Source organism: Mustela lutreola, chromosome 5 (genome assembly GCF_030435805.1).
Source record: "Mustela lutreola isolate mMusLut2 chromosome 5, mMusLut2.pri, whole genome shotgun sequence".
NCBI classification, from domain to species: domain Eukaryota; kingdom Metazoa; phylum Chordata; class Mammalia; order Carnivora; family Mustelidae; genus Mustela; species Mustela lutreola.
This window is the reverse complement of record NC_081294.1, coordinates 11801706-12090063: the sequence shown is the minus strand read 5'-3', so window position 1 is coordinate 12090063 and position 288358 is coordinate 11801706. Positions and strand designations below refer to the sequence as shown.

The 288358-nt window shown below is 45.2% G+C and overlaps 2 protein-coding genes and 1 long non-coding RNA gene across 4 annotated transcripts; 2 read left to right on the top strand and 1 right to left on the bottom strand.

The window, feature by feature from the left end:
- Positions 1 to 108619: 108619 nt before the first annotated feature.
- LOC131831599 (uncharacterized) lies at positions 108620 to 147673 on the bottom strand. Of its 2 annotated transcripts, none has more exons than XR_009353721.1 (3): positions 147489 to 147673; positions 142941 to 143034; positions 108620 to 108756 (listed from the first exon to the last, which is right to left on the bottom strand). It is a non-coding gene; the product is annotated as an uncharacterized LOC131831599 (long non-coding RNA). The 2 variants fall into 2 exon arrangements; XR_009353720.1 differs by lacking the exon at positions 147489 to 147673 and adding an exon at positions 143159 to 143473.
- ANKH (ANKH inorganic pyrophosphate transport regulator) lies at positions 146861 to 275635 on the top strand. Its single transcript, XM_059173678.1, has 12 exons — positions 146861 to 147353; positions 222538 to 222754; positions 229857 to 229975; positions 232610 to 232693; positions 239012 to 239182; positions 240878 to 241012; positions 243121 to 243213; positions 247193 to 247288; positions 268407 to 268536; positions 271134 to 271257; positions 271867 to 271966; positions 273617 to 275635. The coding sequence occupies exons 1-12, from the start codon at positions 147258 to 147260 to the stop codon at positions 273728 to 273730; spliced, it is 1479 nt and encodes a 492-aa protein (XP_059029661.1). The 5' UTR covers positions 146861 to 147257; the 3' UTR covers positions 273731 to 275635.
- On the top strand, positions 180053 to 180938 carry LOC131831598 (small ribosomal subunit protein eS4-like). Its single transcript, XM_059173679.1, has one exon. It carries the CDS (start codon positions 180062 to 180064, stop codon positions 180851 to 180853), a length of 792 nt encoding a protein of 263 aa, XP_059029662.1. The 5' UTR covers positions 180053 to 180061; the 3' UTR covers positions 180854 to 180938.
- Positions 275636 to 288358: the final 12723 nt, after the last annotated feature.

The window sequence follows — 288358 nt, the reverse complement described above, 5'->3', positions numbered from 1 at the left end:
TGGACTCTCCAGGCTCCAGAACTGTGAGAAATAGCTTGCTGCTGTTTTTTTTTCAGCCACCTGGTCTGTGGTCTATGGTTCAACCAACCCACATGCACTAAAACATCAGTCATGTCCAGTTAGGGCCCACCCATGTACCTCTTATTGCCGTAATTATCTCTGTAAAGACGCTATCTTCAAATGAGGTCTCATTCAGAGGTACTGAGTGCTAAGATTTCCACACATGAATTTCGGAGGGACACATTTCATTCCATAACAAGACTCATGGAATAAATTAATGAATTTACATAACACTATGGTATTACACAAACCAGCCAGATACTTGCTAGGTAAGTAAAACTGAAAAATTTTCTCAGTCTCTCTGAGCACCTATTGTTATTCTTTTTTCCATTAAAATTGAAAATAATAGTGTCCCAATCACAGCCTTTTTTTGTGAGAATTGAATGAAGTAATAAACATCAACATGGTTTGTGTAATACCATAGTGTTATGTAAATTCATTAATTTAAAACAGGGGCACCTGGGTGGCTCAGAGGGTTAAGCTTCTGCCTTCAGCTCAGGTCATGATCTCAGGGTCCTGAGATCGAGTCCCACATTGGGCTCTCTGCTCAGCAGGGAGCCTGCTTCCTCCTCTCTCTGCCTGCTTTTCTGCCTACTTGTGATCTCTGTGTGTATGTCAGAAAAAAATCTAAAATTTAAAATAAATTTATTTTGTTTATTAGTAAATTTATTATGTTTTCATTACTTAGGAAAAACTGGAAATATGCTGAATATTCACCAACAATAAAATAATTGGATATATAATAGTTATGCATACTAAGAAATATGTTATACAGCCATTTAAAAAGAAGATGCCGGATATATATGCATTGACTAGCCAAAAGTCCATGATATATGAAAAGAAAAAATAAAGTTATCATAGTAACCATTTGATTTCTGAATAAGTTTTATATCAAATAAAGGATAAAATTATATCCATAAAAATCTCATTAAATTATATTCTCAAAAAGCTAAAAGCATAACAAATATAGAGTGAATGTCTGTCCAAAATACATTAACTCACTCATGACCACACCAGAGAAGATAAAGCTAGTTCAGACTTCTGAGAAACTGAATTTTATATATTCACTCAGAAATGCATTTTTTTACAAAAATGACAATAAGTTGTTTAGATACTGAAATGCTTATGGTTTTACTGAATAATAAATGATACTCTCTTTTGTTATCTTTCTACCAGGCAGAAATCACCAGCATTGTTGTCAATTCGCTGCAACTTACCCATAACCCTGACAGAGTTGTAGAATATTCTATCAATAATACATCTCTGTCTATATGCCTGAAATATTAACTGCTTCCCAGGTGGACCGTTAGGACCACTGTCAGTAAGGACACCCAATAAGTCCTTCTATTTCCAAATTTTCAATCATTTTTTTCCCAATCTTCCTGGTTCCATTAGATAACTATAAACATTATCCTCTGACATTCCCAGGGACGAAACCTATAATACAAAACTGATAGGATAAAATTATCTCTATTCTCAACTATACAAATATAAATTACATATAAAGTGAAAAAAGAGTTTATCTACAAAGCCTACACCCCTTAACAAAAAGTAAGCAATGCCAAAAAATAATCAGAATTTTAATTGCTCAAAAGATAAATTCATACCACTAAGTTCCCATGACTTTTATAAACTCAGTCAAGACATGCCAAGCATCCTGTCTACCTATTATTATGCCCTCTTCTAAGAGACAAGAACTAAAAATTATCTTCCAGCATGATTACATTCGAGGGGAAGTCAGAAAAACCACAGAGTCGATTATACTGTAAACTCCACAACAGTTTGCAAGTGTGGACAAAGTTCTGATGTTCTTTAAAGAATACTTGTGGCATCAGTTAGGGGCTTCTGTGGATAGTTTCTGAAAATATATGAACCTGTTAGGAAGCTTTCAAATGAAAGTAGGAGAAAACCTAACTTAAAGTAGCCTTAAAAAAATACTTGTTGGGGGGGCGCCTGGGTGGCTCAGTGGGTTAAGCCGCTGCCTTCGGCTCAGGTCATGATCTCAGGGTCCTGGGATCGAGTCCCACATCGGGCTCTCTGCTCAGCAAGGAGCCTGCTTCCCTTCCTCTCTCTGCCTGCCTCTCTGCCTACTTGTGATCTCTCTCTCTGTCAAATAAATAAATAAATCTTTTAAAAAAAAAAAAAATACTTGTTGGATGATGTAAATCAAAGACCAGAGGTGTTGTGGAATTCAGGTATAGTCTAATCAAGGCTCTCTTTCTCTGTGATTGCCTCAGTCCTCCCCCAGCCTTAAAGCCCTCTACTTGTTGGCACCCTGCCCACACGTTCTTCCCTGAAAAGAGAGTCTCTTCTAAGACATTAGTCTGGTCTTCAAATGACACCACTTCAAAGAATCCTCTATGAACCTCTAATCCAAAGAAGTTTCTTCCTGTCAGCACTATTCAATTAAACTGTGTTATTTTCCATCAAAGGATTTATCACTATCTGAAGTTACCTTATTTGCTGACTTGGCTATTGAACATCATCACAACTGGAATATAAGATCAGCGAAAGCAGAGCTGCTCTGTCTTGTTCACCCTTTATCCCCAGACCACAGGAGAGAGCCTGACGTTCAGTAAATGATCACTAAGGATTCACTGAGAGATCGAGCGAAGGAGCTATTGCTCATCTTTCAGGAGTCGGTTCAGACATCTCATCTCCAGAATCTCAAGACAAAGTTTACATAGATTTGAAGAAATAGAAAGTATAGCTTCCCCCATGTATGATAGCAAAACATGCATGCTCTCAGAGTCCGTGGTCTCCCATGCTTCGTCTCCCCCTCCAGTTTCCCCCAAGTCACTTCTCCTCTCCTTCACCCAATGTCCTCTGCGTTATTCCTTACGGTCCAAAGGTAAGTGAGACATTTGATAATGGACTCTCTCTGCTTGGCTTATTTTACTCAGCATAATCTCCTCCAGTCCCATCCATGTTGATGCAAAAGTTGGGTATTCATCCTTTCTGAAACAAGCGGAGGGTTTTGGAGGAGGGGGGATGGGTGAGCCCGGTGGTGGGTATCAGGAGGGCACGTATTGCATGGAGCACTGGGTGTGGTGCATAAACAATGAATCTTGGAACACCGAAAAAAAAATTAAATTAAATTAAGATGTAAAAAAAATAAAATCCATGTATTGTAGAGAATGGCACCCTCCTTGTCGGAAAGAAAGGGAGAGGGAGAAGGAGACAGAGAGAGGGAGAGAGTAGAAGGAAGGAAGGAAGAGGGAGGAGGAGGAAGAAAGAAATCACTATAATGTATTTATGGTTTTTGGGATGGCATGCTACTCTACTTTTTCTCTTTCTTTTTTTTTTTTTTAAGAAAGAGAGAGAGCATGGCAGGAGAGGGGCAGAGGGAGAAGGAGAGAGAATCTTAAGCAGGTTCCATGCCCAGTTGGACACAGAGCTTGATCTCATGACCCTGATATCACGACCTGAGCTGAAATCGAGTCCGACGCTTAACCAACTCAGCCACCCAGGCACCCCACGACGTGCCACTTTAAAGAATAGCAGCTACAATAAACAATCAATTAGTATTACTATGTTTTTCTTTTTTATAGTATGTTGAACTTTTTCAAGGTATCCAATAGAAGAATTTTAGTACCTCTATGGCTGTTACTTTTTTCCTATTATGAATCTCCCACCATACCAATATTAATAGCTGTAGTTTTGGCAAGTAGGAACAACTGTGGACTATCATGGGAAGGCCAGATTTCATTCAGAGCAGGATGAATACAATCAAAAGACTTTTTCTTAGAGACCTTTATCCTTGAGTTCAATGCTGAACTCCACGTTGTTGAATAAGAAGGCCAGGTTCTCCTGAATTCCTTTTAAGTTCTATAATATTGAGCAGCTATTAAAATCCAAACTTGTTCTTCACCTTTTGCTGCCTGTGGGTTTTAAGATTTTTTTCCCCCTGAGATCAAGGACCAGTGGAAAAATCATCACTGAAATTTTTCGTGAGTACAATAGTAACATGTCTCATTCAATTGCTCTTTTCCTATCAAGCAATGAAATGACCATATAATAAGCAGATCCGTTTTCTACCACTCATCAGTACAAAAATCCCCTGTCCTTACTCCTCTTCGAAGGAACATTGTTATGTACGAGCATCTTCTCTCATTCCACTGTCTTTCCCTTATAAATTCCCAGGAGGCAATGCCATTTAACAGAACTCAGTGTGTGATGAAACTACATGATGTCAATGGGCAACAGGAAATGGATTGAGATCAATTTTCCAATCTCTTCTAATTTTTTTTTTTGTCTAACTCAGTCTTTTCTATTCTTTTTCTTTAAGATTTTATTTATCTATTTGACAGACAGAGATCACAAGTAGGCAGAGAGAGGAGGGAAGGGAAGCAGGCTCCCCGCTGAGCAGAGAGCCCTAAGTGGGGCTGGATCCCAGGACCCTGGGATCATGACCTGAGCCGAAGGCAGAGGCTTCAACCCGCTGAGCCACCCAGGTGCCCCTTTTCTATTCTTGACATGATTCTTCAACCTGCTTTTTTCATTGTTATCCGGACCTACTGGCTACAAGGAACAGCTCATCCCCTTAACTCAGCCTTCAGATTCTCCCACCCCATGTTTTGTTCTCACTGTCCACCTAGTTAACGCTCTGCTCTTTTCTTCTCCTCTAATTGTGGAGTCACTGATCTAACCATGACAAACCCATTGAGCCACTTTTATGGAAGCCTGTTCTCCCTGGGTCCATGTTTTCACTCTCAATATATGGCCTCACCTCTTGCTTTTAGCAGAAACATCAAGATTGTTGGAATGTCAACATCATTTATGTCTTCTCCATCTTTCGTCACTTGCTTCCTTTCCTGTCATGTGTCATTTCCCACATGCATCCTTTACATTTGTCTTGTCTCCATCTGAAGTGTGTGTGTGTGTGTGTGTGTGTGTGTGTGTAGCCCGATTGCACCTTCAGCGAACAGACAGCAGGACGTAGAACTGAGAATGATGACCAAAGAAGAATTAGGACAGATCGGACTGAAGCCCACCTGGCTGGCATGGAGTCAGTCACTCACTAGCTGCAAGCTTTGATAATATGGCTTGACCTCTCTGAGCCTCTAAGTATCACTTTCCACATCCTCTTTTTTTTTTTTTTTTTTAAAGAGGTCATCTCACAAACAAAGAATTTGTTTTTAAAATAAGACCAGCACTGGGTGTTGTGTGTAAGTGATGAATCACTAAATTCTACATCTGAAACTAACATTAAACTGTATGTTAACTAACCAAAATTTAAGTAAGAACTTGAAACTACAAACAAAATAGTAAAATAAAATAAGACAAACTAGCAATACATTTCTGCCCTACAAATATTCACTTAATCTGAAACATGCTAAGGATTATTTTGATACAGGAGACCTTACTTCCATTTTCTCCTGTCTCTTAGCATACCAATATGCTTTTAAAAAATATATTCAGTGGTTTCCCTAGGGCTTTCTTTGAACATTTCCAACTAATCTACATCTACTTAGATTATTAGCATGATGTATTTAATAATAGATAGTGTGGTAATTTATAACAGAGTATTCCAAATCCCTCCATTTCATCCCTTATAACATTGTTGTTATTCATCTCATGTATTCACAAGATGTAAGTACCCAATACATTGTTGCCATTATTATTTTGAACAAATAGCTATCTATGAGATCAATTGAGAATAAGAAAAAGAAAGGATTATATTTTAGCTTCCCGGATTCCTTCTCTAACCTTTTCTCTTCTTTATGTACAAGCTACTCGCCTGTATCATTTTCCTTCCCCCTGAAGAATACCAAATACTGGCAAAGACACAGAGCAACAGTCTCCATACCCTTTCCCCATACCTTGCCTTGTGTATCTCTTCCATCTGGCTGTTTCTGAATTATATCCTTTTATAATAAACTGATGATCTAGTAACTAAAATGTTTCTCTGAGTTCTGTGAGCTACTCCAGCAAATTAGTTGACCCTGAAGTGGGAAGGGGAGTAGTTACTGGAAGCCTTTGCTTTATAGCCAGTCAGTCAGAAACACAGGTGACAACTTAGGTTGGCATCTTGTAAGACTGAACCCTTAACCTGTGGGATCTGATGCTTTCTCTGGGTAGATAGTGTCAGAATTGAGTTGAACTGTAGGACACCCAGTCAGTAATCAGAGGGGGCTTGTTGGATATATGGGGAAAACCTCCCTCTCCAAACTTTGGAATTGGTGACCAGAACTAATACTCATATAAGAAAACTGTTAGCAATAAATATATAAAAGATCACTTTTACAGCAATATTTTGCTGCATGAAAAGTTGTTAGCATGTAATCACAAACACAAAGCACAATTAAATGAATAAATATCACTTCACACTACTTTTTTTCCATTTTATTTTATTTCTTTTCAGTGCTCCAGCATTCATTGTTTATGCACCACACCCAGTGCTCCATGCCTTACCTGCCCTCCATAATACCCACCACCAGGTTCACCCAACCCCCCATCTCCCTCCCCTCCAAAACCCTCAGTTTGTTTTTCAGAGTCCACAGTCTCTCATGGTTTGTCTCCCCCTCCAAGGTCCCCCAACTCCCTTCTCCTCTCCATCTCCCCATGTCCCCCCTGTTATTCCTTACGCTCCACAAATAAGTGAAACCATATGATAATTGACTCTCTCTGCTTGACTTATTTCACTCAGCATAATCTCTTCCAGTTCCATCCATGTTGATACAAAAGTTGGGTATTCTTCCTTTCTGATGGAGGCATAATACTCCATAGTATATATGGACCACATCTTCTTTACCCATTCGTCCGTTGAAGGGCATCTTGGTTCTTTCCACAGTTTGGTGACTGTGGCCATTGCTGCTATGAACATTGGGATATAGATGGCCCTTCTTTTCACTACATCAGTATCTTTGGGGTAAATACCCAGTAGTGAAATTGCAGGGTCATAGGGAAGCTCTATTTTTAATTTCTTAAGGAATCTCCACACTGTTTTCCAAAGTGGCTGCACCAACTTGCATTCCCACCAACAGTGTAAGAGGGTTCCCCTTTCTCCACATCCTCTCCAACACTTGTTGTTTACTGTCTTGTTAGTTTTAGCCATTCTAACTGGTGTAAGGTGGTATTTCAATGTGGTTTTATTTTGAATCTCCCTGATGGCTAGTGATGATAAACATTTTTTCATGTGTCTGTTAGTCATTTGTATGCCTTCTTTGGAGAAGTGTCTGTTCATATCTTCTGCCCATTTTTTGACGTGATTATCTGTTTTATGTGTGTTGAGTTTGAGAAGTTCTTTATAGATCTTGAATATAAGCCCTTTGCCTGTTCTGTCATTTGCAAATATCTTCTCCCATTCCGTGGGTTGCCTCTTTGTTTTGTTGACTGTTTCCTTTGCTGTGCAGAAGCTTTTGATCTTGATGAAGTCCCAAAAATTCATTTTCGTTTTTGTTTCCTTTGCCTTTGGAGACATATCTTGAAAGAAGTTGCTGTGGCTGATATCAAAGAGGTTACTGCCTATGTTCTTCTCTACTTTTAAGCCAGTGGCAACAAGGCACTAAAAGGTGAACCTCAGTGTAATAGAAGAGATTTGCTAAAGACCTTTGATGTAGACATTTTCATATCTGCTTTAGGTTAAAAAGAAAAAATAAGTATAAAATGTATTTTTATCAAACTAAATTTAGAATGGCATCATTTAATATGCTCAAAAGATATATTGAAAACCTGATTGAGGAACTGAGATCTGTTTACAGCCGGATGAAAGAATAAATGTTCAGTATTAAGTCATTGTAATAGCAGCCCTCTGTGGAAAAAATGTCAATTTGCAACATACTTGACCAAAAAAAAAAAAAAAGGATCAGTGAGTATATTAGTGGATACAGGGTCAACTGGAAAAAATGAATCTAAAAGCAAGTTTGAAGGCCAACCAATGAAGATAAAACTGCTGGGGTGGTGGCTGTCAGACCCCAGGCCATTAAGGACAGCAAGTGCATTAGTACTCATTTCATCATCACTGAGAATAGAGTGCTTGCCTCTTGGTGTTCTCATTGTGTTCAATGGGGTGGTAAAAATGGGCAGTTTGGTAGAACAAACAAGACGACAAAAAAAAATGAGGGCTTAAAGCCTTTTTCAATGAAATGGGGAGTGACTTTCAAAACTTACTCTGAAAGGCAGAAAATGGGCTGAGAAAAGTCAGCTGATTGAAAGGAGCCAAGGAAGGCAAAACCAAGATTACATGCAAGGAGGCCAAAAAGAAAGAGAGGACGTGCTGCGAGCCTCCAGTCTTGGAGGGGTGAGAAGGAGGGAGGGCAAGAGTGAAAAGAGGAAATTCATTGACCAGTACGGGGAGTAATAGTTCCCTCCCTTCCCTTCCTATCTCCAGGCTGGATGAGAGCCAAAGGTTGGAGAGCTCCAGAAGTTAGTGCCCAGGGGAAGGTGATATCAAGACACTTGAAATACTTGAAACTGTTCGTCACAGTGATCATTTACAGTTTCCCAAGATGATTCATTTTACCAACTGAGAGCCCTTGAGAAAATTTTAAAGAAGACCATGGTAACACCACCCTGGCGCCTACCTCCAAAAGACCCACCATCACTGAGGAGGAGGAACTGCTCAGTGAATGCCAGCCACCCTGCTCCCCATGTCAGCTTCTTCCTGTCTAATGGACTCATGAACAGAGCACACATGGCAGCATGATGGACTTGCATGGCCTGAAAAATAATGATAGTAATGAGAGTCTCCTCTCAGAGGCCAATCTGGTCACAACCACTACAGGTTCCTGATATTCCAGCAGCCTTGACCTACCCAGGCCTGAGCTATGAGACCACACTTAAGGGGACAAGTCCTCAAGGTGTAGCAAATGCACAGCAGTGCTTCTGGCATGGGATGGGGTTTAGGGTATGGAATTGGACTGAGAGCACAGCTCCTGCGCTTGGAAATTCACCTTCACCTTCACATCCAGTCACATTTCCCATGGACTGCTCCCAGCCAAAGATTGAACATGGCAAGTTTGTATTAATCATATGCATGTATTGTCCATCTCATATAAAGGTTCTCTTAAATGTAAAGAAAATTAAATTTGAGAATTACATAAGAAAGTAGAACATGAGAACTAAGAGTTAAGACTGTTGGTTCATGTCTTCTGCCCATTTCTTAACTGGATTATTTAGTCTTTTGGTGTTGAGTAACATAAGTTCTTTATATATTTTGTATATTAACCCCTCATCAGATATATCATTGCAAATATCCTCTCCCATTCAGTTGGTAGCCTTCTTGTTTTGTTGATTGTTTCCTTTGCTGTGCCGAAACTTTTTCTTCATTTTCATCTGATTAAAAGTATCAGTGGTAAAATAGAAGATCAAAACATCAACTTTCTTCTGGCAATAGGAGAGCTCCAACTCATGAAATTATTCCAGTCTGAATATTATTAAACCCTGGTGCCTCTCAGGGAGGAACCCATCAAAATGTCCACCAGTATCAGCCTGAAATCATTACTCTTCACCTTTCTGGCAACATTTGGACCTCTCTTTCCAGAGATTTCTCTGATAAAAATTTTTGTAAGACTGAAGGGGGAAAATGTTACTTATATTTACGTATTTTAAGTCTGAGCTATTGAATTATCATGACACCAAGAAGCATCAGTGAAATCATCTCAAAGGCATACCCAGTGGATCATTCCACTGTTTCAACTCAGCCTCACTCTACAACTGATAAATCCAATACAATAATATTTTATGCATAAATCAGCCACCCAATTAAACAGGGCTTCAGACAGGAAACACTTGTGTCCATGTCTTTTTCCTGAGAGTATTTTAAAATATCATTTTTATAATCAGAGAAGTATAGAATGATTTGGATGTGACAGCCACCCATGAATTTTTAAGATTAATCACAACACTTCCAAAGAGTATCTCGGCTGCTGCGGTGGGGATCAAGTCATGCCCCTGATTTCTCAGGGTTCAAGTGCAGGTCTTGCCCTTAGGTATACTTCAGTGAAAAACTGTGAGAAGCAGATATTTATGGAATGTGTCTTGATGTTGTTAGCAACGAGGAGCCATGTAAAGTTCAGAGTAGAAGAGCTCTATCAGCCAGTGAGGAGAAGCAGCTAGAGGAAGGAAATCGTAGAAATGCAATGGTTTTGGTTTAAGATGAATATTCCTTACATAAGGGTGTGTTTGGGGAGATAAAGGAAGAAGTTAATCTTTTACTGAGATTTCTCATCATTTATTTCTCCTCTATGCCCACTAAGCACCACAGTCTCTGACAAGCTCTTATCAAACTCCGCTCCCACCAGCAATCCTTTCCTACTACACCCTCCTTAAAAGCCCTCATTCTTCAAAGTCATTACCAAAAAAAAAAAAAAAAAAAGCATCAGAGGTATGAAAACTGAACCCAGAACTCCACTGCTCAAGACACAATTTCCCCCTTAACTCTGTCTAAATATTGCAGAGCACAAGTGTTAGCAAAGATCTTTGAAATCTTGAATTACTTCTAGGGAATATGATTTTAGTCTTCTGAAAAAATTCCCAGGCACCACTGAAGCTAATTTGCCCTAATGATATGTCAAAAACTGAAGAAGTTAGTTTTGCCCATTTTTTTTTTTCCTTTTTTGAAAAAAAAAATGACAATTTTATCTTTGGAATGAACACAAAGAATTTTCATCATGTTCTTTCTGTTCTCCCATCCCTCACAATGTGCTATGGAAACATGTAGAGGATGGACAACGACGATGATGATGGTAGGCAGACGATACATACATACATACACATACACAGGAGAGAAAGAGAGACGCAGAGAGACGTTGTACATGTACATGCATACATACAAACTAGGATATGAGGGGAGTGCCTGGGTGGCTCAGACAGTTAAGTGTCTGCCTTTGGCTCAGGTCATGATCCCAGGGTCCTGGGCTCAAACCCCACATTGGGTTCTATGCTCAGCTTTCTCTCTCTCTTTCTCTCTGTCAAATAAATAAATAAATAAATAAATAACTTTTAATAAAATAAAATAAACCAGGATATGGGGACTAGAGATAAAATGTGGGTAAATAACCATGCTTATTTGACTCTGGGTAAAATAGAAATGTTTGAATCTTCAATCCTGTGCTATTTAGTGCTGAACAATTCTTTGGGTTGTCTTAGAGCCATGCTATCCAAGAGATTGGCCGCCAGCCGCATGTAACTATGTAAATTTAAACTGAAATTAATTAAATTAGGTAAAAATTAAAATTCGGTTCCTCACTTGCACAAGCCTCATTTCAAAGGCTCAGTATTCTCATATGTCCAGTGGGAACTGACTGTCACAGCAGATACCCAACACTTCTGTTACTGCAGTTCCTTTGGACAGCTGCTGTCTTGTAATTTTTTTTAAGATTTTGTTAATTTATTTGACAGACAGAGATCACAAGTAGGCAGAGAGGCAGGCAGAGAGAGAGGAGGAAGCGGGCTCCCCACTGGGCAGAGAGCCTGATGCAGGGCTCAGTCCCAGGATGCTGGGATCACCACCCAGCCGAAGGCAGAGGCTTTAACCCATTGAGCCAACCAGGCACCCCGGTCTTGCAATTTTTTACAAACATATTATTTTATCATTTAAAAAGAGGTTTAATTGGACATACATAGGCTAAAACATTCTTTTCTCAGAAGGAAAATTGCTTTTGTCAAACTCACATAGAAACTTTGAAGATGTACTACCGACCAATTTTGAATCACCAGGAAATAAAATTATAGAAAGCAGAGTTCAAATCCTGTGGTCTTCAAGTTCAGATTCTATCCTTTAATCATTGAATCTCAGGTTTGAAATAGAACTTAGAGGTCATCAACCCAATCATCTTTTCCATGTTTTTACCATTGCCTCTTTAAAAACACTACCAAGATGGAATTGAACTCATACTTGAAAGCCTTCAATAAAACTTAGCTTTGCCTCCAGGATAAACAAAACCCAAAGAAAATCTAACCAAGGGAGATGCTAAATCAACAACACTAATGATAGAATAATCGATCTTGGGGTGTCTGGGTGGCACAGTCAGTTAAGTGTCTGATTCTTGATTTCAGCTTAGATCATGATCTCACAGTCAAGAGATCGAGTTCTGTATCTGGCTCTGCGCTCAGTGGAGTCTGCTTAAGACTCTCTCTCCCTCTGCTCCTCCCACCTGCACTCTCTCTTTCTCTCTCTCTCTCTCAAATAAGAGAATTTTAAAAAGAATCATAGGTCTTAGTCGTTCATGGTTTTGCTGCTTGTGATTATGTTAAATCACCACTCTGTTGAGGGCACCACTTGTTTAAAAGAGCAGTAATAGCTTCAGCCCAAAATGTCGTTTGGCAGCCCTTAAAAAAAAAAAAAAAAACAGAGCTACTTTTCATAAACCACTTTTGCTTTGACAAAGTACGTGCTTATTCAACAACTGCTCTTACCCTTTGATAATATTTCACCTAGTTCAAGGCCAAGACCCACTCGAGACTCTCAACCCTATTCCCCGTCACTTTTTATGTTGTACTGGAGACTATACTATTTGGGAAGAGAGAGCAGAAGTCTTTCTCTTCCCTGGGCCCACTCCTGGGGGGAATAGAGCTTCACGAATAATGAGGACTGAACTTGACTTGCTTATGAACACTTCATAATCAAGAGAATCAGTAAAGTATTCACGGATGGGAGCTGAACAGAGTATGAGATATTATAAAAGGGGCTAAAGTCATTTGGTCCTTTTATGCTTAGAAAGCCATTAAAAAGATACTATTCGGTTTTCCTAATGGAACTGTCACGGTTTACTTATCTCATGCCAATAAATCTGCCTTCATCACGGCATAGCAGTCTAGAAAATTTCTGGTTAAGAGAAAAGTGGAACTAAGCCTGTTCTGTGGTTCATAGATAATAATTAATATTTGCAAGTCTGTAAAATAAAAACCATATAGATTCTTCAAGCCAACCGCCATAGATTAGTTCAAGAATATAATCCATTTTCCACAAGATAGCCATGATGGTCCTTTGAAAACATACATTGGCTCATGTTACTCCCCGGTTAAAAGCCAGTCAACTCACTGGAATTCCATCGAAGTCCATTCCATGACTTAGAAGGCCCGCCATGATCTGGTCCCAGGCTACGTCTCCGATTGTGCACTTCACCTCCTCTCTGCCCTCTGCACCTGATTCCTTGCTGTGCCCTTGCAGGTCTTCAGACATGCTCATCACACCTCTGACCCAGGATTTGGTCCTTCCTGGTCCCTCTGTCTGGAATGCTTCCCCCCAGATAGTCACAGGGCTTCCTCCCACTCTGTTGTAACAGGCTCGATCAACTGTCACCTCATCGGAGAAGCTCATCAGAAGGCCACATACTCTTTTCCTTCACCTCCTGCTCCTTCCCTGGCTTTCCTCATGGGACTTATCCACCCCTTGAAATGTTATTATCTTTCTTGTTTTAAAATAAATCCCACAGGGTAGAGATTTTGTCTTGTTCATTGTTACATGCTAGTAGCCAAATCAGGAACTGGCACGTTCATAGGTGTTCAATGAGTACGTTTTCACTAATGCAAAAAAATGAGTAAATGAATGAGCACCAGCTGTCAAATGCTTCTGTTACTGAAAGAGTGCCCAGTACTTCCCCTTTACAATGTTCATAACCCTTTTAATCACTTGACATTTTATTCCCTACTAGATTATGGCTGACTGCATTCACTGCTGTAAACCCCAAACGCCTTCCAAAGTGTTCTTTAAATATGCACTAAGTGAAAGTGCATGAATGAACTGTCTACTTTGATTACCCATAGGATCCATTCTGATGACAGATTTGACTCTCGTCCTCAGGCAATAAAGGTAGACAAGAAAAATCTCATAGATTCATTAGCATTGCCATGATCTATAGCTAAGAAGCTGGAGTGTGGTGGGATCAATAGCCAGATCAAGCCAGAAAAAGCAGTGCTATTTCAAAAGGGATTATACTGCGGTGCCCAGGAAAAGTGGCCAGAGTCCAGAGTGCCCTACAGATCTAGAGACCAAACTGGTCACTAGGCCAGTGAAGTATAGAGCCAGTTGCACCAACACAGAGGCTCAGGGGAAATTGTTTATACCAGCACCAATGTAGAAAATATAAGTGACCTTAGGAGAATGAGAAATAAGGACACTAGACATGTCCTTTGTGATGGGTACAGTGCCCCTTGCTCTCCTTTTCCCATTCTACTGACCCCTGCTTGGGAGACTGTTCCTGTTCATGATCAAAGCAGCTATAACACACAGTGGACTTTGCATGACTCAGAGGCCAACATGGCTACCCTGACTCCAATTTCCTGATTTGTCAGCAATGTGATAACCAGGCTGAGGTGATAACACCTCAGAGGGACAAGTCCTCATGACAGGTCGAACAGATAGAGGTGTTTAGGCCATGGACAGATAAACCATTTGGATTTGCCTTTCTCACCTCCTATGCTGTGGCACCATCATCAGCTTCCGGAGACTTTCTACATCACGTGGTATTCCACACACCTTTGCTTCTGGCCAAGGAACGCTCCCTTTTGGGAACATGTGGGCAAGAAGAGATCCCAAGCAAGACAAAATCCAACATTCCATGTTCGTAGCCCTAATGCTATTTCATTACACCAAAACAATCACTTTAAATACTCACAGTCCTGTAAGATGAGCCCGTATTACCCTACCTTATAAATGGAGGAGCTGAGGATTGAGTATCAGAGGTCATCATTTGCCCATAGTGTAGATGAGCTGCGAGTTCAGTTCTGTCTTACTCCCCAGTCTGCGCTCTTAACCACTAGAAAATTTAGTAAGTCTCTAGTTCCTGTGACCTCAAGGGCATGAAATATTACCCTTTTGAAAATCCAAGTAAATAACCTGCTTCAACGACTTATGCTCTCCCCATGCCTAAGAAATTATAAATCATTTCTATTATCCATGCTGGAATTTTTACACAACTTATAAAATACAGTCTGATCAGCCCCACACTGTTCTCGACTCAATACATCTTCATTTTACAACCGATTGTTTACGACGTGTTCATGGCAGACCCACTTGAACTCCCTACTTGGTTTAAGCAGAAATAAAGAGGCTTCTACTAAGAAAGGATAAAATGTGTTAAAAATGACTTGCCAACTCAAAATATTGGAGATGAGAGGTGAAGAAAGAAGAACAAAATCTTCCCAACCGTGACCTTATGCAAATATTTATTATAAACTCAGTTCAAACTCAGAAGCCATACACAAGGCGTTCAGGTTCAAGGTAAAATAAAGAAGTATTACAACAGAAGGAAGATCAGTAGGCTTGTGCTGGAGCCTGAGACCCTACCCCACCAGCTTCTATTGCCCTGGGTAGGCCTTAACCTCTCTGAAGTTCAGATTCTTCAACTGGAACCCTCCATCTTACCAACTGCAACGTAAAGATGTTGTAAGATTCAAAACAATTAACACGAAGCAAACGGCTTCAAACAGGACTCGTGATGACCATACGAATTGGCAGGAGGCTCAGAGAAGAGGATGCTGGTGCAGCAGGAAACGGGAGACTATCCCAGAAGATAGAGCCCCTCCTGACCTGCACAGCTCACACTGGGCCCTCCTGCCTTTGCAGAAGCAAGAGGAGGACTAAGAGCCAAATTTCACTTTGCTCTTGAACCTCAAAATCAGGGTTTATCATTGCCCCGAAAAGGGAATTTTGTTTCTTCCCCATCATTACCCAAAAATATTCCCCTGGGAGGACTGCTACCTCCACCTCTGCCGGATTTTAGACTTCCAGCACCCAGAACAGAGAAACAAGAATGTCTGTAGTTTAAAATCACCAAGTTTGTGGTAATTCGGTACAGGAGTCATGGGAAACTAGTTCAATGTCATTTAAAGCACTGAGACTCGATGAAATCACCAAGCGAGGGGACATGGATAGAAATTAAGAGGTGGGACTGAGCACTGAGGCCCTGTAATTGCGGGGGTGGAAGTAGGGAGTCTAGATAAGGGCAGTATTTGGGGTGGAAACGAGAAGGCAGTTCTGAGGGTATGTGAGAAGGTGGGTTGGCTAATGTGTCGAATGCTAGGGGTTGGCCAAGTAGGATTAGGAAGGCCAGCGGCCCAGTGGATTTAGGAATTTGGAAGCCCCTGGAGAGACCTCTGCAAGAAAGGTTTCAGAGAAGTAAAAGCTGATTAGGGTTGATTTAAGATGGAATTGAAGAGACAAATCGGAGATGGTGTGCATTTGGACAGCTCTCAACATTTTTCTGCTAAACAAAGTTGGGAAATGGAGAGACAGGGAGGTAAGAAATAAGGTCCAGACAAGGCTTTTCAGATGGGATGAGTTCCAACAGCATGCTTGTGTCCTGATGGGAATGATCAAGATAGCAAGCCCTGCGCAAAAAAAAAAAAAAAAAAAAAAAAAAAAAAAAAAAAAAATATATATATATATATATATATATATATATATATATAAAACTTAAGATAGAAATTAGTGGACTGATGTACCAAAAAAGAACTTTCATTAATTTTTTATACCTCCATACTGCCAACATAACAACTGTTTAGTGAATTTTGTCTTTTTTTTTTTTTAAACTGATTTATTTATTTATTTGAGAGAGAGCGAGCAGGGAGAGGGGCACAGGGCAAAGGAGACAAGTAGACTCCCTGCTGAGCGGTAACCTCAAGGCATTACCCTTAGGACCCTAAGATCATGACCTGAACCGAGATCAAGAGTCAGACGCTAAAACAAATTGAAGCACCCATGTGCCCCTGGTGAGTTTTCTTTAAAGTGTTTTATAAAATATCTGGATAGTTTTTTTTTTTAAAAATGACTTGATCCATTTAACATAGGGTGCCAAAACTTGTTAAATTCCCTGACAAATAAATAGCAGTGTGGAGACCCACACAATTCTGCTTTTGTAAGAGCAAAAAGGCTTCACCCTATTGTACACCTGAAATTAATATAACACTGTATGTCAACTCTACTGGAATGAAAATAAAAACTAAAAAATTTTAAAAAGAAGAAAAAGGCTTTTTATTGCACAATTCTCCTCACACTCTGTCCTGCTGGGTCATTACTAGGTACTTTCTTAGCAAGAGCTGCAATTGAAAAACACAGTCATTTTTACATATGGTTATCGAATGTGTCAAGAAGTGAATCTGAACGATGGATCGAAAGCTGTTCCTTGGGGAAACAGATTTCCTGACACAGAAAAAGAAGCCAAAAGAGAGCTAAGAAGAGAGCAAGGAAGTTTCATGTTTCATGGGGTTCAACATTACCCAAACCAACAAGGCAGCAAATAATTCAAAGTGTTTAGCATTTTTCTATTTTTTAAAAAATCAGGAATAGAGGATATATACAATCCTCAGTTTTTCACTTATATTTTGAAGTCTTGCACGTCTAATAGCACCTTTCTGACGTCTTTCACATGAAAGGCAGCTTCTCTGGGCATTAATTTATTTGATCGCCCAGCTTTCCCCACATTCTCTTAGATCACTCTTCATTGTCTTTTGGTCTTTGGATTCTGAGAAGAAGAATATTTTTCTGTTGGAATCTTGGGTAATTTTTTAACCTTTATCAGCCCAATTCAGAATGTGAACCTGAATTTCTTGGGGTGTGTATTTCTCTTCAGGAATTTCACCTGACATGGAGTGAAAACGGGGAAGGAGAATGATCAATTGTTTGTTCTCTCTTTCATACGGAAGCTACGTTCCAAGGGTTCTGCTGCACTCCTCTAATTTTTATGTTGAAGTCTCTATTTATAATTTTCTGTCATTGTTTTCTCAGCTTGGTCTTTTTCCTCAAGGGCTTCTCGAGATTATTTTCGGCAACACCTACTTTATAAGAATTTTAATTTTAATTCTGGAATGATAGGTTAGTTCATTAAAAGTTCCTTTTCTTATCTATTTGTACTTTCATGCTATCCTATTGTTTCTTAAACTCTGGGATGTTTTTCCCTTCCAATGACTCTCTGTTACATAAGGATGAATTCTTCCAGTGTCCTTTTGGAGAGAGGATGTTCGGAATTTCTAATACCTTTTTTCTGTGTCTTAAAATAAATGACTTTTAAGATATTTCTTCTTCCTTGGATTTCTTTGTTTTAGACATGGTCTTTTTCCTCTCTCTACCCATTTATTCATTTATATATTTTGAGAGAGAGAGGGAAAGAGAGAGAGATCAAGAGCAGGAATGGGAGAGGCAGAGGGAGAGAGAGAGAGAGGGAGAGAGAGAAGCCCAAGCAGACTCCCCGCAGAGTATGAAGCCTGATCAATCGCCAGACCCTGAGATCATGACTTGAACTGAAATCAAGAGTCAGAGGCTTAACCAACTGAGCCACCCACACACCCCTCTCAGTCCATTTTTTAAATGAGAAATTCAATTTCATTAAAATGCAAAACTTCTGCTCATTATTCTTTAAGACATAACGTACCTATTTAATGGACATTATGAAGTCTCTAGTAGAGAAACTTAACCAGTCTTTTATTAGGAGGAACATGCATATTTAACTCAGAAAAAAACTATTCTGTAATTACTAGATGAGAAAAAGAAATTATCCTGATTGCACAGGATAGCATGGTCTCATCTTTGCTCTAAGCATAAATATACATTTCTATCATTTATTGAATTAATATTTACCACTTACTAACCTCCAACAGCAGCTGTAGACGAGACAATGTACCTGCTCTTGGGATGAGTATGTTTTGTTGGGGAACAATGATAAAAGCAAACAGTGTAATCATTTTAAATCATTAAAAATCGAGAAGATTCATCTGAAAGAAATAAATAAAATGATCAGGGGCGCCTGGGTGGCTCAGTGAGTTAACCGTCTGCCCTTGGCTCAGGTCATGATCCCAGGGTTCTGGGATCAAGCCCTGCATCAGGCTCCCTGCTCAGCGGAGAGTCTGCTTCTTCTTCTCCCTCTGCCTGCTGCTCTCCTACTTGTGCTTTCTATCTCTTGGTCAAATAAATAAATAAAATCTTATAAATAAATAAATAAATAACATGATCAAATGCAGAGTACAGAAGCCAGCTCACAAAGGGTGAACAGGATGACCTTGCCATGAGCTCACTTCGGGAGAGAACACTCGGGGGAATTTAGAAAGATGACAGGGAAATGACCTGTGCCTTGAGGAAGACTCCCCACGTGGAGGGAATAACAAGCGCAAAGTCCAGAGGGCAGGAAAGGATTTGGTGTGTTTGAAAAGTAAGTACAGAAATAGGACCATGTACCTGGCTGGAGCATAGTTATGGGGAGAAATGGGAATAAGAGATGCAGACCGATATCTAAATCCAATCCAGCTCATGTAGGGCTTTGGGGACATTGCTAGGAAATTGAGGGCTTATACAAAGAGCTCAGGAATGAAAGACTTTAGGTGAACAAAAATTAAACCCCAGAGTTTACTTCATTTTTAATTAATATTGTATATTTATAAGTCATAAACTTGGTTCCACGTTAAGCTTTTAAAGAATTTTGTTGTTCAACTAGCAAATTTTAATAATCATTTAAGATATCCAACTGATGTTTGACCCCACAGACAAACTCGATTAATTTACTGCCTTGGAACACCATACAGTACATTAATAAACCTACCATTTGATACTAGCTAATTTTGCAATTGTTTGAGAAATTTTCTTAAGTATACCTGTAATCATAAATATGTTATAAATACAAGGGTTCTTAGAGTCTCTTAGATGTCCCAATAACTGTATATAAGCTTAGTATGATTTCAAATAAATTACAAACCTAAAATAATTACTCCTCTTATTTTTAAACTAAAATCACAAGGTTAAGCTATTGACACTCTAATACCTCAGATATTCTTAAACATTACAAACAACCAATGTACACATCTTATCTTAAAATAACTATGAGTTTTTATTTTCTTTACATCTACACTTAATTCTAAACCATCTAACATTAAAGGGGCTTATCCACTAAGGGAAAAAAATCTGTTACCTCAAACAATTTGGGGGGGGGGTTATTGAAATATAATTGACTAATAAAACTGTATATATTTAAGGTGTACAAGATGATGATTAAATGTACATATACACAGTGAAAGGTTGACCACAATCAAGTTAATTGACATATCCATCACCTTATATAGTGACCTCTTTGGCCTGTGTGGTAAGAACACTTAAGATCTGCTCTCTTGGGGCACCTGGGTGGCTCAGTGGGTTAAAGCCTCTGCCTTCGGCGCAGGTCATGATCTCAGGGTCCTGGGATCAAGCCCCGCATTGGGCTCTCTGCTCGGCAGGGAGCCTGCTTCCACCCCCCTGCCTGCCTCTCTGCCTACTTGTGATCTCTCTCTCTCAAATAAATAAACAAAATTTAAAAAAAAAAAGACTTTAAAAGATCTGCTCTCTTATAAAATTTCAGGTGTTCAATATAGTTTTATTAGCAATAGTCACCACACCATACACTAGATTCCCAGAACTTACTCATCCTGCTCAGCTGCAGCTTTGCACCCTTTGACAAGCATCTCCTCATTTCCTCCACCCCCAGCCACCGGCAACCACCATTCCATTCTCTGCTTCTATGAATTCAACTTCTTTTTCTAATTCCACATGGAGTGAGACTACGTGGTATTTACCTTTCTGTGTCTAGCTTATTGCACTCAGCATAATGTCCTGCCCTCCAAGGTTCAGTCCTGTTGTCACAGACGGTATTCAGCCATAAAAAGGAAGGAAATCCTGCCACCTCAGACAATGCTGAGTTTGCTTTCCCAGGGGACTATTTAGGATTTCGTGACATACTGTGGCTGCTTAACAACCAGACTAAATCTCTTGGTGTTATCATATCCTGAACCACAGACATCCAGGGCAAGTCTTTTTCTTACTCTCACTGCCAAGCCGCGTTCCATTATGTGGTACTTTTTCTGTTATCAAGCGCGTCCCAGCATCACCCCATCTGCACATGACTTGAATCCCGAACCTCCATCCCAGGGGCTTCTCCATTGATTGGATCCACAGATCCATGTACTGCTTGAATCTGCGCTCACTTCTTGTCCTGTTCTTCCCATCTTTAAAATCACAATCTTTACAGGTACGAAAGTCACATCAGATGAATTCCAGAATGTCTTCATGGCTTTGTCTGCTAAGAGCAGTGAGAAGTCATTGAACGATTTTGAGCACAGGTGTGTTATGAATAGTTTGACATTTTCAGAATATGACTCTGCTACTTTGGGCAAAATGAGTTAGAAATAGGCAAAGTGGATTCAGAAAGACCACTTTTGAGGCTCTTGAAGTATTCCAGGGAAGAGATTATTTTGTGATTCAAGCTAAGTATCGCATCTACCTCAGCATCCTTGACCTGAGAGCCATCTTCCCTGGAAAACTGTCTTCCTCCAGCCAGGGCCATGCCATGGGGGGAGGAATACATGGGAAGGGAAGAAGGGAAGAATACAGCCAACTGAACCCGTCCCCTGTTCTTGCCTCAGTCATATCACCCTCTGCTCCATGGGGCATTGCACCTAAGAGAGTCGGGAATCCTGCAAAGAAAGAAGCTGAGCCCAAAATAGGATCAGAGTTTCAAATGTTGCCCACTGCATGTCAGAGAAGTTGGATAATTTACGTGTATAAATACAACTGTGTCTCCCAGCTCTGTGAAGGGATAAATGGGAAATAACAGGCAATTCCTTCTGCACACCTACATTTATTCGGTCATTTTATTCGAATCTCTGAAAGGAGGGACACTTATCATAAATCACATTTTGATATGAAGACACTGAGGCATGGAAAACGTTAAATAGTTAGTCCAAGGCAAAATCCAAATATATATATTTGTACACACACGCAGAGGACAGAGCTAGGACTGAAAGTATTTCTTCCTTTAGACATCTACTCATATCTTAGGATTTTTTAGTCAGAAAACTTCTCCTCAAAGCTACATTAGCAGCCAATCTCTAGCTACCATATTTTTTATGTTGTAAAACTAGTATTAAAGGCTTACGAGTGCTTGACACTGTACGTGGAAAACATGAAGCCGGTGGTATTTCTATTTTGTTCATTATTTTGTCCCCTGTGCTCAACACTCAGTCTGGCATATATTCAATGTTTGACAAATATTTAATCAGATGTTGGTGGTTATGTACGTCCCACCTTTTTGCCAGATGAAGTTGGTTTTCGGACATGGGAAATTCAAAATAAGAGTAAATTCTTAGGCTCAGTTTCTGCATTATGAATGCTAAACTGACAGTCCCAAAGTTCTCTCCACAGGCTCAAGTGTGGTTCCCAAGAGTTGACTCCTATCATTAGATGCTGATCTCGCTGCTTCTCGGACTTCCTGCCATTCCCTGACACTTTGTGACTTTTTAAAATTTTTATTATTTTATTTTTTTATTCTTTTTTAAATTTTATTATTTTATTTTGATTTTATTCTTTTATTCTGCTCTTCTAGTTAGCACGTGGAATTGGCTGGACGTATCACCTTCTGTCCTGTGGAATTTGATGAAGGCCAACCAAATGAACACAAGCAAAGACAATTGAGTGAGAGCTTGCGATTGCAAGAAACTATCACTTCTGTTTGGGCAGAAACTCAAAGAAAGGCAAGCAGAGAAGTGGGAATGTTTTCTAGTGGAAAACAGATAAGTCTTCAGGTATGTTCTGACTGTAGGCTGCTCATGTGGAAGCTGGAAGAGAGCTTATGGGAAGCAGGGAGCCCTTTGTGATTGGCTAGGTGCCCATAGCTGGCATTCTCCAACTGGTCCTAAATTGGTAGCCGGGACAGACATAGGAAGCTGCAAGTTATTAATCAAATTCCAGCATTTGGGGTCAGTTGGTACAGGTGCTATTGTTGAACTTTCTGAATTGTTGCTAGAGAGAGTAGTCTGAATTCCTACAAGTTTGATAGAAGTAGCAGACTGGCTTCCTGGGCTGGTTACCATAGAAAATGGGCTGGTTACCTGTGCTGGTTGGGCAGACCATTGAGTCAGCATTCTGCTTTTATGCAAGGTATTCAGGTTTGTCTATTCCACTTGTCTATTCAGGCTCTTACTACTCTTCCGAATTCTGCTCTTGGGCTGATCAGAGCTGCCTTACCTCCATTGTTCAAATAAGGCTTAGGACAACGGAACTCTTGACGTAACTTGCATATAACCTCTTTCTCCTCTGAAAACTGATCAGAAAAGAAGGCTGGGTTGAGAAGTAATTTAAATATCAGGAACTCATGATCATTCTACCCCTCTCACTCCTTACTTCAGTCCCCAGAAAAAGCCTGGGCACCTGTACTTTCTCTTTTACCCTTAGCTACTCTACCTGAGGCCGACACATCTACTAGATGGCCGTCCAAGGAAGAAAGGAGGGCTTGCTCTCATTTGCAGGAAGTACGGTCCGCAGACAGCTTTCACTGTCAGCTCCTTCAGTTTCTGCCTCAGCTTCTTAGAACCTCTTCACCCTCTGTCATGCCCTTTGGGGAGCATCCCATGTCCAGGAACTAAGCAAGGGAGGGGTATGAAGATGCTGCCATTTTGACCTGAGGAAGACAACTTTGATGGGAGTGCTCTCCCCGGAGGTCTCTGCCAGATTGGCCAAGACTTCTCAGATTGATGGCTCCATTTCACTGTTTCCTCTGCCCAGTTCCCCACCCCACTCCCTCTGCTTCTTTTATGGCTGCTGATTCCTAATAATGTCTTATACCCTAAACTCCATATGTTTTTGGAGAAACCAATCTGTACCTCTACCTTCATCAACAGATGAAGAATCTGGTCGACATAAATATGAACATGCTCTCTGGTTCACAGCTTCACCCCTCACTTCTTTAAGTCTGGGAGTGAATTCATATACACACACATGCGCACTCATTCTCTCTCTCTCTCACACACACACAAACACACAGCAATCTAAACATCGTGATCAACCTGTTCTCTGATTAATTACGTAGGTAAGCAAGACCTAAAACACAGATGAGCAAGTGGCAACTCAGAGTCCACCACTGGGTCCATGATTTGCAATGACTGAATTTAAAAGCAGAGAGAAGTCCATCCATGTCTCCTTATGGCAGTGACAGGGCCACTGGGTGCTCTCACAGTTCCCCTGTGCCCCTTAATCTGAGGTATGTGTGTAACACTAAACCCAAGACAGTCAGGTCGATAATAGAAGAATAGAGAAGTAGAAGAATAGAAAAAGTCAAAAGAAAGAAAGAAGATCAGATTCAGCAAAGTTGTTACCTTGAGTCATTCCTGATTTACAGTCTAACCCTCTGGCTTGGAGTCTCATCCCACAGCAGGAATTTAGCAGGAATCCTTTGAGTCCTGAGCTGTTTGGGAGCTAGCTGTCTAGGCTTCAGATGGTGCGTGCACAAAACCATTGGCAATCACAGGCTGGGGCTCCAGACAGCTACTGGATTAAGGAGAAAATTTTGTCATTGGTGCTAAATTAAACATGATCTAAATCCTCACATGACTAATATTTTGTACTTTTTTCTCATCAAAAGGTGATTTATTGAGTAGAGGAAATGGATATTGGGAGCAAACAGCAAAGTGAATGAGCATGAGTGTGGGGAAGGAGGAAAATGCACTGCGGCAGCCTCCATTTCCTAGTGAATCACCCCCTATAGAATTATCACCAGCAATGAGAAAATACATCCATCAAGCAGACAGTTTGCTAGAGAGTCTGTGAACAAAAGCCAAGGAAACAGCCACTGCCTCCTGTTTTCCCAATGTGAAAGCATTCCAAAATCCAAAGAGCTAAGATGAGAGTCCCCAGTTGTTCATTTTACCCTCAAATGAAACCTCATTACTTTGAGTCATTATGTTCCAGTAGCATTATTTCTAGTGCCTTTAAGCTGCAAGACTGTGAATATTTCATCCAACGTGAGCAGGCCTGGGATAACTTGTGGTTTGAGGCATTAGAGAATCACAAAAGGCTACCTAAATCACTTGAAGAACATCAAGTCAAATTAGATCAAGATGGCAGACTGAAAGCACAGACAGTTGCCTCTCCTATCCCAAGTCCCCAGACTCATGAGAAATTGTGTGTGTGTGTGTGTGTGTGTGTGTGTGTGTGTGTGTGTATACAAGAGATCAATTGCTTATCTGCGTTAGGAAGAAAAAAAAAAAAAGATCTGTCGGTACACTAAGAATTTGGCTAAATCCTGAAAGATAGAAGGCAAATGAGGTTGGTTTGATGGAGTACACAAAAGTCCAAGACTCAGCCCAGGCTGGGGAAACTGCAAATAATCATAGCAGAGCTGGGTAGGCTCTAAACCCCCAGGTGGCTCTTACAAGTTGCCAGGGAAACCATCAGGGTGGGGGAATCACATTTGAAGCATTCGGAGCAGCCTGGTGGGCCCGCCCTCCCTTCACCATACCTCCACTTCTATCGGAAGAAAGAATTTTACCCTCGACTGTAGCAGTTAGTTTGAATGCTCAGGTTGTAGAGGCTGGTTGGTGCCAAGAGGAACCTCTGACCAATAGAAACAGGACCAGAAGACAGAGTAATCAAATGCTCTACCGGGGAGTCCATCCTATCCCCTTCCAAAACCACTGGGGACAAACTACAGTAAACAAACACGGTCACACGTGTAAGGAGGGAATCTCAAATTGTAAAAATGAGTACATGAATAACAAACAGAAAATATTTAAAGAAAACACTTTGAAAGAGAAACACAAAAGTCAGTAAAATAGAAAATGTGCACAATAGAGCAAAAAAAGGAGGGAATTTTAAATGTAGTATAATTTATAACTTCAGAGTCATAAGAAAATTTATCATTGAAATAAAAATGAGTTATTTTGACAATTAGAAATCTTGGAAATAAAATAACATGATTACCAAAATAAAAATTTCATGTAGACCAAATATCAAAATAGGCACCCCTGAGGAATAAGTTATTAAATTGGCAGACTGAGCTGAAAAATTGGGGCTTCAGTACAGGACAAGAAAAAAAAAGCTAAGATATAAAAATCTAAAATATGAGGAATACTTGCAAGAGTGAAAATCAATTGAATTGGAGAAATTCAGTGCAATCTTTATCAAAATTCCAACAGAACTTTTTTTTTTTTTAAGATTTTATTTATTTATTTGACAGAGAGAAATCACAAGTAGATGGAGAGGCAGGCAGAGAGAGAGAGAGGGAAGCAGGCTCCCCGCTGAGCAGAGAGCCCGATGCGGGACTCAATCCCAGGACTCTGAGATCATGACCTGAGCCGAAGGCAGCGGCTTAACCCACTGAGCCACCCAGGCGCCCCCCAACAGAACTTTTATTAAACTTGACAAGCTAATCGTAAAATGAAGAGGAAATGTAGACTAAAAAAGAACAGTGGAAGGAACTTGATCTACCAAATATGAAAACAAGCTATAAAGTTCTGTGAGCTAACACAATATGGTGTTTGTATGTATTGACTGGGTCTTGATACATGAACAAACACAGATTATTATTTTTTAAAAATGGAAAGCTCATATTGTGTTCTATGTGAAGAGTTAATGAGATAAATCAGAGATTTGAACTGCTCTCCTCTTGAGAAAGAGATCTGGCTTCTTATTGGGCTTTGGCAAAGACTGAAGACCTAACCATGGGACATCAGATGACCATGCGACCTGAATTTCCCATGACACACCAAGTCTTGCCTTTTGATTGGGTCCGAACAGAAGCAATCCATCACCAAATGGAAATGATATTAAGGTAGCTTTGTAATGTGTCAACCCGACGATGCTGAAATCATTCCCAGAATTCCCTTTCTTGCACATTTCTGGGTATGCTGGGTCACAAGGGAGATTCTTGAGACATTTGAAAGGCTGCAAAGAAGAAGCAGCTATTTATAATATACATACAGTTGTTAGTGACCTATCGATTCACCCTGTTAGCATGAAGCAGCATCTGGGCCTGAAAATACCCTCTCTGATCCTACATCCTCTTCTAGATTTTATGAATTCAGGGCCAGGTATGTGTCTGTGGGTTTTACCTCCATGATAAAGGTTCATCAAAGCCAGGTCTTGGTTTGTCTTCATGGAGTTCCAGCTCATGCCCACCAGGTGTTAGTCAACTCACGACCTTTCATTCCTGTCTGCCTGCCCTATGGATTTGCAAGGACAACAGCCTTACAGAGACTGCTTACCCAGCTCCCTCTTGAGTAAACATAATAAACTCCTACTCATTCTTTTCTGGTTGGGCCCTGACTGATACAGGTATTTAAGAAACCAAGCTCGAGCAAATCTGGAAGGAATAAACAAATTACTTCTGGATTATGAGCAGCCTGCTCAGACTTCTTGAACACCAACTCCAGTTGGAATTGTCTCCTGTCCCTCAACTCATATCCATAGCCTCCTAAGACATTCCTTATGCCCAGCTAACTGAAGAAGAAAGGAAAGAAGGAAATACCCAAAGAAGGAAAGCTGCGCAGGGATGACACTGAAGGACAAGGTGACGGGCAAGACTCCCCTGGGCAGACGTTTGAACAGCGCACATGCACTAGGACCGAAGTGAGAGATGGTCAGAGGGGTGGCTCTACACTCCTTCACAGGCTATTTCTACTGGTTTGGCTGGGTGCTCAAGGACTTGGACTTCGGCAGGGGCTTCCAAATTCGGAAGATTGCTGGCCTCTGACCTCTCATTTTTTCTTCCACTTATTCCCCACACTGCAACCAAAATGACCTTATTTGAATGAAGGCTGAATTTGTCACTTCTCTTCGTAAAGGACCCCCAGGTCCCCTTCACTTCTCATGTAAAAACCTTCCAGCGTCCTTTGTGATACATCCAGCTCCAAGTCCATACCCACCTTGGCTTAGAGCCAAGACTCCAGGCATATGAAACTTCCTCTGTTCCTCAAACCATACCACACTCCATCTGAGAGGCCTTGCCACACATCTCCCCCAGTATTTGGAACAGTCGCTCCATCTTACCTCTTTTTCCAGTAGCTTCTGTTTGCTCTCCAGTCTCAGAATAAATATGACTTTTTCTAGAAGGACTTCCCTTAGCCTTTCCCTTTTGTAATGGCCCCATGACATCTTTTTTTCATATGAGAGCTGTCACCAACGTTTCTTACAATTACCCATTTAATTGTTTATTGGGAAGTAGTGAAGCAAAGAGTTTTAAGAGCATGGTCCTGAGTTGGCCTGCCTGGATGTGAATCCCAGCTCTGACTCTTACCAGCTTTCTGACCGCAGGTAAATTACACCAATAATGGTATTCAGTTGAGGTTAGGATTAAGTGAATCCATAATACTTGTAAAGCCCCTGTAACAATGCCAGGCAAAGCAAATGCTCAAGTAAAAACAAGTATTTGCCAAAAGAATAGATAGTTATGTGAATGACATCTTTGTCACAGTCATAAAGCAAGTCATGTGAAAGTTGGGCTGAGAATCCAAGTCTCCTGTCTTTTCTTGTGTTGTTTTCCCTCCTTATAACTCTGAATCTCAGGCCAAAAAGAGTTTATCCCCAGGAGGGCATGTTAATTTGCTCAGATACTCCAAGCCCCAACACAAACTGTATTCACCTTTTTTTGAGCATCAGTTTTTGTTTAATGATAAGCAATTTAAAACGTTATCCTTACATTGGGGAGTAAAATGTAATATTCACCCAAATTTTGAAAGTAACATAAGGCTAGAAATAAAGTGTCTAACTTATGGGCTTGCCTCGTCCCCACTCCCCATCCCTCATTCCAACACTGCCATTCACCAACCAACAAGGCCACCATACTCAAATGGCACCGGCCACCAAACTGTACTTAATGCCATTATTGGCAATAATGAACAACACAACAGAATTAACTTCCAAGCCCTCTAAAATACTGGGTAGCATCTTAGATATTATTTTAATTGGAATTTGGTCCACATGTACATGAGGATCATTTGGACTTCCAAACAAAATTTGAAATTACATTTTCTTCCCCATTCTTTTTTTTTTTTTTTAAGATTTTATTTATTTATTTGAGGGAGAATGAGTGAGAGAGAGCATGAGAGAGGAGAAGGTCAGAGGGAGAAGCAGACCCCCCAAGGAGCTGGAAGCCCAATGCGAGACACGATCCTGGAAGTCCGGGATCATGACCTGAGCCGAAGGCAGTTGCTCAACCAACTGAGCCACCCAGAAGCCCATTCCCCATTATTTCTGACTGTAAGTTTTTTCAAAGACTATTTACAAAGAGAGGCTAAGCCGCTAAACAATTGTATGTTGCAGCTTCACATTAATTTCAGGCAAACTGATTGTAAATACTAAGCCTATTGTCGGGGCAAAACACAGCTGCCCTTATCCATTTCCACACGCAGTCACTGCGTTGGCTCTACGAGGAGGTCTACAGGGAATGGAAGGAAGAGGGCAGGTTTCTCAGTGGCAGTACAGTTGACATCTGGAGGGAAGACTTTGTTGTGGGGGCTGTCCTGTGCATTGTAGGATGTTTAACAGCATCCCTGGCCTCTCCCCATCAAGTGCCAACAGCCCCTCTTCCATCTAGTTCGACGACCAGAAGCATCTCCAGACATGACCAAATGTCCCCTGGGGGGCAAAATCACCCCCAGTTGCAAACCACCATAATAGAAAAAAACAGAACCTAGATGACAAAAGACATGGAATGTCTTTTCCAAACAGACACATTCTATTTGGACCCTCCTGTTTAAATTCTGCTTAGAACAATTGCCAACAATAAAATGCAACCCATCCTCAACACTTCAAGAGTTGTTTTCAACGGCAACAAAGAAAAGGTGCGGGGAAAGCTACTATTTTTGGAGCCTCTCACTATTCTTGGATTTGGATCGAAATTCCATTCCTTTTGAAAGAATTTTCTTGAAGAATAGCTTACTTTCTCCACTCCCCCTGCCCCCACATGCCAGAAATTGTTGTAGAGAAGGCCTTTTTCACACTATTACTTTCAAAACGTCTCAAAGAGCAGTCTGATTTATCAGTCATTCCAGAGCTGAAAATCATTTTCTTGGCTTTTGTAGCACTGGCCAGGAGTGCCAGCCTGCTGGGCATCTAAGTGGTGTCTGAAACTGCTCATTAGAGGGACCAGGGCTGACGTAGAGATGCTAAACGCTCACCTGAACTTCAAGAGCTAAACTTATTTCATAAGGATCCAGTGAAGTCTTATTAATAGTTTCCTTATCCAACTCCAACTGAATGTATTGTTAACAATCTTTGTAACCCAAGACTAGAATCCAGTTGTGAGAACAGCTGCCAAAGAAATTCTGCTTGTTTCACCAAAATTACTTTCCCCAAGAAGATGAGCCTTTTTTTTTTTTTCATTGCCAAGAATGTGTGCAGCTCTGCTGTGGTCCACCTGGCCCCCAGGGTCTTCCACATTCTGTTTCTATTTTTAGGTATTGCTTCAAACCTGAGGAACTCAACCTTTCCTCAGGGAAAGAAAAGCATCTGTCATGTGGGTATGAAGGGAGGGATAGGGCCATAATTTATGGCAGAATTATTGTCAGAATCTTGCTCCACTAGATGGACTCTCGACTGCCTCTCCATTTCATTCCCCTTGCCATTTTGCATGAAACTGTTTTGTACTTGGTAATCTAGAAGGCAAAACAACAACACACGTGTAAGATTTTTTTTCAAGAAGATCCTTTAAAAAAAAACAAAAACAAAACTACCAAGCTTATTCTATCGAATTCATCGGAAGACGACTCCAGTGATTTTTTTTCTTTTCCTCAGATGCTTTTTTTTTTTTTCCTCATTAATCTCAAATCTTGTTTACCTGTTATTTCACACGTCTTCCCTACATCGTGGTCGGATGTGGAGAAGCTGACATCGCTGTTAATTTTCCTATTTTACAGAAGGGGCAACTATTAAAAAGCCTTGATCGATGGCATAATTCTACCTAGATCTCGGTTCTCCAGACTTTTTCTCCCAGGGCATCTATCACTGACACAGCCCCTCTCCGTGCTGTTGTCTCATCATTATGAACCCATGGCATGTGGTTTCTCAGTGGCTCTATCTTCAAAACAAAGAACACCCATCTGAGGCAAGAATTCAAAGGTTATTCTTTGACCGAGCTAACAAAAGCTATGCCTGTAAATCTTTAGCTAAAAAAAAAAAATCTAGTGTTCAATAGATCAGGACTCAAAATACAAATTACTTTGTCTGGTATGCAATAGGTTGAGTAAATACAAATTACTTTGTCTGCTATGCAATAGGTTGAGTAAATACATGACCGTTCAGTTAAAATATGTGATTACGAAGGGAAAAAGTGGTGAGATTGAAATGTAATTTTTCCGTGAAAGCCTTATAAAATCTATTTCAGGAAAATTGGTCTTCAGTGGAAGATTATTTGAAAGTCCAGAACAAAAAAAAAAAAAAGTAGGTTAAAACTGTCCTAATTTATAACCCACTGAATGGCTCGGGCTTTTGTGGGGGAGTTTATTGGTACATTAGGAACTGTAGAGATATAAACGTGCACATGAAATCAGCAGAGAACTGAAAAGTAGAAAATTAAGCAAAGTATCAAAGCAGTTAGAATCCTTTCTGGGCAAGAATATTGGCTGTTTGAGTCATTCTGACAGCAGGCAAAGAGTAGATAAAGATTTAAGTAGCTACCTCCCTTCAACTCAGCTGTGCAGGTACAATGATTCCATGCAGGAAGAAAAATGCTCAAAATATCACATTGTCTCTCCAAAAAGTGGAAGAAAAGATGCTTTTATATTTTTAGCATTACCATTGTTCTCTCCAGAGGACAGAAACTCACAACAGAGCCATGAACAAGCTACACACTGGACATCTTGAAAGTTAGATGGAGGAAGCCATTCAACACAAGGCTCTGGCCACAAAAATGGGAAAGTGACTGAGCCACCACATCATCTGACTTGAACTTAACGTTGCCAAGAAGTCACAATATTGGCACAGAATACAGAAATTGTTTCCTCGGGGGCTCTTCATTCTCAAAACTCTGACTCAAGAACAGTGACCAAGGAGATGCTGCACAAAACCCTGATTAAAAATGACTTTCAAGGGTGCCTGGGTGGCTCAGTGGGTTAAGCTGCACTGCCTTCGGCTCAGGTCATGATCCCAGGGTCCTGGGATCGAGTCCTGCATCGGGCTCTCTGCTCAGCGGGAGCCTGCTTCCTCCTGGCTCTCTCTCTGCCTGCCTCTCTGCCTGCTTGTGATCTCTCTCTCTCTCTGTCAAATAAATAAATAAAATCTTAAAAAAAAAATGACTTTCAAAAGACCAAGTCAAAGAAACTCAAGGGAAAGAGTATGTGGATTTTTGAAAACCTACAAGAGTGACTTGGAAAATATAAATCAGATGACTCAGCAACACAGTTTAGAAAACACACAGAAGATCCCTGTTTAAAAAACAAAATGGAGGGGCACCTGGGTGGCTCAGTAGGTTAAGCCTTTGCCTTCAGCTCAGGTCATGACCTCAGGGTCCTGGGATCGAGTCCCACATCCGACTCCTTGCTCGGTGGGGAGCCTGCTTCCCCCCTCCACACTCTCTCTGCCTGATTCTCTGCCTACTTGTGATCTCTGTCTGTCAAATAAATAAATAAAATTGTTTAAAAAATAAATAAATAAAATTAATAAAATAAAAAATAAATAAATAACAAAATGGAATACTAATAAAAGAGTAAAAAATTAAAATAAAAAAACTAATTTTAAAAGACAATAGGCAGAGGGTGTCAAAATGGTTGGCAGATGTATTTATTTCATTTCCTGCTTGTCTTACAGAGTGAACTAAGGGGTCCAGTGTCTGTGAAGATCTCACCTCTCCCAGCCAGGATCTCCAAAGGGGAACCAAAGGAGCATAGCCAAAAGGAACATGATGTTAAACAGAAAATTATAAACACCATGACAGAAACCACAAAAGAAGGGCAAGGATCTATATTTGAGTGGCTTATGGCACTTTTTCCTGCTTCTTGAGAAAAGGGTCCCACCATTTTCACTTTGAACTGAGCCCTGCAACTTAGGTAGCCAACCTTGGCTGAGGATCCTGCCCTAGAGTGAACAGAGCTCAAGGAACCTCTGAAAGATGAGATTTTCATTCAGGAAGCTGGAAAGGATCCCACGGTAGCTTCATTGCTCTCCCGGAGACTGAATGTTGAAACATACCAGTTCTGACCGTGCATGTCACAAGGGACATGAACAAACCGCAAGACACAGCTAAAATCCTGACGGCCATTTCTGAGGTACCCTCCAAAGGATATCTACTTTCGACTCTTAAACCTCTCAAACCAATACATTCTCTTTGCCTAGGATACCGATTTGAGTTGAGCTCCTGCGACTTTGGAATGGAAGTGCCTGAGCTGTATGGAGTTTTGGAGGAGAAGGTGACTTCCGGTCTGGTCCCTCACTGCACTGGGATTCCCATCAGCCTCCAGAACGAGGCTTCAGAAGGGAGCTGCCCGTTACCTCAGACCAGGCTGATACCGGGAGGCCCATCCCACATTGACTGAAGATCGTACTCAAAGAAAAATTTCAGTTAATGGGAATTTCGTTCTAAAGTCCCCAGAAAGTAACAAAAATAGGCATGATAGGGGGCCAGTTCCAATGGGAAGATAATCCTAAACAATGGATGAACTTGGAAATTAAAAGGCAAAAGGAGTTTCTGAACAGTCCTTTAGTAATATTCATAGGAAGGGCAAATCCACTCTTAAGGAAGGGTTTGCTCTGAATTTCGTAAATAATTCACAACTTTTGGCAACGGTTTTGAGGCAGTTTTGGAAGGAATAGAAAATAGTGAGTCCAGACAACAAAAATTACAACTGCTTTGCCTGCAAGAGATAGAGATAGAGCTTTACAGTTTGGGTTACAGAATTTGCTTTGGGATCTAGACTGTCTGTTGATATTATTCCTATAATAATTCCAAAGGAAAAAATCTATTCTGATTTGATCCTAGAACACCTTTTTGTTTGATAGCAAAACACTGCAGAGAGCCTGTGGTGTGTCACTTACGTCACGTTCTCCTTTGTTAAAGCGAATACATGCTGGGCTAGGTCCTATGCTAAGTGCTCTCCCACACTCAATCCCAGGTAATCTCTGCGCCTCTAGGAGATGCGTTGTATCACTCTTCCCATTTCACCGAAACTGAGACTCGGGGAAGTTAGATACCTTCTAAAATACTTCAGAGAAAACTAGTAAGTCTGAGACTCATCTAGGTGCATCCCAGCGCCTATGGTGTGAATTTTGTGTTACACAATTTCCCACAAACCAGAGAGGTCTGGGATCCTCACAGCTTCTAGGGAAAAATTTTACTTTTTTTATTTAAGATTTTTTTTTTTAAGTGACCTCTACACCTAACTTGGGACTCGAATTCACAATCTCCAGATCAAGAGTCACGTGCTCTACAGACAGAGCCAGCCAGGCGTCCCTAGGGAAGAGCTCTAAATGAAGGGAAGGACGCTAGACACTGCAGACCAACCCTCCCCGTATGCTGCCAGTTTTTTAATTCATATGCCCTTTTTCTCGACTTATAAATGGATCAGTATTACTATTCTCACTTCATTTTCTTGGCTTCCAACTCCCAAAAGACAACATCCTTATGAGTTCAAGATAAAAATGTGTTTGATCATACTCAGAGCAACAAGGGAGGGAAAAAGCTTAAAAATTATTTTATTTTAAGAAATTTGTTCTGGAATAATGGCTTTAATAAAGAGCCAGACTATCTGTCTTGAGTACGAAATTTTGCTGTGTGTGTGCACACTTGTGTGTGCACGTACCAATGTATCGCATACTGAGCATGTCACGTTAAGAGAAAGCCTGGACATTCTACAAATGCCTGAAAACAGTGGAAACATTTCACTGGATCACAGACTAACTGTGAGCTTCACACTGTTGTTCCTATAGTCTTTTCCTGGTTTCTTCCAGTTAATGGATGACTTCTAGAAAGCACTAGTAATACTTTCATTTATGTCCTCATTGAAAACCTTAACTAAAAATGCCACGAGGCATTTTAATTTTAGAATTTTTAAAAAATTTTTGTCTTCCCAGGGGCTCTGGAACCCTTTGCCACCCTTCCCAGAATGAAATTAAAAAAAAAAAAAAAAAAAACAAAAAAAAAACCAAGCTTGAAAACTTGAACACTAGAGGGCAACATTGTTCCTCATATATATACTCAAAAGAAAAACTAAGGGTGTCTAAAATTCCTCAATATTTTCTTCTTCCCTTTAAGACTCTGATACATACAAGTTGATGAATTTGGAGATATGTATATGCTCATGAAATCATAGCCATAATCAAAGTAATAGACATACCCATCATTTCCAGAAGATTCCTCCTCCCTTCTCTGTGTGTGTGTGTGTGTGTGTGTGTGTGTGTGTGTTTAGAAAGCTTAACCTGAGATTTATCCTCCTCACACAGTTTCCATTGCACAACACAGTATTGTCAACTAGAGGTTTGACATTGTACAGCAGATCTTTGAATTTGCTCATCTTGTGTAACTGAAACTCTGATGCCTGTTTCCCCCACCGACCAGCCTCTGGCAACCACCATTTTACTGTTTCCATGAACTACTTTAGATACCTCATATAAACTGGAATCAAGTAGTATTTCTCTTAGCATAATGTCCTCCAGGACCATTCATGTTGTCCCAACTGGCAAAATTTCTTTTTGTTTTTTTAAGGCTAAATAAATAAAATTTCATCGTATGTATATACCACATTTTCTTTATCCATCCATCTGCTGATGGACAGTTAGGTTGTTTCCGTGTCTTGGCTGTTGTGAATAATGCGGCAATGAATATGGTAGTGAAGTTGTCGCTTTGAGATACTGATTTTAATTCTTAGAGGCATATACCCAGGAGTGGGATTGTTGGATCATATGGACATTGTATTTATAATTTTTTGAGGAAGCTCTATACTGTTTTCCAGAGCTGCTTTTTCCAGACACGATGGATGATCTGCCCACGTCCCCAACATTGACCAAAGCTTCTACTTATCTACTCCTTCCCATATCCCCTCATCTATTTAAAAACATCATAATGTTTTTCTCTCACCAACTGTATCAATGTCTTCCTCTTTACTGATTCATCTGCAACATCAGGAGCTAAGGGGGAAAATGGGGTGCATAAAGATAGTTCAAGTACTTTATGGAAATACAATATATATATATGGAAAAGCACACAAATCCTAAGTGCGCAGCTTAATGGTTTCTCACAAAGTGAACACCATGAGCCCTCAGCTCAAGAGAAAGAACAGGCCCTGCCTCTCCAAAGTCCCTCTTGGGCCCCCTTCAAGTCACTACCCACCAATGTTGACCACCATTTTGACTTCTCACTTTTTTCCCCGTTCTATATAGATAGGAAGGTGCAACAAACACTTGTTGGGTCCGGCTTCTTTTAGTCAACGGTATGTGTGAAAGCTTCATTTACATTCCTGTGGGTGTTATCATGTGTCCGTTCTCAAGGCTGTACATTATTCTGTTGTACATATTCACTGGAATATGTTTACCCTTTCCACCGGCAACAGACATGTGAGTTGTTTCCAGGCTAGAATATGGTAAGCAGTGTTGTTATGAACCACTGTGCAGGTGCCTTTTGTGTCCTATGTATGTAACTAGGATTGGAATGGCGTATATACATATATATGAAATATACGCGAGTGTGAGGGATATACATACATATGATGGATATGAGGTGGCTGAAATATCAGCCCACTTGTCTGCAAAACCAAAGGTCCTGATTGCATGAGAGGGATGTATGGAACACAATGTGTAAGCTTCATGGACTTAAAGACCATTACAGGCTTCATCTCTCAAATGCATTTATGTATTAATCTGCATCCTAGACCTTCTCCAAAAACTCCAGGCTCTCAGCCCCCATGGCCCCAACCCAACTTTTCTACTTCACCGTCTAATAAATATCTCAGATCAACCCATCCAGAGCCACACTTGGCCCCTGGTCCAAATTTGTTCTTCCCCAGTCTACATCATTTCTTGGAACAGCAGCTCCTTAACTCAGATCATGCTCGTCAGAGAGATCTCACCTTCCTCACCTTCCTCACCATTAAAGTCCGTTCAGGATTCTGATCCAAACCTCCATCATCTCTCTATTTGGTCTTGCGAAGACCGTGTCTTGGCCTTTATGTTTATTTATTTATTTATGTTTTGGCCTTTGACCTCTGACCTCTGTCCCTGATTCTGCCCTTGCCCCTTTGCATCCTGCTCTTCCCATAGGAATCAGAGCAGAGTCATGAGCCTACAAAACATAACGGGGGCTGTGATATTTGCTACGTACTAAGCAATATATATTTGGTCTCCCTCCCAGGTCCTGGCACAGAGTTCCTAAAACCTTTGCAATTTCCTAAGTTATGAGAGTGATAAAGTTGTCTTTCATTACATTAATGCAGTGACTTTGGAGAAAGTCCTAAGTAACCTAAGGATGGGGCCTGCTTGCCAGAGGACCCCACCATGAGATTAGAGGGTGGGAGTATCCGGTCTCACCCTTGACCTGCTGGTAGACTGGCAGGGAAGAGGAGCTGGAGACAGATTTCTGTTGCCAAAGGCCAATGATTTCATCAATCACGCTTGTGTCATGAAGCCTCCATGAAAACCCAAAAGGGCAAGGTTCAGAGAACTTCTATGTTGGTGAACACATGCAGACATGCCCAGAAAGGGCATGGAAACTCCTTCCGGCCGCCCATACCCTGTGTACAGTTCACCTGGCTGTTCGTCTGTTTCCTTTCTAATATCCCTCTCAGAAACTGCTAAGTGTAAGTCAATGTTTCTCTGAGTTCTGTGAGCCACTCGGGCAAACTAGCCAAACCTGAGGCGATGGGGACCTCGGATCCACAGCCAGACATTCTGCAACACGGGCGATGATGAGCTGGGCTTGCGGTTGGCTTCTGAAGGGAGTGGGAGCAGAGGGGAGCAGCGTGGGAGGACTGTGGGGTCTGACGCCATCTCCGGGCCAGAATTAATTGCTTGGTGCATGAGGAAAAAACCACACAGTTGGAAGTTCACGCTGCTAAGAACCATCTCGTGTCTTCCAATCTCACTCCAAGTAAAAGCCAGACTCTTTATACACGACAGCTAGGCCCCAACATCATTTTCTCTCCACCCTTTATGTGTCCTTGCTTCTGACCGTTCTCCCTCTGGCCGCTCTGCTTCCTCACTCTGTTCACTGGCCTCCTCGCTGGCCTTTGAACCCTCCTGCTTTGGTAGACTGTTTGCATTTATTGTTGTAATGCCTTAAAATAGTCTTTCCCCAAATATTGGCATGACTTCCTCCTTCAATTCCTTCAACTCTTTATTAAAATGTCTTTTTGAAATGCTTGCCTTTGCCACTCTGTTAAAAATTGCATCCATGATCTATCAACCTCCTCCGTATTTTATGGGTTTTTTTTTTTTTTTTGGTTGGTTGGTAGTTTTGTTTTCTTACTTACCTTGTTGGGGTTTTTTTAGAATTACTTTTTTCATTTTTTATTTTTTTTTAAGATTCCATTTACTTATTTGACAGATCACAAGTAGGCGGGGTGGGGGGGGAAGCAGACTCCCCGCTGAGCAGAGAGCCCTGATGTGGGGCTCTATCCCAAGACTCTGGGATCATAACCTGAGTGGAAGACAGTGGCTTTAACCCACTGAGCCACCCAGGTGCCCCTGAATTGCTTTTTTTAGTAGAAAATATGCCCCACACGTGCCCATAAATTTGTCTGCTTTCATTCATTTCATACTTAACTAAGAAAGTTTACCCTTGTACTAAACTATGGATTAAGAAAGTAGCTGCCATATATGAAAAAAACACACATTTGGAAAAATAGTCCTATTTCCCAGTGGCAGTAGGAAGTAATGTATCACATTATGTATATTCTACCATAATCCCAACATGTCCAAAGCCAGACTCATTATCTTTTCTGTCTTCTGGGCTGTCTGATTTGGTTGGTAGTAAGTACTAGGAGACAACAAACTAAGGAGCTAGGAGGCATTGTACCATCATCATGCTCACCTATTCCATGACAAATGTATCTTTTGGTTGTTTCCCATCCTTACCTGACTCTAGTTCAGTCTGAGCAGGAACCTGATTTGTCTTATCCATTAATGTACCCTCAATGTCTGGTGTCCTATCTGTCATGGGGTAGGAGTCCCATAAATCTTGGTTAGATAGATGTCACTGAGTACATTCTAGACTCTTCCTGCCTCTCATCTCCACTTTCCAAGAGTCTTCAAGCCCCTCCTTCTCGTCCTAACACTGCCCTCCCTCTCCAACAATCTCATCCAGGCCTTGCTCATTCTTTGCATTAATTCTTGCACTAACCTACTAATTAGACTTACCCTGCTCTGGTCCATCCTTCTACACAGCTTTCTAAAGCACGTGCTTGTAACACTTTAAAAGATGCCCCCTTGCCCACAACACAGAGTCTCTCCTTCTTTGTAAGTTCTGAAACTTACCTCCTCCCTCATTAGCTCCCATGTCTCCAACTGAGCCAAAGCCTTTATGGTTCCCAGGCTTCGGCAGGCCCTGTCCTGCCTCCACACTCCTACCCTTGCTATGGCGTTAACCTGGAGCCCTCCCGCCCACCTGTCCATGCCTGCTTAATTAACTCCTGCTCATTTGCCACTGTGCCAGGGTATACCTCTCAGACAGCCCACATCCCACAGTGCTAGAACACTCTGTTCATCGTCTTTCCCCACCTGTCCCTTGAGGGCAGGAATTTTGTATGTTTTCTCTTCGTATCCCAAGAGCCCTGTTGGGTGCCTCTGTGATGGTGGGTCCTTGAAGAGTATTGACTGAAACACAGTTTGTGAACCTGTCTTCATTTATGAGTTTATCTCTTCACCTCACCCCATTCTTAATTTCCCTTTGTTACTCTGCTTTTAATGCTTATGACGGGTTAAATTTTTCACAAAAATTTAAAAAAATTTAAAAATTTAAAAATTTTTAAGAAGTCTTTCTTTCCAAAACTACATCTCAAAACTGGAGGATGGTAACTGGGTTCAAAAATTGAAATCCAAGAGTTGACTGAATTTTCAGTCAGTTTACCAAGACATGAGGTTCCCGGCTTCCCTGACCGGGATGAGGAGTGGACGCAGTGAGGTCTCCTTGTCCAGAATGGCACCTCTCCTCAGACAGTGCTGCCCACCGTCCTTGCAAAGGGAGGACTGCCCCCCCTGCCTCTCACTTAGGACGCCTGCTATGAGTTGAACTGCATCTCCCCCAAAACTCATGTTTTGAAGTCCTAACCCCCAATACTTCAGAATGTTTCTATATTCGAGATAGGGTCTTCACAGAGTGATTAGTTCAAATGAAATCATTAGGGTGTACCCCAACGTAATATAACCACTGTCATCATAAGAGGTTTTTGGACACAGACGCACGCAGAGGGAAGATGATGGGAAGGTTAAGAAAGAAGACGGCTGTCTACATGCCGAGAACGGGGGACTCAGGAGAAACTCTGCTGACATCTTCATCTCAGACTTCCAACCTCCAGAATTCTCTGAATCCCCCAGTTTATGGTGCTTTGATAGGGTAACCTTAGCGAACTGACACGCTAACATTCATGGGTCTGTCCTTTCCGTGAGCGTTTCGCAACAAGGGAAACACTGTGCCTGTTTCACAATCCACTTTTTCATGCAATCCTAAGTAAACATCTTTCCATGTCGAGCATTTTTAATAGCCCAACAGCCATTTGGGGTCTCATGAAACATTATACAGTCTTTTCTTAAAGGAGCCATGCCTTGTTTTTTTCCAACATTTTCAAACACACTTGACGGCCAGAGAATCATTTTGGAGTCCCCTGGGGGCTTCATGCCCATCAACCCACTTCTCTAATTTCACCTTTTTTTTTTTTTAAGATTTAATTTATTTGTCAGAGACACAGCGAGGGACGGGGGAGCATAAACAGGGGGATTATGAGAGGGAGAAGCAGGCTTCCCACGGAGCAGGTGTGGGGCTCAATATGGGGCTCCATGGGGCTTGACAGGGCTCAATCATAGGACCCTGGGATCGTGAACAGAGCCGAAGCCAGACGCCTAACAACTGAGCCACCCAGAAGCCCTCCCAGTTACATTTTTTGAGTTAGGAAGGAAGAGAGAGAAAAGAAAAAAAGAGAAGCAGGCCCTTTTTGGAGAATTAATGATTTCCCATTTTCATGGGAAACACAAATGTGTAAATTCTTCAAATGCCACAGGCCTTAAGTGATTCTATTTTAAAATATTCTGGAAAGAAGAGGAATGGTCCAAAAAGTAGCTTGGAATTCACTTGGAATTGGCTTGCAAATTAAAACCGTATAAGCTGGTTTATGATGTTAACGTAGCACCCCAGTCTTTTTGTTTTTTTACATTTGGGTTTGTTTTCTAAATTAGAATGAAAACATTTTATAAACAGTCTTGTGCCCTGTATAGGGCTTCAGTGATCAAAGATGTTATACTGAAATGGGTAGGAACTCAAGCTTTGGTGACTGCTGGACCTTCATTCACTCCTTTAACAGACCATGAGGTCTGGACCACCCAGCTGTCCCTCTTAAGTATTTTCCACATCAGATCATCTGTGACCTAGCCAGACTAGCAATACCACTCTAGGGTCTTGTGGGGAAGAATAAATGAAATGTAATTTACCTAGTGTGGTGCCTACACATGGTAGATACTAGCACAGAGAGATAGAGAGATACTTTGTTTGTTTGTTTGTTTTTAAGAAAACAATTACATGGGGGACCTGGGTGGCTCAGTCCCTTAAGCATCTGCCTTTAGCTCAGTTCAGGATCCCAGAGTCCTGGCATCTGTGTGACAAATAAATAAATAAAATCTTAAAAAGAAAAAAGAAGACAGTTACATTACTATATGTATAAATGGTACCTAAAATGCAATATTATAATATAATTACATTATGCATTATAATGCATATATGCATTATACATTATTCATATCATTACTGCATGATTACTATAATTACGATAAATGTTTATCAGGCAGCATTTGTCTGTGCATAAACAAACCCTTTTTTTATTAAGTTTTTTATTTTAATTCTAGTACAGTTAACATACAGCGCTATACTAGCTTCAGGCATACAATACAGCGATTCGACAATCCTATACCTTGCTTAGTGCTCGTCCTGGTACGTGTCCTCTGTAATCCCCATCTTCTGTTTCAGTCATTCCCCCCACTCACACCAGTTTGTTCTCTATAGTAGAGTCTCTTTTTGGTTTCTCTCTCTCTCTCTTTCTCTCTTTTTTAACTTGTTCATGCGTTTTGTTTCCTAAATTCTACTTTTGAGTGAAGTCCTATGGTATTTGTCTTTTACTGACTGACTTATTTTGTTTATCATTATACTCTCTAGCCCCATTCATGTTGTTGCAAATGGCAAGATTTCATTCTTTTGATGGCTGAGTAATATTCCATTGTATTTACTTTCCACTTCTTTATCCATTAATCTATCAACGGACCCTTGGGTTGCTTCCATATCTTGCCTATTGTAAATAATGCACATAGGGGTGCATGTATCCCTTTAAATTAGTCGGGTTTTTGTTGTTTTTTTTTTTTTTAATCTTTTGGGTAAATACCCAGTAGTGCAATTGCTTGATCATAGGGTAGCTCTATTTTTCATTTTCTGAGGACCCTCCATACTGTTTCCCAGAGTTGCTGCACCAGTCTGCATTCCCGCCAGCAGTGCACAAGGGTTCCTGTTCTCCACATCCTCGCCAACACTAGCTGTCTCTTGGGTTTTGATTTTAGCCATTTGGACAGGAATGAGGTGATACTTCTTTGTGGTTTTGATTTGCATTTCTCTGACGATAAGTGATCTTTTCATGTGTCTTCTGGCCAGATAGCTAGATATCTTTCCCTGCTATTGCCCTAGCAACTATTCTTTCTTTTTTTTTTTTTTTAAAGATTTTATTTATTTATTTGACAGAGAGAGATGACAAGCAGGCAGAGAGGCAGGCAGAGAGAGAGGAGGAAGCAGGCTCCCTGCTGAGCAGAGAGCCTGATTTGGGGCTCGATCCGAGGACCCTGGGATCATGACCTGAGCCGAAGACAGTGGCTTAACCCACTGAGCCGCCCAGGCGTCCCCCTAGCAACTTTTCTATAAGGAAATCTCACATTCCGAACACAGGATTTGTATCCTCGATAAAGCCTGCTGATTTGGGTAATATTTTGTCCTATCCTTCACTGGTTGATCGGTGAAAAGACCTCACAAAAATAAAGTTTGTAAAAACTGAACTCTTGTTTGAGCACAGAAGTTAACTTACGCTTTATCGTCAGCAAGATAACATGAAATGACTTTTATAATGTTTCATTTCTACACAAAAGGTACCTTTTTATGAACAAGCAATTTCATTTCAGTTACGCAGACTCATTGACCCCCTCTGTAAATATTACAGAGTTCTAGAAAGTAAATACAAACAGAGGGGCAGAGAGTTACAAAGGTTGATGTTTTGGGCTCTGAGGTCACAGGAACGGAATCACCACAGATAAAGCTGAGCAGACTTCAGCCATCCATGTAGATGATGGGATCTCTTCTTGGTTGGAATGGGCATTGCCTCAGAGTTACATAACATCACCTATTTCCGTATAATTGGGAGGAGCAACAGTTTTAAGTAAAGGTACTCTCCTCTCATAAAACTTTAGTATTGTAAGAATCAGAATAATTTTAACACACCATTATAATGTAAACCAGCCACATTTTCTAGCTAATTTGATCTTTCCTGAGGAAAAAAATTACACATCATATTTCCTTTGCTCAAGAGATGAAATCATCTTTGTTGCTTTTTTATTTTAACTATGATCTTCTTTCTCAAGTTCACTCCATGGCTTTTCAGTATTCTATCCCGTTCTTCTGCCCCTCATCAAACCACCTTTGATTATGAGGTCAAGTTCTTGCCTGTCACCCAGAATCCCCTAACAAACCTGCCAATATACCTGGCCAGTCTGAACCGTCCACCCTCAACTCTGAGACTTCTGAAATGTATCTTCCACAGAACACCAAAGGCGAGGGCCTCGAGCCAAGGCAGCTTTTCCCCTAGAATTATACTGAATAATTCTTGACCACCTTTGCTAAATGATTTTCTATGTTCTCTCCTCTTAGAAGGTGATTCAGGGAAAGATGTGTTAAAGTAGTATTTTGTTTTAACGGTAAGGAAAGAAAAGTCCTTGAAGAAGACAGGCTTTGATTGTTGAGAAATTTCTTCGGGCTTCGCTCGCTCCCTCCCTCCCTGCCTGCCTACCCACATCACTGCAGCAGGCAACTACAAGAATCCACCAGGGCCAAAACACACGGACTAAATGGAACCACAGTGCTTCCTGACATGCAGAACACTCAGCCTTCAGATGATGCAAGACGGTGGTACAAGTTAGTCATGTGCAAACAAGAGTGGCCCATGACTAGCTTTATTTGCCTGGGTTCCAAGTGTCACCACCTACACTGCACCAAGCCTACGATAGCAATGGTGATCTTTGTTCCTTTATTCATTATACAACAATCCGGCAGGAATAAGGATGAGCAGAACAGTATCCACGGCCATCATCTAACAGACAGGAGGGCAATCCCAAACAACACGGAAAGCCATTGATGAGTATGTGGCATAGAAGGAGGTGGGCAGGGGGTCGGGGGGCGGCGCTTCTAACCCAGAGGGCAGAAGAGGAGGTACTAGCAAAGACGTCCTGGGAAGGGCAATGCTGGAACTGAATCTTATACTCGAAATCTCAGAGATCAAAATATTTTTGCACGGGTAGAAAAACCTTGTGTTTCGAGCAGATTACCTCTCAGCCAGCTCCACAAACACCCTCCGTTCCCATTAGAAAATGGGCTCCAGGGCTGTGATGTCTTCATGGAATTACATTCTGTCCATTTTCTTTTCCTTCTTCGTCTTCTCATGGGAATGAAACCATAAATCCTGTTCACCAAATAGGTATTTCTCGACTTTTAAAAGTTTGGTTCGGAAAACATCCATTTCCTGCTCCGTTAAATAAGATTCTGGCAGATGCTGGTTCTCACCCTTCTGCCAAAGCCATTATACACGTGGGCTGTGGTGTTTGGACAGACTTTAAATAGGAGTGTTGAATCCCAACGGGTGTGTCCTGATGCGATAATTGCTTTTGGGACAGGTTATTGTGCGCGGTTTCCAGTTCAGGGCGTTCAGCTTAAAATACATTCTGCCTATCGTGCAAATCACTTGGAAAAAAAATCTTGGTGAGCTGCCTATAAAATTCCTAGCACAGGCTAAGTCATATCCTCAAGTATTTCATTTTTCCATTGGACCCAACTTTAGAGACTTTAATTAAAGGCAAATTTTATTACTTTCATTCTCAGGGTGGAGACTGGGAGACGTTAGCACAAAATGAATCATGTGGAGCTGCAGAAGGGGTCAGCTGCAGAATCTTCTGGTAGATGCTAGTTGGGATGTCAAGTCATTCAATATGACTACCGCTTACATTTCCTTTTCAGTAAGATCTTTTTCCGTGTTTGTGATACAATGCAACAAGTCTGTAAAAGTGGACGCAGAAAAGAAAATGCAAACCATTGAGATGGAGGTCAGGATCATCCTATCATCATCTTTAATTGATCAGTGCATTTTACATGAAAAAGCATCTTAATTTTTTTATCCTTCTGAGCACATCGCTAAGCTGTCCTTCAAGATAGCGTCCTGGAGGTCGTACACCAAACCTACCCCTGGCCCCTGTAAGGATATTCTAGGGTGATATTGATCCCAATCAGCTGCTTTTGTGCAAATAAGTCGCTCTATTAACTTATTTTTAATGTATTGCCCATACCCGTGACTATTCATCAAGAAATATGCTATCAACTTGAGCAAGAGTCAGATCGGAATATCCTTTGACTGTTAAGGGTTGAGAATGTTTTTCTTGGCAAATGTTCACTGCTGAAGACAATTAATTAAAAATAAGTTAGTAGGCCAATATCTTTGTGGGAGGGTTGCCCAATGATCAAATGTAATCCTTGATAGTCCTGGTCTTTGCCATGGCCCAGCAGTAGATACGTTCCCCAAGGCAAGGAAACACTCCCCAGGTGATAGAAGTGTGGTTACCTCCCAGCAGGAAGCCCTCCTCTTCTTAACACCTGTTTCATTGACTCACCATGTGGGCACGGGTGCCTGAGTCCCTGCAAGCTGCTGCTTTCTAGCCTTTGAGGAGGACCAACTTTGAGTGGTAGGAAAACTAATAAACCCACATGCCAGCTTTCCTGCTTTCCCCGGTTATTGATCAGACACCCCCTGAATGCCAGGCTCTGTGCCACACCCCAGGAAGAGGCAAGTGCACACAATGGACACAATCTCATGGAGCTTATAGTCTAGTGGGAAAGGCAACCAACACATGTGGGAACGTATGGAGAACTATGAGAACGCATAAGGAAGGAATCCCAAACTAGGCGGGAAAATTAGAAATTAGGCACCTACTAATCTTAGAACTGGCTTTCAAGCTTGTCTACACATTGAAATCACAAGGAGAGCTTCAAAAAAAAAAAAAAAAAACTTTTTCCTGGGTTTCACTTCTGGAGATTCTGATGGAACCAGTTTGGGGTAAAGCGTGGGAATCAAGATTCTTTTAAAGCCCCCAAGGTAATTCTAATGCACAGCAAAACTTGGCAACACGAGTCTAGGGATAAATGGGAGTGAGTCCGTAGAGGCTCATCCCAGCAGAGGGAATAAAATAGATAGAGACCCTGAGGTCTGGAGAGCTTAGTGCACACTGGAACCAAAGTGTCCGGCCTGTCAGGAGGAGGCTGGGAGGGGTTGGAGACAGAGCTGAAGGTGAGTGGAGAAGTCCGCTGCATTTAGCCCACCCGTGGCCCTCGTAAGTCAAGTTGCAGATTCTGCACTTTTTAGTAAGAGCAATGGGAAGCCACTGGATGGCTTTAGACAAGGAAGGGACGTTATCCCCCATGACCAGTGTTCATAAGACCATCTCTGACTGCTGGGCAGACAGTGTGTTAGAGGTGACATGACACGAGGATATTAACACAAGTCCCTCTGTACATTCAAGTTGCACAAAGCTGCAGAAAGAAGCCAAAAATAAAACAGGAACAGGGCCGTGGTCATGTCAAGCAAAGCTCAAAGGAGTCATGCTCTCCCAGCTGATCCTGGACAGTGGGAAGAATCAGATTTTCTTCTAAACAAGGCCATGAGGGCCAACTGCCTCCGGTTACACCGACATCCTGTCTTCTATCATTCGGATCGAAGTTCTGCCTTCGGCCGTCCCCTCCTTCCACCGCCTCGGACTGCGCTGAACAAGCAGACAGGAGGGCATGGACAGAGAAGAAAGAGCTCCAAGGGAAGAGATTTCTCCACCATCCCATGGCGATCGCCTGCGGTGTCCCGAGAAAAGATCATGAAAACCGGGTACCTCCTGCCAGGGCTGGAGGGTTGCCCTGAGAGGAGGAAAGGAGTCGTTCCCGAATCTTCATGACCCGCCGTCGCCATACAGGCTGGAAGAGCTACTTGCCCACTGTATGAACTTGTCTGGACTCCATGTGTGAACGAACTTGCCAATGGCAGCAACTCCATGTGGTAGGAAGGAGCCACTCCCTCTTTCCACAATAAGGGACAGATTAGGAATGAAATTACGCTACTTTCTGTTCTATCCCAGATTTGCTATTGAACTCTAAAAGAAAGTCTTCTTTTTTATTTTATTTTATTTTTCCAGTGTTCCAAGATTCATTGTTTACGGTTCTTTCCACCCACAGAATGGGTGCTCTGATACCCTAGGAAGGAGGTGGAGAACTCCAAACACTGTGTGAGTTCAGCCTTCAAGGCAGTTCAAGTCGAAATCTACAATGTCTTTTTTTTTTTTTTTTTTTTTACTAAAACGGAAATCTAGTAAGTGCCCTTCAACAGCTTCCACGACCCGGACTCTACACACACCTCACCCAACACCGCCAACGCCCCGTGAGTAAGGCCTTCGTTCTACCATTTTACAGAAGCAGCAGCTCAGGTTGTGAGAGGCTACTGTACCTGGCCCCAGGACATGGGATTGGCTGGCCTGCGGCTGGAACGCAGTTCTAGTCTGACTCCGGAGCGCCCGTTCTCAACCCGTATGCCCTACTGCTTCCCCACTGGATGCTTTCTCCGCCTGGGAAAACGCTTGAGCTGCACCGACCTGCAGTATCCTGTCACAGGGACATCTGATGGCACCAATATGACAAGGTCTGAAAATTCAATGTCCGTTTTTTGTCCTCTACACCAGAGGTCGAATCCGGGCCAGTTACTGAAGCTCCCCATGCCTGTTTTTGGCCCTGTAAAATGGGAATAACAAGAATAATATTTACCTTATAGAGTCTTGTGAAGATTGAATAAGATGATTATAGAATAAACATCTAGTACAGGCGCACCTCGGTGGCTCAGTCAGTTAAGTGTCCAACTCTTCATTTCGGCTCAGGTCGTGATCTCAGGGTTGGTAAGTCGGCCCCCCGTCGAGCTCCACACTCAGATCCGAATTATCAGCTTGAGATGCTCTCTTTCACTCCCTCTGCCCCTCCTCCTGCATGCTGTCTCTCTCTCAAAAAAAAAAAAAAAAAAAGCATTTATTACAAACTTATTAAGCAGTTAGTGCTCAATAAACGTTACTCGTGATTGTTATTGCTCACATTACACTAGGTTTGCACACTTCTCTATCTTTTCACCCCACTTGTGCATCACCTTTCACTTTCTCGTGGAAATTGGTCACAAATTGAGATAGAAGACTACAGAGTTCCTTGCTTGGCCTTAATTTGTTTGATGGAGATGAGGAGGGGTGTGGCGGAGGGGGGGGAGCTGCCCTGGCCATCACCACTAGATGGTGCTAATATATTACAGCCCGCTGCATTGCTTTTCACATAAATTTCACAATTTAAAAAAAAAAAAAGTGTCTAAGGACTGGCAGGCGCCATGGTATTTTTTTTCTAAATGCCACCTATTATTCTACTTCTGACACAAGGGCTCAACAGTGCTGCTTACATTAGCCCATGCACTACCCTGAGAAAAAAGGCTGGGATTGTCTTCCAGCTGCTTTATTTTAGATATGAGATAACTGAAATAGCTGTCTTTTGATATCATAACTCGGGTCAAGCCATCAGCAGAGGACATTTCCATTTTTTCGCTAAATGTGAAGTGTAATGAGTTCTTGGTGTAAAAGAGTGACTCCCTATAAACCGAGATCAGTGAAAGAAGGTTAGAGAAAAGTCATAGCGTTGTTTCCTCGTTAAGAAAAATCACATACCCTCCCTCCCGGAATTAAAGCGTCCTCACAGAATATCACCTCACAGTCGCGGTGGTGGACTTCCCCTGCCTGATTTCCGAAGCACACGCTAGCCTTTTCTCACATTTTTGTATCGACAATACCCAGTTTCGCCCACAGATGGAAGCCACGAACTCAAGTTTAGGCTTGCCCCCATGAAAGGGTCATTCAAGGATCCCTCTGGGTTGCCACATGGCCTCGGTGATGAAAGACTGCTGTCATTGCTCCCTGGGAACCACAGGTGGGAAGAGTTTTTGGAATCCTCTGTCTCCATCAACAGAGGAAGGACTCAGCTTCCCTGAGTTGCACGCCCTGCTTGCCCAAGTGAAAAACTCTCTCTTCACAACCATTATCAGCAGCTTCCAAAGTGTTCACCTACCTCTCGCTCACACTTATGCCAAACGATGAGGCAAGGAGCTCTTTGCCAAAAGGAAAATATGGGGTTATTTTCTGTTCTCACGGCCAAAAATAATTTCAAAGGAGCCTTCTTTTAATTTCCTGTTTTAATTTCCATGTGGACAAATAAACAGCCCCTGAGAGCTCTATCATTGGGGATTCCAGAGACAAAGGAGAAAGGCTGGGCTGTGCAGCCCTGGCATGAACGGGTACGTCCCGTGACTGGAACATCTCTCGTATTTTATCTGTCAGCCCACAGACTGTTTTGCATGTGTTCTTTCCTATCGGTCCCCACACCAGAACAGTGGGAAGACAAGACAGGCAATTGCTATGGCCCCTCTCAATGCATAAGACTGGACTTGCCCAGGATTGAAAACTGGCTAGTGGTGCAGCTGGGACTCAAACCCAGTTCATCCATTATCACTTTGATTTTCATTATCACACATCACATGCAACCTGTAATATCTCCTGCTCGGTTGATATTTATCGACTGCCTTCAGCTCTTCAGGGGTAGATGGAGTCTCTGTCCAACTAAATTTTAAGTTTAAAGATAATGACTATGTCTAACAAACCTGATGTTCCCACAAAGCCTTAAACGTGAAATAAATATTGATTGGTTAGGTCTTTATTGTGTGAAGAATGAGAGTAATAAAGGTATTTTACTTATATGCCCTTAAATCTAAATAAAATTGTATGTTTAGATGATCCTTTTGTAGAAGGGAAAAACACATCAGGATTGAAAAACAGACAATTTTTTCAAATTCATTTTAAATGGGAAAAATAAGACAATTCAAGGCAGACTCATTTCCTATTCTATATCCATTGTGGGTTTAGGTTATAATTTTGATGACAGCAAAGGGACTGGGGTGTTCTTCTGTTTTCCTTTGCTAAATGACATGATTTGGGTACAAGTAAAATTGTGTTTCTGTGGGTTCGCCTCCATATTTACTCTCTGCCTGACTCCCATTTTCCAGTGTTTCATAGTCTGGAGAGGAAGTGTGGTCTAGTGGTCAGAAAAACAGAGTCGTGGTTTCTATTCCGGTCTTGCTCCTTGACTCATCAGAAGATCTTCGGAAAGTCACTGAAGCCTTATGAGCCTCAGTTTATCCACTTTTTTCCAACATTGTAGAGTTGTTGCTCAGAAAAAATCAGATCATCTAACTCTGAAATAAGAAAATTTTTGACTCTAAAAATACATAATGCCATCTAAATACAAAACTTCATGAAATTGGTAATAATGGCCAGAAGAAATAATGACAGAAGAAGAAGAGAATTATATAATTGATTTTATCAACTAAAAGGAGGTACCAAAGATTCCTCTAGTAAGTGTAAGTTTAGCTGGTTATGGGTTACCACAAGAGATAGTCTGGAAAAAAATTTATGACGGGAATAAAATCAAAGAACCAAGAATCTAGGGGAGAGTAGTGTCAGGAATCACAAGGTCTTTCTCTTTGTCTCCAGAAGGAAGAAGTAACTGAGGAGAAGCACTCAGATTTCACTTTAGGGCTCATACTCTTAGGCATACCAATAAACCTTCTGAGAGCTCCCATCTGATCAGGATACAAATCCAAGACCTACTTCAGATCTAGTTTCTCTCCACCCTTCATTTTCTCCATGTTATCCTACTTCAAGTAGAAAAGATAACAGTATAACTAGGACTGTTATACCTTGTTGAGATAAAAGGGGAATTCAGAATTCTTTCTGGAAAAAAAAAAATCGAAGTCACCCGATCACTTACACATAGAGAATCAACTTTATTTCTACACATGGCCTATTGGCTCGCTTATTGACTCTGGCATTCTCGGTCACCAAGAGCCACCCAAGGAAACAGAACAGGGTTGCCTTCAGAACTTCAATGTTGGCTCAAAGATTGGTGTCATTGCCTTAGGGATTTCTGTCACCTTCATAAAATAGAGCCTGAAGAACCAATAGCTTACCATAATTCTGACACAACACTTAATCATAATAGTTATGATTATTATAAGAATAACAACTATTTATTAAGCATATACTAATTGCTAGGCACAATGTTCAGTGTATTCTATACATGACCTTATTTAACTCTCCCCTGAATCTAATAAGGTAAGAATTGGTATTCTCATTTTATAAATGAAGAAATTCAGACTCAGAAACAAAGTATCTTGCCTGAACCCAAAGAGTGAGGAATACAACCCAAAGCTGTCTGACTCCAAGGTCATGAGCTTGACCACTTAGGTGGGCAGTCTTCCTCCAACAGGTCAAAAAGGAGCTTGCCCTAAGAGGTGTTAGGGGAGAAGCAAAGGGCTTGACACCAGAAGTAGAGAAGCAGAGAGTACTGTTTCTAAGGCCTGTAGAGATTGGTTGGCTTCATTTTTCTGCTGGAGGCCACCAGTTGGCCAAAATGGTCTCCTTGCTTAAAGAGCAGGTAAAAGGGTAGGGCCGACTCCTGTCTGTATGCCTGCTGGTTAAACACAGCAAAGTGTTCCTGGGTGGGGGAGGAGAAATGAAGAAAATAATGATCCAGGATATCAAGACTCTCAGGAGACAGACTGGGGAAAAAGAAGAGGAACAGAAGATATTCAGAACCAATGCACGTGTCCCTCAGTTATAACCCATCATCTCAGACCATGAACTAGAACCTGCTGAGGATTAGCCACAACAACACATCCCTGCAGGAAAGAACCAGAGGAAATAGCACACCCAATCTAGTGAGTCAAAGACCCAAAAGGAAAAAACCTCATCATGGTGGATGGCTCAGACCAGCCATATGTGGATTTAACATAAGCCGGACCATGTGACTCTAAAAATCCCTAAGAGCTGGAAGAACTGATCAGGAAATTAAAAGGCCAGTAAGGTACAAGTATTTCTTTTCTTTATTTCCAATTTAAGATACAAACTTTGAGTGAGGATAGAGAATATGAGAGGGAAACATTGATTGGGTGTTCATATAACTTAGAACCTAAGCTAGCACACTTTTGAAATTAAAAGGAAGAAGGTATTAATTATTAATCCGCCAGGAAGAACAGATAAACTAGGACTGTCACAGGCAAACTGGAACAAATGGTCACTCTAACCCTTGGGAAAATCTGTTAATCCAAGAATAAAATTTTAGAGGAGAAATCTGGGTAATGGTAAAATACATACATATAGGTACATAAGTATAATATGTAAAGAGAGGAACAAAGAAGGTACTGTAATGGGGATATGCTGAAGAAATAGGTCAATCCTGGCACAAAACCATAAAATTGGTACATTGATAAGTTATGGAAGTGAGGAGAGACTTCAATAACCTAGAAATCTTGGAAACTTTCATCTGAAAATCAGGTCATCTGATAAATGTCTGGATTTAAGTTGCCTGGCTTACAAGTTCACTTCTGAAAAAGTAAAGCAAGTGGTGAAACAACCACGACTCTGGATGAGATTCTTCTTAAAAATAAGAAACTTCTAGGAGACATGAGATCCAACACATGTTCAGATATGTGTCCTACTACCCATCCCAAAAGTTTCCAACAAAAGAGAGATGGGATCCCCTCAGACTGAGAAAAACCCATAGACATGAAAATCATGCAACATAGTCACAAACAAAGGTCATGGTACTAATAAGACCTGTGAAAAGAGAGCCAGGGATGCCAAAACCAAGGCAAGGTGAGGCTGCCAAAAGTATAAAACTCCAAGGAGACTTGCTTTGGAGCAAGATGGAAGACGTTCTTGGACATGTCCACCCCTTAGGACCCCTGCCACAGTGAATGAGCACTTAGATGGAAGAGCTGAATGTTAATTTACATTATTCCTTTAATTTCCATATTCTTCAAGCCATGGCAGGTTATTCATTTATTTCCACAATAGAATTCTCACTCTGAGGTCTCTGTCTCACACCTGCGCATGCACAGAGCGTACTCCCCCAAGGAGTATTAAATTTGTAGTTACTCAGTAGTGGTAAATTAGAGAAGAGATGTAAAGCAGCTGAAAATAGCAGTGGTATTTATGGGATTTGAAGTAAGCAGAAACAGGGTTTAATGTACAGAAATTCTACCCATACCAGCAAAATGAAAGGAAATAATGTACAACAGATAATGTGAGTATGGAATATTTAATTAGAAAATTTCCAGGAAATGTGTGCCTTGATTTAGAAACTATCATGCATTACCACATTCTTTGTTCCTCCCAATGCCATGCACATAGTAGCACTTAGTAAACATTTCTCCAAAAGGTGAAATTAGGAATGATACTCTAGATCAACATCCATCAATATAGTACATCAATATTTATAGTCCAGTCCTCAAAGAACATATCATTTTATAGCAAACCAAGGAAGCTGAGAATAAGAATATGCAGCTCTTATCAAGTCAATGATATTTTTTCAAATATCAACTTACCTATTTATAAAATGGGGATCCAAATGTATTCTGTAAGTATAAAATAGTAAAGTAAAATATAAAATAGGCAAAGCATACACATTTCTGAAAACAAATTGGTTATCTCACTTGGGACAAAACCCAGGTCTTTTCAATGGCCCCAAGAGATGGGATTGGGTCTCCTTCATGTCTCTGTCCACACCTCCTCCTCACTCTCTCCACCCCAGCCACACCAATAAAAGGGTCTTTACCCTAGCTGTGGTCTCCTCTACCTGGAATGCTGTCCCCCCAGGTATCTGCATAACAATTACCTCTTTTCTTCAAGTCTTTGCTCAAATGTACCTTCTCAGTGATATCTTCTCTGGAAACCCCATATATATTTGCAACACCATCCTAAGCACTGCATTCTCCAGCTTGGCCTGGTGTCCCACAAAGCAGAGCTTGAAAAAGGCTTATATACGGAGATATATTTGAAAATGTGATACCAGAAAGCAAAAAGAGAGGACCAGGTGAGTGAAAAAGACAAGGGGTAGAGCCATGAAGGATATGCAATCTTTTTTTTTTTTTTTTCCCTTCCTTCCTTCCTTCCTTTATTTTAAGTAGGCTCCACACCCAGTCTGGAGCCCAACATGGGGCTTTAACTCCTAACTCTGAGATCAAGACCCGAGCCAGCATCAAGAGTCAGACATTTAATTGACTGAGCTACCCAAGTGCCCCAAAGGTCTGCAATCTAGCTGACTGTCTCCATGAAATGATTGACCTTCTAGCCGCCTTCCAAGGAAACTTAGGAAATGTGTGTCTGAACTCTATCTGTAAGGAACAAAAACAAGCAGCATTTATAGATGCTCCCCTTGTGCCCACAGAGTGCTTCAGGCTCAGCATCAGAGAAACCCCAGAGCTCTGTGCCACTTTGTGAAAAAGCTAACCAGAGACTTCCAGGACTGGTCTCAAAGGCAGCAGCCAGAGTCCTGAGGACAGCTGTGAACACTTGAAGAAGTGCAGGAAAAGAGCCCCATCACCCTTCCCTACTCTGTTTCTCCACTGCTCTTCTAGAATCAAAATGCTGTTTTACATCTGTATTAAACCATCTCTCTTTGCTACTGTGTAAGCACTGTAAGGTCAGGAATTATTACAGGTTTAGTTTGCTGCTGTGTCCCCAGTCCCCAGAAGCATGTCAGCTCTGTGCTGGGCGTGGAGTTTGCTTAGGATTCTCCACCTCTGCTCCTCTCACTCACTCACTCTTTGTCAAAAAAAAAAAAAAAAAGAAAGAAAGAAAGAAAGAAAAAAAAACTTTCAGGACAAACACTTTTAGCATTTTAATTTCTCTACTTTTCTATCCAACTTCATCCAACCATATGCCATTTGGAGATGGCCAAAGTTGGCCACAAAATCTATTTCCCATTGCTCAACACTTCATTACTTCCAGCAAATATAGCATCAGCCTTAATTGGCTCAGCTTACATTTAAAATATATGTGTTTAATTTATATTTATATTTAAGCATTTTTATTTTTATATACACAGACACAAATTCTATTTTCTCTTTTAATTTACAAATTAATTTTTTCTTGTTACTCTTTCTTATTCCCACACCAGTTCTCATTTCCGAACCCCTTCCTCCACACGCAACATATTTAAAAGATGACCCAAAATATACTCGGTGAAATCATCCCATGGGTATTCATTAATTCAGGCACTGACCTCTTTGTGTTAATGCAAATAAAGATAGTGGTGTCTGTGAGAAAATTCAAATTTGCCATAGACAGATTATTCTAACTCAAAAAGATTTCTTTGTTATGAGCATAACCTACTGGTGTTTTGAATGACTGTAGACTGCTAATTATTTAAGAGATTTCTGACTGGGTTCTTGGTCACCCTAATCCCTTCTTTGCGCTCACATTAACATAGAGCCCTACTTTATTTGATTGAGTTCTCTAGACCCCACTAAGCATGAGTAGGGTTTCATGATGTTTGTCTTAAGATGAAATAGTCCAGGGCGCCTGGGTGGCTCAGTGGGGTAAGCCGCTGCCTTCGGCTCAGGTCATGATCTCAGGTCCTGGGATCGAGTCCCGCATCGGGCTCTCTGCTCAGCAGAGAGCCTGCTTCCCTCTCTCTCTCTCTCTGCCTGCCTCTCCATCTACTCGTGATTTCTCTCTGTCAAATAAATAAAGATGAAATAGTCCACATTATTCATAAATTCCATGGTTGCAAATTCACCTACTAGATAAAATTTGCTTGTAAACCCAAAATCAATAAATGGCAAGTTCCTTTTACAGTCATTCACAGACATGTGCAAAGCAGCCAAAAATATCAGTGACATAATGCACATGTTCCCGGCTAAGGTCTAATGAGGTGACACTCCGCCTTTTCATTTCAGCTCTCACATTGCAAACAAGCCCTCTCTGTATAAGAGTGTCCTTTCCGAGATTTATTTAGTGCCACATTTTTCACATTTTTGTTCTTATTGTTTGTGATTTCATTGTTTAAAATGCCCCAAGCACAGTGCTGAAGTGGCATCTGGTGTTTCTCAGCTCGAGAAGGTTGTGACGTGCCTTATGGAGAAAATATGTGTGTTAGACCAGCTTCCTTCAGGTATGAGCTAAAGTGCTATGAGTCCAATACTAATGAATCAACAATATATATTAAATAAGCTGTCTTGAAACAGAAACACAGAAAACAGTGTTATGTGTTGTTGACCAAATGTTGTAACCAGAGGCTCGCAGGAACCTAACCCTGTATTTCCTCTAGGAACAATGGTTCAATAGTCGTTAACTTGATGTTTGGTGACTTTATAGAATGTAACAAATCACAAATGATGAGAAGCAACAGCACAAGATGTTCCACAAGCACCAAACAGGTATCTCCCCTGCTACAAAGAGCCATCAGTCCTATGTCACATCCCCACAGCCCTCACTTCTCTATGGGAAAGGTTGCCCAGGCAGTGTTGGTAACCCTGAGGTCGGCTGTGAGACTGCAGACATGCAGATGAGCAAGAAGTACAACTACATTCAGGCCCTGAAACTGCTCTCAACCAGTAATGCCTGGGGACACCTGACAGGCAACAGTCTGTTGGGGTCACCCTGAGGCATGCTCTGTGCTGCTTCTCAGAGTTCTGCAGAGGAACCAGCCTCCAGCTGCCTGTAGATAACTGAATTGATAGTGCAGTGTTTAGTGGTTTCGGCCCCTTCCTTCTTACTGCAACCATCTCCCAAATAAACTACTTGTACTTTGTCTCAAGGTCTGCACATAGGAACCCAAAGCAAGACACGCCATGATCCCAAAGCTGTCAAAAGCATCTCAATGGAGGTGACATAACAGCAAAGTCACTACCACCACAATGATACCCCACACGAAGTAAGGTATTTATATGACTAAGAAACATACATAATGCCCACGGCACAAAGGGGCCATTATCACAGAGTTCAAAAAACCCCATTCTAGAGCTGTTCAGCAAGCCAATCCCTTTGTGACCCTCTGGAGCTTCTGGAGAATCTATGGCAAAAGAGCTCCTGGCAGCACCTTGCACACTTTATGTGCTCAAAATTGGTTGTTCAGTGAATGAGCATACAGTAGACTTTTAACATTATCTTATAAGTAATGCAAAACCTGTGTGGTTTTGAGCAATGAAATAGCAATACAAATTGTGCTGCAGAGAAATTTATCTGACATTAGCATAGAGGATGGGGAGGAAGGGAGATAAACTCGTGTGTTCCAGTTAAATGAGAGAATAAGGCATATATAGAGAGAAAGCTATTTTAATCTAAGTATATTTAAAAGAGATCAAATTCAAAATGGAGAGCAAGAGGAGAGGGGAAGAAAGGGGAGATAAAAGAGAAAGAGGGAGAGCCCGAGTCCCACAAGGAGCTGAGGAGACATCCACCCCCACCAACAATGTGTAACCCTTAGACCCCCACCACGGAAATAATGCTACAGAACAAAGGCTCAGTCAGAGCCACAAGTTCAAGCTTCCCCGGGCTGTCGATAACACACACAGCACCAGACAGCATCCTGTGTAGGGGGCAAACCACGGGCAGGAAGCAGCCTCTGTCTTTATGCTTTCCTAAGATATTTATACACTCCTCTGTGGCCAGCAAACATAACTGGTGTAACTTGGATGAAATTTTAATTATACAGGATTTTAATGATTTAAGTTGCTGTGGGTGAAGAGGGGAAGCCAATAAGAAGGGAGCAAAGGTTCAACTAAGTACAGCTGCCTGTTTCCCCTCAGCCCTGTAGAAAAAACCAGCATTCCGGAGGAAAGTCTCAAGGTTCACTGATGAAGGTAGGAAAGAGCCACATAATTCTAGCTATTGGCTATGGGCACTGGCTCTGTCACTACTCAGTCTCGCCACAACATGTCAACGAGTTTATAGATCTGGAGTTGATAATCTTTCTATAAAAAGGATTTGGGGTAACTGGGATCTCCATACTCACGTTGTTCTTTATCTACCACTTTCTTCTAGACTTTTCTTCCTTCTCTCCATTTCTGCTTTATATTCTTCTGAACTAGCTTGTCCACACTCTTCTCCACTGCCAAGAGCTGCACCAGAAGGAGACCACTCTGTTCTTTTTTTTTTTTTTAAGATTTTATGTATTTATTTGACCAAGAGAGATCACAAGTAGGCAGAAAGTTAGGCAGAGAGAGAGGAAGGGAAGCAGGCCCTGCGATGAGCAGAAAGCCCGATGTGGGTCTCAATCCCAGGACCCTGAGACCATGACCTGAGCCGAAGGCAGAGGCTAAACCCACTGAGCCACACAGGGGTTCTGAGACCACTCTGTTCTGCCCAGAATATGTTCATCCTTATCTTGAAAACAGTGAGAAGATCGGCTCAGTTGGCTTCAGTGTGGAGTCCCAGAAGGGACCTCAATGGAACTTGTATCCAATATTTACATTATTGACATATGATCAGCCCCGGTTGGAATGATGTCAGCATTTGCTCCAGTGATTCTTACCAATATGCCCATTTTTTTATTATTATTACATAATCCTGTTCAACAGGCCTACCACATCAAACTGCTCTAGGGAACTTAGCAAGATGGCTGAGTTAGCCACACAGTAATAAAATGTGTGTTTCATTCATTCAACCATTTACAAAGAACTAACTACTGTGCTAGATCCCCTGAGTGATGAGTATCACTGAGGTTTGAACTCCAGGTTGTTGCTAATTTGGCATGAAGCGAGATGTGTGCTCAACCTGCAAGAGAACAGAGCAAAGCATCCTGACAAATAGGGTAAGACAGCTCTCAGCTGGGAGCTCAGGGAAGCTTCACAGACCGCATTTGAGCTTGGCCTTGGAAGACTGATAGGATTTCCACGTGGAAAGACAAGGAATTCCAGGTGAAATGAATAGAGGCAAGAATGAACAGGTGGAATGAACGGAGGTGGAAATGTAGAAGGTTGTGAGGAAGGCATTCAGAGGCTTATACATATGTTGGCTACAACATACATATGTTGGCTACAACATATGTATCTTAAAGGAGTTAAAGCTAAAAGACTTAAATTAAGTCTTAAACTGTTTTTTGGGGGCTTTTTTTTTTTTTTACACGCAGTGGGGAGACAATGAGTGTCAGAGCACCTGTTTCAACCCCTCACTTCAAAAAGTAGAGCCCCACACCTAAAGAGACGATATGAGTCTCTCCAAGATCCCACAGCAAGTTAGAGCCGGCTCTAAGGCCCCTCACTGTGCGGCGACTTCACCATCCGGACTGAGCCTCAGGACAAATCATCTGGCAGCAGAATAAAAAACAGATGACAGAGGTGAACCACTGTGGGCACGGGAGCTGTGAGGAGGCCTTTGCAGGTTCCAGGAAAGGAATCCTGGGCACCTGGACCACGCTGTTGGCAATGAGAATGTGAAGGAAGGTCCACGTCCAAGAGTAATTGTGGAGGAAGGATTTACAGGACAAGATGACTGTTTGGCTGTGTGGGCTGTGGCAGGGGGAGGTGGAAGAGTTGATTCCAAGGTTTCAAGCCCAAGTGACTAGGAGTCCCATTTATGGAAAAAGGAAATCGCCCACTCTTTCCTTAGTTCCTGGCAGTGCACCTTCCTCTCCACCCCTCTGCTGCCAAGAGTTCTCCTTCAGAGTTTTTCCTGGCCCCCAAGTCAAGGCTTCTGGACGGAGAAGAGCTCTTGCTCCACAACCTGGGATGACATCGACGCTGTTGTGCGCCCCCCCCCTCCCTTTTGCTAGTCTCTCTGTTCTTGGATTTCTTGTCTCCATGGGCTTCTATGACTAACTTGTCAATTTTTCTTCAGCCCACTAAATAGAATTGTTTTCTAAGTTTATATTCTTTTTTCGTTTTATAGTAGTAACATAGGACAGACCCTCATTCAAATCAGTTCAAATAAAAAAGGGAATTTCTTGGTTCCTGAAAAGAAAAAGCTTGAAGGTATATGTGGCTTCAGGTACAACTGGATCCATGGGTCTAAACTATCTCACTCTGTCTCTCTCTCTCTCCTCTTTCCTCTCTCTCTCTTCTCTCTCTCTCTCTCTCTGTGTATTCTCTCTGTGTGTGTATTCATACACACACACACAGACACACATACGCATACACAAAATCAGTTCTGCTTCTCTTTCTGTTGGCTTTATTTCTAGGCAGACTCCACTGGTAAGACGACCTCCAGCAGCTCTACAGCCTCCAAGTTCATCTGCTTTGGTGGAAGGAAATGTTCCAGTGGTTCCAGCCCAAGTGCTGGGACTCCATCCAGAGAGATGGAATGTGCCGATTGGTCAGGACCCAGGTGGCAAGTGGCCGGGGTTAGTCTCTCCAAGTCGCATGAACTAAGAGCTGGAAAGGGGGTCCTGAAAAAGAAACTCAGAAGGAAATCACATAATCATGGTTACCAGAGAAGGGGAGTCGAAACAGTCTGGGTGGTGGGGGAATGATTTTTTTGTTGTTCTTTGTGTCTATTCACATCCTAAGCATGTAGGTCTGCTTTTTCTTTGTATTTCTGGACACCTTCCTAGATATTTTCTCTTCAACATCTTACTTCTACTGCAAACTCTATACATTCAGAGGTGAATGTTTCTCCTACTAGATTTCCTATTTCTCTATACAGTGCCCCCATATTCTAAGGCACCTGTGACCATGACTTCGGAGTTATTTATCATTCTTCCCTCTGCTACATCTGACTTTCTCCCCCCAAACACAAGTACGTACATATACACACACACACAAACCCACAAATATGCACATCCAAATCCTCTGATTCTTTCTCTGCATCGTGCTTCGCGTCAGCCGCCTCGCTCTATGTGGTGGATTGTAAAAACGGCCAAATCTTTTACTCTTCTCAATCCGCACGCTGCCCAAAGTGATTCTGCACCTCTCCCATCGACAGATGGAGTTTGTTTCCCCACGCAGTGAATCTGGGTGGAACCTGGAGCTTCCTTTGGTCAATGTGGCTGGTCTTTGTGACTTTGCTTGTGCCTTGGTCCCCTGTCTTCACCATCAGGCCATGTTCAAGCACGACTCTGCCACAAAGACAACCATCCCAGGGAAGGCCTACACTAGCCAGTCACCAGCCAGCCTCGCAGCTGACCCCACGTGCTTCAGAGCCAAAAGTAGAAAAGCTGCCAGGCTGAACACAGTCCGACTTGATGGCCCACGCAATCATGAACTAAATAAGTGATTGTTATTTTTAGAGCACTAAATTCTGGGTTTCTGTGTTACACAGCAAATGCTAGCTGATACATCTTCCTTCCTAATGACACAACTTAATTCATGCTTTCCATTTCCATCTTACCTAGTTGGTGAGTTGTTTGAGGTGATCTTGGAATAATTAGTAATAATTATAGAAATAATTAGTTAAGTGTTAGAAAACACTTACTTAGTGCTTGTTCTGTGCCAGACATTACCTGAACACCTGAAAAACTCATTAAAAGTTTGACTGCAGTGGAGTGCCTGGGTGGCTCAGTGGGTTAAAGCCTCTGCTTTTGGCTCAGGTCATGATCCCAGGGTCCTGGGATCGAGCCCCATATTGGGCTCTCTGCTCAGCAGGGAGCCTGCTTCCTCCTCTCTCTCTGCCTGCTTCTCTGCCTACTTATGATCTCTGTCTGTCAAATAAATAAATAAAATATTTTAAAAAAAAAGTTTCACTGCAGTAAACCTCATCACTGTCCAGATACAGGGATAGCAGAGGACATGTGAGAGGATCACTAGGAAAGATTATTCATCCTGGAAACAGAAGCCAAACAATAAGGGATGTTTGCTCATCCAGGAGGCATCATGGACTTCTATGACCAACTTCTTCCATTATACACCATCTCTGTGTAGCATGAAATCCCATCAAAGAATGTGATTTTCTTTCCTAGACAACCACACTAAACTCCCCATAACTCTTTACAATACATGAGTTCCATGCAAATCAGTGGGAATTACTCATGCATATCTGAGGACCAAAATGATCTTTATTGATTAAAAAACCTACTCAAATAAAATAGTACAGTGCTTATACTATGGTACTAATTAGTATTAGTACCAATACAGTACTGTGTCTTCTTGCAGTGGTTATCAAAGCTACTGTGTTTAACAGACAAATTTACTCAAGAAAATTATCTGCTCTTGGCTCCCCTGGGTTGCTCAGTCTATTAAGCTTCTGCCTTTGTCTCAGGTCATGATCCCAGGGTCCTGGGATCGAGCCCTGCATCAGGCTCCCTGCTCCACAGAGAACCTGCTTCTCCTTTTCCGTCTGCCTCTCCCCTTGAGAGATTATTTATTTGAGAGAGTGCTCTGTCTCTCAAATAAATAAATAAATTTTTTTTAAAAAAATTATCTACTCTTTAGAGATAGTACCACTGAATAATAAAGATTGCCCTAGCCTCCCAGCAATTAATCTGTCATTATCCTCAAAGTAACCCATGTCTAAATGAGTCCTGTGGCAATGCTACCATAGAAAGTTCTCCACTGTAAAGAAGTCACCGCAGTAGTGGTAGAGGGGGGAAGGAAGAGTGAGAGTTGTTTTAGCAATTTTATAAAAATTAAATTAAGAATAACATTTGAGGACTAATTGAGAATCTAACACAGTTTAAGATTAGACTTGTTTTTTGGTTAGTCCAATATTTCTAGAAGCTATTTTTGTTTGTTACCTTTTACACCACTTGTTCCAAGTATAGAGGAGAAGGAAGGGCTGTTTCCATCTGCTAACAGGTGGGGCTGAAAGGAAAAATTTTATAGTCACTCATGACAAGGAGCCCAGTTAAGAATTTTATTTTTGTGGAAATAATACTTCAAGATACGTAGAGGTCAACCTTAACCAGATCATAAAAAAGGGAGAAGTAGCCGAATGAGTCTGGCCCTGATTGCCTGCACAAAAGGGCTTGCTGTGCTGACTTAGGATGCCCTATCATAACATGAGGTGGGCATTCTGTGCCCTGGAAAAACATCATTTCCATTTTGTTCTTGGAGCCTGAACTATTTTAAACTTTGTTGCTGCTAAAATAAACACAACATCCCATAAACATGTATGAGCACAGGAGTAATGAGAAAACAGAAATGGAGCAAAGACAACTTGATTTTGAGAGCATAAGATGAAACTTGAAGTGGTCTAAGGTCGCAAAGGCATCAAATACATGCCACAAGACAGCCATGGATTTGTCAAGTATCCGGTGAAGATGCTCTTGTCACATGGCTTGTCAGTTCAAATTGTCAGTTCATTTCCTATTATTACTAAGTACAAAATGCAAGAGGTAGAAAAAACCTTCATAGTAGGGAAAACATTAAAAATGACAAAAAGAAAACTCTCCTAGATCAGGTGAGAAAAAAAAGATGATGACAATGGTACGTTCTACTGACTTCCCAGAAAAACTGAAAAGATGTTGTAAACAAAGAACTTCTGTTTTACTCCAGAATACTTTCAGAGAACATTCTAAGGGGGGAAATGTAATCCTGCTTGCCACTTGTTATCTATATCATAATGCTGAGTATTTTTATTTTCTCAAAATCCAACCCTAGGGTGATTTTTTTTTAAGATTTTATTTATTTATTTGAGAGAGAATGAGGGGAAGAGAACATGAGAGAGGAGAAGGTCAGAGGGAGAAGCAGACTCCCCAAGGAGCTGGGAGCCCGATGCGGGACTCGATCCTGGAAGTCCAGGATCATGACCTGAGCCAAAGGCAGCTGCTCAACCAACTGAGCCACCCAGGCACCCCCTAGGGTGATTTTTTAACCCTTTCTCGGTCTCTTAAAGACAAACCTAAAATGAATCTATGCATGATCCCCCCTCAAAAAGAGTATATCAGATCCACATAGCCTCTTAAGCCCCCTAAGCATAAGTCTCTTGATTTCCAAAGCCAGATGTTTTAAGGGCTCTGTCTTTCAAGGGCAGGTCCCAAGGGCTGAGGTGCCAGATATGCACACAACCCCTCACTCCTTAGGGAGAAACTCAGACCCATGACATTCCTTCCTATAGTTTATGCCACACACTAGGGGTAGGGTTTTTGGAGACACTACATCATTGCCTCTCTTACCCGTCTCCATGTTATCTTTCTATCCCTTATTGTAGAGGGAGTTATTCAGCTAGTTTTTAGCTCTTTTTCTGCAGGAATTAATCCACAGGTAGCTGTAGATTTGGTGTTTCCATGGGAGGAGGTGAATTCAAGGTCTTCCTACACCACCACCTTGGACTGCCCTGTCCACAGCAAGTAATTTTTGAGGTAGGCCTTGAAGGATGAGAATTTTTTCCAGATGAAGAAAGGAATGTTTAGATAGAGAGAAGACAAAGAAAATAAGCATGTGGATGGAAATGCTAATGTAGAAATCGTAGATAACATAATAATCATAAAGAAAATAGTTAAAACATACTAAATTAAAATGATTTTTCCATTAAAGTGAAAAGGACAAAAATAAGGTACAATTCCCATTCCATCAATGACTCCTTATGATATTCCAGGCATGGTACAAAGTACTTTTTATTTAATCCTCACAGTGATGCTAAGTAGTATATATTATATCCCCATTTTATGGGTAAGAAAGCAAAGTTTCTGAAAAGTTGAAATATCTACATAGCTGTGAGAGGACCCCATCCTAGGTCTACGTGATTCCAAACTTATGATCTTAACAACTGTCTTATCTAGGAACTGAAAATGAAAACTAAATTTGAGTCAAAACCTCATGCTATCACTTAAGTTAAGGAATTGCCAGCTGAGAAGCAGCTAAACCCCCAACTTTCTGCAGATTAATACAGTTAAGCTTTATTTTTTTCCTCACGAAAATTCTGAAGTGGATGTTTCTGATCCACAGGACTGTTCTTTAAGCAGTAAGTCAAGGACTTACAAACATTCTCTCTTGTGATTTCATTGTCTTCTCCCTCCAAAGTTGCTCTTGAAAGAGCTGGAGACTTTATGGCTCAGGCCTGTGGGCGCGCACCTCACTCCCACTCTATTGGCTAAAACTCAGTCATGTGACTCTGCCTTGCTGCAAAGGAGGATCATCCCTGTAGCAAGCAAAATCACTCTGTCAGAGAGCCATGAAATCTGCTTTGAGTGTCGAAAGGTTTTAAAGAAATAATGAGCACTTCACTCAGGTCATTTAAATAAACAGATTTTTACTTACTTCTCTTCATACCAAAGTAGGAAATTCTTAAAAACATTAGCATATAATCTGAAGAGGAACTCACCAGAAATCATTTCCCATGTTTGTTTTTAAGTAAGGCAGTAAATATTGCATAATGAATTCCACAGTCAAGAGGAGAGTTATAGGCCGAGTAGGCCATTGCCAAAATCAAAAGTGAAAAAATATTTTGGATTTTTCAGTAGATGAACTAACCTGTAATTAAGAATTTGTAAAAAGTAAAAACATGATCCACAGCAAATGATATTAAATATACTCCACGTTTTAGATTTTGACGAGTTAAACCTTTATGCTAACTACCCTCCTTGCCTTTACCTAGGCCTTCTGTGTCTGTCTACAGGCACATTACCTCTCCTCCTACAACTCACCCCTAGCCACAACTGCCACCCCTGTTATTCTGCAAATATCAGGAATGCTCTCAGTGCAGGGTCTTTGCTCTAAGGAAACAGGCAGAACTTCTCTCCGTATGATTGATTGACAAAGACAGATGCACCTACAATGGTCATATAGTTGAAAAGTGCTTGATCATGGTATGGAGCTGATTTATAAACCTGATCTGGACAAGGAGAAATCCAAGTCCAAGCTCAAATGGTAGACATGATAAGAGAGTCGCAGGCCGTTACATGGCCCTGAAACAGAAGCTCTACAGATGGATGAAATGAGTTTGGGCTTAGTTACCTTAGAGAAAACAGAACTATTCCCTAATAATTCTCTTGATATATGGAAAGAATATTTTAAGGGAACCACCAAAGCTGAGATTCATTTATACCAAGTATTATATCAACTCTCAGAAGGAGCAAAGTGGAGACACAGAGACATGGAGGAAGTTATGGCACAGCCCAGGCAAGAGATGATGAAGTCTCAAAGAAAGAACAGACAGGAGATGTTAGGGCCAGAAGATACTTAAGAAGTCAAGTCAGTCAGACATGATGAATGATCCTGTGTATGAGGAAGTGTCTAAACCAACCTCAAGATTTTAGGCTCAGATGACTGAGTCAATGGTAAGATCACCAGTTTCCACAGTGAAAACTCAAGAAGGAACTGGAAGGCAACTTGTTGAATTTAAATGCATGTAGGGCACTCAGAAATAGATGCTAAGAAGGTTCTGAAGCCTGGAGAAGTGGTCCTGTGTTTTCAGACTCGCTCATAATTAGTACACTTTGGGGGAACATACCCAAGAAAGCCCAACCACATCTTATCTAAGGAAATGAAGTTGAAGTACTGCTAAAAACCCTGAACTTTGTGTATAAAGCAAACCTAAGAAGACTCTGAAAGATGGAGAAGAGAAGAGGAAACTGACTAGGCGCCTTGGGACTTGAGGACAACATGATGTTGAGATCCTTGGGTTTTCTTTTTGCCTCACATATCCCAGACAGGGTACTGGAGAGGCCAGCAACTCAAAAACTAAAAAAAAAAAAAAAAAAAAAAAAAAAGTATAGACCATAAATCCCTGAGAAAAGTTTGTTCCCTCTTTTGGAAGGACTGGGGAAAAGACAACCTAGCAAGATAGAAAAAGTTGAGACAAGAACCACTTTACCCCAGCCAAACACCACACAAAAAAAATATGGTCCCACTGTCTTCCATCAGCAAAGGCCAAGAAAGAGCTCAGACTTCCATTATCATTCCCAAGATGACAAACTTATAAAAAGGAAGAACAGATTTGTGGTTGCCAGGGGTTAAGAATGGTGTGTGTATTGGTTTTTTTTTGGGGGGGCGGGGGTTGGCACCTGGGTGGCTCAGTCATTAAACATCTGCCTTCTGCTCAGGTCATGATCCTAGGGTCCTGGGATCAAGCCCTGCATCAGGCTCCCTGCTCAGCAGGAAGCCTGCTTCTCCCTCTCGACTCACCCTGCTTCTGTTCCCTCTCTTGCTGTGTCTCTGTCAAATAAATAAATAAAAATCTTTTAAAAAAATAAAATGGTGTGAAAATGAGAAGTGATTACAAAAGGGTGGCATGAAAGTCATGTTTGTGGTGATGGAAGAGTTCTGTATCTTCATTACACTGGTGGTTATATGAATCTACCCTGACAAAGTGACAAAGATCTATACACACACGTCTTGTACCAGTGTCAGTTTGCTGCCTCTGACACTGCCCGATAGTTTTGTAAGAAGTAACTGTTGGGGGTGCCTGGGTGGCTCAGTTGGTTAAGCTGCTGCCTTCAGCTCAGGTCATGATCTCAAGGTTCTGGGATCGAGTCCCGCATCGGGCTCTCTGCTCAGCAGGGAGCCTGCTTCCCTCTATCTCTCTCTCTCTCTCTCTGCCTGCCTCTCCGTCTACTTGTGATCTCTGTCAAATAAATAAATAAAATCTTTAAAAAAAAAAAAAAAAAAAAGAAGTAACTGTTGGGAGAAACTAGGTAAAGAGTACCCAGAATCTCTTTACTACCTTTGCAAGTTTCTGAGAAACTATAATTTATTTATATTTACATAAATAAATTTAAATATATTTATTTTTAAGTAAAATGTTTTCCATTTTTAGAGAAACACACACACCGAACAAAACTGATTATAGAAATGGGTCACCACATGATATTTGGTTTTAGTACTTCTTTCATAGGGGCTTTACCATAGGGATGTCTGAGTTCATTAAAATTTACAGCACTTCAACAGAACAATAATCTACACTCTGTAAATTCTACTCAGAAGGAGCTAGATATTTCTCATTTTCCACAACATGCTTGGTTACTTGGTTACAGCCACTGTTTGTATCTCTAGTTCTACTGTTTCCTAATTCCATTACCTTCGGAAGAGTATCAGTCTCATCTGTAAAATGGGGCTAAGAATATAGGGCACCCACATGGTTGTATTTAAAGTCCTTTCCAGGGTGCCCGGATGGTTCAGTTGGTTGGGCATCCAATTCCTGATTTCAGCTTGCATCATGATCTCAGGGTCGTGGGATTGAGCCCCGCTCAGTGTGGAGTCTGCTTGTCCCTCTTCCTCTGCTCCTCCCCCTACTTCTCTCAAATGAATAAATGAATAAAATCTTTTAAAAAATTAATAAAAGTCCTTTCTTAATACTGAATCCAAAATGGAGAGAGTTCTGTTATCCAATTCTCCCTCAGCTGTGGTACTTTATGGGGGGAAAAAAAAATACAGTATAGCAACCACCAAGCCAAGAAAAACAGTGCAGAATTTTGCGTACATTGGGCTAAAGAAAAACTATAGCTGTGTCGCAAATGAACAGCAATGTTATACATGCGCGATGCTCGTTGTTTAAAATGATGGAGCATCAAGTGACAATACCAGAGCTTACAGTATAGCAAAATGCCACATGTGTGAGCGAAACGTGTAGTCCCAGCATACAAAGACTCCTAAAGGCACCAGAAAGCTACCCTCTTTGCCTTTGCTCCTTGGATTCCACGAGCGACCCCTCTCCCCAGCCTGGAAAGAGAGTCAACAGTTAGGAGGCTGTTTCAGGAACGTTGGCCAACAGTAGTGAACTAAAGCATTCGCGATGGAAAATGAAAGGAGGACATAAGAGATATGCTGATGATGAACTAGAAATCAAGAAAAAGGAAAAAATTAAGAGTGGCCGCAGAGTCCTGGCTTGGGGGACGTGGGTGCCACTCAAGGAGATATGAAAAACAAGAGGGAGAGATGGGAGTAAATATAATAAGTCCATCTGGAGACATATTTAACTTCAAGAGTCTGTGGATATGCAGATGTGGAGCTAGAAGAGAGGCCTGTGGCAGAGGACTCAATTTGGGGCTAGTGACACGCTAACTATAAGCTGTAAACATGGGTGTGTCCTCCCAAGAAGGATACAGCATGAGAAGAGAAGGCAAAGACAGCGCCCTGAGGAAGGCTGAAACACATGGCTGGCAGGAGAGCTTACTGGAAAAGCAACTCAAAAGGAGCAAGCAGAGAGAGAGGCGAAAGCAGGGAGAGAGGGAAGTCTTGGAAGCCAAGTGAGGAAAGAGAGGGACAGGGTTGGGTGACCCATGGATTTGACGCATGGATGTCAGTGGTAGTGGCAGGGTGAGGGGTTGACCCAGCCATCCGGGTCACCTGGACACTTGTCAGAAATGCACATTCTCGGACCTATTTCAAAACTACCGAATCAGAAACTCTAGGGAGGAAGCCTCAAAATCTATGCTTTGACAAACTCTCTAGATGATTCTGGGGCCACCAAAGTTTGGGACACACAGATCAGGAGCAAGAGAAGGAATTGTCAATGAGGGGAAGAGAGGGATGGTCAAGGGAGAAATTTGTTTTTCAAAATTAGAGATTTTAAACCTGCTTCTATGTTATGAGGGAAAGAATATTTTTAAAAAGAAGGAACTGGGCATATAGGAAAAGAGAAGTGCCGGAACCAAGTCTTGGAAAAAAGTGGATGGTGACTATTCTGAGATATAAAGACAGAGAAGCAGCCTAAGAATTCTATCCAAGTGCTGGAACCCGCCCTGTCCATTAAGTAAAGCAATGAGGACAAGATACTTCTGCTATGACAGGTCTGCCTCTGACACTTCAACCATCTCCTCCTCCAAGAATCTCTTTCATTTACTGTGTGACTAATAGCTTCAGGATTTAGAGTCTTTTCATTTCATGTAAAACGTAAAGTTTGGGGAGGCCCAACGCAGATTAACAGGCGACCTAGACCAGGACTCTGGACTATTTGGGACATGCAAGCTTACCCCCACCATATTCGGGTACTCTGGCTAAGCTGTTAGGTTCCATACTGGATGTTCTCCATGTTTGGGGCCACACGAGCTACATTTGCTTTAGAGTCAAGACCCAAGAAAGCCAAGAGGAGCAGCATTTTCCTAGGCCAGAGGCAAATGAGAAAGGGATGTCTGGGGCTTTTTCCAGACAAAGTTAAGTAGAAGACACTCGCCCAGTGCTTCAACAAAAACGATATTCTACCTTCTGGGGTGATTCAAAATGTCAAATACAGCCAAAATTTAAAGGGGGGGCGAAGAGGTTTGTCTGGTAGGAAAAAAAGGTGGGGGAGGTTGCTGGTTATGACAGTCACTGTTGGTAATGTTGACTTTATTTTTCCTCTGGTCGAGCTGGTCTGCAAAGGCCTGGCGCACCCAGGCAAGAGACGAAGGCAAAACAAGTGTCTGTACGGGAGACCTACAGGGAGATTCAAAGATTTGTAACTTTCATTAACCCCAAGCCTTACTTTCTTTTTTTCAAAAACATGGTGCTAAATCTTTGTGGCTCTAACCCCTGGTTGACAGCCTTTAATAAGGAAGTCCAGACACTGGGAAACCAAAAATAAACAGAACTACAGACCAAATCACATTCTCCTTTGAAAGTCGCTGCTAAAAGCCCAAGGGAACACCATTAACATCACAGGAAAAGTAGGCAATTAATTTCCTTTCTAGGGGCTTTTAGAATGTGTACCAGAATCGACCACGGAGAGCAAATGAATGCCGCATCAAGATGTTCGTCTAGATCACCAATTAGTCTGCTCAAAGTCCTGTCTGGTAGGAATTCCTGTTGACTACCAGTGTGGATGAGGTGGGAGAGGTGAAGAGAGAGCTCCGATTCCCAGCACCAAGCCTTGCACTGTCCACTTCCCACTGAAGGCCATTTTCTTCTTTCCCACTCCACTCCAGGGAAAGGAAAGTCACATTGGGGAACTGCAGCGTAAAAAAACAAAGTCAGACAGATACTCAGAAGGATCCATCCTGACTGCTGTGGCCAAGAAGCAACAAAGAGTTATAAAACATAAAGCTGGTAGCTAACCCCCAAGAATAAGCCAATGCAATTCTTCAAGAAGTGTGTCGTCTAGTTTTCTAGGGTCAGAACCAAGACTATGGATCGAAGAAGATTGCCTTTTATCTGCCTCGGGTTCTCAAAAGATGATGAAGATTCACCGAGATGCCAGTAAACGTGTCCATAGGCTAGAGGAGAAGCAGAGCCAGAGCTCAAGATACTGGGTCTTATCAGTGAAGCAAAACCACTTCCAGAAGGCAGCCAGTGTTCCTGTCACAAACATGGCGGCAGGCGTTAACACTAGGAATGCAGCAGGGAGGGGTTAGCACTTCGAATGCAGGCAAAGGCAGGGTAATGGAGAAAACTACAGAGTTCTTTTGCACATTTTAGTTGCTTTTTTGGAAACTATAGCCCAGGATAGAAGGGAAGCATAAGACTCTCGGTCTGTCCAAGGAGAAACAATCCAGTGAGATCACACTTCAAAATGAGAATTGAACAGAGTAGACATAATCGGGCTCTCCCCTAAAGAAATGGGATCTTTTGAGCCAAAGTAAAACGAGTTAATCACTGGGCTAAATGGTCTTTGAGTACCTGGCCTGAATGGCATTTCTCACATTTGGGTATGCAGGGACTCCCTAGAGGAGCTCCAGAAATACAGCAGAAAGTGTTCAGGTCTCTCCCGGAGAGAGTGTTCTGCCCACATGATGTTATGAGACTGCCATACGGCTGAAGGACATCACATGGTCTGTCCAAACAGGTAGCTCTCATTCCTTTTTGCTCTTAAATTTTTCTGAGTTAGAGCTCTTCTCACTTCAGTGCCATCATCACGGCTCCCATGTAAATCAAATGTCTGCGGAGCACCAAGAAGCAGGACTGACCTGCGGCATGAGCGACTGGGACTTAGAAGATACTTCAGGCTGAAGAAGGCCCACAGGAGACTTGCAACCCTAGGTCTTCATTTTTGTGAGGCCAATACACTTTTCATTTCTAGGTTCAAAAAGATTCTTCGATTGAATATGTTGACAAGATAGAAGAAAAGAGTGCAGAGCCCCCTCTCCCCTATGGAGAGCACAGGAGGTGGCAGTGGATCATTTTAGAGAGGAAAGAGCGCCAACCACCTAAAACAAAAGTCCAGCCACCCATTCACAGGAGTCCGGAAGCCCTCAAATCTGTGGGAAGAGGTGAGTTGTCACACAGACAAACACACATGGCCCCACTGTGCAGGAGATGGAAATGTCACACGAATGAGGATATTTTCATTGTCAATTATGCTAGAGGCAGGAACAAGTCACCCCCTTCAGATTTAGGACCAAGGAGAGAAAACCAGAGTCCCATTGCCTATATTTGAGTAGACCAAAAGAGACTTCAAGAATGAATTTTAAAGTGCGGAGAGATAAATATGTATGTTTCAGGTTGCTCAATAAATGATGCCCCAGAAAATAGGCATCTCACCAGAGGCATAGGAGTGTGCCCCCTGGGTATGGACAAGATGTAATTTATGCGTAAATCCAGAACTTCTTTTGGATCCAATACCAAAGAATTTTTCATTTACAAAGACAACTTTGGTGAGGTATAGCCACAGGATACCTGTGGCTCTACGTCGTCTGGGTCAGCTGGCTCTCTGCTGGTAATATCTGCACTGGCCAAGGTGCCTGTTTCTTGCTTTCCCAAGTCCTCCCCAGCTGCTGCTCACAGTTCTGCTTGGAGCTGGGCAACACCTCTCCACCTTCCTCCTTTTTGCCTGGGAGCAACATCTCTCAGCTAGTGAAATTACAGATTTTCATCAAAATAACAAGACCCCCAAGTGGAATTTTAATCTCATGCACCTTTAATAAACCAACTAAGATCTCCTAAAATGGTGGTCACTTTTCATGTAGGAGGGAAAGACGGAGGCAGTCAAGAATATACAATGGGGAAAGGTCAGTCTCTTCGATAAATCCCGTGCAAAAGACTGGACCACTATCTTATGCCATACACAAAAATGAACTCAACATAGATTAGAGATTTGAACGTGAAATCTGAAGCCATTAAACTCCTAGAAGAAAACATAGCTAGTGTCTCCTTGACATAGGTCTCAGTGAATCATTGTTTGAATCAGACACTACACGCACAAGCAACAGAAGCAAAAGTAAACAAGTAGGACTACAGCAAACTAAAAAGCTTCGATAAGGCAAAAAGGAACCATCAAAAAAATGAAAAGACAACGTTCTGAATTGGAGAAAGTACTTGTAAATCATATATCTGATATAGAGCGAATATTCAAAATACATTAAAAAGTCATATAATTCAATAGCAACATATATACATATATATGTATATATATGTATCCAATTAAAAAATGGGCAGAAGGTCTGAATAGACATTTTCCCAAAGAATACAGATGACCAACAGGTACATGAAAAGATGCTCAACATCACTCATCACCAGGGAAATGCAAATCTAAACCACAACAAGATATCACCTTACACCTGTCAGAATGGCTAAAATCAAAAATACAAGAAACAACAAATTTTGGTGAGAATCTGGAGAAAAGGGAACCCTTTTGTGCTGCTGGTAGAAATGCAAAAGGGTGTAGCCAGGGTGGAAAATATGTATGGAAGTTCCTTAAAAAATTAAAAATAGAATTCTCATATGACCCAGTAATTCCACTTATGGAATATTTATCCACTTCTGGGTATTTATCCAAAGAAAACAAAAACATTAACTCAAAAGGATATATGAACCCCCATGTTCATTGCGGCATTATTTACAATTAGCCAAGGTACAGAAGCAACCCAAGTGCCCATCAATGGGTGAATGGATTAAAAAAATTGTAATATATCTAGTTCTAGATCTAGTTTATATGTCTATATCTCTCTATTTTTCTATCCATCTATTTATCTATACAAAGGAATGTTGTTCCGCCATAAAAAAAGAAAGAAATCTTGCCATTTGTGACACACAGAGGGCCTTCAAGGACATTATACCAAATGAAATAAGTCAGATGAAGAAAGATTAATACTGTGTAATCTCTCTTATAGATTAAACTTAAAAACAAAAAGCAAACAGATAAACAGGCTTATAGATACAGAGGACAGATTGGTGGGTTGTTGGGGACCAGGGGTGGAAGGTGAGAGGAATGGGTGGAATGGTTTGGTTTTTATTTTGAGTAAATTGAATAAAGTACAGAACAACACACACTGACTCTCCAACAGGCATTCAATCCATGACCTTGATTTTGTTTTCCTTTCTGATTGTTTCAGGAGACGAGAGGGTAACACAGTTCGGGGGAAGCAGCAGCTGGAAAGCTTTATAACAAAGGACAGTCACCTTAAACTTCCATTTAAGAAGGAAATTTAAAGTTTGTTACAGGACCAGTGACCAGGTTCAGTCTGAGCACACCTGAAAGCATATGAAACTTGAAGAGCCTAACACATACAAAGCCACCTCCAAACTATCGAGAAGGGAGAAATAGGCCTTTCCGGTGTTAATTTTAATATATGTTTCCAGTACCCTTTTCAGAAAGCTGAAAATTGCCAATAAATATAGCTTTAATATATATATAAAATATATATATAAATATATATAAAATTATATCTTTATAACTAGTGACACAAACCAAGAGTAGACCTCTTATCTTGACTTATTCTGTTTATCTTATAAAATATTTTTCAGAAATTTAAATACAATTTTATTTCTTAAGGGGTCACATGTTAGTTTGACTCTTTGGGGTTACAAAGAAAAGACAGAGAGCAGTGGCCCTGAGCACATACAAGGAGCCTGCAGAAGCTCTGTTGTGTGTTGACTCCTTTGCCCCAACCTCCCCACATCTCCTGGTATTTTTTACCTTTAACTTCCCCAAGGAGAACCCTTGGAGCACGGGACTGGGAGGATCGATCCTGGTGCTGCAGGTCAGCTGGCCGCGTTGCTGTGCGTGCCCAGTTCCATTGCTAACCGAGCCAGGTTGATCCATGCTACCAAAGGGCCCTCATCAAACACCTGCAGGCGCTGGAGGTCACGATTTGTCAGGAGGAGGTATGCAGGGGAAGTGGAGCAGGAATGGAGAAGCTCTTCTTGTTAAAAAAATATGTTCCTATAGAAATGGGAACAGCCTTCCCATTTCAACCTAATAAACGTCTACTTTTAACAGGGCAATGGTGTGCACGGATAGGTTTGGGAACCACTACTGTATTCAGATAAGGCTTAAGAGAAGGGAACATTTTTTCCCTTCATTGGCCTATTTTCTTTTTTTCATTTTTTGGTTGCTCTTTCATAGTTAAACAACTATATTTTTATATAAAATGTAAATTCGCCATTTTATATAAAATATAAATTATACAAAATATATCTGGCAACACATATATATTTATCTATACATATAATAAAATACCAGAGACTGAATACACGCACCGACGCTAGCCAGGCCACATGCAAAGATAGAGCTTGGGGGGCTCCTGGGGTCTCAGTCAGTTAAACATCTGACTCTGGGCTTCAGCTCAGGTCGTGACCTCGTGGTTGTGGGACCGAGCCCCACGTCGGGGTGGAGCTCAGGACAATCTGCTTCTGATCCTTCCTCCCTCTCCTTCGCCTTCTGCCCCTCCCCACTCTCTCTCTCTCCCTCTCTCTAAAATGAATAAATAAAATCTTTAAAATAAATAAATACTATACAAATAATATAAAAAACAGTCTTGTAAAAATAAATACATAACTAAATAAAATATGTTTTTTAAAAGATAGAATTTGGTCTCACAAGCTGCCACAACGTGTCCACCTGCAATAACCAGCCTAGGAAACCAGGCAGGAGGTGAAAGCAGAAAAACCCAAGTTTCTCAGAAATGATGCCTCCAGGCTTGCCCACATCTCACTCACCCCACACAGGCAAACACCTAAACACTCGGCCTTATTTCAGCCTCTGAAGACCACCCAGGGACAAGCAAACTGAGACCCACAGTTTGCATTTCCAATTTCAAATGATGTTTTACGAAAACACTTTCCAAGAAAATGGTTTCAAGAGGCTCAAACACAAACACTCTCGTTCATATTTCATCCTCAATGAAGATGAAAAGCGCTCAGATAAAAAGTTTCCTTTCCATACAGCAGGTTCCAACCACGGGGTTTTACCACCCCAAGTTAAAAGGATGCCCCAGTCTACCAGCGACACAGCTCTCGGGCCCCTGGAAGTTTCTCAGAGCGCGTCCTGCTCCTGTACACTAGCTGAATGTGCACTGGGGACAGCTGGCCACTTGCCACTTACATAGAATGTGGACAGCAGTGCTTTTTATCCACGCAATAAATAATATTGCGAAGTTGCTTGGTTTTTTCCTTAAAATTCTCTCACGATAAGTTTGTTGTGAAAATAAAAGTCAAAATATTAAAACTTTTCCTTTACCTCTTAATACAGTTTGGAGGTCTTAGTAAAAAATCCAAGGCACCTGGGTGGTTCAGTGGGTTGGGCCACTGCCTTCGGCTCGGGTCATGATCTCAGGATCCTGGGATCGAGTCCCGCATCGGGCTCTCTGCTCGGCAGCGAGCCTTCTTCCTCCTCTCTCTCTCTGCCTGCCTCTCTGCCTACTTGTGATCTCTCTCTGTCAAATAAATAAATAAAATCTTTAAAAAAAAAAAATCCAAGGATTTTACAGGGAGTATCTTTCATGTTCAGGAAACATCAAAGCATCTTAGCATGTGTTTCATAAATTCACAGCAACAGAACTTGCCGTTTTAATTTACATGATATGACATGCAGGCTACCCAGACCTGAGAGGATCAGAAAGCTTTGGGTGGAAGAAGGAGAATTTCTATAATCTCATTCGACAAAATACACTTCAATAAATTAGGTCGTTGTTTCTCTTTCCATGTCACTTTTGCTGGGTTAAAATTTAGTGGCCAATGAATAGAATCTAGACCTAAATTCAAGCTAAGCTTCTTCCCTACCAGATGCATGTCACCTTTGTTCTTGTTGCATTCATTTTGTACATTCCAGCATAACACATACTTAAAAAGTGTAAAATTGGTGAACAAATCAGAGAAGCTATACGTGTCACACTTAACATTACAGCTTTCAGAAACATGACGTAAACGTGAACATTTCTATGACAGGCCAAGCACACATTTTATTCTGTATGTTCTAAAAGGAAGCATCACCTGTGGATAAGGAACCCCTACCTACAGAAACACTATCGTTTCGGTATCTGTTGAACTAAACACAGGTTACAAATCCTCAAAAGCCTTTTCCTGCATTCCATTCTCCAGAAGGAAGGTAAAGAGGCAGGGTGATGGACATTCATTTGTGCAGCTTTCATGAAAAATAAGAAAGTTCTCCCTTAAAGTCTGATGTCCTAACCACACTCCTCCCATCAAAGCATCAGGATGGTGAAAACATAATAGCATAGCCTAGGCTTTCTCTTACACCCCAGGAAGGGCTCCGTTTAGGGGCTGGAGAGCAGACCATGCAGTCCAGGCCTCTCTCGGGGGATAACAAAGCTGATACTGGATACACTCAGTGGGACTTGCAGAAAATTCCTTTTAAAACAGAAAAGAGTGGGGCGCCTGGGTGGCTCAGTGGGTTAAGCCGCTGCCTTCTGCTCAGGTCATGATCTCAGAGTCCTGGGATCGAGTCCCGCATCGGGCTCTCTGCTCAGCAGGGAGCCTGCTTCCCTCTCTCTCTCTCTGCCTGCCTCTCCATCTACTTGTGATTTCTCTCTGTCAAATAAATAAATAAAATCTTAAAAAAAAAAAAAAAAAACAGAAGAGAGTGTCTCACAACCAAGGGGAAAGGTTAGTCTTGTGTGTCAATGTGACATAGCTAGAGTACCTAGTTATTCAATCAAATGCTAGTCTGGATGAAAGTATTCTGTAGATCTAATACTTACTCTTTAGCTTTAAAGAAAGCAGATTACCCTTGATAATGGGAATGGCCCTCATCCAATCTGTGGAAGGCCTGAAGCTCAAAACTGGGGTTGCTCAGGGGAAGAAGAAATTTCACCTGCAGACACAACACCAGCTCCCGGTCCGGTGTTTCAGGGTGACTCTTCCTGATGGCCTGTCCCTGTGCCAACGCCCACACTTACTGTCTTTGTTTCTCTGGGAGAACCGTGACTGAGAGACCAACTGACTGGTCTAGGATGGTATCAGTCTAAGCTCATAGAAAAATAAAGGACCTCATTATATCCTAAATGTTAGTCAGCTGCCAAATCCCAAAACATTGGTTTTATAAACTTTAGAGGACAGAATAGCAGAGCTTTAAAGTGATTTGCTACTCTGTCTTTAAATGTCACACAGATGGGCTTTAGTAAGAATATTCTCTATCATACAACTAGTTAATGCCAATTTCTATCAAGTTGAAAAAACACTTGAAATTGGCACTTGCACCAGTTGGGGATCCATTGCTGTTCAATGGCTGTGGCTGTTCAGGTGGAAAGGAGCAGATGTGGAAGATGCTTTCTGAAACGCTACCACAAGCAAAGTCTACTAAAATAAGTACGCTGTTGGGGAGCCTGGGTGGCTCAGTCCATTCCACATCTGCCTTTGGCTTAGGTCATGATCCCAGGGTCCTGGGAGCCCTGTATTGGACCCCAGGGGGCCTGTTTCTCCCTCTCCCTCTGCCCCTCCCCACCACTTGTGCATGGCACTTTCTCTCAAATGAATAAATAAAATCTTTCCAAAAAATGAAATAAAATAAGTATGCCATGATAAATGCTAAAACAAAGCTGGAATTGGTATCAACCCATTTCCTAAGTTGCAGCTATTCCAATAATTCCACCTTACCTGTCTTATTTCTAAAGCTTTTTGGAGGATTTTATTTTTTTGATCCACATCTAGGAATCTGTGTTCCAAATTTTTCACACAAACTGTCACTGATGAGTCCTACCAGTTCTTTCCCCACCACAAGACTACAAATTTTATTCCTGTTACATTCCTCTCCTGCCAAAATAGGCCCCTATGGCTGGATGGTTTTATTTTGTTCCATCATAAGTGAGTTTAATATAAGCTTGTCCAAAAAAGAGACAGCAGTGACAGCTAAATTAAAAGTGGCACCAATTAATGTATTTAAGGAACACCATACGCAAACAGACAACAAATGAGGAGAGAAACTTCATACATGGAAAGCACACCAAGCTTAGCATAATCAAAATTTTTAAAGATTTTATTTATTTATTTGTTTGTTTGTTTGTTTATATGAGAAGGAGAGTGAGATTATTAGTGAGGGGAAGGGGCAGAGGGAAAGGAAGAAGCAGACTCCTGGATGAGTGGGGAGCTCCATGTGGGTCTCAATCCCAGGACCCCGAGATCAAGGCAAATACTTAACTGACTGAGCCAGCCAGTCACCCCAATAGCCAATTTTTCTAGAAGGGCTGTGCCCCCAACACATTAGTGAAACCCCAAAGATCAAAGGAGCATAAATTGGGTCATGTTTCCTACTACCTGACTTCCTCTGGGCTGCAAATGCAGCCTGGGAAACAGTAGCATCAGTGTGAAATAATCAGAAAATGGACTGGTTCACACCCTCTCAGTTCGCCCTCTACTGCAGGACTTCTGGTCCATGTAGGATACAAAGACTCTCAAGCCACCAGGCCCCTCTGATTATTGTAACCATGGAAAGATCATTTGCCTCTGCCCTCTAAACACTGTCAGAGACATAACCAAAATGTCTGCAGACTGTTTCCTCTTCTCCACCTCTTTCCCTCTGCCATACCATACTGTGCCCAATCCTGCTCTTAAGGAAGAACCTGACACCTGCCATTCCCTAGAGTTAGTGTGTTACCTTGGGCTCTCAGAGTTCTGACAAGTTTATATTTGCTCTAACCATGGGATCTGTTCCTTATCGAGGAGATTTCTGGCATCAGTGGTGGGCTGGGGTCAGGGAGGCAGAGAAGCCAACAGAGCTTTAAGCAATTTTATGACTCTAAGAAGACAAAATGGGATTTTAGGCTATAAATGTGGTCTTAAGAGGTCAGGATCTCTGGGCAGGACCTAGAGATCTTTATAGCTATGCCACTCTGACCACTTCTGTTCAAACAACTGGAGGTTTTAGCCAATATGATTAAGCAAAACCAAACCAAACCAAACCCAAAAACCTAGGAAAAAATCTGATGAAGATTTTTAAGACATCTACACTGAAAATTACAAACATTGAGAGAAATCTTTAGAACTATGCCATGCTCATGGATTGGAAGACTCAATATTTTAAAGATGTCAACTATTCCAAAATAAATCTATATCCCACCAGAGAGTATTGTGAAAGATTTATAATTTATGTGGGAATGCAAAGACCCAAGAAGAGCCAAGACAAGTTAGAAAAACAAACATGATGCCTTACACAAGCAAATATCAACATACATGATAAAGTTATAACAATTGAGAGAGTGTGAATTCAGTGAAGAAAGTGTCATTGATCATTACAAGAGTGACACTTCAGTCTAGCAAGAAAGAATGGACTTCTTAATAAATTGCACTGGAACAAATGGAAATCTGTATGTAAAGAAAAAAATCATCTTAAATCCTTACCTCACATCATACATAACAATTAACTCCACATGGATTATAGCCATAAAAGTAGGTAGTAGAAAATGGAGTGGGAAAAGAATATCTTTATGATCTTGGGGTAGGCAAAGAAAAAAAAATTAGAAGACACACAGCAATAACCATAAATAAAATGATGAATAAATTTGACAAAATTTAAAAGAATTTCAGTTCATCAAAATGCACCATTAACAAAGTGAAAAGGCAAACAACATTCTAACTGGTGTAAGGTGGCATCTCAACGTGGTTTTAATTTGAATCTCCCTGATGGCTAGTGATGATGAACATTTTTTCATGTGTCTGATAGCCATTTGTAGGTCTTCATTGGAGAAGTGTCTGTTCATATCTTCTGCCCATTTTTTGATATGATCATCTGTTTTGTGTGTGTTGAGTTTGAGGAGTTCTTTATAGATCCTGGATATCAGCCTTTTGTCTGTACTGTCATTTGCAAATATCTTCTCCCATTCCATGGGTTGCCTCTTTGTTTTGTTGACAGTTTCCTTTGCTGTGCAGAAGCTTTTGATCTTGATGAAGTCCCAAAAGTTCATTTTCACTTTTGTTTCCTTTGCCTTTGGAGACATCTTGAAAGAAGTTGCTGTGGCTGATATCAAAGAGGTTACTGCCTATGTTCTCCTCTAGGATTCTGATGGATTCCTGTCTCAAGTTGAGGTCTTTTATCCATTTTGAGTTTATCTTTGTGTATGGTGTAAGAGAATGGTCGAGTTTCATTCTTCTACATATAGCTGTCCAGTTTTCCCAGCACCATTTATTGAAGAAACTGTCTTTTTCCCACTGTATATTTTTTCCTGTTTTGTCGAAGATTATTTGACCATAGAGTTGAGGGTCCATATCTGGGCTCTCTACTCTGTTCCACTGGTCTGTGTGTCTGTTTTTATGCCAGGACCATGTTGTCTTGGTGATCACAGCTTTGTAGTAAAGCTTGAAATCAGGTATCGTGATGCCCCCAGTTTTATTTTTGTTTTTCAACATTTCCTTAGCAATTCAGGGTCTCTTCTGATTCCATACAAATTTTAGGATTATTTGCTCCAGTTCTTTGAAAAATACAGGTGGAATTTTGATAAGAATGACATTAAAAGTAGAGATTGCTCTAGGCAGTATACACATTTTAACAATGTTTATTCTTCCAATCCAAGAGAATGGAATGGTCTTCCATCTTTTTGTGTCTTCTTCAATTTCTTTCATGAGTGTTCTGTAGTTCCTTGAGTACAGATCCTCTACCTCTTTGGTTAGGTTTATTCCCAGGTATCTTATGGTTCTTGGTGCTATACTAAATGGAATCGATTCTCTAATTTCCTTTTCTGTATTTTCATTGTTAGTGTATAAGAAAGCCACTGATTTCTGTACATTGACTTTGTATCCTGCCACATTACTGAATTGCTGTATGAGTTCTAGTAGTTTGGGGGTGGAGTCTTTTGGGTTTTCCATATAAACAATCATGTCATCTGCGAAGAGAGAGAGATTGACTTCATTGTCAATTTAGATACCTTTTCTTTCTCTTTGTTGTCTGATTGCTGTTGCTAGGACTTCTAATACTATGTTGAACAAGAGTGGTGAGAGTGGGCACTTCTCCAATGAAGACATACAAATGGCTATCAGACACATGAAAAATGTTCATCATCACTAGCCATCAGGGAGATTCAAATTAAAACCACATTGAGATACCACCTTATACCAGTTAGAATGGCCAAAATTAACAAGACAGGAAACAACATGTTTGGAGGGGATGTGGAGAAAGGGGAACCCTCTTACACTGTTGGTGGGAATGCAAGTTGGTGCAGCCTCTTTGGAGAACAGTGTGGAGATTCCTCAAGAAATTAAAAATAGAGCTTCCCTATGACCCTGCCATTGCACTACTGGGAATTTACCCCAAAGATACTGATGTAGCGAAAAGAAGGGCCATCCATACCCCAATGTTCATAGCAGCAATGGCCACAGTCACCAAACTTTGGAAAGAAACAAGATGCCCTTCAATGGACGAATGGATAAAGAAGATGTGGTCCATATATACAACGGAGTATTATGCCTCTATCAGAAAGGACGAATACCCAACTTTTGTATCAACATGGACGGGACTGGAAGAGATTATGCTGAGTGAAATAAGTCAAGCAGAGAGAGTCAATTATCATATGGTCTCACTTATTTGTGGAGCATAACAAATAACATGGAGGACATGGGGAGATGGAGAGGAGAAGGGAGCTGAGGGAAATTGGAAGGGGAGGTGAACCATGAGAGACTATGGACTCTGAAAAAACAACCTGAGGGTTTTGAAGGGGCCGGGGGTGGGAGGTTGGGGGAAACAGGTAGGGGGTATTGGGGAGGGCACATATTGTATGGAGCACTGGTGTGGTGCAAAAACAATGAATACTGTTAGACTGAAAAGAAATTTTAAAAAATAATAATTTTTTTAAAAAGGCAAACAACAGACTAGGGATTTACAATGCAAATACGCAATGAAAGACTATTATCCAAAATATATAAAAACTCTTATAAGTCAATGAATAAAATAAAAAGACCATCAACAGAAAAATAGGCAATAGACTTGAACAAACAGGCACTTCACAAAATGAACATCCAAATATACATGAAACACATATAAAGGTGCTCATCATTAGTAATCAGGAAAATGCAAATTTAAACCACAATCAAATGCCATTATGTACTCACTAGAATATGAACCAATGAGAATATTAAGCAATTGGATACCCCTATAGACTGTTAGTAATATAAATTAGTACAATCAATTGAAAATCATTTGGCATATCCACTAAAGCTGAATATATGTTTCACCTATGACCAATGATTCTACACCTAAGTACATCCCCAAAGGAAAAGAATACATATGTATAACAAAAGAAGTGTACAAGAATGCTCACAGAAGCACTCCATATAGTAACCAGAAACTGGAAATAGCTCTAACATCCATCAACAAAAAATGGTTAGTGGTTTATTCCTATAACAGAATGCTATGTGGCAATGAAAATGAACAAACCTGCTACATGTAAGAACATGAATGAATTTCATAGACTGAAGGAAACCAGACACTAAAGAGTTACCTACTGTATAATTTCATTTATAACCAGACACTAAAGAGTTACCTACTGTATAATTTCATTTCTATTGAGTTCAAAACCTTGCAAAACCAACAATCCATGATTGAAGTCAGGATATTGACTACTTTTCCCAGGAGAAGGGAATTTACTAGAAAGGGTCCTGAGTAGCATTTCTTTCTTTTTTTTTTTTAAGATTTTATTTATTTATTATTTGACAGAGATCACAAATAGGCAGAGAGAGAGGGGGAAGCAGGATCCCTGCTGAGCAGAGATCCTGATGTAGGGCTCAATCCCAGGACCCTGGGATCACAACCTGAGCCAAAGGCAGAGGCTTAACACACTGAGCCAACCAGGTGCCCCGTGAGTAGCATTTCTGAGTTGCCAGTAATGTTCTCTACCTTGATCTGGATGGCATTTATTTATTTTTTTAAAGATTTATTTATTTATTTGACAGACAAATCACAAGGAGGCAGAGAGGCAGGCAAGGGGTGGGGAGCAGGCTCCCTGCTCAGCAAAGAGCCTGATGCAGGGCTTGATCTCAGGACCCTGAGATCATGACCTGAGCTGAAGGTAGAGGCATTAACCCACTGAGGCACCCAGGGGCCCCTGGATGGCATTTATAATTTCTGTTCATATCTTGTGGAAATTAACACATACATTTCTCTATTTTTGTTATACTTTTTTTTTTCAATTTATTGAACTTACAACCATGAGATCAAGACCCAAGTTGAGATCAAGAGTTGGACACTTAACAACTGAGCCACCCCGATGTCCAATTTTTGTTACATTTTGATAAAAAGCTTACTTTTTAATGTACCAAAATGTACATTTACTATTGCATAAAAGCAACAGTAAATGGGGGGTGATAGAAGGACAGTTATTTCTTCAAAAATATATAAGGGTGCACCTGGGTGGCTCAGATGGTCAAGTGTCCAACTCTTGATTTCAGCTCAGGTCATGATATCAGGATCATGAGATCTAGCCCTGTATTGGGCTCTGGGCTGGACATGGAGCCTGCTTGGAATTCTCTCTCTCCCTTGACGTCTGCCCCTCCCTACCCCTCCCTAAGTACGTGTATGTGCGTGTGCATGTGCGTGCATGTGTGTAGGACTCTGTATGTGGTTGAGTTTGCCTGAGATTTAAATTGGAAGCCCTAGAAGACCAGAGGTTGAGACAAAAGCTCAAACGATTCCAAACACATCATACAATTTCTTTGCACATTGAAAATGACCTTTGGGTTCTTTATGTCTCATTTCGTTCTTTCCACTCAGTTCTCTAAATGCCCTAAGGAAATCTACATAGTACAATAAAAATCTTGTGCTGTTTGTTCCTGACCCATTGACATCATGTCAAGGCTTGAGCAAAAAAGAGTTAAAACCTTAAACCCAAACCCCCTCCTCACTCTGTCAGTGCCACCAGAGCACCACAGTAGCCCATAAATGGAAACAAGCATCTTGACCATTTCTCTGAGGAACCCCACAAAGACTCGTTGTGGTATTGAAAAGGGCAAGGCTTCCACGGCAGAATCCCTCAACAGGAAGGATTTCGGCCTCGCCCTGGCTGTTCCAACATAACTCATGTAGATTGCACTGCAGAAATGAGCCCTTCCTCTGGATGAATAATGTTCAGAGGAGCGAGTAAAGAAGGAAATTGTTAGCAGTAAAGCAGGGGAAACACTACTGAATTTAAATTCTGGCTCTGTTTCTAACCAGTTATTTAGTGCTAGCCTGCTCACAGGACCGATCAGCAGATAATGTCCTGGCCAAATAAATAGATGACTGGGTGGTCATTAATCCCCTTCACAGTGAGAACATTCTTTGATACTCTGGCAAATCCTTTAAAGAAATTCAAGTGGGGAAAAAAGAAAAAAAGACCCTATCTTGGATACCCTGGGCTATACCACAGGGTCTAAAGCAGAACTATGTCCTGGTGCCCTCCGGTGGATGGCACATGGCAATGCTGTGTCACACATCCCGGAATATTAACTGGGCGAGTGGTCCAGAGGCCATTCTTCATTCATTCCCCGCCAGGGAACTTGTGTTTTGGGAAACTCAACCAGGCAACTGTGCTGGTTAAGCCCATGGCTTTTTTTTCTCACATATCTATGAATATAATAGTGCACAGGAACAAACAGAATTCTTAAATGGAGCCAAACACCAGCATAATTCCTTTAATGCAACCGGTCAGATGGCCACAAACAAGAAGGAAATGTTTGCTTCTATTTTCCTCAATGTTTGGACAGAATGTGATTTTTAATCAAAAGCATTTGAAATTGTTCTGAGCAAAATTTAAAGCCTGCATCCAATGAACATGTTCTAGAAATTAAAATCTCCCTATTTACTTCTCACTCTATGGACTCATTAGACAACTTTCAACTTTAATTGTTCTGAGCATAGTGTGGCCAACGTGATTGTCAGTTCCCAGTCACTTGGGGTCAAGTATGGAATGCCTACTCTCCCATGGTCAGGTTCACAAACCAGCACTTTCTGCAATCTACCACATCCTTGAACTTCTTAAAATAGCCCTAGGGCCGAATGCATAGCTATCGAGAATTTACTATGGACCAAATACTGTTCTAAGCACAGGAAATAAATGATGCTCCCAAATGGACACAACTATTATGGAAATAGCACTCTGGGACAGTCTTAAAAAGTGTGCAATAACCGAAAGTTCTCCATGAAATGTAACTATGTGAAAGTCTTTTAAAAGCTTTCAGCTTTAAAAAAGGTCTCATTAATTCTGTATACAAAGAGAAAGAGCTTGATCATTCCAAGGCTCTAAATTTCTATTACTATTTAAGGTTGGTTCTCTATGTGAACGGTGGTGGCTATATCATAATTTGAAGGATGCCAATGAAAAAGCTCAACACACAATGGAAAAGCAATCCTATGTAAAGAATAAGCCCTTGCAGTTTGGCTGTTAAACAACTAATGATCACTGAGATTTTGAAATTTTAATATTTTCCTGAAGAAGACAAGACGAGATGTAAATGAAAGCCCAAGTCTGCATCTTCTCGGTCAGTGGGCAAACCCTGGGAGATGGGGCTGCCAGTAAGGAATCTGTGACATTTAGGAAGCCTAAGGCATTTAGAAAAACTAAGTTCAGAAGATAGTTTGATTGATAGAGGAGAAGAATCTTTCTCTTGGATCTTTGACTTGGGTTGAGTTTGTAGGGAAAAATTGATTTAATTTTAATTAATTCCCAGAAATTTTTGTTTACAGATTCTAGGGGGGTCCAGAGAGAGGGGTTAGCTTGCTCACAGACTCATGATTAGTCAACGACACTGGCTGAAAAAAGCAATGTAAGGCTGAATGGAGAGGCCCCGTGAGGAAAACAGGGACAGAGTGTGAGACAATCAGGGACTGAACTGTCAATGCGGAGTGATGACTCATTCTCTTGTGTGGGCCATAAACCCTCTCAAGGGAATTCCAAATATGTTCTATTATTCGAACAAATACAATGCCCACTTTGAGGATGGATGCATTTATTGTTACGATTGTTGAAAACCCATCCAATGACTCAAGTCATATATTTCTCTAACCATAAACAACAAAAGGAAAAAACCCCTCCAATGAAGTTGTTCTTTTATAAAGATAAAATGCTGTACTTTGAGTTGGACTGAAAGCCTTGCTCTGGAGATGTAGGACCATTTTCAAAGCTGTATACCTTAAAGTCAGCCATCTTTTAAGTAGAATGGGGGTTTTGACCTTTGGAAGAAACAATGCAAGGTCCAACAACAAACAATTCTGTGTAAATAACAGATAGGCTTTGAATAACATGGGGTGAAAACTAACAGTAGTGGCAACTTGATGATCCAAGATATCTGAGAAACATTCCTCAAGAATGTTCTTTTCTTACCCCCATGACACTGACATATCTATTTCTTCATCTGAAGCACTGCTATAGCAAAATAAGGTTTGGTGAAGATGAGAATTTTGAACAATGCCTTAAATTACAGAATTCTAAATGCAACTTTGTATGATGATTGGTTATAGGTTTAATTAATGCATGTATATTTAATGCTATAATGTTTCTCTGCAGGCAAATCATGTATAGTTGGTTACATGGGTTTCCTTGTCATTTCTGTGAAAAATTGAGGATCAGCACAATCCCCTCTTATACCAGTATTTTAAAGTACCAATCACTTCAGATAATAATCCCTTTCCTGCAATGAAGAAGCGGTATCTGTGTACATTGGCAAACACTCATTTGAGCCCTAAATGAAAAAAAGAAGACATCTAAAGTTAAACTTCATTATTTTTAGTCAATTTTTAGGAGTCTATTAAATAATATGATCTTGTCATTCTCTGTAACCTACCCTTCTGTGTGACGATTTGATAAATGTCACATCAGTGAGTAAGGTAAAGACACTGAACTATATTTAAAGTGACAGATAAAAGAAGCTGTCAGGTTTGGGATGTGAAGTCAAGTAATCTTTTAGCTCCTGCTTCTATGAATACCTAGAGATCATGTAGTTCTCCTGAGACCATGAAATTGGAAAGAAAGTCTCATGAATATGGGGATTTTCACTTGTACTATCAAATAGAATTCAGGTTTTTGTTTGTCTTAACTGCAGTGTACGTGTATTTTTGTTTGGCACCTAATGGAATGAAAACATAGAATAAAAATATACCAAATCACCCTTTTCCTCAAATCCCGCTTGTTAAATAGGAAAAGGGTAATGAATTTGGAAGACTATTTTTAAAGGAAGCTGACATCAGTTTCTAACCTGCTTGAGCCAGCATATATGCTGAGAGGTGAAAAGATAAGCAAGAAACAATGCCTACTATTAAATTGTCATTTGGTTTGGTTTGGTTTGGTTTGTTTGGGTTGGGTTGGGTTGAGTTGGGATGGGTTGGGTTGGGTCGGGTTGGGTGTGGTATGGTGTGCTGTGGTTTGATAGGTTTGTTTCTTATAGAAAAATGAAGAAAATTCACACCCTGGGCTTGGATCCCTGGGTCTGTAAGCATGGGGCTAGGTTTGTCAGCTAGATAAAGTCTTTCCCTGTCCACAGAGGTGCTGGAAAACTTGGACAGAAAACTTGGACAGAACGCTCGGGCACCTGTTTCAGGATATTACACCAGGAATTTCACTTCCTTATGCCTTCCTGCCGAGGTGTGCTCTGTGAGGAATTAATTTTCCCTGGGCACTAAGTATAAAGCTCAAGAGATATGCCAATGAAAGAGATATCTACCACTTTTATCTTTTTTTAATTCCAAAGCATGGTAGGAGAACAGACTCTATCGGAGATCTCTGCTTGCTCAAAGTATATTAAAAACCAAAAAATAAGAAACATGCCCTGAAATTGAACTTTCAGAAAACATGGTCACAAAAGGATATAATGTAGGCGCTGTTGCCAACAGACCGGGAAGTTAATGACATCACTGACACAAGTTAGGAGCATTTTAAAATCCTCTCTTTTGACAAAGTTAGTCAACCTGGAGTTTATTCTTTTTCTTTCTCGATAACATAATGTTTCTGAGGAATAACCCCAGGGTATATAAAAGTGTTCTTGTTAAAATTTTGAGATTAAATGGTAAAAGGTTTTATAAAAGAAGAAAAACTGTTCAACAGGCCTTGCTGCAAAACACTGAGCACTCTTTCCCTATGAACGTCTTGGAGCTATTACCCTTAATTCCACTTAGATAACAATTAGTCATGATTCATGGCTAAATGGTCAGTATTTTTCTAGATGGTTTTTGTGCTTTGTCAGGAGCATGATGAGTTGTCCTTGCCACATCAAATGTTCGTTCAAATGTAAGAAAAGGGACAGAAGTCAGTAAAGGAGAAAGCAGAGGCGAAGCTGCTCATGATATTTTAAATGTATTCCAGTCATCCAGGGAAGCAAGTCACAGAACAATTTAGGTAGGTTGTCCAGACTAGGAATTTTCCAGAAGATTATCTCAATTGATATTGGAAGCTTTGGGTTCTCAAATATTTCCTTCAGGGGACTGAATAATAGACATGTTCTACATACTGGCATGGCTTTAATTATAGACACTATAAACAGCTGCCATTGTGAATTTGCAGATGAAGACCCAAAATAAATGAGAATTTAATGTCTTATTCCAGCAAGCTTTCATCAGGAAGAGCACTTTCCATTACATCAAAACATACAGAATGTCTGGCTAATTCTTTTTCCATCAGATGAGAATTGTTGCTTTATCAAGGAACAGCGAGGAATGTTCTCTAACTAGTTACTTGTCCTTTTGACACTGAGCAACAGTATACTAGTCTGGATTAACTACAGGGTAGTCCAAAAATAGAAGCTAAAATGAGTCAACAAATTGCCCAGGAAAGAGATGCCGGTTTCAGAGGTGCCATTTCTCTCTCACCAAGACCTTGAGGCTTGTTTGGTTTTTTTTTTTTTTTTTTTTGTTTTCCTACAAAACTCATTATAAGGTATAACCAATCTCCTGTAATATTTCAGCGCTGTGGTTTTTGCCTGCTAATCTAGAAGAAGTAGAAATTTTCTTCCATCTCAATGTCTTCATTTGGAATTATAGACTCAGTCTAATAGAAAAACAGTTGAATACACTGTCTATCTATGGATAGACAGTACTTTGTCTATCCATAGATAAAAATCAGGCTTACGTTCCCTGGGTTCACTTCACTTTCCCACTCTTATTCCTAAAAGCGTTAAGTTCGATAGTGATATGGAAATAGTGAGCCCATTTCTCTCTCCAACCTCTGGCCCACTAAACAGCAGTATAAGAATACATTGATCTCACATTGTCCTTCTTTTTTTGTTCAGGACAGTGTACCCACTGGTGTATAGTGTTAGTTGTGATAGTGGTAATGGTAATAGCAGTAGTCATAGTAGCAGTATTGAACATTAATTGAAAAGATTAATTAGAACTATCAATTAAAGTCTGCTTCCTGCAGGCCAGGCTAAGTTCCTCCAGTACATTATCTAATTGAATCCTCACCATTCTATGAGGTCAGTATTATTATTATGCTTATTTCTCCAGAGAGGAAACTGAAAAATGGGAAGCTAATTACCTTATTTGAGCTCACACAGCTGGTAAGTGATGGAATGCTAAAATTGGAATCCAAGTAGACTAACTCCAGAGCATCCCACTTGGACAGTTTTGATGTACGACTTTGAGCAAATTAATAAATAAAGAGAAAGAGGAACCTACAAAATGTCATTCCTGAGCTCTCCCTTATTATTAGCAATGTTCTTTGAGTTTCTGGGATGCCAACATTAACAAAATACTGCTAATGCCAATACCTGGAAACGTATTAGAATTCCACATACATTTTGAGAAGTGAAGAAATAATTTCCCAAAAGGCCTACCTTAAAATTTGTATGAAAAATTATTATAATGAATATATTTGCATTAGGATGGGTTCTCCATTTGGAAAAAGGAAAGACTACACTCCATTCACCTACCTCTCCAGAAAAGCTACATAGAAATTTTGCAATAAATCATTGAGTGTGTCTACAGAACCGGGACCATACTATCAGTTTCTTCTCACTGGTCCTGATCTGCCTGGATGACATGTGCAAAATGGCAGATGCTCTGCCATTTCCATTAGCATCTACTTGGAAGAGTTTGCCTGGAAGTTACATAGTGTCAAATGGCCCCATCCTTCCAAACTGTCTTATATAATTGTCTTGGTGGTTGACTCCCCAGAGTCCATCCCAACCCAAATGGTTAGCCATGGTAATCCCATTACTTTTGCTGTAACTGGCTCAAAAGTGGCATCCAACCAAAGGCAAAAGGCAAAAGGCATCCATCCAAAGGTGAAAAAAGGGGAAAAAAAAAAGTTGTCCTTTCTTCCTTCCAGGGATGATGCCCTGTAGGCTTTACTACCCGGAATTACAGCCAAGAGGTCAATACATGGTGAAGGTAAAAGTAAACAAAATGGCCAGAAAGCAAAGCTATAGCTCTGAGATGACACAGGAGGAACAGCCCAACCTATGAAACTCTCAACTGAGATGAGAAAATACCTTATATTTCCTCATATTTAAATCAATATGAGTTGGAGAGAGTGTTACTTAAAATCTAAGATGTCTTAACAGTTTCATTTAACATTTAAAATCTCAGGAATTCTTACATTATCACAAGATGCATTCAGAATTGTGCCTGTCTATGTAGAAATTAGTACCAGCAAACAACTCGTAAACCCGACAAAGGCACTCTCATGAAAACCATTTGAAGAAGCGTTTATGGGGAACACCTGAGATGAATGGGGAAGGGAAAAAAAAAGAAAGATCCTTTCCCTCCCTGTCTTTTGCACATCTAAGTACAGAGGAGAGAATCAAAGAAAGGTAGAAGAATTTCTCCTAAAGGTCATGATACAAGTGTGATTAAGACAGAAACTCTGTAATAGCTCTTTCGACAGTGCTTACAGCATGGAAAGAATTTTCAAAGTACTTGCATATGCATCACATCTGATATTCACCACCACCCTGGGACTAAGGTAGGACCTGGATTAACTTCCTTGAACAAATGCAGGAACCGTGATTCAGAGAGATCACGTGACTGTTCTTATCAAAGATACATCTAGGACTAGGACACAGGTCCCCTGACTTGAATCTCAATGTTTCTTCCATTGTCCACAATATCTGTGGATTGGGTGTCAATACAGCAGAGTGGAAAGAGTATGAACTAGAAATTCCCACTCAGCTCCTAACTGTTACTAACATTTTGCAGTTTTCCTGGTCCATAATAGATGCTCACAGGTGACTCACATCACTTTTATTGTTCCAGTAGCCATCCTTACCCCCAGTATATTCATTGTAAGGATACACAAACTCACAATCAAATATTGGAGAGCGATTATTAAATATAAGGTCCTGTTGAAGTAAGACAAGTACCTTTTACCATGTTTAGTTAAACTGAAATGTTTCTGATTTTAAACCATCTTACCTTTAGCCTTTGGGGCCATAAATGACACTCACATGATTAGGTATATTCATATAATAGCATTTATTAGTGTGGCAATTGCCTTGCCGTGAAATTTACTTATCACAAAATGCCAGGGAGTAAAACTATTCCTAATGAGGAAAGTTATCTTGCTCAATTGTAGCTAATCATCAGAAACAAGTCCAGGGATTACAGCTCAATTCCAGGCTTTTCTACATAGTGCAGGCCCTGGTAAGGCTGAGGTGGTCCCAGGCTGCCTTGTGTTGGTATAAAGACCAAGGGGGGCATAAGAATGGCCCCAAAGATCTTGGCTGAAGCCAAAATCCCTTCACTCTGGTCTTCGGATGGACCTAAACCCTTCAGGAAGCTCAGTCTTAGCCACATTAGTATCAAACTGATTTGAGTTGGCTACAATCTAGCCTTGCCTGACCAGAACAAGCTCATCTAGAAAAGGACACAGGAAAATGGGAAAGAGTGACCACCGGAACAGTGGACTCTCATCTCGTTTTCCTCTCATTTGAAAATCTGGCATAAAACTTTGAAAATAAAAATTTCTCATCACTAATTTTTTTCCATGACAAATCAGTGATGACAATGAGAATAAAAACTCAGTGGCTTACTTAGGACAACCGTCCATCTCAGTCCGCCCAAGGCAGTACTGGCTTATGCTTCTTCTCTTGGCATAATTAATAGCACATTCCTTTCTCTAAAGGGTCCTAGTTGGACAATAAATTATGTGCCCCCCCCAAGATTTAATTGCTTAGGAAATGACTAATTCTTCACTGGTCTAAATATTTACTAGTAGAGCTATACACAAATCACCCTGTGTTTTAGCTTAGAAAGAACCACAATTTTCTAAGGAAAACACTAAACTTACTAAATCAGTAGGCTTAATTTTGGATGTGATTCTTAGTCAATGCGGTCTTATCAGAAAGCAGTCCTAGTCAAGTAAGACACACAGCGTTGTGATTATTATGGTCTTTCTCCTCACAGGACTATTCCAATACTTCTGTGTTCTTAAATATAAGCTAGGTAACAATTTTACCAAAACACCCAACCTCAGAAAGTGGAGCATTATTAAACCACTGGCTTTAGCTTGTGGATTGAAATAAATGAAAACCGTGCTGCAAAATCCATTACTTTCAGTAGAATGTTGAATAGCAGTGACAAAAATAGACATCCTTTTCTTCTTCCCATTTTCACCACTGTTATTCAATATTATACTAGAATTTTAGCCAGAATAATTTGGCAAGAAAAATAATAATAAAATACATCCAAATTGGAAAGGAAGAGTTAAGACTATATTTATTTGCAGATGGCATGATTCTATATACAGAAAATTCTGAAGACTTTACCAAAAACTACAAGACTTAATAAACAAATTGAGTAAAGTTGCAGCATGCAAAACCAAGACAAAATCATTTGTGTCTTTTTTTTAAGATTGTATTTATTTATTTGACAGAGAGAGAGTAAGAGATCACAAGTAGGCAGAGATTCAGGCAGAGAAAGAGGGGGAAGCAGGCTCCCCACTGAACAGAGAGCCCAATGTGGGGCTTGATCCCAGGACCCTGAGATCATGACCTGAGCCAAAGGCAGAGGCTTAACCCACTGAGCCACCCAGGCGCCCCCATTCGTGTCTTTATACATTCAGCCATGAACAATCCAAAAAGGAAATCAAGAAAACAATTCTATGAGAATAGTAATCAAAAGAATAAAAAGTAATCAAAAGAATAAAAACCTAGGAATAAAGTTAACCACAGAGGTGAAAGATTTATGCACTGAAAACTATAAAACATTACTAAAATGAAATTAAAGAAAACCTAAATAAATTTTAAAAATAGGAAGATTTAATATTGTTAAGATGGGAATATATCCTAATGCAATCTACAGATCAATGAAGCCCTAGTAAATCTCCAACGACCTTTGGAAAGATGGAAAAGCTATCCCCAAATCTACATGGAATTGCAAGTGATTCTGAACAGCCAAAACAATACTAAGAAAGGAAAAAAAAAAAAAAAAAAAAGAACTGGAAGACTCACAGTTCCTGATTTCCAAACTAACTACAAAGCAAAAGTAAATAAAACATTGTATCACCGCATAAAGATAGACATACAGATCAATGGACTAGAATTGACAGTCCAGAAATAAACTCAAACATTTACAACTAATTGCTTTTTTACAGGGGGGAAAAGATCATTCAATGGGGGAAGAATTGTCTCTTTAACAAATGGCTCTGGGAAAAAAATGTATAAAAAGAAATGTATAAAACACAAAAAGAAAATGTTGGACCCCCTACCTCATTCCAAGTCAAAAATAAACTCAAAGTGGATCAATTACCTAAACATAAGAGCTAAAAATAAGACTATTGGAAGAAAACACAGGCATGAATCTTCCTGACCTCTAATTTTCACAATAGATTCTTAGATTTGGCACCCAAAAAATGAGTAACAAAAGAAAAAATAGATAAAGTGGACTTCATAAACATTAGAACATTTTGTGCATCAAAGGAAATTATCAACAAAGTAAAAAAGACCACCTGAATGGTAGAAAATATTTACAAATCATTTATCTGGTAAAGGTTTAGAATCCAGAATACATACAGCTGTTACAACAAAAGGAACAAATCAATAAAAAATTGGGTCAAGAATTCAAGTAGACCTTTCTCCAAATGAGATGTATAAACGGCCAACAAGCACATGAATCTATTTTCAACATCATTGGTGATTTTAAAAATACAAATCAGAGATGACCCCTGATATTGTAAGCACAGAAAGCAGGTGAAACCACAGCACAATAACGAAAGGTCCTATAAAGAAAAGCTAATGGAGCGACTAACTACCAAAAGAAATTCAACGGGAAATCTTTAACTTCAACCATGAGAAGATTAAAAAGAGGTTCCTCCTCCACCAAGAAAGAGCTGCAGGTCTTTTTCAGTGTTCTTGGAGATGTGGGGTGTGATTTGAAGGAAGGAAAGATGGGAGAAAGGAAGGAAGGAAAGAAGGAAGGGAGGGAGGAAAAAGAGAAGGAAGGAAGGTAGGTAGGTAAAGAGGGAGCGAAGAAGGGAGGGAAGAAAGAGATAAAGAGAAAGAAAGGGAGAGGAAATACAAATCAAAACGACAATGAGACACTCGTTCATGCCTGCCAGAATGGCTATCATGAAACAAAGGAAGAACAACCTCTGCTGGCAAGGATATGGAGAAATAGATACTCTCATTCATGACTGCCACGCGGCAGCCACTGTGAAAAACAGTTTGGTGGTTCTTCAATAAGTTAAATACAAACTTACCATATGATCCAGAAATTCCACTCCTAGGTACATATCCAAAAGAACTGAAAACAGATACTCAAAAAAAACTCCTTCGTGGATGTTCATAGCAGCACTATTCACTATAGCCAAAACGTGAAATAATCCAGATGTCTTTTAACTGGACAAATGGATAAACAAATTGTGGTATATCCATTCAACAAACTATGTTTTGGCCATAGAAAGGAAGGAAGTGTTGATACATGCTATGATTCAGATGAATCTTACAAACACTTGTACATGAACACTTTTACACGAATAACATGGAGGACATGGGGAGATGGAGAGGAGAAGGGAGTTGAGGGAAATTGGGAGGGGAGGTGAACTATGAGAGACTATGGACTCTGAAAAACAACCTGAGGGTTTTGAAGGGGTCGGGGGTGGGAGGTTGGGGGAACCAGGTGGTAGGCATTAGGGAGGGCACATATTGCATGGAGCACTGGGTATGGTACAAAAACAATGAATACTGTTACGCTGAAAAGAAATTTAAAAATAAATTAATTAAATAAAATAAATAAAGTTCATATATTGTGTGATTCCATTTATATGAAATATCTCAGATAAGTCAGTCTATTGAGACAGAAAGCAGATCACTAGTTGCCCAGGGGCTGAAGGGAAGCAGAGGGGGTATGACTACCTAGTGAGTGGAGGTTTCCATCTGAGGCGATGAAAATGCTCGGGAACTTGACAGTGACAATGGTTGCATGACACTGTGAATGCATTAAATGCCACTGAATTATGCATTTTAAAATGGTTCATTATATGGTTTATAACCTGCCCTTCAATTTTTAAAAGTCAATACTTTGTTGGTAAATAATAATATATTTCTTAAATTACAGTCCAACATTCCTAGTACTCATACTCTCTCACATTAAATATCAATCATGCTGAATCTTTAAAAAATTACTTTCAGGGATAATGTGATAAAGACATCTCTTTTAAAGCTATTTGACAACAAATTATCAAAAGAATTGACCAAAATTAGACAACAAATAGTGGCAACTTCCTGCTGTTGTTTTAAGAAGAAAGTTGTCTTTACCACACATACTGGCATGAAGGCAAACCTGTGGGATTCTTTATCAGAGCTCAGGATATCAGGCGTGTTTTTAAGGACTAGGTTGTCTCAACCAAACAAAGGAGCAAGACCACCAACCAAACCAAACTCTTAGTACCACCAGGAGAACATTCTTCCCTCTTCCTGGAAAGTTGAAATAAAAGCAAGAACTAAGGGAAAGGGCATAGAGGGAGAGGAGAAAAGAAAACAGGAAGAGAGCAATGGAAAGAATAAGAATAAGATGTGTGTATTGGGAACTGGGTGCCCCTACAGCTTCTCAAACACAAATTTCTTATCTTGATCAAATGCCCTTCCGTCAAGTCCAGCTCAGGAGGCTGGAGCAAAAATGCCCAGACCATTTCGCTGGAAAAGGGCCCTTTGTAGTTTAGTAGGAAATGATTTGGCCAAAAAGCAATTTAGGTGAGTTGGCCATTGGATCAAAGGGCAATCATTTGGGAGCACATCTCCAGTTAAAGGTTTTTCACAAATAGGTATCTTGGGGTACCATGGGGCAATTTTCTGGATTTTGATTGTAATAAATACACATAACATAAAAATTTACCATTCCCAAGTGGGAGGTTCAGTGTCCTTTGGCACATTCACAAGGTCATCAACACTGCCACTGTCAAGTTGAGTCATCACAACAAAAGGAAACTCCCAGCTCGCGAAGTAATCAAACTCCCTCTGCCTCCCTTCAGCCCCTGGGCAAACACTGATCTGCTTTCTGTCTCTACAGATTGACCTATCTGGGATACTTCGTATAAATGGAATCACACATTATATGAACTTTCATGTCGGGCTTCTTTCCCATATGTCTTCAAGGTGTATCTATGCTGTAGCATGTATCAGCACTTCTTTCCCTTCTATGGCTGAATAATAGTCCGTTGTGTGAATACATCACAATTTGTGATCCCTTTGTGAACATTGGGGTTGTTTCCACCTTTTGGCTATTGCGCATATAGGACTGCTATGAACATCCGTGTACCAGTTTCTGTTTGCACATCTGTTTCCAATCTGGGTGAGTGTATGCCTAGGAGTAGATTCGCGGGGTCATATGGTAATTCTATGTTTAACTTACTGAGGGGCCACCACACTATTTTCCACAGTGGCTGAACTGTCTTATGGTCTTACTGGCAATGTATGAGTCATATTTTTTATGTCTTTAAGTCTAAGGGTCTATTTTCTAGTCAGAAAGGATTTTCAACCCATATAGTTTTTAAATTTGGTCTTCTACAAATTTTCCCCTATTTAAAAATAGCAAAAAGAAAAAAATCCGTTTAATTGTCTAAGTATATAAGACTATTTAAATTGAATATGGTATAGAAAGATATAGAAAAGTCATTTTCAGTCTCTTATTATTATATTTAGTAATTTTTAAATCTTCACAGAGATAAATGATTAGTTTCTCTGACCACTTCCCAAGATTATTTGTCCAAAAGACACTCCTAAATCCTAACAAGAGTTAAGGTAAAATACTAGCTTGAGTTGCTGTAAAAACTGATCCCACACTTAATTGAGATTCGTCAACTTTTTAACGGAACAAAAAAGAAATTAGGAAATAAAAAATTCTAATTTTGTAATATGCTGCTAGAAGGAAGAATGATGTTGTTAAATTCGATCCTGATACAAGGGTCAGCATAGAGAGTAGCAAAAGGATCTATGTGCAACGGCCACTACTACACAGCAGGCACTGCACTGAACATACTACACTTGACCTGCAGGACAACACTTTGAACAATCTGCTACTGATATTTCATTCTATAACGGAGGAAACAAAAGCTTAGTGAGGTCAAAGAACTTGCTCCAAGAGGCAGTAAGTAGCCAGGAATTTTAATTCATTTCATTATACTAAATCCCAGGATGCCAACAACTCTGCAAAATTCCACATGCCCAGGGGTACCTGGGTGGCTCAGTGGGTTAAGCCTCTGCCTTTAGCTCAGGTCATGATCTCAGGGTCCTGGGATCAAGCTCCACATCGGGACCTCTGCTCAGCGGGGAGCCTGCTTCCCCCTCTCTCTCTGCCTGCCTCTCTGCCTACTTGTGATCTCTCTCTCTCTGTCAAATAAATAAATAAAATCTTTTTAAAAAAATTTTTAAAAACACCCCACATGCCCATATTTTGGTTTTCCTGCAGTGTTAGAATATGAAAAACCTGATTTCTTACAAGTATACTGTAGCAAGGAGAGAGAGAGATGACCAGGTGCTATAATATCTGGGAGATAATGAGTTAGGGTACCTCAAAATGTATAGTTTATCTTGAGTAATTTTTATAGAAACCAAAGACTGTGATTATTATTATTCTCTTCAAAGTATTCCTATTTTAGTTCATTTATACATGACATACTTTGAGTACCACAGCATCTCATTTTTCTGGTTAAACTTCCTCTATCTGCTATACATCTTGGGAAGTGAGTTTGCATAACATGATGGTTTAGTGCCCTAAATGCATGGAAAAGCATGATTAATATATATTGAAATTGAGATGTAGGATATATAACCTAAATCAGTGATCATCAAAGGGAACACTCATGCCAGTTTAACAGTGAACCAACAAAAGTGTTTTGTGTTGTTGTGTTTTGATGGATGGAATGTCATGTGTTTTGAACAAGTCTTCTGACATCTAATTTTTAAATATAATTTAGATGGGGAAAAAAAGCATGGTTAGTACTTCCTTTAACAGAATAACCTATGGCATCTTCTGGAATCCAATAGACAACTTGGAAATTAATTTAAATCAAGACTCTCCCAGAATCCTGACAGTCTTCCCCACATGAGAAGTCATCAGTGAATGGCTTTGCTGATAGGGAGCTCAGAATCTGTCTCCTCCAGCTAAGGTCTCCTCACAACTTTCAGTGAAAACATGGAGATTAATTCTCACAATAATGGCTCTATTTTCCCAAAGCTCCTTATTTCAGTCCATTACTGGTACCTGGTGGCCTACACATGTAGAATTTTCTTTGGAAACCTCCAGGAGAAGAAGGTAAAAATATAGCTTAGTTTCTGATTTTTCTAAGTACAGAAAAAATATGGGGAAGTCAATGGGCCAATTCAGAATATAAACTGTTTATAAAGAAATTTAATTCCGCCTAAATCCAGGTGGAGTTGTCAGTAATATGGTATTACGTAGAATTAAAAGTCCATTTTCCTTCCTCCAGGTAATGAAGATATTGCAGGACAAGAGAGGCTAAAAGGGGCTGAACAGCTAATACAACTGGAAGTCTTAATGGCCCAAAAGTACCAATAATCATATTTCGTCTCTATGGAGCAGGTCTTAGCCAAGAAGCACAAAGCCAAATATAGTCAGAGATACTGGTACCCCCTCGGTGTTCTAAAGATGCACAGACCAGCATTTCAGGGGCCGAAAGCTGAAGGTGGGCACTGGTGTCAGGGCAGATTTGGAGGGAGGACTTTCACAGAAGAAATGGTGACAAAGGGCTTGACCTTTACTCTTATAGCAGGGCCCTAGGCTAACATCCTGTGCCCCAGAAAAAACTCTTGTCATCTCAAGTTCATCTCTTGTTCAACAAGAGTCCCATACCTGCAGCACCCTGACTTACAGCCATCTTCCCTAACAAGAGAGCTATTTGACAGTTTGCACTTGGGCTGTACTTGTCCCAAGGGTAAATGACTTGAATAGGACTCCAGTAATTCCAGGGCGGGGGGTCCTCCAGTGGGGGAATCGTAGCTAAGTAGCAGTGTGATCCCAGGGGATCAATAGGACACAGATCTGGAGGATAAGACGTGTGTCCCTGTGCCGGATGTGACTGCATGGCAGTCAATCTCCTTGGGTTAATTCCATCATCAGTAAAAGAAAGAGGTAAGGTATGGCTGCCATGTTCTCTTCTAATTCCTAGCAACTGAAGACCCACAGGACTGTGGCTCCTGCCCAATACTGATGAACTGGGCAGGAGTGGGGGCAGCGCTGACTGTGGGACACAGAAAGCAAAGACAGGGGCTATGACGAGGTTACAAGCACAGGGTGAGTCAGGCTGGAGGCTGAGAGTGGCCAGCCAGCCGGAAGTCAGCCCACACTGGTTAAAGACGTGTGGGTGGTGGAGAGCACACTCTCACACAAACCTCTCGCCACAGCTGCCTTTATCCCACCTTCTCTGCCTTCTTCAGAAAGGAGACGTAATAGTAGAAAAACATTCCGAAGGCAAAGGCAATAATTAAGCCCTGTTATGACAAAGGAGATCTGACCACTCTCTCCAGGCCATTAGCTTTCCCTGAACCTTAATTTCCCTTTAGTTAAGTCTCTTGATAGTGTGAAGGGTACCCTGACTTCCATCCAGAGTCAAATGACTAATCCAGTAAAGAGTGCCTTGGGCAGATTCTCAGGTAATTCTGTGTCTACTCTCTGCAAAGAGGAAGTAAATGTTTTTGCTTAAAAAATGAATCTTATCCAACATACGCTACAAATTGTCCGTGTGTACTGAAAAACTGCGTTCAACATTAGCAAACCTCTTTGCCCTCTACACCTGTTTTTAAACTTAAGCTTAAGAAAAAAGTTTTATTATGTGTTTGTTTTTAAATAGTCAAAAGTTTATGATGGTGGATGAGTGTATTTCACAATTTTTGTTTGTAATAGAAGCCACAGTCAGACATTTAAATCACGTATAACTGGCTAACAACCTCTCCTTCCTGTGGTTAAAATGATAGGAAGTGATTTATAAGCTGTCATCAGAGTTAACTCAGCTAAGCAATATTTTATCTCACTTAGTTGGCATGATTTAAAGCTCTTGGCACACTAATATAAAAAGTATAGTCTTCATCGACTGTCAAACAATACGATTCACACCCAAAAAAAGTACAAAAAGAAAAAACATTAAGTGAATATTTAGATGTACATAGCCTTTCAAAAATATGGAGTGATCTCAGATTTGGTGGTAAATAACTCAAGTCTTTGGGGTGTAAGGTGCTTGCTAGAGAGACCAGAGAGTTTGACAATAAGCAGGAAATGTTATTTTACTAACCTCTGAAAATCAGAAGCAAGGGCCGGTCAGGCAAATGAAGCTGGCCCACTCCGTGTTTCCTAGCTTGCTTTGAGGAGTCTGTCCCCAGGTTCACGAGGGAGCAGCCGGCAAGACCGCCTCCTCTCAGAGCTCCCAGCCTAAAACTGGAACCCACGCCACACACTCTCAGCAACACCTCAACTTACAAGACGCCCCTCCTTTCCCTGGATTCTCTCCCAGAAAGATGTGATCAAGACGATGTGGGTAAAGGGAACCCTTGTGTACTGTTAGTGGGAATATAATCTGGTGCACTCGTTATGGGAAACAACAGTATGGAGGCTCCGGAAAATTAAAAATAGAGCTGCCATATGATTCAGCAATCCCACTTCTGAGCATATATTTGAAAGGCACGAGATCACTGTCCCAAAGACTTGTCTGCACCCCATGTGTACCGCAGCATTCTTCAAAATAGTCAAGACATGAAAACAACCCAAATGTCCATCAGCAGTTAAATGGATTGAAAAATGTGCTATATATGTACATGGAATATTATTCAATCTTTAAAAAAAGGGGGGGTGCAGGAAATGCTGTCATTTACAACAACATGGCTGAACCTTATTTCACGTGCTAAGTGAAATAAGCTGGGCACAGAAAGGCAGACAGCGCGTTATCTGACTTACATGGGAAATCCGAACTAGTTTGTGAGTAAAATGGTGGTTGCCAGGACGAAGAAGTCTTGGAGACAGACTATAAAACGATGTGACCAGTTAGAAATCCTGTAGTGTATACTTGAAATTTGCTGAGAGGGTAACTCTTAAGTGTTCTCACGAAGAAATAAAGAAAAAAGAAATAATGTGAGGGGATGGATACATTAATCACCTTGATTGTGGTGATCATTTGACAATATATACATATATCAAATAACCAACTATATACCTTAAATATATATAATTTTTTTAAGATTTATTTATTTATTTATTTGAGAGAGCGAGATCACAAGCAGGCAGAGAGGCAGGCAGAGAGAGAAGGGGAAGCAGGCTCCCTGCTGAGCAGAGAGCCCGATGCGGGGCTCGATCCCAGGACCCTGGGATCATGACCTGAGCTGAAGGCAGAGGCTTAACCCACTGAGCCACCCAAGTGCCCCAATATATACAACTTTCAACTGTCAATTATTCCTCAATAAAGCTAAGGGTGGGGAGAGACTTCATGTCTCATTCCTTCACTTCTCTGGGCCTTGCCCTCCCTTTTCTCCCCATAACCTCAGGAACAGAAGGGCTGGGGTTCAGACCTTAATGTGCTAATGTGGGCATCTTCTCTCAGCAAAATAGGGCTTTCAGGCCTATTACTTAGCAGCAAGAGCCTATTTTGAAAATCAGAATCTGAACATTAATTTTTTTAATTTCCCTTGACATTAGCTTTGTAATTGTCAGCAAAGCCCCACTCCTTACCACTGGGCCACACCCATGAGACAGACAGAAACCTCGATATAGTCAGGGATGAGACAACATACTCAGAAGTGAAGGAAAGAAATCACATTAATTTTTTTTCCTGGTATTACTTCCATTTCACAAAGAAATAACCTTTCCATAACCATCAATAGAATCAACTTTATCTGAACTTATTCTTGGTTGCCTTACAATATATCTGGTGGGGTTGGTTACATTAGAAAGTGACATAAGCAGAAGAGTAATTTCTGCCTTCCAAAAGAGAAAACAGAAAGTACCCAGTAAGCAGATTTCCTCCTGAAACACAGACCAATAAGCACAGGTTAAATCTAAAAGGTGTAATCAAACCAGATAGGGTCATTGAATGAAATTTCTGGATGAGGAGTTGAATTTGAGGAATAATGGTGGAGGTAGAACTTAGAAATCTTGGGTCCCAATGTGAACTGGCTGAAAGGTGCCCAGAACGGGGGGACCTAAATAACAGCACCAGGAACTAGGACACAACTTCTTTTAACCAAAAAGTCTCAAGTGGACACAGTCAAGAGAATGGCCTCACTGCCACCCAGAGACATGAAACATAGCAGGACAGGATCACAGGGAAAGGACAACAGGGAGATGGAAGCCTGGGTCCTGACACCAAACCAGAGATCACGGGGAAGGCTCCAGGTTGGCATGGAATCCAGGGCTAGGCAGTGAACGATAGGTCTGCACTTGGGTGACACAGGAGACGGGAACACATTCCCCGGGAGTCCAGGCTAAGCAGAGCAGCTCAGATCACAGAAGGTAGGAACCGAGTATAGACAACTGGTAAGAGCAAAAAGCTGAGTCTGCAGAGCATGGCACAGAGTGGATCCTCGCAGGGGGACTGACCACGGTCCACCCTGTTCTAGGCAACCTTCCTGGTATCGGCAGACAAAGGCTGGTAGGCAGGTGTTACTAATTAGCGGTCACAGCAAATCGATGGGGAAGCTGCAGAGTTCCAGAAAAGAACTAGGGACCTCATGGGAGGAGCAGAAGAATAGTGAGAATCCACCTTTAAAATGACTCGGAGGGTGCTGGGTGGCGTGGTCCTATGGACGATGGACTCTTGGTTTCTCCTCAGGTCATGATCTCAGGGTTGTTAAGTTCGAGTCCCAGGTCAGGCTATGCGCTCAGCGGGTAGTCTGCTTGAATCTTGCTCCCTGTCCCTCCGACCCTCCCCATGGCTCCTGCTCTCTCTCTCTCTCTGTCTAAAGTAGGTAAACAAATCTTTCTAATTAACTAATTAATTGGCTAATCAGTGAATGAATGAATTAATTAAAATGACTTGGCCCTGACATGAGATATGCCCTTTCTCCTCCAGAGCCTCCATCTCCTGCAACCCTATGCATCAGGGGCAAGGAAATCATGAATGTATTTTAAGGATGCCTGTGAGCTTTAAAGGTTTTCCTTCCTGGGGTCAGAATCAAAGTTATAGAGTATGGTGTTCCTGCAATACACGGAGCCAGTCATGGCTAAGGCGAAAGTGGGGGTGGGGTGGGGGGGATACAATGCTAGGGTGACAAGAAAAGAGAAAAGGTACAGTGAATTTGTAGGTGCAAAAATTCTGAATTAAATGCCATTTCAATAGGTCTCTATTAAGTACAGAAAGAAAAGCATTGTAGAGCCAAACAGATGGTACTCAGAAATTCAAAAACAATGAATATAGTGGCCATTCTAAAAAATCCAGTTCCTAGCAATAGCTGGTATCTATCCAACATTCTCAGCTGGAAACTATAAACTCACTGTATTTGGGGACATCTAAAGCCTCAGGGCAGGATATGATGAGTCCAATAAGTGCTGATGATTCTCCCTACAAATGTTTCCAGAATACATCACCTCCAGGCCATTCTCACCACCTGTGTTTGCTTGCAAGCCTTCATCAGCTCTCACCTGCATGACTAAAACAGCCTCCCAGCCTTGCGGTGCCAAGCTCCCTCCTCCGCCCCCATCTCCAGATGGAGGCCACATGTGATTTTTGTGAACGCTCCAGGAGCCACTCTGACCCAGGGTAGTGAAAAGTGGATATGCCAGGATTTGCTCTTCTTGTCCTGAAGGCCCCCTCGGGTCCCGTGGTTGGGGGGCGGGGGTGTGGAGACCAAGTGCCAATGTCCACTGGGGGCAGAAGGAAAAGGACAAGTATGCGGGATCTTGAACAGAACCTAGTCACTCACACATCCAGCTCTGGACTCTCGGCCAACTGCCCTGGGGCTCGCTTTTGGCCCCAGCCTGGAGGACACTGGGTGGCGCTCCTTAGAGCTCCTCCTGCCCTCCTCCATCATGCAGAAAGTTTATTCATTATTTCATCCCTCCTTTCTTCCCTCCCTCCCTCTATCCATCCATCCATTTAATAAACGTTCAGCAAGCAGCAAACACTCCAGGCAGTATTGTAGGAGCTGGAGCTGGAGCACCGGTCAGATGCGGAAGGACTGTGAATGCCTTTATCCTTCACGTCTCACACGTTGCTCAGCAGAGCAAATCCCTGAGTATTTTAAAACATAAGAATGATGGAATCAGAAAAGAGGAATACTTCAAAATTAGCCTGCATCAATGCCACATGTCTGCAGAATTCTCTTGAGTGGGATCTCACAAAGGTCTGGTTGGCAATGCGGACTCTTGCTCTAAGCAACACAAACTTATCCCTGGTTTCCCCAGGTTTAACGTCAAGGGCACCTGGCAGGGCACCTGGCAAGTCCTGGGTTGGGAGATGCTTACACCCTCCCCCTGTCCCAGGCAGCTCCTGGGATTGCCTCCCGCAGAGCTTTCCCTGTTAAGAACTCTCTTAAAAACGCCCTTTTACTACTTCACTAGCTTGTCAACCGACAAGTCAAGGACAGGCTCCAAGACAAGGACACGTGGACACCCACCCACGTACATCAGTCTGTGAGCCATCTTCCTCCTTTGCCACGCTAGCTGTGTCCACACGATGAGCCCGGATTCACTTTCCAGCTCTGGGTCACCCTTCAGGATTTAACATATGTTTGGGTATAAGTCTGAAGAACATAAAATATTGACAAAGAAGACTTTATTTTACCTTCTCACGCAGAGCCTGTTGCCTTGCTTATGGGACATGAAAAATAAAGATTGCCTTTTTTTGCCTGCCAAATATAGTCTGCTATTTTGAGACAGGTCTTCAAGAGTAAGTAAAAATTATTGTTTTCATTATAAGCATTCTCCTCCGGCTCTAAAACTCTATGATTCAATGCACAGCGCTGTAAGCGATTGTGTGAAAGAATGACTTCCTACTGTTTCCTCAGGTAAGAAGTTCAATCTTTGGATCTCCCCAGCATAGTGACTACCAGCCATTACCACGAAGGATTGTCCCGCAGTTTAATGTGGGCACATTATGTATGCCCTTGCAGTGGCTAAAGACTCACAGCAAAGCCTGGATCATAAGAATCAGTTCCTTCTGGAAAGAAGAAATGAAAAGAGAAGTACTAGCTGTCATTGCCTGCTGGGATTAACCTCTTCCAGATCTCTCAAAACTATGACAGCTCTGAAAAACCAGTGTGTGAATTCTTGGATTCCCATTCAACCATCCTTGGACTGGCAGTTGGTCCAGTGAAAGAGAAACTTTGAAATCAAACAGACCTGGCCTTTAATCCAGATTTCGCCCCTCACCAAGGATGCAATCTTGGGCTGGTTACTCAACTTCTCAGAGATTTAAAAAAAAAAAAAAAACAAACCCAAAAACTATTCGGTGAGTTCCCAAGAGGATGAAAGAAAATAGATAAGCGTACCGTAGTAGTGTCTGGAACACAGGAGACAATCAACAAATACTTCTGACTTTATTTCAAAAATATAAAACCTATCATTGGGTCATTTTTCTGGGTCTCTGTTTTATTAGTTACATCACATTATGCATAAAGAATTTTCATAGTAAACACATATAGGATTATTAGACCTAATGCATAGAAAATTCTGCTTTCTGGCTCCTATTAACCAGACTCCATGTATCATTAGTACAATTATAATTGTTACCCATAACCCATGGCTCTTGATTGCCCTGCGGGCTACTAAAGTATCTTCTGAGTCATTAAAAACAGATGGAATTGTGTTTTAAATGGCACTTTTTCAAAGTATTTTATTGTGTTATTTATTTAGATACACATTTGCCAAGGAAGAGATAACCTTGGCTTCTATTTGAAGACAGTGAAATATGGCCCCCTCTGTTTCTTGTGAATTTCTAATTAGTCGAGGATGGATATAACAACAGTTAATAAAGTACGTCACTCGTTTACCCACCACAGGTTGAAAAATATACAAACCTTCAGAGAAAGTTGTTTAGCCAACAGGTCACAGTAGGAAGTAAATGGCGCTCACAAATGGAAAGTACTAAGGTGTGAGCTCCTCATTCCCTCCACCGCATCCCATTGGCTGGACCCAACTGGAGACCAGATGGCAAGAGAGTCACAACTGATAGAGCCCAGCAAGTGCAGCCCCTCAGGGCACAGAACATGAAGGAGAAGGGAGAAGAAGAGCGTATTCAGGAGGTTGCAAGAAAAGATACTCAGCTTGGTAGGCTTATGGCATTATCTGGTGATAAGTTCATTGCTGTGGGGAAAAAAGTCTGTCTCTCCTAACTCGCTGCAATGTGAGAGCTTTAGATCTTCCCTGACACAAACAGAAAGTCAAAAATGCAGCCATACTGTTCTGTGGAGAAGTCACTCTCCACGGCCCTAGAAATATTTGTAACGGCTTTTACTCATTCAACAAGTCTTTATTTCATGTCTACTTGAAAAGAGACACCAATATTTCTGCTCGATTGTGACATATGCATACAGAGCGCACCTCACATTCTCAAAACTGAGGCACCAAAAGTACAGAGTTTGTGGGGAAAGGAGGTAGAGCAGATTATGCCAAGCCCATAAAAGCTTTGTCCTGGGAGGCTTCCCAAACAACAATCCTTGGCTCCTGGGGAGATGACTCGAATGCAGGAGACAGGAGATGGGCAGTTCACCTCGGCTAGAGCGGTCGCTGGACGATTACAAATGCCCAGACACCCTAGACAGGGCAGAGCTAGACAGGGCAGCTGGTATGGGGAGCACTCTGCTGGAGGGGCTGCCCTGAAGACTGGCCCCAGGAGGCAGCACCACCTGACCCAGCCCAGAGCCGCACAGACAGCCAGCCTGTGTCTCTCTGGGGAGGGAGCCCAAGACATAGGCAATCATTTTCATTCTCTCCCAGTGCAGCTAAAGGGCTCTTGCTGTTTGGGCAGCAACTGGCTTCAAGGCTTTTCCCCTGTCTGGTGAAGGTTATAATTCCATTCCCATGATCTATTCTGGTTTCCTTCTGTGGAAAAAAAGAATCCCGCATGAACCACAATGACTTCTATTTTACTAGACTGGCATTGTCTTCTCTGGCTTCCCTAAAAAAACGGAGCCTGAGGCAAAGCTTACCACTTACAGGGGCTGCAGGAGTGAAGGGAGAAGGAAAAAGAAGCAGGAAAGGAGGGGACAAAGTTAAGGCTCTTACCAAGATGGCCGCCGCTTCCCTAAGACACCCCTGCCTCTGGGTCGTGTGGACGTCTCCAGAAAGGCCACAGGGAACCATGGCATCTCAGGAAAGATCGTTTCCTTATTTTCTTGAGTTAAAAGAGGTCTTATAAGCCTAGGAACCTGCAAGTGGAAAAAAGTAATGGCTCGGCTATTTTCTTTGACTGAGGATTCCCTTTCTTTTTGTGCCCTTCTCAGATGGTGGTTTTGTGCTAGAGCTAATGATAATTGGAAGTGCACCTCGTGTTTCACATCTTATCCACCGTGTGCGGAATCAGGCAGGGGCCCCTCTTTATACCCTGAGCTGATGATGGCAGCCATCATGCTCTCTCTGCTACCGGCATTTGCTCAACCAGGCTTTTCACCAGTAAGTGAGGTAGGGGCCACCCCACCCCACCCCAATCTCCATGAGCTCGGCAGCACAGACTTCTCTATACCTTACTTACAATTCATTGGCACCATGCTTTAGCCAACAGAGCTGCCAGTAAGCATCTAATAAATCAAATACATAAATACCCACTTAGGCTACTAGATTCAGGTAATGAAGCTTGTTAATGAAGTTGCTATCATCAATTTAATCCCCAAATGAGCCACTTGCTTTAATAGACACCATTCCATAGAGCAGCCTTTTATCTATGTTTCTCTAAACACAACTATACAGCAAAATGGCAGCAAATTTTCACAGAAGAAATAATTGGGGGGATGGTTTCCCATGAGCAAATAATTTTAAGAATGACAGGGTTATATGAACATGAAAAGGCATCCTTACTGCAGAATTTCTCAGGGCCTGACATTAACATTCATTAACACTTATGATCATGTGTATTGTGATTCTCCCTCTGTAAGAGGACTATAACATGCAGTGTTCCTTCCTCCCCTCCCCCGCTCTTTTGGTTTTATTTTTTGCCAGTTTGATGGTTAACTTGGAAGGTATTTTTGGATGAGATTAACATTGAAATTGGTGAATGCTGAGGAAAGCAGATTGCCCTTCATAATATGGATGGTCCTTGCCCAATCAGTTGAAGGCCCGACCAGAAAAATACAATTGGGCTCCCTGAGCAAGATGGAATTCTCCAGCAGAATGTCTTCACATTCCATCTGCACCACTGGCTTCCCTTAGGCTCTACCCTTCAGACTGGGACTGTATCATCTGTTCTCCTGGATCTCAACGCTGCCAGCCCACAGATTTGGGACATGCCAGCCTCCATAATTGTAATTTCTTCTAATAAATTTTGTGCTCTCTATGTGTATACACAAACTTATCACTTGTATTTCCCTGGAAAACCCTAACTAGTAAAGATTTGGTACCAGAGGTACTTCAGGGCAAATGCAGTACAACAATGGGCCCAGGCTCACGGAATTCACTGCTCTTCCCGTGTTCCCCATCACCCTGAAAGAGCTGGTTCAGTGGAAAGACAGAATGCACCTTCTGAAGACTCAGTCACAGTGCAGGTAGCAAAACTTTGAGAAGCTGGAACAAGATTCCCCAGGGGACTGCACATGCTCTGAATCAGTTTCTAACATGGCGCCGTGTCTCTGAGAGCTCAGATTCGCAGTTGTGGGTGGCATTACTCACTATGACCTCTAGTCACTCACTTGCAAAACTTTTGCTTGCTGTCCCCATGATCTTGTACTCCAGGCCTGCTGGCCTACACATCTTAGTTCCAAAGGGAGGAATGCTTTGGAATGATTCCACTGAACTAGAAGTTTAGACTGCTACCCGGCCATTTTGGATTCCTCATGCTTCCAAAGCAACAGGCAAAATAGGGAGTCACGTGACTGGCTGGGGTTATTGATCCTGACCACCAAGGGGAAATTGGGCTTCTACTCTACAGCGGAGGCTTAGGAAGGGTATGTCTGAGAGACAGGAAATCCCTCAGGATTATCATGCCCTGTGATTTAAGTCACTGCAAAACCACAACAACCCAATCCAGGCAAGACTACTCATGGCCCAGAGCCTTCAGGAATGAAGGTTTGTATTACCCCACAAGGAAAGAAAAGAACCCATGAGCAGCTCAGATGCTGATGCTGGCTGAAGGCAAAGAATAGATGGTGAAAGAAGGCAGCTGTGGATACCAACTACTACCATGGGACTAGTTGCCAAAATGAGAGCTGCAATTTTCAGGGTTTTAAATATGTGTGTGTGTTGACTATCTGTGTGTGAGTGTGTAGAGGTGTGTGTGTGAATTAAACAACTATTTCTGTTTCTCCCCCCTTATTCCCTTTTCCTATAACACAAGTTGTGTTGACTTTATATCACAGTACACAAGTTTTGTTAACTTTACATCACAGTATTTAGGCAATAGGGTATCGAGAAGAGTGGACATTGTCCAAAGACTTTGTGCATCATCTGGAGAAAGAGTTGGTCTGTATTCATTTGTATGTGGGGTATTTGCATCATGTTAGGTGGAATTATGACCTTGTTATTGTCTTAATTTGGTGGTTAAGTATGGTTGAAAGGGACACATATAGGTACCACGTAGACAAAGGGTGGACTTGTGATGCTTAATTTTATTTTTCAACTCAGAGGGTATTTTTGGATGAGGGTAATATTTAAATCAGTAAATTGTGATTGAAGCAGTTTCCCTCCACAATGTGAGTAGGCCACAGCCAATCAGTTGGAGCCCTGAATAGAACACAAAAGCCAACCAAGAGGGAATTTTCCAGCAGAATGTCTTCAGACTTCATTTGTACTATCGGCTCTCCCGGGGCTGCGCCTGCTGGCTCACACTGCAGGTTTTGGAGTCATAAGCCTCCACAGTCACGTAAGCCAATTCCTTATAATAAATCTCAATGTATAGCCACATCCTAACAGTTGTTTCTCTAGAGAATCCTGATGAATACAATCAGGAAAGCCCTTTCTTTATGAGCCAACTATAAACAATTTGTGAGACACTAGAGTTCCAAGAAGAATTACCAGGTAGGGAAATGCCACCTTAGACCACAGCCTTCTAGAAGATCTGCTATCTCACCAAGGCAGAGTATTGGTAAGAAAGGGATCTGAAATCCTAAAGAAACCTCATGCAATTATCATCATGGTTTAGCCAGCTTTCACAGGAACGGGCTTATTCACGGGACAATTTTTACCTAACTCAATAGCTGCTAATTCACATACCTCCAAAAAAAAGAAATTGTAACAAAGGGAAATATGATCTCAGGAATGGTTGAAAGACCTTTTTTTCCCCCATTCCATCCCACACGCCTATATTCCATGGTACGCGTGACACAGCATCTCTTTGAGCACTAATTTGTGGGAGTGGTGACCGCACTGGCTATGAGGCAACGGACGCTGACAGACATTCCGCTTGGGTTCCAGGTGATCAGATGGTGAGTGCGTTCTGCGCTGCTATCACTCCACGTGCTGAAAGACAACTTGCAAAGGAATTTTAAGATGTTCTCCTGACCCACTAACAACCAATTATCTTGTCAGCAGGGCAAAACATGTTCCAGTTGAGCAACAGTATTAAGATGAATGTAAAGCTTTTTCTAAAAGGTACAATAAACACATAAAGCACTCAGGGCATTTCCATGACACAATTGCCATTAACTATTACAATCTTGAGCAAATAACTGTTTTTTGCTATAGCCGGAGGAAACTTCCCTCATCTACTGAGACGGATTGTTCTAGGCTCTTATGTCTGAAGAATCAAATAACTGTGTCTCCCTAAATGTTATTAATACCCAGGAAGACTTTCCCGTGGAAGGGGGAAAGAAAAACACATCTTAGCAACTGTTTTTAAGTAAAAATATATCAGTTCTGAAAGACCTCTTTTTTTTCTTTTTTTTTATATATATTTTATTTATTTATTTGACAGAGAGATCACAAGTAGGCAGAGAGGCAGGCAGAGAGAGAGAGAGAGACAGAGAGGGAAGCAGGCTCCCCGCCAAGCAGAGAGCCCAATGTGGGGCTCGATCCGAGGAACCTGGGATCATGACCTGAGCCGAAGGCAGAGGCTTTAAACCACTGAGCCACCCAGGCGCCTCCTGAAAGACCTCTTTTGCTTTTCATTTTAATCTTCACTAAAATTAAAAACTGTAGAGCAAACCCTTATGGAGATGCCTCTTGAGGCTACCCAGCTGCTACTCTCATACACAATGTGGTTTTCTCACTTTACAGGTAAGACTAAAAATGTACCCACCACAAAACAATTTTAAATGTTTTACATAAAAGGTGCTAAACTTCTACAAAGTAGTTTGAATGATGGTAGCATTTCGGCCGAGCTAGAGCGGTACGCAAGGCACAAGCCTACCTAAGCCTTCAGATCACCGCCAAGGTTGGCGGTTGCAATGGATTAAGCAGACCTGTGAGTAGATATGGTTGCAATCCTTCAAAGATGGGCTTTGCAATCTAGGGGAATGGCGCTGAGATTCCAGAGCTAGCAGCGATTCTGTGGGATACACCCTAGAGCCAGCATCTTTCATGTAAGTGAAAGAAAAAGTAGATGAGAAAATGTGGCCTCCAGAAACATTACCCCAGAAAGCCCATCTGCAGAAGGGGCACCTTTCAGATAAGATAGAAAGCATGGTCACACTTTCTCTAGGTCATTAGGCGTCCTATGATGCTCTTCAAATAATGGAAAGCCTTTACATCCCCAATTCCAGCCAGAGTGATTATTCAGCATTTCTAAAAGAGCACTGTGATGTTATTAAGATGCCGGATCCTTTCTCATTACTTCTGGATTTTATTAATATGGCAGCAAGGTATTGAAATGGCCACTGTACATCACCATATGCAAATTTTACACCAGCGACAGTGGTCCTTGAATCGGAGCTTCAAGTATTTTTTGAGTATTTTGAGTCTCCAGCAATGAAAGTAACTACATAATGAAAAACCTATTATTTCAACTGAAAAGTCTTTTATAGGGAAGTAATAGGTTTAGAAAAATTCTTAAGGCAAATAACTCTATTCTGATAAAAATCACAAGACTTGGAAAGAGCTAGAGAATGACATTTCTCGCTGAACAGCTTCTACCTGAGAAACTTACCAAAACTGGAGGAGAGGTTGTTCACCTGTTTATTTCTATTAGCAGCTGGTTAAAATAATGCAGAGAAAATTAGACTCAGGAACACCCTGCTCTAAAACCTCATTCCGTGGAGCAGTTCTCTGGGTGACCTTTCCGTGGGACACTAGCATGATGAAGGAAACTCTGCCCCACCACCGGGGACCAGTTCATGGCTCAAAGACAAAGACAGGGCATACACACCGACAGAATGACCACTCGGGGCACATCTCTCATAGAAAACCAGTCCATTTTTGTAGTGCCTGAACAGGAAGGTGCATAGTGCCGAGAAAGAGGGAAAGATAAAGGATATTTCCTGTCTGGTTTCTAACAGATGACCAATTTGTCACCTGTCACAGAGATGGAGTTTTTTTGTTGTTTTTCATAAGGAATCAACAGAGAAGGAACAGTACCTAGAAACATCTTAGGCTCAACATTTAACTCAAATGTATATATAGCCTTTTAGTCTGGGGAGATGTTCCCACACATTTTATTGACTTTGCCTCTCTGGGGTGTGACAGCACTCTCACCGCCTCCTCTGTTCTACAGCTGGAGAGGCAGGAGTGAGAGAAGAATAGAGCTTGCTCGTGATGATCAAGTTCAAACAACTCCGGGGTGAGGCTGAAACCCACATCCCCTGACCTCCGAGTCTGTCGTAACAAGTACTGGGGCTTTTCGGCTTTGTTGTTGCCACTATTGTTAACTCAGAATTGCTATTTTGACTTTTCAATAATTAAAAGAAATCTGAAAATCATCTCTCAATTAGCAAAACTGTGTTGTTGACTTATTGTGCTATTAACACTCGGAAACACAGCTACCACTAGATACAGAAACAAATGCAATTCAGCCCCTGGAAAAGAAAGGGGTTTGGATTTTTACATAAATCATATCTTTACATAATTTTAAAAGATGCAAAAAATCATTACTTCAAAAGCACTCCTAAATCTCGAGGGAGCCATAAAATAGAATAAGCCGTGTTGTCTGTAGAGCTGCATTAGGGCACCCTCAGGCACCATGAACTTGCCCTTTGAGGTAACACAAGGTCATTGACTTAGAATAATTCTCTGTGACATCTATGTTCTTGAAAGCTGAGTCAGCCCAGTCCTTTGGGATGGGAATGTTCAGTGGGTGTCCTGTGCCCCAGGAACCACAGTGAAAAAAGGGGCTATGGGAGGCATGACCTCACCCAACTGTGCCCTAAACCCAGCTCACTGATCCCATCATCAGCTCCTGGGCTTCTAATCCAGATTTAACCCACCTTCATACAGTAAAGCACCAGTGTTAATTCAACATTGTACACTGGCTGCATTCTGAGCATTGTATACAGACATGAATGGACACGGAGCTAAAATAGTACAACCCACCAGCATATACATCCTTCCTTCTTCCTATCAAAAAAAAAGAAAGGCCTGGTTACACCATTATTTTGTTCAAAGGAAGAACACACAGAAAAAGACATGACTGTTACCAAAGCAAGATCCCTTCACTAGGAGCCTTTTTTCTTTCACAGATTTAATTGTTTTTAAACAGTTTATTTATTTATTTGACAGACAGAGATCATAAGTAGGCAGAGAGGCAGGCAGAGAGAGAAGAGGAAGCAGGGTCCCTGCTGAGCAGAGAGCCCAATGTGAGATCAGGACCTGAGCCAAAGGCAGAGGCTTTAACCCACTGAGCCACCCAGGTGCCCCTCACAGATTTAATTTATGTGTCACATAACAGATACTGAAATGCTCTTCCTTTTGGTGTTTCAGGAGCCAAAAAACAATTCACTCATTCTATGCTTCTTATATATATAAAACACAATATAAAGGTAAATAAGGTGGAGTGCCAACTTTCAAGGAGTTTATGGTTTAGAAGGGAGCAGTTACGTGCATGTCTGACTACATTCCAAGCTGGAAACATGGAAGCAAGTGCTCTAGGAGAAGCCCACACAGCATAAGGGAGGTCACGTGAGGGAGATGACTCCAGAAAGCAGAGGAGACGGTCTAAGTGGGCTTGGCAGGGAGTCAGGAACAAACCAGCGTTGAACAAAGGGAAGGTTGGGAAGTTAGAATGGGGTCTTGAGGTGGGAAAGCTCAAACAGTAACTGAGGGGGCTGACTTTGTTCTCTCCATGTTAAGGGAGAGCAATGCTTTGCCCAGCTGTGGACTTCTTCAGTGAGAAGAGCATGTCTGGAGCTTAGATGAATGACTCCAGTGACTGCACCTTGCTTGATTGTAGTGGGAGGCCAGTATGGAGTTCTGGGAAGGGAGATGCAGGTGGCAAGCAAGAACTAGTGAAGGCCTGGGCCGGGGTGGCACTGGGACAAGAAACACCCAACGGTGATCTCTTGGAATAAATATGCTCCCATGTTGTTTCATGAAAACACACACAAAAAGGCACTTAGCAATTCACTCACCATGGATTCATCTCTCACTACTTACATCCATCCTTTGTGATAGGGACTGCCAAATTCTGTCTAAATTCTAAGATGTTCATTTTTTCACATGTTAACATGTCCAGGAACCAGGTGTGTTTTATAATCTATATGTATATTTAATGTACAAGCAATGCTGATTTTTTTTTTGGTATGGTTTGTTCTTAAGATGGTCATCTTGAGGTCTTTTATCCATTTTGAGTTTATCTTTGTGTACGGTGTAAGAGAATGGTCCAGTTTCATTCTTCTACATTTAGCTGCCCAGTTTTCCCAGCACCATTTATTGAAGAGACTTTTTTCCACTGTATATTTTTTCCTGTTTTGTCGAAGATTAACTGACCATAGAGTTGAGGGTCCATATCTGGGCTCTCTACTCTGTTCCACTGGTCTATGTGTCTGTTTTTATGCCAGTACCAGGCTGTCTTGGTGATCACAGCTTTGTAGTAAAGCTTGAAATCAGATAACGTGATGCCCCCAGTTTTATTTTTGTTTTTCAACACTTCCTTAGCGATTCGGGGTCTCTTCTGATTCCATACAAATTTTAGGATTATTTGCTCCAGCTCTTTGAAGAATACTGGTGGAATTTTGATCGGAATAGCATTAAAAGTATAGATTGCTATAGGCAGTATAGACATTTTAACAATGTTTATTCTTCTGATCCAAGAGCATGGAATGGTCTTCCATCTTTTTGTGTCTTCTTCAATTTCTTTCATGAGTGTTCTGTAGTTCCTCGAGTACAGATCCTTTACCTCTTTGGTTCGGTTTAATTCCCAGGTATCTTATGGTTATTGGTGCTATAGTAAATCTGAGGGTTTTGAAGGGGCGGGGGGGTGGGAGGTCAGGGTACCAGGTGGTGGGTATTATAGAGAGCACGGATTGCATGGAGCACTGGGTGTGGTGCAAAAATAATGAATACTGTTATGCTGAAAATAAATTTAAAAAATAATAAAAAAATTAAAAGATGGTCATCTTGAAGTTGGAGGTGTCTTAGGATGAAGGAAATGTAAAGATATTGTTTCCATTTTTAAATGAGACTGAGGCAAAGACAATAACAAAGCCCAATCCCTAATAGGTGAGAAATCAGGCAAGAAAAACTGCCCATCTGTCTTCAACTTTCCACTCTGATTGACACTCTCCTAAGGCATAAGAAATCAGATATTCCCTTGCAGGGAAGTTGCATGCAAAGATGCTCGGCCATCCCACCGACCAACCGAAGCTGTCAGCTGTCTTATGTCAGTTTTTCAGTCTATTCTCTTGACAAGCATTGTTGCCCTGCCCTGTGTGCTCCCAGCCATGCTCACGGCGATGAAGAAAAGCCACCCCTTCCCATGTGGGGCTCAAAGACGAAGGAGAGAGACAGACGTCAAACAGTGATAATAGATCAACACTGAGTTGTAAGTTACAAAACATGATACACAAAACACAAGATGCTATGATATACATCAGAGGATCTAGAAATGGTCGAGGCCGTCAGGGATAGCCTTTTCTTAAGATGTGATATTTTTTTTAGCTCATGTGAAAGATTTCACTAAGATTGAGCAAAGGAAGGTCCAGGGGTGGAATTTGCTGGGTCAGAAGTTATTTCCAGGAAGAAGCAGACTCTTCCAGGCCATGGAAATAGCATGTACAAAGGCCCTGAGGCCAGGGGGAACATGTGTTTTTGAGGTCTAGAAAGAAGGTTAATGAGGTTTGAGCGGGGTTCATTTGCGTGGAATAAGATCAGAAAGTCATATGGGTCATGGAGATATGGCTATCTACCCTAAGATCACTGGGAAGGAACTACTTTTTTACTTTAAGATATTGAATGGATAAGGGGCACCTAGGTGGCTCAGTCAGTTAAGTGTCTGCCTTCGGCTCAGGTCATGATTCATGGGTCCTGGGATCGAGACCCTTGTCAGGCTCCCTGCCTCTCCCTCTCCCTCTGCCCACCCCCTACCCCGCCCCCCCCCACCCTCCGCCCACTCACACTCTTCTTCACTCTCTCTCTTAAATAAAAATTTTTTAAAAATAAAAGAAAAAAAATTTTAAATGTTAGATGGATGAAAATCTTATGTTGACAGTTGGATATGCAAATAATGTCAACTTTATATTAATGTAAGTTGAGAATCAATACAGTATCACAAACTGGGAGGCTCTTTGAAAATAGCTAGGGCTTATGTCCACACACATCCTAGAAGTAAACACGTGGGCTACAACAAACACACAGGACGTGTCAACTAACAGGCCAAGTCTACACCACTAGTTCCACTGAACCATAGAATACCCATAAATAATAGCCTGTTGACGAGAATCAATTTCACATATGGAGAGGTGTGTCCCTCTGAAAAGGACCTTTGTCAGTGAACGCCAGGGCTGGATTATCACATTTAGAAAGAAACAGCCACTTAGGTTAAATCAGGGGTTTTTTCTAAGAGGATTGCCACTGGCTTCCTATTGATACAAGACAGCAACAAGTACAAAATAACAGGTTGTCTTTCCTTTAGGAAGGAAGACTGTAGTGTACGTGTTAGTCACCAGAACAGGAGGCGTGAGCAGTAATAAGACTGGCCCTCAGCCTAATGACTGGAAGTGACTGAATTCATCCGAGCTGAGGGTGGGAAAGGGGGTGGGGGGCGGGTGCTGAGGTTCCCACAGGAACAAATATTAGGAAAATCGCCCACCTGGGCAGTCTTCCACCCATAAGCCACTCCCTTCCCAAGGTCTGAATGACCCCTAGAGGAAATCCAAAAGAAAACAGGCCTGGAGATCAGGAAAACAAATTTGTAACAGAGGTAGGGTAAGTTTATGAATCTTACTACCCAATTAAAAGACCTTAAAATCAGCAAGTATACCACATAATACCAATAGACGTGTTAATTGGTCCAAACTTTCGGAAAACCAATTTGGCTATGTGTCAATAGCCTTAAAAATGCCATACAGGGGACGCCTGGGTGGCTCAGTAGGTTAATGGCTGCCTTCTGGTCTGGTCACGGACCCAGGATCAAGGGATCGAACCCCACATTGGGGTCTCTGCTCAGCAGAAAGCCTGCTTCTCCCTCTCCCTCTGCTGCTGCTCCCCTACCTGTGCTTTCTCTCTGTCAAATAAATAAATAAAACGTTTAAAAAAAAAAGGGGGGGACCATACATTTTGAACCCACAGCTCTCCCCCTAGAGATGTATCTTAAAGGAATAACCAGAAATACATAATGTTCGCAGGCCCATTATTTATAGCAACAAAAAGTCAGAAAGTTCTTGTGTCCTGTTACAGGAAAATAATGGAATAAATTGTGGTAGGTGAAGAGATGAACTATTTGGAAGCCACTCAAAATTGTGTGTTAAAAAAAAAAAAATTCAACCAAGTAAATCTGAAGATCTAATTGACTTTTTAAAATGATGCGTGAATGGGGAAGCCTCCATGGGGGCCAGTGGAGGGCAGTTCCAAAGAGCTGCACAAAATGGAAAGGTTTTGGAGGCAGAAACAGGGTGGGGCAACTAACAAAAGAACAGAAGAAATAGTTTCAGGCAGGGTCAACTTCCCCTGGGGGAAGGCCATTATTGCGCTGCCTTTGGGGGATGGAGAGGGTCCGTGGGACAGATTACTTCACTGGTGCTTACCCCAAATTCCTGAGGGACGAGTTAAGACTCCATTTCTGGGGGAGGCTGAAACTGTAATTAGGTCAGGTGTTAAGCCCTACCTAAGTTTTGGTGACCAGGCCTATGATGTAAGTCACTCCGTTTTGGACCTGTGGTTTTCTTTCTAACACGTCTTTAAAGAACACTTAATGACATAGGGAAATATAATACATTAAGTTTAAGAAGCATTTTACAAAATGGCCCATCCAATACAATTTCAGATACACATCTGCACACACATCATGATAGGGCAAAATGATAGTGATGATTATATATGAGGGCTAGTCCCTTAGTTCTTCTATACTATGTTTTCTAAATTATCTACAATATCATGAAAACGTTTTAAAAATAAGCAAGGGTGAAGAAAAGTAATGGGCCCTCCATGCAGAATTAACTGTAGTTTTTCCTTCAGGTAATGAAGGAAGGGAATGTGCTAGATGAAGTTTGTTTCTAGTCCTAGCCCTCTCTTCCTGGGTATGCACCTATCCGGACCGTGTTTGTATACTTTTCTGTACATTATACTTGCCAGAAGCATTATACAATGGTATTCTTTGCATTCTTCAAAACTGACCTACATTTTACCTCGCTGGTGAAGTTTCCGACTCCCTTTTTTCATTAGCATTAGCTTTGTGAGAGCCTTTCGGGTTTCTATGTGTTGAATCAATTCATTTATTTTAATGGCTCTAGAGTAGTCATCAAATGTACTTTAACTAATTTTTGTATAGTGTAATATTGGTTTCAGGAGGAGAATGTAGTGATTCATCACTTACATGCAACACCCGGCGCTCATCACACGTGACCTCCTGAACGCCCCCCACCCACCTAGCCCATCCCCCACCCACCTTCCTCCAACACCCTCCGTTTGTTCTCTCTAGCTAAGAGTCTCATGGTTTGCCTGTGTACTGGAACTAATCCATTCCCTTATTAATAGACACTCTGGTGGTTTCCAATTTTTAGCTATGACAAATAATGCCACAGCAAAGAACCTTCGTAATCAGAAAAGATGGAGGATGATACCAAAGTCTAGTGGAAAGGAGGCTTCTGCTTCCCAGAGGCAGGTTTCTTGCTCAGCGTCCTGGAGCCTTCCAGAGCTCGCCTGCCTCAGGGCTCTCTCTGATGCTTTGAGGATGGACCAAAGGCCCATCTTACCTGAATAGGCACCCTCTGACCTGACCTTTGCACCAATACCTTCAACTGCTCAGACACCTGCGACTAGAGCAGTTTGCCTGACATGTTCCTTCATAGAACTCTTATAACCTCGTACCATTGTTATTCCTACCATTCAGTTGGGAGACTGAGGCCCAGAGAGGTTAAGTACCTTGCCCAAGGTCACATAGCAAGTGGTAGAACTGGATTCAAACTCAGGCAGGGTGACTCCAAAGTCCATACTCTAAACCTCTGCACTCCATGGCCTCCCATAATTTTCCACTGGCCCACTCTTTATCTCATTTCCCTTTTTACAGCCTTACCTCACCCGGGCTTCAAGGCAGAGAAGCAAGACAGTCCTACTCCCCTGGTCTGGACTCTGACTTCTCTCCTTAATCATCAACCACACTGCCTCTCGGGTTCACACTGCTTTGGCTTCTTAACCACAAATCCCCCTTAACAAATCTTTGTAGTCATAACTCTGGTCTTATCATTGTTTATATATTTCTTAAGTCAGTCAAATCCTAATGTCTTGGTCTCCTTCTTCCTCCTCTGGCACTGATGTCCTGCCGCCAAAGCACTGGGGGTAGGGAATAAAGTGGTAAAGTTACAAGCTACTCCTGTTCTATCTCTACAGAAAGTCTGGAGACACCTGGGTGGCTCAATTGGTTAAGCATCCAACTCTTGATTTCGGCTCAGGTCATGATTTTGGGGTCCTGGGATTGAGCCTCTTGTTGGGTTCCCAGCTCAGTGGGGAGGCTGCTTCTGCCTCTGCACCTCCCCCTCCCCCCCTTTCTCTCTGTTGCTCTCTCTCTAATAAATAAATAAAATCTTAAAAAAAAAAAAAAAAGTCTGTGTAATGAGCACTAGGGGAACCCTTCCTAATACTAAATCAATCAAAACCCTGCCAACACTTGGGAAGACACCCCATGTCACAGGTGTCTGTCAGTGGGGTGGATTTTCTGCACTGTTAAGCTCATTGCTCAGATGAAGTTGGTAAATCCTATAACTCTAATATTTTTTTACATTACTGATTTTTTTCCCTGCCTATTTGATCAGTTGCTGAGGGAGACGTGTTGTTAACATCTATAACTATCCTGTGGATTACTGTTCCTCCTTTTACTTCTGTTCATTTTTGCTTCATATGGCTTAAAGCCATGTTGCTAGGTGAGGTTTATACAACTTAGGATTGTTCTGTGTTTCTGTTGAATAGCTTCTTCTATCAATAAGAAATGTCTGTCTTCTCCTCCAGTAGCCCTTTCCTTTGATCTATTGGTTTTGGTGGTAATAAGCCACAATAGCATTCTGTTGGCTCATGTATCATTCTATACTTTTTTACATTCAGTCTGTCTTCTTAATTAAAGCATGTCTCTTAAACGCAGTATATAAGTTGCTTCTCATCCAATATAACAATCTTTAGCTTTTACTTTTTTTTAAGATGTATTTGTTTATTTGAGAGAGAGAGAGAGAGAGAGGAAAAAAAAATGCAGGGGGAGAGGCAGAGAGAGGGAGGAAGAGGCAGACTCCTCACTGAGCACAGAGCCCAGCTCGGGGGTCAATACCAGGACCTGAGCCAAAATCAAGAGTCAGATGCTCAACTGACTGAGCCACGCAGGTGCCCCAACAGTCTTTGGCTTTTAATTATAGTGTTTGGTCTACATGTTAGCTTCCTGGGAGTGCTATAACAAAAAACCACAATGTATTCTCTCAAAGATCTGGATGCTAGAAATACAAAATCAAGGTGTCAACAGGGCTATGAATGCTTCCTTGGAAACTTCTAGAAAAGAGTTCTTTCTTGAGTCTTCTTTTTTTTTTTTTTTTCTTTTAGGATTTTATTTATTTCTTTTTGAGAGAGAGCGCATGCATGAGAGAGAGACCACAAGCAAGGGAGAGGGCCAGGGGGTGAGGGAGAGAGAATCCTCAAGCAGACTCCCTTCCCTGCTGAGCACAGAACCCCAGGGAGGACTCGATCCCAGGACCCTGAGATGATGAGCTGACACAAAGGCAGACACTTAACCGACTGAGCCACTCAGCTGTCCCAACCTCAGAGATTCTGCAAGAAAGCTACTAGAACTATGATATGAGCTTAGCACGGTCACAGGATACAAAGGCATTTACAATCCTCAATTGTGTTTATATATACTAGCAGTGAAAAATTAGCAGTTGAAATTTAAAAGCCATGCCCCAGGAGTATCATTAATGTGTTATACACCGATGGGCTGAACCGGGCTGAATTGTGTCCCCCCACTTAAAACAGATGTTCAAGCCCTAGCCCCTACACCTGTGAATATGACCTTATTTGGAAGTTATCATCATCAAGCTATCATCAAGTTAAGATGAAGTCCAAGAGAGTCAATCCCAAGAGTTCTTATCACAAGGAAAAGAATTTCTTGCCTTTTCTTGCTTTCTTCTTTTTTGTTTTTGTTTCCACACAGGATGACGATATTACCTACCCTTACGTGCTCACCATCTCACGATTCTCGGAAGTAACTGTGGGGTACACATTACACTGCACAGAGCTGAACTTTATCAACAATAAACTTTATCTCAATAAAGCTGGGGTAAAATGTGAAGAGGAGATCACCCTGGATTATGGTAGACCTTAAATCCACTGACCGATGTCCTTTGAAGAACAGGAGATTTAGTCACAGGATGGATAAGGCACACAGGGAAGGAGGCCATGTGAGGCAGAGGCCAATGGACACAGAGGTTGACCTTCTGCTGCCACAAGCCAAGAAATGCCAAGAGTTGCTGCCAATGCTTAGATGTTAGAAGAGGCAAGAAAGGAGTCCCCTGGGTGGCTCAGTCAGTTAAGCGTCTCCCTTCAGCTCGGGTCATAATACTCCTGAGGCACACAAAGGGAGACAGAAGGTTCTGTCAAACAGTGTGATGAGAGCCCTCTGGCTGGACACTGTCCTCGGTTAGCCCAGATCTTATAGTTCTGTGAGGGGATTAAGCTGTCTGTTGGAATGACTCAAATCATACTAAATATGTTATTATCAACTCAGAGTGGTTAGAAAGTTATTGCCTTTCCAGTATTATGTGAAGTGACTTTTGTACATGTTAATATTCTAGAAGGCTCCTAGGTGTGTCCTGTTGCTGCTATAATTCATGGCCTTCATTTTGCCTTTTTAGCTCTCCCCAGTCTTTCTCCCTTTCTCCCTCCTCCCCACCCTCCTCCCTCCCTCCAGGGCTCATCAGCTCAAGCCCTGTTCCTCAGGTCAAACACGTACAGAACTAGTTTATAAATGCCGATGGTCTATAAAATACAGAGTTTATGATCATGATGGCTCTGTTAGCAAAGGAAAAAAAAGGACTAAGTAATACCTGCTGAGTCGACAAACAACAGGGTCTGGCGGCAGTGACCACGTACGGAATAAAAATCAAAGTCTCCAGTCCGGTTTCCAAAGCTCCCACGACCTAGGCACGTCTTGTCTTCCAACCTAACACTCCCCTGCATTCCGCCTGCCCCTGGGGCCCCCATGGGAAAAGCCCTTCGCTTTCATACTCCTGCTGCTTTTTCTTTTGGAAACGTACCTCCTTACCCCTTGATGTGCCCGAATCTTAATTGCCAAGATATCAGATGTTGTCAGTTCCCCTTCCTGGACCCCATCCCGAAGGCTCAAAGCAAACCTTGCATGTTGTGTGAGCTGCCCTCCACACTCCAGCCAGGAGAAATCTGTGCCTTCGGACTTCCTCTGTGTCTCTCTCCAGGACGTCCTCATTCTCTTCTCTAAAGGAGTTACGCACATACACAAATCATATCCTGTCTAGATTATAAGCGTCCTCACAGCCGAGAAGCCATCTCACTTGTCATCACATTGCCAAATCTTAAGCGCTTTCCTGGGAGACAGATGCTGAGAACATCAGCTTCGTGTCTTCGACAGAGAGATCCACCCATACGCAAAGTGTAAGATCACATCCATCCCATGGTCACCCACAAATCAAGAAAGACATAATATAAATTCAGGCTTAATTTGGGGGTCAGGTTTCTTGGGGCGAAGAAATATTCCTGGATTCTTCTCTCCTTAAACAGCCAGGAATCCTTGTCTCCTCATAAATAGTAAAAAATAAAAAAATAAAAAAAGTACAGATATGAAATACCTGATTTGACTCTTGACCATTACTAATTTCACTATGATCTGTTTCAGAAAAAAGCAATTATACCACAGACATAATAAATCCATCGCGTGGCGACATCATTCCAGTTATTCTAATCACATACGCTCTTTCTGATGTTGCTCTAATACTTGCTACCTCATAAAGGTGGCTTTTTACCTTTTGAGCTACTTACTAATGAGGGGTAGTTTTACTATCAAGATGGTGAATTCTGCTCATCTGGAAAGTGTGTCAGGAGTTTATGGGCTGCGGTGATTCATGAGTCACCAAGGGGACAATAAAAATAAGGTCTGCCACACACCAAGCCCTTGCTGGGGTCATGGTACATGCCTAACTGTATCTGACAATGTGTGATCTACCGCTTTTTACAAGGCTACTTTTTTTGTAGTTGTGGGTACCAGATCAATTCTGTTGGATAGGGTTGAGTGTTGTGAAATGTGGGTAAAAAAAGGATTGTCACTACCTATATTTATTCTGTCAGTCATTCTGATCACCAGACAGTGATATGAACACAGTGAGAAAGAGATCCTGCCTGACTGTATTCTTCCTGAATTAGCCAAACTATAAGAACTCCATCAGCTCATCTGACGAGTGGAAGCTGGTCCATTTCTGATGGCATCATAGGCACTTTGCTTGCTGCGTTGACTTTGATTTGGGTTTTTGTTTCAAAGCAGATTAACAGGTAAAAATCCGACTTGCCCATTATTTTCACTTCTCTCGGTGTGCGTGCTCAACATGACACTGGGTGTGCCCATTATTTCAGACGTACTCTTACTGCCTGTTCCCTCAACCAAGCACCCCGGCCTTCTTGGGCAAAGCCCTGTTCCCCTCCTCTTCCTCCCCCATCCTTCACCCCTACCCAGAAAGGCTAGCGACCTATGCTCAGGCTTGAGAAAATGCACGCTTACCAAGCACCCCAAAGGGTGCCCGTCTGATGAAAATTCAAAAGAAAAAAACCTGCTGCCATTTTGCTCAAATTAAAAGAGTGTTCCTTTTGTGGAGCTGGGGGTCTTACTATCAATGGCTGCTTAGAGTCAGCTGGGCATAACATTTATGAGTAGGAAATTTATGGTAATTTCAAAATCATCCACTAAAAATATCCAGCTATTTTTTTTTTTCCAACAAGGCCTCTGCTCCCGATTAGTTAATCTTCTTTAGAGTAGTTATTCCAAGTTACTAGGATTTGACAGACGTCTTAAAAAAAAAAAAAAAAAATTCCAATTCAGTATGGTCAGTCTGTTTTACCAAGTAAAAATGTTTAAAAAAAAAAAAGAATAATAACTACCCCAACATCACTCATCATCAGGGAAATGCAAATCAAAACCTCAAAGAGATATCACTTCACACCTGTCATAATACCTAGAATCAAGAATTCCAAGTGTTGGCTGGGATGTGGAGAAAACATCCTGTTTACTGTCGCTGGGAATGTAAATTGGTGCAGCCAGTGTGAAATGTGGAAAACAATATGGAGATTCCTCAAAAATTTAAAAATAAAACCACCTACCAGGGGTGCCTGGGTGGCTCAGTTGGATAAGCGACTGCCTTCGGCTCGGGTCATGGTCTCAAGGTTCTGGGATGGAGTCCCTGCCCAGTGGGGAGCCTGTTTCTCCCTCTCCCTCTGCCTGCCTCTCTGCCTGCTTGCATGCACTCTCTCTCTCTCTCTCTCTCTCTCTCTGTCAAGTAAAATCTTTTAAAAATAAAATAAAAAAATAAAACCACCCTACAATAATTCCGCTACTGGATATTTACCCAAAGGAAAGGAAAACACTAATTCAAAAAGATATATGCACCCCTATGTTTATTGTAGCATTATTTATAATAGCCAAGATACGGAAGTTGCCCAAGTGTCCACAGATAGATGACTAGCTAGAGAACATGTGGTATATATACAATAGAAAATTCCTCAGCCATAGAAAAGAACGAGCTTTTGCCATTTGCAACAACATGCATGGACCTAGACGGTATTAGGCTAGACGAAGTAATTCAGACAGAGAGAGACGAACACTGTATGATTTCACTTACATGTAGAATCTAAACAAACAAACAAACAACAACAACAAAAAAAACCCTCATAAATATAGAGAATAAACTGGTGATTGCCAGAGGGGAAAGGAACGCAGGGGACGGCGAGGACTAGGAAGTACGAACTTGTGGCTCTCGAACACGGAGAGGAAAGCTACAGCAGAAGGAATAGAGACAATAATATGGAAACAACGTTGTATGGTCACGGATATACTTGTGGTGAGGAAAAAGGACTTATACCTACGAATTATTTGTGCCATTGGTTTTTGAAAAGAAGCTCGCTTGAACATCAGAAAAGAAGAGACGTGATCTGTTCGTGAAGGCCGTTCTCTAATTGAATGAACTTAACTTTATGTCCTTCTTTTCCCCATATCAAAGACTGGCGAATCTGTAATTCTCTTCTGGCGGGGCCCATGGCCTAGGACTTGGGAGTCATTGCTCTGGATGTCAGCACGCTCAGCCAAAGCAATGATTAGCCTCCTACACTTTGCAGGTCATGGTAAACAAAGTTGACTGTGGGTGTATTTGTCCATTTAGTCATTCCAAAGTGGTGAGGATGAAGTTGGACCAAAGGGGCAGACACATCTTCACCCAAGGCCCAGCTCTACCACCTGACACCTAAGTGACCTTCGGTAAGTCACCCCACCTTTCTAAGCTTTTGTTGCTACATCTATAAAATGGAAAGACAGCAAAAATGCACTGAGTCCTTATGAGGATTTAATGAGAATGAGCAAAAGGCCCTTGTCTCAGCAAACAAATCTTTGGTGTTTATTGAAATACAACTGATATACAATATCCTATTTGTTTCCAGTGTGCATCCCAATGATGGTCCCCAAATGATCCCCACGATAAGTCTCGTTACTGTCTGTCTCCACATAAAGTTATTACAGTACCATTGACTATATACTCCCTGTGCAGGACTTCACATCCCCACGGTTTATGCATTTTATAACTGAGAGATTGTCCCTCTTAATCCGCTCCCCCTATTTCGCCATCCTTCACCCCCTCCCCTCTGGTAACCAACAGTTTGTTTCCTGTATCTATGAGCAACGTCGTCATCTGTACCTATAATGTTACAAGAACAGGAGTGTCTAAGGATAGGCCACACTTTGTCCAGGACCTCAAAGACACAGAGATGAAAATCACCATGTTTTCCTCAAGGAACTTACAGTGTCAAGTGAGAAGTCCATTAAAGGATGGGGAGATACAACGAAACCCGTTGGGAGAGAGGCAAATTCTAGAAGCCGCAAGAGCTTGTAGAGGAATCCGAGTAAGGGAAGACAAGGGAGAGGAGGGGGTGAATCGGAGCAAAACCTTAAGGGATGCAAAATTAAAACAAAACAACACCGAAAAGATTTATCGATTAGGCTTCTAGGTGAGCATTAGACCAACTTGTAGCACTGAACCTAAATGTGCAGATTACAGCCTGGCAGACAAAAATACCTCCGGTTATCCTGGGTCAGCACGCTTATGGATCCAAGAAATGGCTCTCATCAAAGAAGTAATTTTCCTTTGCCTTGCTGTCTCCGTTCTTTTTGGGGTGACCCTAAGAAGATTCTTCTCTGCCAATTCTGACCTGAAGATGATGAGTTTTCAGTGAAAAAAGAGAGAGAAGTTACAGCTCATAGTTTTGGGGAAATCCTGAACATAGATCTTCTGAGAAAACCAGAGTACACTTGACCTTTATAACAGGGCTAGAACTGAGCTGGGTCACTTATCTGTGGATTTTCTTCAATAAATATATTGGAAAATTTTTTGGAGATTTACATAATTTGAAAAAAAAAAAACCCAGAGCAGAACAGAGTATTTTAGAGATACCAAAAAATGTAAGAAAAAGTTAGGTATAACTATAGGAATATAGGATATAATGCTAGGAACATAGGAAGTATGTGTTCCTCAACTGCTTACATTATTGGTAAGGCTCTCAGTCAACAGTAGGCTATTGGCAATTTAGGTTTGGGGAAGCTAAAAGTTATAAGCAGATTTCCAACTGCATGGGGGTGTCTCTGCGTCCCTAAGCTCCACATTGTTCAAGGGGCAACGGTATCTGAGCGGCTGAATTCCAGGCTGTTACTTGGCCCCTTCCTACGCAAAGCAAGGTCTTGCACCATCAGTATCAGGAACTTGCTAAAAAATGCAGAATTTCAAGTTCCAGACAAGATTGGCTAAATGAAAGACAACTGCATTTTAACAAGATCTCCAGGGGATTGGAAGGACATGGAGGTTAGAAACGCTCTACCTTCGCCTAATTCTTGGTGAAGAAAAGACAACCTCTGGACTGGAATTGAACATGAAAACCCTTCCTGTTGACTAGGATAGACTTCACCTGCATTCATGACATCAACTGCTGATCCACATGCATAAAAGAAGAGTAGTTATTAAAAGAGAGAAGATCTCTGCCCCAGAGGAGTTGCCGTAATCACCTAAGCCACTTGCATTTACGCCCGTGATCTATTTTTACCCCAAACAACTGAAAATGTCTGTTTGGGTTTTTTAAAAGACGTATTTATTATTTGTTTGCGAGAGAGAAAGAATGAGTGGGAGGAGAAGAGGGGGAGGAAGAGAGAATCCCTAGTAGACTCTGAGTCGAGTACAACGCCTGACTCAGGGCTCAGTCCCACGAACCGGACATCATGATCCAAGCCGAAATTAAGAGTCAGACATTTAACTGACTGAACCACACAGGTGCCCCCAAAACTTCTGGGTGTTTTTGTTTTTGTTTTTGTTTTTGTTTTTGTTTTTGTTTTACACAGGAGAAAACTGGAGCTCAGAGACATGAGACCAATTGCTGGGTTCATGCAGAGCCGGAGTTTCCAAGCCCAGGGCCCCCTCCTTGGGTGGAGCAGCCCACCGTCCACCGCAGCTGAGAAGATGACCCCACCTGGACCCACTGAAGGGCCTGCTGCTCCTCTTTCCAGACCCTAATTTCCATTCCCATCACCGGCAACCCCATTCAGCCCACAGTTTCCGACTTGCCAAACAAACCTGTTATTCTCAGCCTTCAACTATAGACAGCTCAGGCTCTCTAAGTCAGCTCGCTCAGAAACACTGGAAGTGGTGGCCAGAGGCCCAGGCCTGTGAGCTAGGACTGTTTCCCACAGGCTGGCGCGGTGCTGTGCAGAAGCTTAATTGAGTGGCTGAGACTGAAACCAGGCTTCCTAACAAACAGCTGAGAAAAGCTACTCAGTCTCTGGGCAAGAGGGAAAGACAGTAAAAGAGAAAGGACTTGGTGAGTGAATTCAAAGTATCTTGGGGGAACAGAGAGCCTGAACGAACTAGCTGGCAAAGGTACCATACAAGGACCCTGACCAGGGCTCAAGCTTCCTCCCTTTGCTGGGAAGATCCAAGGGTAAAAAGCAAATGCTGAACACAAGCACTGTGGTTCTGGGGTGAGAGGACCATGCCGGCATTTACAGAATCGTCTAAGCGCTGTGCTATGGGCTTTACGTTTGGCACTTCTTTCGATCTTCCTAGGGACACTCTAAGGTCAGTATCATGACTCACATTTCACAAATGAAGACTGAGCCAAGCTAAGTATATTGCCAGAATCACACAGCCAGTAATTGGCAGTCACTTTCAGCCCAGATGGTCTGGTGCAGAGCCCTCTGTTTCCGTGGGACCTAGACGCTACCAGCAGGGAGTGCAAAGTGCACCATCTCCCCCTCTATCGCTCCCATGTCTCTCTAAACTACTCACACACCTTGGATGTGTTCTCTTGAGCATGGTGTTGGGCACAAATTTACAAAAGCAGACATCAGAGAGAAGAGGACCTAGACCTAGGTCTCTGATTCCTTCCCGCTACTTTGGGGTATAACACTGGACAGGCAGTTGAGTAGTAGCCCCCAAAATATATGTCCAAATCCCAAATTCCAAACCTGTGACTGTGACCTTATTTGGAGAAAGGGGTCTTCGCAAATCGAGATATGGATTTAACGTGGGTCCTAACTCCAATGACAATGAGCTTATCAGAGAAAGACGGAAAGGGTTTCCAGACCCAGAGACTCAGGAAAGCTGACCAGGCAAAGATGATGTTCATGGAGGCACAAGCCAGTGAACGCCCCCAGCTGCCAGGAGGGGACAGAGGCAAGGAAGGAGTCTCTCCTAGAGCCTTCGGGTTTCAGACCTCCAGAACCACGAGGGAATAAATTCCTGTTGTTCTAAGTCACCTAGTTGCAGTGATTTACTTTGGCAGCCCGACAAAACTAGTTCACACTGAAATTAAGAATCTTTCATTTTAGGGACGCCTGGGTGAGTCAGTTGGATAAGCAACAGGCTCTTGATTTCGGCTCAAGTCATGATCTCCAGGGTCATGAGATCCAGCCCCTCCTTGGCGCTGCAATGGGCAGGAGGAGTCTCTCTCTCTCACCCTCTCTCTCTGCCCCTCCCCCTGCTCTCGTGCACACGTGCTCTCGCTCTCAAATAAATAAATAAATAAAATCTTTTTTAAAAAGAGTCTTTTATTTCATAACTATCGTCTAAAATCTGCCTTGGCATCTAGAGCCTATAAAATACACTTACTGTAAACCCATTCGATTTTTGGGTTGGGAAACCCAGATTTGAAAATCTATGTTCAGAGAATTACTAATTTTAAGAATATACAGGCAGAAAATAATCGTACAAAGTAGGGCAATACATTAGCTAATTTTTTTTTTGTCTCAAAAAAGCCGGAAAATGCTTTTCACGCGAAATATTTTGCAGTCAATAGATAACATTATTTAGGGATGAAGGTTACTTATGTTACTCCTATAGTGTCTTAATTAGCTTTTCTTTAATGGGCATTAAGCATAAAAGAGAGGAAATGGAAAAGAACACACACAAAGAGCTTAGATTTCACCCACAAATCTGTTTTGTAGCCTGCAGTCAGCAAAGCCTACAAATCCTCCACTCCGTTTTTTGGTGTAAACACTTTTTATTTTCAGCTTCTTTCTTTTCTCTCTCTCTCATACTAATAAGACATTTTTAAAGCAATCATAAGCTTCGACTGAAGATAAGTGGTAAAGCAGGCTTCTCCAAAATGCTCTGCATTATCCTCACTCCGTCCTCTTTTTGAATCATTCAGAAGATTCTCCAATAATCTGTCATCTTCCAAATGGAGCTGAGATAGGCTTCTTTCCTGGAGCACTTTCACCGTTTGCCTGGGAGGTGAGCTAAAAAGCCCAGGACTCCCACACTGGCAGTAAGAAGGGGGATGTGTGCTTCCGGAGGAATCCTGGCACAGAGCAGGGAGCCTCAGGGCTTAGCTGGGGTGGCATCTGGGTCCATCGTTGACTCTGTCAGCCTTGGCGGAGTTACTGAGCCTCTCTGAGTTGTGGCTTCCTTGAGGATAAAGTGGATAATCATAGAGCCCACCCCGTAAGCTTTTGAGATGAAAGACATGCTGCTAAGCCCTGTGGTCAATTCTGTCTTCATCTTAGTCAGTTTCTTAGTGCAGTTGACATGGTTGGACACTCCGTTGACTTATTGTCCCCCACCACGTGCCCCACCCCCATTTTCCTCTTACCTCTCTCAACTCCCCCAGCATGTGTCCCTTCCCTCCTCACACAGGTCAGAGGATCTTCTCACTCCCGGGATGGCCTCATCTGGAGCTGGGATTCCACATAGCAGCCCTTGGCTGAGGACTCTTGAATCTCAAACCGAGCCTCCCGACTGAGCTCCAAACTAATGTAGTCACGCAGCGCTCTCTGTAACGTCTCCACTTAATGTCTAACAAGCATCACGAAGTTGGCGTGTTGCACCAAACTCTTGATTTTTCATCCCCAGATGTGCCCCTTCTCCTGTGCATCCCGTGGCAGTAAGTGGTAGTGCTCATTTGGGCTAGCAAGTCAAGACACGCCTCCTCTCTTGCTCTCACATCCAAATCCATCAGCAAATACTGCCTCCATAACTTCAGAGTGTCTCTGGAACCCACTACTTCTTAGATCCTCCGATCTCAGCTCGTGGCTCCAAGCCATTACCATCTCCCTCCAAGGCAAGGTGGCGCCATATGCAGTAGCACCATAACTGGCCTCTCTGCTCCCACCCTTACCCCCAACCAAACCTTTTTCCACTAGGCAAGTAGTATGACTGCTTTGAAGTCCACATCAGACATGTCCCTGCTCAAAAATCCCCAACGGCTTCCCCACTTCACTCAGATCCCCAGGTACCCCCTGGACCTCACCCCCAAGCTCTCCTTCCTTGCTCTTTCCCTCTACCTGCCAAGCCCTTCCCGGGCTCAGGGCAGCTATTCCCTCTGCCTGCAAAGGCAACAGACACCTACTCATGGGAAGGAAGTCTCCATACCAACCTCTGTCCCCCTCTGTCCTGTGCTCAGGTTTTTTTCAGCACTTGTCTACTTGGCATTATATATTTGTTTGCTGTCTCTCCCCTGCTAGAATGTAAGCTCCTTGAGAGCAATGAATTTGGAGCATTCCTTCCTAGATCCTTGGCACCCAGAATGTTGCTTGATATGTTAATAACTGTTGAGAGATTGAATAAAGGGATGAATGAATAAATGAATGAATGAATGTATGAGGTATTAGTACAAAACTCCAAGCCTTCCATGGCACAAGGTGTGTGATTGAAAAATACTACCTCCTGCTGTGCCTGTTGTTTTATTACTAATTATTATTTGTCTAGCTCCTTTCCACACCCTGCCTTTCTTCCTGGCCCTTCATCTTTGTAGATCTCCCACCGCCGTGCCCAAGCCTCTCCACCGTCAAAAGGAAGACAAGGGGATTACGCCAGCCAGAAAGAATGTCAATGGCTCACCTATCTCAGAGTTTGCTGCTGTCACATACATATGGGATGAAGAGGATTGGACTTAACTATCTTTAGGAAGAACCATCAAGGGCCCTAAATGTGGCTTAGACCGCTCATATCCCAATCATGTGTATACTGCTGTTTTTATAGACCGGCTAACACTTCAGTATTTCTGCCTCCAAATTACACCTATCAGACTGACTTTGAAAAGTAGCCACAAACAGGATTTGGGGTTCAGAAAACACAATCAATCTTACCTTTAATGACATTAGGGCTGTCGGGGGACTTGACAAATTTAAATATACTGAATTTTGTGGGAAAGAGTCCGAGAAACCCTGGGAAAACAAACCCAATGAACTTGTCCCACATTTTGCGTTGGAAGCTGTCATACAACAGATCTACATCAAATCTCACTTGTTACTCATCTGCACACTCTGAGTTCTGGGCCACATGTTCTGCATGGACACGTCCAGGAAAGGTGAGCACACATGCAGCGGATCCCTGTACACACGCCGTATGAACGCTGGGCAGAGTCCTTGGAAACCACTGGGAAAAAGACATCCTTTCCTTCTGCATGGAGTCTCCAGCAAGCAGCAACCCTGGGCTGGTAGGCGGCCAAGCCATCCCAAGATAAGGCCTGTCACGGATACCTGTTCTGGGCAGACACCCCAGCGACTGGAGCTGATGGGGTTCGTTACTGTTATGCTCAGGTCAGATGCCCACCTGAGGCCCCAGTGCTGGAAGGAATTGGAAAATTACTAACCAAAGGCTATGGAGACTCAGTCTCTATCCAGAGTCACTTGAGCCCCAGTCTGCCAACAAAACACTCTTGGGGAGACAAACTGGCAGGATTCTTAGACAGAAGGAGACAAAAATCACTGACTCAGGAAAACCAGACCTGTGGGGGGACTAAGCCTTTTAAGACATGACTGGAACATTCTTGGGTGGGAAAGTTCATCAAAAAACAAACAACTTAGCAGTTCACCTTCGTCCAAAACAAGTTTCTCTGTGAGCTGCCCCAGCCACCGCCTCCACTTTGGGCCAGGCCAAGTGGGCGTCTCCAGAAGCTCCATTCTTTACCTCGGCCACAGGGACCACACCCTGGAGTGTCCCAATCCCTGCCCCACCAGGGATCCCGGCCCTGCCTGCCTGCTGTCCTACCTCAGTCCAATTTGGGGCTGCCTTCTTAAGCAACCCCCTTGCTCAGCCCACCTTGGGAGGTGGCCCCGGCTCGAACCCTGCATGATTATGGTCAAGCCAGCAGGAGCGGAAGAGAAGAGTGGCTGGGAGAACTGGCTTTGGAATCAGGGAGACCTAATCCTGGGTCGCCATTTTCAGCTGTGCAGACAAGGAGGACTCCCCAGTGAACAACCAGGGGTGCTTCCCTGACATTTCCATTTCCTGACAATGAAGTCGTAGAGCCAAGGACTCAGCCCTGCTAGGATGTTCTCACGTGCAGAAAACACGGCTGCACCCAGATTCAGCTTCCCCTGCGACGAGACAGACACAAGGTCTCCGGGTATGGGACAGAGGGCCCTTGGGTCAGTGCTCCAGGGATGTCTAGTTCCCAAAGTCACTCTTCCCCTGTAAAACAAGAGCCCAATAGGGTCCCTGTGCTGGAGCATGACCCCTGATTGTGTGCTGAGCTCTTCCCCACCGGATGCAGAGAGAACAGGGAGCTTGGGCATATGCACTGGAATTGGAAAGCTTAGCAGGACAAAAGAGTGTAAAATAAATCATTGATATTTTGATATTGATTACATGTCTGACAGCAATATTTCGGATACATTAGGTCAAAAATGTATTATTAAAATTAACTGCGCTGTTTTGGAATGAAGTCACTTGTGATAGGCTAAGAAATGGCATCTCAGGACACCTAATCCCTGGAACCTGAGGACATCCCCTTATATGGCAAAAGGTGAGACGATCTATGAACTGTGAACCTCTGTTCTATAGAGTGCCTGAGCATTACCTTGAGTTGCCATCTGTTGAAAAGAATGTACATTTGCAGTTTTAACAAGAATAATTAGACCTTGTAAGGCAGAGACGTCTTTAAAAACTTGTAGATATGGGTGATACGTGTATGTATGTAACCTAACCAAGGGGCAGAGGGCCATGTGCTAGATACCTGTCGTCTGCCGGCTTTCCTCTCTGGAGCTCCCAGGGATCGTTGTGGACAAGAGGATCCCATGCCCCAACTCATCTCATTGAATCAGGATGGACAGCTGACCAACCTGGCCCATGTAGGGACCATTCTTTGGAATCACAGACCTGGGAGCAAAAGAGACCTGACACCTAAGCCCATGAGTTGTGGATGGACATTTTCCACTCATGATCTGCACCAGCAAGGCAGAGGAGGACAGCAGAGAGAGAAGGAAGGAAGGGAAGATGGCAGGGAGAGAGGGGAGAAGGAAGAGAGAGAAGAGGAATAGTGATTTAGGGATGGAGAGAGTCCTGCTGGTAGCCTTAGACTAGCGTAAGTCAGTCTCTCTTATTTCCAAACAAAGGAAAACAACTAATATGCCTTATCATAAGTTCATTGTGACAAATGAATGTAATTTATGTAAAAAGTACTTTGCTAATAATGCAGCACCAGAGAGAGGCCAGCGGGAAGTTATTACCAAGTCAGCCCCCTCTTCCCGGTCAGCGCTCTGGCTGGTGACCTTGACTCCCCTTCCGCTGTGTCCTCTCCCAGGCTATCCTTCATGTCCCGTTTCTGAGACACTCCCAGCACCACTGCTCTCCCTCCTGGAGCCCATTGCTTTCTCCAGTCTCTTGTAAACAAAAGCGCTGGATACACAGTTGAACGAAATAATTTCTAAAATGCTGTCCAGCCTCGCTGTTTTGTGATTCTAAATCTTCATGGTCCTCGAAACTCTACTAGCCATTCAGACCGTCGGTTAGGGGTGGATACGCCAGCATGTCCTGGGGGATTGTGAATGAAGCCTCCAGGATGATCCCACTCTTCAGGCTGAGTCCCAGTCTCTGCGGAAGGGCAAAGACTCTGCATTTTAAGCACACTCCATCATGAAGCCCTGGCATGGGGGTCAAGGGCTTTCAGTCAGGTAAATGTGCGTTGAGCACCAACCCCTTTGATTATTAGTTGTGAGACCTTAGAAATTTGCTTACTTAACCTTTGTGTTTATGCTTCCACTGCAAAAAAAAAAAAAAAAAAAAAAAAGTGGGGTGGGGTGGGGGTAAAAGTAGCAAATTCATAGAATTTCTTTGAGGATTAAATGAGATGATATGTATAAAGAATCTAGCGCATCTAGCGCAGCAACCGGCATTTGGGAAAATGGCCGTAAATATTAGCTACTGTTAGTAGTATAGCAGATAGAAGACCCTGCACAAATTCTAAAGCAAATTAACTGGGTTGATTTAGTATTTAAACATAAATTGTAAACTTCCTTATCCAGCCCTTCTTTATGATAGGAGATGGCCAGCAAATGCCATGCAATTGTATATTTATGTGTGTGCTTATTTGATTAACGGCTCTTCCGCAAAGGAAGGGATTGTTTTATTTTATTTTGTTTAAATGTGCTCATATGTTTTATTTAAAGTAGGTTTATACTGCAGCACCTGGGCAGCTCAGCTGATTAAGTGTCTGACTTGTTTTTGGTTGTTGTTGTTGTTGTTTCAAGATTTACTTATCTATTTGAGAGAGTGTGGGAGGGGCGAGGGAGAGAGAATCCTCAAGCAGGCTCTGCTCTGAGTGCAGAGCACAATACTGCGCTCGATCTCAGCACCCTGAGATCTTGACCTAAACTGAAATCAAGAGCCCCATGCTCAACCGACTGAGCCACCCGGCCTCCAACTCTCCATCTCCACTCAGGTCTTGATCTCAGGGTCATGAGTTCAGGCCCTGCGTTGGGGTCCAGGCTGTGCATGGAGCCTATTTTAAAAAGTCGGTTTGTAAAGACATAATTTAAATATATATATATTGAGATTTCACCCTTCTTAGGTAGACAGTTCTAGGAGTTGTATAACCACAACCAACATCAAAATGTAAAATATTTCTATCACCCAGAAAGTTTTCTTGCACTACTTTGTAATGGCTCCTTTAAGCTCTCCCACCACATCCCCGGGCTCCGGCAACTCCTTCGATTTCTGTCCCTACAGTTTATGTTTTTGGTAGGGTATGTGAGAGGATATCATTCTGAGTTACTCCTCTTGAGATTCAACCGTACTGTGTTTCAGTAGCCTGGTTTATTTATTGGGAGTAGGATTTCACAGTATGGATATATCACAGCTTGTTTAACCATTCATCAGTTCATGGTTTTTTGGGTTGCTTCCAGGTTTGGGTCATCACGAATAAGTTGCTATAAACACTTGCATGCAGGTCTTTTTGTGAACATATGTTTTCATTTCTCTTGGGTAAATACCCGGGAGTGGAATTGTTGGGCTGTTTGGTAAGTGTATATTTGAGTTTATGAGAAGCTGTCAAACCATTTTCCAAAGTGACTGTACCATTTTGCACTCCCAACATGATGTATGTGAGTTCCTTTTGCTCCGTAACCTCCCTAGCTCTTGGGTGCTTTTGCCCTAATTTTACATTTTAGCCATTCTAGTAGGTGTTTGGTCATGTTAAGGCACATTTCCCTTATAAGTAACAAAGGTGAGAGTCCTTTCATATGTTTATGAAGACACATGACTTTGAGTTATTTGTATTTCTATTACTATGTTTTGAAAAGATACTTACATTCTTGATACAACCCCTTTATCAGATACGTATTTTGTAAATATTTCTTCCCAATCCATGGCTAGTCTTCTTACTTTTTTTTTTTTAAGATTTTATTTATTTTTTTGACAGAGAGATAGAGTAGTAGATACAGTAGGCAGAGCAGCAAGCAGAGGGAGAGAGAGAAGCAGGCTCTCCACTGAGCAGGGAGCCCAGTGAGGGACTCAATCCCAGGAGCCTGGGACCACAACCCAAGCCAAAGGCAGCCATTTAACTGACAGAGCCATCCAGGCGCCCCTCTTCTTACTTTTCCTAACAAGAGCTTTGGAAGAGCAGAAGTTTTTGAATTGTGAAGTTTAATTTATGAATGTTTCTCTATGTGGTTTGCACTTTTGATGTTGTGTCTAAGAAATCTTTGGCTAACCTATGGTCACAAAGATTTTCTCCTAAGTGTTTATCTAGAAGTATTGTGGTTATTGTATTAAATCTTTGATCTATGTTTACTTAATTTTACTTATTTTTATTAAATTGACTTCATGCCATGAAGTATGGCTCACAGGTCATTATTTTGTCCCAGCAATGCTTGCTGAAAATATTATTCCATCTCCATTTAATTACCTTGCCATTTCTGTGAAAAATCAATTGACTGTGTATATGAGGGTCTATTTCTGATTCTTTACTTTACTCCATTGCTTTGTGTGTTTCACCTAAGGCACACTGGGGTGATTATGGTGGCTTTTCAGTAAGTCTTGAAATCAGGTAGTTTGGGTCCTCCAGTTCTGTTCTCCTTCAAAGTTGCTTTGGCTGGCCTCAGTCCTGTGCCTTTTCTTTTTCCAAAGGATCTGACTGGGATTCTGTGTAATCTGTAGACCACTTTGGGGAGCATTGATACCTTAACAATGCTTTCTGGTCCATTAATCTATCACACTTCTCCATTTAGTTAGGTCTCTTTTGAACTCCTAATGTTTTACAGTTTTCAACATTTTTTATTAGATCTATCCCTAAATGTTTCATGAATTTTAATACTGTTGTCAGTGATGGTTTTTAAATTTCAACTGCTAATTTTTCACTGCTAGTATAAATAAACACAATTGAGTATTGTAAATGCCTTTGTATCCTGTGACCTTGCTAAGCTCATGTCATAGTTCTAGTAGCTTTCTTACAGAATCTCTGAGGTTGGGCGCCTGAGTGGCTCAGTCAGTTAAGTGTCTGTCTTTGGCTCAGGTCATGATCTCAGTCAGGGTCCTGGGATGGAGGCCTGCCTGGGATTCCGTGCTCAGCAGGGAAGGGAGTCTGCTTGAGAATTTTCCCTCTCCCTCACCACCGATCCTCCCTCCTGCTCATGGTCTCTCTCTCGCATGCTCACTTTCTCTCTCAAAAAGAAATAAAATCTTTTAAAAAGGGTGGGGGGCACATGCACCCGAATGTTTATAGTAGCAACATCCACAATAGCCAAACTACGGAAAGAACATTGGTGTCTATCAGCAGATGAATGGATAAAGAAGATGTGGTGTATATATACAATGGAATACTCTGCAGCCATCTAAAAAGCCCCCAAATCTTGCCATTTGCAATGACATGGATGGAACTAGAGGGTATTATGCTTAGCGAAATAAGTCAATCAGAGAAAGACAATTATCATATGATCTCCCTGACATGAAGAATTTGAGAGGCAGGGTGGGGGGTTTGGGGGGTAAGGAAGGAAAAAATGAAACAAGATGGGATCGGGAGGGAGGCAAACCGTAAGAGACTTTTAACCTCACAAAACAAACTGAGGGTTGCTGGGGGGAGGGAGGGGTCTGGAGAGGGTGGCTGGGTTATGGACATCGGGGAAGGTATGTGATATGGTGAGTGCTGTGAAGTGTGTAAGTCTGATGATTCACAGACCCGTACTCATGGGGCAAATAATACATTATATGTTAATAAAAATAATTAATAATTGTAAAAAGGCACAAAAAAGGATTCTTTCCCAGAAGATTCCAAGGAAGCATTCACAGCCCATAACCTTGATGTTGGATTTCTACCACCCAGATCTTTGAGAGACTACATTGTGGTCCTTTGTTATAGCACTCCCAGGAAGCTAACGTGTAGACCAATCACTGTAATTAAAAGCTAAAGACTGTTGGGGCACCGGGGTGGCTCAATCGATTGAGCATCCGACTCTTGAATTTGGCTCAGGTTATGATCTCAGGGTCCTGGGATTGAGCCCCATGTCTTCAGGCTCCCTGCTCATCTGAGCCTGCCCCTCCTCCTGCTGGTGTGCTGTCTCTCTCTCTCTCTCTCTCACTCTCACTCTCACTCTCTCTCTCAAATAGATAAAATCTTAAAAAAAAAAATCTCTGAGGTTTTCTATCTGAACTATCTCATCATCTGCAAATAAAAAAATACTTTTTCTTTCCAGTGTGTCTACCTTTTATCTCTTCTTCTTGCCTGATTACATTGGCTGGAGCCTTCAGTACGGCTTTGAGTTGGAGCAGCAGAGAGAGAAGACATCTCACGTTGTTTTCAGTTTTAGGAAGATGGTGTTTTTCTGTTCAATACTACATAGCCGGTACCTCGCACCATGTCTGGCACACAGTAGGCACTCCAAAGAGGTTGCTAAATGGATTAAAACAAAGTGAGCCAATCTACATAGAGATTGAAATAGCACTGGTTTCATTACTACCTTGTCCAACCACTAAATCTATGGAGTCACAAGAGAAATTATGTAGTGTTGCAGGATATCATTTTGAAATCAGGCACCTTTTCAAATATAAAAATGATCTGGAGGAGATGTAGGAATTCAGGGATAAGCTAGCTACTTGATGTGAAGGTGACACTGTGCTATGAATTTGATTAATTAATACCTTAATTAGTCAAATTAATAGACTCAATTAAAATGCAGTAACAATAGAACTATTGTTTGTCTGCCTCTTCTCTGGGATAGTAAAGTCTGAGAAATGACAAAACCTGATTTCTCCATATTATCAACATGCTAAGGATGTCCAGTCACTACTAACTATACAACGAAAAGGATTTATACCCTTGGAGACTAAACTTGGAGATTAAACATAAAACACTTTTAGAAAATTCGATTCAAAACACATTACTTAGTATCTGTCATTGTCCCAGGAGTGGTGGGGAGACATGGGAAGTGAAAGAAGATGGTAGTATTTTAAATAGTTCCTAATCTCAGGAAATTCAATATTTTGTGGTAGATATCAGACACATATTAGAAAGTGAAAGATGCAGCTCTCTATAATAAGTAGAAAAGAAAATATCAAAGTGAGCTGGAATTACACAGGAAATCTTTGTGAATCACATGATATGTTAAAATGGCTTTAAAAAAAAAAACAGACTTTTGACCTTGGATAGGTAGCAAGAATAAAAATTTAAGCTTTATTAACTATTTTAATAATATGCATTTTATGCTATTCTGGTCATTAAAAAAAAAAAAAAAACAAGCAATAGCAGGGATACCTGCCTCAGTCAGTACAGCTTGCAACTCTTGATCTTGGAGTTGTGAGTTTGAGCCCCACGCTGGGCACAGAGATTAATTAAAAACAAGAACGCAGAAGTTAAAGAGAGGAAAAGGGGTTATAAGAAGTTGTTATTTTTTAAAGACTTTTTTTATTTTTTAAAGATTTTTTTATTTTTTATTTTTTAAAGATTTATTAATTTATTTGAGAGAGAGAGGGCATGAGAGTGGAGAAGTTGAGAGGGAGAAGCAGACTCCCCACAGAGCTGGAAGCCTGACACAGGACCTGCCAAAAGTTGCTGTATTTTAATCTCAGTTACATCTCCATTCCATTCAATTCATTAGGAATTACCTGACCTAAGGTTTGCAGAGCCTGTATCCTTTGTGTGTCACCCTGATGAGTCAAATACAAGTCAGCAAACCATCATGTGCTCACCTCTATAAAGTAGCCTGCTTCCAGAATCCTGAAGGTCAGGGGCTAGTGGTGGTGGTATTTTTGAGTGGCATAAGCAGAATCCATCTCAAAGCTTACTCTTGGTTTTTTAGTCATTTTTCAGACACAAAGTTAGTTATCAATACACAAGGCCATCAGGTTAAAAAACTGACCCGGCAAGAGGTTCCCCATATTCTCTAGCAATTATAGGAAAAAAAAATTTTTATATAAAAATAAAATGTAAAAGGGCATTATGTCCGGATAAGGCATATATCTGTGCTCTGATTAAATCTGTCTCAAATCCTTTCCTCAGAATAAAAGAGGAAAAAAAGGAAAAAACTAAAAAAAAAAAAAAAATGCATGACATGTATGTGTCTTCTGCCTATAATCGTCTTCTTTTGCTTTATTTTTCTGTTTTCATCATTTGAAACATGAATGTTTCCAAAGCCAAAATTAGATTACAAAATACATTCAGAGAATTCCTTCTTCCATCCCTATTTGACCCTGGGCTCGCTCTTTCCCCATGGATAACCACTTGAATAATTTTTGGATTATATTTCCAGTGTGTCTTCTTCACAAATATAAGCAAATACACGGATACATGCACAACCATATTCCTATTTCTCTCCCATTCTACCTCCCTTCCCCCCAAAATAGCATGCCATTTTACAGTTCTTTTCACTTACCGAAATAGTCTGCAGACCATATCGATATCAGCATGTTAGAGAAACTCTCTATTCCTTCTCGCGGTTCAACATTTTGGAAGCATCTGTGTGGTCCCTTTAAAAATATTAAAGAAATCATTAAAAGTGAGAACTGAAACTCCTAGCAGAATATGACTAGCTAATTCCAGTTTATATATAGCAAATATTCCATTTCTGGACCATTTACCCGTGTCACTCACCTCCTACCTCCCATTGTTGGGATGTGTTGAGAGTACAAAAACTGGCTTTGATCAATGGCCCAGTCAAATTGTTACAAGGCTTAGCCTGGAATGACACAGAGACCACAAAAGCAAAACATGCAGCTTGGGGGGAAGTAGACAACTTGTCTTCTGCTCTCTGGAAGCTTGGATCTGGGCAGAAATCATGACTTCATCAAATAGAACAATATTCATACGAACATAGTTAAATAGTCTAGAAATCTGAGGCTTCCCCACGCCACGCCCAATGAGCCATGGCTTAAAATTGTATGAGGCTCAGATGTAGAACTATAAGGATTGAATTTATAGCTAGTCTATGAGGGGAGGGGGCTTCAAAACACCAATATCCAAAAAAAGACACCAATATCCAAAAAAAGACACCAATATCCAGGACTAAATCTTCCACTAGAACTATCTATTAAATAAATTGGTACACTAAATACACAAGAGAGGATAATTATAGTGTGTACATAACACTATAAAGTCAGTCTTTCACAAATCTTTTTGACACCTTCTTCCAGACCCCGTCCATGACTACAATTCCCATCTGCTGCCAGTGGGCTCCTCCAATTAAGGAAATCCGAGTTGCAGAGTTAGAGAACTGGATGATTTTAAACATGACCTTTTATTCTGTCCTTTGCAACAGATATAGGGGTAACTTGTGCATAATCATTTGAGACCAATTCCAGAAAAAAAAGATATGAGGCACACATGTAACTTTTTCTTCAAAAATTGGAGTTAATAATTTTAATAATTTTAAACACCAACACAATGGCATATGGCTGGTCGTTTATAAAATTGTTTCCGTGAAGAGTAACTTTTCCCATGCTCTGATTATTAATGTCCACTTGCACTTCTGATGACATTTCATAAATATGTTTTAAAACTTTTTTTAATAAGCTGCTATATGGCCATTATGTTAAATATAGAAAAGTATAAAAAGAAATTAATAATACTATGCAACTGTACCTAAACACAGTTAATAGTGCAGCATTTTCTTCCAGCATTTTCTTCTATGTATATATTCTTTCCTCACACTTTTGAGTGTAGAGTCTATAAATCTTGCAACGTCCTTTGATCAAAAATTCTATAAATTGAAGACAAAGCTGTACCCTTTGAAAGATAACCCTCTGAATCCAGTGCAAACGACTTTGTGATCTCTTCTGGGTTCTGTGTAATTTAGAAAACTCCCCATTCATTATCATCACTTGTTTCTCTGAACTTATCTTTTCAAACAATGACCAAGTTAAAAAGAGGAAGCAAAAGAGAGGCCCAAAACCCCCCTTTGAAATCAGTTCTCTGACTTTGAGTCTTTGACAGAAAAAAATAATCAAATGTCCCCTTAACTTCCATATTGCCACTATGTGATTGAAATTTGGAGGCCTCTCCAATCTAAAAAGTGCTCTTTGCCGTAATCAAAGATGACACTATTCAATCACTCATTGGAGAAATATACACTTTCAGAATACTCAAACGAGGATGGCGGCCTTTCATTGATTCACTGGAACTTTCTCACCATTCCTCCGGAAGAGGGAAGCTGTGTGTGTACATGGGCCAGTAGCAGCACCGGCAGCGACATGGCGGGTCCTTGTCCAGAGACCAGCCAAAGCAAACTGGACTTGATGAGTATTGATCGAAGACCTCATCAACCCCACATTCCAGACAAAGGTCAGTGTAATTAGATTGCTTTGAGTAAAACGAGCCCAGGGAAACCTAGAGTAACCGTAAGGTGATATTTGCTTTAGAAAAGAACTCCTTCCCAGAGAATTCCTTTAAATAACAAGCTCTCTTGGTATATATTAAATAAGATTTGACTACATTAAAACACACCTTTTGGGAACTTGTCATAGAGAAGAGTCCTGTCACAAGTACTTCCTGTTTTTCTGGGAAGTCTTTTAGAAAATATTACTTGACACCAGGTAACACAATACATAATTACCAGATTTTCATTTTAATTATAGGGAATGTCATTTGAGGTTACATCAGAGCTACAGGGTGAATTATCTTCCTCTTTCTCAAGGCCTTGTGTGGACCGTGTGGAATTTTAAAAGGTCTCTTAAATGGCATAAAATATGGAAAACATTTGATCCTTACAAATACATTGTGAAATGCCTGAAACCAGAAAGTTGAGGTCTCTAGCTTGCTATGAGCACCAGCTTTACAAAGCTACATGTGAGGTAATGGGTTCATTCCTAGCTGCAAAATTACTTTAGGGCTTTTAACAATAGATTAATTCATTATGCTAATTAAACTTTAAAAGAATCATGTGATGTGGGGGGGGGGGGAGTGTAAAATCATCTGAGCAGGATGGGCTCTCTTTCCAAAATTAGAAATTTCAAGAGGGCAACAGTGTCGGATAAACCAATACAAATCTTCCAAACGCTGGGACTTTCGCTGCGGCGACACGGGTCATAAGCCCGTGAAGCCGACCCTGCACAGGAGGCGCTTCCCCCCCACCCCCTTCCTTTTAATAAACTATTTTCTGCGAGCAGTTTTTGGTTCAGGACAACATTTAGCAGAAGGGACAGAGGTTTCCCACGAAGCCCTGCCTGCATGCGGCACTTCTCCCTCCCGGGGCCTCCACCCGCTGTCCTCCTGCCCTGGCGCAGACGGATGCTGGCTTGGCTGTCAAGCTCGCCTGAAGTTTTAGGGAAAACCCTCGGCACGGCTAGTCTTTGCCCTGAAGTCACTGGGGCACCGTATAATAAAAAACCGTGTTTTCTTTCTTCTTTCCCCTTGTTTATCTAAAAGAGACAGACTTTTCGAGTTTGCGGTGGGTTTAAAACGGCGGTGCACTGGGGAGGATCTGGGCTCACGTTAGCAAACGGCGGGAGGCAGGTCCCAGCGCTCCCCAAGGGCGGCGGGCCCGGCCTGGGCGGGTGCAGGGAGCGGTCCCCGCGGCCCTCGGCGCCTTTTCCCCTGGGACACCCCGAGAGCGTTGCCCCCTTCGCTGCGACCGTTGCTCTGTCTCTGCGCTCCCCCCTCCCCCGCCTTCCGGAGCGTCTCTCCCTCTCTCTCCCGGCCCCCCGTTCCCAGGTGGGCCCGAAGCAGGCCCCCCAGCCCCAGCCCCAGCCCGGGAGGGGCGTCCTCGGCCCGTCTCCGCCCGTCCGAGGCGGCCACCGGGGGACGGAGTGCGCGCGGCGCTCGCCGGGGACAGCCGGGGGCTCCCGGTCCTCCGCAGCCCCGCGCGCCTGGATCCCACCCCGCGCGTCCGCGCTCACGTCCCCCGGCTGCCAGGCTCGCACACGCCCCGGTGGCTCCCGGGACGGCGAGGGGACGCCGGACCCGGGCCCCGCGGGGCGGGCGACAGGGCCCGGTTGCCTGAACCCGGGCGTCCCCGAGGCCTCCAGAGGTTCGGCGCCCCCGGCCCTCAGCTCCCCGCGGCGCACCCCCCCCCCCCCCCCCCCCGCCGCTCCGCCGGCTCGCGCCGCCGCCCCTGGCCGGCCCCGGCACCGCAGCGAGTCCCAGCCCGCGCGGCCTCGGGAGCCGCGGAGGCGGCGGCGGCCCCGCGGCCTGTGCGTGCGCAGCGCCCCCCGCGGCCGCGCCGAGCGCAGGCGGCGGCGGAGGACAGGAGGGCGCCGCCCGCCCGGCCGGCCCGGCCCCTCCCCAGCCCGCCGCCCGCCCGCCCCCGGGGCCGCCGGCGGTGTCCGCGCCTCCGCGCCCGCCCCTGATTTCCTCCGCACGGCGGCGGCGGCGGCGGCGGCGGCGCCTCGTGCGCGCGGTTATTTATTTATTTCCGGGCCCCAGAGCGCTTATAATGGAGCCGCTGTCAGCAGAACCTTCTGCTGCCGCCGCCGCCGCCGCTGTCCCTCCTCTTTTTTTTCCCGGCAGATCTTTGTTGTGTGGGAGGGCAGCAGGGATGGACTTGAGCTTGCGGATCTCCTGCTAGAACAGCCGCGCTTGGAGAGGGCGCCGCAGCCGCGAGGAGGAGCCGCCGCCGCCGCCGCCGCCGCCGCCCCGAGGCCCCGCCGGACGCGGCCTCCGTCCGCCCGCGCCCCCGCTCGGCCCACTCGCCCCGCGCCTCCCGGCAGAGTCCCCTCGCGGCGGCAGATGTGTGTGGGGTCAGCCCACGGCGGGGACTATGGTGAAATTCCCGGCGCTCACGCACTACTGGCCCCTGATCCGGTTCCTGGTGCCCCTGGGCATCACCAACATAGCCATCGACTTCGGGGAGCAGGTAAGCCCCGGCCGCGCCCCTCGCCCGGCCCGGGCAGTTCCGCCCTGAACCCCGCGCCCTGCGCCCCGCGCCGGGCTCGCTCTGCCTTGGCCTTAGACACCCGGGCGCCAGGGGATGAAAGCCGCGGGGAGTCACCTGCTCCGAGTCCCTTTTTATCCGGGAGCATTTGGTGGGGCTTGCAGCTTGTCAAGGATGACTTTTCCAGCACTCCATCTCCCCCTCCCCCCAGTTATTCAGCCGACTTTTCCAGCTTTCTCTGGAAAATGTTAAAAGACCAGAGGGTTTAGAGCTTCACCTATAGAAGGGTTTTTAGTGCACAGCAGGAGTATTATGTAATTTGTTATTATGTAAACGTCAGGTCTGTAAGTAGAATGTAGTTGCTAATAGCTCAAGTGCTTGGTTTTTATTTACGCGGTGTTGGTGGTGATGGTGATGGCGATGATGGGGAGATTTTGTATTAGAACGTGTCCCAAGTTCATTTCCCAGGTACTTCTAATTTTCTTTCTTTTCTTTCTTTTTTTTTTTTTTTTGCCCAGGTATTGATTAAGGGTACCCAAATGTGTCCTGATAAGCCAACCGTTGACCATCTCTAATTTGGGGTTTCTCTCTCCCCCACACCTTTTTTTTCCCCTTTTGGACCACTAAAGCAGGGGAGTGCATTTTTGTTTGTTGCCTTCAAGTCCTTGTTTCTTTTTCATGCCCCCCCCACCCCTCCCCGTTTCTCTCCATGTGGCGTCATTGCAAATCCCCAGCGCTGCAGACTCTCCCAACAGTGGGGCACTGGTACTCTGCACTTTGCCTATGGGAACCTTTTTCGCAGAGCCTCCAGCGGGATGCAGCTGCGTTTGAAGGCCAGGGAGAGGATGGGGGTGGGAGGCAGTGGCTTGCCGCCTGTCAAGGAGGCAGGTGTGGGGACTGGCCCCAGCGAGTGATGAGCCTCACTCTCGGTATTGTACTATCTTATTTCTTTGACTTAAAGTCGAGAGACTTCAAGGAATATATGTATAAAAAAATGCACCTGTGTTGGTGCACTTTTTGTTTTTTAAAATACCCCCTTTCAGAAGGGGGTCTGTTTGACTGCTCTGTCGGATGAGTATCTGCTTGGATGTGTCTCTCTGTACTCAGAACTTTTGCTTGATTCAACTCTGTAAGCTCACTAATGCTTGGCCCCCATTGTAAGCTACTTGTACTTCAAATTTTCTGGCCCAGAAATGTTCACAAAATGGTATAGTGTCTGGAGACCTTTGCCTAGTAAGCAAACTAATTTCTTCCGGTGAACTATTATATTTTTTTCTGTTGCCACTTTGCTCCCTAGGGTCTCCCCAGGGCATCTCTGCTGCTCCGCCTCCTTTCTGCCCACCTTCTCTTCTCTCATAGCACTGGGGACTTCAGGTGTTTTGTATAATCTGTGGAAAGGTTCTAGGATTGAATTTACTACACTGCCCTGCACATTTTAGATGAGTCCAGTGCTGTAAGCTCACCTGCACCTTCTACTATTTAAGGCTTATTTTCTTGGAGTGATCCCAAAGGTCAGAAAGCCGGAGCTGTTCACCTGATCCCTTCTCCCTGAGCTGTTATAGTGTGTGTGTGTGTGTGTGTGTGTGTGTGAGAGAGAGAGAGAGAGAGAGAAACAGAGACAGTGAGCGCGTATGTGAGAGCAAGAGAGGGAGGGAATAAGAGAAAGAAAGTTATATGGGATAACTGGTGGAGGTGAGAGTATTCCTTGTCGTAATTAAATGACCTGAAACATACCATACTACTGCCTCACATTTGCCTTGATTTAGTGCCAGGCAGATATAACTAAGCATTTGATTTTAGTGTAAGGGAAAAGATCTCCTGAGGTCCCAAAAGGGAGACTAGACATAAGAAACAGTCACACATTCGGTTTATCTTAGTGGGCCTAATAATGCAGACGCATCCTTAAAATGTCTCTAACCTGATTATCAAAGCCGACGTACGTAAAGTATTGGAAGAGTTGTCTCTTTGCACAAATGTTTTATCAGCAAGTGTTGTCTGAGGCCCTTATCCCTTAAGTGCCGGTGTGTTAATGAGGTTACAGGCTGCCTGGTTGTGGAGATAGTCTGTCAGAGTAGTTGGGGGGGAGAGAATGATAGGTTTCCAAAAACCTTCTTTTGCCATCTGGTATCAGATGATAATGGTTTTGCAAAATTGTGCAAGGGTAGAGGAACAGAACTTACGTTTTCTTAAGCTGAAGGAGAAGAATTACTGTAGGAATTGAAGAGTGACCCAGTCACCTGTGGGTAAGAATAGAAGTGCATTTTACCCCAACCGCCTTAAAACACAACAGAGAGGAGGAAAATGAACCTATCTGCAAAAGTGGTCTGCATTAGACCTCAGAAAATACTTTGCTCTTGATGTGGGTTTTTAATCATGTTCCAGACAGATGGATGCATGTAGATCTCCATCATTCTTTTAGAGTGTGCAGGTGTGTTATACCTTGCCTTGAGTGAACAAGACTTCATATTTCAAAAATTGACTCATCCTCCAGTAGAGGGGTAACAGAGGAGCACAGGAGTCAAAGGTCAAAGCAGCCCTTGGGTCACATGTTCTAGAGATGAACAAGAAATGCAAAATTTAAAAAATAAAGCATCTCATTAGCTGTTAAGTCTCTGACTTGTCAAGAACAAAAGATAATATAAGATGAGGGGTTTTTTTATGGTTATAAACGTCAGTTTGCTGTTTCTGTAAACAAAATGTGGATAGAACTTTTAAAATGGAAATCCAGCTATATGCAGGATTCCACTGAAATTTGAATAAACAGCACATATGCGATTGTGTAAAGGTATTACATATTCATAAATTATCTCAGCTGTCGGTGCGTGTCGGGGAGGGGCTGGCTAGGAAGAAGCCTGCAGTGATTCATCCAAAGCCTCCTGATGTATGAACATTCGGTTGTAGATAGATTTCCCTATAATTTTATGGCTCAGTCAGGGAGGAAACCTAAATATTACGGAGTGTTCTAACAAGGTTAGCAAAACCTGTTATCACATTTTAAATTTTGGTGGTGGCAGTAATTTTGGGGGGTTATGAGGGAGGAGTACATCCTACATGGGGGAGAAAAGCTGCTTGACCTAGAATAACCTGCTTTTTAATAGTAAATGAAAACACCCTAGGAAACAATGAGAATCAGTCCATTATCGCAGAAAGTAAAATCGTGTTTGTAGAACCCTGTGGGTGCTTAGTACACTTTATGATAATCTAGAATTATCATTTTATCTCTATTTTTTACAGATTGAAAATCAAAATTATTAGTTGTTTCCATTTATTGACTAGTTGGTATGTGCTTCTAGCACATGTTACAAAGTGTGGAAAGACTGAGAGGTTTGGGGCAAGTAGAGTCACTTGTGCAAGATCACGCAGGTATTATGGGGAGGAGCCAAGACTCGAGCCCACATCTGCCTGGCCCTTGGCCTTCCTGCTCCCCACCTCCTCCAGTCAGCACCCCCCCCCCCGCCCCCCTGCTGCTGAAATCCGCCTGGGAGTTGTTAGAAATTTAGGAATAAGTTTCTGGCTTTTCTGGTTCCCAGCCTGGGCTTAAACTTAATCTTAGCAGTCAAATTTTGAATTTCATGGTTTAAGACAGTCATAAAAACGGTTCTGAGGAACAAAGGGATTGTGACCAAGAGGTTCACAGGAGAAGAACCAAACTATACAGATAATTCATATTGATAAAGCAACAGTATATCTTATTTTGCCTTTGGTTAGAAGTGAGGAAGATAAGCAGCGGCTACTTCACAATAAAATTATTTAGAAATTATTTAGTCTTTATCACTAGAGCACTGCAGATTGCTAAGATAGATTTTGAACAATATATTTTTTAAAAGTATCTGCACATGTCCCTGTTGTCACCATGTTCAAAGGACTTTTATTTCTATTTAAAACTAAACTTGGTACAAAGTCCCTGAATTCCTTAAAAGCCGAATTCACCAAATTATGTAGAATAAATCAGTGAGCTTTGTTTCAGGGTACTTAATGGCACCTAAAATGTTAAATACAACTTCATTATGAAGACTTCAAAGGAGTAAAGAAGTTTGAAATTGTTCTCTAAACTTGAGAAGAAATGTGTTCTGCCCAGTGTCTGGTAATTCCCTTTGCCACACCAAGATGATAACTGTGGGTATTTCTGATTGCCCTAGATGATTCACTGAATCTGGTTGGGTCCAGTATGATAATTCATAATAATTCAAAGACCCAAAGTTTTTATGTGTGAATGAAGAGCTTTGTATATGGATTGTTAGAATTGTAGAGTAAGTTGCATAACGGGAACGTTAAGTCCTTTCAAACTGAGGGAACCTAGCATTAGGCTTTCACAATATAAGGGTCTCAAATTACTAATACCACAAAATGGAAAAAGAGAAAGGCCCAGGAAAAATAGTTTAATAAATGTCTTTTTTGTCTACTAAGTAGGGAAATACATCCCCCCACCCACTCCAGACCAGGAGGTAAAAGAATGAAAAAGTGTGTGTGTCTGACTTTGGCCACTGCTGGGAAAGGACTCTCTATCCCTCTATCCGAGATCTGTAAGTGAGGGAAGAGACCCCCCGGGCAGAGCTTGCCTTAAGTAATAATAAAACTGCCCATTGTATGTTCCACTTTGCAAAGTACCTAGAGACAGAAATGGCAATCTCCAGCCAAGTTTCCAAGCAACTGTGGGGGAGGGAGGGATTTTTTTTCCCTTCAGTCTATTCTATGGTAATGGAATAGATTTCAAAATGCCATTCATTGTTTTCTAATTATAAAAATACTAAATGCTAACTGTCAAAGTTTGGTTAAGTATTTCAAAATGGAGGGAAAAAGTAAAAATACCTCTGATTCCACTCCAAAGAAAAGAACTTCTTTAATGTTTTGAATATCTCCTGCCAAATTTTTTTCATCATAATTGAGATATGTGTATGTTTTGCAGAACCCAGAGGCATTTTTCCCATATCACTTACAAGTATTTAAGTATGCTTTTAAATAACAGCATAGCATTTGATTATACAAGCATGCTGTCATTCCCTTTGCTGTGTATGTTTCCCTATTGTTTATTTTTTTGTTTGTTCTTTTATTACTTATCAAGTACCTACTTTTTTTTGCAATGGTGTTTATTTTTTATTACTTTTTATTATTGAAGAACTGTTGACATACAATGTTATATTAGTTTCACGTGTACAATGTAGTGATCTGACAATTCTGTACCTTACACAGTGCTCACCGTGATGAATGTGGTCACCATTTGTTAGCATACAAGGTTATTGCAGTGTTATTGACTATATTTCCTAGGCTGTGCTTTCTATCTCCATGACTTACTCTCGAACTGGAAGTCTGTACTTCCTAATCCCCTTCAACTGCTTCTTCCCCAATTTGTTTAAATGCTGAGGTTTCTTGTTTCTTGCCATATAAAGTTTCAGTGAGCATCTTTGTGTAATAAGTAGATAACGTGTTTTTCTGACTGCCTTGGGTTTTATGCCTGGCGTAATTGGGTACCTATTTCAGTTTCTGGTTCATACATAGAAAATGAGGTCACTCTTCCCTGGCAGTCCATATTTAGTCAAGGACACTGTGACCGCCTTAGCCAACTGATACTCTGTCCCCTTGGTGTTTCCCAGTTCTCTGGGGATGTGAATCTACATTTAAAGTCCCATTCCTTTGATGCACTTAGGTAAGTGGATTACTTCTAGACCACAGAGGCTTAATCCTGCAGCAGGTTTCTCCATTTCTTTATTTCTTGACTGGTTTGATGACTTGCCTAACTACTACTTTGTCAGAATCCTTCTTCCCAAGCATATCCTTCAAAACATACTCAACATCTTCAAATATCAAGACAATATCTAAATCTCTCTCTAGGGAACCATCGCATTCTTTGAAAGCAGTGAGTCCCAAGTAACACAGTTCCTGGCACCATCTCCCTTCTCAGCTGTGATGAGCTCAGTGGGTGTGAGGGCTCAGTAATGGGGTCTCCAGGTCTCCTGACTCTCCCTTGTCTGACATGGGGCAGGGTATGTTGGTATGGGAGGATGAGAGATGCCACACATTCTTCTTTAATGTCCTAGGTGAGTTGGAGTAAAGAAACCTTGTGAAACTCATACCAGAGTGACTTGGCTGATGCTTACATTTTAGAAAAGTCAATCTGGTACTTTTTTCTCACCTGTAACTCTGTGAGTTGCTGTGGAGATGCAATAAAAATAAGGAAAACCCTGTTTTTCTACAGCATTATTTGGATGTGAGCTGCCTGCATGAGTGCTTTTTTTTTTTTTTTTTTTTTTTTGATAACTGAAGCTTACCCCTTAAAATATAAATCATTAGTTTTCTTTTTCTTTCTTTAGTACAAAAGTTATCATTGCTGGAAATACGTATCACACATCTGTCTACCTTATTAGATAAATATGGTACTCAGGACGTCATGAAATATTTTTTGATGTCTTGTAGATCCCTATTGTGCTGGGCCGTCAGGGGGTAGCTGCTGACAGGTGATAGTCAAAACAGTTGAAGATTTTGGCACTAACCAAGACAACAACATAATAAAATAATAAAAATAGCTAATACATGATGAGTACCTTTTAATTTCTTGCTTCGGATCTGCGCTGGGCCTAAGAAACTGACATTTAGCGAGATTTTCATGAAACATGAAGAATAAATCATTTTGGAGGCCTCCTTTGGGAAAAAGCACATACCCTTTAGGACACTCGCTTTCCTGCCCTGTGCTGATGTTGTGTCTGTTCTGGAGGCATTCTAGAGTCAGTGTCAAGCCAGTGACCTTTGAACAAGGGAAGCGTTGCCATCTTTGACATGGCCCTGCCCTTGCTGCTTAGGTCCTGGTAAAGGAAACACACGTGAACCACTTTTGCAAATGGAGGGACACCGATGTGTCAGTGTGTGTAATTGCACAGGGCCATTTATGATCACACACCCCAGAAGGCGGTAAGGCTGTGCCAGCTGTTCTGAGATAGTTGTCTTCTCGCTGGGGCCACCCCCTGCCTCCCCTTCTCCAAATGCCCTTGTCACCAACGAGGGAAGCACTCCATCTGCAAAGGCGAACACAGAGTCACAGTAGAGGTAAATTGACAGACTTCACAGCAAGCCATATAGACTCGGGGATTCTTGTTTGTTTTGTCTTGTGATTTCCGTGGTTGGAGATCATTCAGCTGCTGTTCCAACCAGATACCACTCAGGGTGCCGAAGACCAAGGAGCTTGAAATGACAAAGAGGTCAGTTGTCTTTTCAAAGTCCATCCTGGGAGGGGAGACAACTCGGTTATTTGTCAGGGCCCTCGGGGGGTAATTTCTCCCCCAGACAAGGAGTTATCAGAAACCACCTGCACATCTGGTTCAGGAAATGTCCGGGGGTCCCAGGACCGACGGACAAGGTTCATTTTTAGCTGGGAGAGTATCTTTTGGTGTAAGTTAGCTCACAGGTCCTTGCTGGGTTTTGCATTTTTTATGGTATTTTGATATCATTAGATGGGCCGGGCTATCGAAGAGTCCAACACCTTTGGCAGTGGTAGAAGATTGCCTTTCTGTCAGAAGGGGCAGTCGCACAGCCTGCTTCCTGACGTGCGGAGACCTCACTGTCCCCAGCCTCAGGGTGGAGGAGGGGCTCTGTGTGGCTCCTTATCGGGGAGCATAGGGAGGCCCGAGGCCTCTGTGCCCGCCTAGGAACGCAGGCTCGCCAGCACACTTCCTGCGCCTCTGCCTGGATGGAGACCGCGGCTGGCAGGGGGCCCTCTGACTCTGACTCTGACTCCGACTCGAGGCTGGGAGGAAACTGAGAGCAAGTGGGAATCCTTGGAAAAGCAGTTACAAAGTGACTGGAAAGGAGAGGCTGAGGCCCCAGGCACACTAGGGGGAATGAAATGGCTGAAGGGCAGAATGTCTGCCGGCAGGTTAATGAGACTGTACCTAGGGAATCGGGCGAGCCAACAAGAGAAGGGCCCGCAGTTGGCCTCGTGGCTGTGATTTCCTAGGATATGAGAAATAAAGGTAGCTATTTTGTGAGAGACCCAAAGAGGACTGGTTTGGGTCCAGAAGCTTCGAGGTTCAGCATTTACGGCTGTGAGAGCAGGTCGCTTCAGGTTACTGTCCTAACTAAGCGGTAATGAGCTTCTCCACATGGAGAAGCTTTTCAGAATCCCTACTCAGTTTCTTAAAAATATAACATTAAGTCTGGGGAAGTAGCTCAGCCTCTGACTGCTCTTTTCCAATTTACCATCTGGCTTCCATGGGCCCGTTCTGTTTTCAGAGCTGCCTTGAAGACGGTAAGAACTTTGTATGCTCCCGAATGCTGCTGTGCCGTAAGCAATCCGGAGATCTGCTGGCCACTGGGCCGTGCATTTTAATAGCGAGGAGTAGCAGTGTGGGGAATCTAGAGCAGCAGATTGAAAAAAAGAAAAAGTTGTCTGACATCCGAGTGCTTTTAAACGGCCTGGCAGGAAATACTCTGTGGCTGGGACGAGACGGCCCCCCACCCTGTGTGGCCTGAATTTGACATTTTATAAAGACGGACTGGGCCGAGAGTAACAAATAACTGTACTTAATGAGAAAGAGGTAACTCTCACCTCTTCGTGAGTCTAGCTGAGCACAGTGGAGAAGCAACCAGAAAGGCCCCTGGCAGCCAGGCTCTGAAATGAGGGAGTCAAAATGCATCTTCTCGGTCCCAGAGCTCACATTTGAATGTGGTTCCCTGGTGCACTCTTGGAGCCATTGTTTCTCTTGAAAATGGGTCACGGTGCTTCTCCCCTCCCTCTTCAGCTGCATCCTTGCATCACCTGGAGCCTGCCCTGTCGTCAGGATGTGTCTGCTCTCTCCTCCCACGCAGAGGGACATGCCTTCAGGTATTACGCCACCCGGGCTACACAGCTGTGGGGCTGTGTACCAGATTAGGGCAGCTTCTCTGGCCTGGGCAGACCATCCCGTGTGTTTATCAGACTTCCCGGAAACAAACCAGTGTTTCAGCAGCGAAGAGGAAGGAGCTTGTGCTCACTCACAGGGACAACGGTGACCCACCGAAGAGCCCGAGGCAGATAGGCAGAAAAGCAACAGTGGTGAGCTGCAGAACCACCTCTGTGTCTCTAGAATTCTCATGTACTCCATTTCTTTAGGGCTAATGTGACTTCTTGCCAGGGGTCCTCGCAAACCTGTTTTTCATTCCTTTTTTAAAAAAAAAAAGTCGAGGTATAATTTACATACAGTAAATTACATCCAGTGAAATGTACAGGTCTTCATTTCGGTGCAATGTGCAGGTCCATGAGTTTTGACAAGTGACAAATGTGTATCACTGTGGCCCACACCCCCACCAAGATACGGAGCATTTCCCTCGGCTCAGAAGATTCCCTGGTCCCCCAGAGGCAAGTGCCATCCTGACTGCTGTAGCAGGCATTTTTAATTACTCACACAAAGTGACACACGTGCCTTTGGTCCCAGACAACTGAGTTGGGGACCACTAAGGGTTCCTCAGGTGTGCGGCACCTGGTGTCCTCCCTTCTTGCAAACTTTGGCTTGACACCTAGATTTTAGTAGGTTCTACCTAGGTGGAGAATTTGGCTCTCTGAATCAAATAACTTGTTTCCTTGTATCGTCCGGTGTTCTTAATTCTTCTGATGGTAAACATCCTTCAATTATAGGAATGGCTGATCCTTCTGATGTTCAGGCATGATAAACATTAAAGTCTGATTTAAAAGCTAACGTCATGAAACAAAATGTGGTAGCCACATACAGTGGATTATTCCTCATCCTTAGCAAGGGATGGAATCGTGGTGTATACCAGCACATAGGGGAGCGTTGAAGACACGCTAAGACATGAAAGAAGCGAGACACAAAAGGACAACTAGGGTCCGATTCCATTTACGTGAGGTGCCTAGAATGGAAAGTGGTGTAGGGGTGGCCAGGGTTTGGGGCGGGGGGAGAGTTAGTGCTTAGTAGGTATGGTTTTAGTTTGGGATGACAGATGGCGTTGGACCCTGGGAATGGACCCTGGCGAAGGTTGCACAGTAATGTGAATGTATTTAATGCCCCTGGAGTGTATACCTAAAAATGGTAAAAATGATACTTTTTATGTTATATCTTATCAGAATTTAAAAAAGTTTTAATTAACCTCAAAAGCTGCTGGGAAAGCCTGTGGCTTTCAAAGAGGATTTGTCTTCTCCAAAAAACAACATGTATTAATTTTCTTCTAGTTATAATATTCATTTTCACTCTAGAGGGGAGGAAAATCAATAAATTTTTGAAGAAACTAAGAATCCTGTGCAAACCCAGCAGCCAGAAGTAATGGCTGTAGCTTATTAGACCATGTGTTCTTCCCGCCTCCTTTGGGGGGGGGCACGCATTTTAAGACAAAATTGTAACCTCTTTCCTTTTTTTATTTTTAAATTTTATTTATTTATTTGACAGACAGAGATCACAAGGAGGCAGAGAGAGAGGAAGGGAAGCAGGCCCCCCACTGAGCAGAGAGCCGGATGCAGGACTCAATCCCAGGACCCTGGGATCATGACCTGAGCCGAAGGCAGAGGCTTAACCCACTGAGCCACCCAGGCACCCCACCTCTTTCCTTTTCATATCATAGGCAGTTTCCCGTGAAGTATTCATCTAACACATGATGATTAATAGCTTCCTCGCATTCTCTCACATAGATACGCCGTAATGTGTTCCCTTGGGGTCCGATGTTCAAGTTGGTTCTTTTCGTTCTATTATTAATCATGGTTGGCAACTTTTTCTGGTACAGGAATCTGTGCACACGTCGAATTATTTCCTCGCATTAATACTAGAAATACTCTCATGCGTGTGCCCTCCTTTCCAGGCTTCTGCTGCGGGGCACACCATGCTTCTGCAGAAGGTTCTGGTTTGCCCCGGCAGGTGCCAGGCATGAAAGTGTCTGGCGCCCTGGCCTGTGGCGGGCAGTCCCTGCCTAGATGCTGTCTCAGGGCCCAGTGACTCTCACCACCTGGAACCTCCACGCGAGTTCTCACGAAGCCACGTGGTGCCAGCTCCTTCAGATGATTTCTTTTATTAAAAACATTTTGTTTAATGCTGCCAGATCGGTTTTTCACAATGCAACACTTTTAAACTGTTCAGGACTTTCATTCCTGACAGTGGGCAGGTTTTGGACCAAATCTCTACTCTGCAGGGGGTTAGACAGAAGCGCAGAGAAGAAAAGGATTGTGTCAGCTTTACTTGCGTACGTTTGGGGAAATACCTGTTCCAGCAGCTTTCCAGGCAGAGAGAAGTGCTTTTTTTTTTTTTTGGATTTATTTATTAGAGAGAGAGTATACATGGGGGGAGGGGCAGAAGGAGAAGGAAACAGAGAGTCTCAAGGACACTCTGTTCTAAGCAGGGAGCCCCAAAGTGGGACTTAAACCCCTGAGATCATGACCTGAGCCAACATCAAGAGTCAGACGCTTAACCGATTGAGCCACCGAGGCACCCCAAAAAGTGCTTTTTGGGTGCGTCCAGTGATGCTCAAGCAGTGTGCTTCCTGAAACTTCCCAGGAGAACACCTGGGGGAGGAGAAAAAGGTTACCTTTCTAGGTGCCAGCCAGGCCCTGCCCTCAGGCACCAGGCATGCACCGTGGGGGGTCACCTTCCCACTTCAGACAGAATGGACTGAATGAAGAGCTGTGCCCTTTGTCATTCAACCCCCAGGGGAGCAGCCCTGCTCCCGGGCCTGTCAGCTCCTGCTTACTGTCTCAGAGGAGAAGATTTGTGTCCACTGTGTTCTAGGGAAATGCAGGGCAGGTGATATTTAGGGGACCCAGAAGAGAAAGTGTTTCTCTTTCCTACCACCCTGACTTTGGCTTCCCCTGTTTAACCTAGTCTCCAGGCTATTTCAGAGCAGGAGGGCAGAGAGAGAAGTGGGACATGGCTCCCCCTTGTACAGAGGTGCACTGAGTTCTGTGTCTCCTCGTCTCCTCCATACTCGGTCTGCACACAGTGCCACAAGCCGACCTCAGCAAGGCTGAGAGGAGGGACCCCCACGCCAGACAGGACCCCTGGATTTGACCTCTATCCCTGTACCCACCGGCTCTATGACCTAGAGCAAAAACCTTGACCTCTGTGGGCATCGGCCTTCCCTGTCGTCAAACAGGGAGAAAGGGTTTGCATACCTTCTTTCGGAGGTGTAGACCAAACAGAGACTGGACACAAAAGTGCTTTGAAAAGTATGCAGCGCTTCAGGTGTGTGAGGGAGCGCTGCTAAAACTTAGAGCCCGGTATGCTGCTGCTACAGATGTTTATTTTTACAGCCTTGACTAGCTGACTTTTCCTGATACCGATTCAGTGACTTGCAGTAGGGGAATTTCTTAACCCAGAGCCAGCTGGGTTCAGGCAGGCAGAAGCATGCTGAAGGCAGATGCTGGAAACACTTGGATTTTGCAGCATGTGTGCCAGCAATGTTGTCGTCATTGTTGTTGCTGCTTTCCCGCTTTGTGGAAGAGACACTTAATGCTGGATTTTCTCAGCAGTTTTTTTTTTTTTTTAAGTCAAATTACTAGGATTTAGATAACATGTGCTTTTTGAAATGATAGGTTACACATTCTTTGAATTACAGGCTGCTGTTTGTCACAGACTTGGAGGAGGGGGGCTGGAGGTTCCCATTGAACCCCTTCTCTAATTCACACCTGCAAGTGGGACCAGGCCTTTCTCAGTTCAGTTGACAGTTGTGGCAGTGGCCCACCAAAGTCTTTGCTAAGCTAAAGTGTGATGCGTGGTTCATGAGCCGAAAGTTTGTAACCTGTTTCTCCAGGTGCTTACTGTACGGTACTGTTTCCTTATTAAATAATGAGGACTATGGAACGCAGAGCGCAAGAGTGTTCATGAATGTGTTCATTCGATAAATGTTTCTCAGGACACCCACTACGTCCCAGGCACAGTGCTAGTCACTAAGGACAGAAAAAGAGAAAGGATGGGGCACCATCTTTGGCTGCACAGCACTTATCCTGTAGGACAAGCAGACAGGCGGGCACTCTACAGAATTGCTCCTCTGGGATGATCTCCTCTAGGATCTTACAAGAGGAACCTTGGCCTTTAAGGGTCAAGGAAGTTTTCTGATGGAGCTGAGACCTGAAGAGGATGGTGTGTCCCTATTCTGGAAAGCAAGGGAATTCTGGGTGAGGAAAGGCAGATGCTCCCTATGACTTGAACAGGGAACCAGCCCAGGAGGCTGCAGGGGCAGGACGGCAGGGCGAGCAGAATCCAGACCGACAACCTGCCAGTTCATCCTTGGTCATGAGAGCAGTGGGAAGCTCTGAAGGGTTCCTAGTAGGGGTGTGGTGTGCTTGGATTTGCATATTTGAAAGATAATTTCCTTTTAGTAGGGCTAATGATTTAGAGGGAGGTGGGACCATCGGCAAAGAAACCACCAGAGAGGTAGGTGGCCTACAGCAGTCCTGGGGCAGGGAGGGGGAACCTAAAGGAAAGCCCTTCTAGAATCCAGTGGACATGGCCACCGACGAGCTAGGGTGGGAGAGGGCCGCTGCGTGAGGAGCCACGGAACTCTCTCTGCAAGAGCCGGTCTGGAGTGAAGAGAACAAGTTTCATTTCTCAGTCATGGCCATTTGTTAATAAGTCAAGTGAAATGTTTGAAATCGCTTGCCTCAGAGACAGTACAAACTATGGGTAGCGGTGGGAGCTACAAAAATATTTTGTGTCTGTATAGCCTTCTTTCTGCTTTCTGTCTCTGTGTGTATCTCTCTTTCTCCCTTCTCCCTCTCCTTTTGTCTCCCTTTTTTCTTCCGTCCTTCTCTTTCTCTTCCTGGGACAACTTAGTTATATTCTTTATAAGTGAGAGCTGTTTGCATTTTTAACCTAAATGCAAGTCCTATGAATATTCATTTTTCTTTCAGCATGTAAAAAATGCTTTATTATAATGCGGTCGCTTCCCAGCCATGTGTCTTAATGAAATGGTGGGGGGAGTATTCAACAACATTTCTGAATATTTGATGTTGGAATACACGAGGGCTGGGGGGGGAGGAGATTTATCTGCATCACCACCGCGCTTGCTCAGGGTAAGATCACAGTCGCACCAGGTGCCTGGTGACCGCCGAGAGAAGCCATCTGGAACGCAGTGTGATGAGGCTCCCTAGTTTGCTCTTTCTGTGTATTAAATGTTTGCTGGGTAAACAGTAGGGAGTGGACTAACCTTAGAGGGGTCTGGTTACAGCTTTATGTTTGTTTGTCTGTTTTTTAGTATTGTCTAGAGCTTATAGTCTGGTTATAATTCACGAAAGGCACTAGAATACATTTTGCTATAGAACTATTCTAAATTGTGGCTAGGTTTCTGGGCCATTTCCCCAAAGTTATTTAACTCTTAATGTTATTAAAATATTATACATCTGTGGCGAGGACTAGTAGAAAACCACGTTAGAATAGTCGGAATGGGGGAAGTGGTAATGTTGAAAAATGGCATTTGTCTTAATTAACTTGAGGTTCAGTTGGTTTGATAACAATGTAAGAAACGTCATAGCTGGGAGAGGGGCATGGGGTGCCACTCGCCACGGATGTCGGGTTAGCTTAAAATCAAAACATGAGAGATAGAGTCAGTACCATTTAATGAACTGTCGAGGGGCATATGGTAGCCCGCCTCTGGTGATCGGTTCACAGTGTATACCAACGTCGAATTCCTGCGTTTCGCATGAAACTAATAAAATGTTGTACATCAGTTATATATCAGTAATTAAAGTAAATAAGAAAATAAAAGCATCTTCTGGGTGCACGTGGCTCATCAACTGTGATTACAATAACTTGCTGTGTTTTCTAGTGAGTAAAATTTTCTAACACCTACCCGTGCCTATGGATTTAGGCTTCCCTGTGCTTGCATTCCGTCGACATCTTCTTGACAAATAGTGCAAAAACAGCATTTCCTAGGAAGAGACCCTCAAGCCACTAGGAAGCTCAGCATATGGATGAGAATTTGGGGAAGTGAAAATATTTTCTGTAATTGGACCGTGTCACTATTGTAAAAGGAATATCTCTAATTATACATTATATCCAGACATTTCTTTTTCATTTTGAGAATCAGCCCATGTTATCTCCAATGTAAGACAAATCAGATGCCTTAGATTACATGGAGAGCCAAATACTTACCCCATTTTTTTTATCTGTTCAACAGAAGTAAATAACCTTATTTCAGGAGGCAACAAAATGAACACTGCCTTGCCTCTTGCCTGGTACACACTTCAGTTTTGCACAGGACTTCACAGCTTATAAAATATGCTCTCATTAAACGTGATAGTTGGTCCACAAACCAGAGGCACATAGGGTCCCCCTCCCGGAAGGAGAAAGGAGACCGCTGCCAGCAGCCTCTGCATGTCTGGAGAGGCCGTGCTTGGCCGTGGAGCCCACTGGCCCCAGCCACCCTCAATTCCCTCTTGGCGCTGAGCTCCACCTTCCTTCCCAGCCCTGGGTCCTGTTGAGCCCCGGGGAGGATGGAGTCCGCTGTTGGAATTACAGAAAATGGGCCCAGAGAGCAGAGAAGTGGCAGAGCTGAGAGCCACCAGGAGCCTGGCAGGTCCGTGCACACCACAGTGCGGGGACAGCCTCCCCTGCTCCTTGGGTCTCTGTGTCCTCGGCCTCCTCTCCATCCTTCTCTGAGGGCCCACTCTGTCCTAGTGAACATGGGGGCTGCCTTTCAGCATGAGCCAGAGTCCCAGCACGAGCTCAGCAGGGCCTCATGTCACACACAGGGTCCGCCCCAGTCCCCCTGGGTTCTGGCTCGCCTCATGGCTCTGTTCTTCCCTCAACGTTCATGCCATAGGGCTCCGCTTTGCCAAAATGAGCCGCCTGCTTTCACCCCATCCTCCCCGCCGCCTCTGAGTGCCCCCCAGCCTTGCGGCCCGCCCTCCTTGTCTATGCTGCCAAGTATTACTTTCTTAAAATCTAATCATCGGGTTAAAAAAAACCCTCGGTGTGGGCTCCAGGCTTTCACTGGCTGTACCTTCTGGCAGACATTGGAGCTTCCTCTGCTTTTCAGCACCTTTTAGTAAATCAGGTGTCTTTTTTTTTTTTTAAAGATAATTTTTCCCTTCCCAGCATTCATTAATTTCAGATTAGTTTGCCCGGATGGCTGCAGTGCTGTGTCCCTAGCTTTTCACCCGTGGCTGCAGTCTGCTCTTCCTGGGGGGCCCCAGGGCTCCTCTGTCCCAGGCCTCCTGGCATCTTGGCGGTGCCACATCTGTGTCCCCACCTTACCGCGAAGCCCCGAGGCAGGGCTCCCCCTTTCCCATGGCACTCAGTGCAGGGGGAGCTGCAGACGGGCTTGGGCAAAGTAAATGGATGATGTGAACGACCCCTTGCTTGAAACCATCTAAGGCAGAACCCAGGCGATGAGCTCAAGGTCCTTATCAGCTCAAGGTCTTTTATCAGCTGGAGCACGTCTGTCCGTCTAAGTGGAGGGACAGCAAACTGACCGACTTCCTCCTGAGCTCACCGCCTGGCACACAGCTCAGATCGGGACCAGGGCAACATGTTAGGGTTCGACTGGAGCAGCCTCCCTTCTCCGCCCGGAGGGCAAGGTCGCTCCTCTCGGGTGGCAAAGCTGGCCCCACGTCAGGCAGGCAACTCCCAGCATAGACTTGAACCTCGGGTTCGCTGACTGGTCTTCGCATAGATGCCAGTGAGGCCAACTACGCTGAGAAACAATTCTTGTGTTTGCGATAAGAAGCATTTTCTGGTGAAAGAAAACACACCCGAACATGCCCTTTTGTGGGCAGTGTCTTCACCTGAGGGAAGAAGTCAGGGTGGTTTGAGTACTGCGGGGTGGCGGGGGCGGGCGGTTGCTGCCCAGTGAGGAGGTCTTAACGCCATAGGTGGGGAAGGATGCCCGATGGCTAATGGCCTTCACCTTCAGCCCTGGAAGCGCCGAAGACCGGCTTCCTTGGGGGTACACACCCAAATGACCATTAAAGCATCTCTTAAAGGATGCCAGTCTTGTCTGATTGGCAAGTGTGCATCTTCGTGTGGGACAGATGCATCACCCTGCACAACTGTGGTTGGGGGAGCCTGGGTAGACCCTGATGTGCAGAGTGACAGTGGCCAGAAGCACTTACCATGTTAGCCGAAGCCTCTGGACTTCTTATCATGAGAATGAGCTTCCCCCAAACCAACAGGCTTATAATGCACCATATTCATGTCACAGCAGAGACAATGTTATATTACATGTCCTAGCATGGGACCCGAACAGAAAGTAACACTGAAGCAATATTCATCGAATAGCAAATAATATTACTATGAAGTTCCTCTTCCCTCCCTCCACTGAATATATCACCTAATCATCTGTAATAATTTTCTGTGCAAATGGTTTTATTTATTTTAATAAATAGTTTTATGAACTATCTATGTGTGGTTAACATCGTAGGAGGGGAAAGTCCATTGCTTTAGGGATTCTGAATGGGTTACATGACTTACCGGGACACAAAATGAGAGAATATAGTTAAAAATAGAACTAGAGTGCTTTCCCGCTCCAAACTCCAAATGAAAAGGTGGAAAAGAATATGCACTTGGGACGCACCTGCCGCACCAAGTGTACGGAGGAGAAATCCGATCTCTAGTATATGCCGGCTCCTTAGCAACTGAGCTGGACAGGTGAGTGCAGAGGGGGAAGCCTGGAAATGAGAGTGGCGTGTTTCTAAAACACAGCACTGTGTTGTAAACCAAAACCTGGTCCTCCTTAACTTGGAACGGTGATGGGTGCTTGTTTGTAGTTAGTTCCCTTTTCAGCTTATTAAATCATTGATTTCATAACCGTGGCAACATTTTGATAGTTTTGTGTCGTCTAAGGCTTCCCTTAGCAAAGTATAAAATATTTATAGGTTGTTTGAAATAAGCCAGTTTTTCTCTTTTTTTATTTTTAATGGGATGGCATTCAGTTTTTAAAAGGATGGGGGCAGATCTTAGAAGGTAGAGCCTGGAGTTGTCTTAAAGCTGGTTGGGGACTCTGACATTAAAGGCCACAACAGGCCTCGATGGGAGGATGGTATGATTAATCTCGTAGGCACTCCAGGCTCATAGAGTCTGCATAGTGGTTTTCCAAAATGAAGAAATAGCCTTTTTATGCCTGTGCTGTTGCTCTTTTCCAGGGGCGGGCAGCTCCTGGACGTAAAAGCATTTTTCTTCTTTTATCTCCCCTTTGAGGAATTTTTATTTATTTGCTTGCTTTTTGAATTTTGGGGGGCAGGCCGGGGAATGAGGTGTAAAGTCAAGGGAGATGAACCACTATTTTCCCCCAGTGGATCATTAGAATAATTTATAACTTACCTCTTCTTATAATATCATTTCGTTCCTAGTAATTACTCCTGCTTTATCATCGAATGGCACAATAATAACACTCAAAGTCTTTCTTCTTCATGGAACAGAATATAAAACTTAGAAAAGGAAATTAAAAATCCTTATTGAATTTTCCACTGTCGTTTTCCTTGGGGTCTCATCATGAGCAGAGGTCGCTGGAAGGCATAGGATCCTCCCATGTTGAGTCGGAAAATCTCTCTTTATGTCAAGATTGCCAGGAAGACTGGGTCCCTATCTATGGGCACCAAATAGACCCTTCCCCGGCCCGCCCCGCGCAGGTGGTGTGCGGCACGCAGCCAAAGGCCAGCAGAAATGAAAGGATCGGCCCTGGGCAGCGGGGCTTCCTGGGAGGATAGATGAAGCCCCTGATAGACCCTCCTTGATTCCTGCTGTTTTGTTCACTGAGCAGCGCTGTGAACTTGCTGCTTGCCTCTGCTAAGGGATCACAGGGCTCCTCCCGCACCCCCTCCAGGGCAGCCTCGTGCGCAGCCCTCGCTTACTCAATAGTGGTGGCCTCGGAGATCTGATTTCAAAATCGCCAACTGCCCTTTTCCCCTCCTGTGATCTTTGTCTTCCTTACTGGCTGCAGAAGCCTTCTCTTTGAGAGGCCTCCTTTTCGCTCCCCGCATGGATGGAAGTCATCACCACCCCGATTTTGCTCCTCCAGGCTCCCCAGATGGGAGGGGGTGCCCCGAGTGGTTTGGTTTCCTGCCCTCCCCCCTCCCCAAGAGCAGTGCACAGTCTTGGATGCAGAGCCCTTCATTTTTGCAAGGCTGTCATTTGGAAAGCCCCGAACTTGTCTGTCTTCAGGCTACAGGATCTAACTTGGAGTCTGCTGTTGAGCCGGTGGCTGAGAAGCCGGGGGAAAGGCCCGAGATGGTGCCCATGTGGCTAGAACCACCTGAGGCCGGGAGGAAGGTCGGCAAGACTTGCCACCTGCAACATGATCGAGTGTTAGGGGAGCCAGTGAGCCTGTTTGCTTGTGGTATGCAGGAAGAATGGGCTACAGAGAGAAACGTACGACATCCCAGTTGTCCCAAGATGGCCAACCGTGGGAATATGAGCAAATACAAAAGGCCTTTATGTTAATACCCAAATTCAGGGCAGCGAAGGCACGAGGCAGAGAGAGACAAAGCCTGCAGCCCAGCTACTAAAGTCGCTCTGCTCTGCAGCCAAGAGACGCGTTCCCTCCTGTGAGGGATGTGAATGTGGACTTGGCTCGAGGACGGAAGGCCCCCGACGATGCCAGGACATTCCTTCCCCTTCATCCCGCTTCGTGGGCTCGCAGGAGGAAGAGAATACGATCCAGTCCCTTAAGAGAGGGTCACAGTTAGGAGCCTGTGGGTGGCTCAGTAGGCTGAGCCTCCGATTCTTGATCCCGGCTCAGGTCATGACCTTGGGGTCCTGAGATTGAGCCCCACGTTGGCTTCGGGGGGTGTGTAGCCGCTAGAGATTTTCTCTTCCCCTGTCCCTCTGCCCATCCCCCACCTTCAGTTAAATAAATAAACAAAAGTAAAAAGAAGAAAAGGTCACAGGTGGGCGTCTAAAGCACATGGCGTGTGTACCTGCCTGAGCGTGTGAGACGTGTGCCCGCGGTGTCTGCAGGAGCTGCCCGGGCTGTCGGACTTGGGAGCGGGGACGGCTTTAACTCAGTGGGTCAGCCTCACTGCCTCTCTTTACTGGGTCCTTCTTCAGGGCTGGCCTGTGTCCCTCCCTCCCCAATGCAGAGACCAAGAACCAGGACATGTCGGGGAAGGGACGGAGGGCTCTCGGGGCCCAGCAGCAAGGGAAGAGCCCGCCTTCCTCCCGAGCTTCCTCCTGCCTGCTTCTTCCTCCGGCTCAGTCTTCTGCCCAGCGCCTGTTGCTCTGCTCCCACTCTGAGGCCTCTTCTGCTGCTATCAGATGGGCTCTTTTTTCCATTTTGGTTGCCCCCTCCCCAGAGTTGCTGGAGGGGCTCCCATTCATGGAGGTCTAGTGTGTTACAGAAAACTGAGAGCCGCAGTGACTCATCTGTCAGGGAGCTGAAGAGCCCAGGCGACGGGGTTTCTGCTGCTGAGGCTGAGGCAGTGACCCGGTACAGGGAGCAGTTTCGGCGAAGGTTCTGATTCCTCATAGCGTAGATGCCCGCAGACCCTGATGCTCTTTGCTGTGCTGCAGGGAACCACAGTGGAACAGAGTGTGCTGAATATAGGAGGCGGTTGTGTAGAACAGATGTGTTGTTCTGGGACCTCTGTGTGTCCTACCTTGCGTCTCTAGAACATTCTTCTCTGGGCATTACTGCTGAGAGAGGAAAGGGAGGGAAGTCACCATGCAGTGGTAACATGATTACTCAGTAGTGGCCCGTGAGCACTGAGTGAACGGAGGAGACACAAGTGCTTCTCATCAGACGTGGCCTAGACAGAAGGAAACCCACACTCCCTGCGCCTGCCCCGTGTTGCTACTCTGCAGGCCTGGACGGTCAGCTCAGTTTAGTTTCCCCACCTCGTCTTGCACAGAGCGAGTCCTAGCTGGCTCCTGGGAAGAGTCCCCGGAGGGGCTGAGCCATCTCTGTGACCTACAGGCCAAACAGTGCTACGTGGCCGGACTGGGGTGGACCCACCAGGCTGGTCTGTTCGGGGCGTTGCTTGGCTAGAACTGGTCTCTCTCCTCGGCCTGCACGCCTGCCAGGGAGCTGAGCTTTTGACACTGTTTGCTCGTGAAACACACCAGCAACCTTCCGGACTGGCAGGCAAGGGAATGATCCGTGAGCCCAGCAGCCGAGCAAAAACCTGCCCCCCAGCCTTAGAGCTCTGGGGTGAGATCAGTATGACATGGAGGACACCGGTCAGTGGTGGCACACTCTCGGCCTTAAACAAAGTGGGCCGAATGAAATGTTCCATTTCCTCACAGTAGATAGTTTCCTATGTCTCATACACAGGAATCTGCCCGATTTCAGTAGAAGCATCTCTCTGGTCAGCCTTTTCCCGTCTTCTGGGGGTAGAAACTGCTCCAAGTTTATCATCACTTTGTAAAGCACTAACCCATTACGTTTTCCTTAAACTCCGGAGAGCTTCAAAATTGGCACCTAACTCTGGAATTCTAGGAGTTTTGGTAAACTATCAAATTATCCCATACAGACATAGGCCAGACATAGGCCACAACGTGGATGGCCTGAGCCGTCATTACGCAAAGTGGAATCAGCCAGTCACAAGAGCAGAACGATACACGATTCCACGCATGAGGTCCCTAGAGGAGTCAAACTCCCAGAGACAGAGGGGTGGTGGTCGGGGGGCTGACGGGAGCAGGGAATTAGGAGTTGGTTTAATGGGGACAGAGTTTCCGTTCTGCAGGTGAAGGAGGTTGTGGAGACGGTCAGTGGTGATGGTTGCACCACAGTGTGGACATGCTGAATGCCTCCGAACTGCACTCTTTGAAAATCATTAGAACGCTAAATTTGGTATTATGCATATTTTACCCCAATTAAAAAAAAATTTTTTAAAGAAATACATCATTTTATGCTTTAATTATTCTCACATGGGTCCCTTGTTTGTCCAGATAGAAGAGGCTTGCTATATTCCTTTGTTTTGTTTTAACAAAACTTTGTATGTTAGCTCTTTGTCCCTCTAAATATTTTGTTTGCCCCGTTCTACCTAATGAATGTAAAACCAGTAGTGACAGCTAGTCTTCTTAAGCATATTCGTCATATACACTTGCCTGTAAAACTTTTAGGAAAGCTCCCAATGCACATGAGAGTGTAAAGAAGAAAAACTCACGATTAAGGTATTAGCCTGTCAAGTTATATAAAATCAAAAAGCATGCCAACTTGGAGCACCTGTGAGTTCTTTTTCTGAGGTTCCTCTCCGTGGGGTCCTCTCCTGTCTTGCTTTCAATGTCCATTGCCATAGAGGACCTTAGAGTCACCTTTCAGGATATACATTGGCTGTCTTTTTTTTTTTTTTTCCTTAAAGATACTATTTTTAAGTAATCTCTACACCCAAAGTGGGGCTTGAACTCACAATCCCAAGATCAAGAGTTGCACCCACCACCTCCCAAGCCAGCCAGGCACCCCATACCTTAGCTGTCTTCAGGTGTCAGAACACCTTTTCCTGCAGTACAGTCTCTGATGAGGCTGCCTGGGCATCATTAGAAAGCTGGTGGGAACTCCTCTAACCCAATAAATCAGAATTTTGAAGGAAACTTGAAAATGTAGTATTTACTAAATCAAATTATGTGTCACTTCTAGAAACCGTCTTGGGCAGCAGATTCATTGGCATCTACTCTTGCTTGAACGTGGCCTTGAAAGCAATCATTAGAATAACTGTCACACTTGACTCAGGAATACTGTGTTCTATACCTGAAAGCTGCTAAGAGAGTAGACCTTAAAAGTTCTCAACTCAGGAAAAATAATTTGTAACTATGTGTCCTGTTGGGTGGGAGCTGCAATATATACACCCATCAGATTGTTATGTTGTACATCTGAAACTGGTACAATGTTATATGTCAATGATTTCTCCATCTAGAAAAAAGAAGTAGGACCAACCTTTTGAGGTACTGGATGAGTTGCTCATTCTGATTGGGACAGTGTCTTCACGAGTGTATACATACGTCAGAACGCTGAATCAATATTTTAAATAGGCATGTTGAATATGCCTCAATAAAGCTGTTTTTAAAATTCTTTTAATTTCAAATTTTAACAAGGAAAATAAAAGAAGAAATAATACGTGATTAAAAAAATAACTCACAAATCAAGAAAACGCACAGTTCCATTTCCCCTATGAATAGAATATTAGATTCAAAATTTAGCACAGCAAAAAACCCAGTTAGAAAAATCAGAACTTGGTTATGGTCTGAATCCAGAAAAGAATAACCCATGTTTGTGATTTGTTTCCCCCTCCCCTCCTTCCTGGGACATTATGGTAGAAACAAACTTCCCATGTGGTTCTGTCCTAGGACAAAATAGACAATGGTGGGTACATATAGCCTGCTGGAGTAGCATAACGTTCCTTCTCAAAAATCTTTAAACCATGTATCTTGGATACAGAAAGTGGAAAAAATAAACTATCATAAAGTGTTGGGGGAATTCCTTGATCTAGCCAGATTGCTCCACTTGGTGAGAATCAGCTTTGGAATCTCTTTTTGAGCAAACCGGTTTATAGAGAGGGCGGTTGGGATGAAAACAAAATGTTACTGCCCATCGCTGATAGGGCAGGAGTCCCCGGAATAAAGCATTTAACAATGTCTCATCTCTCCTTGCTTATTCTCAGAAGGGTTTGGTGACATTCATGGAGGGGTGTGGCCAGCTGACTTGGACAAGGCCAGCCTGGACATTATTATGTCAGATCACAGAAAAGGTCAGATATTGGTCATTTTCTCAGGGTCAGTCTGTGATTGGTTACTGGTGCTTGGCAGGCAGGGCAGGGGTTCCTCCCTCTGATGGCAGATGTTCCGTCTTCTCATTCCTCCCCGAGTCAGAATAAACACCAGCTCCCATAGACATCCCCGATGCACAAAGTGCCCTCCTTATGGTGCAGAAGTAGAATATTGAGAACGAGATGCTGCCTGGTGAGCACCGCCGGGGCTTTCGTTCTGTTGTTCTGTGTCTTGTCGCTTCTTCTAGGAAAAGGAAGATCTGGGGCTTGGCATTTTCTAGTCTGGATTTCAGCCTGAAGGTAATAGGAGTTTGGAGGCTGATCAAAATCTCCCCAGCCTTGAAAACAGAACCAAACAAAAGCTCTTTTTTAATGCTAAAGATAAAAAAAAAAAAAAAAAAAAAAAAAGGAATCTTTCTGGTTTTTGTTCTTAATGGATACGACTCCTAGAATTCAAGCTACAGAATATGCTGGTATACTGGGCTTTAGGAGGACCCTGTCAGACAGCAAGCCACAACTGTGGCAGTGGTGTGTGTGTGTGCACGTGTGCGTGTGTGCACGTGTGCATTCAAGTTTTGTGTAAAGCTTTTGTTTTTTTTTAATAAATATTTCTATTTATTTATTTGGGAAAAAGAGAGGGAGCATGAGCAGGGGGAGTGGGAGAGGGAGAAGCAGGCCCCCAGCTGTGGGACTCGATCCTGGGACCCTGGAATCATGACCTGAATGGAAAGCAGACACTTACCTGACCGAGCTACCCAGGCACCCCAAGTTAAGAAGTTTTAAGTCATCTGTGTTAACATCCTTTCTACCTGCCCTCACTACTCTCTGTTAAGGATTAAAAGGAAAGAGTATAATCTTTTCCTTTTCCAGAAATGATAAGTAGTAAGTCGGTTTCTTTCCTGGTTGAGCACTTAGGTTGAAACCTAAGCAAGCAGAGAAAGTGCGTGCTGCGGTTGCTATGGCAACCCAGGACCCTCACAGGCTTTCACTTTCGAGACTTTTCCCTCCTCTGTTAAACTAACAGGGCACTAGGCTCAATTTGTGCAAAAAAGTGAAGTGACGATATATTTGGAAAGCTAGCTAGGTCACAATCACTGGAAGGATCTTTGCTCAGATGTTTATGATTAGTTATTGCTCGAAGACATTCCCCTGTTGTTTACAAAGAGCCAAGGCCCCAGGGCTTGGGCCTTTGGTGTTCTTTGTCATGACATGGAGAGTGGGCCTGTTCCTTGGCCAACATCTGCGTGCGCCTTCAGGGCCGGGAAGGGTCTGGCTGAGTTTGCGCCTGGGCACACCTGCAGTTTGTGTACACTGGCAGAAAAGTTCACACCACGGAGTGTTTTGTTACGTTCGTTAAGTGATCTATTGAAAAAATAAACTGTTTCTCAACTGTCCTTTATCAGAAAGTGTGCACAGTACCATTTGCCAAGTAACATAATCCCATTGGAACTAAACAGACAGCCCCTCCGGGACCAGCTGTTAGTGCTGGAGCCTCTCCCCTCACCTCAGGCAGGGGAGGGCCCTCCCATGACTGCAGACTTAGGGCTTGCATCAGGGAAGGTGCTTGGGTGCTGTCTGGAAATGGACAGGATTGCCCCCAAGCGTGATCCCGCCAGAAGACAAGAGGGTGACTGGATAAGCAGAAAGACAAACAGGAAAAGTAATTCTCAGCCAGCAGGAACATCTGCCAGAATCTCACGAGCCAGAAATTCATAGTAGCACTATAAGAGTGTTTCTGGATCTTCCCAAGGCTTGAAATTAAATGATGGTAAGCGCACGAGATGCCTGCCCGGGAAGAGGGCTGACTCCTGCTGCTTTTTATCACCAACACACCAAGCCATCAGAAGGCTTGAGAGCCTGGTTGCAAAATTGGTTTTCAGAGTCACAGGTCGTAGACTTGAGAAGCGTTTCAAGGTGTGCTGAGCTGTTCTGTGAGCACAGACTGTCACACTTTTCTAGGACTCCCTTTTACAATGGCCCAGACTCGCCCAAGCGTTTCTAATGATTAACCAGAGTGCACATTCGTCTCTTAACATTAGTCTCTTAGTCTCAACAGAATTAAAAATAATCTGGAAGCATCTTAAAATTTAACCAACTCTGTACAAATCCAGTATTATATACATGTTTTTAAAAACCTTGTAAAGAGATCACCATAGAAGGGCGCCTGGGTGGCTCAGTGGGTTAAGCCTCTGCCTTCAGCTCAGGTCATGATCCCAGGGTCCTGGGATCCAGCCCCGCATTGGGCTCTCTGCTCAGCAGGGAGAGCCTGCTTCCCTCTCTCTCTGCCTGCCTCTCTGCCTACTTGTGATCTCTCTGTCCAATAAATAAATAAAAATCTTTAAAAAAAAAAAAAGAGAGAGAGATCACCATAGAAATTAAAATTAGCTGTACTAGCAGCAAAAGTAATGATTAGCACTATCTGATTCATTAATGTTAGTGAAGTAAATAGGCTTTTCTTTCCTACTCTGACTGACTGACTGGAGAGCAGTGTTTTTGTTTATCTTAATGAGGGTGAAACAAGAAACAAGTTATCTAGTCCTGACTGTGTTCCAGGTAACTGCTCTAAATCCTGTATGGGTATTAACTCATTAATCGGCTAATTCACGCCAGGAAGCTGCTCCTGTTATGATTCTCTTTCTCCAGATGAGGAAATGAAGACACAGGGAGGATAGTGATTTGCCTAAGACCACAGAATAGACCTTTACATTTTTTAAAAGAATCTCAAGGTATTCCTTAGTAAATCAGCAGTAAAAATGGGTTTTCCCTCAACAGAGTCCACTGAGCTCACCTGCCTTTACTGTAATTAGCAATAGTGACAGTAACTGTTGTTGCCGCCTATGGAGGGCTTCCTGTAGACCGGGCACTAACTCAGCACTTTACACGGGGGCCCTCCCTTAGGAGGTGGTTCCTGTCATCTCTGCTTTACTCACAGGGGAACCAAAGTTGCAGGTGGCAGGCAGATAGCTTGTCCAGGGACAGACAGCATTGCCAACAGGCCAACAGGAGAGTTCATATTCTTTGCCACGACATCAGGCCTTTTTGCCTCATACTTTAAAATTTTATGGAAAATCAATTTAGAGTTGCTTATGAGATGCTTATGAATTTTGTGGAAGGGGAGCCCTATTCTGGACTTAGGCCAGGCCGGGTCTGGACGGAACACATGTCCGTGTGGGCCCCACGGAAGGCCCAGGCTGCTGCTGGCTGGTCTCCTCACTCCTTCCTGCTGCTGACTCTAAGGTGTGTTACTGAAGAGTTTTGACACAAGAAAGAGAAGCTGAAGCGTTGTTGGAGGACTGCAGAGCCCCTAAATAGTCCCTTTGCACAAAAATACTCCTATTACATGGACAAAGGAATGACCCACCAGCACATATAAATAGGCACCAGGTCATTTTCTTCTTGCCTAATTTTTGATGAGAGGGGCAGGGCCTCAGGTCAGTTGGGCTCGTCAGCATCAGGCCCAACATAGGCCAGTCCTGGGCTGTTTTGAAAGGCTCTGACAAAGATCACCATTTCCTTTTAAGCTTGTGCAGTAGACTTTTCAATCCTGACACTTAATGTAATCCCCACCCTTTCTTACTCCTGTAGCCCTAGGGCTCTGTCCTGGGACCATAAATACATTAGGCCAGGGAAGGAGCAAGGGAGAATCTTGCTTCAGCCTCTGTTGTTGCAGGTGTTACGAAGACTGGGTTTCTGGGGCACCTGGCTGGATCCGTCGGTTAAGCGTTGGACTCTTGATTTCGGCTGAGGTCATGGTCTCCAGGTGGTGAGATCGAATCCCGGCTGAGGCTCTACGCTGAGGAGGGACCCTGCTTAAGATTCTCTTTCTCGCCAAAAAAATTTTTAAAAATTGGTATTTCTAACAGCTCAACAAGCTGTCCAAGGTTAGTAGGTAAGAGCTTGGTTTTGACTCTTATCAGTTAGCATGAAGAGCTAATGTCTCGTCCACCAATGAACCTGCTTCAAGACCTGAGCTAATTTAGAAAGCTCAGGTTGCAGAGAAAGAGACCTCATTTTTAATGAGCATGTCAAACCAATTCTTCTTTGGTAGAACTTTCAACATAGGTGGCTTCGCTGTGATTTAAGAATGGAATGAGTATTATTTCCTCTAGGACACTTGAAGGTACACTCTATCAGGAGCCTTAGCATGAGCGAGAGAAAAGCCGCTGACCTCAGGTTGCCTTACTGATCCACCAGGGACCCAGGATTATAAGTACAGGTTGCTGGAGCCTCCTCATTAAGTTGGCCAAGCTAGGGGGCCCACCAAAGCAGCAGTGGGATTTCATCAGGGTTGGAAGCATTAAGCACCCAGAAGTTGTCCCTGGCTACTATTCGGCTGTAGCTAGATATATTTTGTCAGTTGGAAGGTAGGCTAGAAGTAATCCGAACTAGTTAAATTTTTCCTTGCAGAAAGGTTAGTGAGTGTTGGTGTGTTTTCCACTATCTCAATAGTCATATTCTTTCCTAATTTTTCATGGCTCTCCTGGTGGAACATAGATCCTTATCCCCATTTTTAAAGCCAGGAACCTAAAGCACGAATGCTGATTAAAATTCACTTTAACCTTTGTTGGAATTACGGCCTCCCGCTCCTCTTGAACCCATGTATCGTTTGTTTTTTTAAGTAGGCAGGGCTTGAACTCACAACCCTGAGATCAAGACCTGAGCTGAGATCAAGAGCCTGAGGTCTCTTGTACCAGTTTTAAATAAATCTGTTAGAATTTGTTTTTAATTCTCATGCTGTGTTTTCTAGATGACTCGAACGTTTCCACAAGTCTGCTTATTTACTTAAAACAATGTTTATTTTGACTTTTCCCTCTATGTGTAACTACCCCTAGTACCATTAGCTAGCAATTTGATAGTTGACTTTAGTTACTGAATTTTTTGGAAAGGATATGCTTATTTATAACCTAGAAGCATTTTTTTCCTTCACTGCAACTATTTTGGGGACCTCATAACAAAGCACAATAGTGGAAATAATACCTATACGTGGAAAGCTGTCAGATTTTCCACTGAGACAATAAATTTATATCTGTAGCAGCAACCTTTTAAGAACTTTTAAATAGTTTGTTTACATTTTTAGATTTTTAATTATGTTCTGTTTTAGAAATGTAACTGCTTAAAGACTGATTTCTTAGTATGATTTTCCAGCCAGAAAATATCAATATTTGGTGGTTCTTGATCTACAGCTTGGCTTTTCTTAGAAGGGGGTTCCAGGAATTTCACTGTAATGTTGAGTAGAGCTGTACCCTGTTGGTATTTTGAGCTGTTGGGAAATTCTGGTAGAGAATTGGATGCTTTGCTGGGCAAGGAATTTTTTCCCCCCTCAAAATTTGGGGTAGGTTTTTAAAAGTAAAATATTTTTTATAAATGATTAAGCTTTGTTCCTTAAAGATGTTACCCCTCCTCCTTATCTTTCTTCAGAATTTAACTTGTTGATGAAAAAGATTAATCTGTGGGAAATGGTCTACGGTTTACTAACCACTTTTACTCAATTAGCAAGATTCATAGTCTAGTTGAGGAAAAGAGACTGTTTTTAATTCTGAGAATATCTTAGTTAAGCAAGTTTCCCCAAATCTTAGGTGCCCCAGTAGGGCTTAAGTGCGGATTAGACCCTGTGGTCAAGTACATTTGAGCAATGTTGGGTTGATGACAGTAAGGATGGTCTCCTGTAGTGTAGGATTTCTCAGAGGAGGCTGGTGGCCAGGGCATTTGAACAAGGACCTCTTTGCAAATGGGAATCAGGGCTGTAAATATCGTGGCAGCATTCTGCATGGGAAAAGGGGATCCTGGAATTGTCTTCGAGGCACATCTTGGCATATACCGTCCTAACACCTGAGTAAATGAGCTGAACTATATAGCAAAGTGAGGACATGTGACTAGCAAGAGAAGTCATTTTTTTTTTTTAATGAGACCTTTAGTGACTTAATTAAGAGAGGCCAAAATAGTAATAATGAAAATAGCTAGTGGGAACATCGATAATTTCTACATCCTTCCTTCTGGAGCCCCCGTCTCTCCGCAGCCTCTGAGTGGGCATCACAGCCCTGCTAACGAAAGCCATGCCTGTGGGCCAGCCAGGAATCATCCAGCGGCAACTGTCCTGGCCCCACCTGACCCTACCCCAAAGTGGTTGGCATCTAGAAACACCACGGAAAGAAACACAGTTCTGTGACTTCAAAATCAGCAGATAATCAGCGGGAAAACCCTGGCAGGCTCACACTGTGTTTCTAGAATCCCAAAGCAGTAAACCGAGTGAAAACATCATGAGGCAGCCTGGGGTCACAGAGGACCCTGGAGAGGCAAAGCCGGGTGAAGCACTCAGGTGTTTCACTGACAGATACGCCAAGCTGTGCTGTGCCAGGAGGAAGAAGTTGTGGTCCTTCCTTGCGCACTACTCTGCTTGAGTCTGATTGGTCCTTGGGCCTGTGCCTGTCCCTCCAGAGAGCAAGCGAAACAAGAAGTTGGCATTTCATGAAGGAGAATGGGGAAGGGCTGAGGTCAAGTATTGGTAAGGGAGACTGCGGCTTGGGGGTTAGCCATGGGTTCTGCTGGTGTCCGCCTCACCACTCCCACAGGGCCCCAGAGCTACATGGGTGGCCACAGCCTGTCTCAGTGGCTTCCCAGGGCTAACCGTCTACAGGAGGAGTTCTCTCAAACTACAACTTCTAAAGCTTTGTGCAAATTTGAGTTTAAAGAACGCTGCTTTTAAATGTACCATCAATACTACTACTGAAGAGTGTATCTTAATGTGAAAAAAACACACCAGAGATCACCTTATGTGACCTCAAGAGCAGCTTTAGACGTTTGGGTTTGTCGCTTTATGTGTGGTGCAGCATTTGGAATCTTCAAAATCACATTGTCAGTATTCTACCGATCCAAAGACAGTTCCTTCACCTAAAAGTGTTGGCCTTTAAAAGAAAGAGAAAAAAAAAGAAAAATGCAAACACCTCTACACTAAGGCAGAAAAAAGATCCACCGTGAGCTGTCCGTGGAGTAACCGACTGACCCAGTTCGCCCGCGACTACGGGGTTTCTGGGATCTGGGACTCTGAGTGCTAAGCCAGGCGGGCCCCAGGCACACCGGGGAGGCTGGTGTCTTCCCAGCACCAAGGGCCAGACTCCATGTGGGGTAAAATGGTGGATCAAATGCACTGTTTTATAGGCCGGGCCAGCTGAAGGGCTGTTCTTCCCGGGCAATGCCCATGGACATAGGCAGAGGCCAGGCAGCCTGGGAAAACACACCTACCGCCCTGGGATCTTCAATAGCCCTTTGCTGCCGTGTTTGCTTTGCTAGTGCTGCGATCCATCCATCAGGACCAAATTATTTTTAGGTTTAGCAATAGGATTCTCTTATCCTCCGGGTTGTGTACACCTCTCGCCCACCCCCATCCACACACACACACGTGCGTGCACACACACGCACACACACACACACACACGCTCACACTCCCCAGTCCTCAACATTTAAATATCCCGAGCCATCGGGGAATGTCTTCCCGGCCACTTCCTGCCCTGCTGGCCCGGTCGCCTGTTTGACTTGGCCCCTTCCCTCGGGACAGGGCTGCGCGTTCCTCGGCCTCCTCATCGTGCGGTCCGCACCTCCCGCTATTCCGGCCTGCGTGGGGGTGTGGGCCCGGCGAGAGGCGGTGCCAGCGCTGGGCGCTGACCACAAGGGTTGTGCCCCCTGTGTGATACGGTGCCAGGAGAGGAAAACACGGTTGCCCAACCAAGCCCGGGCACAAAAGGTTTCGGAGGTTTGGAAGGCGGCCTCAAACCCAGAACCTTCCTGCCGCACAGTTCGGCTTCCTACACTCATTTTTATTTTTATTTATTTTTTTAAAAATATATTTTTTATTTATTTGACAGACAGAGATCACAAGTAGGCAGAGAGGCAGGCGGGGGTGGGGGGTGAGGGAAGCAGGCTCCCCGCTGAGAGCCCAATGTGGGGTCCGATCCCAGGACCCTGGAATCATGACCTGAGTCAAAGGCAGAGGCTTTAACCCACTGAGCCACCCAGGCACCCGCCCACACCCATTTTTAAAAACATGCTCAGTAGTTCTGTTAAGGACGTCTTCAGCCTGTCAGGGTGATGTAACGTGACATACAATGAGGTGTTTTTCAACCGAAAACACAGTACTGTCCTGACGTTGATTCGCCCCTGCAGACGTCCTACAGGTGAAGAAGAGATGGGTGCCTTGTCCACGTATTGCAACACCCGGACGGGGAGTGAAGCATTAGTAGTTTCCTGCTTTATATAACACAGGGCTGAGATTGTGAAGGTTCATTATGGAGGCGAGGTTGATGTTTTCCTGAAGTTATTATTCAATTAAGAGTGAATTCATGAACACCGCTAAAGACACAGCACTTAGCTCAGTATACCACCTCTTTTATATATCCCGAGCACAGGAGAACAGCTTCCATTTGTCTCAGATCTCTGCCTAAAACACAGGAAGCGTGCAACAGCTCTTTCTGTGCGATTTGATTTGGTGAGGAGTTTTTTTCAAAGACGGATTCGTGAGACACACATGATATATGACGGTTCCCCAGGACTAGGCTGGCAGAAGTAGATTCTAGATCACGTGTCAGGCATTCCTGCTGATTTGCGGCACAAGAACAGGCAATATGCCCAAAGACATTCTTCCTCAGCATTTGGTAGTTTATTTATAAAGTAGAGATTTGACACTTGTCTCCTGTATCTCGGAGAGAAGGCAGTATTATTTGTAGAACTTTGACATTTTCCACTAGAAGCTGAATTCTAACTCTGTAGTATGTTTCGCTTTTGATTGTTTGATGTGTTATTTCTAGAAATCTGACCGCCAAGATTGAGGAAGGAAAGCAGAAGGACCTCAGGTAGCTATATATCAAAATAAGCATTTCTGGTTGTACAGAGTATCGTAGTGGTTAAAAGTACTGAAGACCTGGGGCACCTGGGTGGCTCAGTCAGTTAAGCATCTTGGTTTGCTCAGGTCATGATGTCAGGACTGTGAGATGGAGCCCCGCAGAGCCTGCTTAAAATTCTCTCTCCCTCTCCCCCTGCCCTGCCCCCATCCCCACCATCTCTCCCTCTCTATAAAAATAAAATAAAATAGAGCGCAGCCATGGCTCGTGGTCCCAAGAAACATCTGAAGCGTGTAGCAGCTCCAAAGCATTGGATGCTGGATAAACTGACTGGTGTGTTCGCTCCTCGCCCATCTACTGGTCCCCATAAGCTGAGAGAGTGTCTCCCTCTCATCATTTTCTTAAGGAACAGACTTAAGTATGCCCTAACAGGAGATGAAGTAAAGAAGATCTGTATGCAGCGTTTTATTAAGATTGATGGCAAGGTCCAAACTGATATAACATACCCTGCTGGTTTTATGGATGTCATCAGCATTGACAAGACTGGAGAGAATTTCCATCTGATCTATGATACCAAGGGTTGCTTTGCTGTTCATCGGATTACACTCAAGGAGGCCAAGTACAAGTTGTGCAAAGTGAGAAAGATCTTTGTGGGGACAAAAGGCATCCCCCATCTGGTGACTCACGATGCTCGCACCATCCGCTATCCTGATCCCCTCATCAAGGTCAATGACACCATTCAGATTGATTTGGAAACTGGAAAGATTACTGATTTCATCAAGTTTGACACTGGTAATCTGTGTATGGTGACTGGGGGTGCTAACCTGGGAAGAATTGGTGTGATCACCAACAGAGAGAGACACCCTGGTTCATTTGATGTGGTTCACGTGAAAGACGCCAATGGCAACAGTTTTGCCACCCGACTCTCCAACATTTTTGTTATTGGCAAAGGCAACAAACCATGGATTTCTCTTCCCCGTGGAAAGGGTATCCGCCTCACCATTGCTGAAGAGAGAGACAAGAGACTGGCGGCCAAACAGAGCAGCGGGTAGATGGTCCCTAGGTGACGTGATTGGAAGTCTTTATACCTAATTAAAGGTCATACAGCACGAAAATAAATAAATAAATAAATAAATAAAATAAAGTACGGAAGAATTAACCTGAGTTCAAGTACTGGCTTTTTGCCCCTTACTAAGGATGTGACCGTGGCTACTTACTCCGTTCCAGCTGGCCTTCTACTCTTTAGTAAAGGGCTGAGAATAAAGCATTTTCCTAGCGTCCCAGTGAATGTCTGACTAGAGAAAGCATGTGTTGGTGCTCAGAGCAGAGGCTGTTACTAAATAAGTTCTTCTAGATTCTGTTATTTCTCTTCTTTATAACGTACAGTAAGAGTCATCAGTTAACTCAAACTCTAGCAAAGGCCATGCTTGGACATTGTTTCTTCTGAATGATTGTCTGACAAGGAATTCCCTTGAGTAATTCAGGGCTTAGAGGCAGGTGCATTTCAGCTGGGTGACGTCATTTGCTGACTTGTTCTTCTGCCTCCGACGGGGGTACAACGAGGGGATGCACCTGATTTTGACAAACTGGTTTTTTTCCTAGAGCACAGCTAGCATTTGGGCGATGAAGTAATTTCACAAGTAAACTTCCCTGTAATGGGACCCTTACAAGGCGGCACATTCCTGGTGGGGTTCGCTGTAAGGCATGGCCCAGTGAACTACATTAGAGAAAAGAGAAGCTTGTTTTTCACGGTAAGATATCCGTGGGCGGTATCCAAGCCAACCTGTCGCAGACGACTTTATGTCTAATTGTGTGGTTAGATTACTGCGATTGCTTTTTCTAAATAGCGTAAAATAGCAGTTCTTAAAAGAAGGTGTTGCAGACATGCCTAGGAACAGCGGGACATGTTTTGTAGTTTGTCTGTAGTTAATGTGCTTTATCCTATGCTAGAATGGGCCCCCGTGCTGTGATCGGAAGTTTGCCAAGTGCCGCTCTTTATCCAAACAAATAGGACTCCTTCACCCACTTGGACAGGTTTGGAAACTGTGAGCAATCAAGTGACCGTTTCAGATTATGGCATTGTCACTTGAAGGCCTCTGTTTAAATCTCCTTAACAATAAAAAGAAGTTCCAAGGGGAGGAGAACTGTGATATAACGCACCAACTTGCCAACGATCAACTCTCAGTGAGCAGGATCCCAAGGAAAGTAAACCTGGAACCAGAGAAGTTCTGCAATCAGGAGAATTAAAACAAAGATGAGAGAATTTATGGACTATGTCAGATAGGGTCCTTAAGTTGGGAGGCCTCAGAAGTGGAGTGCGCTTCAAAAGGGAGCGGAGAGAACCTGTATAGACACCCAGCCTGCTTCTCAGCTATGCCTGGTTGGACCCTACCTAACATGCAGGCAAATAAGCCCAAATGTGTGTGTAAAATATGCTGCACTTAGACTGAAAAACAAGAAACTTATCCTGAAAAAAAAGATTAACAGAGATCGACAAAATTGCTAATTTGTCTTCTCCTACAGCCCTTTAATCCCTAATGGGACGAAATTTGATAAAAAATGAATTTGTAGTCTTCGACTCTTGTTTTTTACTTAAAGGAGACCAAATCCAGACACACTGCAGAACAGACTTAACCACTCTACCTGACACGGCACCTGTTTATTTGTCATGACCTGAGTGATTTATCGAGAAAAAGGAGCCACGCATGAACATGGGAAAACACATCGGCATGTACTCTGTCCTCTGGTTTACTTGATTTGCTTAGCTAAATGTCTGTTTCCCAGCAGGTGAACCATGCGTGCGTTGCATCAGCCTAGAAAAGTAGCTTCAGTGTGTTAACATCCGATATCCGCTTAGGTATTTTTCGAAAAATCAGTTCGGCCCCTTATTTATTGGTTCTCCAGTTAATATTTTATTCTTAGAGCTTAGGTAAGCTGATGTCCCTGGTGTGCATGCTTTAATCTTTCGGGTATAGCCTCATAGAGAAAAAAAGATAAGATCACCATTCCGTGAGCCCTTGTGGGTGGACAGCAGGCAGAGTGAGTCTTGGGTGAGGTGCTCGTTTCCTTAAGAGATCCCGCACGACCGGTTAAAATGAGTCAGCTCCTTGCCATTTTTATCCATTCCTTGGATTTCAGTTTTCTCTGTGGGACTAAGAGATGTTTGTAAAAGCACCGAGAAGTTGAGATTTAAACAGATGTCAGATAGAAGCGGCAGATGTGTCACAGTACAAAGGGTTTTGATAGGCCACGGAATAGCTGCGTAATTAGAATGTCTCTACGCCGGCGTATCTACTTCAACATTTTTGGCCAAGTTACAAGACAGTTGGACGTTCGCCCAGTCACTCGTGGCCTCATCTGCCTTTTGAAAAGGCTCAGTATGGCAGCCAAGGGAGGAAGGCACCTATTCTTGAATATTTGGCTCGCTGGCCATTAGTGTTGTTTGTTTTTGTTTTCTTCATTGCTGTCTTGTTTGGAGTTTATAAAAACATGAGAGTCTAGGCTTACCGTCAATCTGTCTGTTGCTAACAGGTGATACTCCCATGCTTTTCATCTCTAGATCTCAAAGCATTTTCCACTTTGCAAAATGAGAACGTTCCTGCTCACATTTGTTCTTCAAAGTCATTATCGTTGAGTTAAGAATGACATTGCCGCTCTTGTGGGGTGTGTAACCACAGCCATGGGTCACGGAGCCGAAGGCACCGGCTAGGCTCAAATGAGGCGCTAGGCAGAAAATGAAAGTATTCAAGGCCACCCCCTCGGGGTGTAATCCTGGTAATTTAGTAGGGACTTAGGACTTGGGACCTCGTTCTGGGGGACCCTTTTGTAACATATCAGGGTCCAGGAGTATCAGCAGTCCCTCATCTCCGTTGATTACCTGACCTCACAAACTGCAGGACTTTTCATTGTATTTATTAGCTGGCGTGGTTTGGAAATGACTTATTTTTCTAATGAACAACATACCACGGTTGTTCTCATCCCATGAGGTCATATCAAGGGTATTTTGGGTTCTATGCGACTCAGGGCTGTTGTGTTTTAGACTGCATGGCTGTAGACACACACTATCCTTCCCTTCCTAACTCAAACGGAGCCCAATTTTAACATTAATAAGAAAGCACTTGTTAATATCGGCACTCTCAGACAAATCACCCATTTGGGAATGCCCCTCAGGGCTTCTGATCTACTTTGGGTTTGGATGGCTGAACAGCAAACCATCTCCTGCCAAAGTCTACCTAGCTCTAATTCTCTCCCCACCCCAATAAGAAAACTGGGAGAAGAAAATCAATTTACCGTCACTTTTTAATTTTTCCCAATCTATATTTCATCAGAACCCATTCCCTCCCCGCTTTTAAGGAAGGATGGTTCTGCTGAAAATAGATCGTCTCAGCCTAGTAACCGAGATGTGTTTTCCTTCAGTCAAGTCTGCCTGGAGATTCTGCAGGCTCTGCGGGCACCATATGATACTCTCGCTCCCACCTACTTGTTCAGTGGGTTTCTGTCTGCTGCCTGTTTATCTGGGCGACGGCAGCACAGGAAGAAAGGAGAGTTTAATCGTGGAAATGACCTCTTATGCGTCAGAGGCTATGAACTTGAAAGTCATCTGTTGGTTTTGATCTCTAGCTGCCTTGAAATAACTCACTTTTTCTCTCTTGGTCCTGAGTTATTCTCCAGTTCCTGTCTTACTTGCTGCAGGATCTTCCCCTCCAGCTCCAGGCTGGAGTTGCTTTCTTGCCGTGGAACGCTGGAAGCTGTTCCCTTCCACAACAAATTCTTCATAAACAGCACCTCTCTTCGTTTTTGAATGCTTCTTACGTTTTTTTAGTCATTGCTGTTGTTATTCCTGACATTCCGAGAGAGACTCACTGACATTTATTCGAATGGCTGTGAATGAATCAGAGTTCAAAGCATTTAGGACCAATGAAATAAATCAACTGAAGTTATTTTCTTAGAATGGAAGTGTAAAACAGTAATACAGATTCAGCTTTCCGACTGCCCAGGAGACTGTTCACATTAATCTCTCAAGTTCATACTTTGCCCTTTGCAACAAATAGAGTCAATGTCACAAGAGCGGTTGAAAGTTTGGTTTCATTTAGTGTTGTAAAATTTCATAATAGTGTCCTTAAATATTGCCGAGCCCAGATAACCTCAAATTAATACAGTATTAGCGGTATTTAATAGCAGGTACTTACAGCACAAGAAGAGGGCAAAAGTGGTTCTCATGTGTTTCTGGGATTTGCACATTCGTGGTCATGAAACTTCTGTTGTTTGTTAGCAGACTTTTGACTGTTGTGGTTAGCCTTGCTTCTGAATATCATAAAAGAAAAATGGAAGGCCACTACCTTTTTACATACAGTAGGAAAGATTATATAACGGAGTTAAATCAGTAACAGCAGATGGGCCCATTGTAGGGTCATTATGTGATTCTGCTGGTGGGCTATTTCTGACGTGTGAAATATTCATTCTGTTCAGATGGCTAGAAAAACAGCCTCCCCCAAAGCACTGTCTAATGCACACTGTCCAGCACAAATGTAATAAGAGCCACGTATGAAACTTGGAATTAGCTCATAGCCTCATTTAAAAGGCAAAAAATATAAATAGGTGAAGACAATTTTTGTATGTATTACCTATTATATCTAAAATGCTATCATTTCAACTTGTAATCGAAATAAAATGATTAATGAGAGATTTCTTCTTCTTTTTTTTTTTCTTTTTGCACTAAATCTTTGAAATCTAGTGTGCATTTTACACATATGTTATGTCTCAGCTCAGGCTGGCCACATACCAAATGCTCCAAGGCCATATATGGCCAGCGGCTGTTACACTGGACAGCCCAGGTCTGGTATTTTCATGGAGTATGTCTACTGATGGCTTGATAGCCCCTTCAGGTCGGAGGCGGAAAGAGATCATGAGAAATGTGGGCTCATTTGGAGAAATAAAACGTCAGTTCGTGAAAAGGAAAGTGTTGACAAGGAGTTCTGGAAAATGTAACTTTACTTCTGAATTGTTTATTTATACAGGTCAAACTCTGCTCCATAGCAGAGTTGACTTTGTTGTGATGGGGTGGGGGGTGGAACCCAACTGATCTAATGTTAGTCATTTCCTAAAGGAAATTAAAGTTCAACATCATAGAGCTTTAACCTAAAGGATTCCTCTTTGCACACATGTATCTCTGTCTGCTGTTGCCATAGCTACACGATGCCATATGGAAGAATTAGACTCCAGTCAGAGTCTCAGTGCTTTCTTTAGTCATCACATTACTTTGCAGCTAACGGTTATTTTTATTGTATTGGGCTTCTTTCCCCCTGAAAAATGTGGAATTTCTGCTTAATGAATGCATATGTTTTCACTTGGTATGGTCAGTGGGAAAATGACACAGTAATGCCATTCCAAATGCTTGAAAGACTTCACTTACAGCAACTGTAAGCCCTAATGACCAGAAACGATTAGTGTTAACTCATAACTGGAACCAGTCACAGAGTTGTTATGTGCGGGGATTTTCCACCCTCAGTGCTTCCTCTACATCACGGGCTATTTTATGCCATTCCATTTTCAGAGTATGAGAGCTGTTACTGTAATTCTAAGGGAGGTGATAACATGCTCTGTCTTTGTGGCCAATTAAAGGAGGTGCTGCCAACCAGATGGCCCTCATTCCAAAGAAGCTATGACCTTTGAGTTTATTAGTGTTGATTGGAGATGGAGGTTTTGCTGGATTAGTATCCTCAGGGAATCTGTAGTAGAGGCATATGCTCAGAATTAATTTGGAATGGCTCTACACACCCATTAATCTATTTTCCTCTTGATGTTGACCCTCATGATGTCTTTACATGCTTTCAAAGTTTAATAATAACTTAAATATTCTCTATGGTGGAAACTGACAAAGTTTCTCTCATCAGCCAAATTGTAGCTGGCTCTTTTCTCAACCTAGGCCTCGACCCTGAGCTTCCGTATCTGCCCTTGCTTCACCTGCCTTTATCAAGAATCTTGCTAGGTCAGCTTAGAGCAAATTCCCCACCCTTGATATCTGATCACCCCGAAAATCTATCACACTCCTCATTCCCCACCCTTGATGTGGGCAGGTGCCTGCCCTGCCTTTAACAAGAATCTTCCCACCCTCAATGCCATCCACAGACCCCCTAGCTCTGCTCTTTGGCTGTAAAGCTCCACTTGTCCTTCCTGTGTTCAGAGTTGAACTTGCTCTCTCTATCCCGACTGCAATGGTGTTGACCCCCCCCATTGCAGTAGTCTAGAATAAAATCTTCCTTACTGTTTTAACAAGTGTCAGAATGACTTTCTTCATTAACAGAACAGTCACCAAGTTGCATAGAAAACCCATGTGTTAAACTTTAGGACAATTTTCTTTTATAATAATCCATAGTAAATTCTTATTTTATCCCAACTAAAGAAGCAACTACGTCAGGCAGGCTAATGTAAAAATCTGTGGTTAGAATTGAAGTTCATTCTTATTTAGAAAGTTGGTTGCATATTATTATTACCATATGTAGACATTTTATCATATTTACAACCAAAGTGTAAAAACTGGCCTAAAACTTTATAGAAAGCTTGTTCCCAAAATACTGGCTATCCCTAGTCTTAACGGTTTCTATAGGAGTAGGATGTTCTCAATTTATACCACATTGCTTGGCCCAAAATATGTGGGCATGTATCTCCCAGGGATGTTCTCTACTGAGCTGCAAGATTTTAGAGATCAGGTTTAGTTTCTTTTAACCCAGCTGCAGGAAGTTAATAAAAGTTTGCACCAATAGTGGCTCTCTTTACGGCAAAAATAAGCATACATAGAATGAAGGTGATCAAGAATGACACTGTAACTTTAGAATAGCTCGTATCGTGGAAAGGACCGGGTCTCATCTGCCGGGCCTCATCAGGGACCTTATTCCATAAGAGGGCCCAGACCCACATTCTAGGCTTTCATGATAGCATGCCAGCAATAGGGCACCATCTAAGATGTAGACGTGTTGACTTGGGTATGTCTGTTTCCTGCCAGAATGTCTCTCCTCAGTGTTTAGTCACAGGTTATGCAAAGGAGAGAAAGCAGAGTAACAGGAAGTTGTGGTGTTTCATTTCTCTGAAGACAACTATGGAAACTGCCTCCCATGGGAATCACTTCCCAGAACTAGAGAAGTTCTGTCAAGGACACTGGCCCACAGTGCTCGTTTGCGACAGATAAGCGGCAGCTCCTGTCAGAGTCTGCATCAATAATTCCCTATTCAGAGTTGAGCTTTATAGTAAAACTATGTTTCGTCGCAATGTTAAAACCTCATGAGCAGACACTTCTCCAAAGGAGACATACAAATGGCTAGCAGACACATGAAAAGGCATTCACCAACATTAGTCATCAGGGAAATTCAAATCAAAACCACACTGAGATACCACCTTATACCAGTTATAATGGCAAAATTTGACATTGGAGAAGTTGTGGAGAAAGGGGAACCCTCTTACCTGTTGGTGGGAATGCAAGTTGATGCAGCCACTTTGGAAAACGATGTCATGGTTCCTCAAAAAATTAAAAATAGAGCTACCGTATGACCCTGCGATTGCACTACTGGGTATTTACCCCAAAGATACAGATGTAGCGGAAAGAAGATCCATAGGCACCCCATGTTCATAGCAGAAATGGCCACAATAGCCAAACTGTGGAAAGAGCCAAGATGCCCTTCAGCAGATGAATGGATAAACAAGATGTGGTCCATATATACTATGGAATATTACTCAGCCATCAGAAAGGGCGAATTCCCAACTTTTGCATCAACTTGGATGAGAATGGAGGAGATTCTGCTGAGTGAAATAAGTCAAGCAGAGAGAGTCAATTATCATATGGTTTCACTTATTTGTGGAGCACAAGGAATAGCCTGGAGGACATTAGGAGAAGGGAAAAGTGAAGGAGGAGAAATCGCAGTAGGAGATGAATGATGAGAGACAGTGGACTCTGGAAAATAAAGTGAGGGTTTTAGAAGGGAGGGGTTTGGGGTGTTGAGTTGGTCCAGGGATGGGTATTAATGAGGGCACGGATTGCAGGGAGCAGTGGGTGTTACACTCCAGCAATGAAACATGACATCAAAAACCAATGATGTACTGTTTGGTGACTAACATAGCACAATTTTAAAAGAAATCCTCAATAAACATGTTTGTTTTTAGAATAAGGTAGTTCATGATTTTTTTAAAAAGTAGCTTTTTTCGAAAGGATCTCGGCAGAAGTGATTCAATCTGAGTTCTTTGCTAAGGCCTTTGCTGACGGATCCTCGGCTCACTGTCCATTGTGTGCGTATTTCAACAAGTCATTGACCAGAATGACGGTATTTCAGTGAGGCTTTTTATTTCTCCATGAAAGAAGCCAGGGCAGAATCGCTCCATTCCCATTAGAGAAGGAACAACTGTGAAACTAGGCGTTGTAGAGAAGCCAGTTTGCTTGGATGTCACTGTTTACATGAATGTGGTCCTTTTTCTGTTTCTGCCTCATTAAAAAAAAAAAAAAAAAAAGGTGGGTGGGAGGAGCTCGAGGAGGGCTGCGTGGTGGCGGGCGGGATCCGCTTTCTCCCGCTCCGGGTTCTGCTGCCGAGCATGACGACTTTATGGACTAAATCCGGGCTTCCCCGTGAAATAATGTCCGTGAGGGGAACAGAAGCTCCAGGCGTCATCAGGACGCATAATGCATGATGAACCACAACCACGGCGGCCGACAGACTGAGTAGGTAACAAAACACATCTAGCTACTGGTTTCTTTCTATCTTGCTCTTCTTACAGCCACTTCTATACTTTGAAGTTGGCAACTGTTACTCCAACAAACTTTCCTCTTGACGATAGGTGCATGGGTGACACCTCTGTCCAGGCAGAGCCGATCTGTGTTGTCGCGGGCGTGACAGGCTGGGTGGCCATGTTGGAGACATGGCGTGTCCCTAGGACTGAGGCTATAGACAGAACACCCGGAGGAAGGAAAGCAACCATTTGATTCTTCGCACTTGGGAGTCCAAATACTTAAAGCAAGGGCAGATGTCATGCTTTCCCAAGCCACGTGTGTCCTCTTGACAACTTCTGGGTCAGATAGATAGTACGAGGCAGGGGAGGAAGAGGAAGGCCGATTGGACCCCCTCTGGGGAATGTGGAGCGGGTAACTCAAACGCATCCCGTCTCGTGGCAGTTCAGAAGGATCTGTGTGCTGTCCTCCATCATGTGGGCTCTGTTTTTTCCTCTCATTGCCGTCGTCTTGCTGTTCTGATTTTCATCCTTGCTTCTCGCTCATGCTTACTCGTGTCGAACACTTTCCATCCTTCCTTCCTCTGTGTCTTTGCGTCACACACAGAACTTGACCCCCATCAGGCGGCACCACACAGAGTCAGACGGCCTCTGACACTTGTCACACAGGCTGCCAAAATGCACCGCAGAAAAGCCAAACACAAGCCGTGAGCTTTGATTCATCCTTTCTACCCCACAGTGTCCAATCCTAGATTCTTCCACGATACATCCTTTCCATCTGTCTGTTTGGCAAAAACAACAGAAAAATGTGAGTCCGTGTCTAAAGGAATTGAAGCATTTTATCCAGTGAAATACTTGAATTTAGAAAATACCATGCCACAGAATCACCCAAACCGATTTTTTATTTTTTAGTTAAAAAAAAAATATATGTATCCCACAGAAATGCGTGGCAATAGGTGTCAGAAAGCCAAGCTCCAGAGACTCGGATCCAAGCACATGTTCCCGGCCCATGGTCCTTTCTTTCTTCATATCCACATGAGTGTTTTTCTTTTCCCTGTGGGAGAGTTTGTTTTGCCATCACATCGCCTGCTGGCCAAAGCTCGTGGCTGGTAGGGTTGACTGCCCTGCCTCTTGGTTGGGTGAATTTTTGAGAAGCTTTTCTTGGTGCCGGTCCAGCCTGTTACAAAGGCTTCACTGAGGAGCAGTCAGGTGTGCTCGACACTCCTGTTCCAAGAAAGATGGCAGAGACACGTGGGCCCCGTGAAAATATTGAAGCGTCAATAAAAACGTTTTGCAAGAAAATAGATCCAGAGAAAGGAGTCATCCATGAGACTCTTCCATCCCGTAAGATGCTCATGATTTAGTCTCACTTCTGAATTTGACAGTTTTCCCATCTGAACAATTTCCTTCCTCTCATGCTGGGCCCTGTTCCTTTCTTAGGCTCCATGTCCCTCTCTGGTTCTAAATCACATCGTTGGGAGTGAAGGCATTGTGAGAAAAAAAATCACTGGGCATCTACTAGAGGCTTAGAGGAAATTAAACTTAGACTCATTTAAAGTTGCTCAGGAGCACCCAGCTGGCTCCACTGGTAGAACGTGTGACTCTTGATCTCAGGGATGTGAGTTCCAGCCCCATGGTGGTGATAGAGATTACTTAAAAAAAAAAATCTTAAAACAAGTTAAAGTATCTCCTTTCTCTTAGAGCTTTTAACCGACCCTGTTTGGTTTTGCATAGAAGCTTATTTGGCGAAGGTAACACATTCAGATGTGGCAGGTCCAGAAGTAGAATGTCCTTTCTTCGTTAAGACAGTCATCTCTTGGGGCATCTGGCTGGCTTCGTCAGTAGAGCGTGCGACTCTTGATCTTCGGGTCGTGGCTGGAAACCAGGACCAGGGAGCCTAGTGAATGGGACATGCGAAGAGGAAAATGTAGGGCCAGAGCTGTGAACTGGCCGTTTGCAACAATAACGTGTCCCCCTTGAGCAGCAACTGGCTTGCTGGCCAGAGCACTTGATCTCTGCCGGAAGAACCTGAACATGCTGGTTTTTGGTGTTTCAACTCAACCAGGCAGACATTCAGAGCCCTTGCCAACTTGTGTTTAGCAGTATTTGGTCTCTGCACTTGGTGTCTCTGGGCTCTTTGATCATGACCTCTGTCTGCCTTGTAGTCCCTGCCTCTGTGTGACCACTTGATGTTCCTTTTACTGTTTGTCTGGAAATGGCCAAGCTGTGATTATTATCTTATAAATAAGGAATACTGCCTGGTAAAAGCGAGTGAATACTTTGTCATCCATGAGAACTGATGTAGACACAAGGAACAAAGAACTAGCACATCTCTCGGGAAATGCAGAACCTGAGGGCTCCCTGGAAATCATATGGATGTGGAGTCATGTGCAAAACTGAGATAACTCATAGTTCTGTAATGATCTGTGGGAAGAAGTACATGGTAAAACCGTGAAGGCTGCAAATGATGAGAATGACTGTGGATGAGAAAGTTCAAGGCTGTGGCTGTGCCCATGGGACACACACACATGCATGAACCCAGATAGCCATGTGCATACATATAGATAAGCCTCAGCCTGGGCATCTGTGAACCAGTGAATTTATGGGTGTGGGTGGGGGGCGATCCCAGCAGGATGGGCATCAATTTTAAATCCTCACATGTGGTGCAACCCAGGAGACTTGTAATCTCTCTGAAATATGCCAGCCCAGAGGTCATGCTCAGCCCAGTAGGAATCATTAAGTAGAGGATATTGAAATTAGAAAAGCAGATGTTCCCTTACTTTTCTAGAAAACCAAAGAACTAGAATATTGAGTATAGTTTCTCTACACAGAATTGTAGAATTTCCAGAAAGGGCCAAGTGAAATGTTCAGAGGGACAGATAAGATGCTGGTGTGTGAGAGCGTACTTCAAAGGCCAGGACTCTTCAAACTAGAGAGGCCAGTGAGCTGTCAAATATCCCAGTTCTGTTTCCACATGTAGATGAGTAAAACTGGCCTTGTTCAGTAGACATTGGCATTCTGGAATTAGGACACACACACCCCCTGCCGCCGGTGAAATTTGAAGGAAGTAATATTTTACACAGAGAGGAGAGGGAGCAATGGAGAGAAAGAACTGGGTAGGCAACTATTAGTGAACTTTATGACCCCAAGAAGTGTTGTGGGTTGAATGTATGAGCTGCTCAGAGAAATTCTTAGATGGATAAATCCAACGTATAGCCTTGAGTCTTAGTCAAGGAATGCCATAAAATGCACCTTGGTGTTGAGTTTTTTGGTTTTTCTTTTTTTCTTAAAGGAGCTGGCTTAATCCATCCACCTTGGGATCCATTTACTTACATTTGGGGAAAGTAGGAGGATGGAGAGTCTGGCCTGGGGAATCAGACCAAGCAAAGTAGAGGGGAAGTGTGAGCTCAGGGGCTGGTGAGTAATGGGGAAAGCTAAAACGTGGGGAGAGAGAAAGACAGCAGGGTAAAAATATGGCACAAATCGTCCACAGATGGGAGTTAAGACTTAAGTTATAGGTAGTGGGAGTCCTTAACGGGTGTTGAAAATGGAAGTGGCATGGTCTTGTCCATTTTTCAAGAAGATGGGTGTGAAGCACTGGGGAGAAGCAGCTGGGAGCTGGAGAGGACAGGTGGAATTGATGGGCTGTGGCAGAGATACTGATGGGGCAGGTACCAGGAAAGCTCCGTCTCTGGACCATGCCCCACCCAAGGTCCATGGGGAGGATCCAGGCTCTGGTGGTCATCTGGCCTGCGTAAGTGCAGATCCGTTCCCCCTGGGAGTTTCCAGGATGGCTTGGATCACTGTGATCACCTTCATCCTACAAAGCTGAGGACATGGTTATACATTTTAATTTAATTTAATTGTTCTTTCTTCTTGTGACTCCTCTGTACTTACACTTGGGCCAAAATTACTCTCTAATAACCATGTGAACTTAGTATTTTCTTTCGAGAATTCAGGTGTTGATTGGCATTACTTATCTTCTTAGTATTTTTGCCAAAATTCACATTCTCAGAATATCTGTGGAGCTGTTTTTATCAACATCTTGTAAGGTGCTAAGACCATAGCATGCACTGAAAAGTGGGTTATGCTAATAGCCATATGTGAACACAACAAGGGAGATTACGCTGAATCAGAATAAACCCCAGCACTTTGCACGTGCTGTCTCCAAAGCACTCGATTCTTGTCATGCCGCATTCATGTGTTTGTATGGCCTGTGTCAAAACAAGCGTTTCTCCATCTAGACTGTCAGCAGCTTGAGGGCAAGGATCAGGACTGTTGTGACAGTGACAAGACGATCACAACAGGGGAGAGAGATCAAGCCCAACTCTGAATACCACAAGCACAAGTGTCCCTTCATAGCCAGTGAGCAGAGGGAGGGGTCAGTGCCTAGGAATCGCTAAGGTGAAACCACAGGGGGAGGGGCGTTCTTGCTAAACCAGCGTACCAGGATTCTTTGCAAAGGCTGGCCAAGGGCCTAGACATCCAAGGTCGAGGATGAGGAACCCAAAAGGTATTAAGGGAGACCAGATATCAAGGGTGAGCAGTTCTCTCTAAACCACCATGCTGCTGATGCACTAGGTGGGCCAGAACCAAGATGCATGGTCTACGAGGTCTAGTCCAGAAGACGGTTCTCTGACTAATGCTGAGTCAAGAAGAGCCTTGTCTGATGTCTTAAAACTGGGAAACACACAGTGTTGTGTGTGTGGCAGGAACATCTGTAACGCTTCGGTGCAGTTTGATTCCGACCAAGAGATCATTGGAGAATTTATGTAACAGTCAAGGGGGCTCTTGGGGAAGGAGGTGGCCAGGGCACTGATGTGGGCAAAGGAAAGGCCCAAACTTCTTGGGGCTGTATTTGGTTTATTTTTAAAAAGGCAAATATTCTGAACAGAAAAAAACTACCTTCAGAATCAAATGATTGAAAGTACCTACTCAAGAATTTTATGGAGGGGAATATATATCTGGAGAGAGAGAAAGGACTATGATGTATCATGAATTGAACTAAAAAAAAAAAATGATTTTCTACATTCAGACTTGGAAAGGGTTTCTAATGGGCCACAGTGGTGCCATGTGCTTTTCCTGTTGGTCCTCAGACCTTGAAGGTCTCAGCGTAGAAGAAAAAATGGAATAAGATGGATAACATCGAGTACAGACTCTGAAAAAGCAGTGGTCTGTGCCAGCCCCAGGGCCTGGCTGCCACTGCTGATTGTGTTATTTAACTGGAAAATGGGATCATCACAGGCAAGAGTTTGTTTTGCAGAAAGAAGGAACTCACAGAATATGGTAAAAGTTCCTCTTTGCATTAGACCCTAAGACTACAAAGGAAAGGAGTTTCCTCTGACACAAAAGTATATTCAAATGTTAAGAAACTAAAAATTCAGTGGGTTGAAAATCAGAATTTCAATATTTTTTATTGTCATTTTATCATACAAGGTTCATGGCTGGTGCTTGGGCACAGTGTATGACAGAATCAGAATGCTGTTAAGCTGTTTGTTGTAAGGACACACACAGGATCACCGTTCGAAGGGACCTCCAGTAAACCAGCAGTGCAGCTCCCCAGGGACCCCATGTGGGTGCACGTGGGCTGGAAAGGATTTGACTGGTGTGGGGGATAAGCAGAGCCGTCAGAGAAGGGCACCAGCATCTAGGCCCCCAGGTTTCTCTTTGTCCCTTCTCTGTCTCCAGCCTGTCGTTAGTGGTCAGCTGTGTCTTTTTCTTCTGTAGGAGTAAGGACATGGAGTGTCTGAGCTTATTGCATTGGCAGAACAGAGACTTTGGAAAGCCAAGTCACTGTTTTGTTTCCAGAGTGAAGTGTCAGAATGCAGTCGGCTTAGGGCAAGGCTGTTCCCTTATTTCGGAGGTTGTGTGGGCTGTGCGGGAGGGATCGTGAGCTGTACTTGCAGGAACATGATTTATCTCTTGCTTTTAATAGTCCATTTATTTCCCGCCTACCTTCTTCACCCCGTAGTGCCCTGTTGAATTCATAATTCTCTGTAGAATGACACTGTGTCTCCATGGAAATGATCGCGTTGAATCTGGAATTTTATGAATGCACTTTCCCATCCAGTAGTCTAGGTGTACAGGAGGTAATAAATGACCTTGACGGCGTTTCACAAGCTTTGATCTCATGCTAAATCTTCCCCTCCCCCACCCTTGGCTGACTTTTTAATTTAGAAATCAAAAGTTCACTGTGGAATGGTAAGTCAGGGAGCCAAGGACGAGCAGTGGCTTCTAAGGGCACAGAAAGTAGAAGTTCAACCTGCACTTGTCCCTTTAGTTTCTGAGTGTCGCAAGAGATTCCCAAAACCTGAAAATGCTAGAATCGATGGTCAGGCACTGAATTCGCAGTGAACATCCATTAGTCGTGTCCCTTGGGTTCTCTATACTCCAACGAGTGCAAGTTCATCCTGAACTGACTTCTCGGGACAGTCAGGCACAGAGACGCTCCTCGTGGCCCAGCTGTCCATTTTATAAGTTAAAAACTTGCCTGCTTTCATAATCACTGTGCTCCTCCCCCGTGGAATTCAGCAGTGCATCTCGCGTCTTCCCTCTCTTGGACGGGATTCAGAAGCTGCTAGTGCGACGCGGTCCCTGAGAAGTCCAGACAGCAGCAAGGCCACCAGAGAATGAAAACTGAGTCCGTGTCTGTGGCCGCAGTTCAGCTGGTATCCGACAACTAACTTCCTGTTTAGGCTCCTTTGTGAGCAAAACTTGGTTTCAGATCTTGATTCTGTTTTGGCTCCAGGAGCCCAGTGCCCACTCTGGGGTCACGCTGCGACCAGGCTGACTCAGGAAGGAGCCCTCCTGTTGAGTCATCCACCCTCTTTCCTGTGGGCCCACAGTTTTCTTTGGAGGCTTTTCACCCAAGTGGCCCCTGGCCTCAGCCCGAAGAGTCTGGAAAACTCGGAACAATGAGACTTGGACGTTGGCAGGACGTACTCACTTCTGCTCTCAGTCACTATAGGGAAGCATCGATTCATCCCCCGAACAGGTTATTTCGAGGAGAAATAGAAAACTACGGGGTGTGGGGGGGGGGGGGTCAGAGCGTTCTATCGTGATGTGTGTCCATCTCTCAGCAAAACGTTTAAAGACTCCCCATTATGTGGGGGACACAGTGCTGCTTTTTAGAGATTTCTAGTTGAAAACAGATGATCGCAGGGCAAGCTGTATGAAAATATGTGTGAAAAGCCACACATGCAAAAATTGAAAATACTTTCACAAGCTTACCTTTCTCACCACTGGTTCAGGTTAAGGATAGGTACCCAAGGAAACGCTACTCCAGAAATACTAGTCTCGAACCCTCATGAACTCAGTGTTGACTCAGTAACATTCAGGAAGGAATCATGGCAATTCCTGAAGGATAACTGTGTAGCCACAAGTCTGGGGTCGTTATTTTAATGCTGGGCTAGAGAGAAGGAGGCGCAAGAAACATTTCATCACACGGAATAAAAAAAAACAAAAGATGAGCTTTTTTTTTTTAAAGGAGAGCTGTGTTTCCAGAATTCCTGACAACCAGGATTGTTCAGAACCATGTATCTAAAATAACACGGGCTTCCTAAAGTGAAGAATTCGGTGGGGCAACAGTACTTTGCACTGTGTCTCTGTCTCCTTTGTTGCTTTCTCGAGTATCAGTTCAGGGATTCACTGCCTTTCCACATTTCCTTTTTATACTTGTAAGAGGTCATGAGAGGACAGTTGAAACGGACGATCCCCAGGATAGATCACATCTGATAGAGGAACTGCCACAGCCCATTGCCATTAGAAGGTTCTCCAAGAACAATACACACACAGGAACTGGCCCTGCTGTTCCTAATGGTCTGCAGAGTCCCCCTGCCCTCCTCCCGTAGGGGGCTGACCTCCTCCAACGGGTCCGGCAAGCACTGCCCTGACCTCCCGACAGACGAGCTTGTAGCAGGAAATGGCGACACAGTAACAACACCCTTCAGACTCTGCTGTAGAGGGAGGGCTCTGTCGGACTCCAAGAAAATGGTTAAGGGCTGATTATTAAAAGTGTGATGGGAGGGGCACCTGACTGTCTCAGTGGATTCAGCCTCTGCCTTCAGGGTCCTGGGATCGAGCTCCACATCCGGCTCTCTGCTCAGTGGGGAGCCTGCTTCTCCCTCTCTCTCTCTGCCTGCCTCTCTGCCTACTTGTGATCGCACTTTCTGTCAAATAAATAAAAATCTTTAGAAAAATAAATAAAAGTGTGATGGGCGTTCCATGTAAAACATTGAAGCTTCTTGTTTTAACCCTGTTCAAGCAGTCAACTTACATCATGGGTTTTTCCCTGCCCAAATACATTTTATAAATGGAATGCGTAGAGTTTTGCTGTGTTTTGGGGTTTTTTTTAAGGGGGAGTGGTAAAAGGAAGAGGTGCTACACGGGGGATGATTCTCTTTACCTGACTGATGTTTTTATTTTATTCAGCAACAGTTAGGCAGCTTGTACTTAGTATTTTCTTTTTTAAGATTTTTATTTATTTATTTGACAGAGAGCATTAGCAGGGGGAGCAGGAGAGGGAGAAGCAAGCTTCCCACTGAGCAGGGAACCTAATGCGGGGCCCAATGTGGGGCCTGATCCCAGAACTCCAGGATCATGACTTGAGCTAAAGGCAGACGCTTAACTGACTGAGCTACCCAGGCGCCCTGTACTTAGTATTTTCATAACAAATGTGTGGAATCGTTGAAAATTATGGTTACAAAGTAGCATCCAAGTGGTTTAATGATATATGTTTTATGCTTTTATAATATACTAACTCCCTACCTAGACTGAACTAGTCAGAAATTACCTGTTAATTTCTGGGCATCTTCCTGAAACACTTAGCTCAGTGCTAATCGAAATACTTAGAAGCACAGAGTCCTGGAGCTGGAGGAGGACTGTCCCGAGGATACCGAGTTAGTCAGAGAGCCTGGGTCTCCCTAGGTAGACACGTTCTCTCTGGTGACGGTATCGTCTTAACTTCATGTGGGAAGAAGAGGGGGATATTTTTGCACCTGCAAAGTTGGTAATACATCCCGGTTTGCTAACATATGCCAAACTAATCAATGTGAGCTACTATCCACTACAGAAAAGAAATGCGTGGATTAAGTCTGTAGACAACAAGATAAGAAAGGTTGAGCAGATTCTGTGCAAACTGGATACTTCAGAATAAATACCTGAAACAAGAAATGCTAAACTCACTTTCAGAAGAGTTGAACCTTGATAATCTCCAGCTGCTTCAGGCTATCATACAAATAGAATTGAGAATCAACCAATGAGAGGACCTCAGAAGCATCCAGATCACACAAGCTGACCTCGTGACCTCTCCAGTATCCCAAAGCCAGTTGTGTCAAGGAAGGAAGTAGCTCCAAAAAACCTGCTGATGGGGTGTCTGGGTGGCCCAGTTGGTTAAGTGTCCAGCTCTTGGGTTCAACTCAGGTCATGATCTCAGGGTCCTGGGATCAGCCCTGTGTCCGGCTCCAGGCTCAGCAGGAGGTCTGCTTGAGATTCTCTCTCTTCCTCTGCCCCTCCCCGCTCTTGCATTCACATGCATGCACGCGTGCTCTCTCTCTCTCTCTCAAATAAATAAATCTTTAAAAAAAATAAATAAAAATAAAAGCCTGCTGATTCCCCATCTACTGGTCCTCATAGTATCACCTTGTTTGAACCACCAGTGAGCATGGATCATGAATTTTATTCTCCTGTTCAAGAAATACTCTGCTGGGGTGCCCGGGCGGCTCAGTGGGTTAAGCCTCTGCCTTTGGCTCAGGTCATGATCCCAGCGTCCTGGGATCGAGCCCCGCATTGGGTTCTCTGCTCAGCAGGGAGCCTATTTCCCCCTCTCTCTGCCTGCTGCTCTGCCTACTTGTGATGTCTCTCTCTCTCTGTGTCAAATAAATAAAATCTTAAAAAAGAAAGAAAGAAATACTATGCTAAGGATTCATTTCCGTACCTGTGTGTGCACACCTGGCAGGAGTATATCTTATTTAGGAAAATCAGCAGTGTGACATGCACCTCAAAAACAGATTCTGTAGGTGAAAACATATGGGAAACTCTCTAATACCATTTTCCTCTTGGAGATTTAGAACGCACGGTGTCATTTAAAGTGTTTGAGAAGCTGTATCATTCGAACAAAAGAACTTTGACTTTGACTCCTGAAGGTGCCCAGTGTAACACTTATTAACATCTGGGTGAAACCATGTTCCTAACGGTATAGTCAGAAACACAGCATGAGTTCCTCAATTTCCAAACTAGGGTATTTCAGAGTAAGTGTTGGTAATCACCAGGTTGGGAATTAGGGAGAGAGGGCTTTCGAGGGAGGTCATAGAGAATTTAAAGACTTCAAGAAAAGAATGTGTTATTTAATAGAGTCCTATATAAAGGTAGGAAGTCAATTAAATTACATGGTTTTAAAAAAAAGACTTTTAGTCTAGTGATTCTGTGAAATCATCAAAGATATATATAGCAAATTATACTAAAAAGGCCCAGGTATTAATTTCTTTGTAAAAATATCATATCCGGAACACACAATTTCTTCAGGGGCAACCTACCTTGACAATCCAAAAGGCAAATGTGTCCAACAGAATTTTTTCAAAGGCTCCAAGGAATGGAGCACTAATAAGATGTCATGTTGCAAAAGAAATCATTAACAAGCCCCACTGTCCCCGAGCTGCTCTCAGGATATTTGCTTTTATATATTTGTGCTCTAGTCTGCTTTACAATATCCTTTCTACAGCCCTCATTTGAAAGGGGGACGTTTTGCTTAAAGAATCCAGCATGTTCCTTCTTGGCTTTCTCATATCTCATTAATCAATTTCAGATGATCTTTACTTACTTTCACTTAAAGTGAGTTTAAGAACCACAGAGTGGTTAAGTGCTAAGGGAATTCTAGTGTAGAAGAAAACCTGCATCTGTTCTTTGAAGGTTGTTTTTTTTTTTTTTTTTTTTTCCAAATACAAAAAAAATCTGCCTGTTCAAATAGTGAATAACGATGTTGATGCCGGATTTTAGTGTCATTGAAGACTGGTTTTTTTCTACCCTCTGGTTGCTTACTGCATTTTGAGACTTGGCAGGAGCAGCTCCAGATCAGTGACCAGACTTTATGTTGCCATGAGCATGCCACGGGGAAAATGGAAAATGTTTCTGTACACAAGCATGAGAAATCCAGCTTCAGAAAGGAGCAGCTGCTTGCGACAGTGTGTGGTGAGGAAGGCCCAGTGGACAGGCGTTGGACCAGACCTGAGTCCAGGCACACAAAAATGTCACTCAGCCAAGTAGCACAGAGCACACTTTGTCTCTCGTCCCATTACCTCAGAGAATACACGGCACAGCGAAGAAAACACAAGAGCACGTCTCATAACGCACAAAAGGAATTCTGTCTGCTGCCATTGCCTCACCTTACGCTGAAGCAAAGCCATTTGTATTTCTTCGAAGTCCTAGGACAAGATAGTGCTGAATGCAAGCTGAACCCAATTCCAAGAAAAGGAGACTGGTCAGTTCCAAACCTTAGTATCCAAATCTTAAGACCACATCTGTTTAAAAAAAAAAAAAAATTATTCTAGGACTTGCAGCAAGCTCTCCCTTTTGCATGTTATGTTCATCTTCTTCAGGGGAAAACAAACTGTACCCTAAGAAGTGATCTGTCTCCAGAGGGTGGGGTCAGCTTTTAACCGCAGCACATTTACAAGACGCAGCAGGTCAGAAACCTGGGGAAATGTATTTTTCAACGGATCTAACAGTAAGCCAAAGGATTTTCTGTGGAAAGAGAACTGTTCAGTCGTTCTGCTGAGAAACGAGAGGGAGAGGAGGGGGGGGAGGTGGGACATCCTCGAGGCCGCGTTACCCACTGTGGGCAGGTCCCTGGGCAGGCTTCGCCCCACTCGCTCGCTTCGAAGCACGCCTGCCGCCGCGCGGTCCGCGGTCACGGTCAGGCCCGCGCCTGCAGGAGACTGCAGCTTCCACTTCCAGCTTGAGCAGTTCCACATTTTTCCCAGATCTCTCCTGGGGGCAAAACAAATGTCCTTTGAAAATGGGTGTCGTGGCCCCGAGCAGGCCGGTTTTCCCAGCACCCTCCCTGACCGTGCTTTCCCTCCCGAAACCATTTAGGACTTTCCAGAGTCCGCACCCCGAGCTACTTGCTGCCTGAATAGAGCGGTGCCATCGCATTGGCTCGGTCTACCTCCCACGGATTTGGTTCTCACCAGTGTAAACAGATCCCAGTGATATTTCTGTTTATTCCTACAGAAGTTTGCCATCAGATAAGTGTTGGCTTAGCAAACATATTTGCTTTGCAGAGCCCAATGCATCGCTGGTTAGCAAGACTTCTCGCACGTAGAGAGACACATTTTTCCCCCTGTGGGCAGTCACCCCACTCATGGTTGAACAGTCAGCAACAAAGGCAGCAGTGATAGCAAAAGAAGAGGAGAGGACCTACTGCCCCACAAGAGGGCAAACGGGTAGGAAACTACCCCTGCCAGGGTCTTGCTTGCTGCTCTCCTCCAGGGCCACCCAGCTAGCTGGGCCACTGGGGGTCACCTGCAAACTTCCGAGGGCAACTCTCTCTGGACTGGGTTTCTCAAGCGAGGAGCAGAGGCAGTGAAGGTTGGGAGCAGCGATGGGGTCTCTTCTTGCCCATCGCCTGTCCTGCATCTTATTCTGTGTCCCCCTCCTGTAGATCTGCTCTGTCCACCTGGCTTCACTTGTGGATTCTGCCTCCTCCACGCCCTGTGCAGTTCAGACCACTTAGCCTGTGCTACCTCTGGGGAGCCACTGGCCCTGATCCCCTGCAGACCTGCCCAGGCTGCCAGCCCTCCGCGGACACAGCCCCTCGGGGGTTGGGAGAAATTCCGCCTAGTTCTTGGTAAAACCACCAGAGGGGAGGGGTCCCCAGGGGTCAGGGCTGCAGCCAAACGTAGTCGAGGGAACAGGGGGTCCTACAAGCTTTCCCCGCAGCACAGTGTGGAATCAGTGTGTGGCTGACGGAGTGACAGCTAAGTCATCACGTCTGCAGCGACTCACAGTATCCGCCTAGACATTTGTCATGTCCACGACTGGCAGAGTCCAGGGAGCCTGGCTCTGACCACACGTCTTTGGCTGTGGTTCATAACCTTCTTTAGATATAGGCGAGAACGTCTGTGTTTGGGGCTCCATTGTAACCAAGCATTGTTTTATTTTGCATGACATGTATCATGGATGACATATATCATGGATGGTCCCACGTGCAGTTTCCAGCTTGTGCTTTCCAGTGCACGGTGTCTGATGCTGATGGCCCCCTGCTGCTCCTCAACTAGAAACCCTGAAACGCTTGTTGATCAACAACCTAGACACAGGCCCCAGCCCCAGGGTGACTGACACAGGGTGGGGTGCTCGAGGCAGATGAGAAACACCTTATTTCTTGCGTCAGAATAAATGTTGGCTCCCGCCGTGCTTTCATACCGCCGGTGCCGTGGGTCCTGGACTCAGCACAGCTTCCCTGGGGCTCTGTGACAAGAGATGGTTTTCCTGTGCTGTTCTCTTGCCATTTGAGTCCATTACACACATTCCTCCCAGATTCGTCTCCATAAACTGCAGACGCAAGCTCTTGTTCCTTCCTGTTGCCTGTTCCACCCAACCTAAACCCACCTGCCTCGGATCAGGTGATCCCCCTGCCTAGTTTGCCTCCAGGCCTCCCCACCTGCATCCCCGCAGCCATGTAAAGCCCCCCACGCTCCTCTCTGCCGCCCCAGACCCCTCCTTCCCTGTCTTCTCCAGCACCCAGCTTTGTCTCCTCCACTCTTCAAGTTCGGGTCCCAACTGGTCTGTACTGAACCACATTGAACCCCTCTTTTCTTGCTTCGTATTATCACCGTAACCTCCAGGAACCCAGCGACCTCATGTGAAATCTCTCTGGGGTGCTCCAGGGCACTGGGCACATAACAGCTAAGGAGCAAATACCTGTTAGTCAGGAGACTCCCAGGTGGGCCGGTTCCGTGCATCCCCCGCTGGCAGAGCTCTACCAGAATGGAAGAGTCCAGAGGGCCCCAGCCAGAGGCCCAGGTAGATGTCCGGTCTACCTGGGGTCACTACAAGCTTCTTGGGAACATGTAAAGCCAGTGCTGCCTTGCACAGGCCATGCATATGCCTTCTGAAACCGTCTGATGAATGAAGATAGAGGTTGAGGAGTAAGAAGTTTGGTTGATTTTGCTTAGCTACTGCTGCTTTGGACTGTGTGGCTGAATTTGGTGAAAAACCAATTTCCACTCATTTTTTTAAGTGAAGGAGCCATATTTATAAAAAGAAATTGATGGGGTATGTGGGTGGCTCAGTCGGCTCAGCAGCAGATTCTTGGTTTTGACTCAGGCAACGGTCTCAGGGTCCTGGGATCGAGCCCTGCATTGGGCTCCACACTCAGTGAGGAGTCTGCTGGACAATTCTCTCTCTCCCTCTTCCTCTTCCTCTGCCCCTTCCCCTGCTACCCACCCCCCATTTTCTCTCTAAATAAATAAACCGTTAAAAAAGAAAAGAAAAGAAAAAAATCGAGAGGCAGAAAGGGGTTGTGAAAGCTGGGGGAGCCTGGCTAGGTAACACAGCGTCTTGGAATGGAAGGCACTTAGGGAACTACTTCACCAAGTCCGTATCTTTGCGTTTTTCGTGAAGGTTGCAAAGCAACTGCCACGATTCCTCTTCTTCCTGCCCCTCTGCTCCCCACCAACTGGAGAGTCATGAGATCTCAGGCCGTTTGGGTCAGCACGGTGCCTTCTAGAAGACTGAGCTCACCTACCCACCCCGAGTTAAGGTCCTCCGCATGGAGGGGCCCTATGGGTGTGACGCACAGGATCCCGGAAGTGACTTTTGGCCTGAACCTAACCACAGGCTGTGGCTATTCTAAAAGGCAAGTAAGTTCCAGGAGATCCTCAGACGGCCAAACGTCTTCAGGACCAGTGTTCATCTGCCCTGAACCAGCACTGCATCCTGAGGTCCCATGGAGGCCTTGGACACCCTGATGGGCCAGGTCCTCCAGCTTAGGTCAGGGCCAACATCCAAACCATTGTCTCGCCAATGCTCTGATTCCAGGGGGAAAAGGGTTGGTGATTTGCCTCCTTTGGTACCAGGCGCTTCCACAAACATGAGCTCAGTGAATCCCGAAAACGGGGCCTGCAGGAGACAGATCTGGGTGAGCATCCCTCTTTTACTAAAGATACTAAATCTGGGAGAGGTGAAGTCATGTGCCCAAGTTAACGCCGCCTTAACTCAAATCCGAAGCGATGATCCACATGCTTTCCAGAAGATTCTGCTGGGTTGAGAGACCAGTTTCAGTTCTGCTACTGATAGCTTCACAAGCTCAGGCAAATTGTTTTTCCCTGTGAACCTCAGTCTCCCCATCTTTCACAAGAGCCAAGACTCCCTACCTTGCTGCATTTTCAGGGGGATTAAGTGAAATGTAGTGACTCAAGAGAAATACCAGCCTAGACCCCTGTACCCACAACTGGAGTTCCATATGATTTTGCTGATCTATACAGGGACGAATATGAAAATAATTTTGAACCTCTACCTAGCAGTTCCTTTAAAATACACTTTACAAAAAGAAAAGAACCAGTGAAAAAGGATTTGAGTCTCATTCCAGATATATTTTAAGGCTCTATTCCTTTTCCAAATTTGCAGCCAAGGTCAACAAATACTTAGTTTGTCTAATCTCTTTGTGGTTTGCATAGAAGGTGGTTTGAGTGTTTTGCAAAGTTGGGACTTCCTGTTTTTCCCTGATCAGTGTTTTTCTCTTAATCCTTCAATTTTTGCACCAGCCGAGAAAACATGTAGTAGTCATATGGGATTAGTCTTCAGTCCCATATTTTTTTGAGAGGATCAGGAATTACTTGATATCATAGTTTATATCATATTTTACCTATGTAACGTATGCTCATCTTCACATAAAAGAAACTAATTATAAAGAAACATTTTTCTTCTTCTATGGAAAGACCAAGGGGAAAATCTTAGTGCATTTTAACTCGTGAGGAAACATCATATTCTATATTGAGTAATCAAAAGGCGTCATAAAGCTTACTTTAAAACAGATCAAAATATATAGACAGTAATTAATTTTCCACAATGAGAACATCTTTGACTATTCAAAGCCGTTGTTTTTATCCTTGAATCATAATTCTTAAAGTCCGCACTTTGCCATTTAGAAACCTGACAAATCACCTTGAGAGACAACCTTCTGCTCTTAGTAAAACAGGAAGAAATATTTACTTTGGTTATTCCGTAGTGTTAAGGAGAGGAGATCAAGCCAAAATACTGAATGCCTGAAGAAATTTCCAGAAAAGGTGCTTAACTTTTTCATCACTGCCATTGTAGAAACACCACACCAGTTGAGTGTGGTTTACCTGGAGGTTTAGTGTGTTGTGAGAAAATTAAATCTTCTGTTTGAAGATTGCATTTAAGCCATAAGGCAGCTCAAGAGTGGTAACACTGACACTGACACTGGAATAATTCTTAAATTCTTACAGAAATGCCGTTAAATATGATGCCACGAGCTTCATGGAGTTACACCCAGAGTCCAAGCTATTGTCTTTTTTTCTTTTTACACAGCTGTTGAGGGCCATTCCATCAGAACTTTGTTCTAAAGTTCCCTTTTGGATTCATGTTGATCCATTAGGACCCTTTCTCCCTCTGCAGGACTCAGATGGCCGTGCTGCCGTGTCCGCGTCTTCCCACGTGTTCCGGACATAGTCCTTCCGTGTTTGTCTCTTTCGGCCTCTCTACTGTCTTCCCCCTCGGCCACGTTTTTCATCTTTAGCTCTTGGGATCTGTCCTCCTCCTTGCCATATAAAAGTGCCCTAATTCGGGGAAGCCTGGGGGGCTCAGTCGGCTAAGCATCTGCCTTCAGCTCAGGTCATGATCCCGGGGTCCCAGATTGAGTCCCGCATTGGGTTCCCTGGTCAGCGTGGAGCCTGCTTCTCCCTCTGCCTGCTGCTCCCCCTGCTTGTGCGTGCCTCTCCCTCTGCCTGCTGCTCCCCCTGCTTGTGCGTGCCTCTCCCTCTGCCTGCTGCTCCCCCTGCTTGTGCGTGCCTCTCCCTCTGCCTGCTGCTCCCCCTGCTTGTGCGTGCCTCTCCCTCTGCCTGCTGCTCCCCCTGCTTGTGCGTGCCTCTCCCTCTGCCTGCTGCTCCCCCTGCTTGTGCGTGCCTCTCCCTCTGCCTGCTGCTCCCCCTGCTTGTACGTGCCTCTCCCTCTGCCTGCTGCTCCCCCTGCTTGTGCGCGCTCGCTCTCGCTCTCCCTCTCAAATAAATACATAAAATCTAAACAGTGTCCTAATCCTTGCTACAGTTAACCAGCGAGTAAGCTATTCCTCTAAGCCCGCAATTCTAGGGTTTTTGAGGGATACCAACAGATTCAGATACCTCTAGTGAGTGTGGTGTGGTTGCCTGACAGCGAGCTCTTTCCTGGTCAGTGTGCAGGAGGACATTGTGACCACAAATGCTTCGTGGTCCGTTTGCCAGCCCGATTGTGGACATTGGTCAGTAAAGAGCGTAGTGTCTGGCAAGTACACCCGGCTCACTAAGTGTGTTTGAATGAATGAAATAGTTCTGTGAATAAATAGATGAAGATAAGCCTATGCCAGGAACCATTGTATAGCTAAGACTGGCTCCAGAGGGCTCCAGAGGAAGAAAGTCCTGGATCGCTGAGGATGGCCAGAAGGCAAGAGGCAGAGCTGGTATTTTGATGGGGATTAAGAAAGCGCACAGCGGAGACATTCGAGTTGGGCTCTCTCCAGGGAGCACTGATAGCCTGTGGAGTTGATAGGGCTCCAGGAACCCTCCTCTGACCCGCAGCCTGGGTTAATTGCCTTTTGCTCTAGTAGCACTGGGTTATAATTGTTGTTTTACCTGTTCTGAAACAAATCATGTTTTAGGTGCTAAATTCAAAAAAAAAAAAAAAAAGTAGGTCTTGGAGGGTTTAAGCAACAGCGGGAGGGTGAGTGAAACAGAAAATTCCTTTTTCTCATGCTCAAAAGTCTAGGTTTTGGAGAATGGTGAGGGACTTTTGGCCAGCACACAGCCTCTGGGATTCAGTCATATGTTCAAAACTATCATTTAAAAAAAATATATCGTAAATCATGGCATTTTCAAGCAAAATTAACAAGGGGAATTCTTCTAGGAGGTATCATCACAGCTGACCATCCGAAAGAGAATGACAAAAACATACCAACATTTTCTTTGTAGGGTGGCGGTCAGCTTTGCTCCCTAAGAAGTTGGCATTTTATTTATTTTGTGTGCATTGATGAGGTTGTTTTTTTTCTGCTTCAAATGGTAAGAGTAACAGGCTCTTTGTTGTAAGTAGAACATTCCAGATGTGTGTGTGTAAAGTTAACAGCTTTCCCCTTCCTGCCCCACTTCATCTTAACCGTTTCTAAAACAACCGGTCTTGACGGTTTGGTGTATATCACTCATCTGCTTTCTCTCTGCTCATGCAAAGATCTTTACACATTTTTGAAGGTCTTTCTTTTTTAGTTTTCAAATGGAGTAAAAATATACTACATTGTTAAGTGCAGTCTACTTCTACTTACTGCCATGTGGGCTTCTTTCTAGTTCTATGCTCGTGGCATAGAGAGGAGAAGCAGAATTCCTGCTGAGCAGGGAGCCGGATGCAGGACTCGATCCCGGGACCCTGGGATCATGACCTGAGCTGAAGGCAGACGCTTAACCAGCTGAGCCCCCAGGTGCCCCTGGATAGCTTTCTATAAAGGGATTGCTGGATCAAGGAGTTGGCATATTTTAAATTTCAGTCCCTCCTGACATATTGCTTGGCCCCATGATTATAGCAGTGGACATCGTGGCTCGGACTAGATGAGATTTCCCTCCCCTGGCCACACCTTCATCAGCCCTGAATTTTATTGTCACAAATTGTTTAAATGTGATGGTAGTCTTGTTTCTGTTTTTATTTCCCTGACTCCTATTGTATTAGAATGTCTTTTCCTGAGCTTATGCTTCATTTGCTTTCCTTCATGAGTTGCCCACCACATGCGGAAGGTTCCTCACCCATGAGCCACGGACAGAGCGCAGGTGTGACCCGTAGACCTCTCTGGGGTCAGGTGTGGCCACAGCTCCTCACAGATCTTCCCCTTTGGGATCATTAGGGCCTTGGCTGGGAGCCACACTGCCTTATCAGATGCCTTTCCTGGGCCCTGGCAGGGATCTCCCTGGAAGCTTCTGGAGCTACTTGACCTGCCGGCCTCTTTGCCCAGACTGCCAGGTAGAGGCTGACCAGGCCTGTGCCTATAGCAGCTTCGCTGGACAGCCAGGAGCCTGCTGTTGCCTGCTTTCCAAGGGAAAAGCCTCAAGGAGGTTCTGACTGAACCTCACATACCTTTTATGTAAGTGCGCCCCAGTTCCCCAAACCAAATAGTCATTACCTAAAATTAAAGATTTTCTCCAGTAATACATTCAGCCCTAACTGGTCAGGGAATGACACAGTTCTGTGCGGGGCCATCCACACTCCCTCCCCGCCTTGCTGACGGTGGAGGGGTGCCCTTCCCCCACCGCCTTCAGTCTGGCGTGGAAGGACCCCAGCGCCCGTTCACCGTGCCACGAGCTTCTCCTTCGGGCTGTACCGCGCACCAGCCGTGAACCTTGAGCAAGTCACGGAGTCTCTTTGAGCCTCTGTCTCCTTGTGTGCAGGGTGGGAATTTTCAGAACGGGCCCTGTTTTTTGCAGCCTTGTTAGACAAAACCAGTTGTGCAGGGCGCCTGGGTGGCTCAGTCAGTGCAGTGGCTGCCTTCGGCTCAGGTCATGATCTTGGGGTCCTGGGATGGAGCCCCGCATTTGGGGGGAGGGGGTTTCCTGTCAGTGGGGAGTCTGCTTCTCTCTCTGCCCCTCCCCCCCATGCTCTCTCTCTCAAATAAATACATAAAATCTTTTAAAAATGTGAAATAAAACCAATAAGAGAATGCATGAAGGCACGTACAAGACTGACATACCGCATACATAAGAGGCTTCATGTGACCCATAAATGGTGCCTAAATGAATCACAGCTACGCCGTCTATGGCCTCAGAATCCTTCCCGGCTCTGAAGGCCAAGAGGAGAAGGGACAGCTGTCTCCTTTCACTGGGTCCCCTCTGTCCTCCTCGTCCATGTAGGTGAAAAGGCTGAAGAAGACAAGTCCTTGGGCTACTCGGATTTCCCAAGATACAAAACTGGAATATAGAGACTCTGGATTTTTGGAACCAAACTCAGTGAGAGCATTCACTCTCTCATGCATTAGTTGCATGAAGTAGTAAGTTATAAAAAGATATTTGTTTTTCTTTGTTTAGTTTAGAAATTTTCAAAACACTAATTTTATCTACATTATTCTATTGTTCGTTACTCTGTTATATTAGGTGAAAAGTATTAGGCATAAAGCATGGTTATTCTTGCAAAGGCAAAATATATTCGGGGTGGTTTGTAATTCTTTGATCCCTGCTACCATTGACGAGGCCATTGGACTCTTTCTCGATTTGCTGGGGCTACAGCGATACCGTCTGTCCTGTCTTGTATTGTGTTCTAAGCAGTTCACTCAGTGAGATGGTATTCCTTCATGTAAAATACCATAAATCAGGCCAATAATCTAAACTAGTAATAGCAGTGGGAGCATGGGGAGGTCATGGCAAACCTGCTTGCACACGGAAAGCAAACACAGAGGATAGCTTTGTCACGATTAACTCTTGCCCACTTCATGGGGATCCCTTTCGCAGTGTGCGTGCGTGTGCGTGCGTGTGCATGTGTGTGCGTGCGCGTGCATGTGTGTGTGTAGGCACTGGCTTAGAACACGCGTGGGGTGGCTGCACTGGCGTGTTTAATGGCCATTTTTTAAAAATTTAAACCCAGGGTAGTTGACATAGAGTGTATTATTAGTTTCAAGAGTAGAGTTTAGTGATTCATCGATTCTGTGTAACACCCAGGGCTAATGACCAGTTTTTTACTAGCTCGCTCACCTCCTAAAAGCAATCCGATCAAAAGCCCATAACCTCCAAAATCTTTCACAGAACTTGGCATATGCCACTCTGTAAACACCAGCAGTGAGTCATCACTGAACCTGAGGCAGAAATACATTAATCCCACAGCTGAGAAGCCAATGAAACCTCGAACGGGTTAAAGATACGGGGATGATGCTTTTTCTTTTGTCTAGAAGAAGCCATGAGCATCCTTGTCCACATCTTAGAAGGCCACGGTTGAGAGCCTCTCGGCATTCCTACCGCGCCGGGGAGGACAGAGGGAGCCCCTGGGCTTCGTCGTAACCCAGCACACGTGGGGCTGCACTCACGGGTGTCCTCTGTCCTCTTCACCACACCACGGAGTGCCTCTTGCGGGACACACATGGCCCCATTTCCTGTATCTGCACTTCCTTGACGTGACCCAGATAAATATGGTGACTTCACCTCACTCCGTTTATCCTCCTCGTGCACACTTGTCGCCTTTGCTACACACTTGTAGCCTTTCAACATTACTGTTGAAAAATTAGTCTTTACCTCAGGGTCTTCAGAATTTTTCAGAAGAAGAGTCTTTATCCAGAAGTTCTCTTTGACCCGACCAGCTAAGCCTGTTTCAAGTAAGCGTTTCGTACCAACTGCAGCCTCTGATTCCCTGTGAAAGACGGAGAGTTGGTGTCGGCATGACGGAGTGATGGTTAGGATCACAGCCCGAAGTGAAGCTGTCTGGATTTTTTTCGCAGCTCAGTGTCACCCCGGACAAGTGACTGAGCCTCTCCACAGACCGGTTTCCTCACCGACAGGCTGGGAAATAATAGTGCCTCTCTCCCAGAGCGATGGGGAGGAGTAATGGTCTTAGAATAACATCCGCCACAAAGCAGCACTCAGTCAGCGCTAGCTGCTGGGGTGGTTTCGTCATCACGGTTGCGTCGTTGGATTTTGTAAGTTATAAGGCTTCCATTATAAGGTCTACATGCAAATAGCCACTCACGTGTCATTCTGTTAGTGTAAGTGCGTTACTGGACGGGCGTGGACGGCAACGAACGGAGGGGGCTCCCGAGCGTCGCAGCTGAGTCAGAAAGAGGAACGGGGCTTCTGAGCCGTCCAGAGGTCCGCAGACAAGTGCAAGGTGCCGGAACAATTGAGGAACAGTCTGTCACCAAGCAGGAAGAGGGGGTTGTGCTGGCAGGGAGAGAGTAAGCATCTCGGCATGTGAGCAGGGTTGGTAGGTGTGTGTGTGTAGGCGGACAGAAGGTAGGGACAGTTAGCAAAGGGACTTCCCAGACCCCAAAGTTCATCTCCTATTCCAGCCTGTTGCTCATGGAGTTGTTGTAGGTTGTTTTTTTTTATTAATGTAAAAGTATTTTTAACTCTGTTCTAAAGTGGAATGGATACAATCTTGAGATATTAATCAAGAAATACCATCATTTGGGGATACCTGGGTGGCTCAGTGGGTTAAAGCCTCTGCCTTCGGCTCGGGTCATGATTCCAGGGTCCTGGGATCGAGTCCCGCATTGGGGTCTCTGCTCAGCAGGGAGCCTGCTTCCTTCCTCTCTCTCTGCCTCTCTGCCTCTCTCCCTCCTGTGATCTCAGTGTGTCAAATAAATAAATAAAATCTAAAAGAAAAGAAAGAAATACCACCATTTGGAGACCAGGAGACTCTATGAGTATAGAAACATGTGTGGGAAATTTGGGAGTTTCACTAATAGTAAAGATGTGAGGCCAAGCTGGGAAATAAGTAGTTAGATGGCACATGAAGCTTTGTTTTTTTTTAAAGTGCACGAGAAATCCATGGTAACATTCCTTCCCTGTCGAGCCTCCCGCCATTTTGAATCCAAGTTAAGTTAAGCCTGGTGAAGAAGCTTCGTGTTTAAAATGAAGGATCAAAATGATTTGAAGACGGTCTTGCAACACCGAAGGATTATCTTTTAATGAACTAACTAACTTACTTCCATTCAAGAGGCCAAAAAGTAAAAAAAAAAAAAAATTGTTTTTTTTAATTTCCTCTGAGATTCTGAAAAAAGCAACAAGAGAACCCAGAGTTAGTCATACCTGGTACCTGTTGGGTAGTTTGTCTCTAGTCTTTATTAAAACTCTTCTGCAGGTGTGGGAAGTGACAGAAAAAGCCAGTGTCATATTTTGGACTTGCCCCGTATTGTCTCTGTGTTTTCAGGAAGCACTAAATATGGACAGCACTGCACAGGGCAATGACTGACTGCTGACGAGGCCAGACCGGGCTTCATTTTACTGCTAGTCCCTTTAAACCACAACCCTGTGTGTGGGTGTCGAGTTCTTGGCTGGAGTGCCAGCTAAACAGAGTGCGGGTGTCTCATTTAGAGCAGTATAGATCCTTGAGAAAATAAAACATGGCTGGAAAATTACCGGGAAGACAAATGATCTAATTTAACCCAAACCACTTTTTAAAATACAAACAGAACAATAACAGTGGAAAATTACAAGAAGCTAGACTCCTTGAGAGGATTGAAATCCAAGGGTGCTGATTATCCATGACACTGAAGGAAGCTCTTCCCCACAGGTAGCTTTGCCTACACGTGTCCTTCTGAATTCTCCACGCTTTCACAAACTGCCATGTTCAGAGAAACCTGGGTTTGAGAGAGATTTTTTAAACTGGATCTTTTGTAACAATAGCGAGTTTGCTTCATGTCATGAAAGGTGTAACAGGATCATTGAAGCTGTAGACAGAGGAACAGTCTTTTATCAAAAAGATTAGTCTAGCAAGAGAGAATTATTACCGAGCCCAGTGTCCCATTCATTTTTCTAATCCAGGATGAGGCATTGAAGGAAGTATTCATCTTCCTAAAAGAAAAAAAAAAAAAAAAGAATTTCAGTGTTTCATATACTAATCTCTTGCTATTTCAGGGAATAATACCATTTTCCGACTCAACACCTTTTTCTGGAAGAATTTGAAAAGCTGTTGCTTTAGGAGCAGTATGATTGTGTTTTTGCCTGTTCCCCGTGAACGTCAGTTACCAGATCAGCCCTGGCACTTCTTGACCTCTGTGGCCTCCTCTCTCGGAGCCTTGTTGCCCCTACAAGCTCCCGTCTTTCACAGTCTGGAGATGACTGGTCATGTGGGGGGTGCACCCAGCTCTCGGCAGGCTCCTCCGCTTGTCCAGGGGGCGGGCAAAGAAGGTTCGCTGCTCTTTGGCTTTGGATTTCCTTCTCGTGGCAGCTGACTTCTGTTACAGGATTTGGCCCTGTAGAGATCTGTCCTCCATCCCTGTTGACATCCACAGGATGGGAAGGAAGGGAAACAGAAAAACAGTCTTTGCTTAAGGATAAGAGGCTAGTCATGTGGCCCAGGGTCGCTCACTTCCTCCTGATGTCTGTTAGTCAGCAGTTAAGCAGCGCGCCCCTGTCCAGTACCTGCTGGGTGCCCAGTGAGGCACGATAGAGGTGACAACAGAAGTCCCTGCCTGTCTCATGAGAAAATACCAGAACGACAAGAATATGTACAGTGCCCCTGCCATCAATTTGCATATTTAAATACGTAAGTTCGACCAAAAATAGCTTTATTTAGCCAGAAACCCAACCTGCAGCCGGAGGGTTTTGTTCATGAATGACCCTATGCAAGCTGTATGTACAAGTAACACGTGTGTTTATTCAGAGACTGATTTTCAGTGACGCATGAGGCGTGCTGAGTGGATGTGGGAGAAGTGGCCAGAAGTAAACCCAACCCTGCCTCAGGTCGTCTGGTGAGACGTGGGGTCGAATGAACAGGCAAGCCCGGGACCCCGTGTTGAGTGCCGCGAGGGGTTCCCCGGTCCATGCAGGTGGCCGCGGGGCATGGAGCTGGGGGGAGGCTCCGGGACGGCTCCCAGAGACCACGGCCCCTCAACTGATGATGCATTGACCAGGTGCATGGGTGGGACGCGGGTAGAGGTGAGTCTGTGCAGAGGAAATGCGTAAGCAAAGGGCTCTTGGATGAGAGAGGGATGATAGATCTAGAAAACTGTGGTCAGTGTAGGCTTCACAAAGCACACAGTGCAAGTGGCAGTGCCGGGCAAGGTCAGATCACGAATGGCTTTTGTACCTATTCACTCATGGCCCAGATAGTGATTGGATGCTGACGAGCCATGTGCCAGGCACGCTTACAGACCCTTAGAGCATGGAGACCATGGTCTGTGAACACGGTGCAGCCCTGAAGCACACTGGCTGGGTTTTTTTAGTCATTTGGATTTTTGTGATCTGACCACAATGTGGAGGGTCAGAGGATGGCCTGGGGACAGGAAGGCCATCAGGGACCTGACCCAAGGCACGTCAGCGAGGCCAGAGAGAACTGGACAGATGCTAGAGTGACTGGGGAAGACGTGACGGGACCACGAGATCTGTGGGAGCGCGGGGTAAAAGGCATCCAGGGAGCTCACTCCTCGACCTCTTGGGTGGGAACCCTGGGCACGTGCATTCGAGCCCCAGGGGAGGGGGCCGCGGGGACCCACGTAGTCTGTTGATGGTGAACTCGGTTTTGGAAGCGCAGTGTGCCAGGCATCAGTGGGACCCTCAGCGGAGACGTGTGGGTTTGGAGCTGAAAAGAAGTCTAGGAAGTCTGGAGAGTTGGATCGGAGAATTCTGAGCAGATAGAAAGCACCAGAGGTTTGCGGCAGAGGGTGGAATCGCGGAGCGCGAGTGGCAACAGGACAGCGCCCAGGCAGAGCCCTGGGAACACCAATATTTAGGAGCCCCCGGAAGACAAAGCATCAGGAGAAAAGCTAAAGGGGAGAGATGGGGAGAAAACCTGGAAACCTCGATGCCACCGAAGCTAAGGGGGGAAAGCGTTTCCAAGAGGGAGCAGCCAACGGGGTCAGATCCGCCGAGGGGTCAGGAAGGTGAGAACAGAAAAGGGCCCGTTTGCTTAAGCAGGAAGAGCCTTTGGGGGGGGTGGAGGAAGGCAGAAGCCAGGGCTCAGGGGTGCCTCCAACCTGCCATTATGTGTTGACGTGGATGCGGGTGAGACGCCTGCCCTCGGGCAGCTGCTGTTCCCACAGGCTGAGGAGTCCACGGGCAGAGCAAACGCGAAAATAATGAAAGAAGGTAACGCTCCAGAGAAGTTGTCTATCAAAGGAAGGCGAGAAAGCACGTGGGAACTAGAAGAAGCGAGGAGTCAAGAGAAGGGTTATTTTTAAGATGGAAAGCACCGGTGCATCTGTAAGTGTTGATGGGAAAGAGCCGGTCCTGTAGCAAGGATTGGACCAGCCACAGGGGAGGCTGGGGGCTCCTGTCAAGGTCGGAGGGACATGAATGCAGAGCCCAGGTCAACACCCTGGTCAGACTGGGCTTTCCATTGCAACAGGACAGAGGTGGTAAGGAAGGGTTTGGGCAGAGGTATTTTGTCGAGGTTCGTTTTAGGGAGAGAAGCAACAAGAAATTTTATTTCTTTTTTTTTTTTCTTTTAGATTTTTATTTAGGGATTTATTAGAGAGAGTATGTTAGCAGGGGGAGGAGCAGAGACAGAGGGACAAGCAGACTCTGTGCTGAGCGTGGAGCCGAACATGGGGCTCCGTCCCAGGACCCTGAGATCGTAACCTGAGCTAAAATCAAGAGTCAGACGTTTACCCGACTGAGCTACCCAGGTCCCCCCCAGATTTCAATTCCGATGGATTCCATATTCCAGATGAAGCAAGAGGGGAAGTTATCTGCTGAGTCCGAGGGAATGAGGCAGGACAGAGGTGCAGAGAAGGGAACAGGAAAGATGAGGTTGGCGAGGCAGCGAAGAGCTGGGCGGCGGGCGGAGGCCAGTGGGATGGCGGCCAGCGGTCCCTGCCGTGGGCCTGGCTCCAGCCGCCCTCAGAGCCCAAGTGGAAGCCTGTAAATACAAAGAGGGGAAGAGGTAAATAACTTGATGAATCTGGGGTCAGAGGTTTGCATTAGTAAGCTGCGGATATCGACATGGTGTGGTTAAAGTGGTGACCTTGCAATGCAGAGCACCGTAAGGAAGGACAGACAGGAGGAGCCGAGGAGAAGTCAAGAAAGTCGAGTGAAGCTTCAAGAGATAGAGTGGGAGAAACAGAGAGGGCCTCACATCTCCCCGAAGGGAGGCAGCTGTGCACCAGTCCTGCACCTGCTCCCCAGGGGAGACAGCGGTCCTCCCGGCTAGCAGGGAGTGCTTGCCGTCACACTGCCCAGAAATGACTGCAGGATCAGAGTGACTTGGTGACCCTTGGCCTGAGAATCTCAGCCTGCAGTATGGAGATGTTGCTGGTCTCTAGAGCCCGGCTTCATCTCTTGTAGGGTTTAAGGATCTAAGACAGTTCATATCCAGGAGATCACATGTGGGATTTGTTAGCCATTTCCCTGGGGGTTGTTTTGTTTGGTTCTGTTTTTTGTTTTTTACTTTTTAATATCCTGTAGCTTTGATAACTTTCTGGGAGAAAAAAAAAAAATATATCAGGCAACAGAGCACCACGAACCTGGCAGACCCTGGGGGAGACTGAGACAGGTAGGACCCACTGAATGCCTTCTGGTCGCGAATGTGTTTGTAAGTCAGACATCCCATGGTGCCGAGCATCCACAGCGTAGAGAGCACTGATCTAAAGGGTGAGGAAGGGCCCGAGCTATGCCATCAGAGACCACGACCGGGCTGTGATTGAAGGGTCATATTCACGATGGTTGGAATACTTTAATGCTCTGATCTGAAGTGTCTTTACTGTGGAAAGTTCACGCACGTTTAGAAACTTGCCTTTAAATAGCAAGTGAACCTCTATAGTTAGGACAGAATTCTGACTCCAAGCCCAATTCATTCCAAAGACTCTCGCTCACTACTTTAGCTAAACTTCCAGCTCATAACTGTGCCTCTCTCCCTGCCGTGGCTGCGAGCTGTTCTGCCTGGAACACACAGTTCTTTGGCTGGAGACACAACAGTCCTCGGGAGTGCCACGGCCAAGAACGGTACCATCGAGCTCATTCATGCTGAGCCACAGCAGAGTTACAAGGCCTGTGTCACTCGGAGAGCTTGCCACCTCCTGAATGGGTTTAAATTTATTTCTAGAGAGACACAGGGCTGACTCTTGGACCCCTTTCTATCTATATCCTGTCTAGATTATCTCGTTCAGTCTCTTGCCTTTAAATACTATCCAGACGCTGATGGGCTCCAAATGTATGTCCCCTGCCCAGATGTCTCTCCTGGACTCCAGACTCACCTAGCCAACCATGTAACCGGATTTCTCCATTCGGAATCCCAAGGGGCATCTCAGACCCAACGGGGGACACCGAGATGGCGCGCTCGCGTTCTCTCCCCCACGTCTTCCTCCCTCTCCCAGTCTCTTCAGCTCAGGAAACAGTTGGATCATTTAAGCAGTGGCTCAAACCCAGAAAACTCAACAGTCAGCTTCGATTCTTCCCTTGTCCGCAGGCCCACCATGTCCGTGATCTCCAGAAAGCTTCTCCCCATCTCCGCTATCCCGTCCTGGCGCGAACCATCTCCTCTCTTCCCTGGCTTACCACAGGCCCTTGACTGTGCTTCTGCCCGCCCTCATTCCCACCGCCAGCGTGAGCCTCTGCCCAATTCTGCTCATACCCTCGCTCTTTTAGAGCCAAGATCCACTTCTCTTAGAACAGACACGTACTCTTGACCATGACCTGGAGCGATCTCAGCATTGCCTGCTTTTCCAAACTCACTTTATGTGCTGCCCCTCCCCCCATACACACACGCACACACACTCTCCTGCTGGCTTCTACTTGGCCTTAGCAAGCCCTCCCGTAGCCCTCGGCCTTCTGGCAGCTCTTCATCCAACCGGGTCATTCTTGTTCTTGGGGCCTCGGCTCCACTGTTAGCTCAGCTGTCCCATCCTTGGAGGGCTTTCCTCGTCTAGTCCATCGGAACGAGCTTCTCCACGGAGTCCCGGTTCATGAGCTTATTCCGTTTCTTTGGCACCTGTCGCTGTGAGTGTTTATACTGCTTGTGGATGTGGTACTTCCTTCTTTCACACACTGACCAGTGTGGGATCCCCTCACGTTGCACGTCTGGGGACATATGGTGAACCAAAATTCTGTGTGCCCTGGAACTTACGTTCACATGGAGAAGAGAGACAGTAAGACAGAAAGTGAAGAGTCAACTTAATGTCAGGTAATGAGCGCGCTTGTGACGAGGAACAGGGAAGCAAGTTGAGACAGATGAAACAAACAGCGGGCAACGGAAGGTTCTGGAAGGATGAATTACTGGAAAGAAAGCATCCCCAATAATGGGCAATCGGTGTTTCATGCAGATCAGTTTTGAAGAAATAAGCTATTTCTTTAGAAAATGAATTTTGAGCCCTATCTCATGGCATAAATTCCAGGAGGATTAAAAGTTAAGTGTGCAGATGAAACCATCAACTACATAGATGGTTTACTTGTGGATGGGGCAGAACAGCCAAGTCCAAAAGTGTGGAAAGAAACCCCACGAGAGGGACGCCTGGGTGGCTCAGTTGGTTAAGCAGCTGCCTTCGGCTCAGGTCATGATCCCAGCGTCCTGGGATCGAGTCCCACATCGGGCTCCTTGCTCAGCAGGGAGCCTGCTTCTCCCTCTGCCTCTGCCTGCCATTCTGTCTGCCTGTGTTCGCTCTCTCCCCCTCTCTCTCTCTGATAAATAAATAAAATCTTTAAAAAAAAAAAAAAAAAAAAAAAAAAAGAAACCCCACGAGATGATTGATGGGCTACACGTAACTTATTATTGGGGGACCAAGTTATTATTCGGGGACCAAATCTATTGGGGGACCAAAAGAAAATCAGGGAATAAAGAAGTAGACAAATTGAGGGAAATACTTACTGTAAATGAGAATAATAAAACAGCTAATAATACAGCACATGCCCTCAATTGTAAAGTTCTTCTTTCCTTGCCTTTTAATATGACTTGAAATTAGAATTTTTTCTTCCACTGTATACATTTAATGTGGCCATTAAAACATTAAATCAGTGGTATATCTGACAAGTAATAACATCGTAGAATCAGAATGCAACTTTTTAGCATTCATAAAAATTAATATGGACATGAAGGTTCCTAGTAGAAAATACTTCATTCCTTCAACAAATATTTGAGTGTTTCGGAGGTGGTGAGGTGGCCGGGATAGAGGGTTAAACAAAACAGACACAAATCCTTGCTTTGAAGTGCCTCCTCCAGGCCGGTCACTGGTTCCCTGTACACTCCATCCATCTGAGATCAGCCGGGTTGTTTCAGTGAGAATGAGCACCTGGGCCAACACCACTCAGTAGTTAAGTGATGGGAGCACGTCCCCTCGAGTCTGTGTGCGTTTAAACCCTGTGCACTTTCCTCAAACTACCGTAATTGTTGAGCTAAGTGGAGTGTTCATGCTCAGTCTTGCTGACCGAGCGGTCATTCCCCGCAACGCCCCCCCCCCACACACCTCTCACCTGCTTCGGCCCTGCCTTTAGGACTCTGTCAGGGACCTGTTTGTGGAACAAGAGAGCATTGCAGTCCCAGGCAGGGCAGACGTCTTTTTAGCCAAGAGTAATATTTTGCCAACAAGACACGCAGAGAGTCTAATCCTATGTTATTTAGGTGCCCTCCTGTATGCCTTTTCACCCTATGCTCAATAATGGCTATCACTTAAGTGTCAACAAGTGTTTTGGCGATAAAATCTAAACCATTTGCGGTCATAGATGTTGGGGAAGGACAGGGAGGAAAAAGACCGAGCCATACACTGATCTCAGTGTCTGCGAGAAACGTACTTCGACGCTGTCCTAAGCTGGGGTCTCTGGGAGCGGAACCGGTGTTGGGGAATTCTCGGGCAAGTGAAGTGTTGCAGGGAGAGGGGAGAGTTGGGGGGTGGGGAGAAGTTAACCGAGGATCTGGTCTCCACTGGAGACTGGCTTCCTCCTGGTCCCCCAGGGAGCTCTGGAGTGTGGATTGTACCAGAGCAGCCCGTCTTGAGGCAGGGAGCTGATCTTCTGTACCCCTGTGTCAGCCAGTCCCTGGCTGTGTGCGTCCTGGGGCTCAGATGTGGCTCAAACAACCCAAAGTGGCTGGGGACAAATTTCCCTGAGGAGGAGGCAGCTGTGAGCCATTAGTGACCAACTCCCGCCTGGCACCTGGGGACTGGTGCCCAGTAGAGGGTCTGCATGGGACACCAACAGCATCCCTGCGTAAGGTCCAAAATAATTAATTTGGAAGATTATCCAGTGATGCGTTTTGACACACGACAGGACCCTCTGACTAGAGGTGCCTGTTGAACACAGGATTTATTATCATGGAGCTTCTTGGTTTTTGTTTTGCTTTAGGGGATTCAACTATTAGATCAGCTTTGCTAGAAGGAAAATTTTTTCTAAGGAAGGGACCATGGCAGGCATGCACCACAAAGGCTAAGAAGGTTCTTTGGGAAATTTTTAAGGTATTACTGGGGGGAAAGGGAGAAGAGGACTAGACATCCAAATGGAAACAACTATCGAAAACTAGCTTATAATATACCAACTTTGTCAGAAGAATGATACTAAATTCCTACTGCTATTAGATATTTTTCTTCTAGGTTTTTCTAAAACCATCTTACACATTGGTATTTTGCTATACATTTTTTTTTTTTTACTAACAGTGCTTTGTATGGAACGTTCAACTATATAACGATGGATACATTGTCATTATATATTTGTCAAAACCTCTAGAATGTACAACCCAAGAGTGAATGCAGACTATGGGCTTTGAGTGATAAAGATGTGTGCTTTTCGGCTCATTGACTGTAGAAATGTACCCCTCTGGCATTGGATATTGATAGTGGAGAAAGTTGTATGTGTTGGGGCACAGGGAGGATAGCAACTTTGCACATTCTGCTCCATTTTGCAGCTCTAAAAAGTAAAGTCTATTGTTTTGTTCTGATCTCAGCCTATCAATAATAATACCATGGCTCCTAATGCCTTAAGGCCCTCACATGGGCCTTGGTGAGCCTCCCTCAGACACGTCTCCCTTTCAGAATCAGTGTTACTACTGGGATGGCCCTTGTGGGTCTTACTATGGTTGCAGGACACCCTTCAACAGCAGCCATCAGGAAACTTTGAAAAAAAAAAGTTTATGACTTACAAGGCCTGGAAGCTGCACAGGACACCTGGGCTACATCAGTGACGCACAAGCACACACCTGCACAGGCCTGGGATCCTGCTGTTATTGGAGTCAAGGGTGCGGACCCAGAGTTTCAGAGGCTTACTCTTTATTGGTGAATTTAAGACATAAGAGCAAGAATTTGAAGCTCTTGGGAAAGAGACAAGTGGCGCAAATGGACAATTATGAAATCAACCAAGATCTCGAAAACAAAGGAGCCTTAGTGGAGCGGCAGGTAGCCTGACTCTTTATCAAGTCGCATGGCTGGCCATGGGTTTATTCATGATAGTTTCCTCCGAAGTGGGTGCCTCTTTGAAATAGTTGTCTGGGCAGTCCAAGCTTACTGTCCGTGCTTACACTACATCCTGTTTCTACAAGTCTATGACTACACAGAAAGCCGGCTCTCCGCCTTGATCAGTTTCCTGTTCCTAAAGAACAGGTGATGTCCTAACATTGAAAGTTAAAATACAGTAAGAATTGGGCAAATAGCATCCTTCAATTATACAATATATTCCTTCATTGCGTTTTTCGTAGCTTTCGCTCTGTGCTGGGAAGGGTACCAACATAGCACATACGTGGTATTTCAAGTTATGGGTGCATACTCCCATGTACTTGCACAGGCACACATGCACACACGCCCCTTCCTTAAAGAAAAAAAAAGAAAGAAACCATCACCCACTCCACACGAAGCATCTGACTCATTTCTAGAATGCCTGCTGCTGTTATAGAAATTCAGCCCACAAATAAAATTTTAACATGTTAAGCTTTTAACCACAACTGCCTAGAATTGTTTTCTGGTATTAACATAAAATACTTGCTGGGTTTTTCCTCTAAGACTTTCACCCCAACGGGCAGGTGTCTCCCCTTCAAGAAGCTACTTCGAACCAAAGCTAATATGGATGAAAATGAAAACTAATAACTTTTATCAAATTATAGTGAGCTTTACCCTATAAGCTGCTTAGTGTTTCTATAGAAACCTGTCTGCTGAGCTTTTATCTCGGAGGCGTGAGTCCCTGGAGATGGACGACATTTCTAATGCTGTTTGTGGCCTATCTTTCCCCCTCCACAGGCCTTGAACCGAGGCATCGCCGCAGTCAAGGAGGATGCAGTGGAAATGCTGGCCAGCTACGGGCTGGCGTACTCCCTCATGAAGTTCTTCACGGGTCCCATGAGTGACTTCAAGAATGTGGGGCTGGTGTTCGTGAACAGCAAGCGAGACAGGACCAAAGCCGTCCTGTGCATGGTGGTGGCCGGCGCCGTTGCTGCTGTCTTTCACACCCTGATAGGTAAGGCCGCTGCCGCCCACGCGAGGTGCTAGCTCTCTCGTTTCCTGTGCCTTTCTGTCCATTTGAATGCATTTATTGTGGTACGTGATTTCCTTGGTAGTTATTAAAACACTTGACGTGAAAATTTCAAGGGATGAAAGGAGTGAGGTTTGTGCTCCTAGCGCAGGAAAAGAAAATGTGTTTTCTTTGGGAAGCTCTACTATTGACTCCCAAGCCCTGTGCTGGAGAAGTGACTTCAGTAAGGTCAACAAAATGGCCCAGGCTTCCTAGAGACGCACACACTTTATGACACAGACTCAAAAATAAAAACAGAATGGTTTTTATTAAGATTGATGCTTATCAGCAGTGAGAACAAATGATCATTTTATGTAGTAAATAAATAAAACAGATTGTTGTAGGTATTAAAGTTAACTTATTTTAGGGGCTCACTAGTCTGTTTTATCCAAAGATGAGACGAAATACTATGGCATAACATTCTTTCCATGAAAAAATAAGAAAACTATATCATATGTACAGTGACCTGCGGAGAGATGGACCAAGACCTTGGAAAAGGACTTCCTCTGGAGCCTCAGTCCTGCTTCTGCTACCTCCTGGGGGGGCAATTAAACTGTAAGAGCCTGACTTCAGAGCTCCTTGGCTTTAAAACAGCTCAGCTTACCGGGCATGAAAATTGAGTGTCACATCTATTTGGGCCCAGTTGCATAAAACCCGTAAAATAACACCTCATAAATCCATTGTGTACCTCCCAAACGGCACCAGCTGTATGAGCTCCGTGAATGTCAGTGGTGAATAAAGGAGCCGGGAAATGAACCCAGACTATTAATGGTGTATTCAGATGGCAGCTAATGATTGCTCACACAAACTTGAATCTGAAGGTAAATGCCATGAGACCCCTTTTGGTTTTCCTCTCAAATGTAGCACAAGCTTTTGTACTGAGAACAGTATGAAAACGTGAGAGGCTGCTACTCACGGGCCAGATTTTCAGGCAAAGTGTTGATATTGATCATTTAATTTGGGCGCAAAGCTTCAGAGCCTGGGGTTCAGAGGAGATGCTCTTCTTCCTTCAGCTCACGCCCTGAATACTAACTTGTGGATGTGCTTTGAAGAAACGTCCTGCAGCTAGATTGGATCTAAGTCACTTTCAAAGATGGTACATGCCTTAGAGAAATTCCAGACGTGGAATGAGTAGGTCTAGATTAATTTGTGTCGAAATGGGTAAATTAGTTCCCCTTTGCTATCACTCTTTATTTGGATTTCTTAAATAAGCCTTACATTCCCTGCTTTAGTCATAGTTGAATAAGGCTTTGGGACTAATAGCTGATTACAGGGCGCCAGACATCACAGAAGAACAAAGCTGAGCGTCCTGTGTCATTGAAACTGGAGTGAGGAACATGTGGTCATCGAGATGAAAATCAGCATCATTTTTCAAGTCCAGTCTAAAATTTTCCATTTTAAAACAATTATAAAATCTTACGTGTGAATCAAAACGGTTCTACATCCCGGGTGGATTTAGCTGTTGTTCTAAGCAGATTCTTGGAATTCTAGAAGATCTACTGACCCAAAAGTTTGTGTCTGTTCTCTCTGCACCAGAGCCTGGCTCTCAGTATCCAAACTGCAGGAGCCTTGGGAGTAATTCTGGCTTTTGGTTCTTGGTCTTTGTTGGGCAGCTGCCAATAAGTGTCTCATTTTAGCTAAATTGTGGCCGCTCCTGTTGTTATGGGCTCATCTGTGAGACACCACTTTTTTAAATTGCAGGGCTTGGGGTTTGCCAAGACCAAACCTTAATTTAGGCCAGTGGTCAGGATGTAGGTGTGCTCCCACATCCCCCTCTTAATTAATCTGTAAAAGAGGAAAGCTTGCTGACCATGTACTTGGTTAATTTGGGTCCAGGTAAATTTCACCTGCATGAAGTTAGTAGTATCTGTGCACCTAATTCACACAGATGGAGAAACCATGGCTGTGGCTGTTTTCTTGGTCTACACAGTTGATTCTCAAGTGACCTGTAAGGCCTCTTCCATGTTCCAGAGCAGCCTGGGCAGTGAGCACCGCTTAGGGGAGCAAGTTCCAAGGTTCTTCCAGTAACTTCTAGAGTGGGTCCATTGTCAGTCTTCCCATCTCCAACAATGTTTCCATTATTCACGGGTTACAGACCCATCCTGGAAAGGGTACACGTGGGTATCACTGAAACTAACAAGGGTGCTAGACAAGAACAGTTTTAGCGTAGTCTCAAAACGTATCGCTCTGTAACAAACCCCCCAATACTCAGTGACTCAAAACACAGCATTTATTCTTGCTCACCAGACCAGGGGCTGGCTGGCCGGTTCTTTTGGACTCACTGTGCTCATGCCTCTGTGCTCTGCTGAGAATCAGGAGGCGGGACTCACTGGGGGGGTTGTCAGCCAGCAGGGGCTGGGCCGATGGCCTCTGCTGGGATAGCTGGGCTCTCTTCCAGCAGCCTGAGCTTGTGTGGACAGCTGTAGCAATACCCCAAGTGAGAAGATAGAGGCCTACAAGGCCTTATGAGGCCAAGAACTGGAAGTGGCCGCCATCACTGTTACCGTGCGTGACCGACCAAGACAAATCCCAGGCCAGCCCAGGTTCAAGGCGGTAGAGAAACACACTCCAGCTTTGCACCAGAGGAACCATGAAATATTGCCGAGAAGGGATATAGGCAGGAGAGAAGAATCGGGGACATTTTGCAATCGGTCTACCCCAGTCACTTCTTTGGGGATGATGGATTCATGAATTTGTTTAATCAGTATATATTGAACACTGACTCTGTGGCAAACAGTGGGCAGATCCTGGGAATTCAGATACAAATAAGGCACATCTCTAGAGAGAAGCAAGATATCATGCGGTATTGGAATGGGAAAACCGGCTACAGAGACAGAGCCGACAGTAAGATCACAGCTCGAGGTTGTACTTGTACTTGTACTTGTACTTCCCACACCTGTATGTTCCAGATAACGGTTGCACAATGGGGACTCTAGAGGGGTGTCCTAGGTCTGTGTCCCATGCCCGTGCCAGTACGCAGCCTCTGCACAGCCGGGTTTGCTGGCACAGTGCCTTATGCATAAAAGTTGTTCGACCCTATGTGTGGAAGTGATTTAAATATCAGCCATAGAAGCACACACACTTTTGAAATGATTCATTAGAAACACAGGGGGTCAGGTTATCTGCCTCTGTGAAAAGCCTAGTAGTAAACAGAGAAGTCCATGGCATAATCAGTAGTACTTTTTTTTTCCTTATTGTTTTTTTTTTAAGATTTTATTTATTTACTTGACAGACAGAGATCACAAGTAAGCAGAGAGGCAGGCAGAGAGAGAGGAGGAAGCAGGCTCCCTGCTGAGTAGAGCACCCGATGTGGGGCTCGATCCCAGGACCCTGAGATCATGACCTGAGCTGAAGGCAGAGGCTTAACCCACTGAGCCACCCAGGTGCCCCTCCTTATTATTTTTTTAAATTTAATTTTTATTTTCAGTGTTCCAGGACTCATTGTTTATGCACCATACCCAGTGCTCCATGCAATGTGTGCCTCCTTAATACCCGCCACCAGGGTCGCAGGAATACTTTTAAGACTTTTAAGCATGGGAACTTAGGAATTTGAATGAGAATAAAGGTTCTCAAATCACCTCTTGGAAATGCACGTATTATTCTCTTACTAGAATCAGAAGAAGGCTTTCCCCTCAATTCCCAGAGGAAAAGAGGTGTATAGACTTGCCTTGATTAGTGTTAATATTTCGAGGCATTTTGCAACAGGCACGGGTAACTATTAGGTGAGCAAGCCTGAGAACCACTCATTCTGGAAAGAGTCGGTCACCCTGATGGGCCCAGGGCAGAAGAGCTGGGGATTTGAATGGCCCTTCTGGTTTCTTCTCCTTAGGATGGGGTCGAAAGCTGTCTACCTATAAAAAGGTCAGGCCTGTGTCCTCCCTGCTGTGGCCACGTCATGAAATCTGTTTACGTCTTGTTCAGAAGCCTTGTTTAATTTTTCTTTTGAGTGTTCTGCCCTTCAGAAGGAATAGAAGCTGCCTCAGAACGGTCGAGGTGGGGCAGTTGATAGAAGTCGACCGTCCCTGAATGTTAGGGCAGCCAGCCTGGTAATTATGGACTCTGTGCAAAGCACTTTCAACAAATTACCCCCAGCCAAGGGCTCCGGCCAGAGACCGCTCAAGGGCACAGGAGCGCAAAGGGGCGGGAGAGGCAGAGTCAGAAAGCTTGGCCCGCGGAGCTCCCCACCCAGCCTCCTTCAGTCCGTCTTCCTTATCCTCTCGCTGAGAGGCACTGTTTTTGACATTTTCACTAAAATATTCTAATCAGTAGGTACACTGAGGTCTATCTGCAGAAGGTAGAGAAGCAGATATGTATCGATCTCTGTGCCGTCCGGGGCCTCACAAGCAGATGGCACGCCAGGCTCTCGGCAGCTCAGACTCGTGGGTCCCAGAGTCTCCCGGGAAAATAATTCTCCCGTTCTCAGAAGCCGCCTGTGTGACTTTGCTGGGCTTGTGCTAATGATGCACCACGGACTGGGAGCTGAGACAAGGGGAATGTATCATCTCCCAGGGCTGGAGGCTGGACGCTCAAGCTGTCAGCGGGGTTGATGCCCACCCCAGGACTCTCTGGAAGCTTCGGTGGCTTGCTGGCAACCTTGAGCCTTCCTGGGGGTGTGGACGCATCCCGCACCCCGCCCCCCATCTCTGCCTTCACATCCACGAGGCGTTCTCCTCGTGTGTGTCCACCTCTGGGTCCAGATTTCCCCTTCTTAAAAGGATCCCAGTTACATCGGATTGGGGGCCCACGCTGCTCCAATGTGACCTCATCTTTCCTAATTAGAGCTGCAATGACCCTGTCACCGAAGAAGGTCACATTCTGCCGTCCCCAGGGACAGGGCTCACTCATCCTGTCTCACCTCTAGATCTCGGCCTTCCCTGCTCTCAGAGTCCGTCAAGTGCACTCCGTGGCCTTGTCTGTGGGCTCTAACCTTGACCCTGGAATTTCAGCCCATGAGCTATTCCTAGCTGCCCGGCTCTCGCCCCTGGCACCGCGTTGCCCGTCTCAGTCAGCTCGGCTGCCTTGACCTGCCAGCAGTTTCTGTCCGCGAGGGTGGGACAGTCTTTGGGCTGGGGATGAGTCCCCCCCTGGCAGGTCCCAGCACAGTGGCTGGTTCCCGGCTGAATGAAACGAATGTACACGTGATCAGCAGCAACAATAAACTCTGAGACAAAACCTGCGGGTTTCAGTGCCCCAAGTACACCATTCACCTGCTTAAGGAACGTCTTCACCAGGGCCTTGAGTCTCCATCTGTCCGCTTTCCCTGGGTCTGAGCGCCTCGCACCAGGCGGGGAAGGTGGGCTGTGGGGCTCCCGCCCTGCCCCTCCCCTGAGCCTCCCAGGGTCAGGTCAAGCTTTCTCTAATCTGCTCATCTAATCTCGTCTGTGCGCCCTCCGATCCCAGCGTGGACCTCACAGCTGCGTCCTGCCTTCCTCGTCCCAACTTCCCAGGTCTTTGCTCTTTCTGCCCTGCGACACACTCCCTCCTGGATTTCCCTTCTCGCTGCCTCAGTGGCTCGGCTGGCCCCACCACGCCCCACATCTGACATGTTTGCTCCCCTGGCGGCTCACCTTTTGGTTCTCCCCCTGCCCCTCCTTAGAGGGCCTCTCCCATCCCCCCGTTCTCGGGATGTCCTGCCCGCTCCACACCCCCCACGCCTCGAAATCGCTTTCCTTCCCCATCTGGGATCCCCACTTGTGCATGTAAATATCCATGAGATCATACTGAAGACTTGACTGAAAGTTCTCACGAGGCAGGACTAATCCGCCGAAAAGGAGTGGAAGCTTCTTTCTTTACTATCGGTTTCTTCTTAGTTCACAGGGGTCCAAGTCATCCCCCACACTTTGAAGTGGAGAGAAGGATCTTATTATTCACCTAAAATGAGACTCTCACTGCATTCTGTCTCTGTTCCGATTTCAAAGCAGCTTTATAGTTGTCCACTGCATTAATATTCGTATTTATAGAAAAATGAAAACAGCAGGAATGGTGCTATTAAACCGCCATGTAAAACGGTATGAAAACACAAAGATTGTTGGTTTTCGATATAGTCTAATCATCTATCAATGAGGTGAAAATCTCTTAGTTTATTTCATCTTTGCTGACAGCAGCTGCCAGAGTGCCCAGCTAATCCGCTAGAAAGACCTTCCTCTTCCTTCCTTTGTATCTGTCCTGCGGCTGCCAGTTCATTCGCTCTGTGTCAGTTCAACACCAGCACGCTCCTACCAAAGGGTGAAACAAAACAAATCGCAAGCGGTGAAAAGGCTTTCCATTTTTTTATTGAAAAGACATATTCACAGGGGCACCCAGGGGACACCGGTGGTTAAGCATCCGACTCTCGGTTTTGGCTCCGGTCATGATTCCAGGGTCGTGAGACTGAGCCCTGGGTCAGGCTCTGCACGCGGTGAGGAGTCTGCTTGACATCCTCTCCCTCTCCCTCTTCCCTTTCCTCTCTTGAAAAAAAAAAAAAAAAAAGGAAAAGAAAAGAAAAAGAAAGGTGTATCAACATCTGGGAATTTCCTCTTAGTAAGTACTGCTCCATATAAACATTTAGCTTCCAAATGATCCATCAAGTGCCCTTTCAGGATGTCAAGTTAATGGACGCATCCTAAATGCATAATAGAAGATTGAGTAATTGATGCCGAGTAAACCCACAAAAAGGAATTCATTGCAACCATTAAAATGTGGGAGCAAATCACGGAAAGATGGCCGTGGCTTACAAAAGAATATATATATGGAATGATCCCACGTTCATGTTAAAACACACACATACCCCACAGCACGCGCCCACCACATCCCCATAAAAGAGCTGGGGTGTTAGAACCCAGAGCATTCACCAGGACCCCTGCTGAGCAGAGGGGTAAGATTGGACATGATCTTTTTTGCATTTGCTCATCTAATTTTCTCTTTTTTCTACACCAAAAAAAAAAAAAAAAAGAAAGAAAGAAAGAAACCCAAATATTACATCTAACATTGTTTTTGCACTTTTGAGATAAAAAGCTTAAAAGATAACTTTTTCTAAATATTGTTCTGTATGTTTTTTGGCCCTTTACAGCTTATAGTGACTTAGGCTACTACATTATCAATAAACTGCACCATGTGGATGAGTCTGTGGGCAGCAAAACGAGACGGGCCTTCCTGTATCTCGCTGCCTTCCCTTTTATGGATGCAATGGTGAGTAATTGTGGACACTTCTTTAAAAAAAAAAAAAAATGATGGTGTACTTAACCTAAAATTTACCATTTTAGCCGTAGACCCCCATTTGGTTCATCCATTCCTCCATCAGGGGACACCTGGGTGATTTCTACCTTTTGGCTATTTCTATAATGGGTTATGAACATGGGTATACAATACCTCCTTGAGCTCCCTGTTTAATCCTTTTTGGGTAGAGAGCCAGAAGTAAAATTGCTGGATTATATCATAATTCTATGTTTAATTTTTGAGGGACCCTCACCCTGATCTCCGTGGCAGCTCTATCATTTTATAAGCCCACCAGCAGTACAGAAGGTTTCTAGCTGGCCCCAGACTCGTAACCGGCCTATCTTGGCCATTTATTTGATGAGAATCGTCGTACTTGCCACAAAGTTCTAGCAAGAGGCAAGAGAGCCTATTTGAAAGCTGTATTTAAATATAAAGTTCTTTCCTGATATAGTCAGGATCAAGGGATCAGGACAGCTTTCTGATAAACTCACCATTTGTGTGGCTTAAGCACCCAAAAGCATTTTAGAATGAGAATCTCTGGAAAATATGGATAGGCTTTCATGACTTTAGTACCCAGCTTTACTACATTACTAAGGGTGGCTCACTTCCATAGATTAAATTCTTTGTCATAATACGGGAGAGTTCTCAGAGAATGCTTTTTCTCTATTCCTCTGTGCTATTGAGAATTATAGAAGAGATTTAACCAAAATAAAAATATGTATTTTATACACACACACACACACACACACACACACACATCATCAGTAATGTCCAATGCTGGGAAATAAACCTCTTCTTTAGGTTCCATTTTAAATTATTTTGGGGGGGAGACTTAAAAATATGTTCGTCTGTACAGTTTTTCAGCACCCCGCCCCTCAAGTTTCACATACTGTAGATGCGTGAGGTAAATGGGCATCCATCCACAGTAAGGTGAGGCCAACCCCCACATCCTTGGAGGAATGAGCCAAGGTCAACTGCGTGTGGTCCACCTTCTCCGATGGTATCAGGAGTGCTATACCGCCTGCAGTTAGCTTATGGACGTGGCCTCATGGAACCTCTGACTGCTTCCCACCAGTCTGCATGGTGACCTTGAACTCACAGTTTTCACGCCAAGGCTCCGATTGTCAGTTGGTGTGGCGGCAGGGTTGGTGGAAGAATTGGGCCATCAGAGCACTGGTACCTGGATTTTCTTTTTCTTACTTATCACCAAGTAAGAAATTTACTCTGTATTTACCCTGGCAGTTGACACATACTCCAAAAAAAAAAAAAAAAAAAAAAAAAAAAGACAAAGAGGCTTGATTTCCTAGAACTGGATTCCCTAACAGTGCCCCATGCTGACCTAAGGGCGCCCCATAGTGCTTGGAATCAGGAAACAGTAGAAGCCCAACTTCCTAGACAGAGGCCCAATACTGCTCTGAGGCCTGCCCCCATCTGTATGGGGGCTCTGTGGACACACAGAAGAATTACAGTGATACGTGATTTCAGGGACTTGGGACTAAAAGTGAATCCGTGTGCCCTATGTTCCATTTCCCTTCAGCTGTATTTCTTTGCCGTGAGAGAGTTTCTAAAACTCAGCGTAACACCAGAACATTGGGGATTAACACCCTTTACTTTTCTGTTTCATCATCAGCGGCCCCCAAAGACCCAGCAGTAAGAGACAGTTCGTGAAAAACAAAATAATGAACATTGATAAAAAGCCAGGTCATCTTCCCAAGCACACACCCCTGCACACCTACCCCTGGTTAGAGAGAGAATGTTTGAAAACCACAAAGCTGATCATCCCGATGGCTTTGGTCAACCAAAGGGGCCCACAAGCCACTGTTTGCAAATGTTATCGACAGCTGGCGTCTCTTTCCACGTCTGGCACCTTGAGACCTGTGAGCTGAGGGAGGAAGTAGATGGGGCAGCTACTGTACAGGAGTCCCGACAGAGACCTCGGGAATAAATCGTATTTGTCTGATGGCGCGAAGCTCACACGAAATGTTACTGCCGTGTCGGTCCACAGTGGCCTTTCCGGGTCAGAAGGGTGATGCTCACACAGATTCTGCCTTGGACTTCAGACCTCCAAACTCACCGGCCCCCCGGGCTTTCCATAGTCTGCTCCCCCGAGGCAAAGTGTCAGATCAGATCCTGCCCCAACTTGAAGAGAAGGAAAGAGTAGAGCCCTCTTGGTTTGATGAGAACCTGTAATGACTATAATAACTCGGAACCGAGCTAGAGCCCTCGTTATGACACGCCTCGCAGAGGGCGAATGTTTCTGCCTTGTCATTCCGGCTGCCCCAGAGAGAGAGGGTGTTCCCTCCGTTCTTGGTATCCATCTAGCTTCCCTGCCAGGAAAGCTAGTGAGTGCCCTGGTCCGCCTTACCACCTGTACTAAGTAAATCCTGTGCAGTCACTGGTTCCACTTAGAAATCTAACGCGGACCTAGCCACCAGGCCAAGTTATGGTCATTTGACCAACGGAAGGTTTGTCCTGGGCTCCGAAGGTTCTGGGGTGGGGGTGGGGGGTTGTAGCAGTCTATTTCCGGATTGCCCAGTAAATCCTAACGGCCAGAAGTCATCTGATCCCGACGGTGTCTCTCATGCCAGATTCTCTTCATCCCGGCAGGCATGGACCCATGCTGGCATTCTCCTCAAACACAAATACAGTTTCCTGGTGGGATGTGCCTCGATCTCCGATGTCATCGCTCAGGTAAGTACGGTCTGTGTGTCCATCGGAGCTCCCCGGAGCCCCCTCCTGCCTCGCTGATGTGCATTCCCTCTGCGGGGGGCCTTCCTGCCTTACTCCAGCCGAACGTGGACATCAGGGAAGGTGTGTTGAACAGGGGGGAGCATGAGACCTCTTGTAGGAGACGCACGTCTAACCCTGCGAGAAGGAGGGGGTAGGAATTGACATTCAGCGTCAGATGTGTGGGCCCTGAGGCTTACAGAACTCGCCTGTGACGTGGCCATCGGGTCCCAGCACACATGTGTCTGGTGGTCAGTGGGCACCAGCTGGGGGCACACTTGGTCCCCCGTGTGGTCTCCCAATACACGGTCTGTCCCTTGGCTCTAGAGGGAGCTCTTGGGAATTCTTCCATGTCGTTTCTCATGTAGACGCCACACACGGCTGCCCTTCCTGCGTCATTAGCCCACATTTCACAAAAGCCAGGAGGCTGGACGTGCTCTGAGAGGAAGGCCGACGTTGCCCTTTCTGTGGAGCCCGGCGCTGGCAGCAGCCCCAGCTCTCCACGTTACTTCCTTTCTTCTGCCACTCAGGATCCTGCATGAAAATTTCAGCAGAAAATTAGATGTAATTCCCGTAATCTATAAATCAGCCCTAGTTCCTACAATCAGGGGTTCGGGAGAACCGTTTCTTCACAAAGGAGGGGGGATGGGCTGATTTTTAAGCTCCTTTCCCAGTTCTCGGTTCCAGTCTATGAGCATTTCCATGCAATTTCTGCCTGGTTTCCCCCCATCATACAAGCTAGTCTGGTGGCCACCTTTTTGAAATAATCTACTGTCAGACCATTAGTACCTCCCTAAAGACCAACAATTACATTTCCAAATTAATTGCATTTACTCCAAGAATCACTATTGAAAGTAATTTAAATTAATTCCTGTTAACACTGTGTGCATGTGTGTGTGTGTGTGTGTGTGTGTGTGTGTGTGTTTGCTCACACATGCGTATGCCTGGACACTCGCTCACGTCCTCTCTGGATATAGTTTTGTTAATTTTCTTTGTGAGTTATTAGAGATTTTTGTCCTGATCTTACTTTTATCCATCCTCTGAGAGATGAACTAAACTGCCTTATTCACTCTAATCAGTTAATTTGAAATTAAGGCCGCACCTCTCTTTTCCAACATTGGCATCAGCAACTCAGGGAATATTTATAGATGTGTGTTTTCTTAAGGGCAAACAAACAAAACACAACTTCACTCTGCCGGAGATAGATATAGTGAGCATCTAGGAGTAGAAGGGAAAACCAGATTTCTGAAAAATGCTTTGCCAGCACGCCTACGGCCATTTTCCTTCTCAGTTTTAAACCCCGTCCTGGCCGGTGCCTGCTGGGAGGGCTCGCAAGTGCAGAATGATCAGATCTGGTTGGGAAGAGAGACGGGAGCTGGATTCAGTACCATCTGGCCCCGAGCTATTCCTGGTGAAGTAGTTATTTTAAACCTTGTAGTTTGAAAGTTTGGAGGAATAAATGCGATGTTCGTTCCTAAGTCTTTTATTACCCTGCTCCCCCACCCCCAGTTTTAGTCCTCTGTTTCTTGAAAGCATTTTGTTCAATACCGAATTTGTGAGTAGACAGGTCTCAGGCAAAGTCCTCTGCAAATACCACCTTGGTATAGAGAGATAGCAAGTCATCGCCAATGGTAAAATGCAAGTAGCTTATAATGCCTAGCCTTTCAGTGGCAACTCCCATTTTTTCAGATGCCTGGGTAGTTCTTTCAGTTGAGTGTCTGACTCTTGGTTTCAGCCCAGATCTTGATCTCAGGGTCGTGGGATCGAGCCCAGCCTTGGGCTCTGCTTGTCCCTCTGCCTCTCCTCCAGCTCTTGCCTACTCCTCTCTCTCTCAAATAAATAAATACATCAAATCTTTAAAAAAAATTTTACTAAGCTAACTGATCTCTCACCATAGTGCAAGGAAGCTCTCTTGGTTTGGTTTACCTGTGCAGTAATGCTTTTCTGTGCCACCAATACTGTCAGTAACGCTATGTCCTAGGGGCACCTGGGTGGCTCAGTCGGTTAAGCATCTGCCTTCGACTCAGGTCATGATCCCGGGGACCTGGGATCGAGCCCTGCATGGGGCTCCTTGCTCGGCAGGGAGCCTGCTGCTCCATCTTCTTCTCCCTCTGCTGCTCCCCCTGCTGGTGCTCCCTCTCTCACTCTGTCAAATAAACAAAACCTTTAAAAATAAAATAGTGCTACATTCCAATAGATTGCCAAAGAATTTATGAAAAATATTGCTGTTTCTGTTGTATTTCACAATCACCTGGTCAATATTTGCTCAGCATCCGCAGGCGCGATCTCAGGGCGTTGCTGGATCTTACTGGGACCTCCTGTCCTAGCCCTTGCCTCCCGACTCAGCCCAGCACCCCGGGACGGGAGGCCTCCCTCCCAGCTCAGCAGCACTGCTGCCGTCCTGTCAGTCCCTTGGCTCGCTGGCTTTTCATCTCGGCCTCCTGGCCAGGCCGCACTCCTGAATCTCCCACAATGCACCTTTCACCACCTGCACCCAGAAAGTCAAGCAGCTGATGGAACCCTGCATCGACGCTCATCACTCACCGCAGCTGACCCAGTAGCTGCGTCAGAGGGTCCCTCCGCTCCTCCCTCTTCCCAGTAGCCGAGCTCCTTTCCCACTGCCCTGAGAAGGTCGAAGCCACCGATTTCTTCACCCTCTGGCCCCCAGACCTACAAGCCTGCCTCCTAACCCCGCGTCATCTGCGTTTTCCCCCCACTCTGGGAAACGAGGCGCCCCCCTTCTCTGGCCCAGAACCGCGGCTTCCACCTGCACTTTCTCAAGAACGGGGTCCAGCTGGCTCTCCGAGACCTGTTGTCTCTGCCCTGGGTCGTTTCTCCTGACGCGTAAACGTGCTCACCCACCTGCCGTTTTAACAGAACCACAAGGGCAGCTTTTTCGTGCTCCCATGTGCCTCTCGGCGCCCCCTAAGCTCAAATTCATACCTTCTCTATCGAGTGTTTCGGTTTTGAGCAAACCTGTGGCACTGTCACCGGGTCAGAAGCCTGGGGACCATCCTCTTCATCACCAGGCCTTTTCGATTTTAATCCCGGGTGTATCTTTGATGTGCTCTCTGCTCCCCATTACTACCCCCTCGCCCGGGTCCGAAGGAGCCCCGTCCCGCCCGGACCGCTAGAGAGGTCTCCCGACTGGCCTCTGCTCTGGGCTCCTTTCCTTCCATCCCCCGCTCTGCGGCCACAGTGATCTCTGCTCTTGGAAATTCTGGCCACGCTGCTCAGAAGCTGCTTTAGGGCGCCTGGGTGGCTCAGTGGGTTAAGCCGCTGCCTTCAGCTCAGGTCATGATCTCAGGGTCCTGGGATCGAGGCCCGCATCGGGCTCTCTGCTCAGCGGGGAGACTGCTTCCCTCTCTCTCTCTGCCTGCCTCTCTGCCTGCTTGTGATCTCTCTCTGTCAAATAAATAAATAAAATCTTTAAAAAAATAAAAAATAAAAAATAAAAATAAACATTGCTTCCCGGGGTTCCTGGGATAAACAGTCAAAATCCTGGTCATGGTGACAACGTTCAAGACCCTTGGCCCGTGCTTCCTCGCCGGCCCGGCACTCTTCTCTCGGCCCCTCGCTCCTGCCACCCCTCCACGGGCACGCCATTTAGGGCCCTGGTGTGGCAGAGGACCCTTTCATGGGGGACTTTGCTTCGGCCCCTCTGCCCAGGAGGACTTGCTCTGCCTCACGTCCCGTCCCTGCCACGGACTCCTGCCACACCCAGCCGGGGCTGCAGGTCTCGATTCAGGTGGCACCGGGGTGCCCTCCCTCGAAGCAGCCGGGCCATCCCAGCAAAGCCTCGCTGCCTCCACCCCCGCAGTGGACACTCCTCAGTGTCCCTGTCTGGTTCACGTCCCCACTCCTGCACTGCACCGTCAGCTCCCGGAGGAGAGTCTGCGACGATCTTGTTTATCTCTGGGCTCTCGGGCACTGCATACAGGGCCTGTGCAGAACAGACTCTCCTGGGGAAAATCCTTACCAAGGAGAGTAGGTTCCTCCTCAGAGAATCACCTGATGTTTCTGGTGGTAATACCAGATTCAACATCATAATTCTGGACTGAAATGCAGAAGACCCTATTTTAACTGATGAGTAGTACCATCCACAGTGACGATGGAAGCTCTGTGATGGGTGCTGGGCCCCACGGCATCGAGCTGTTAAATGGGGAGCTGGGGAGAGCCGCTGGCCCAGGGCATCCCCCTCCCTCGGGCCTGCATAGCCCACCCCCTTCTTGTCATCACCACACTTACGTCTCGTTGGCTCGTGTCCCCCTTTCCCTTCTTAACCGCATCCTCCTCCGTGGCCCTGCCCAGCAGGCCTCCATCTCACGTGGCCATCCTGACGGCTCTGGGAGCCTTCCTGGATGTGGCCGTGGAGGGCTCAGTCCTCAATGTATTCCTTTCTTGTACAGCGAGTTTTCAGCCTTTATGCACGGTCGTCATTGTTACCACTGTGGGTTTCTGTGTGCTGAATGGTCAGCTTGCTGAGACCCTCGACGGACGGTCAGCTTGCTGAGACACTCAAGCGGGAGTTTGCCTGGGGGCTCCATTGAGCCTTCTGAGGCGTTAGACACATCCCACACATCTTGGCCCCATCACAGAACTCCCGGTCCTCCGTTCCTAATACTGTATGTCCCTAGCGAGACTTCCCCAGGTTGTGTCCACATCTTCAGTGGCATTTTCTACTTGTCCCACTTGAAAGGAACAGGCACAGGGCCAGTTACGGGCATCTTGACTTCATCCGTGGGCTCCGCAGCGTTTTGGAGGAACAGGAGCGGGAGTGTGAGCACCACCCCAACTGGTGTCTGCTCACGTCGTCGGTGCAGCTGCAGCCTGGTTGTGTCCATGCGGCCAAGCCCTGCCTGAGGCTCCCGGTCCGAATCGGCCTCGGGTACTGGGTTCGAGAATGACAGCTGGCATAAGACGCAGCCCACATTGCAAACAAACCACCTCCAACAGTGATACTTCTACTGCGCTCACAAGTCTGTATAACCCTGCTGTTCTCTGTTCCTTCCGGCAACCGAATGCACTCATCCAGCTCGTCATGCTCGGTCCCCAGCTTCCTTTTCAACTTTCGGTCATCGCCGATTCCTTAGGACTGCAGTGTTGGGGTTAAGCCTCCATGGGTCAGGACCACTCTGTGGTGGTGTGTTTTGCATCCCTGTTGTTCCGTGGATATTTGGCCATTAACGTCATGGTAGCTCACAGCCCCCTGGCCAGCTCAGACAGAGGAGGATGCAGCTCTTGATCTCGGGGTTGTAGGTTCAAGCCCCACATTAGGTGTGGAGATTGCTTAAAAATAAAATCTTTTTTTAAAAGTCAGTGGAACTCCAGAATAGTGTCCCTCTCCCCATTAGTTAATTTTTGTGGTCTTCTGTCTTCAGTGGTCTTCTGAATGTGTGAATCCCCGGATGGCTCGATAGAGGCTGGGCTGCTCCTCGGACTTTTATAGACAGGAAAGCTGAATACTTGTTAAATTTTTTCAGAGATTATACAGTCAGTAGAGATTAATACTTTATTATTTTAATCTCTCCTGACTCTATTTTTTGAACTCTTCCACTTTTTAAGTTAGTATTTTAAACTTTAATTGACTTTGTTTTGTAATAATTGACACTGGTGCTTTTCGCAGCATTTTTAGCAAACTTCATCTTACAAATGTTAATGTCTGTTATTCTGTATATGCCGCTGATCACCACTACTTTTTCCTTGTGGACTTGGGCCTTCGTTGTGGATTACATGTGCATATCAGGATCCAGGCTCAAGCGGGTAAAACTCTACCACATCTTTGGGGGCCTGGGGAACAAAGTGTCTAGATGTTTTGTAATGAGATCGTAACTAGATATGTCATTGCCTTCAAAGAGTCTTAGAAAAGGCCGGCCTGGGTGGCTCAGTTAGTTAAGCGTCTGCCTTTGGCTCAGGTCATGATCCCAGGGTCCTGGGACTGAGCGCCGCATTGAGCTCCCTGCTAATTGGGGAACCTGCTTCTCCCTCCCTCTCCACCTGCTACTCCCCCTGCTTGTGCATTTTCTCTCTCTCTCTGTCAAATAAACAAAATCTTAAAAAAAAAAAAAAAATCGAAGCGCCGTGGAGGGGAATATAGCAAAGCGATTGTGTGCTGTTGCCCTGAGGACACCCGGAGCCCCGGCCCCAGCTCCTGTCCTCCCATCTGCCCTGAGGTTTTCACTCGGAGGCCCACCTCGTCAGGGTGCCAGCAGCCAGCAGGCACGCCCGTTGACGGGTTCTGTCGTCTCCCCTCTGACATGTCTTTGTTTTCCCATCCTCCAGGTCGTGTTTGTCGCCATCCTACTGCACAGTCACCTGGAATGCAGAGAGCCTCTGCTCATCCCCATCCTGTCCTTGTACATGGGCGCCCTCGTGCGCTGCACCACCCTGTGCCTGGGCTACTACAAGAACATCCACGACATTATCCCCGACCGGAGCGGACCGGAGCTGGGGGTACGGCCTGTCTGTGCATCCGGGGATGGCCCTCTGGGAAATGGGAGACCCGTATACAAGCCTGTGCCCTGAGATGTCCAGCACCAGGGCACATCCAGAGGCAGACACAGAGTGGGGGGTGGGGGGGGGGGGGAATGGCTTTGGGAGAGGTCACGGTGCAGCCTCCTTGTTTGCATATAGGGAAACTGAGGCACAGTGGGTCAGGTCAGGCTGAGGAGTAGATATGGCGGTTTTGGTTCTTCATACCCCCTGTTGTCAACAGTAAGTCGCTCTGTATATTCATCAACAAGTAGCTGGGGGCCCACAGCTCCCATTTAACCTTGCATTTGGATAATTTCTGAGTTCACAGCAGGACCCCAGACTTTGTTTGTACTTTATACTTTCCACCTTGGCCAGACACGGTCGCTCATTCGGGTGCCTCCCGTGGTGTGAGCAGAGAGTGTAGCCACCATGGGCAGCACAGAACTCTGCTCTCTGCCCTCAAGCAGCTGCATTATGCCCCATCCCGTAGATGAGAGCGACACAGAAGCAGCAGTTAGACGGGAGCCCAGACAGCACGTAGCATACAAGACCTCGGAGTGCAGGGAGGGAAGACAGTGATGGGGTCTCAGAAGCTCCCCCACCTCCTGGAAGGTGACAGAAGTGGAGTCAGATGCCAGCAGGGTATAAACCTCCCCAACTGGCCCGAGCACTGTTTCAGCATCAGTGCAAGCAGGATCTGACATGTATATGCTGACCCCGCCCATCGGTACCAGACGTCCCTGGGCTTGGTCTCCGTCTAGCTGTGGGGCTGCCGATACGCACGACTCCACGCAGCCCTGAAGAAGGCCCCACACTCCACCCTCTGATCCTGCCTTTGAGCACAGCTTACTCTTGGCATAATACAGAACAATAACTGTATTGACCACTTACCTCCATCCGAGGCGGGCTGTCAATAAAGTCTGATCTAGTTGTTTCCGTCACTAGGACATCCACATCAAAAGGGTCTCAATGGTGACAATCCATCTCTGAACCCTGAGCCGCCAACAAGGGGAGATAAAAGTGGCTGGCATGGTTCCACGATGTGACTTACCCTCTGAAGAATCAAAACCGAAGTTAAATCATGAAAGCCAGCCTTTAAAGATTGTACACCTTTTGGTTTTGTAGAAGTCTCAATAAATCACCTTTTCTTGACCATGCTTTCATTTTTATGCTTCTGAACATTCACGTGACTTCCGTCAGATCTTTCAGAATAAGAACCTTGGTAATAGATTTATACCTCAATAATTAGGCACAATTGTGACCCAACTGGTTGCAGAAATAAATTATAGTAATTTTTTTTTCACTTCTGAGAGTTAAGTTCAGTTTGGTGATTAAAACAAAAACCAATTTCCAGCCTGTTTTCCAGGCCATGGAATTGCGTTCTTTCTGGGTTAGAACTGCCCTGTTTGGAAAAGAGTGATTTGGATCCATCAAACTTAAATGTGTGCTTTGATTTCACGGTACATTGCCAGCTGTCTGAGTTAATTTCTAATAACACTGTACGTTTTATTTTAATCTGAATTGGCTTGGCTACAGAGGCTTTTCCTTGTATTATTTTTAAGTACAATGAATTGACTCATTATTGACATCAAAAGGAAAAGCTTTGGCTCTGAATTGTTTTTTCTGTTCTGTTTCTAGAATTTAGTGAATTTGTATCTCCATTTCTTGACACAGGGAGATGCGACCATAAGAAAGATGCTGAGCTTCTGGTGGCCTTTGGCGCTCATCTTGGCCACACAGAGGATCAGTAGGCCAATCGTCAACCTCTTTGTTTCCCGGGACCTTGGTGGTAGTTCTGCAGCTACTGAGGTAGGGTGGTTTCTAGGGTTGGGGGCACTTGTGGTCACCTTTTAAAGAATGGGGCCGGAGGGTAGGGAAGTGGACACAGACTTGTTTCCGATTTACCTAGAGAGCTCAGGTAATTCTGTGGTATCATAATGGACGACCATTCACACTCAGAAGCCAAGAGGCTCTTAGAATCGTGGGACTGTTTACTTCTATGAATATGGAAGGAAACATCGCCTTCAGCCTTCTTGTTGACCAGATCTGAGGCATGGGCACAAGGCTAAGGGTGCAAAACTAGCAAGAAGCCGGGCTGGTCGAGGAATCCAGATTTTTCTGACTCCCGTCCAGTGGCCTTTCCATTTTCCTGTGGAGTCAGAGTGATGCCAACATTGTGGTGGCCGAAGACCACGGACTCTGCCGTGTAGCAGCAGACGTGACCAGGCCCAGAGCAGGAGGCCCAGGGCCCCCATGTCGACCCAACCCGCTCTCACCTGTTCCTGCCCCGCCTTCCGGCAGTACGCCCCTCCCCCCACACCCCGGCCCATCGTGGCTCTCTGAGCGCTTTGGCAGTCCGCCCTCCCCCAAATGAGGATCTCCATTATTTACTCACTCGCAGCTCAAGAAATTTATCTGGAAACTGGCAGCTACTCCAAAGAAAGAGTTGAATCATTTTTTCCATCTTTCAAGTATGGTATGAACAAATCAAGTTACTTCATTTGTCTCCTCCTCCGCTGCCCTCCGGAGACTTGATTCCGTCTCTGGAACTGCTGAGCCTTCAGGAAGGCCGGTGGCTGCTCATTAGGGCCTTCTCTTTCCACGTTGCCCTTGGATGCGCCGTCGGCGTGTCTCCAGCCGGGAATCTCCTGCCAGTTTCCATGTCCTGGGAAGCAGCTCATGTGGGCTTGGAAAGGGACACACATAAATCACAAGCAGGACGCTTTCTCCTGCCTCACTTTGTTCTTGGACTTTGTGTTTTGGATCACGAAGGTCATCTTGGGTGGTTCTTAACAATCCAATAGCTTTTTCAGTTAACACCAGCAGTTTAAGTTGCTCAGAAAAAAACGTATGTGACCCCATTAACTTGTGTGCTGGCATTCCATCTTCCCCTTTGAAAAAGAGGAAAAAGAAAAGAAAAGAAAAACCAAGGTAAATGACCTCAGTGGCATAGAGACTCCGCGTGTAGGGTACAGGACAGACGTGTATTGACCATCTACTGCGTGTCCGCCATTTATGCACATTTCATGGACTCCCAGCAAACCTTTGTGATGGATCTCATCATTCCCATGGTTCTGCTGGAGGAACAGACAGGGAGGTCTGAGAGGGTCCCTGCTTCACGCAGCTGGAAGGTGACCAAGGGAAGGTTTGGGTCTACACAGTAGTGTTTTCGCCCAGCTGGGGACTTACCCCATGTTCCAGGCATGAGTGTAACGTTAATGAAAATAGATGAAGCCTGTACTTCTCCTTTACTAGCCAGTTAGAGTTGAACTCTGCCAAAATGTAGGGTTTGATGCTTTGTTTTCACTCGCCTTCATTTTCATTTGCATAAGAAGAGAAACTCTCATTTTCACGGAAGGATATGTTTGGTTTCCACAAGAAATATTTCTTTAGTTTTCTTAAATTAAAAATAAAAATTGGGCTATTCTGGCCGGACAGATTAAAAGTGAGTTGAGTCAGAAGGAGAAAACCATAAAGCCACCAACTAGCGCCTACTGCCAGCCACCCAGAAGGAGAGGAATGAGGCGTAGACGTGAACCCTAAGCAAAGACAACCTGGAGAGCAGAAAGGGCTCAGAATCGCAGTTCGGGACTCCAGAACTGGGCTAGACTGGAGGGTTCCATTTGGCTCAATGGAAGGAGCAAAGGTCCCTGGTCTGGTGGGCCTGGGTTCAAATCGTAGCTTGTCCAGCCAACGCCCAGGTTCGCGATCCCACTCCCATCCATGGTCGCAGTGGAGCACTTGCCACTCCCCGTTCCCTCAGTCCCGCCTGCTGCCGGCCACTGCCTCTCGCCCAGTGTGGAGTGATCCGTCTGGGGTGGCCGCACCGAGACCGCTGCCTCTGGCCCGTGGCAAGAGCGGCTACTGGAGATGCTCCCTGGGACGCCGACACTAACTGCTGGCTCTTTCTCTTGTAGGCAGTGGCGATTTTGACAGCCACATACCCTGTGGGTCACATGCCATATGGCTGGTTGACGGAAATCCGTGCTGTCTACCCGGCTTTTGACAAGGTGAGCACCTGTGCGGCGTGGTGTCGGAAACACTCGCTTTAAAATTAGCCTGTGATAGACAGGCGTCTCGGATGAAGAACATGCTGATGTTTCCCCGTCTCACCTCCCTCTGTAAGATGAATGTGGGGTGGGTCCTGGGGGGGCGTCAGGTGTCACTGTGGACGATTTCCCTCAGAAAATAACAGAAGTCATGAAGCTTACTTTCATGTCAATCCTCTAATGCCCTCCAAATGATATTCACTTGTAGGTAATTCTGATTAAGAAATGATTAAGTTTTTTACAAAGGGAAAATATAATCTCAAAAAAGTTTATTACATTGGATTTTGTTTCTGTGGTTTGTTGTTGTTGTTGTTGTTTTTTAATTAAACAAATGTTTTGCTGACCTCATAGCAGATGTAAAGGTATAGACAGGATTGAGTCCTTGAGGTCCTAAGCTTCTGGATGGATGTCTTTCGGTATACGCAGTGTCCATGCCCCCCGAAGCTGTCTGTGCAGCGGCCTGAGTCCAGGTTTCTTTGGATGCAGCGGACTTATCCCCACTGAAAGCCTCTGTTAACCACAGCTCTGTCCCCGCCGCTGCTTGCACACAACCCTTCAGACTCGCAGCCTGCGGCTAGATAGGCATTGTCCTACCAATCGTTGAACTAATGTCCTTTATCATTAAAGCTTAATGACTTGAACCTGTAGACATTTATAGCGAAACATAAGCACCAAAGATAGTGTACAATTTTTTTTAAGATTTATTTGTTTATTTGAGAGAGAGAGAGAGAGAGCACGCACGAGTGAGCAGGAGGCAGGGGCAGAGGGAGAAGGAGAGAGAAACTCAAGCAGACTCTGCTGAGTGCGGAGGTCAACACGGGGCTCGAACTCACAACCTGAGATCATGACCTAAGCCAAAACCAAGAGTCAGATACTTAACTGACTGTGCCACCTGGCACCCCTATACAATGTTTTAAAATGAAAAATAAGGGGGTGCCTGGGTGGCTCAGCCAGTTAAGTGTCTGCATTTGGCCCAGGTCATGATCTCAGGGTCCTGGGATCAAGTCCCGTGTTGGGCTCCCTGCTCAGCAGAGAGTCTGCTTCTCCCCCTCCTGTGCCCCTCCCCACTGCTTGTGCTCTCTCTCTCAAATAAAAAAATAAAATCTTTTTAAAAATACAGTGAAATGAAAACTAGGAAAGAAGCACACACCTGCACTTGTATTTTTCACATCAACCCTTTGCCTTGAATTTCTGTAGAACCAGCTCAGAGCCATTTTATCTGATCCCAACAAGAGCCCTGGGATATGAGGAGAGGCGGCCTCTTTGCTAGGGACCCCAGCCGATGAGCTCTGGCCGCTCGGGCAGCGTGGGTTCTGGCTGGCTGAGGCTGGGCTCCCTCCTCGCCTCACTCCCACCCACTGCCAGATCCGCGTGGGCATCCGGAAGCCCGGGAAGTCCACAAAGCAAGGCCCAGCCACAAGCTGTAAGGGGCGCTCTCTCTCCACATAGCATCCGGCTTCTCAAATGTGTGGTTGTCTGTGGGCACAGCCTGTGGCGTGGAGCCCCAGAGAGGTTTCCTCTGCACCTCGCACCCTGAGCCAGGGCACTCCCCAGCAGACTTTTCTCCTGGCAGTCCCTGTTTGCATGAGTTTAACCCCATCTATGAGCAGACGTCGCTGCTTTCCTTTCTAGAAGTAAATCCTAGAAAACCGAGATGGATATACATCTTTTTGCTAAATTTCTAGCTCTTGGAGAATCAGATTATATAATAAACCTAGAGGAGAACAGCAGATACTAAATATTAGGAACTCCTGGCTGGGAAAGTCTCATCTGGAATGTTTTTGGCTACCTTGAAATAATACCACTTAACAATAGCAATACAGCACTGTACGGTTTCACGGGGAGCATCCAAGGAAAACTTGGTTTTGCCCGTGATCACCCGGGTTAGGTGCTGTGAAGCAACCCCTGTAGCGAGCGTACGTCTCGCCAGCAACTGCGGTCACACAGAATCCTTCTGGAGCCTCCCTCTTTGTTTCTGGGCATTCCAGGGAGCGCCTCCGAGCCGTCCGTGTGAATGCTGTCTATTCACCCAAATCTGAGACACCTCTGTGCGGACTTGCAGAGTTGGCTGCACTGACAATGGAAATCCTAGCCTCTTTGTGCGTTCCAGAATAAGGGATTTGACATTTCTTGCATAACTTCTGACGGTTCTCGCTAAATATCCACTGGGAGCATTTCGCAGTCGTACATAATCTCTCCGACGTTCAGTTATCATCTGCAGAAGAGTCTGCGTCTAAGCGCATTGGGCAAAGAAAGCGAAACACGCCTGCCAATCTAATGATACATGCTCCTTTATTCCAACACTGCTGCCAGAAATACGCACTGTTTTTGAAATGAAAGCACACCTGGGGGTCTCTGGCACCACCACCCTGCTGTCCCACCACAGGTGACATGTGGCACACCACTGTCCCACCACGGGTGACACATGGGGCATGCCGCTGTCCCACCATAGGTGACATGGCTGATGCATCAATGTCTCACCACAGGTGACATGTGGCGCACCACTGTCCTATCACAGGTGACGTGTGGCACATGCCGCTGTCCCACCACAGGTGACACATATGGTACCCTGCTGTCCCATCACAGGTGACATGAGTGCTTTGAGGTTGTTTGATTCTTTGGGGTGAGCCCCCTGGGCACCTCTCTCACGGGTCCCCCAGGGCCAGAGAGATGGAGATATGCCCCTACCGTGACTTGCACTTCACTGTAGCAGCCGAATCTGTTACTGAGAAAAGCAGATTCACTTTAGAGGCTGGACTTAGGAAAACATAGGCTCGACCAGATGTTTGTGCTGGAGGCATCATGGGGAAGGATGTGAGAGATCTCCGGCAGCCTCCAAAGGAAAGGAACTGTCAGAAGCTCTTTTCCGAGTGGAACCTGTCTGCGCTCTGCCTCTGTGTCTTTTGTTCAGCGAGACGCAAGCCACTTGCTGGGGGCTGGCTTCTGTCGGTCACCTCTGGGACTGACTGGATCCGAATAGAGGTGGGGGGCTCTTTCCTCCGCTGGTTTTCATGGTGAGGGACCAGACACTTGTCTGATCAGGTGGTGGGCATGCTTCACGGTGGCGCTGGGATGGTCTCAGGAAGCCTCGGGAATATGCAAGAGGACATTTGAGCTGTCCGCACTCTTTGCTTAAAATTAAGCGTTAACAGAGACGGGCACCTTCTCTACTCAAGAAAGATCATGCTAAGTGGCAGGAGGGAAAGAGTAGGGTGAGGGGCACAGTCCTTTATCCCAGAGAGCCAGTGCCTGCCTCACAGGCTTCCATGCCTGCCCCCCGAATACATACCCACGCCCAGAGAGCTCTCGGGTTGACCAGCACTCCTGCAAGCGGGACCCCAGGGCAGTTAGGAGTCAAGGATCAGAGAGGCTTTCAGAAACAGATGGGCTGTGCCACTGACATGCCCTCCAAAGGGGGCTTTGAAAATTAGAAGATCCAATGGGACAAGGAGGAGCAAAGGCACGAAATGGGAAAACACCACGGGTGTTAGGGGCAGAGCAAGAGCTTCTGTCTGGAATCCGAGGGGGGTAGTCAGCATCAGGGCAAGCAGGACTGAGAATGCCCACCCGTCCTTCCGGTCTGCTGGCGGGGAGGATGGGGTCCCAGAGGGGAGCCGTGGCTTCGAGGAGATGTCAGGTGACCAGGAGGGGCCGCACAGGTTGGGACCCTGGCCGAGGCTGGGTGGGGGCCCGGTGGGGGCCCGGTGGCAAGGGGAGCGCACATTCAGGAGACCCTGGCCGGCGTCCATCTATGACTTCCTCTGGTTCCTGTTCACGTCCAGCAACCTGACCACTGCCTGAGAGAGACAAAGTGACAGCCGTTTTCCCAGCTGTCAGGGGACATCTATACCTGAGACGCATCAAATAAAACCAAAACAAGACATTCTTCAAGTGGCATGTGTGGTCAGCCGAGGGTAACCTGTCCTCCTCTTCCCCCTAGAATAACCCCAGCAATAAACTGGTGAGCACGAGCAACACCGTGACCGCGGCCCACATCAAGAAGTTCACATTTGTCTGCATGGCCTTATCACTCACGGTAAGGGGAGAGACCGACAACCCCACGCCCCCTGCCAGCGTTGTTTCTGGGAAAGGGGAATGGCCATTTTAAAGGGAGGACTGTTGTGCTCCATACTTGTGATGCTATACGGAATTAATTAACAACCCAAAATATGAACAGTCGTTCCTTAGGGAGGTCGTTGAATCTAGGAATAAAGAGTAGACTTCTGGCAGGTCTGGGGACTACTAACATGCTGAAAGAAGGCAGACTTTGCCTTTTTTTTAAAAAAAAAAGGCAAAGTTCTTTTGTTTGCTTTTTTTTTTTTTTTAAAGATTTTATTTATTTGACAGATAGAGATCACAAGTAGGCAGAGAGGCAGGCAGAGAGAGAGGAGGAAGCAGGCTCCCTGCTGAGCAGAGAGCCCGATGCGGGGCTCGATCCCAGGACTCGGAGTTCATGACCTGAGCCGAAGGCAGCGGCTTAACCCACTGAGCCACCGAGGCACCCCTGCCTTTTGTTTTAACAGTACTCTTGTCTTACTGAATAACTTCTGATCTCATTTTCAACATTCAGAGTCAAGCGTATAAACATCCCTGACCCTCTTCCAAATTGAGTTGGTGTTACTTGAGTTAGCGCAGTAGGAGCTCCTCCCTCCATCCCACTTACGCTGCTTCCGTCTGCTGGCCTGTAAGATCCCAGGCCCTGGGTCCCAGGCCCTGGATCCCAGGCCCTCGCGGACGTAGCCGTGAGCCCCAAGGACAGCCCCGCGCTCTGCGCACAGCCTACATAAACAACACGCGTTCTTTATCCATCCCCATGGGTAATTTCAATGTAAAAAATACTGTTCAAGAAACTTGGAAAAAATGTGTACATGGTCGATAGCCCAAAGCACATGGTATATAATTGAAGGTTGTTTATAGTAGCAAAACAGAAAGAAAAGCACTTTCATAAACAAACTTACAGTGTAGACCATGCCCTTTGAGTTCTAAAGGTGGAGATGACAAGGAGGTAAAAAGAAATGCAGGTCTCTCTCTCTTTTTTTTTTTTTTCCTTTTAAGATTTTATTTATTTAGAGCGCACTTGAGGGTCCGGGCATGGGCAGGGGTGCAAAGAGAGAGAGAAAATCCCAGACTTCAGAGAAAATCCCAGACTCCAGCTGAGCGCGGGATCCAATGACGTGGGGCTCGAGCTCATGACCCTGAGATCGTGACCTGAGCCAAAATCAAGTCTCAGAGGTCCAAAAACTGAGCGACCACAGGCGCCCCAAAATGCGGGTCTTTTGAACTCAGTCCAGTCTTCCTCTTTGTTGTTGGGCTCCACAGTTCCTCCTAAGTCCTGTAGAAATTCTCTGTTTATAAAGTACAAGTATGTTCCGGAAATGCCAGGGGTGTGCAACTCTCGTCATTGAAAACCAGGGCAGAAGGGCTGGTTACGCTGATGAGAGGAACACGGTGACTCTGGCCCCTCTTCCTTTCGTCACAAGAACTGTTGGCTTGATGAGCCCTGATGGTGATCCTTATTTATCATCGAGCCCTAAGCTCGTTTTAAACCTTTGATGGATATTTTTCCAAAGCTCATGACTTAATCTTTGATCCACGGATCCTACGCCTGAATAGATTGTAACAAGGGCAACATGAGACTAATAGCCGGTCACGTCACCCATCGTGACCTTGCGTCCTCAGCAGCCCCTTGCCCCAACCTGCCCCTCCTGTCAGTCCCTCCCTCCTGACTCTGCTGGGGGAGGCGGGGGAGGGGCGTCAGGAGCACCTTCTGTGCCACCTCGCCCAGGAGGAATTCCCAACAGCGCGCCTGTGTCGTCGGTTACCCCAGAAACCCTGCTCCCCTATTTGTGTTACTTCTCTATGGTGTGCAAGTTTTTCCATAGTTCCCTAAAATATTAGGAAAACAGTGAGCAGCCTTGAAACTGTTTAAAAGAGTATTTTAGAAAAAGCTGAGAAGGCTTCTATTCCAGGAACAGACCTCAGCTTTTGGAGACGATGGGAAATGATTGGAAGTCAAAAGTTGAGTTGAACCTAGTGCCAGGTTCTGTGACTTGGCCCTCATCCCTCACTGAGCGCCAGAAGCTTCTAGTTGTCACTGGCTCGGCGATCCGGGTCTGACCTCCGCTGTCTGCTCTCACTCCGGGTAAACTTCTTGCCCGGCTACAGCTGAGTCGGATGGAGAACTCCACCAGCCTGGGTCTGAGGCTGTTTCTTCTCTGGTCTGGTGCGCGGGCAATAATCTGTCACTCTGAGACAAGCAACTGGTTTGTTTCTGAAATGGTGATAACTTAGAAAAATGCCTAGATTTCCCAGATGAAGACTTTATTTATTTCATTATTCTACTCGCATCTTCCTTCCTGTAACTGGAGTGTGTCAGGGTAGATTTTCCCCACAGAAATGGAGACTCAGAGTCCTTCCTTGGAAAAAAACTTGGAGACAAGCGAGCCAAAACCCTTCCTTTCTTAGAAGGGGAAGGGGACTCACAGAGGATTAGTGACTCACCCGAGCACCTGGAACAGAACCTGCCAGAAGCCAGCCTCCAGGCCTGCTCTCCGGGCCCTTTTGTCACAACTGTGAAGTTTTCAGCAGGTAGGAACCGTTCTCTGGCCCTGAGCCTCCAGACGCGGGCGTCATGCTTGAAATGGCGGTTTCTTTCACACAAAAAACAGGAGTATTTGAGTTAGCTGCTTGGGAAGTGTCTCACATACATTACGCTTGCAGTGGTTCAGTCCATTGGTTCAACAAGTTAGCCACAGGATTGACCTTAAAAGACATAGGGGGAAAGTAAGCAACTTTTTTTTTAAATATTTTATTTATTTATTTGAGAGAGAGCTTGAGCAGGGGGAGGGGCAGGGGAAGAGGGAGAAGCAGACTCCCCGCTGAGCAGCGAGCCCTGCATGAGGCTCAAACCCAGGACTCTGGGATCATGACCTGAGCCGAAGGCAGACGCTTCACTGACTGAGCCTCCCAGACACCCCTGTAAGCGACTTTTTTAATTTGGAGTATAACTGACACACAATGTTACCTTAGTTTCAGGTGTAGGGTTGGTTTCTGGTTTTTCTTTCCTAAATTAAATGTTAAGCTGTCACTATAATGTGTACGTTCCTTTTTGTAGCACTTTCTGTATTTAGTCTTCACATCTGTCGCTCCTCGTAGGCTCTGAAGTGCCCACATCGGGTGTGCGACGTAGCCTCCTTCCGCCCCCAGGGCCAAGCGTCCTGTCTGATAAAGGAGGTGCTCAATAAACCGCCACTTAAGACTCACCTCTGAGTCAAAGGTACCAATGGTACCCACCCCGGTGAACGACAGTCTCTTTATTCGCCCTCAGTTTATCCGACTTTTAAAACTTTTAAGAGGTCCTTTCCTCTCAAGTCCATTTTTGTTTTGTTTTAAAGATTTTATTTATTTGACAGAGAGAGATACAGTGAGAGAGGGAACACAAGCAGGGGGAGAGGGAGAGGGAGAAGCAGGTTCCCCACTAAGCAGAGGGCCTGATGCAGGACTCGATCCCAGGACCCTGGGATCATGACCTGAGCCAAAGGCAGACACTTAACAACTGAGCCACCCAGGTGCCCCCCATTTTTGTTTTTTTTAACTTTAAGACTTCTTAGTGCTGGGGAACTAACATCACCGAAGGCCACCAAAATACTCAAGAGCAGTGCACATTGTTTTTATTCCAGTGGATGAGGTTACATACAGACTCTTTCTGAGCTTTCTGAGCTTTCTGATGGTTCCAGAACCTTCTGTACATCAACTGGGATCAGAGCATTCTCTAGCGCTCTGCTTCTTTGGGCTCGCTGGCTCTTCTCCTTGGGTCTTTGAGAAGAGCTGACTCCAGAGATTCTACAGACCCAGGGATGCTGACTCTTTTTAAAGAGAAAATGTGTGCTGTCTATAACAACAACAACAACAAAATCCATCTTTCCATCAGAGTGGGCTCATTCTTGGAGCCCTGACATTTTGGGGGTCAACATCCACCTTGGCTTGTGAAAAATATGGCTGTGTCACCTTGATGGTTAATAAGACACTAATACTCCAGTATGCTACAATGCACATCGTTATTCACACCCTAGTATGGATTCGCAATGTAGTTCAGAGTTTCTATCCTACTCCAAAAGTGGGTTCTGCCTCATGCGCTTATCTGGGAGTGTTCCTTCACGGAAGGCAGCAAACGTCTGTGAAGAGGGGCTGAGGAGGCGGGTAGAGTTGAAAAGGACAAATACTCTGGAAGCATCTTCCTTTTGGCCCCTCGGAGCTGCCTTCAGGAAGAAGCGCTGATGGTCCCGTTTGATGGCAAGGAGGGTGAGGGAAGGGGGAGCTTTAGATCCTTCAAGAGATGAGCTTCAAAATGGTAGAACTGTCAGGTCAACTGGGGTCCCCTCCGTGGCAGCAAAGGAGCAGACATGGATGCAAACCATGTTAGCAAGATGACTACAGACGGCCCAGCTGCTGTTTGGAGTAAAGGAACACACGGCTCGGAAACGTACACAGCTTAAAGCAATTTGGAAGGAAGACTTTGGATAGTGGGCTGCATTGCAAGAGCCTGTGGCGTGGTGGCCACACAGAAGAGGGCACATGGCAGAGCAGCCATCAACCATGCCCACAGCAAGGCTGAGCCGGTGCTGGGATCCGAACCAGTGGCTGGTCGTGCCCCGAACCTTCTGCTAGAGCCTGGGTCTCCATCACTGCTGTGACTGATGTGAAGCCCAGTGATAATCACTATGTACTAAAGGCTGTTTCTCTAGCAGAAAACCATGGGGAACACAAGCTGGAGGAGGTGGTGATGAGCTTGCAGTCAGGAAGCAGGAACAGCATTCATTCCTCTTGGGGAAAGGCACTGATAATACCAACTGTGCAGAAACTCACCCTCTTATTAGCTAGCCTCTCTGGATTTACCCTGAGTCCTTCCCAGGTTCTAGATTTAGGGGTAAAATAGGAACCACTAACCAGGGTAGGATGTGTCTTCTCAACAATCCTTTTGATATATAGACAATAGACTTCGATTCCTGGGTGCTAGGCCAGTTTGGTGAAGCCAGTGGATTGACTTGCTAAATTTATCAAACTGCCAATCCACTCCAGATATTTTTTTTTACCTATTTCTTTCTTTCTTTTTTTTTTTTTTTAATTTATTTGACAGAGAGAGATCACAAGTAGGCAGAGGCAGGCAGAGAGAGAGGAAGAAGCAGGCTCCCTGCTGAGCAGAGAGCGTGATGTGGGGCTCAATCCCAGGACCCTGGGATCATGACCTGAGCCAAAGGCAGAGGGTTAACCCACTGAGCCACCCAGGCACCCCTCTTTACCTATTTCTAAACTTAATCAAATTAAATGGAGAAGTCTTAACATCCTTAGTGATTTTAGTTGACCAATTTCTATTTTGATTTCACAATAGCATTTTAAGAACATTTGGTATTCTCTTAAGCTTCTTTCTGCTCTAGCTTTGGGGAGCAAGTGCCAAGAGGGCGGCCTCTCTGCTGCAAGAGAGTTGGAGAAGAATCCGTGCAAGGCACAGGCTTGGCTGCTGATGAGGCCTCCCCAATCCCCTTTCTACAAAATGGAAATGGTTATCTGTCCAAATGGATCTTGGCAGGCAGAGCGAGGCGGGTACTTTTGTGCAGTGAACAACCTATACAATCATACCCAGCATCCCTTTAATCCAGAGAAAGACAAGAGGGGAAGATGAAGAGTGCGGGTCAGAAGGAGAAGGGGGAGAGACTGTAGGTTAGAAAATGAACAGAGAGGTTGGAAGTCAAGGCAAAATGGAGTAGCGACAGAGGTGAGGGACACAGATAGGTCAGGAGGATGTGAAGGCCCCAGAGACCCCAGGGCCCTGCCTATCCTCCCAGTACAAATCACTATAAATTCTAGAAGAGTTAAAAAGACAAATTTTTAAGAAACCAGTGAATTTGACAGATTGTCAGTTGGCCAATTAAGCTTTTCCAGTTTTAAAGGCTTTCAAGAAGGCAGGTATAGAGTGAGCGTCTTCCCAGATTCTCCAGAGGTGGCTTTGAGACTCCAGATTCAGACCCTGCCGAGGTCCTGGGATTGTGCCAGGGTCTCCAGAGTATACCCCACTGGCCTCCCTCATCTTCAACAAACGGAGGCTGTTTGGTGGTGTGTACGTGTGTGTTGCCGTCACTTAATGTGGGGAGAGAAGGTTGCCACCAGCTACCAGTAGACAGCACTGCCTCACACAGTAGGGTTCTAGGCAGGAGCTGTTACTACTGGAGAATCTGGTTCTTTCTAAAAACTTAAAATAGGTTTTTACTCCAGATCCTCCTAAGCTTTGCTTTTTTGACATCATGGGTAGTAAAAAGGGAAAGTGTGACTCTGCCTTCAACCCTGAATTGTCTGTTCTGAACTCTCATGGCTTGAATTGTGTCCACCAAAAATTGCTGTATTGAAGTTCTAGACCCCTCTCAGTCCCTCAGAACGTGGAAATAGGTCTTATTTGGAAATAGGTTAAGATGCGTTCCCAGTAGGTGAATAAGGAAGGTGTGGGGACTCTAATTCAGTAGGACTGCTGGTCTGACGGGGCGGGGGGGGGGGGGGGCATCCAGACCATGTGTTGCGGCCAAAAGCCAGGACAGGCCTGGAGGGGACCGTCCCCAGACACTGCAGACTGATCGCGGCACTGCCCCCCTGACTGTTGGACTCCAGGCCTGGGAGGCCAGAACCTCGAGCTGCCCTAAGCCTTCCGGTTTGGGGAACTCACACCACATTGTTTCCCAAAGAAAGAATCTTCCTGTAGTCACTGAAGGCCACGTGAATTGATCAGCCAAACGTAACAATTCTACAACTTGTTTTCTTTTTAATCTCCCCACTTACTGTTTCCATAAGACATCTCTATTCTTTTATTTCCCAATTCTCCATGTAAGATAAAAGTATTATTCGTGGGGACGGGATGGTCCCAGATTGATGTGATTAACTATATCTCTGCTGATGTGGGTTTTTTGGGGCTTGAGGGGCGGGGTGGTGTTGGCATCCCAGCGTCCAGGAGAAGCAGCCGTGTTCAATTTAGGTAACTTTGCTCTCTGGCTTTGTTTTGCTTTCCACTAATCGAATGACCTAGAGCCTCTGCACCAGGCCCTCCGTCACGAACACTGGGAAGCCAAAACACATTCCCGCTTTCCTGGGAACAAATTCAATCGTATTTATTCCCCCAAATTTTCTCAGAACATTGATACTTCCACTTCTTCCCCCTTGGATCTTATAAATGGTATCTGATTTGGCACAAAATGATACAGATTACTTAGTTTCGGTTTACCAGGTCTGAACACACCTGTGTTGTGCAGAGAGCACACGTCCCGGTAAGATGCGGTCATCCCCACCTGGGGGTGCGGCAGAGTCCCCATTGGCCGGAGAATCCCGGCCGGCCCCGCATCCCTGGCATGCTTCCCAGGCTCCCCCAGGCTCTTCTGGCGCAACAGCAGGTTGATCAGAGTAAGATGACGGTCGTGAACTGTTGCTCCGGCAAAATGGCAAAGTAACCCAGTGGGGATTCATTCGCAGATGTGGAGGAGTCCTCTTTCATGACTCTCTGGGGTTCTTTCAAGCGGTTTTTATTAGTCTCCGCTGACAGTCAGAGCCCGTCCAGACCCTCCCGACAGCCGTTCACAAGAAGATGCACGGACAGCACGAGGCTGAGGTCCGCGGCTTCTCGGGTTTCTGACCGCAGTCGCGCTCACACAGCACCAGGCGCGTGGGGCCCTGAGCGTGTGCGTGTTCCCGCTGGCCCGAAACTCTGGGTGTCCTCTTGATTGACACTGGTAGGATACGTAGGGCGTCAGCAAAGCCGGCGGCAAATATCTCCGTGATCTCGAAGAACGCCACGCAGACGTGTGTACCTCAAGCTGTGTGTGAGATGAGCACATGGAGGACATTAGACACCAGTTCGCACGTTAAATGGTCATTTTGTGTGCTTACCGACGCCGGAGACCACAGGACCCGGGAACAAAGGGGAACAATCAAAAAACACTCAGGTCACACAGGTATGTCATGGCTCTGCCTCTTCCCGTTCCCCTGCCCCTGGAGGTGGACTTGGAAGGTGACCTGGAAAGTGCAGTCGCTTTTAGGTAACGGTGGATGGCCTTTGCCTCTCTTTCATCGTCCCTGAGAGACGGCTCTTACCGGATGGGGCTCGGAGAGCTCAAGAGCCTCACAACTCCGGGAGGGGCTCGGAGGCAGGGCTGCGTGTTCACTGAATGGCCAGGGGGCCAGGGAGAGGGATTGACCTCCAGCTGGAATTCAGTGCCACAGAGTGTGGTGTTTACCCATGTGTCCCTGAGGCCCCAGCGCCTGGGGTCAAATACTGGCTCCTCCCTGCACCTGCTGGGCAGCTTGGAAGGTCATCCGAAACAGCCTCGGCTTCCCTGGCTGCCAGAAGGAGATGATAAAAATACCCACCTTGTAAGACCTTTCAGCTTAGCTCGAGTCAGGCAGGCTGTGAGCCAAGAGCGCGTTCCCGTGCTTGGGGAGTCCCCAGACACACAGGATTCCAAGGGAGCATAAAATGTCTGCCTATGTAAACAAGCAGCTCTGGGTACCTTGGATGCCAGTGAGTGCATCTGTGAATTTTTCTAGTTTTACTAATCTATCCTTCCAAATTTCCATGGGAATTTTGGGGGCATTTCAGCAAAAATCGGCATCTGGATCGATTTATACATATCTTCTATAGAAGGACATGACGCATACACAAGACGTATAATGCATGCACCATTTTTCTCCCTGAGGCCCGGGAAAGCTCTTCACATGTCCCATCACACCTTCCTGTCTGCAGGCTCCAGGGCGGGGTACAGACAGTGCCCCCTCCAGCTCAGAAATGTCTGTCACCCCACAGTCTGCTGTGACCCTGCAAGAGAAATCGATGTTTCTCAGTCTTCTGGCTCAGAAGTCCAGTATATCTGTAGACACCAACCAAATATGAGACGTGCCCGCATGGGAAGAGTTTAAGCCACACACGTGTGCATCGCAAACATTGTCCAAAGCCTGAGCTTTGGAATGAAGCACGAGGCTCTGCTGGTGGCGAGCCTTCCACCAGGCTGGACCCCTGCTGCCTGCCCGGCTTTGAGGCTTCCACGGGGAAGTAAACACACCAAGTCTCTTTGCTCGTGGGATTTCTCATCTGGAGAAGACAGGCAGGGCACGGATATGACGGAGTCGGGCCTCGGGGTCGTTCCTCTGGCTGGTGCAACAATCACCACAGACCTGATGGCTTAAAAAACCACCGGAGTTTACTCTCTTGTTCTGGAGGCCAGGAGCCGAAATTCATTGGACAGGGCTGCTGCCAAAGGGTTGGGGGGCTCCCTCCCTCCTGTGGCTTCAGAGAAGGGCCTGGTCCTTGTGCTTCCCAGCTCCCTGAGGCGGCTGCCTTGGTGGACCATGGCACTCCGGTTTCTGGCTCCCTGCGCGTCACCCCACCCTCTCTGTGCGTGCCTGGACCCCCCCTTTCCCCGGCCCTCATGTGATGTTTAGGGCCACCCAGACATTCCCAGATAATCTGATCTCAAGATCCTTAATTTAATCACACCTGCTGCTCTATAAAGTGATCGATACTGGTGTGGCCTGGGATCTGGAAGGCAATCTATCTTTTCACGGCCCCTCTGCAAAGTGCACAGGGTGCTGTAGAGAAAAATGAACGGCAGCAGCGTGAGGGGGAGGCCGTTTCGGACGGGCAGCCGGGGAAAGCTGGGCTGAGCGAACACATCGGTGTGCAAGCAGGTGCCTGTGTGCTCTCCTCTCTTCCGGGTGTGTGAGGCCGTCTCTCTTTGGAGAGCATTCCGGCCCCTTTCAGAAGCCCCAGCACTACGCGGTCTTACCTCTTTTCCACAAAATTTGAAATCTGTTTTCTTTAGGTCATTGTTTTTTGTGTTTTTGTTTTGTTTTGTTTTTACTGTCCCCGGTTACTAGGGGGAGGGGGAGGTGGGGGCCAGTCCCTCACTCCCATGTGAGCCTCCTCCTCCTCCTGGCAGGTCAGAGTCCCATCCCGGAGGCTGTCCTCCATCTCCGACCCCAGCTTCCCGAGACAAGCCTTGTGCGGGAAGGATTAGGGTGGAGGCTGATGCACAAACAGTGACCGAGGGAGTGGTCTGTAGAAATCAGGCATGGGATTGCAACACACCGGGCTGCCTCTGCCACCCTTGCCTTCCAGAGCCCCAAGCCTGGAGAGACATGGAGGCCGTCAAGGGCTGGAGGCCACTGCAGAATTTAAGGCGAAGATATCTGGTATTGAAAACATGTTAATCCTAAAGCTGCAGGGCTTCAGGCCGCGAGGGTCCCTCCAGGAGGGGCAGAGATCGAGAGAGCAGCGTCAGAGAAGGAAGCAGACCGGTGCTTTCTCTGGGACGTGCGAGATAATCCCTTTCGGTGAGGTTCAGATGATCCTGAAATACTTCTTATGCTGTTCACACTAGATAAGTCCCCAGGAAGCACAAATCCTAAAGCTACGAACAGGAGCTCGGCTCTGCCTCCTCGTCCCTCCAGCTCCCTTTGGAAGCTAAGTCGCTGTCCCCATCAATACATAGAGCATCCCAAATCCCGGCCAGCACCCGGCTCTGGCCACCTGCTGCTCTCTGGGTCCGAGGTGCTGCTGGCAGAAAAAGCAGCATCTTGGGGAAGGGAGGTGCCCTGCTTGCAGGCTGGGGACATCTCCATGACCCGCACTGCCGGCCGCTGCTCCCGTGTCCCCCGTTAGGAGCCATTTTGCATTATTTAAGGGCCAGTGTTGCATCCTGGGCTCTAGATGAATGCTCCCATGTCCCGTGTCCATCTACTTTCCACGTGTAGAGGGGAGGGCCTCACATGCTCTGGCCGCACGTCCCTCCTCCCCTCTTGGTGCTTCGTGGGGTCGCATAGCACATCACCCCGTAAGCATCAAGAATTCCTGCTTCGGAACATGCCCGGTTCAGGGCTGCATGTCAGTAAAGCCCGTCTGGCTGTGTGCCAGGGCGCTGCCGAATCTGAGCAGGCAAACCAGGGAAAGCCCACTGTCCCGTGACACCTTATCCGGCTGGCCCTGTCTTCAAAGACTGAAACATCTAGCTCATGAGAGTGACCCAGTCTCACCTTCCTGCTGCTGAACTTCTCTGCGGGCTGTCCGCCCCTCGGCCATCGGGGCAGCGGACACTACGGGCCTTATTCCGGCCACAGTACCATGCTGACCCTGTGTCCCCAACAAGGACGGCCTGTTTGAGGCTTTGTTCTGCCTGGTGGCCCCACCCCCGCGCCTGGACACTGCCCGCCCGTTGTTCACATTATCCGGGAGAAGAAAATGACCCTCTTGTGCATGGGGAGGACAAAAAGGACCCAAGGTAAATAAACTGAATTCGAAGCTTTCTCCCTCGCTGCCCCACAGTGTGTAGCGACAGAAGGTTCTTGGTGCGTGATCAGAAGGGGTAAGAGCTGCTCCTTCCCATGAAGCTCCGCTTTTCCTTCCCACTTTCGCCAGCATCTGCTTTTTAAGGAAATCCTCATGGCCCTGCAGATTTGTGGGGCTTACTGGTTTGTTGGGAAGAACTCTGAGGAGGTGAAAACAGTGACGGTTGGTGCCCAAAATTCCACCAAAAACTTCATCATGAAATGACAGTATAAAAAGGTCTTTTCATTGCAGTAAAATGCGCCCAGTGGAACACTTAACATCTTTTTTTTTATTTAATTTTTTTTCAGTATTCCATAATTCATTGTTTATGCACCACATCCAAGTGCTCCACGCATACGTGTGTGTCCTCCACAATACCCACCACCAGGCTCACCCAGCACCCCCCCAGCCCTCTCCCCTCCAAAACCCTCAGTTGGTTTTTCCATGTCCGCAGTCTCTCGTGGTTTGTCTCCCCGTCCCGTTTCCCCCAACTCTCTTCTCCTCTCTGGAACACTTAGCATCCTAACCATTGTTAAAGAGCAACATTGTTAGAAGGGGGAAAAAAGCAACATTGTAAAGGTTTTCAAGTTCTAAGTGTTAAAGTACATTACATTCATACATACATTGCATACGGAAGGTCAGTACATTCTCACGGCTGTGCCCCAGCCACCACCGAGGTCCAGCCGCAGAGCTCTGCATCTTGCAAAGCTCAAACTCTCCACCCACCAAACAGCTCCCCGGGCTCCCTGCCCCCAGCCCTGAGCACGTTTCAGTTTGACTGTGAACAGCCAACGGAAAATTAAGGCTAAGCAGAAGCTTGGGTTGGAACTTTCTAAATACTCTTCCAATCAGGCAAGAATGGGAAAGAATGAAAAATTCTGCAGCTAACAGGAACGCCCTCTGTAGACTTGGTGCATGGCGCCCCCTGCTGTAGGAAGTGCGTCATTTCCGAGTTGCTCGGAGCTGGGGCTTTGCTCTGGGCGAAGGGTACTGAGTGTCCTGATGGGGTGTCCTAATGGGGCAGTTTCAGTCCATCGAAATGATGGCAGGGATGATTCCGTTTTCATATCCTTGTAAAAAGCTGACTTTAAAATGTACATCCAAGAACATGAACTTTTTACCACGGCTGTGCTTTCACACGGGCAGGGTGGTGGGGGTTGTGCGCACGCTGGGGTTGTGCATCGACTCCCTTAGGAATGTGTGCTGGGGAAGATGTGTAACAAGTGTGACTGTCCTCAAGACACACTGAGACTATCAGGGACGCCACAGACACTCTGTGACGCGCTTTTCCATGTTCTGCGTCTCTGTGACAGCTGCGGTCTACCCCATCTCGTTTCCCTACTGCTGTCCGCCGGCCTGACCTGACAGACGCCGGGCCTGCGCCTCCCCGCTGGCTAGTGATGTCATACTCGTGACCCTTCCTCTCCAGGTTTTCCCTGCCTGTGACTTTTTATTCTGCGAAAGTGTCCTCTCCCTCTGCGTTGTCCCCTGCTGTCCCTTCTCTGTCAGGGTGGATCAGCGCTCCCCTAGAGTGCCAGCCCGCAGGTCGGCAGCTATGCCCTCTGGCTGTTGCCCCAGGCTTGCCCCCCCTTCCCACCCTGTCACCCTCTTCAATGCCGATGTCCTGAAATGGGGCTCGTTGGCTATTTTCACCCATTGTGTCTGCTTTAGTTATTCTTGCTCTAGTAAGATGGCATTTTTTTTTTCTTCAAAACTGGGATTCACGCTGGTTTCAAGAGGCATCCTGAAAACATGCTGGGTCATGAGCTCACTATTTGCACTGGGGAAACTCTTCCAAAGGACCACGTCTAGCTCAGGTGGCAGCCAGCAAAAGGGAGGGAGAAACTGGACTAGACAGGCCAGAAGGGCACCCGCAGTGGCCCCGGGCTCCAGGCTGACGTGAAACACAGCTCATTCGCATCCCGCCATATCCCTCCCTCTTCCAGCCTCACCTCTGTCCCCAGCACTTCCCTTTAATACTAACCGCAAATTCCTCCGAACCGACCCTTCCTCTTCTCTCCGCCAACTCCCTGTACTGTAACTACAGTTACAGTGACACCCACCCCCCACTATGACGGGGCTCCCTGCTTCTGCCTGTGCCCCCCCCACTGTCAGTCCTCACGCAACACCAGAGAGCAGCGGGCCTGTCAGCACAATATGCTAACCATGGCACCCCCATTCTCCACCCTCTTTCCCCCCTGCCTGGCCCAGAACCATGACCATGACCTACAAAACCCTCGCTGAACTCCCCACCCCAACCCATCCCTTCCATAGGCATATGGCCATCGCAATTTGATCTTAAGAATCAAAAGGCCAAATGATGTTCCTCAGGCCTTCATCAGCTCTCCCTGAAGACTCAGGCAAGACAGGCATGGGCTACCCAATAGGGTCCTGCTTTTTCTGATGGTGCCCCTCCCCCCGCAAGCAAATCAAATCCGCGTGCCTTCCGAATGTCATGACATGGGACACAGCTCCCCGGGACACTGGTTATGGAAATCGAGTAGTCATGGGGCAGCTGGGGGGCTCAGTCGGTTGGGCATCTGGTTTCAGCTCAGGTCATGATCCTAGGGTCCTGGGATCGAACCTTGCATCGGGCTCTCTGGTTGGCGGGGAGCCTGCTTCCCCCTCCCCCTCTGCTGCTCCCCCTGCTTGTGCTCTCTCATTCTCTCTGTCAAGTAAATAGTTAAAATCTTACCCAAAAAAGAGAGAGAGAGAGAAAGGAAGGAAGGAAAGAAGAAAGAAAGAAAGAAAGAAAGAAAGAAAGAAAGAAAGAAAGAAAGAAAGAAAGAAAATTGAACTGGCAGCCACCTTGTAAAAGCTGCCCCCCTCCACGTCCAAATCAGGATTTCTCACACCCATGCCATAAGCACATATTGACTTGATCTGGGAAGCAGATACAGGGGTCCTTTTTATGCTAAAATGTTTTTCTGACAAAGGAAGAAGATTACAAGTGCTTTGTGGAAAACAGTAAAGTACAAAGGAAAATAAAATCGATCCTAATCTCACCGCCTACAGATGACTCCACCATTGACATTTCCTTGTGTCCCAGGAAAGCTTTTATGATAACGGCGGCTAAGACTGATTGATCCCGTGGACTCCGCCAGGTGCCAAGAGGGCCCTGAAGGCACAGGGCAGGCTCCTCCGTGTGGGGCCACGGACGTTCTGGTGGTCTGGTCGCCTGCACTGGGGGAATGAGCCGGCACCAGCATGGAAATGCACACAGTCGCCAAGCCCTTGGTCCGGAGCCAAGCTCCTAACCACCTCTGTGGACACGGTGTGGTTGCCGGTTAACCACCGGCTTACCCAGTGGAGACTTAAGTCCAATTAAAAGGATATTGAAATTTCTTTCTAAGTAAAATCTCCAAATAAGAATGATGCCCAGGGCTGACCACGTTAACTCAAAACAGCTGCGTGCGTCTCCCTTTTTCTAGCTGCGGGGATCAGAATCTCCGACTTGCTACTCCTCCTGAGCATTTGGGGTCACGAAGATGGCTTTGTGTGTTCCTCAAAGGCACGGTCAACAGCTTCTGGAAATGAAGTCAAACCCAGAGCTCTTGGCCTGGTTCTTTGCGGAATGGGTCCCTCTCGGGACGTGCGGACACTGCTGTGCCACGGTGGCTGGGTTTAGAGGCTCTCTGCGTTCAGACCCTGACAGAAGCAACTGGCTTCTTCAAATCCCATTCCCAAATCCTTGTTCCAGAGCAGGGCAGGGACTGACTCTGCGGGTGAGGAAGCACGGCTTGGAGAGGATGCCTTTTCTGTGGTTCTGGTCACACTGACTCAGACTGTAGGGTCTTAGACCCAAGAGGGAAATTTCTGTAAGGCTTAGGGCTTCCTTCGCCCTCTGAGCATGCTGTAATTCCCGTTTGAGGATTCTAATACACGGCGGAACTTGGTCATAGTTTAGATCATCGTTATACAAATCTGGAAGCGAAAGGTTAAATATTGCCCCCATCACAGAACAACTACATCCAGGGGAGGCCAGCCTAACAGATCACCCCTCTGGGGGCACACCGTCATTCAAACCCTGACCGTGGCATCTACACCGGCCGGGAGCTTCCTGTCCTGATAGTGAACGGGAGGGCTGTGGCCCGGTGGTGGTTAGTTTCTAAAGAGGCTAATACAATGAAAGGGAAGGAAAAGCAGGAGATGGGCGATCGTGAAGGTAGAAGGCTCTGTGTGGAGAGGCCCATGCTCTGCTAGAGAAGAGTATATCTCGAAACGTAACTAAGTATTTCCAAGTTCAAAATAGAAATGTCAGAATCAGTGGCCTGGTCCTCAGAAAAAGAGTTACAGTCTGTCAAATAAAAGAGGAATGTGTCACGGATCTTCTATTTCAATAACCTTTTAGCATTATTTTAGGTTTACAGAAAGTGGCGGAGGCAGCTCAGAGAGCTCCCTCACTCCATCTTGCTCCCCGCGGGCCCGTGCGAGGCTCCGAGAGGCCAACCCCACCATGAAGTGAACTCCAGGGCTCGTTCCGATTTCACCAGCTTTTTCCTCGTGTCCTTCCTGTGTTCTAAGGCCCCTGCAGCGTGACCATAGTCCAGGGAGCCTTCCCGTCTGTGAGCCTCCTCGGGTCTCTGAGAGTTTCTCAAACCGATTTTTGGTGGCCTTGAGAGTCTGAGGAATACTCGTTAGGGCTTCAGTTTGGGTGCGTCTGAGGTTTTTCTCTGTTAGACCAGGCTTATGGGTCTGGAGGGAGGAAGCCGACCAGTGAAGAGCCGTTCCCCCATCTTACCGAGAATGTGTGCAATCAGCATGACTTCATCGCTGTTGACCTCGGCCTGGATGGCCTGGCCGAGACCGCGTTCACCGCTTCCCCACTGGAAGGCACTGTCTCTCGGAGGCAGTGGCTGTGGTCAGCCCACGTTTCGGGAAGGGGAGGTATGCACCACCCCCTTGAGGCCTCGTCCAAAATATAAATCATGTGGCAGTCTGTGTGGGAGCTTTGTCCCTACTTGTTTAAATCAGCACGGATCCATGGGTGGCTATTGTATACTGTGGGTCATAATTCAACACTGTATTATTCTGGTGTTACTGTTCCAGCTCCAGCTATCGGGAGCTCCTGTGTCCTTTGACACGCTACTCCAGGCAGATCATCTCGTATATTTCCTGCCCTCATCTTCGAAAAAGCCACTTTTCTAAGAAGCCCTGGTTCCTTTTATTGGAGAATAAATAGAAAAACCCAGACCTGGGCACTGAGTGGGTTGTTCCATTTTGCTGGCTACTTCCTAATGAGATAATATTGACAGCAAGCTCTGCAGGGGGGAAAAAAAGCCAACCACACACCTGCTCCAAGGAGAATAAATTCTGTTCATTGTCCATAGTTTATTAGGTTTGTGTTCTGGTTTGGAAAAGTCAATGTCATTAGGCTCTGCAAATATTTGAGGAACACGGCATGTCATGGTCAACTGGGAAGGCTTGTTCCCAGGGAAGCCACCTCTGGGCAACTCATTAGAATGACACTTTTCCTGAAATGTTCTTTGTTAACTTCTGAAGCTTCTTGTTTTCGGAAACAGGCTGGTCAGAGGTGATCTGGTTGTTATTCTAAGAGGAAAATGACAGGCAGATCGCTATTGATGGCCGCTTTTAACCAATGCCACGCCTACTTCTAAGTCGCACGTATTCCGGCGATGCAGGGAATAGTGACTTTCTCAGGAGCTTGCTGGAAGGCAGCTGGAAGCACAGCAAAGGCAAAGGGACCGTGTTTAGAAATTTGGGGGGGAAGGGCACCTGGTGGCTCAGATGGTTGGGCGTCTGCCTTCGGCTGAAGTCATGACCTCTGGTCCTGGGATCGAGCCCCATGTCAGGTTCCTGGCTCGCTGGAGAGTCTGTCTCCCTCTCCCTCTGCCTCTACCCCTGCTTAGGCTCCCTCTGTCTCTCTCTCAAATGAATGTACAAAAAAATCTTAAAAAAAAAAAAGAAGAAGAAGAAGAAATTTGGGGGAGAAAAGAAAGGTAGCATCGAGACAGGCAGTTTTCCTTCTCTTTGAATCGTTACCTGGGATTGCTAAAGCCCCAGACCAGACTGATGGCTTCCAGCTTCCTTGTTCTAGAAGAGCCAGTCTAGGCTCTCGTGTATGTGACTGAAAGCTCCAGAGAGGCACCTTGGCGGCATGTGGCCTTAATGGGGACCTTTAAGGGGTCCTTGGCACGGATGGAGACCAGATGGAGACCGGAGTCGCTCCGTGGGTCCAAGTCAAAATCGTGGATTTTGGAAGTGAAATATCCAGCCGCTCTCCCAGAGGATCTATTAGCGACCCACTAAACCTTACCGTCTGGTTTGCAAGGGACCAGCACGGTGACCCTGTCCAGGCTGAGATGAGTATAAACGTGTCGGATGACAGGGACCCGCTGGCTGTTGCTGTGTCCTCAGATTGTACTCCCTCCTTCAACAGTTTACTGATAATCTCATCAAAGGCAGTGAAATCTTCCAGACAAACATTATCCGTGTGGAGAAGCAGGGGAGGGTTTACCTGCCTTGGCCGCAGACGCTACCTTGTCCCACCGTCTCGGACATGTGGTCACACCTGCCTTTTTCCTGGGTTTGTTGAAACCTAGCGGCGACTTTACGGTGACTTACAAAACACAGAGAGATTGCAACGTGCAGCATTATCTCACAGAAAACCGCAGGCTAGAGTAGAAATACAGCATGCCAGCAATTCTCCTGGAAGCCTACGTTTTTAGGAGAATATGCCCGAGGTATCTCCCCCCAACCAGGAAAACCCAGGATGACTTGCCCTCCCCAGCTCCTAAGGCACAAAGCAAGTCCAGACTTGAGGTGATGCTCACTTTTCTTAATCTTTACGGCTTTGCTGCAATGGAAAATATTTGGAAGGACAGATGATCCGTCTCTTCATCAGGGAAATGAATGGTGTCCCAGCCCTGTGCTCAGTGTCATTTTGAAGTTATAATTGCATGAAATTGCCTCCCTCTCTCCACCTGCCCCCTCCCCGAGCTATAGGCGTGCATCTCAGCATTTCAGGCTGGCAGCTTTGCCGTGGGAAAAGATGACAAGGCCACTTGTCCGGGACTCTAGGTAATAAATTCTCGGAGCTCTGGGTTGCTGGACGTAAGGAAGTACTTTTCCCTTCGTGTCAAAAACGGGGTGTGAGAATTGGCATTAGGCAGGAGGGTTGAATGATTGTACAACTGTCACTTTTGAAAAGCAATGGAATATTCTTTCCAGATGCTGAAGAATGCACTAATAGAATAAAATGTCCATTACATTTATAAGGTGCACATATTTATAATAGATCTTCCAAGGTATTTGAGAAAATACTTCAGGACAACATAGGTAATGAGACCAGCCTAATTCCATGAAACTTAATTTGCCCAAAGACTAAAGGAGAGGGTATTCTGAAATGTCAGCATTCTGTTTTTATGATTGTGATTCATTTGAACGTATTCACTTTCATTTTAAAGAGAGTCACTTGCTCCTGAAAAAAGGGAGAGAAAATATTTGGTGAACTTGGCAGGTGGTTAGCATTCTCTCCCAAAGTTCTGTTATTACAAGTTTTAATTCCAGGATTGTCAATCATGCACACACGAAGGTTCAAAAGTCAGTTCTCTGAGGATTGTTACCAACAGCCTTTCCCCTGGCCTGAGCACTCCCTCTTGTACTGCCAAAGCTTCCTGCCGCCCCCCAGCTCTTTCGATGAGTTCTAACTGTAGCAAACTCTAGACAGCCGAGCTCTGATTCCCTACTTTTCTAAAAAAAAAAATTGTAGTTTTTCCTGGACTTTCACCATTTTCCTCACTGGGTCTCCTCCTCCGGCCAGTGCAAATCTGCTGACCTCTGGGCCTGTTCTCGGCCCTTCTGAGGTCTTCCCTGACCCCATCCCAGGGATTCCCCAGGACTTTTTCTGGAGATCAATCCTGTATCTTTTTCTTCATCCATGACTCCCCCCTTGCTCTGGCAGCGGATACCCCCGTGGCTTCTTGAAAAAATGTTGTGTGGGAAGGAAATTCTTTGAGGCCTTGAACATGTGGAGATGTCTTTCTTCCAACACGATTGATTGATTCTGAGTTCTAGGATAGAAACGTTTCCCCCCCGAACTTACTGCTCCGTGTCTTCTCTCAGTGTGAGCTTTCTAGCTCCTCTGGGAGCTCCTAGAATCTTCCTGTCTCTGCCTCCAGCATTGCGTGTGCTCTACTGGGGGGTCTTCATTCATCCATGATGCTGTGTCCACTGATGGACCCCACGAAGGTCTTCAGAGTTGTGTGGTTCAGCTCTCGGATTTTCACTGTTCTTTCTGGAACGTGTATGATTTGAATGTTGGGGCTCCGCGATGGGTTTTTGATTTATATTCTTCAAGCCCATTCTGCTGTTCTTCCCGTATCTTTGTCCAGCTCCATCTTTGTTGTAGATTTCTTCAACTTTATCTTACTGTCATTTTGTGAATTTTCTTATTTCTGATTTAATCTTTCTAATTGTCAGAAGTACTTTCTTGATCTTTAAATGTCTTTTTTAAATAACATTTCCATTTGGGCCTCACATCACGGGTGCAGGATCTTCTATCACTCTGAGAATATCAGTGGGGGAGACTTTCCTCTCTCTCCCCCTTCCTGTGTGTGTGTGTGTGTGTGTGTGAGAGAGAGAGAGAGAGAGAGCGCATGCGAACACGTGGGTGTGTCCATCTCTCTGCCTCTCTGCTTTCTCTCTGTTTCCCCCCAATTTTTTCCCCCCGTTTGAGCCTCTTCAGCTTAGAGAGCTTCCGTGAAGCCCGGTGATCCCTGCTTATCTCCTCACTGGTGGGGGCATCAGAAGCCGACCCGCAGCCATGCACATGTGGAGGTCGCCGATCCCCCGTGTGGGCCTCGTGGTGGCCAGTCCGGCACGGGAGGGGGTGCTGCCTCACCAGCATCCTCCAGCCTCCAGAATCCTGGATCTTCTCCCCGGGAGGGATGCAGCTGGTTTCCTGCGTTCCGGGAGCTGATCAGAGGAAAAGACAGGACCTTTGACGTCATCCTTCCCTTAATTCCCTGTTTCTGGGCAGCAACTGTCCTACACCAGAGAGATGACATTCCAGGGCCCTCCCAAGGTCAGGGCCACACTCACCAGCTGTGCAGACGCAACTGTGCCCAAGCTGCTCACTAACTAGACTTTCCACCGGCCTGCTATTGGCCCCGCCCTCACATCACTTCCAGAAGGGCCTCTTGCCAACATTTCCTGACAGGGGGAGGCTGGAAGGGCTGGAGACAACTCAGTCCCCACCCCTACCCCCTGCCGTTTTGTGGGGGAGGGGTTCTGTGAAATCCGTGCACTCCTTGCCTGCCTGCTCTCCAAAGGTGCACATTCTGTGGCTGCTGCCTCTCATTCTCTAAACCAGACCTTGAAAAGATCCCAAACCCATCATCAGTGTTAGTCTCACTGTTTCCTTTTCCATTAGATGCGCTGATTCGGGGTGGCCCTGCGCATGCAGATGTGGGTGCCAGATGCTTTCGGGTCACTTCTCAGTCTTGGGAGAAAGCCATAAAAATCCCGTGACACAGCACGCTCACCCTGGCTTCATAGGGCCGCTTAGCGATCTAGTTACGCCTTCAGTGAGAGCAGCTGGTCTCCCTCACTAGCCCGCCACCCACCCGCTACAGGGGTCCCTCCAGGGGTCCCTTGGGGGCACCTGTGCCAAATGGGCGGGGCTAGTGTCGAAGGTGAGAACAAGGCAGGAGGGCGGCCGCTGGAGGACTGATGGGCTGGCCCCTCCAACTCCGCGGGGTCACGAGACACCGGCTTCGACGTGGGTTCACTCATGGACGCTCCTACTGATGACCTCGCTGCCTGTCCTTTCTGCCCCCAGCTCTGTTTCGTGATGTTCTGGACGCCCAACGTTTCTGAGAAGATTCTGATCGACATCATCGGCGTGGACTTCGCCTTTGCAGAGCTCTGCGTCGTTCCCCTGCGCATCTTCTCCTTCTTCCCGGTTCCCGGTAAGCACAGACAGAAGGAAAGGAAAATTCCTAACCGTGTGCCCGATGAGGTCTTCTTTCTTTGGGAATGTTTGCGATGATGTCCCAAACCGAAACGGTAAAAGGTCACAGTGGATCGCAAAGGGGCAAACGTGTCCTCCAGCGGGCTGCAAGGTCGAGAAGCACATCGGACAGACATGATTTGTTCCTTCAAGGACAAGGTCGCAGACATGGTAAAAAGAAAGCACACCCAAAGGGACAGCGTGAGTTTAGGGGGGCCGTGGAACTGTTCCGTGCCCTGGTCGTGGCGATGGCTACACAGATCTGTGCGTGTGTTAAAATTCTTAGATCTGTATGCTCCAAAGTCAGTTTTATAATATGCTGTTTAAAAAATAACATAAACAAAAAGGCAGAAAGGCTGCTAAAACCTGCAGATATACAAAGAACACTGCTGGACTTAAGGCTCTGGAGGCCAGGCTGAGGCCAGACGGCATATGGCCAGAGAGAAAAATGTCCGTAGTCAAAAATAAGCCAGGCTGAAAATTCCCAGGCTGATTCTGTAGGAGGCGGTTTACTATACAGGGGTGAGGCTGTTCCTTATTAAATGAGAAAAGCAGGCTGCAGAATTGTTGATTAGCATGCTGCTTTTTCTGTAACAATCATACCACACATGCTTGTCCATGTGTGTGTCAAGTCCATGGTAAGTGCTTGGGTGTCCACTTACTGTTCCTGGAAGCAGTTCACCAAACTGGTACCCGTGATTACCTCTGGAAAGCAGGACCAGGGGCTGGGGAGTCAGGCCTGGGAGAAAGACCTCTGTATTACATTCCCTCCCTTTTCAGTTCTATACCAAGTGCATGTCATTATTTATTCCAAAAACGTATTGCCCAGGGGTGCCTGGCTGGCTCAGACAGAAGAACTTGCCATTCTTGATCTCAGGGTTGTGAGTTCGAGTCCCATGGTGGATGTAGAGATGACTTAAAATCTTAAAAAAAAATTAATGTCCAAATAATCCACTAAACCATTCAGCTGAGAAGGCAGAAGGGACAAAGCCACAGTTAAGAAATGGGCCGCAGATAAAATCTTAAGAAAGAAAGAGAGAAAGAGAGAAAGAGAGAGAGAGAGAAAGAAAGAAAGAAAGAAAGAAAGAAAGAAAGAAAGAAAGAAAGAAATGGGCCGCAGAGCTAGAGGAGGCCAGGGCCACTGTGCCATCCCTGCACTGGGTCAGAGCCCACCCCTCCCCTGCTCTTGGACGCGAGCCTTTCTGGAGGCTGGGCTCTCAGGTGTCACCTTCCCAGCTGTGGAAGAAACGGAGGCGTGGAAGATCGTGGCCACGGGGTGGTGTCTGGTCTTTGTCAAGGGGACACCAGGCAAGCCACTCCGTGGAGGGTGACCCCCCCCCCCGGAGCAAGGCTGCCCCCTGCTGGCGATGAAGGCATGCGCTGCTCCTTCCCCGCATTCAGTTGGTTGGGGGATGGGGGTCCCAGACAAATCCTCCTGGGACTGGACTGGTTTTTAGTCTCTGGACTCCCTTCTGTCTCTGTCACACGGAGGGCGCCGGGCCAGCCGTCACGTCCCACCTGTCTGCAGCCGGCAGGGTTCAGGCCAAGCGGCGGAGCCTTCCAGCGGGGGCCCCACCCTCTGCCTCGCCCAAGCCCAAGTGTGTGTCTGCGCCTCATAAACACAAGGCTTCCACCCGGGCCGGCAGGGCCTCGCAGAGACGAGGAAGACAAGAGTGTCTTCCTCCGAATGTCCCCTGGGCGTGCATTTTTACCCCGGGACTCTGCCTGGCTTTGCTACCCTGGGAGGACTAAGCCACAGCTTCCAACAGTCCCTGCGGTGGTTGCAGATCAGGTCTGATCATCCAGGCACTTCCTCCTGACAGGCATGTCTGCGCCCAGAGCCCTCGTCCGTGCCCGGGCCGGGCACCCCGTTCTGCCCCCACACTTCCCGGGATGGACAGGCAGCCTGTAGGGAATGCCGGGCGAGGCCCCTGTGAGTAGTGACAGAGGCGGGGCGGCCGTTGGGGAAGGAGCGGAGATGAGCAGGGTGCCAGCGGTCGGGTGCCTGGGAAGGAGCTAGGGAAGCCCCATCGTTCCCTCTCCCCGCTCTAGTCTCCACGTCCCCCCACCCCCAGGAGGACGGGCCTTCTGGTCCCGCTTCCCTCCTCACCCACAGTCCAGCTAGACCTCCGGCAAATTGTGGCTTTTCTCTGTGTTTTCTCTTCTGAAGAGGAGAGATCAGAGCTTGAGGCCAGGCTGGGGCGGGGTGGGGGCTGCGGCAGGGGCAGGGAGACCAGGACCGTCCCAGGGCCAGGCGGGGTCCCGCCGAAGACGGACGGCAGGCACCGTGGAGAAGGGCAGCTGCCAGCAGCCGTCTGTCTGGAAGCTAAGGGCTGCAGTGAGGTGGGAGCCCAGCAGGGACGGGGCTGTCACGGGCCCGGGAGCAGGGTCAGGAGCCCTGGCTGGAAGATGCGGTGGCCAGCCCAGGGCTGCAGCAGCAAGGCTGGGTCCGCCTTGCTGGGCCCACGAGCTCGGGTGTGCTGGCGAGGCACGGGGGAGAGCTTGAGGACTCGGAGAAGCAAGGCATGGCTGACCAGACCTCTGTTGTCCCCTCAGTCACTGTGAGGGCGCATCTCACCGGGTGGCTGATGACTCTGAAGAAGACCTTTGTGCTGGCCCCCAGCTCCGTGCTGCGGATCATTGTCCTCATCACCAGCCTCGTGGTCCTGCCTTACCTGGGGTATGTCTTGGGCGGGGGCAGGGGGGGTATGAGGCTGGCGGGGGGAGGGGCCCAGGGCCGAGGGTCCTTCTGCCTCTTCTGACCTTCATGTCCCATCCCCAGGCACACCCAGAATTAGAAATGCATCGTGACACCTTTTCTCTGCCCGGACAGTAGGTGGAGGGTAGCTCAGCAACATTCTAGAAGCGTCCTTTCGGGGTCAAGCCCATACACCCTATTCAGTGAGCACCTGCTACGGGCGGCAGGGGCGGGCAGGGGCAACACAGAGGAGGAAGGACATCGTGACCCCCGCCCTCAGAGCTCCCGTCTCTGTACAGAGACGAGGGCAGGAAGGGCTGTGGGCTCACGAGTGAGGGGGACATGGCCCACAGCCCAGCCAGCAGTGTGGGGCCAAGACCTGGACGGGAAGTGGGGGACAGCTCACCTCGGAGCTCCAGGTCCCCTCCCCATGTTGAGGGGGTGTATCAGGTGCAGCCCTTACCTGCAGAGCTGGGGGGCAGTTGGCTCCTCTCTTGTCTGCACCTTTCCTGGGCTTCCGCTGGGTTTCCGCTCTCCCTGTGCCTCGGCACGGCTTTAACAGACCAGTGGCCTTTGTGTTCTCATCCCCAGGGTACACGGAGCCACTCTGGGCGTGGGCTCCCTCCTGGCAGGGTTCGTGGGAGAATCCACCATGGTCGCCATAGCCGCGTGCTACGTCTATCGGAAACAGGTGAGCCTGCCCCAGACCCGCACACCTGTGCTGGCGTGGAGCCTCCCCAGGTGCAGGGACCCCTGAGTGGCCCCCTGAGGGCCCACGGCAGGAGGCAGCCACGGTGGGGGGGGGGGCGGGAGCCCACAGTCACAGACACACAGCCCTCCCCAGCTAGACCCACGCTGCTCACCAGAACTCGGGGCCCCTCCTGCGTGTGAGGGACCCTCGTGGCCAGAGTTGCTCAGTCCTAGGTCAGGTTCAATAGCAAGGGGACACCTTAGTGTACTGTTTGTGGGTTATTCCTTACAACTATTACGTGGATTTTTTTCCTGACACCCGCCTTGTCTCAAAAGGCAGCCCAACTGCTCAGGAGAGACGGCGGAGAATGGCTACAGTCCTGCATCCTAGTGTTTCCTCAGGAGAACTACAAACTGTAGAAACTAAGTAATGCTTTGACCATGTGAGAAAATGCTGAAACTGTCCGTCCTCTAAGTCCTTATAAACTCGGACTGATTGCGGAGGGAGGACCGGTCTAGCCGATGTTGGCTGGTCAGGATGCCCTCCCCGACTGCCCCTGCACATCCCTTACCCTCTTCAACCCCAGATCTCCTGGCCCTTCAGGAAGTCTTCTCAGCTCCTCACCGCGCACACGAGCGTGAACACACACACACACACACACACACACACCGTACTCTGGCACGTAATTCGTTTATCCTGCAGGGCTACCTGGCTGTTTGGGGATACAGTCCTACGGTTATGACTGCTTAGGGAGCAGGAGGGAGAGGATTAGTGGCTGGGGGGAGGGTAGGGAAGGGGCCGAGGACAGATCTCCGGGCTCCCCAGTGCGACACCCCAGCCACGGCAGCTGGGTGGCGAGGGCTGAACTTGGCAGAGATTTGGACCCAACCAAGACCAGGGTTTTACCTACAAATGGGATGAAACGAAAGAGGCACAGGGCACAGAAGTGATTATAGCTGCTGAGCATTTCATTCAAGCTGATGAGAAGGGAGAGGAGACAAGCAGGCCCGTGGGCTGTAGGGACAGGGGCCTGGAAGGGGGGGCGGGCAGTGGCAAGAGGTGGAGAACTGTGTCCTTGCAGCTGGCCTGTCAGTGATACAAGGCTGTCGATAATGACAGGGTCTCCAGTGAGCCAAGAATGGCAGGTTGGGTCGGGGGGTGGCGCTGGAGAACCTGATACCCAAGGAGAAGAGGTCAGGGCACAGAGAGGTATTTACTGCAAGGCAGGCAGAATGGCAGCGCAGTCACCAGGAATTGGGACAGCCAGCCAGCAGAGTGGGAGAGACACACGGACCTGGGGTGGCCTGGGGGGAGAGGCCCAAGCTCATCCCCAGGGAGCACAGTCTGCATGTGGCTCGCCAGGTGCTGCCACCATTGGGGGGGGGGGTGTGCAGAGGCAGGTCCCCATCAGCTGCCTGTGCTCTCTGGGCATGGGGGAGGCAGCCAGGAACCCCCAAAGTGTCTAGCACAGCGCTGGGCCCCCCGAGTAACCAGACAGAAAGGAATATGCGAATCAGATGCAGCCTCGGGGACGTCACCCCAACCAGAACCGGGACCCAGGTCTGCAGCGAGGCAGCCGCTGCCCGCTCGTGGCTCTGCAGTGACACGTCCCTGTCCCAGCCCCACACTCATGAGTCTTCTTGGGTTTAGAAAAAGAAGATGGAGAACGAGACAGCGGCCGAAGGGGAGGACTCGGCCATGACAGACATCCCGCCGGCAGAGGAGGGGACCGAAGTGGTGGAAATGCGAGAGGAGAACGACTAGGGAGCGAGCGGGACGCGGGGACAGCAGGGCAGCCGAGGGGGCAGCGCAGCGACTTCTCCTCTCCCGGCGTGCGTGCTTCTGCTGGGGGTTTGGGTTTGGGTCAGGGAGGAGACCTCGCCAGGAAGGTCTCACGGAGACTCGGCTGCGGGGACCCGAACAGCGGACTCTGCCATCGCCGCCTGCCCGCGAACAGAACAATGAGTTCACGCCCCCGCTTCCCCCGAAATCCCGAAGGCGCCGCTGCCTCTAGAACAGCGTGTCTCCTCCTCCTCCCTCGGACAATCTCCACTCGGAACCAAAGGACTGCGGCTGTGCCAGCGGCGCCCTCGGCCACCCCCGCCCAGGGCCGGCCTGGACCCTGTCCCTCCGCATCTCTCTTCCGAATCCACACGCTACAGCTCGGCTCCCTCTGGCTGGCTTCCTGGGAACACGGCTGTGCGGAGAGACGCGGCCCCGGAGGCCTTCCACCCAGCACGGCCTGCGGCCACCAACGGCCCCCGCCCCCATGCAGAGTGTCCGCGACGGGCGGCGGCCGGCCTGGCCGTTCACACTGACCGGTGCCTTTGTGAACGGGCTGCGCGGCCGGACGGACGGCCAGGCCTGCCCTCCCGTGGGAAGGTTCGGGCCGCCAGGGGCGTAGCGGACTGAACGAGAGCATCTCACCGGCATTTTCCTAGGTTTGAGCGAGCTCCCACCTTTCAGGTCCCGCCGTGTACATACATGAGCTAACTTTTTTTAAGTTGTCAGGACCGCGCATCTCCAAACGTCAGCATCCTCAGGCATGACTTTCCCCGAAGGCTTTTCACTCACCTTTCCTGAAGATGGCGCTAGAGCAAGTGAAACGGAGCGTTCTAACTTCACATTCTTAGTTTTTAAAAAAGTGAACGGAAGCTTTAAGTCATAATCTAGCATTCTAATGCCAGGTTGCTGTATCGTAACTTTCGAAGTAGATTCATTACCTGGTTCCGCTGCTCTTAGTCATAACCACGCGGGACAGGTAATTTCACGCCACACGATAAAGCAAGACATTTTCTAAGCGATAGCAAAGTCACTATGTGATATTCCCTGAAATGACACATTTGAGATCCATTTAGTGCAGTATATTTTTCTAAGTTTTGGAAAGCGGGTTTTTTCTTTAAAAAATTATGGACACAGTTCACTAAATTCTTGATTTAGTCAAAATTCCTAGACGGAAAGAACCTAAACACAAAAATATTTTAAAGATATAAATATATACTGTATATGTTAAGTAATTTATTTTAGGCTATAATACATTTCCTATTTTCGCATTTTCAATAAAATGTCTCTAATACAATACGGTGATTGCTTGTGTGCTCCACAGACCTGCAGTTGATACGTATTGTATCGATGAACATTGTATTTTATTTACAGCAGTTTTACAGAGTCTGTCATTTGTATATAAATGTAAGGCTCAATAAATGAGGAGAGAACTATTTTTCATTATGGGTGGCAGGGGTATAAATAGGTCAGCTGGCATAGACAACAGTGGGAATGGAAATATACACTGGAAGGGGCAGAAAAGAAAAAAAGGAAGAAAAAGGCAAGCCTTTTGTGTTTATTGTTTTCAGTGCTGTGTAATCATATTGTTCCTCATTTAAAAAAAAAAAAAAAAGAATGTAAGGGCATAAAGTCAGCCATGAACATCACAGGGCTGCATTCACATTTCCGGACATCAAGTGACCTTGGGTGTGTCCACCATGGGGACAGATTTTCATGTGCTTCCTCTGAGAGACTTTTCCTCCATATAGATGAGTGCTGGGAATTAAGATGGGTAGCTCTCGGCTGGTTTCAGGGGCAGATCTGAGAAGATGGGGAAAAAAATGTCTAATTGTATCAGCTTTTTAAAAGTACATGACTAGAAAATTAAACAGCAGTATTTTTTAACATGTGTGACTATCTCATGCTTGTGGGGCTAGAACGTGAAGATCAAACTGAAAAAGCCATCTCTTCCTAAGTCAGGGAAAGCCCAGCTAGAGAGCCTTCATTACACAACTAGAAGGTGCCGCTAGAACCTCAGAGACACCGTCGGTGATGAACGGGCCATAAATAGGTGGCCACTGTCTCAGAGAACACGGGAAGCCACCCCACACCCGGACCATGGTGACAGACCTCGTGCGGGACGTGTCCAATACCTTCCGCCTTGAAGCACGCCGTCCCTCACACAGTTCCTCCACGTGGGCTAACTTCATTCGTGGCCTACCACGCACGCCTTAGCTTCTAAGGCAGGACACAGTGTTGGCGCCCTCAGATGGGAAAGGCGGTCGGAAGGGGGAGGGGCACACGACACGGCTCCATCCCACTTTTCAGAGTAAGGAGGGCCTCACCTTTGACTTTGCTGGCCAAAAAACCCAGATTTCCCCAACACAGGTTTCTTTTTCCTTGCCAGCCGCTTAGCGGACAGGTATAATTAGAAGGGCGTGGTGCCTGGGAAAGTCACAGGTCAAGGACTGTAAAAAAAGACCAAGCGTGACTTTCTCCGTGTTGGGTGATCCTTGCAGACAAATATAACCTGAAACGACAGGGGCACAAAGTCGTTTTCAAACGCTGAGAAGTGAGTTGGGGCAGCTCGAAGCAGTCTTTCTATACTGAAGGTTTTCCAGGACAGAGGCCTCCTTGCTTTTTTTGAGAGTCATAAGCCAGGTCCTTCAACGCATGGAGGTGTCGTGTGCTCTGTTCCACTCGGAGCTTGCTGGCCCGGGGCATCGGATGCCCGAGCCGTGAGGGGAAAGAACCAGGCGAGACTCGCTGCAGGAAAGTCATGACGGGGCTCTACCTGTTGGGCTGAGGCTCAGGGGCCTGTTGAGAGGTTTGCCTACTGGCCAGAACCTCTCGCCTGACTGGGATTCTTTCATCTGGGCATAGGGTGGGCACTGGTTTACAAAACGGGGTGGAAGCCAGGCATGGCCCCTTGCTGCCTGTGTTGGGTCCGCCTTCTCCCAAAGGTCTTCTTGTTCTGCGTTTGTTTCATGGGCTCGGCCTGAGCACGTGGCTTGGCTTTGGAGATGTCCATGAATGGCTGATACCCTCAGAAAGAATAGCTTTCGGTGTTGTTTAGGATATATGGGGTGGGGCCACGGAAAGCTTTGGTATGGTAGCAAATACTTTTTCATTCTTTGCGTCCTACCAATAAATAACTTTGGGAGGTGCAGAGGGCAGGGCCCACGAAGAGGGAGGCCCAGAAAGGGGCTCCACCAGAGTCAAGCTCCAACTGGTTGAAAGTTCTCCAAACCCCAAAGCACTTCCCAGCGAGGGTCCAGCTCTGCAGTCCTCATGGGCGGCCTTTTCTGGATCTCTCTTGGGGTTGGAATAGTCATTACATTTCCCAAGTGTGACAAAAGTTCCTCAAAGATAGCGTAAAGTAACAAGTGAAAAAAAACTCAACAGCTCCCTACCCTAATTGCTCCACATTTGGGATTTTTTTTCTTACGGGAGAAAAGGGGGGGGGGGGGGAGTAACTTTTTTTTTTTTTTTTTTTTGATACTCTTAGTGTCTAGAAACAAAATGGTTTGAAGACTTAGTAGTTTTCTGACCAGTCTCTTTCCTTAATTCAGATTGAAGTGGGAGAGCCCAAGAGGCTGTATTGCAAGAGAAAAAGTATTCATAGTCTTGTTATTCAATGACATGACCTTGAAAAATATGTTCTTATATTTAAAAATCTTTCTACTTCCATGAATCTCTAAGCACACCCATGCACAGGACAGCATGGGCTGTTGCGTTCTAAGGAGCTGTGACTTCTGGCCTCTTATTTTGCAGGTGAGCTGACCCCTAAAAATAGGAATGAAGTTTCCAAACAAAGCGAGGCACAGCCCAGCAAAAGGGGCTTTTTGTGTTTGAGGTCTGGCCCCTCTTGTCGGCGGGCGGGGCTTCGGCAGACACGGCCCCTTGTAGCCTGGAGACCTCTGCGGTCCACGTGTGGTCAGTTCCGTGATACCCGTGGCTCCCCACGCCCACCCTCCCGCTGCTCTTTCATAAAAAGCATGTGAACCGTGGAAAAGCATGTTTTTGAGCAATGTGTTTGGTAAACATTCGAGAGGCTTCTCCGTGTGGTTATTCTGAGTCTCTATTTCTGTCATTTGAAGGAGCAAAACATCACACGATCCATCAGCTGATCAAATCACACATAAAACAGGATGTAGAAGAAATCCAGAGACAAATGTACCAAAAGGCCCTGTCACTTGTCCTTGAAAAGACCTTTTAAGGTCTCAAATTCACTGGGCTAATGTTCAAAGTGAGAGAGATCTTATTATGTAATCCAAATAACCCCAACTCCACTCAGAGGTCAGAAAAGCGGTGTGTGTGTCTTACTGTCTGATCTCGAAAGGGGAAAACAGTCGAGAGGGGACATTCTGAGTTGACTTTCCTCCCACGAGGGAGGCTGGAGCTGTCAGCAGCCTGGGCGAAGCAGACCACGGGGAGGTGGGCTGCTTGGTCACCGCGTTGTTTTTAAGTCACTCTTGCCAAGTCCCGGTGATGCCCAAATGTTTTTCCCTCTGCTTCACGTACGATCGGCCAGGGTCCCTCAAAGGCTGCGTCAGGTCAGGCACCTGCACAGACAGCGTGGGGCACGGGGGACCTCGAAGCTGGGTTACGAAACTTCAGTGCCCTCCGCTAACAAGTCTCACCAAAGCCCGTGTGTGTCCGCAGAATCGCACAAGAGCCCGAAGTAGAAGTGGTGTCCTTAGGATGCTGGGGACAGACCAGCCCATCTGGCTTCGTGGAAATCCCGCAGCGCAGGGAGACCGGTTGGCCCCGGAAGGTTTAGAGGCAGATGTTCTCCAGCCATGCACAGGGGGCGAGAAAGGGCTGCCTTTGGCGTTGGGAAACATCACGGCCAAGCCGACTGTGGTTCCCTGAGCACGGGGGACCCATGGTTTGGATGGACCAGCTACCAAGGGGAAGTTCAGACCAGCCTGCTGGGACGAAGGAGGTATGAGGTGTCCACCCGCATGAGTCCCCTGGTCCCCGCAGCGTGGACCAGCCATCACAAAGCAAGCGAGTTGTCGCCCAACCCCCCCACCGCAGAGCCTCCCCCCGGGGCTCAGGGCAGCAACACACAGCTCCTTGGGGCCAGGCTGTGGTCAGTTTGCCGGATAATGTTCCGAAGCACAAACATTCAGAGCCGGGATGACCAAGGAGCTCATTGCAGCACTTCCCGAATCCGGACAGAGGCCCCCATGAAATGATTCTGTGTGATGCAGACCAGCTGGTCCTAACCCATCTAAGAAGAGCTTAAATGGCGGTGGGTCTAGAGCCTGACCCTCAGAGCTCTCACACCGTGCCCGCCACACAGTCACCCGCGCACGGAAAGGCTGATGCCATTAGCCCCTAAGGCTCCTTCCAGGGCCGTCGCGCTGTGTACGATCCAGGATTTGGAGCACATGACAGGATGAAAGATAAAATTACCTCCTTCTTCGTCTCAGATCTGAACATTAGCAGTGAGGCAGAATGGTTTTGGTTTTTTTTTTTAACGAAATGAAGTCTGCGGGGAGTCATTCGACACGTGCCGTGGCTGTCCACTGACCAGCACTGCGGCTTCACATCAAAACTGGGGGGTTCGTGGAAACCATTCACGTTAAAACATTTGCACAGCCTTGGGTCAGAAGTGACTGCAGAGGTCAGTATAAAATACACACAGAACCTGAGCAAGTGCTGCATGTGTATTTAATAGATGGAACTTCCTGCGTGGTTAAACCAATTTCTAGATGCTTTCCTTCTTTGGTTACTGGGGGGAGTGGAGCTCACACTCATGAGTTGTCAAACGGTTTTCACACTCTAATTTTACTCTAAGCTTAGATCTGGCATCCGGCTAAGACTGCTCTTAGTTTCTTGATTTTCTAAACTCTGTCAGTCTATTTATACATCCCAATTACATGGTTTCCTAATTCTAACTGCATTTCCCTTTGCTGTCAAACATACAGGAGGCATTAAAATTTTGCCTTTGCCTAGGTGGCTAAACCCTCTAGCTGCTGGGTTATTTCTCAAAACTCCCTTATTTAAATGTGACCTATTGCTTCAAATTATAGTCTATGTGAAAATGAATTCTAACTTCCCGGCATTGCGGTAATATTGAAAGCACTTCTCTGAGGCTCAGCTTCTCCCCACCGCTTCTTGAACGGGGATACCCAGCTTAGACAGGTGTCAGGAAAGTAAGAAGGCCAGAACCCAAAACCCCCTCCTGCCCACATCTAAGAGATTCTTGTTCTTATCGATCACTGTGTGAAAAGCATGACTCTTCTTTAAAATGTGGTGTCTTCACCTCAAAGAGTGACGGCGCTCATTCTTTGAACCTCCCACGAGAGATTACAGAGAGAAAGGGTTTTATCACACACCTGTAATTAATAGGGTTGGGAGACTTCCATTGCCCAGCCTGAGGCTGCTTCTGCTTTATTCCATGTCTTTGGGTTAAAATCCCAGGTCTCTTGGCTCGACCATGCTTCTCTGTTACCACCTCTAACACTGCCATGTTTTTGAGTCAAAGAGGTCAATACCTTTCTTGCCATTCATGGCACTTAGGCTGTGTGGCCTGTCTTCTTGCCTGGCTCGAAATCAATCACATGATCATCCACACAGAAACCCATTCCATGACACCCCTGTCCTACACCATCAGGTCCCGCTAACCCCCAGCAGCTCTCCCTCCTGTCACTCTCTCCCATCTGTCCCTCCTCTGCATCCTCTTTAGTGCCACTGGCTTAGCTCAGGGGCTCCTGGTCCAGATGCTACAGGAGCCTTCTCCAAGCTTATCTGTTTCCCTGGACTATGATGTAAATGACACCTCCCAGAGTTTTTGCAGTGCACAGCCTGCACAACCATTCCCAGCAGCTTGCCCACCTCTCTTCACCTTCACTCTATGTCACACACTGCAGAGGACTTCTACTGTTCATACTTGTCTTCTTCATTTATGATGGCTGAGAGCTTTTAATCCAGAGGCTGTTAAAATAAACCATGAGATGGTTCATGGTTTTGAAACACCTGCCTCACATCTCTTTGCCTATCTGTAAATTATCCCAAACCACCTACACCCACATGCTATACAACAGTAGCAACAGTCCAAAAGGTTTACCCTTGTGATGGGGCAGTTCAGATATATTCATAGATATGATCTACTGGGCTTTTACATTAATATCATGGAGAAAACTATGCCCTCTTCCAAATTAAACTTTTCAACTCATAAAGGCAACACCTGAGTTGGGGTGAAGTTTGGCTTTGTTTGTTTAAGTCAGCCCATGAGCTCCAGGCTTCTTATCTGGACTACGTAAGCCAATAAATACTGTGCTAATTTCACAGCTCAGTACACAGGTCTTTGCACAAAAAGAAAAGCACGCACGCGCACACACACACACACACACGCACGCGCACACACACGCGCACACACACGCGCGCACACACACACGCGCGCGCACACACGCACACGCACGCACACGCACACACACGCACGCACACACACGCCCACACACACACACGCACACACACTCACACACACACGCCAACACGCACACACGCGCACACGCACGCGCACACACGCGCACGCGCACACACACACACGCGCACGCACACGCACACACACACACACACACGCACACACACACGCGCGCGAGCTGTGAGTCCTCATTCCATCTGGGCTGCTGACTAGCTTTGAGTCAGGCAAGTTATCAGATGCCTCTGGGTCAGCCTCCTCTGCTCCAGAGCGAGACCTTGTCCATTCTGAGCTAGCGTGGCGGCAGGATTTGCAGAGCCTGATGGCCAGCGGTGCGGGCCGAGGAGAGGTGCGTGTGCTGGGCCTTAGCCAGTGACTCTACATGCGCTGATGCCGGCCTGCTTTTGGCCAAGAGCAACCACCATGCAATGACGGCCAATCTCGGCTTCAGTTGAGAGACCTCAGATACCCTTGAGTCCAAAGGCCAAGACAGAAATGAACAAACACGATTCATACCCAACTGTATGCCACCCGCCCTCTCTTCGTCTGATTTCTGTACAAAGCTCGGGGGCCGTGAGGGCCGGCCGCAGCAGTCTGTCTCCCCCAGCCCCTGGACACGGTGAGGACACGTGCTTGCAGGTTCGTGAAGCAAAAACCCAGATGTGGTTTCTTCACGGGTCAGACAGGGCCATGTCCCACCCCAGCTGCTCTGCCTTTCTGCCAGATGCTGCCCCGCTCCGCTCTCCGCCTTCCTCCCCCTACAGCTGGGGTGGCCACAGCTGCAGGATTCCGCTTTCTTTGGAAAAGAACATAAATGGGCCTCCACACCCCAGGCCTGCTGCCACCTAAGTTGGGAATCCAGTTTTGCGTGCTGCCGGGCGACCCAGTCGGGCCTGTCTCTAGTTCCCAATACGCACTGATGATCCCCAGGGCAGTTTTTCCAGTCCAGACTTGTTCCTGCATTTCAGACCAGTGACCTGCTAACCTCTCCCAGGGGGTCCCAGACGGGCCTAGGTCCTTCAGGGCCTCTCTGCACACTTTCTCACCACACTGTCCCTGCCTCTCCGGATTTCCGTCTAGATGAGGCATTATCAGCCACCCAGAAGCCTCCTCCATGGCCCTCCCTTCCCTCAACCAAGTCACAAGTTCTCTCTCCTGGTAGCTGTCACTTCTGTCCCTCCTCTGCATCCTTAGTCCTTCTGGCTTAGCTCAGGTACTCCTGGTCACCCAGGAGCTTTCAGACCCATGTGTCCCCCTGGGGGAATGAGACCTCCTGGAGTTTTGCAGTACACAACCTACCCAACCATTCCCAGCAGGCTGATCACCTCCCCACCACTAATCTCCTTGCTTTTCCAAGCTAGCCAGGCATCCCTCTCACTCTAGGCATTGGGTTGCTGTAACGAGGACCTCACACTTCACATGAGAGGCACTAGACTGAGCTTGGGCTCCATGTCGTAAACAGGGCCCAACCAGAAAGGAGGATGCTAACACCCAGTGAGAAGCAGCATCACAAGGGGAGGAGGGGGAGGCGGGACTCCTGCAGGAGCCCAGCCTCCTGTCCAGATGTCTTCGTGCCCCGCCCATTCCAAACCCTGTTCCCTCTTTCATCCACACCCACTGTGAGGGCGTAAAAGAACAAAGAGTACATACTTGAAAAGAGCATTTGTAGAGAAGGTTTCTTTGCAGAGTTATACTGAGCCCTTCTCCTCCTTGGGGATGTGTGCACAGACGTGATTTGGGGCGGGGCGGGGCGGGGGCAGGGAGGAGCTCGGCACCTTACGCCTAGAGAACAGGGCTTAGAAAAAGGAAGCTGGAGGGGTTGCTGGATTCCTAGGAGCTGCAGAGGACAGGACGGAGGACGAGCTGTGGGGAGGAGAGAAGATTAGCCACATCGAGGGAAGTTCTCACGCAAGGCTGAGCTGGGAGCCGGAGGAGGGGCAGAGGGGTCTGCTCCTGCTCCAGTGCTGGAGGGCCGGTTGAGGCAATCAGTGACTACTTGTGGCTTTGACTCTTAGACGAGATGGGGTATCCCAGCTTCTGAACAGGAATCACACTGGGCAATGTAAAATGACCATAAGGTTTGTGCCTCCCGGATGCTCCGGCAAGCTTTATTATCTGGGGGTGTTCGGGAGAATCATGGATGTCCACAGCTGAGTTTTCATCCAGGGGCAGGGGAAGTTCTCCTACTGATTACTCTTGAACAGTGGAAGACAAAACTGCTCTGTGATTCCGTCCTGCCGTTCAGATGCACATGAGCTGTGTCAGATTTGGGGACAGTTGGGACAGGGCCTGGGGAAGGACACGGAGGGAGGACCGGGGCAGCTCATCTTTGCGTCTGGAGTTTGGAACTGGGCAGGCACTCTGCAGATAAAGAAGGCATTTGTACCTTCCTCCCTGGCATATGCTAACCCCAGGACACTTGCACAGCAGATCCCTTCCTGAGAGGGCCTCCCCTCCAACCCCACTTCTGGTTGGTGAACATCAAGCCCTCCACGAACTAAGATGACCTAAGCCAGCTAGCGGTCAGTTGCGATCAAAAGAGCTCAACATGGATGTGTGATCACCCGTTAGCCCTCCCTTCTCAATGCTTCCTCCCTTAAATCTTTTTGTGAAACACAGAGACAAAAACCAAAGGTACCCTCACAGATGACAGTCTAGTTAGAAAGTATGGCAGATGGGCAAAGGACATGAGCTCCCAGAAAATGACCCATGAATGGCTTCTACAAACAAAAGCAGGCTCAGTCTCACTCGGTACAGGAACACAAACCGGATGTCCAACTACCAACTCAGCAAAGATCAAAAACCACAATAGAGCTCAGCGTGGGCAGGGGCCTAAGGAAATCGGCGCCCCTAGTCCCCAGTGGACATGTCCATCGAAGGCACCTCTTCAGTGGATACTGCTGCAAGATGCTTCAAGCGCACCCTCAATGAGGGAGATTAAGGTCATGGGTGAACCTGGACAGGCAAAGCAGGAAAGAAATCCAAAGAACCGATAAATATCTAGGAAATACCATTACCATTACCAGAATCAAAAGCCAATTAAAACTAGTTGTCTCTCTCTCTCTTTCCACTTTTTTCCTTGCTGAATGGTCGAAGTTAAAAATGAAATCCCACCTAGTATCACTGGGGGAACAAGGAAGCAGGCCCTCCAGCACCTCCTGGTGAGCCTGAAAATTCTTGCAACTTTTTTGGAGGGTGGTTTGGAAATACATTTCAAGAGCTTTATACGTGTTGAATCTAGAAGTGCCTAAAAAGGTTCATGAATGAGAATGCTTATTTATAGCACTAGTTATGATTATGAAAACTGGACCTATTCAGGGGCATTAAATGTATGCTTTTAAAAGATATATTTTAAAACCTTAATAGCATAGCACATTCCTCATGACCTGACACAATCAGGATGTGATCTTCAGGCACATTAGCCAACAATTACTGTGGGGTTGGCCTTTTGTGTTCTGCGTTCTCGCTGAGATTTTTGGAGGTGCCATCTCCCCCGTGAACAGCACAGCATGTCACAACCTGAGCGCATCTCACCTGCCCTAAACTACGTTCTAGTACTACTTGATCTGGGGAGACAGCAGGAACTGTGTGGAAGCCACTGTCCTAGGCTATAATAAATACGCTGCATCGTAACACGAAACTTCTCAGCCACCCTGCCACAGCAGAGGGCTGGGCAGCCGAGTGGGGGAAAGGCCAGAAAGTCCTCACGCACTATGGGAAGCTGGGAAGCCTGGGTCACTCTGTGCTTTTCCACCCCAAAAGCCAAAATCTGTTCTGCCTCTTCTGGGCCAGAAGTCTAGAGTGAACCCTCCAGATCCAGAAAGTCAGAAGGGGATTACCAGGCCACCCACTCTGTGCCCAGACAAGAGGCAGGGGTCGGAGAAGTGGGAAGGGGAGACCAATAATTTAGACGCCCTACAGAAAGAATGCCCAGAAGGTCTCCAGCAAGACAGAGAAGTGAAAACGGACTGTTGCAATACACACCCATCGTAACTACAGATGACACAGATGGTATTTTATCATTTGACGGGGTAAACATATTCTGAGGGCTTCCTAGGACCCAGAGCCTGCATCCCTGGTTTTCTCTACGCTTGCAGGGCAGTGGGAGGCCATGGAGAAATGCCAGAAACACGGCCCTTAGAACTGAGAACACGTGGTTCAGGCAAGTGGAGGCAAAGTGTATTTATAGCAGATGTCTTGTCGATTAGCCCGCCGAATGGTGTGGCGGGGGAGGAACGCGGTCTGCTGCTGCTGTGATCCCAGGAAGGTCTCCGGCTTCCCACTTCCCGCCCGCGGCTGCTTGCTGACGGACGCGCACCGCAGCAAGCGTTCTTCAGCGGCGTGGCACCATCCCGCAAACAGACTCCCGGACTCGGTTCTCAGACTCACAGGAAGGCAGGGCTCTGCTGACTCCAACTCCCTTCTCCGACCCCAGGACCCCCTCTGGGAGCGCGCTCCTCCCGCCTTCCGATCATTCCCGTCCTTCAGGGCAGTCTAACTCGCACGCAGTGCGGACAGCGTCCTTCCCACTCCGCCGCTCCAAGTGCACGTCCGTCGGCGAGCACCCACAATGTCACAGGCCCCGCAGGCCTCTCCCGGGCAGGCACCCAAGGCTAGGTCAGGACTGCGGCGGCGGCCTGGCTCTGCAGACCCCCGGGCCATTGCTAGGGGGCTCGGTCAGTGTGCGCGCCTCACTCCACCACGGCGGCCCAGAGGACTGGCACTGCACCCAGACCCGCGGCAGGAACAAGGCGCCAGGGTGCCCCAAAGCACTGACTGATGGATCTGGCACTGTCAAGTCCTGGGGCACCACAGGCCCGTCCAGGGCTGCGGACAGCAAGTCACAGTACTGGGCCCGAGTCCCCCGGAGTCCTCAAAGGCAACAGAGCAACACAGCAACAAAGCCAGGCTTCTGATCTTTTATTTTCTACGTTTATTTTTGGTTATTTATGTGTACATCCCTCGGTGGCTGGGTTTACTAAAGGGAATCCACAGTGAAGCCCTGAGTCATGAAGTCACAGAGGGAACCCCACCCCAGCCCCCAGGCAGGCACCCCCACAACCGCAGGTGGGGAGCTCGGCCACACAGACAGGAGCCTCAAGAGCGCGTTTCTCCGAGCACAGGTACTCGAAAATCTGGCATTTTACAGTGTAAACAAACTTTGCTAAACAGGCCCAGAGGAGCAGGGCCAGGCTCTCCGGGGTGAGCTCCCTGCCATGCCCCCCGCCCTCCCAGCTCAGGGCCCCCGGGGAAGGAAGACGCAGACGCGTTGCCAAAGGCAGGAGTTGGTCGTTATCCTCTCCAAATCCACAACACAGAACGTCAGAAGCTGCTAAGATGCAGGTAACAATAGCAAAACATTCTCTAAAAACAACGGAAATGAGGCGGGAGCTCACTGGATACATTCATTTGGGCTTTGTGCCCACGTGGGGATACTGAGAAGCGAGCGCAGGTCCCGCGGGCTGCGGTGGCTCCCGGAAAGGGGACCGTGTGTTAGCACCATTTACGGGCACATGATCAAGGCGTTTCTTATTATAGAAAAGCTCTTAAAATCTAAGTACAAAAAAATGATTTTAAGGTTCAAAATTAAGCTCAACCATCCCTAGTTACTAGGAGAATGACGGCTAAGACCACAGGTATTTCAAGGTCTCTATCGTCTTCCTTCTATTAACCACGTTCTGACGACTTGGCTCCTGACCCAGGCTTAGACCCAAGAAATCAACGTGACTGACAAACTCCAGCGGGGGTTCTCCTCCATGAATAGCCCTGGCTAGTCCTGAGCGTTCAAAGTATTTAAATACATAGGAGGCCAGAAGGCCTGGGAACCAGAGGTGTGATATGATCAAATGGTTTGCTGATATGGAACTTCAATGCAATGAACACATCTATAGTTCAGACCGAATTAACCCGCTCCCCCATTCCTAGTAACTACTTCAACTGACCATGGAAAGAGACAAGCGGCTAAGTCCCCTCGGGCCTCCGGAGAGCTGCTGGGCCCAGCAAGACCTGGTGCAGACATGCTGACGTGCACCGGCCCCACGTAGGCAGGGCCCTAACCTTACCCTACTGCACCCCTCCCCTGCCAGCACCCCCGCACCCCCCAACAGCCCACCGGACCAATTTGGTCTTGTGCTTTTCCAGGTGTCAAATTATAAACTGAATGACAAAGGCTTTAATCGTCAGCTGCCCTCGTCTGTTCTGCTTGGCACCAGCTCCCTGGTCTCTCGACCTCCTCAGAAGAGATCACCGGGGTTTTCCAGAAGAGTTAAGCATTGAACAGGAAACTTCATATGTTTTAGGAAAAGTGATTTGCAGAATCCACGCACAGAAGTCCTTCTACTCACACAGATGTTCATCCATGTGTAACACGGGCCAGGAGGTCCGTCAGGTATTTGATGTTTGGCCTTTGGGCTTCAAGTAGGCTCTGCAGCCGACACGGAGCCCAGTGTGGGCAGCCACCTGAGCCTAGACCAGGAGTCTGGCATTGAGTCAACTGAACTGCCCAGGTGCCCCTGTTGTTTTAAGTGACATTTTTATTCTAAAATCAGTTCCTCCTTCGATTCACTTCTTGTTCCTTTTGCCAATTCTGCAAGGGACTTGACTCTGCCCTGCCTTTTCCTGAACAATCTGGGGTTCTGTGCCTTTCACACACTTCCCAGATGCACCTCACACACACTGAGAACCTCCTTTTTGTTGTGCTTTAAGTAGGCACAGGCTTTTTTAAAAAAAAGACATTTATTTCTATGTAAGCCTAGAGAGAGGATTCCTGGAGGTTTAGACTTCTGAAAATACTTCTGGGTTTCCAAGGGGGAGTACCTGCAAAGTACTGCTTAATAAAGACAGAAAATGAAATATTCGAAATGTTATTTTAACATCAGAAAGAGGAGGCAGCGGGTAAGTCTGTTGGAGGCTGAAGCATGGGCAGTGACAGCAGGAGGGACAGCAGGAGTAGCAAAGGCAGGAGAGGTGGCGCGCACAGCTGTTCGCAGGGAGACCCGGAGACTGGAGAGCGGCAGGAAGCAGACCACGGACACGGACATGGAGCGACACAGCACCTTGGTGGGAGGGGCAGGGCAGGAGGGAAAACAGCCTCCAAAAAAGGGCGGGGGGAGGGCACAAAAGCCCACAACAGATGTTTCTTCTGACAGAGGTGTTAAGACTCATGTGGCCTGAGACTTTCACCTGCGAAGCCC

What these genes read in the sequence shown, in the direction of transcription:
- ANKH (XM_059173678.1), top strand. Translation starts at nt 147,258, where the DNA reads ATGGTGAAATTCCCGGCGCTCACGCACTACTGGCCCCTGATCCGGTTC. An exon ending in TGTCTTTCACACCCTGATAG is followed by an intron (nt 222,755 to 229,856) that starts GTAAGGCCGCTG and finishes GGCCCTTTACAG; the next exon opens with CTTATAGTGACTTAGGCTAC. An exon ending in GCATGGCCTTATCACTCACG is followed by an intron (nt 247,289 to 268,406) that starts GTAAGGGGAGAG and finishes TTCTGCCCCCAG; the next exon opens with CTCTGTTTCGTGATGTTCTG.
- LOC131831598 (XM_059173679.1), top strand. Translation starts at nt 180,062, where the DNA reads ATGGCTCGTGGTCCCAAGAAACATCTGAAGCGTGTAGCAGCTCCAAAG.